Genomic DNA, 285,492 nt, shown 5'->3' on the forward strand with positions numbered 1-285,492 from the left:
TGGCAATGCAGGAGACCCGGGTTCGATCCCTGGTCAGGAGGATCCCACATGCTGCGGGATCGCTCAGCTTGTGAGCCACAACTATTGAGCCTGTGCTCTGGAGCCCAGGATCGCGACTGCTGAGCCCAGATGCTGCAGCTACTAAAGTCCCGGTGCCCTGGAGCCCGTGAGCCGCAAGAGGAGAGGCCGCTGCTGCGGGAAGCCAGCCCACCGCGACTAGAGAGTGGCCCCCACTCAGCACAGGGAGGAGCGCGTGCAGCAACGGAGACCCAGCCCAGCCAAGGGCAAAGAAATGAATTAAATAATAAAGAAAGCTCACAGTGAAACGGCCCCCATCACCTCTCATCTATTCCTCTCCCTCGAATCCCTCCACTCCATCCTTCTCCTTTAAAGTCAGCCGCCTTCCCCATCTCTACAGCTTGCATTTGCTGTCTGCCTGGGATGCCCTGTCTAGGTCAGACACCAGCAAGCCTCCCTGACCTCTGCAAGAGCACCCTCTCCCAGGGTTCCCCTCGCCCTGCCTTACTGTGTCTTTGTAGCAACCACACGACATGGTGTATTATTTGTTTGGCTGTCCATCTCCCTTTCCCCACAAACTAGACTGTCAGCTCCATGACTTGTTGGAGACACTTTGGTTCTTTCCTCGCTGTCTTTGCAATGCCTAGAACCCTGCCAGCTACTCAGTAAATTCGGGCTGAATTAGTTAATGGGGGATGAAAAGACTCTTCCTTCCAGCACAACTCCCTAAACATTCCTGTGGGAGGAGCTGATAGATATCTTGGCTGAACCGGGTCTTGCTTGTGGCACGCGGGATCTTTAGTTGCAGCATGCGAACTCTTGGTTGTAGCCATGTGGGATCTAGTTCCCTGACCAGGGATCGAACCCGGGCCCCCTGCACTGGGAGTGTGGCGTTTCAGCCCCTGGAACACCAGGCACGTCCCAGCCCCAGTAGAGGTATCTTTTACTGAGAATGAGAGCAGCTAATGTTTACTGAGCTTGTCCTGTGTGCCAGGCAGCATTCAAAGCGCTTCACCTGCATATGCTCATGATATATGTTTCATTCTCATGACAAACCTTGTAGGAACCATAATGATCCTCATTTTAAGACGAGGAAAGTGGATTTTTCAACAGCAAACCTCAAAAACCTCCAGTGCCTACACCAGAGGGACAAATGTACTTTCTCTACGTTCCCTTCCTGTACCCTGGATTCTGGGTCAGGTCCCGTGTGCTGTTCATTGTTGGGGTGAGGAGGAAGCTGGGGTCAGGGGTGAGCACTGCGCAAAGCTGCAACTGCTCCAATGTCTGGAGTCAAGAGCGTTTGACACAGCGTCGCTCTTGAACTACAGACAGGGCAAGGCTATTGGGCAGGGTGGTGCCTGGAACCACAAAGCCAATCTGGTAAAAGAGACATTGAGCCCAGGAGGGCTGGCTGGAGGTTTTCTGTCCATGTTCACGTCCATGTAGTTATTAATCCTGCAACTGACAAGGCTCGTGTGCTCAGAGATATACATCCCATGCGCCCGAGGGGTGCACGCCCATTTGACCCTCACAATGGCCTCATAGGAAAGGAGAGCTGCTATTCTTTGTCCTGAGTGGCCAGTGAGATGAGGAGACAGAAGCCTAGAACATTCCACAAGATGCATGAGTCACAGGCTTCTTAGAAGCTGGTCTCTGACCCTGATCAGTGCCTTTCCCATTCACAGCACCAGGCTGTCTTCACCTGGAGTAACAGCAACAACCTTGTGGCCACAGTGACTCACTCTGGCTCATCACTGGTACTTCAGGGGCAGGAGACAGATGGGCCCTCGGCGGAAGAGTTTCTCCCCTGTGGACAGAAGCTCCGTAACAGTGGGATGATGAAGGAGGCTGGTTCCTGCCCAGGTAAAGAGATAAAAGACCATATATTCCTCATTCTCAAAGTCAAGCACTCCCTGACCACACATGCACAGAAAGGCTCCGTGGAGGTCAAAAAGGGAGAGGGGATCACCTCATAGTAAGTGATATCAAGCACCCATAAGCCTCTTCACCAGAATCCACCTTGGCTGAAAGACAAGCAATGACACGCGGGAGGAAAGTGAAAGTGATACTTGCTCAGTCAGGCCTAACGCCAGGGACGGTAGCCCGCCAGGCTCCTCTGTCCATGGGATTTCCCAGACGAGAATTCTGGAAGTGGTAGCCATTTCCTTCTCCAGGGCGTCTTCCTGACCCAAGGATGGAACCCACATCTCTCACATTGCAGGCAGATCCTTTACCATCTGAGCCACCAGGGAAGCCTCAGAAAGGATCCTAAAATACACCAAATACAGACTCAGAATCAGGCAAATCAAAATGATTGGCCAAAGAAAACCCAGAAAAAATGCCCCATAAAAGTAATTCAAACTACCATGAGGAGGCAACTTAGCAACTCTTTCTGAGTACTGTACTCTTGTTTTCCTCCTAATGAACACCTCACTTGTTTAACTACTTTCTACCTTTGTGGGAATTCTTTTCTGCACAGCCAAAGGGCCAGGGCCTGGTCACTGGCTGACCTAGTGGCCGGGATCTGGTGCGCTCACTACAGGAACCCGGCCTCAGTCTCTGCTCTGGGAACCCAAGCTCCGCTCCAAGCCACTGCAGGCCGAGGCCACCCGAGATCACTGTGGCTTCCGCACTACCTTGAGCTAAGCCTCAGTTTGCTTTCCTGTAGAATAGATGTGATGAGAATTCACAGGATTGCTAGAGGAATGCAGTCGATTCACAGGCTTCTGGGCTCCAAAATCACTGCAGATGGTGACTGCAGCCATGAAATTAAAAGACGCTTACTTCTCGGAAGGAAAGTTATGGCCAACCTAGACAGCATATTCAAAAGCAGAGACATTACTTTGCCAACAAAGGTCCGTCTAGTTAAGGCAATGGTTTTTCCAGTGGTCATGTATGGATGTGAGCGTTGGACTATAAAGAAAGCTGAGCACCGAAGAATTGATGCTTTTGAACTGTGGTGTTAGAGAAGACTCTTGAGAATCCCTTGGACTGCAAGGAGATCTAACCAGTCCATCCTAAAAGAGATCAGTCCTGGGTGTTCATTGGAAAGACTGATGTTGAGGCTGAAACTCCAATACTTTGGCCACCTGATACAAAGAGCTGATTCATTTGAAAAGACCCTGATGCTGGGAAAGATTGAGGGCAGGAGAAGAGGATGACAGAGGATGAGATGGTTGGATGGCATTATCAACTCGATGGACATGGGTTTGGGTAGACTCCGGGAGTTGGTGATGGACAGGGAGGCCTGTCGAGCTGTGGATCATGGGGTCGCAAAGAGTCGGACACGACTGAGTGACTGAACTGCACTGAACTGAGCACATTCGTTATATCATTCTGAACCAACTACTGGGTTCAGAATCATTCCCAGTCCCTGCGGCTGGGCACCCAGCAGAGGACTGACTCTCCTGGCTTTTAAATTCTAGTGGGGACGGCAAGCAATGAACAGAAACAGGAAGATAAACCAAAACAATTTCACAGAGTGAGAAGCACTGCAATTGACACAGAACAGAACGGGAAGCCTGGAGTGGGATTCCCCAGGCACTTAAACAGCACCTGGCACATAGTAGGTGTTCAGAGCTATTTGTTCTCTGACTGGACGTGCTGGGTGGACGGGGAAGATGCCACCCTAGGGTAGTGGGGGGGGGGGGCGGAAAGAGGGGTGGGGGAGGGGAGAACCGGCATGGGAGCCGGGGTCTCAGCACCAGGCAGTTCAGTTCAGTCGCTCAGTCTTGTCGGACTCTTTGTGACCTCATGGACTGCAGCGCGCCAGGCCTCCCTGTCCATCACCAACTCCCGGAGCTTGCTCAAACTCGTGTCCATCGAGTCGGTGATGCCATCCAACCATCTCATCCTCTGCCGTCCCCTTCTCCTCCCGCCTGCAGTCTTTGCAGCGCCAGGCAGAGGAAACCTCAAAGGCAAAGAAACGGAAGGGAACCTTGACAGCATGGATAGATCTCAACGCTCTGTGAACTTCACAGGGCTGTCTACCTAGGCGGGAAGGCGGGGTGTGTGGCCGGCTCTTTGATTTCACATCACCTGCTTTTGACGATTCCCCCCGGATGGCCGCGCGGCTCTCCGCGTGGGGGGACCGAGTCCGGCGAGCACTCTCCGCAGCGCCGAACCCGCGAGGGCGCACGGAGCGAGACTCGCGCGGGGCTGCCGGGCCACTGCCTGAGCCGGGCACCCCGGGCCACGCGCCGGGGCCGGAGCCCGGAAGCGCCGGGAGCGCGCGGGGCGGGGCGCTGGGCGGCGGGAGCCGCGCGCGGGGCGGGGCCGGAGCAGCCCGGGCCCTGGCCTTCGGCGCCCGCCACCTTCAGGTAAGGGGCGCGCGCGCGCCGCCCGGCCCGCGGGCCCGTTGCCCCCTCCTCCCCTCCCCCGGCCCCCGGTGCCAAGGGCGCGGCGGCGGCCCTGCGCCGACCGGCCGGAGTCGAGGCCGCCGGGCGGCTTCTTGCTTTCCGTCCGAGCCGGAAGTGCGCTTAGAGCCACACGCCCTGGCCGCAGATGGGGAAACTGAGGCCGGGCCTCCCCTGGTAAATGAGGACTCTGGGCCGGGCCAGGGAGGGGACGGTGCTTGCCCGACCCAAGGTCACCCGGGGTCTCCGGGCTTCCCCTTGGCTCACGGGTCCCTCGGGCGCTCCTCGTCCCGCCTTCTTCTGGCCCCTGCAGCCCTCTGAGCTCTCAGGAGACACTTAAACTGGGAGGGAGGCGAAGGTGTTGAGAGTAAACTCTGGAGAAAAGGCCCCAGGGTCCCAGGGAGCCCTGGTGGCCTCCTCCTGACTCCTGTTGTTAGAGGAAGGGTGAATTTCTACTGATTTACTCACTTTGGGGTGGATTTTACACCTGGGTAAGCTGAGGCTCAGAGAGAGGAGAGAACTTCCCCAGGACCACTCGGCTGGGAAGGACGTCAGGATAAGAACCTGGATTCTCCGACTCCAGAGCCTGACGCAGCACCTGGCACAGAGGAGGGCTTCACACACACACACCCACCCACTCCTCTGGTCTCCTCTCTGACACACACACACCTCTCCGGTCTCCTCTCTGCCCTGCTCAGGGTGGCGCAGGAAGGCAGGACCACAGCCCCGCTAGACTCCAGGCCTTGGTCTGGACACCACTGCCTAATGCGGCGTAGGAGTCAACAGTGAGTCCTCTGTTCACTAACTCAGCGTTCATTTCAGGGCAGAAACATGAAGCCCTTTAAGCTTTGGGGGCGTCCACCAAATATATATTGAACGCCTACTCTGTGCGGTTTAGGCACTGAGAATACAGCAGTCAGCGAGACGAGAGCTGCCCTGGGGGGTGGGGGTACATTGCAGAGAGTGGAGTAAACCCTGCCCTTCAGCCTGAGCAGGAGGAGGGATGAGGAGGAGCCCTGGAATCTTCTCCCCCTGAAGTCTGAGAAGAGGGCAGGAAGGGATGAAAGCTCACAGCTCCCAGTCCTACCAGTCCTACCAGGCCTTGTTTGGCATGCTTTGCCAGCCTGAGCTCCCCCAACCCCACCCCTAGGGATTTGGGGAGGAGGGGCTGGGTGGGTAGAGGGCGGCCCTGAACTGACCTCAGAGTCTGGAAAGCTAGCTGTGTGGTCTTGGGTGCGTCATTCTACCTCTCTCGGCCTGTTTTCTCGTCGTACAGCAGGAGTCACGGTACTTCACAGCATTGGTGGTGCTGTGCTGAAAGGCTTCGGAAATCGTAAGCAAGGTCCAGGTTGTGGCTCACATCAGAGACCTTGCCAAATCAGGCGTGAGCCAGGGTGTATTGTTTATTCATAGTGTTTATTTAGAGACTCTAGTGACCCTGTGGATAACCTGTGAGTGCTCTCCGTAAAGAAATGTAAGAGGCAGAGGGAGGGTGGCTGAGTTGAAGGCTGGGAGCCTGAGCTTCCCTGCTTTGCTGTCTCAGGAAATAGAGCCTGTGTCGCGGTCCGCATTTCAGCTTTCAGAACCCTTGCGGTCACATGTACTGCATCACACAGGTGGCTCAGGCCCTCAGTCTGCAGTTTCTGGAGTCATCCTGAACAAGCTAAGTGACCTGTCTGTGCCTCGGTTGCCTCGACTGTAAAATACCTCTCCCCAGGGTTGTCATGGGGATGAAAGAGGCCAAAGCCGCGAAGGGCCCTGAGTAGAGCTGCCACCCTGGGATCCTTTCCAAGGCCTGGGAGCGGTTGGATGGCACAGTTGGCTGCCTTGGTTGCCGTGGCCCAGCAAGTACCAGAATGGCACCATTTAGACACTGGGGGTACAACGGTCGGTAAGACACATGCTACCCTGGTTGGGGTGGCAGGGAGGGAGGTTCATCAAGGTCACAGCCTGGAGAGTTTCTCGTGAGCCTGAAATCATCTTTCCCTGCACTGGTACCACAAGGCTGCAAGTGGCTGGATCAGCCTCCCGGGCCCACACATGTGGGACCGGAGAAACGTCATTAGGTGTTTATCCTCACTCTCTCCTTTAGGACCTGATGGTTTTGTAACCATTGCTGTACATTTTAAACTGCAGCAGCAGATGAAATGGCGGTGGGGGGGGGGGGGGGGAGGGCCTCGCTGCCTTGAATATGTTACAACGAGCAGAAGGGGGCTAAAATGGGTATTGAACCCACTTGCCACTTTGCCACCCTCCTCTTGACAGCCAGACCCATCTGATTGTACCAACCTCTGCTCAAAACCCTTCTGTGGCTTCCTACTTTCTTAGGGTGAGGTGAAGTCGCTCAGTCGTGTCCGACTCTTTGCGACCCCGTAGACTGTAGCCTACCAGGCTCCTCCGTCCGTGGGATTCTCCAGGCAAGAATACTGGAGTGGGTTGCCATTTCCTTCTCCAGGGCATCTTCCCGATCCAGGGATCGAACCCAGGTCTCCCGCATTGGAGGCAGACGCTTTAACCTCTGAGCCACCAGGGAAGCCACTTTCTTAGGGTAAAGAAAAAGAGCAAAAACCTCAGCACGGCCCTGAAAGTCCTGCCGCCTGGGCCCCACCTGCACCTGGCCTCCTCCTCCAGCTGCGTCTCAGACCACTCTATCAGCAGCCCTCTGTGCTCGAGCGCGCTGCTGCCTCTGCCTCAGGGCCTTTGCACGGGCTCTTCTAGACTGCTTCTCCTCCCTCAGCTCCCTTTTTCCAGGGTAACTCCTCGTCTGTCAGATCTGATCCCAACCTCGACTGGCATTCCAAGTTCCCCAGGCCACAGGACTTCCCCAGGTATGTGGGAGGTTTATGTCAAAGTGTAACTATACTTGTGTATAATTGTGTAAGATATCACTGGAATTAATGTCAGCTTCCACCCGGTCACACACCCCCACCTCCAGCTGTAACCCTCGTGATTTCTGGGACTGCTCGGAGTTTGCTCTGAGATGCTCGGTAATGAAATCTCTTTGGGAGCAGCTCTTGCGCACATGTGGCCTTGCTTTATCTAAAATTCTATTGTCCTTCATCAAAAAAGAAAAGTTGCAGACGTCACCTCTTAGTTGTGAGCGTAGGTGTTCATTCATTCTTTCACCTGCGCTGCCAGGCACTGCTCTAAGAGACATCAGGGAACGTGACACAATACCCACTGCCCGCATGGAACTTTCTCTAATGAGGGACACAGACCGCGAACCAACCAACCTATCCTCCACTGCCAGGTGGTGGCACGTTGGATTAAGAAAAGTCACACAGGGCAGTGGTGGCACCTGATAGCTTACACCTGCGTGAGGAGGAGCTCTGCTGAGCAGGTGGGAAAGCACAGGTGTCCTGGGCATCATCCACTGCCCCCCGACCATCCTGGGTGGGGAGACAGGCACATAGGCAACCAGCCTTCATGCCTGAGAGGAGGTGAGGCCCCCCAGAGAAAGCATGAGCAGCACTTCAGAAGCGGCAGGCTGGACAAATCCAAGAAGCCTCGTGGCAGCCCCTCAGACCCCTTAGTAAAACAGAGCTGGATTTGGGTCTCAAGTCACATGCACCTGGGGAGGTGTATATCCTGGTCCTGCCATTTGCCACCTGTGTAGCCCTCCCCTCTCTGAGCCTCAGTTTTGTCATCTGTAAGATGGGGACAGTGTTAGTCTCTTCCTTGTAAGGCAGTGGCGAGGCTGAAATGGGATCGGGAGGGAAGTCTGCAGGAGCTCTCACTGATCTGTTTATTTTAACTTATGGCTGCACTGGGTCTTCATGGCTGCCTGCAGGCTCTCCCCGGCTGCCGCGAGCAGGGCCTGCTCTCCACGTGTGCTGTGTGGGCTGCTCACTGCGGTGGCTCCCCCAGTTGCGGAGCGCAGGCGCGAGGGGCATGGGCTTCAGCAGTTGTGTGCAGGCTCAGTAGTTGTGGCACGCAGGCTCAGTTGCTCCTCAGCATGTGGGATCTTCCTGGAGAAGGGGCCAAACCTGTGTCTCCTGCGTTGGCAGGCGCTCTCCCAACCACCAGGCCACCAGGGAAGTCCCTGACTTTATTTTTAAGCTGTGCTTTTGAAGAAGGGGGTTCCTCTGGCAGCTCAGATGGTAAAGAATCTGCCTGCAATGCTGGAGACCCGGGTTTGATCCCTGGGTGGGGAATATCCCCTGGAAGAGGACATGGCCACCCTCTCCTGTATTCCTGCCTGAAGAATTCCATGGACAGGGGAGCCTGGTAGGCCACAGTTCATGAGGTCACAAAGAGTCAGACACAACTGAGCGACAAAGGGTTTCACTTTCACTTTGAAGAAGGGCATTATTTGGAGATGAGGATCCACACCAAGAAAAAAGAAACAGCTTGAGCTGCTTCCCGAGGTGGAAACCCAGCATAGGCTGCAAGGCGCAGTGGCTCAGCTTGGGAGAAAGCTGGCTAGAAGAAAGGGAGTGGGGAAAATAAAGTTGAAAAGTGGGGTCTTTACTGAACTGAACTTGCGTCTGTTCACTCGCACAGACCAATCTACTGTCAAGCTACTGAGACCTGTTGTGGTGAAGGAAAAAGTGCAGCATTTACTATACGGTGGCAGACCAGGAGTTCACGGCTGCTGCTGCTAAGGCGCTTCAGTCGTGTCCGACTCTGTGTGACCGCATAGACGGCAGCCCACCAGGCTCCCCCGTCCCTGGGGTTCTCCAGGCAAGAACCCTGGAGTGGGTTGCCATTTCCTTCTCCAATGAATGAAAGTGAAAAGTGAAAGTGAAGTCGCTCAGTCGTGTCCGACCCTTAGCATGGACTGCAGCCTTCCAGGCTCCTCTGTCCATGGGATTTTCCAGGCAAGCGTGCTGGGGTGGGATGCCATTGCCTTCTCCGGAGTTCAGGGCAGCCGTTCTCAAAAAAAACCCAGATTCCCTGGTGGGTTTCAGGGAAGCGTTTTGTTTTTGTTTTGACGCATAGTTGATTTACAGTGTTGTTAGTTGCTGGTGTATAGCAAAGCGATTCAATTATACGCGTATATACGTAACTCTTTTTCACATTCTTTTCCATTGTGGCTTGCTGCAGGGTATTGAATACAGTTCCCTGTTTCATACAGTAGGCCCTTGTTTATCTGTGTCTGTGCGTCTTTCTGTGTCATAGCGAAGGTCACTTGTGCCATGTTTCAGATTCTACATACAAGCGATATCACATAGTATTTGTCTTTCTCTGACTGACTGGCTTCACCTAGTATGACAATCTCTAGGCCTCCCATGTTGCTGTAAGTGGCATTCTTTCATTCTTTTTGATGGCTCAGTGGTATTCCACTGTGTATATTTAACACATCTTCTTCATCCATCCATCTGTTGTTGGGCATTTAGGTTGCTTCCTTGTCTAGGCTATTGTAAACAATGCTGATATAACATTGGGATGCATGCATCTTTTAAAATCATAGCTTATTCTGGATATATACCTGTGAGTGAGATTGCTGGATCATATGGCAACTCTGTTTTTGGTTTTAAGGAACCTCCATACAGTTTTCCATAGTGGCTGCTTACAGGGAAGCATTTTCTTTTTCAGGGAAGCAGTTTTAAAGACCAGCTGAAGGAGGGGAGTCCCAGGCTGTGTGATCAGTTTGTGCACCAGTCTCTATTGGTTGATGGTGAGGTAACAGGGTGTATCACAGGGGTCTGGGGGCTATGTTCTCGTGGTCGAGTAATTACATCCTTCCATCTGATAGTGGTTTTATCATCTGTAAAACACCTCAGGGAATGTGTATCAGACACTGTTATCTAAGGACTTCAGGGAAGAACTAAAGATTCTTTGACTGCCCTATGACTGTTTAAATTGTTTAAACACTGTTTAAATTGTTTAAACACTGTTTAAATTGTTACCGGTTCTCCTGGCCAAACTGCTACTTTTGTCATGACACAGTCCTTTCAATCATTAATTCGTGGCTCCGGGGAGGCCTGGAAGACTATAGCTTTTCCATAAACAAGAGGCAGGCAGAGGACATGGGGGAGAGGGCCTGTCACATAGAGGCCCCCTAGGTCCTGCCCGGTTCAAGATGGAGCTAGTGAGATTCTCATTTGGCAGTTTTCAGATTGTGTTTGAAATCTTTTGGGGCACCTCAGTGTATAAAGTAGACGAAAGAGGAGCAGTGTAGGCTGTCCTTGAGCTAAGACCCAGGTGCCCATTTAAATCCCACATCACTTATGCAGCAGCCTTTCCGTTTACTTGTCAGGGCCTCTTTCTCCTTCCGTAAAACAGAGATAATAACAGTGACCTTACAGAATTATTGGGAGGAAACGAGATGGAAGAGGGGCATATGGCTAACATTTACCAAGTACTAATAGTTATAATCTTTTAATTAAAAAAATTAGTTGTGATGAAATATACAGAGCATAAAATTCACCCTCCTAACCGTTTTTGGCTGTGCAGTTCAGTACTATCAGGTATAATCACGTTCTTCTGCACTCAATCTCCAGACCATTTCAACTTGCTAGTTTGAAACTCTGTACCCTCTAAACAACTTCCCCACCGCCTCCCCAACCCCTGGCAACCCCTACTTTTACATTCTAGTTCTACAACGTTGGTCACTCTAAATAGCTCACATAAATGGAGCTATACAGTGTTTGTCTTTCTGGATCTAGTCGATTTCATTCAGCATAATGTCCTCAAGGGTTACCATGTTGCAGCGCGTTAGAACTTGCTTCTTTTAAGGCTGAAAAACGTTCCATTGTATGTATGTAACACATTTCATTCATCCTTTCATCCACCATGGCCACTTGGCTCGCCTCCGCCTTTTTTTGTTGTTGTTCAATCTCTGAGTCATGTCTGACTCTTTGAGACCCCACGGACTGTATCATGCCAGGTACCTCTGTCTTTCAGTATCTCCAGGAGTTTGCTCAAATTCTTGTCCATTGAGTCTGTGATGCCATCCAACCATCTCACCTTCTGTTGCCCCCTTCTCCTTCTGCCTTTAATCTTTCCCAGCATCAGGGTGTTTTCCAGTGAGTTAGCTCTTTGCATCAGGTGGCCAGAGTATTGGAATTTTAGCTTCAGCATCAGTCCTTCCAATGAATATTCAGGGTTGATTTCTTTAGGATTGGCTGGTCTGATCTCCTTGCAGTCCAAGAGACTCTCAAGAGTCTTCTCCAGCACCACAGTTTGAAAGCAGCAATTCTTTGGTGCTCAGCCTTCTTTATGATCCAACTGTCACATCCATGAGTGGAAAAAACCACGGCTCTGACTATACTGATTTTTGTCAGCAAAGTGATGTCTCTGCTTTCTAATACGCTGTCTAGGTTTGTCATAGCTTTCTTTCCAAGGAACAGGAGTCCTGTAATAATATCATGGCTGCAATCACCGTCCATAGTGGTTCTGGAGCCCAGGAAAATAAAATCTGTCACTGCTTCCACTTTTTCCCCTTCTGTTTGCGATGAAACAACAGGACCAGATGCCATGATCTTAGTTTTTTGAATCTTCAGTTTCAAACCAGCTTTTTCACTCTCCTCTTTAGTTCCTCTAAAGGCTCTTTAGTTCCTCTCCTTTCTGCTGTTAGAGTGGTATCATCTGCATATCTAAGGTTGTTGCTCTTTCTCCTGGCAGTCTCGATTCCAGCTTGTGCTTCATCCAGCCAGGCATTTTGCCTGGTGTACTCTGCTCCACCTTTCAGCCGTTGTGAAAAATGCCACTGTGAATACGGGTGTGCACATACCTTTTTGAGACTGTGCTTTCGGTGCTTTGGGGATGTAAGCAGAAGCGGCATTGTTCGATTGTTTACTGTTACAGTTTGAAGGTGGACATGGATGGCTGCCCCAGTGTCTTCCCTTGCCCCTCAGAGTAGGAGAGGTCCCTGGGACCCTGTGGACCAATTTGAAAACCAGTGAGTCAAATGGACCATTACAGACATTGCCATCTCTCCCCCTTCCTTGCCAGGCAGATTTGCCTCTTAAATTATATTTTAGTTACCCCTAGTGGAAACCATCCTTCATTCAGCAAATGTTCATCGGTTTCTACTATGTTCCGTGTGGGCAAAGGGAGATAGACAATAAGCCGTAAACATAAACGAGGGAAGGATATAGTGTGTCAGGTAGTGAGGCGTGCTTTGGCCCAGGCGGAGGAGCCAGTTGACAGGGATTGGGATGAGAGGCTGGGGGTGGCATGGTTTCCCTGAGCTGTGAGATTTAAGCAAAGACCAGAAGGAGGGAAGGGAGTTGACCGTGTGGTCATCTAGGGGAAGAGCATTTCCGGTAAAGGGAACAGCCAGTGCAAAGGCCTTGAGGTGGGAGCGCGCCGGGTGGGGTCCTCTGGCAGCCAGGAGGAGGCTGTGTCTGGAACCAGGCGAGTGGAGGAGCCGGGAGGAGAAAGGCAGGGTGCACATGGCCCGGAGGCGCCGGGTGAGAAGGGAGTGGCTGGAGGTTTGGGGCAGGGAAGGGACACGATCTGACTCTCGTTTGAGTGGAGCTTTCTAGATGCTGTGGGCTGGATAGCTAGGGGTAAGGGCAGAAAGAGGTGGGAGAGGAGGCTCCTGCCAGAGAGATGACGGCAGCTTGTCCTCTGCTGGGAGTCAGGGAAGAAGGGCGTGATGATAAATGAGGACGAAACACCCGAGAGCCTGGCGTCCACCCTTGAGCACACTGTCACCCTTCCCGCCCTGCCCTAGCACCCCACCCCTCCTCCAGGCTCCCGAAGCCGGGGTGGGCTGGGAGCTTGCCCTCCATGCCAACGCCCTCTTTTTCTTTCCAGTCTGTGCTGGGATTGTCCAAAACCCTCCGGGTTCTTCTGTGTTGAGACTGTTGCCTGGACACCTTCTGAGATGGTGCAGTTACCACCGACCTCCAGTTTAACTTCCCGATAGAGGTATACAATGAATGGGTTTGTCTCCTAAAATGCTGAGAGTGGGGAGTCAGGATTGTCTTGTGTGTGTGTGTGTGTGTGTGTGTGTGTGTGTGTGTGTGTGTCCATGTTGAACTACAGTCTTCAGAATTTCCTGCTTAAGAACAGTACTGTAGCTCTGTTTGTTACAAAGGAATTCTTTGGCTCCATGCTTTTACTTCTCCTTGGGTCCAAGATAATTAGTCCTCAGCCTTCCTCTGACACTGTAGTTATTTCTCTAGTAATGGTTATTTTTAAAACAGATGTATATATTACGCATTTATTTTTTAATTCGGCTGCCTGGGGTTTTAGTTGCAGCATGCAGGATCTTTCGTTGCAGCATGCAAATTCTCAGCTGCAGCATAGAACGCTGCCTCTTAGTTCCCCAATCCAGGATGGACCCTGGGCCCCCTGCGTTGGGAGTATGGTGTCTCAGCCCCTGGACCACCAGGGAAGCCCTGCTGATGGTTATTTCACTGTCCTGCAGACTTATCTAAAAATTCACCTGTGGCCACTTAACTCAGAAAAAGAGGAAGAAAGAGAGAAAAAGAACATCGCACCCCAGCTGCACTGGGCTCCCCTACCCCGCAGTCCCCCCCCCCCGCCAACACACACACACACATCGAAATTAAAAAAAAAAAAAAGGCCACAGTTGGCTCGCTTTTAAGAAAAACAAAAGAAGTTCATTCTTGCATGACATCTTTTAAAGACTAGGTCCTGCAGAACTTCCCCAACCAGGGATTGAACTTGCCCCTGCCCCCCAGTTGTGGAAATGCAGTCTTAACCAGCGGACCACCAGGGACGTCCAAAGGCCTTGGAGTTTTAATGATGATTTAAGGGCTTCCCTGGTGGCTCAGTGGTAAGGAATCCACCCGCCAGTGCCCGAGACTCAGGTTTGATCCCTGGGTCAGAAAGATCCCCTGGAGAAGGAAATGGCAACCCACTCCAGTATTCTTCCCTGGAGAATCCCATGGACAGAGGAGCCTGGCGGGATGCAGTCCCGGGGTCATAAAGAGGCAGACATGACTGGGCGGCTAAACAACAACCAAGGGCTTTCAAGGACGATGCTGACCACGTCTGCTTCTCTCCTCAGTGCTCACTGTGCAATTTTGGCCGCTACGAGAAATCCCACCGCATTGTTTACGGCATCCATCAAGAAATGTGGGTCGAGCACCTCTGTGGGTGCCTGTAAAACCCAGGCCAGATGTTTGGGAGTGGCCATCTCCCCCTACTCCTGACAGAAGTAGCCCAGCCTGTGTTTCCTTTGGTGACTGATAATATGACCTGTAAGACAAAAGTCGTGACCACGTTGCGGTAAAACACATTTCCGTTCCAGGCTGGCCGCCTGCGTCCCGCCTCAGGGCCACGAGTCCCGCCGTGGACCGGGGCCTCCCCGGGCACCTCCCCGTGTGCATGTCGTTTCCCTGAGTGGCGGGGCTCTCCTGGGGCAGAGGTAGACCTTTCTCAGCGTTCCTTGGGGTCTTCGTGTCACCTGGGCAGGGACAAGATCCCCAGGGAGTCGGGACTACTTCCTGCATCAGTGATGTGCTGAGCCCAGGGTGGTGCTGGACAGGCCCTGTGCACGTGAGGTGGCCCCGGGCACAGAGGCACCTCCAGCCCTGACCAGCAGGGTCTTTTGCTTACTGCAGGAATCCAGCACCCTTTCACCCTCTCAGAATCAGTCCAGCTTCTCAGACATTCTTGAGACTCTCGGTTCAGCTTTGGACCGGATCCTGATCCCTAACCAGACCAAGGAGTGGAGGCCACTGAGGACCAGTATACACAATTCAGATGGCACCCCCTGCCTCCAACCTCAACCGCCACCACACTTCCTCGGTTGAAAGAGTTTGGGGCTCATCCCATCGGACTGGCCAGTCTGTGGAGTTGGAACCTTGGGCTCCTCCATCTCACCATCACGGATGGCTGAGAGTTGCCCTTGTCCATCTGGTTGATTACAAGACCTGCTGGTCAAAGGAATGGGACTTAATCGTGACCTCACCCACACTGGCTCAGCTGGGCCACGTGTGGCCAGGGCTTTGTGAGATAAAGCACTCCCCTTCTAGTGATCAAAAACACAACAATTTTTAATTAAAAAAATTTTTTTTAGTTATTAAAGCTCTAATAGAGACTTCCCTGATGGCCCAGTGGTAAAGAATCCACCTTGGAATGCAAAGGACTTGGATTCAGCCCCCGGTCAGGATGACCTAGCATCCCACAAGCCACAGAGCAGCTAAGGCCACCTGCCACAGTCCATGTGCTCTGGAACCTCTGCCCCACAAGCAGAGAGTCCACACGCCACAGCGGAAGCCCCTGTGTGCCGCGGCTAAGACTGGACTCAGCCAGACAAATAGGTAAATATTCTTTTAAAAAGCTCTAATAAGCTTGCAACAGAAGAATGTTAGAAATCCAGAAAGAAAGAATAGAAACCAATTACTTCTAGGCCCACAGTCCTGCCACCGAATGAAAAGGATCATTAACGTTTTTTGTTTTTTTTTAAGTGGAGGATATTGCTTTACAATGTTATGTTGGCTTCCGCCATACAACAATTCAAATCAGCCGTAAGTATATGTATATGTATCCCCTCCCTCTCAAGCCTCCCTCCCACCACTCTAGGTCATCAGAGAGGGCCAGGCTGGGCTCCCTGTGTTATGTAGCAGCTTCCCATTAGCTGTCTGTTTTACATATGGTAATGTGAATGTTGGTAAAGAAGCAAGGTCTGATGCTATAAAGAGCAGTATTGCACAGGAACCTGGAATGTTAGGTCCATGAATCAAGGAAAATTGGAAGTGGTCAAACAGGAGATGGCAAGAGTGAACATCGACATTCTGGGAATCAGCAAACTAAGATGGACTGAAATGGGTGAATTTAACTCAGGTGACCATTATTATATCTACTACTGTGGGCAGGAATCCCTCAGAAGAAATGGAGTAGCCATCATGGTCAACAAGAGTCCGAAATGCAGTACTTGGATGCAATCTCAAAAACGACAGAATGATCTCTGTTCATTTCCAAGGCAAACCGTTCAATATTATGGTGATCCAAGCCTATGCCCCAACCAGTAACGCTGAAGAAGCTGAAGTTGAATGGTTTCTATGAAGACCGTTTAGAACTAACACCCAAAAAAGATGTCCTTTTCATTATAGGGGACTGGAATGCAAAAGTAGGAAGTCAAGAAACACCCAGAGTAACAGGAAGATTTGGCCGTGGAGTATGGAATGAAGCAGGGCAAAGGCTAATAGAATTTTGCCAAGAGAACACACTGGTCATAGCAAACACCCTCTTCCAACAACACAAGAGAAGACTCTACACATGGATGTCACCAGATGGTCAACACCAAAATCAGATTGATTATATTCTTTGCAGCCAAAGATGGAGAAGCTCTGTACAGTCAGCAAAAACAAGACTGGGAGCTGACTGTGGCTCAGATCATGAACTTCTTATTGCCAAATTCAGACTTAAATTGAAGAAAGTAGGGAAAACCATTCAGGTATGACCTAAATCAAATCCCTTATGACTATACAGTGGAAGTGAGAAATAGATTTAAGGGGCTAGATCTGATAGACAGAGTGCCTGATGAACTATGGACGGAGGTTCATGACATTGTACAGGAGACAGGGATCAAGACCATCCTCATGGAAAAGAAATGCAAAAAAGCAAAATGGCTGTCTAAGGAGGCCTTACAAATAGCTGTGAAAAGAAGAGAAGCGAAAAGCAAAGGAGAAAAGGAAAGATATTCCCATTTGAATGCAGAGTTCCAAAGAACAGCAAGGAGAGATAAGAAAGCCTCCCTTAGTGATCAATGCAAAGAAATAGAGGAAAACAACAGAATGGGAAAGACTAGAGATCTCTTCAAGAAAATTAGAGATACCAAGGGATCATTTCATGCAAAGATGGGCTCGATAAAGGACAGAAATGGTATGGACCTAACAGAAGCAGAAGATATTAAGAAGAGGTGGCAAGAATAAACAGAAGAACTGTACAAAAAAGATCTTCACGACCCAGATAACCACAATGGTATGCTCACTCACCTAGAGCCAGACATTCTGGAATGTGAAGTCAAGTGGGCCTTAGAAAGCATCACTACAAACAAAGCTAGTGGAGGTGATGGGATTCCAGTTGAGCTATTTCAAATCCTGGAAGATGATGCTGTGAAAGTGCCGCACTCAATATGCCAGCAAATTTAGAAAACTCAGCAGTGGCCACAGGACTGGAAAAGGTCAGTTTTCATTCCAATCCCAAAGAAAGGCAATGCCAAAGAATGCTCAAACTACTGCACAATTGCACTCATCTCACATGCTAGTAAAGTAATGCTCAAAATTCTCCAAGCCAGGCTTCAGCAATACGTGAACCGTGAACTTCCTGATGTTCAAGCTGGTTTTAGAAAAGGCAGAGGAACCGGAGATCAAATTGCCAACATCCACTGGATCATCAAAAAAGCAAGAGAGTTCTAGAAAAACATCTATTATTGCTTTATTGACTATGCCAAAGCCTTTGACTGTGTGGATCCCAATAAACTGCGGAAAATTCTGAAAGAGATGGGAATACCAGACCATCTGACGTGTCTCTTGAGAAATCTGTATGCAGGTCAGGAAGCAACAGTTAGAACTGGACATGGAACAACAGACTGGTTCCAAATAGGAACTTGACATGGAACAACAGACTGGTTCCAAATAGGAAAAGGAGTACGTCAAATAAGCAGGTATTGTCACCCTGCTTATTTAACTTATATGCAGAGTACATCATGAGAAACACTGGGCTGGAAGAAGCACAAGCTGGAATCAAGATTGCCAGGAGAAATATCAGTAACCTCAGATATGCAGATGACATCACCCTTATGGCAGAAAGTGAAGAGGAACTAAGAAGCCTCTTGATGAAAGTGAAGGAGGAGAGAGAAAAAGTTGGCTTAAAGCTCAACATTCAGAAAACGAAGATCATGGCATCTGGTCCCATCACTTCATGGGAAGTAGATGGGGAAACAGTGAAAATAGTGTCAGACTTTATTTTGGGGGCTCCAGAATCACTGCAGATGGTGATCGCAGCCATGAAATAAAAGACGCTTTCTGCTTGGAAGAAAAATTATGACCAACCTAGATAGCATATTTAAAAGCGGAGATATTACTTTGCCAGCAAAGGTCCATCTAGTCAAGGCTTTGGTTTTTCCACTGGTCATGTATGGATGTGAGAGTTGGACTGTGAAGAAAGCTGATTGCTGCAGAATTGATGCTTTTGAACTGTGGTGTTGGAGAAGACTCTTGAGAGTCCCTTGGACTATAAGAAGATCCAAGCAGTCCATCCTAAAGGAGATTAGTCCTGGGTGCTCATTGGAAGGAGTGATGTTGAAGCTGAAACTCCAATGCTTTGGCCACCTCATGCAAAGAGTTGACTCATTGGAAAAGACTCTGATGCCTGGAGGGATTGAGGGCAGGAGGAGAAGGGGACAACAGAGGATGAGATGGCTGGATGGCATCACCGACTCAATGGACATGGGTTTGTATAGACTCCGAGAGTTGTTGATGGACAAGGAGGCCTGGGGTACTGCAATTCATTGGGTCACAAAGAGTCAGATGTGACTGAGCGACTGAACTGAACTGAACTGATGTTGGTAAAGAATCTGCCTACAATGCAGGAGATCCTGGTTCGATTCCTGGGTCAGGAAGATCCGCTGGAGAAGGGATAGGCCACTCACTCCTGTATTCTTGAGTTTCCTTGGTGGCTCAGATGGTGAAGAATCTGCTTGCAATGCGGAAGACCTGGGTTTGATCCCTGGGTTGGGAAGATCCCCTGGAGAAGAGAAAGGCTACCCACTCCAGTATTCTGGCCTGGAGAACTGCATGGACTGTTCAGAGTTGAACATGACTGAGCGACTTTCACTTGCATACGGTAGTGTGTATGTCAGGATCATTAACGTTTTGATGTATTGCCTTGTGGTCTTTATGCTCTGTGAAACATTTTTTAGAAACATAGCTGGCATCGTATTGTGTATCCCATGGTGTACTGTTAACTACTTCCCTGGAAAACAGATTCCCTTCGTTTGTGGGGCTTGCCAGTCTCTGTGATGGAAATAGCCCCTCTGTGGCCTGTTTCAGGCTCCCAGCATCACTGAATGCAGAGCTGGGAGAGGTGCCAGTCTGAGCTGACATCAGCACACCATATTAGGATTTAAAATCAATCCATCGGGGACTTCCCTGGCAGTCCAGTGGTTAAGACCTCTCCTTCCCATGCAGGGGGTGTGGGTTCGATCCCTGACTGAGGAGCTAAGAGCCCACATGCCTCCAGGTCACAAAACCAAAGCATAAAGCAGAGGCAGTATTGTAACAAATTCATAGACTTTAAAATGGTCCCCATCAAAAAATATTTTTTAAAAAATCTCTTCATTCTGATCTTATAGTCAATACACAGTCATTGTTGAAAATTCATAAAATTTAAACATATAAAGAAAAGATTAAAATCATACAGAATCTGCAGCCACCAACCCCCACCCGCCCCACTCCGTCCCAGTATACAGACAGTCACTGTCAGCCACCCTGATGTAGTCCAACAGTCCCCTCCAAGCAGGTAGAGACATAAACAAAATAACTGTCTTCAGAGCTCGAAAGCAATACATCTCTGTGACACTGGGGAAATCCAGAAAAGTCTCTGGTATCCCACCATCCAGAGATCCCTGTGATGACTGTTCTAGACATTTTACTTGTCTATCTTTTTAACATGGTTGGAATTGTGGCTTGAATCTCCTGGTTTATAGTCATACGACATGCTTGTGCCTCGTAGGAAGGTAACATCCAGGGGAAGCGTGTTACCGCTGTTAATTGATTAAAAACCCTTTGGAGGGTTAAGAGTTTGCCCTTCCACTGCAGGGGCCTTGGGTTCAATTCCTGGTCCGGGAACTAAGGTTCTGCATGCCACACGGCATGGCCAAAAAGAGATCTTACAGAACCTTGAAGAGGCAGAAAATATTCTGGCTCCTTGAACACAGAAAATGGCCTGTTAGGATAAAGCTCAGATTACTTGAAGTTTGGGTCACTGAGCATCTTTGGGCATCCGTGGGCTGAGCGTTATTTGGATCGCTGAGCATCTTTTTGGTTCTTCAGAAACACCTTCTCTCCTCTCCTGCTGGGCTCTGGGATGTCTCTGGGTAATTCCAGATGCTGGGCCCTTGTTCCATCTGTCTTCCTCATCTGATGCTCGAGGGGAGGGTAAGAAGAGGAGTGCCTTTCCAGAGAGAATAACCAGGAAAATCGAGCTTTTGCTTATGCCTCAAAATTCCCTCATCACTTGTTCATGTTACAGGCAACTTCTGAGCACTCACTCCGTGGCACGCAGATGGCTGGGCCCCGGAATCCTGGTACGGAGGAGATCCAGGGCCAGCCCTCTTCCACCAGGCTAGCCAAGCAGCGGGTGCAGCACCCGTGGCTCAGGGTATGAAGACTTGGAACCTACAATTCATGCCAAGAGCCAGGCGGCTCTCGATGAATGATCGATGCTCACAGACCTGGGGGGCAAAGGCCAGAAGTAGGGTGAGGGCTCCCCTGAGCCCCGGGGCTAACCTCCCTCTTTCCCACGGGCCTCCTCCCGGTCCCACACCCTAAGGACCCACGGGCTGGTTTTTCTGGTCTGTTTCTCCAGGGCAATTTGCATATTTCTCCAAGAACTTCCAAGAAGCTGGACAGCCTGTTTTCAGACTTAGAGAGAAGGGAAGCCCAAGGTTGTTTCTTGAAATCTGGGTAAGTATTATATAAGGTTTCTTTCTCTTCAGAACCTTGGTCATTGTTTAAAATGATCTTTCTTTTTCAGTGTTTTCTTTCTATTTTCTTTCCAACTCCTTGTATGGAATAGAATGATCTTAATTTAAATGTTTTGAGTTTACATATCGTCTGTCTCCCTGCTACAGTGTAGCTCCGCGGTGGAAGGTGGTTGTCTGTGTGTCTTAGTCACTGCTGGGTCCCCAGCGTTTAAGACAGCACCTGTGCATATTTACTGTATTTATCTGGTACGTATGTGTGTGTGTGTGTTAGTCGCTCAGTCGTGCCCGACTCTTTGCGACCCCGTGGACTGCAATCCACCAGGTTCCTCTGTCCATGAGATTTTCCAGGCAAGGATACTGGAGTGGGTTGCCATTTCCTTCTCCAGGGGATGTACGTATTTGGTAAATTAACTGACTGATTTGGAATGGAGGTGAATATTTATTTTGGGTTTATTTTAACTTCAAGTTCTCAAATTCTATAGCAATGCTCCACTGCTTTTTTCTTTTTAATTGGTTATGGACTCACAGGCAGTTGCAGACATAGCGCTGAGAGGCCCAGTGTGCCCTCACTCGGCGCTGCACGTGGCCCTAGCCTTCACAGTCAGGCTGGACTCAGCTGGGCGAACTTGGTCCCGCAGGGTGTAGCCCCTGGCAGCTTCCCCTCCAACCTCATTTCTTCCCTTCCCGCCTCTACACCCACCCATTGTCCAAGCCCTGGCTACACTGAGCATCCTTTTGGTTCTTCAAAAGCATCTTCTGTCTTCTCCGTTTGGGACTGACACGTTGTCTCCTCTGCCGAGAACATTCTCTTCCCACTGAGCCCGGCCCGTCTGAGGTCGCCTTCTGCGGGAAGCCAGTTCCGGGCCCGCCTCTGTGTCTGGCTGTCTGGGTTTCCTCTGCTGCGGCATTTACCCCGCTGCTTCGCCGCCGTCTGTGTGCCTGTCTATGTCTGCCACTGTGTTGTTTCTCCTCCTAGATCGCTTTCCCCAGCCCGTCTCAGCTCCTGCAGGCCTCTGCTGGAACGGCCCCTTTCGCCTGATACCACTGCCACCACCCCCTTCCTCATCACTTCATGGTCCCCTCACCCTGGTTGCTCTTCCCTGGCCGTCACTGAATATTTAACTGAATATTTATCTGTTTATCTGCTTACTGACTGGTTACTTGGGCTTCCCTGGTGACTTGGATGGTAAAGAATCCGCTTGCCGTGCAGGAGACCCCAGGCTCTCAGTGCAGGTCCAGTCCTCAGGTGGGGAAGAGCCCCTGGAGGAGGGCATGGCCGCCCACTCCAGTACTCCTGCCTGGAGAATCCCATGGGCAGAGGAGCCTGGCAGGCTACAGTCCATAGTGTTGCAAAGAGTCGGGCACGACTGAGCAACTAACACTGTCACTTATTACTTATTTATTTAGTGGACTGTTAAGAGCTTGGACCATGCATTCAGTTCCTCTGAGTGAAAAAAATGTTCCACCACTTAGTAGCTATGTGATTATGGGCAAGTTACTTAAATTATTATGATTATGACGTATCAGTATAGTATTGCCTGTCTCCCTCCTGAATGTTAGCCCCTTGAGGGCAGGGAATTTGTCAGTTTTGTCCTGTGATCTGCCCCAAGGCTGCCCGGAACAGGGCATCCTGCATCACATACCCTTCTTCATTCATCCAGCAAGTAGTGACTGAACACCAACCATATTCCACGGCTGGCTCAGAAAGCTATGGGTACAGCAGTGAAAAAACACCCAGGGGCCTGCCTCAAGAAGCTTGCATTCTACTTACGTACACAAGTAAACAAATAATCTAAAAATATATTGCTTAAGACGGAAGTAAGTAGTACAGAAATAGAACGGGGTACTGGGCTAGAGAAGCCGAGTAGCTTGGCCTAGAGGAGGTGACATTCAGGCTGAAGCCAGAATGATGTGACGGACAAATGCAAAGTGTCCTGGCCTGGGAGGACAGCAGGTGCAAAGGCCCAGGGGGAGGACCAGCTTGCGTATTTGAAGAGCGAAAAGACAGCCAGTGTGGCTATAGTGCAGTGAACACGGTGGGCATGGGGTGTACAGGCTGGGATTTAGAGGCAGGCAGAGGCCAGATCAGGACTGTGTAGACCACCGTGAAAGGACTGGTCTTCATCCTGGGGCGATGGGAGGCCTCTGGAGGACTTTAAGCAGGTGAGTGCCATGACCGCTGTATATGACAACAAGGCCGCTCGGGCTGTTGTGCAGAGAATGGGTTTATAGGGGCGTCGTGAGTGTATTTTGTTGAATGGATGGACGAGTGGATGAATGGATGAATTTGGCCTGAGCTGAGTTCTTCGGGCGCTCAGCACACCCTCTTCCCTGCCATGGTTAGGCAGGCCAGCTTAGGATTCTCTGATTAGAAGACTGTTTCTTCTTGAGCCGAGAACTAACAAGGGGTTCCCCAAATACAAGCCCAATAAAATACCATCGTGGGCTCCTCTGGGTAGGAGCAGCAGTTACTCCAGCCTCCAAATGGCACGTGGTGGTGTTGATTAAAGGTGGTAGGGATCGCCAAGTCTGCTGGCCTCAAGGCCGGCACTGCCCCCGCTCATCATAGTTCGTGGTTTGCTCCTCTCCCCTTTGTTCACGGCCATGGTCTGTGCTGATTATCTGAGCCAGGAAGTTCAGTTCAGGGGCTCAGTCGTGTCCGACTCTTTGCGACCCCATGGACTGCAGCACACCAAGCCTCCCTGTCCATCACCAGCTCCTGGAGCTTGCTCAAACTCATGTCCAGCAAATCAGTGATGCCATCCAAGCATCTCATCCTCTGTCATCCACTTTTCCTCCTGCCCTCAATCTTTCCCAGCATCAGGGTCTTTGCCAGTGAGTCAGTTCTTCACATCAGGTGGCCAAAATATTGGAGTTTCAGCTTCAGCATCAGTCCTGCCAATGAATATTCAGAATTGATTTCCTTTAGAATGGACTGGTTTGATATCCTTGAAAAGCTATGACCAACCTAGAGAGCATATTGAAAAGCAGAGACATGACTTTGCCAACAAAGGTCTGTCTAGTCAAAGCTATGGTTTTTCCAGTAGTCATGTATGGATGTGAGAGTTGGACCATAAAGAAGGCTGAGTGCCGAAGAATTGATGCTTTTGAACTATGCTGTTGGAGAAGACTCTTGAGAGTCCCTTGGACAGCAAGGAGCTAGGGAAATCCACTCCAAAAGATCTTGAACCTGGGTTCCTGGAGCAACCATTGGAGGCCAGTCTTGCTGGGTGACATTGGGCAAGGTCTTAACCTGTCTGGCCCTCAGTTTGTCCATCTGAAATAAGGGGAGGAGAATCCCTGTGCCTGATGCAGAAGAGAGAAAATGGGGTTTGGAACCAAAGTCTGGTTTGATTTTCATCACATACTTAAACTGTGTGACCCTAGGGAAATCACTTGACTTCTCTGGGCTTATAGTTACAGGAGAGACTCATAATGCCTCACGTGCTACTTAACCTTACATGGTAATTGTAAGAATTAAATGGATTTACAGTGTTTTGTAAACTGTTAACCTGCTGTCCAGATGTTGGTTTGTGGCTTTTAACTAGCTCAGAGTTATTTTGAAAAACAGGTGCCATGTTAGTCGCCAACAGACTTTTAAATAATCCCTCCGTAGATGTAATATTTTGAAAACAAAAGATTTTATTGCTCAGCTGGATGAGAATGAGTTGTGAGCCAGAGTCAGTGTGGCATATGGGTATGAAGCTAGAAATCTCCGGGCAATAAGACGAATGTGTAAAACGGAGATGGTGCAAAACAAAAAAAAACACGAGATGGTGGGTGAGATGTCTGGCTGAGAGGTCTAGCTTTGGGTTCTGTTCTGTTGTTTTCTGGCATATCCTCCTCCTCTGAGCCTGTTCCCCCAGGAACAGGGAGAAAGTGGACACTGTGTTAGTACATGGCTTGTAGAGCCGGCTGAGACCGTGTGTGTTAAAACTGCAGCCTGGGGGCCTGGCATCCAGCGACAGCTCCCTTTTGTTGCCTCTTACTCTTATTTATGCCCCTTTGCTGTGTGCCAGGCACTGTGCTGAGCATTTGTTTGTTTGTTTGTTGACAATTTTATACATTTATTTCTTTAACATTTATGTAGTGTGAGCCCAGTGCCAAGTTCTGTTTTTTCAGTGCTTTATAAATGCTGACTTGCATGGCGGTGTTCCTCGTGGCTTGCACAGATCTTCCAGACACATACTATTATAGCCCATTTGTAGGTGAAGGAATCCAGGTGCAGAGAGGTTGAGCTTCCCCAAGTCCCACACCTAGGAGAAGGAGCCCCTTGCATTCACACCGTCTGTCTGGTCCTGAGCCTGCATCTGTATCCTTGGTGCCTGTGGTTACGGCTGGCTACCCTCCTGGTCCCCACTCCCAGGGCCCTTGCAGGCCTGGCTTGGCTTGGTTTGTCCCTACCCCTGCCTTCCCTCCGTCCCCTTCAGCCGCTGGCAAAGAACAGAGTAGAGGGAGGGGCAGGGGAGGGCAGGGGGACCTTACTCCCTCCCCACCCCTCTTCCGTGGCTGCGCTGGGCTTCCCTGTGGCATGCAGGCCCCTCTCGTGCGCCGCATGGACTCTAGAGAGCTCGGGCTCAGAAGTTGCGGTGTGTGCGCTTAGTTGCCCCACAGAATGTGGGATCTTGGTTTCCCAATCAGGGATCGAACTCACGTCTCCTGCATTGGAAACAGATTCGTAACCAATGGACCACCAGGGAAGTCCCCCAAATACACAAATCTTCAGTGTACAGTTCAGCGGATCTTAAAACCACCACCTGGGTCAAGACACAGAACACTTTCATCACCTAGAAGCCTTTCTGTATCCCTTCTGAGCCAATATTCCTCCCAATGGCAACCCCTCTTCTGACCCTTCTCGCTATAGATTGGTTTGACCTATTCTTCAAGTTCATATAAACATAATTCTACAGTATATACTCTAGCAAATGACTGCTTATCATAAAGATTCACTCATGTTGAAGTCTGTGCATCAGACTTTGTTCTTTTTTCATTGCCGTGTAGCATTCCATGGTGTGACTAGACATAGGTTGTCTGTTCTACTGTGAGTGAAAGTGTGGGTGGTTTCATTTAGAACTATTATGAATGAAGTTTCTCTGAGCATTCATGTACATGTCTTTTGGGGGACATAAACCCTCATTTCTCAGGAATGGAATTGCTGGGGTGTAGGGAAGACATTTGTTTAACTTTAGTGGATAAAATGAGACCATTTTGCCCATGGTTGTACCAAGTTACACTTTCACCAGCTGCATATGAAAGTTCTATTTGCCCCTTACTCTGTTAGTATTATAGGTCTTTTTTAGTTTTAACCATTCTGATAGGCGAATGGACTTACGCTTTTTTCGTTTTAAAATTTGTTTGCTGGGTCAGGTGTTAGTTGCAGGATCTTTAGTTTTGGCATTCGAGCCCTTGGTTGCAGCATGTGGGATCTAGTTCCCCAACCAGGGATTGAACCCAGGCCCCCTGCACTGGGGGAGTGGAGTCCGAGCCACTGGACCACCAGGGACGTCCCTCACTGCAACTTTTCATTTCCGCGTCCTCAGTGGCTAATTCACACTCCCGCCAGTATGTTTGCAGGTTCTATCTGTCTTTTTTCTTCGTCAGCACTTGGTGTTGTCAGGTTTTTAAGGTTAGCCGTTCTAATGGGTGAGTAGCGTTGTCTTACTGGGGTTTTTATTTTTGTTTCTCGGATTCGTGATGATGTTGAACACCTCTGCATGTGCTTATAGACCACTTCTGTGAGGATACGTGATATCTTTTGTGAAGTACCTATTTAGGTCTTTTGCTGACCTTAAATTTGCTTTGTTTCTTTTTCTTAGTGACTTGTAAGAGTTGTTATCATTCTGGGGATACTCAGCCTTTGTGATAAACACATTTGAAAATATCTCCCCCTCCCCCACCACCCAGTCTCTTAAAGATGATAAATAGAAGTTTATCATTTGAATGAGGGCTGATTTATCCATGTTTTCTTTTATGATGGATAGTTTCTGTGTCCTGTTGAAGGAGGCTTTGCCAACCTGCTGAAAGCAGTCTTTCACTGGGATTTTTCCCTGCAGGACTGGAAATGGCCGCAAGGGACGGGTCGGGCCCGAGGCTGCCCCGGGTGGCTGAGCCGGGTGTGGAGGGGGAGCCACGTCTGCCCACGGGCCGGGAGCTGACAGAGGCCAACCGCTTCACCTACGCCGCCCTCTGCGGCATCTCCTTGTCCCAGCTCTTTCCAGAGCCCGAGCAAAGGTGAGTGCTTCTATCTCACAGAGAGGTGGTCGTGCTATTTCAAGGAGATGATTTCTGGCAGCCAGGCAGCCTTCCAGGTGCTACCAGACAGTACAAAGAGGAGAAAGCCATTGTCCTTGCCTTTAGGGAACTCACAACATCGTAGGGGGACAGCGATCCCTCATTTGGTACCCACCCATTTATACCTTCACAAGGCATTTAAGGGGCACCTGCTGTTTCACCAGGCGCCGCCTGAAGCACATGGAAAGTGGACGTGAATAAGATCAACAGGGCCACCTCTGCCCCTGCACTCAAGGACATCCCCTAACAGCGGGACAAGATGTCTGTGCATTCAGTGAGCACGGACTGTGTACTGAGGATTGTGCAAGGCCCTGTGGAGAAAGCAAAGAAAAGCAAGGCCTGGCTCCTGTTCTCCTGGTGCTTACAATCAGGGGGCTAAAACCAGGCGTCTGGGTTTGTGTGTGTGTGTTTAATTTTTATTTATGCGTGTATGACTGCCGGGCCTCCGTTCCCACGCACGGGCTTTCTCTGGTTGCAGCGAGTGGCGGCCTCTCCCCACTGCGGCGTGCCTTGCCTGGCCTCTCTTGCTGCCGAGCGCGGGCTCCAGGGCGTGCCGTCTTCAGCAGCTGCAGCGTGTGCGCTTCATTCCCCAAAGTGGAAGGGAGAGTCGCTCAGTCCTTCCGACTCTTTCTGACCCCACAGACTATACATACAGTCCATGGAGCTCTCCAGGCCAGAATACTGGAGTGGGTAGCCTTTCCCTTCTCTAGGGGGTCTCCCCGACCCAGACATCAAACCCAGGTCTCCTGCACTGCAGGCGGATTCTTTACCAGCTGAGCCACCAAGGAAGCCCAGGAATACTGGAGTGGGCAGCCTATCCCTTCTCCAGGGTCTTCCCAACCCAGGAATCAAACCGGGGTCTCCTGCATTGCAAGGGGATTCTTTACCAACTGAGCTATGAGGGAAGCCCTGGCATGTGGAATATTCCAGGACTAGGGGTCGAACTGTGTCCCCTGGATTGGAAGGCGGATTCTTAAGCACTGAACCACCAGGGAAGTCCCCAGATGACTGGTCTTAAGAGTGAACGGATGGGCTAAGTGCCACGATGGGGGATAGGTTCAATGAGACTCGGTGTTTGGAGTCAGAATAGTAGAGTGGCTAAGGGCGTGGGCTTGGCCTTCAGGGATTTGCAGGGGAGAGTTTGGAGGGCCGGAGGAGGGTTGTTGGAAAGCTGGTGAAGTTGTTTGGAGAAACCAGGACAGTGATCCAGAGGTGGAGGAACAAAGGTGCGGCGGCCCATTCTGGGGCTGGGGACAGCTTGGGTGCTGAGGAGGGGGAGACAGAGGCCCCACACTGGGGCGGAGGGCCTCGGAGCATGCAGATAGTGTTGCTGGGGCAGGAACTGAGGGGTTGTGGGAATAGGAAGTAGCAAGAAGGTTTCGCTTCTGCATTATTTCCAGGAGCCGCGCCCCCTCAGTCCCAGCGTGGACCCCTGTGAGTAAACTCCTCTGCGCCTCAGTCTTAGCTGGGCTTTTTTTTTCTATCTTTGTCATTCTCACCGGACCAAACACTTGCGCGTATTCATCTCCTTGGGGGTCATCTCCAGGAAGCCTTCCCAGACCCTCCTCACCTGCAGGATGCGTGTCCGCCTGTCTGTCCAGTGACCTGTCCCCATGACCACCGTCACGCTGCACTGTAGCTCTTCCCATACCTGCCACCCCACTCCTGTCCCTGGAGGGCAGGAACTGCCCTGTTCATTGCTTGAGTTCCCAGTGCCTTGCACACAGCTTGGTCTAGCAAAGACAGTAGAGATTTGTAAAAGGAAGGAATGGATAAATACTGACTCTGTTAGCACAGGAGGTAAACCACGGGATTTGAACTTAGATCTGGGTTCAAATCCTACCCCTGCCACTTTCCGATGACGTGTGACCCCTGGCAGGTTATTTAGCTTCCCTGAGCATCAGTGTCTTCATCTGTAAAGTGGGGCTAATAACGCCCACCCTGCAAGGTAGTTACCAGAGTCAAATGAGATAATATAGGTAAAGCATTTAGCACAGTGTGGCCCACAGTAGGCGCTCAATAAATGTTAATGCTTACCACCTCTGTGACTTGCTTTATTTGTTCAGTTTCCTTATCTATAAAATGAACTGGAACTTACCCCTACCAGTCAGAGAGCTTTGGGCTGTAAGAGGACACGGTACTGAAAGAGATTTACGTAAGAGGTTTTTCTCACTTGATAAGAAATCAAAAGGAAGAGAGTTCCAGGGTTGATACAGTGCCTCAAAAAGCCTTTGGGATGGCTTCTCTGTAGTTCCCCTGACCTCCCTCTCCTGATCACAGAATGGCTGCTGCAGTGCCGTACATCACACCCTCACAGAATAAGACTCGAGGCAAGAAGGGGGAGGACAAGGATGCTCTGCAGGTCTCTCTCATTAGGGAGGAGCTCTTTCCCAGGATGCCCTGTGAAGGCTTCCCCTTTTATGTCATTGGTTAGAGCCAGTCAGATACCCTAGCCTTGCCTGGAAGGGAGGCACAGAAAAACTAAAGACACTTGTCATTCTCTGTCTCCATCATGGGAGGGGGCTTCTACTGGCCCAGAAGGGGCTGGGGAATCACTGCTGCTGAGAAGCGGCCATCCATCAGAGAGGGTGGTCCTGGGGAAGGAATGTGTGGATGGCCCCTGCAGAGCCTGGTACAGAAAGTAAAGAAAGTGAAGTCACTCAGTCGTGTCCAAATCTTTGCAACCCCATGGACTGTACCTGCCGGGTTCCTGCATCCATGGGATTTTCCAGACCAGAGTACTGGAGTGGGTTGCCATTTCCTTCTTCAGGAGATCTTCCCGACCCAGGGACTGAACCCGGGTCTCCCGCTTTGTAGGCAGACCTTTACTGTCTGAGCCACCAGGGAAGTCCTGGTTTCTTTCTTTCTTTCCTTCTTTCTGGAGGTGAGAATTTATCTCGTTGGGTATTCTGTTCCCGAGCAAGCAAGGGTCCAGCTCCTGCAAGGGTCCAACTCTCTCCCTGCTCCAACCCATACCTGTGCCATACTTAGGAAGCTCTTATCTTTCCAGAAGCTCCCCCGACCTGATAAATCCCTACCTGATAAGCTGGTAGATACACGGGGGAAGAGCTTTGCGTACTTTGTTCACATAAAGAAATATTTATGAACCCGAACTGTGTGCCAGACCTGTGCTGGGCACACCTCCACCTCCACCTGGGAGGGTGCAGGGAGGAGTTATTGTTCTGTGTGCCCCCCACCCCCAAATCCAAATCTGGTCTTAAGCGCACGAGGGGGTGTTTCCTTCCTGAAAGTTGAGCGCGCGCGTGTGCGTGTGCGTGTGTGTGTGTGTTAAGTCACGTCACTTCAGTCCTGTCCAACTCTATGTGGTCCTGTGTAGCCCGCCAGGCTCCTCTGTCACTGGGGTTCTCCAGGCAGGAACACTGGAGTGGGTTGCCATGCTGCAGCGCAGCGTGAGCACCCCTTTCCACGTGGCTGATCTCGGTCGCCTTAAGACCCAAAACACACTTGGGGAGGGGGCGGTCTCTGCAGTGGTTCAGCATGGCCTCTGGAGTCCGAGACTCGGGGGCTTGGACCCTGGAGCTGCCACTTAAGCTCTGTGGGTCTGAGTATCATCCTTGTTTCTCAAGTGGAGGTAAACAGTGCTCGCCGCCCTTGTGGGGCTGTATCCGGAGTCAGCGAGCCCGTGTATACAGAGCGCCGAGAACGGGAGCTGGCCGATAGTTGCTCTACGGTCGCCGTGACTCCTCATCGCCACTGACTGTCATGTGTTTTGACTGGGGCTTCCCTGGTGGCTCAGACGGCAAAGAGTCTGCCTGCAATGCAGGAGACCCGAGTTCAATCCCTGGGTCAGAAAGATCCTCTGGAGAAGGGGATGACTACCCACCCCCGTATTCTTCACCAACCCCATTAGAAGCATTTACCAAGACCCTGCCATTCTGCAATGCTATTTCCTTCTGTAATAGATTGCTGCACTGGCGCTTCACATATATTCTCACTCATTTGTTTATATGTAGGGCTTTGTTTACGTAGGGCTTTACAGGTGCCAGTTTTGTTCTAAGCGCATGACACCTGTTAACTTAGCTAACTAATCCTTTCGACAACCCTATGAAATAGGTTTCATCCTTCTCGCCAGTGTTTCCAAGGCCCAGAGAGGCTAAGTACCTTGCCCAAGATCACACAGCTCACGGTGAAGCTGGATTTGATCAGAGTTCACACTCTTTACCCTTCCACTCGTGAGATGCAGTGCTTCCCTGCATCCGTGGACACAGGGCCCGGCCACACTGCTGCCCCAGCCCCGAGACCTTTCTGCATACATGTTGACGCAGAAATGATGCGTGATCCAGTTAGTCATCCCTGCCCCCCATTCACACCCACACATCACCCCAGGATAATTCCAGTAATTCCAGTGGGGCAGATCATAATAATTGTAGTAGCAGTAGCTAACGTTTATTGAGGGTTATCGTGTGCCAGGTGCTTTTATCTTGTGATTTAATCTTTCTGGCCAATCTTTGAAGCAGCCCTGTTATCATCCTCACTTTACGACAGAGGAGAATGAAGCTGAGAAGTGAAGGAGGCCGTGGAGCCAGGACTCTCCCGGGGGCCAGAATTCAGAGCCCAGCTCAGCCCTCTTCACGACCTCCCTTGGTCGCTTTGTAAATAGTGATGCTGGGACTTCCCTGGTGGTCCAGCGGCTAAGACTCTGCACTCCAGTGCAGGGGGCCCAGGTTCAACCCCTGGTCAGGGAACTAGATCCCACACGCTGCGGCTAGGACCCGGTACAGCCAAATGATAAATTTTTTTTTTTTAATTTAAATGAAATAGTGATGCTAACCAACATTAATTGTCTACTGCGTGCCAAGCCTTGCTTGGGGTGCTTTATATGTAGCTTCTCATTTAATCCTCAAGCAGTTCTGTGAAGTCGGTCTCTTACACTCATTTGCAGATAAGGAAACTGAGGCACAGAGAGGTCAAGTTACTTTCACAGCCTCGCTCAGCAGTGAAGGACGTTTCCACCGGCCGCTGAGGGGGCTGCCTGCGTGGCCTGGGCCTGCTTCAGCTGCAGAGAGTCACCCTGCCCAGGGTTCTGCCCCCTTCCTGGGGCAGCTGTTGTCCGATGACTCTCTGATGTGAGGGTATGAAGGCCCAGCCCTCTCGCCCCACTGGGGGACATCTCTCACGGGTCGCCCCATCGTCAGATCTCCCCACAGGGTCAGCTGTGACTTCTCTTGAGACTGGATCTCAGCTCCTTCCCGCCCACCAAGTTCTTCGTCCTCCCTACCCATCCACAGGTGTTGACCCCGAGGGGATCCCCAGTAATCATTTCAGAGCTGCTTCCTGGGGACCTCACCCAAAACGGTGGTGCTCCCAGGATTTGAACCTGAGTCCTGCACCCACCTGCACGGGCCCAACCTGCACAGAGCTGCTTGGGCTTTGACAGCAGCGGCTCTGAGGAGTGGGTTGGCTGCACTGCCTGGGATCCATGGAGACCAGAGCCAAGCAGTGCCAGTGGGGAACCTCCTAAGGTCACCCCCACAACCAGGGAGCTCAGCTTGTTTCTGGGAAACGTTTTCTCGGAACTTGTCTAATCACCTCCCGCCTGACTCTCCTGCTCCACACCCCAGTGGTAGCTTCAAATCAAACCCTGATGTGGGCTCTGCCGGGGTCCCCAAGATGCCATGAAAGTGAAAAAGTGTCAGTCACTCAGTCGTGTCCCGACTCTTTGTGACCCCACGGACTGTAGCCTGCCAGGCTCCTCTGTCCCTGAAATTCTCCAGGCAAGAATATTGGAGTGGGTTGCCATTCCCTTCTCCAGCGGATCTTGCCCACCCAGGGATCAAACCTGGGTCTCCTGCATTGCAAGCAGATTCTTCACCATCTGAGTCACCAGAGAAGTGCCCCCAAGAGATGCCATGGGCTTCCTGCATCTCCTGGGGTCCCTTCTGCCCTGGAGTACCCCATCCATCCCCCACCCAAGGACCCCTGTGGGACTCAGCTCAAATACTCACTATGGACAGAGACCCCTCAGTGATGGTGGCATAACTTCTTCCACACTTTGTCCACTCTGTGGCGGCCAGCGTGTTTCTGGAAAGCATGTCCGTGGCTGTTTCCAACAGCAGGAGCTCTCCGTCTGCGGGAAGCCTTTTCTGGTCGCTGCCCCTCGCCTCCCAGGTGGATTCGAGGCCCCCTCTCTGGATTCATCGGGGCTGGATTCCTGCCTCTGTCCTAGCGTGTCCCACAACACTAGATCAGCTAGTTCCATCTGGGTCTCTACCTCCTGATGAGCTTCTTATCCAAGACCCGTCTGGCTCATTTTTTATTTCACAGCCCTCAGGGCAGGCTGGGCTCAGGGTGTTTGGTCAGTAACTAATTGCTCGTTGCCCTCATTCCTATGGTTTATCAGCTCCTGGTGGTTAAAGTTTTGGTGGAATAAGCTCAGACCTGCTCTCCTGAAATCGGGTTTGGCTCTCTCGCTATATTCCATGGGCCACAGTTGCCCTGGTTTTTCGTAGATGCCGGCTCTTCACATCCCTTGACATGCCTCATCTTGTGAGTTGCACGGTCCAGGTTAACATGTCTCGTCTTGTGAGTTGCACGGTCCAGGGTCTCAGCGGCGTTTGTCTTTCAGGTCCTTCTGCACAGACTTTGTGGTTGGCCTGGTGAAGTGGCTGGACCTGTCTGAAGCCGTCTTGCCTACCATGACTGCTTTTGCCAGTGGTCTGGGAGGCGAAGGAGCAGACATGTTTGCTCAAGTTTTGTTGAAGGACCCCATCTTGAAGGATGACCCACTGGTGATCACTCAGGTACACCCACTGCCCAGGTAGCAGCTGCTGGGGAAAGTAGACAGCCTCCTCTCAGAGTCAGCCTGAATATCACTGCTAGTTGTGTGGGGGGAGTTCAAAGGTTAAATATTGCATCCTAATATCTGATGATGTGATGATCATAGCTAGTGTTGAATTATCATTGAATATTTACTATTGATCTGTTACTTAAACATTGCTTCTTATATGTAGTACCTTTACTCATATGGACTCATTTAATTCTCAAAGCAATTTTATGAGGTAGGTAAAGTGATCATCCCCATTTTATAGATGAGAAAATTGAGGCACAGAGAGGTGTAGTAACTTGTTCAAGGTCACACAGCTGATTTGAACCTTGGCCATCTGACTCAAAAGCCCGTGTCCCTAGCCATTAAGCCGCGGTGCCTCTCTTTGGAAGCGTCAGCTTTGCTGTGTGTGCTTGGGCATGTCGCTCACCTGCTCTGCATGCACTGAAGCAGGCAGACGCTTTCCCCGGGCTCTCGGTGCCAGCAGAGCACCGAGCAGCCCTTGCCGTCCTTCATCTGACTCCCTGAAGCTCTCACACGCTTGTTTGGTTATGGGCTGGCTTGTTTCTCTGGCTTGCCACTCAAATGCAGGGCAAAGGTATCTTGTCTGCCTTGTGTTCCCACCTATTGTTAAGAGTCAGAAAATATATGTCCAATGAGCAGGCTGGTTACATATCAACCTATTGCTAATTCCTGTTGCTTTCCCCTCAGGACCTTCTGAGCTTCTCACTCAAGGATGGTGAGTTGATAGTTCCTAAGTTCTGTAAGTTGTGGGCACGTGTCTCCCCCGCAGCCAGGGAAGCCAGGGTTAGGTGCTGCCTCTGTTGGCCCCATGCTCGTGGCCTTTTCAGAGCAAGAAAGGAAAGGGAAGCCAGTAGCACTGGGGGGCTGGGGAGCTCTCCATTCACGCCAAACACCAGCGGCATGGTGCTTCTTGCAGTTTTACGGATTCCTCACCACACCCTCTCACCTTCTCAGTAGCTCTGGAGCCTGGCTCTTGCCCTCCAAGGTCTATTCTGCTGACATCAGGGAGAAGGAACACAGAATTGAAAATGACATTCCAACAGCTTCAGCACCATGTAATAAAGGAAAGTTTCAGGGACTTCCCTGGTGGTCCAGGGGTTAAGAATCGGCCTTGCAATGCAGGGGACACGTGTTCAATCCCTGGTCAGGGAACTAAGATCCCACATGCCACGGGGCAGCTAAGCCCACTCGCCATAGCTAGCGAGCCTGCACACCACAACGAAAGATCCCACGTACCACAGCAAAGACCAACTCAGCCAAATAAATAAATGCTTTTTATAAACACGAGAGGTTTCCACCGAAACTCTGGCTCGTGGGCAATTGGAGGGGTAAGAAGAGGAGGAAGAGGAACAGAATTTCACAAATAGGCCTAGCAAACGCAGGAGCATTGGCAGGAGAGAACGCTCAGAGGAGGGTCACGGGGCCGGAGCCCAGCGAGCTCTGCACGTTCGCAGGGTCCCAGGCGGTTCCCGTGGCGTTTATAGTCTGAGAAGCACAGCTCTGAGGCTCAGACCCCAGCATGGCCCTTTTCCAGCGACGCGGAAGGTTTACCTCTATCTCAGAGCTGAATGGGGATCACCCAAGGGTGATCTGGCCCAGCCCCTGCTTTCAGGCGGGCACAGCCTGAAGTAACATGTCTTCTTTTAAAAAAAGATTATTTATTTATTTTGGGTGTGCTGGGAGACGTGGGTTCAATCCTTGGGTCAGGAAGATCCCCTAGAGGAGGGTATGGTGACCCACTCCAATATCCTTGCCTGGAGAATCCCCAGGAACAGAGCCTCGCAGTCGCAAAGAGTCAGACACGACTGAGCGGCTGAGCACAGCACTGGCTCTTACTTGAGGCTCTCAGGATCTTCACTACATGAGGGCTTCTTAGTTGTAGCATGCAGGATCTAGTTCCCCAACCAGGGATCAAACATAGGCCCCGTTAATTGGGAGCGCAGGTTTAGCCGATGAGGCCGTGTGGCTGAGCTGTGGTCTGAGGGTGTGGTGGAGTTGGTCTGAGAATCCTTGGTAGAATCCCTTTTATTTTTGCAAACTGAAATGAGGGAATATTCGATAGTCCTGGATGCTCTTAGAATGATGGGTGGTTTGCCCGGAGGTCTGGGGCGCAGGTTTCTGGAGAGCAGGCTAGCCGGTAAGCACACACACACTCTCACGTGCTCATCATGGTAACAACAAAGCACCGGGTCCGAGCACTTGCTGGGAGGCCAGGCGGCTGCCGCGGGCTGTGCAGACTTGGAGTCCTCCCTGCCCCCTGAGAGGTGCTGGGGGCCCCTGTTCCTATCTTGCGGGTCAGGGTCCTCTTGGGTGAGACTCATATTTCCAAGAGGAGCGACTGGGGCCCAGAGAGGGGAAAGGGCTTTCCCGGAAGCACATGGTGGCAGGTGGTCTTCTGGTAGGAACCAGGTCTCCAGCCTCCCGGGCCAGCCCTCTGTCCCACGGTCTTATCACGAGGGAAGCAGCTCCTGTGTGTGCCGGACTCTCCCTTCTGTCTCCCAGAGCCACGTGTATCCTAGCCCACCACCTGCCCGCACCTGCCAATCACAACCCTCTGAGCACCCGTGAGCACCCCAAGACACCGTAACTTACCGCCCTTTGCTGTGGGTGACCTTGGCCTGGCTCTCACAGAATAGTTAGAGTGGGTTTGAAATGGCCTGTCTGTAATAGCATCGTCTGGTACTTCATGCCCTCCCGGGGGCGTTCTCATAGGCAGCCTCTAAACTGGCATTCAGTTCAGTTCAGTTGCTCAGTCGTGTCCGACTCTTTGCGACCCCATGGACTGGAGCATGCCAGGCCTCCCTGTCCATCACCAACTCCCGGAGTTCACTCAGACTCATGTCCATGGAGTCGGTGATGCCATCTAGCCATCTCATCCTCTGTCGTCCCCTTCTCCTCCTGCCTTCAGTCTTTCCCAGCATCAGGATCTTTTCAATTGAATCAGTTCTTTGCATCAGGTGGCCAAAGTATTGGATTTTCAGACTGGCATTGCCTGTTAAATTTCTCTTGAGAGTTCCCTCCACTTGCCAAGCATCTGCTCATGCTGGTGACTGCCCCTGGCCCTTGTGAAGCATTGTTTCACAGCATCCTCATCACCATCTTTTCGTGTACACGTTCCCAGTTCACAGATGAGCAAACTGAGGCTCAGAGAGGTAAAGTAACAGGTCTAAGCTGTTAAGTGGCAGAGCTGACATTCTAAAATAAGTGCTGCTAACAAAAACCTTCTCAGAATTTACCCGTGGGAGTTGGAGGGACGCAGAGGCATCCCCACGGGAAGATAATGATCCCTCGAGTCTAAGCCAGCTTCCCAGGTGGCGCAGCAGTAGAGAATCTGCCTGCCAAGGCAGGAGACTCAGGAGATGCAGATTCCATCCCTGGGTCGGGAGGGTCTCCTGGAGGAGGAAATGGCAACCCACTCCAGTATTCTCACCTGGAAAATTCCATGGACAGACAGGTCCGTGGGGTCACAAAGAACTGGACACAACTCAGCAACTGAGCATGTATGTCTAAAGAATACCAGTCTCTCATAGCATCTGAGGGGTACCTTTGGTTTGTCCCAAAGCCTCTCCAGATGCTGGCATCTACAAATAGGAGCACAGTCAGTGACACACCAGGACCCCCCAATGGGAGCTGGTGGAAGGGCTCAAAAGTTCCCCAGAAGGCAGAGGTTGATAGCCCCTCAAACCATCCAGATGGCCCTCATCGGACACAGGTGGGCCCCAGAGAGATGGCAGGTTCAGTTCCAGCCCCCCACAGTAAAGCAAGTCACGTGATCATATGTGGTTTTCAGTGCATCTAAAAGTTATATTTACACTATACTGGAAAAGGTCAGTTTTCATTCCAATCCCAAAGAATGCTCAAACTACCACACAATTGCACTCATCTCACACACTAGTAAAGTAATGCTCAAAATTCTCCAAGCCAGGCTTCAGCAATACGTGAACCGTGAACTTCCTGATGTTCAAGCTGGTTTTAGAAAAGGCAGAGGAACCAGAGATCAAATTGCCAACATCCGCTGGATCATTGAAAAAGCAAGAGAGTTCCAGAAAAACATCTATTTCTGCTTTATTGACTATGCCAAAGCCTTTGACTGTGTGGATCAAAATAAACTGTGGACAATTCTGAAAGAGATGGGAATACCAGACCACCTGACCTGCCTCTTGAGAAATCTGTGTGCAGGTCAGGAAGCAACAGTTAGAACTGGACATGGAACAACAGACTGGTTCCAAATAGGAAAAGGAGTATGTCAAGGCTGTATATCATCACCCTGCTTATTTAACTTATATGCAGAGTACATCATGAGAAACGCTGGGCTGGAAGAAGCACAAGCTGGAATCAAGATTGCCAGGAGAAATATCAGTAACCTCAGATATGCAGATGACACCACCCTTATGGCAGAAAGTGAAGAGGAACTAAAAAGCCTCTTGATGAAAGTGAAAGAGGAGAGTGAAAAAGTTGGCTTAAAGCTCAACATTCAGAAAACGAAGATCATGGCATCTGGTCCCATCACTTCATGGGAAATAGATGGGGAAACAGTGGAAACAGTGTCAGACTTTATTTTTGGGAGCTCCAAAATCACTGCAGATGGTGACTGCAGCCACAAAATTAAAATACGCTTTCTGCTTGGAAGAAAAGTTATGACCAACCTAGATAGCATATTGAAAAACAGAGACATTCCTTTGCTGACTAAGGTCCGTCTGGTCAAGGCTATGGTTTTTCCAGTAGTCATGTATGGATGTGAGAGTTGGACTGTGAAGAAAGCTGAGCGCCGAAGAATTGATGCTTTTGAACTGTGGTGTTGGAGAAGACTCTTGAGAGTCCCTTGGACTGCAAGGAGATCCAACCAGTCCATTCTGAAGGAGATCAACCCTGGGATTTCTTTGGAAGGAATGATGCTAAAGCTGAAGCTCCAGTACTTTGGCCACCTCATGCGAAGAGTTGACTCATTGGAAAAGACTCTGATGCTGGGAGGGATTGGGGGCAGGAGGAGAAGGGGACAACAGAGGATGAGATGGCTGGATGGCATCACGGACTCGATGGACGTGAGTCTGAGTGAACTCCGGAAGTTGGTGATGGACAGGGAGGCCTGGCGTGCTGCGATTCATGGGGTCGCGAAGAGTCGGACATGACTGAGCGATTGAACTGAACTGAAAAAAATCCAATGGACAAACTTTAATTTTAAAATGCTGTTGGAAAAAAATGGCACTGAGACACTGGATGCAGGGTTGCCATAGACCTTCAATTTGTAAAAAACAAAACAACACATTATCTGCAAAGTGCCATCAGGGTAAAGCGGAAGCCTGTAGTTGAGAAAATGATGCCCAGAGTGGGAGTGCCTACTGTTGTCATGTCCAACTCTGTCCTTATTAATGAAGAACCAAGGACCAAGACGACAGAGGATGAGATGGCTGGATGGCATCACCAACTCAATGGATATGAGTTTCAGTAAGCTCCGGGAGGTGGTGATGGACAGGGAGGCCTGGCGTGCTGCAGTCCATGGGGTTGCAAAGAGTTGGACACGACTGAGCGACTGAACTGAACCGAAGAACCAAGAACTGGGAGCACTGAGGGATTTGCCTGCCTGGTGTTAAAATTCATCGGCAAGTTGCTGAATGTCTCTGCTTCCGTTTCCTCGGGCATCAAATGGGAGCCACAGTACTCTTTACCTCATAGGGCGGTGGTGAGGACTGAGTGGAATAACCCAGGTCGAGTGCTGAGAACACAGCTGGTGCTCAGGACGCAGGCCCTGAGTGCTGAGGGGCCGCGGTGGTCACGGGGAAATGGGAAGTTCCCGGGAACCAGGAGACCTGGACTCTCATCCTGTCTCTGAGACATTTGTGATGTCAAGTCACTTAACATCTCTGAACTTCAGTTTCAAGCACAAAGAGGCAAGAGCTCAATGCTACTTCAAAGCAAAACAAAACCGTCTTTGGTCCTAAGAACACAGTCAAGGATCTTGTAAGGAGAAGGTCAGTGTCATAGTTGGGCCAGTTGTTCAAGGCCTTTCTCGTAAGCTCCATGAGGGCAGGGCTCTTGTCTGGCTTCTTCACCATTGTTTCCCAGTGTCTGCAACGCTGGTGGACAGATGGTGGGCACTTAGTGTTTGTTGGATGGATGGACGGATAGTCGAATGGATGGACAGAAGGAAGAATGGATGGTCTTTGCTTAGAGCGCAAGCTTAGGCACTAGCAAGGCGGTTTGTCTGAGCTGTAGGGTTAAGCCATCTTTTTCTGCAGAGACTGAGGGGGTGGGGCACACAGCACAGAATAAAGCTGTCTGTCTATGTGGCTGTGTTTCTTTCGGTGTGAGGCAGGGTGGTTAGTCATGGAATCAGCCCAAGAAATCAACACGAAGAGCTGCACATCTCAGAACTTCCTGGAAGGTTGACCTTTACTGACGACGTTGGGATCTTAGTCACGGAACGATGGCCGTCTTGGCAGCGGTAGGGTGGAATTTCTTTGCACACTAACCGTTTTCTTCTCCTCACCCAGTAACAACCCACGAAGCCTCCGGCCCACCTAGTTGGAAAAATCAGCCTTTCGTATGTTGACGATTAAACTGAATCTGAGCTCACTAAACTGGGCTTTCACAGTGGCGGCACTGCAGACATCGGGGACTGGATAATTCTTTGTTGTGGAGCCCTGCTGTGCCTTCTGGGAGATTTAGCCACCTCCCTGGCCTCTTCTCACTAGACGCCAGTAGCACTCCCTGACTTGGGACAACCAGAAATGTTTCCATACTTTACCAGATATTCTTGGGGTGGGGGTGGGGAGCACAAAAACACCCCTAGTGGAGAACCACTGGTCCAGGACCCACAATGTGGCCAGGTGGGGCTGCTTTACTAGTAGTTGGTGGTCTTTCTAAGTGACCTAGGAGCTTCCCTGGTGGTCCAGTAGTTAAGAACCTGCCTTGTAATGCAGGATTCGTGGGTTCAATCCCTGGTGTGGGAACTAAGATCCCACAAGCTGCAGGGCAGCCGAGCCCACTCACCACCACAGACCGCATGATGCCTCAGAGACCCTGAATGCCACGTCTAAGATGAGACGCAGCCTACACAAATAAACAGATAGAAGTTACCCAGTTGCTCTCCTGGGTCATGTAACACAGATGGTGAATGACTGCATCGTGTAATGTGTAATCCTTAGAGCAACTGCTGGAGTAGATACCTGTTATCTCCACTGGGAGGAAATTAGGCTCAGGAGGTTAGGTAACCAGAGGTGAAATTTCAAAATAAGTTTCAAATTCCATTTAAGGCAGTGAGTCTCATGGTGAATTATGAGCTGGAGACATAAGCTGAATCATGGTTCTCGCCCTCTGTACCCTGAATCCAAAGATAGCATTGGCTCCGGGCGATGGGACCCAAGGAGGCGCAGCTGAAGGAGACAGAACCACCTTCACCGCAAACCCGGCTCCACTTTCTGACCCGGCTTTTATGACTGAATTGCAAAGCCTACCTTGCCGATGAATCAGAAAAGCCTGAGAAGTCGTCATCTATCGTATTGGAATGCACACATTGTCACCTGGTGGACTGGGTCTCCGTCAGGATCCTCAAGACTCGGCAAGCTTGTTATCAGTATTGAACTGATTGACCCATTCAGCCAGTAAGAACTGAGCCCCACTACGCATGCCAGGCCCTCTGCTGGGCGCCAGGAGGAATCCTCCCCAGGGCTGATGCTCATGGAGTGCCTACTGTGTGCCAGCCCTGAGCAGAGTGCTTTTATAATTTGTTTCAACCCCTCAACAACACTGGGAGGTAGATGATGCTGCCCACTGCCGCCTCGTTGTACTGACGAGGCCGCAGCAGCCCAGAAAGGGAAATCAGCTGCCTGAGGTCACACCAATGGGGAGAAGGAGGGCAGGAGTTGAGCCCAGGCATCGTGGTTCCAGAGTCTACCCTTATCATCGGCCATGCGGCCTGTGGGATCTTAGTTCCCTGACCTGGGATTGAACCCACGCCCGCAGCAGTGGAACCTTGGAGTTTTAACCCCTGGGCCCACCAGGGAAGTTCTCCAGAGTGCACTCTTAACTGCTGTTCTCCTTCCCACGTGGAGATGAAATGATAGAACCCTCGTCCTTACAGCTGCCTTTAAGGGGATGTGCTGAGGCCAGAACCAGGAATGAGCACGCTGTGAGGCAGGATCCCGAGGAGTGGCCAGACAGGGCGGCCTCGCACAAGGTGAAGCTGGAGGAGGGTCTTGGAAGAGGCCCCTCAGCCCTCACGACCACTGGCCTTGAACTACGCTCGTTGCCACCAGAGTGTCCTTCATTGTCCCCCCAGAACGAGCCGCGAAAAGGCAGCAGTCATACCCGGAACCATCTGAGGTCAAGTCCTGCCCTGAGTCGGGCTGCATCTTAGAAGCCCCACCCCTCCAGCCACGCTCTCCCCACCAGCATGAACACCCTGACTTGTAAGTCAGCCCAGCGCCCAGGGTGGGGGCCCAGGGGGAACGGGACTGGAGGTAGGGGTGCTTTCTTTGTATGAAAAAAGATTCACTGAGGGTGAAACTGGGCATTAATATTCCAAATGCTATATGACCTGTACAGTTAGAAAAGTTAGGGGAGGCCTCCCTGCTCGTCCAGTGGCTACGACCCCACGCTCCCAGTGTAGGGGACCGGGTTCAATCCCTGATCAAGGCAAGCCGATCCTATATGCCGGATGCCACAGCTAAGACTCAGCTCAGCCAAGTAAATGAATAAATAGAAAATAAGACGAGGAGAGTTGGGGGAATTCCCGGAAGTTCAGTGGTTAGGACTCAGCACTTTCATTGCTGGGACCCAGGTTCCTTCCCTGGTTGGAGAACTAAGATCCCTTGAGCTGCATGGCACAGCCCAAAAGAAAAAGGAAAAATTGGTCCATCAACAGATGGGAGTGCGGTGGGCTGGGTAAGTGGTTGTATGAGCATGGCCTGAGAGCGACCTCAGACCCTAAGGGAGCAGTGAGACAGGTCCCCAGGCTGACTCAGCAGCTCACAGCCTCACCCCAGCAGTCCCTGCTTCCTAGCATCTAAGGGTCTAGGAAACATGGCAAATTACCATTAAAAGGGTGCTATCAGCCACCCTTTCTCGGCCACAGTCCATGGGGTGGCAAAGAGTTGAACAAGACTTAAGTGACTAACACTTTCACTTTCCAGCCACGTTTATCTGAGGACTAATTTATAGAGCTACGTGTGGCTCAGACGGTGAAGAACCCACCTGCGGTGCAGGAGACCCAGGTTTGATCCCTGGGTTGGGAAGATCCCCTGGAGAAGGGCATGGCAACCCACTCCAGTATTCTTGCCTGGAAAATCCCACGGACAGAGGAGCCTGGCAGGTTAAAATCTCTGGGGTCACAGAGAGTCAGACACTACTGAACGGCTGAACTTTCACTTTCACACTGGACCACTTACTGCATCCTAGGTGCTGGCCAGGGCCATCACATGTGTCTTCTCAGTGCATCTCAACAAAAGCCAGATGAAAAAGATATTCTTGCCCCCATTGTACAGATGAGGAAACTGAGGCTCAGAGAGATCAAGAAAGTTGTCCGAAGCCATTCAGCTATAAAGATAATCAGATGAAAATTCAAATGCCAGTCTGCATGGCAACTGCCTGAGTTTCTGCCTGAGTTCCTTTCCTTTGGTCTTGAGGGCAGCCCCCCGCCCCCAAGGGAAGGGCTTGGCAGTGATCTCTTCCCAAAGGTCTGGGTTGCTGCTGCTCTCCACAGAGAGGCGAGGTCAACCCCAGGCTGATCATTCGGGCTCCCAAACTCAGAGCCATACTGAGAGCAGAGGCTGGTTCAGTGCCTGGCGATGGAGGCTGTACTGCTAAGGTTGCACCCCAAGGAGGTGCATGTGGCTGTGTAGGGAGGGTGGGGCTTATCACGGTGCCTGGGGTGCAGCTGGCATTTAGTGCCAAGCTTCATGGGGGCTGTTCACCCTTTAATGCACAGCACGGTGTTAGATGGTGACGTTCAAAGTGCAGTAGCCTCTCTGTTGAGATAAGGGTGAGAGAAGGAGCCCAGGGGTGTGAATTCTAACCCTGGGTCTGTCCAAACACACTGGGTGACTTTGGACTTGTCCCTTGCTCTACCTAGGCCAGAGGGACTAGTTGGACTCCAAGGGTGGAGACTGGGGTGGGTACTGGGGCTGCCCAGCAGTTGAAGGCTGGTGTTAACTCCGACTCTGCTCAGGGCAGAGTTCGTGTCCCCCTCCAAGATTTTCCAAAGAATAGACTGCCTGGGTGTTGGGTCGTTTGTATGTGTGCCTGTGGCCCGTAGCCTAGGGCTCTGTGTGGGATGATGTGGTGGTGGTGGTTGTTCAGTCGCTAAGTCACGTCTGACTCTGCAACCCCATGGACTGCAACACGCCAGGCTTCCCTGTCCTTCACTATCTCCTGGGGTTTACTCTGATTCATGTCCATTGAGTTGATGATGCCATCCAACCATCTCTTCCTCTCCCACCCCCTTCCCCTTTTGCCGTCAAACTTTTCCCAGCATCCGGGTCTTTTCCAAGGAGTCAGTTCTTCACATCAGGTGGACAAAGTACTGGAGCTTCAGCTTCAGCCTCAGTCCTTCCAATGAATATTCAGGACTGATTTCCTTTAAGATGGACTGATTTGATGTCCTTGTAGTCCAAGGGACTCTTAAGAGTCTTCTCCAACACCGCAGTTCAAAAGCATCAGTTCTTCAGTGCTTAGCTTTCTTTATGATCCAACTCTCACATCCATACACGACCACTGAAAAACCCTTGCTTTGACTATACAGACCTTTGTTGGTACAGTTGTGTCTCTGCTTTTTAATATGCTGTCTACATTTGTCATAGCTTTTCTTCCAAGGAGCAGGTGTCTCTTAATTCCATAACTGGGAGGATTAGCAGCCCCGATTGCAAGCCTGTCGGGTGGCTCCTGGCATTTTTAGGAGCACCATGGATGCTGGTTTCCTTCCCTGCAGAGGTCGCAGGAGGAGTCTTCATCATACTGCTGCTTCTAGGCATGAGTGCCCCAGGCCTTCTGAGATTGGGGGTTTGCTAGTTAGAACAAGTGCAAAGGCCCTGGGGCAGAAATGAGCTTGGCTTCTTGGTAGGACAAATACTGGTGCGTGAAATAGGGGCCAATAGAAAGTGAGGTGGGAGAGGGTGGTAGGAAGGGGTCACATGGTGTACAGCCGTGCAGACCACGGGGGAAAATGCGGGTTTTATTCCAAGTGCTTTGTGGAGTTTCAAGTTAGGGAAGAGGAGCTCCCACATTGGTGACTTTATCTTTCAAGCTGCTGTGTGGCAAATAGAGTGCAGGGGCAAGGGTGACAGATGAGAAAGCGGGGAGATGGCTGGTGAAGCTGTGGCTGTCGTGGTGGCCGTGACGAGATGGGGAGCTGTGCTCAGACTCAGGATACGTCTTGGAGGGGCAGCTGTCAGTGTCAGCTGGTAGATTGGCTGTCAGGGGAAGGGCAATAAGAAAAATCAAGAACAATGCCCAGGCTTTTGGCCTGAGCCCCAGGTCGGGCTCTTTATTGAGACAGGATGGATTGGCCCTTGAGGAGTCAGTTAGTTGCCTGGCAAATTGTCCTCAGTAGCCCAGGATTCCTGCCCCACTCCTCCAGCACTCACCACCTGCCTGAAGTAGAAACTCAGCTCCCAGTCCAGAAGTCTGGCTGGTCCTTGAAATGACCCTTCCACGAGGCTGACATTCCAGAGTCCCTTGCCCAAGAATACCTTGGAAGCTTTTAATCACCTGGCACCTGACACTCTGTATTCCAGAAACTGAATCAGCAGCCTTGACCAGTGGAGTATGAATTAGTGGCTGATTATCATCACCATGATAATTAATCACCATGGCCAAGGCCTATTAATTCCCACAGCTCGATTATGACCTATGTTCAATGGTCTGTGACCCTAGGAGTGAGCAGGGAGCTCCCTTATTCTTGGAACATCAGTGGATCAGTAACCCCAAGACATGACCTGCCGGCGTCTGTCTCCCAGCATGCAGCCAGATCCGCATCCAGGGAGGCAGCTGGGGGCAGTGGGACACGCTGCCAGACCACAGCTCGCTCCGAGGCCGCTCGTTCCAGGGAGGCCTGCAGACGCCCAGCAGAGGAGGCTGCTTCTGCAGGGTTCATAGAGGGCTCCTCGTGGGCCCGGAGTCCTCTGCTTGAAACTTTGTGAGATGACTCTCACAATTTCTACTTCTACCTGAGCGAAGGTGAATGACCCCTACCTGGGTCACTAATTGAACATTTATTCTTTATGCCGGGTGGTCTCCTAGGGACTAGAGAACACACAGTTTATACATATAGGGTTTATACTTCACGGGGAGAGAAAAACAAAAGTAAATGGACATGATGTCAGACTTGGGCAAGCTCTGTGTGGAACGAAGTACAAGGCAGAGGGGTCAAGTGATGTGTGTAGGGGTCAGGAAGGCCACTCTGGACAGGAGGCGTTGGAACAGAGACTTGGAGGAGGAGGAGGCGCCCCACAAGATCAGGGCAACGAGCCTTCCAAGTGGTGGAAACAGCCCAAGGGCAAAGGCCCTGTAGCAGGAACATTCTAGAAGGTGAGGTCGTGGAGTGGGCCAGGGGCCTTGTAGTCAGTGTGGAATGGAATTTGGTTTTCATCATGACATCACCTCCGTAAACAGCTTTGGGATGTGAAAATTTGAATCTTTGCTAATTTGCTGAAAAACGCCACCTTGCTTCTGATTCATGTTCGTAAGTTACCCATTGCTCTTCCCCAGAAGCTGTGCTCCTGTTAAATGGACTGGCTGTCGGGGGCCCTGAGTCTGGGACGTGTCTCGGGTTCGGGTCTCATGCATCGCACTGTTGTGAGCATCTCTGTGCTCGGGAGCTGAACTGACCCCCTCCTCTTTCTCTCTCTCTCAAGGCCGCTACGATGCTCGGGCCCGCGTCCTCATCTGCCACATGGCCTGCCTCCTCCGAGCACCCTTGGAGGAGCTCGACCTCCTGGAAGAGACCTTCCTCGAGAGCCTGAAGGAAACCAAAGAGGAGGACTCTGAGTAAGGGAGCCCTGGCCCTGGCCCCGCCTGTCGGGAATAGAGGCCTTCCACTCCTCAGATAACAGTCCGGTCTGCCCCTCTTCCCGTCTAGCTGGCATCTCGGATCTCCACTCTAGTGGACTTCTGAGATGTGCACCACTTCCACCCATTGGGAAACCCTGGATAGAGAATCCTGGTGCAGCCCTGACTTGCTGTGTTGCTTTAGCAAGCCACTTTCCCTCTCTGGCCTCCACCCTCATTTATAGGAGACGGGGACTGAGCAGATGGTTGCTCAGAGCCCTGAGTTTGTGACTTTAACAGCTGGTGGTCTTGACACCCCACTGCACTTCAGCTCATATGGCACCTTGTCTGTGGGTCAGAGTGGCCTGGGTTCTGACCCCTGTTTATTTTTTGACCTTTGCAGGCTGGCCCCCTTTCTCTAAGCCGTAATATTCTTACCTGTAGTGTAGGAATGAGAATAACATCTTCCTACGGTTGTTGTGGAAAACAGATGCAACTGTATCATCAAGTGCTTGGCCCAGGGCTGGCACACAGCAAGGGTTCCATACCTAGGAGTCCTTACCTTCCCCACATGCCCCCATGCCTGCCAAGGCTGATGGGCTTTGCTCTCTCTGTATGGTCAGGTGTGTGTCCAGGGAAATGTTCCTGGCAAACTTGGCCAGAGCTCAGCTCTTTGTCGAACACCCTAGAGGATCTAATCCCAGAGTAATAGATCAGTCCCAGTCACAGCCGACCTGCATGCTCCTTGCAGTCAGGCACATCTCCCACCCTGAGTTTTGTTCAGCCACGAAGGCTTTCTTGGAGCAGCCAGACTGTGCCAGTTCAACCCAGCTGAGAATTTAGCTTTGAAGCCATGCTCAGAACTGGATCCACCCTCCCCCGCCCCCCAAGTTTGTAGGTCAAAGGGAGGGGGTTGTTTCCTTGAGAAAGAAGGAAAGTTAATCTGTCAAAATAACCCCAAAATAGCCTTGTTTTGACTCCCAGAGCTGTGTCAGTAAAGAAAGACCTGGACCCAGGCCAGTGACGGTGGTCTCAAGGGCTGCCCAGCACCTTTGGATATATTGGACATTTGTACCATTTCAAGTATGCCTTGAAGTGAAAGAAACTCTTGAGTATTGTTTGGAAATCTGTTGTCAGAAAGAAACATATTACTTAGAGGTTCTGTTCCAAGAATACCAGTCATGCCAGATCAGGGACGGTGAAACAGAGCCCAGCTCTGCCACTTACCAGCCGTGTGATCCTGGCCAAGTTATTTAACTTCTCTGAGCCTCAGTTTCCTCACATGCAAATGGGGATAATAATAGCACCCTCTTCAAAGGGTTCGTGTGGGGCTTAAATGAAGTTTCTATACCTAAAGTGCTTCGAGCAGGCCTTGCAGAATTGTGTGTATATGTTTAGTTGCCAAGTCATGTCTGACTCTTTGTGACCCCATGGACGTAGCCCGCCAGGCTCCTCTGTCCATAGGGATTCTTCTGGCAAGAATATTAGAGTGGGCTGCCATGCCCTCCTCCTCCAGGGGATCTTTGTGACCCAGGGATTGAACCCATGTCTCCTACATCTCCTGCACTGGCAGGCGGGTTCTTTACCACTGGCACCACCTGGGAAGCTCTGCACAGAGTTACTAGATGATAAATATCAACGTTTGCTATCGCACCAAAAGAATTGATGCTTTTGAGCTGTGGTGTTGGAGAAGACTCTTGGGAGTCCCTTGGACTGCAAGGAGATCCAACCAGTCCATCCTAAAGGAAATCAACCCTGAATATTCACTGAAAGGACGGATGCTGAAGCTGAAGCTCCAATACTTTGTCCAGCTGATGTGAAGAGCCGACTCATTGGAAGAGACCCTGATGCTGGGAAAGATTGGGGGCAGGAGGAGAAGGGGACGCCAGAGCACGAGATGGTTGGATGGCATCACCAACTCGGTGGACGTGAGTTTGAGCAAGCTCTGGGAGATGGTGATGGACAGGGAGGCCTGGCGTGCTGCGGTCCACGGGGTTGCAAAGAGTCGGACACAACTTAGAGACCGAGCAACAACATTGCTGTTATTTCATTGTGGGGCCGTTTCCTTGGAAAAATACTCCACAGGTGTCATTTTTGAAACTAAATTTTAGGGACTTTGGTGACCTCTAGGTTCCATCTGTGGTCTGTGGAAAAATCTAGGACCCAGGGAAAGCCAAGGGACTGGTCAGCCAAGCAGCCTGGTGCTCTGTCTGACTCTGCTGCCAAGTCTGTGTGGCCCTGGGCCCATGGCTTTCCCTCTCTGGCATCAGCACCCGTGTTTTCACCTGTCCAGGAAGAGGGTCGAATTGCGTGTAGGTGTCTTTTAACCCTGAGGTTTTGTGTTTCTGCAAGGTGAGCTTCCTGGCACCCCAGGGCGATCCTTTGCAGCCAGGGTTGAGGGTGCAATGCCCCACCTCTGTTCTTGGGGCCTCGCTGAGCCCTGCGGCCATCCGAGCTTCCCCTCCTGGTTGAGTGACTTCACTTTCCTATGCCCTAGCTTCCTCGTCTCTAGCACGGGGATAGTGATAGTATCTCCGTCACAGGGCTGTCCAGAGGGCTAAATTAATTAATTCTTATCAAAAGCTTGGAACAGTCCCCGGCACATAGTAAACAGCGAATGCCAGGCTGGAGGTTGATATGGAGCCCATCATAATAACATGGTCAACATCTAACCTTTATTGAGTGCTCTCTAGATGCTGGTACAAGATACCATCTCATTGGATTTTCACTGCAGTCCCCTGAGGCTTTGGCAGAGGAAGAAACAGAAGGTCAGAGGGTGACGTCACTTGCCCAGGGGTGCCCAGGTGATCGGAGACACCATCCGATTCAGCTTTCTTATTCTGTCTGAACGTCACTCACTGCATCCCCTTCGGGTGTGGCTGGGAACCCCCAGTTTCCACCTTAGTTCTGAAGAAGGCAGCAAAGATCATTCTTCTGTGGGCTTTCTGAGCTTTTACTCGGAATGTGTGTCTAGACTCCCCAGAGATAAGCACCCCCTCTCTGTTGACTGCAGAAAGTGATTAAAAAAAAAAAAGGAAAGGGTGGACTTCCCTCGTGGTCCAGTGGATAAGAATCCACGTGCCAACGTAGGGGACCGGGTTCTGCCCTCGGTGTGGGGAGACGCCACGGTGGATAAGAATCCACGTGCCAGCGTAGGGGACCGGGTTCTGCCCTCGGTGTGGGAAGACTCCACGGTGGATAAGAATCCACATGCCAACATAGGGGACCGGGTTCTGCCCTCGGTGTGGGAAGACGCCACGCACAGCGGAGCAGCTAAGCCCATGCGCTTCACTGAGCCCCCTCCAGGGCCCGAGAGCCACAGGCACTGAGCCCACGGGCAGCAGCCACTGACGCCGGTGCTCTTAGAACCTCGCACCTGGGGTCCGCAGCAGGGGAGGCCGCCGCAGTGAGAGGCTGTGCCCGTGTCTGGAGAGTAGCTCCCCGCTCTCCAAAACTGGAGAAAGCCTGCTCGCAGCAACGGAGACCCAGCGCAGTCATAAGGAAATAATTCTGGAAAAACGAGAAGGGTGACGATGAGGACAGAAAAGGGGAAGGAACACCCTCTCACGGGAGATAAGGTAGCCGTGAGGGAAATTTCTCTGTGGAGCCGTGAGATGAGCAGTGTGGTTGTCTTTGCTCCTCACAAGGTAGCTGTGACTTCAGCCTGGGCTCTAGCCCTAATCTGCGTTTTGGCTTCAGCCTTTGATGGCTCAGCTGGTAAAGAATCCGCCGGCAATGCGGGAGACCTGGGTTCGATCCCTGGGTTGGGAAGATCCCCTGGAGAAGGGAGGGGCTCCCCACTCCAGTACTCTGGCCTGGAGAATCCCATGGACTGTATAGTCCATGGGGTTGCAAAGAGTCAGACATGCCTGAGCAGCTTTCGCTTCTGTCTTTGGGAGGCTGACCTGAACTCCAGCTCAAGGTCACTTCCGGCATCCCAGGTGGTGAGTGTGGCCGTGGTGCCTCAACAGCAGGCAAAGTCAGGAATGGGAGCAAGGCTTCATTTGGATTTAGTGTCGTGCTCTGAATTCTCACTCCCAGTGTAGGAAGCATCGTGGATGTGACTCACAGCCCGTGTCTCCTCTTGTTTAAATTCAGTCAGGCAGGGACCTCCCTGGGGTTTGTTCTAATATCCCGGAAGTTTCATTCTGGATGGTGACTGGCCTGAACTCTGGCTAAATATTTTCTTTAGCCAAAATGTATGTGCCCTCTGGTTTTCATAGAAGTGGACAATGAGCGGGAAAATAGATCACTGCAATGAGATGTTCACCTCCAAATCTTTCTTTCTGAGGAATATCTTCTGAGCCCCATCCAGGTGCCACTCCCAGAGCCAGCTACTGAGGCTGGAGCGCAGGAAAGGTTTGATCTATGTCCTGAAGGCTCACCCCTGCAGTTCTCAAACTTGACATAACCAGAGAGCTTGTTACAAGTAATTTCCTTACCCAGAAAGGAGTGCTTTTAACACCTCCCCGCTGGGGCTCCTGATGTGGTTGATCCAGAGCCTAGCCTTTGAAAATCAATGGTCTAGATTCCAGGCTAATACAGCCCAGAGGGTTAGGAAGGTCTGGGGTAGGGGCAGTCAGGCAACCTTGAGGCTTAGGGCATGCTTCCTGGAGGAGACGACTCTGGAGTGGACAGTGATGTTTAGCCAGACAGAGGAAGGTGAGAAGGTCCTTGGCAGCCAAGGGGCAGCAGGAACACAGGACTGAGGCTTAGGAGGTGTGCCTGCAGGCACTTTAGTGGTTCTGGAGGGTAAAGTGTAAGTTCGGAATTGATGAACCATGAGGCAGGGGCCAGGTCGCAGGGGGCCTGAGTGTCCTACTGGAGAGGCGACCCCGTCCTCAAGGCAGAGGAGGAACTAGGAGGGAGGGAGAAACAGGCAGACAGTCACGGTTATATTACTCTGCTTGACATTGGTCACCTTCTGGGGCTATCATCATTTCCAGTCCAGAAGTGAGAAAACTGAAGCTCAGAAAAATCAGGTGAGCCGGTGAGCTCATGGCAGAGCTGGGCTGCCCCTAGTTTGCAGAGCGTTTCCCAGGCAGCATTTGTTGAACCAGATACTGCTGGTTGGTCCGCAGAGCCAGCTGCTCATGGCCCCTGTGTGTTCCTCTTGTATGTTCGCCCAGCAGCTGGAATTCCTCCTCAGGCCTTGAACTCTGCTGAAAGCAGCTCATTTCCAGCCTTCCTGTTTGCCCCGAATGGTGCTAGCACTTCAGGGCCAAAGTATATCTCCAGCCTGTGTTGAGGAAGTTATTGTAACCATGGAAAGGATGATGGGAGCAATAAGCACACAATGATTACAGCATGCCAGTCACCTGTGTAGACTCTCGTTTAGCCCTCCCAATACCCCTGGGAATTCAGGACTGTTATTATCCCCTCTTCATGAATGAGGAAACTCGGACAGGACGAGTTATTTGTACCTAATCCCGAGGTTAGTGAGTGGCTCTGTCCGCCAGGATAGGCTAGGCAGTAACAGATGACCTCCGTGTCTCAACGGCTTACAGCAAGAAAAAGGTGCCTCTTTCAGGTTGGCTGTGGCTTTAGTCCACACTGGACTTTAGTCCAGGATGACAGAGTGACCTTGGTCAACAGTGTTGCTGGTCTCGGGGCAGAGCAGAAGGGGTCAGGCAGGAAGTGACACAGATCCCTTCCACCTACTGGCTAAAGCGGGTCATGGGGCCACTCAGCTCAGCAGGGCAGAGAAGGATCATTTTTCCTTAGGGAGGACCAGTGCAGGGCATAACTGAACATCTGGAGAACGCTGAGGCCCACCACAGCAGAGGGAGGATCCAAGCCTAGTTTACAGGGTTTGAAATCTGACTGCACAACCCAGGCCCTTCATCACCATCGTGTAATGATCAATGCGTGTGGTTCAACCTCTTCCCGCACATCTGAGGGCGTGGGTTTCAATCACAGGAAACCAACACCTGTGATCACAGAGAACTGGTTTCTGCTCAGTAGTAAAGCAACTGAGAAGTGCTGGGCTGTACCCCCATGAGGATAAGAACGTCTCCCTCCTGAGGCTGTTGGTTTGTAAAGATTAGATTCATTAAGGAATTCATTAAGGAATTTAAGATGGTTGAGGTGAGTGGGCCAACAACCAAAATGCGTGCAGGTCTCTGAATGCCCATCTCAAATCCCACTTCTCACTAACTGGAGGATGAACTGTTTCTCGCTATTACGTGTGGTTCAGGAGGCAAGAGATGGGAAGGAAACAGTTCTGATTGAGGACCGCGTGATCCTGTTTGCCAACACACAAAAGTGCCCGCCCGCTGTCCACGCTCCGTAAAAGTCTGTCGATCGAAGGCATGAATCAAACTAAATTTAGTCCACACTGTCTTGGTTCTGGGTCCCAGGATGACAGAGTGATCTTGGTCAACAGTTTTGCTGGTCTCAGAGCAGAGCAGGAGGAGACTTAGCAGGAGACTTAAATTCCTTAATGAATTGAATCTTTACAAACCAACAGCCTCAGGAGGGAGACGTTCCTATCCCCCTGTTTACAAAAGGGGGGACTGAATTTCGGGGAAATGGAGCTTCGTGGGAACAGCCTCCATGTGGGTCCCCACGTGCAGGGCTGGCTGTCAGGCTCTGTGTCCCGAGATTCCCTGCACTGCTCCCCAGTGCCGCTCAGAAGCCGGGTACGCTTATCCCTGAACGCGGCTATGATACGCGGACAATAAAAAGGAAAACTGCTTCTGGGATAAGATAAGCCATTCGAAGTGCAAAGCACAGTGGCAGTCGTGTTAAAAGTCCTCAATAAATATTAACCCTCTTTCATTATCACCGTCATCTGTCGTCGCTCCAGCACCGAGTTGTTGTCCAAACTCCAGGTTCAGTTCAGAGTTCACGCTGGTAATGACTGCACCCTCCCGCCTTGTCTCCCGTCCTGCGCCTTATTGCCCCAAAGCACCACGGGCCGAATGTCGGACAGGAAACCTGGCCTTAGTGACGGGAAGGATTCTCAGGATTCAGCTGACCCCAGCTTCCATCACTGCTTCCCTTTTGCTATGTTTTGTCAGGTTCAGATCTCAAGTCTGCACAGTTCTAGTTGTTGCTGCCCCAAAGCCAAGGTCTCCAGCACAGACGTTTCTCTAAGCCATATCTCAAGCGGTTATTCTCAAGGGAAACTGGTTTCCACACATCACAGGGGCAGGTGGGCGCAGATGGCAGAGCGCGGGGCAGGGAAGGAGAGAGTGAGGTGGTGGAGTCTGTGGCTCTAGCACTCGTTCCGAGTCCGTCTGCGTAAAGATACCTTTGTGCTTGTTTTGCTGTGATTGTTATTACTTCTTTGTCTTTTCATTATTCAAATTGCAACCCTGTTAGGATGGATCGACTGGGTAAGTAGCATATCCCACATACTGGGTTTTTAGAACGTTTTCAGCTTTTTAAGACCGTCGATGCTGGATGGGCCCGGGGTAACCTTGGTACCCCGCTCTGCATGATAGAGCCTGTGGCACGGAGGCTAGTTTTGGGGGCTGGGGAGGAGGGGTGCCATCAAGGTTGCCCAGGCACCGCCGGGCCTAGAGGGCAACCTCTTCTCCCGCAGGTCTGCCGAGGCATCCCGGAAGAGGAAGGAGACCAGGAGGAACTGGAAGCGCTATCTGCTGATAGGCCTGGCGACCGTGGGAGGCGGGACGGTGATCGGTAAGATGAGACGGGACCCGTGGCCGGGCCGGGTGGGATGACCCCAGGGACTGGCTTGAGGGCACAGTCATGATGGGCCGCTTGCTCACTTGCGTGTTGAAGGTGCTTTGCTCTGGGGAGAGATTCAGACTGCTTGCCGCAGCTCCCTGCTCCTGTGTGGTCTGCTGCCCCCTGAACACTGCCAGCTCCCTGCTCGAGCCGCCCTGGGCTTCAGCGGCACCACTAGGCCTTCCCCCGTGTCCCCCGCTCGGTGTCCACTGCAGGGGGATCAGCTGGGGGCTGCCTCCCCGCCGTGTGCAGAGGCAGTGTGTTTGCGCGCATGTCGGGGGGCCGCGTGCTCACACCCTCCTGTCCCCCGCACGGGCGGCTGTCCTTGCAGGCGTCACCGGGGGCCTGGCCGCTCCTCTCGTCGCTGCTGGGGCCGCGACCGTCATCGGCAGCGCTGGGGCCGCGGCTCTGGGCTCAGCGGCCGGCATCGCCATCATGACCTCGCTGTTCGGCGCCGCTGGAGCCGGCCTGACAGGTAAGGCTCCAGAGCAGCGGCGGTCATGGGGGTCTGCGGCCCCGGGTGGCCCAGCCCTGTAAGGGACATGCCCAGATTCTCACCATGCCCCGGGAGACGGAGGAGGAGGAGGACGTGGCTTTCCTCTTCTCTTGAGTTCCAGAACTTGCAGCAGGCTTCGGCATGGGTCTGGGGAAGGGCCAAGGTTGTGAAACTGCCCCCGGTGTAGACTCTTTAGGGAGGGTCTTATTGGACCTCTTGTCACCACCCGGGAAGTTTCCAGGCAGGATGCCTTAGAGATGCTTGAGCTTCCCCGTGTAAGAGACACATGGCTACTTTCATTCACCAGCATCACCTGGGTGGGGGCTGGGAGGGAGTCTTTCCAAGCCACGTATGTCAGTAGGCCCCTCATCACAGTTTCCTGTTCCTCTTCCCAGGTGGCCTGTAGCTTCCCACATTAAGAATCTTGCTCATGGGAACTTCCCTGGTGGTCCACTGGTTAAGAACTTTGCCTTCCAATGCAGGGGGTAAGGGTTTGATGCCTGGTCCAAGAGCAGAGATCCCACATGCCTTGCGGCCAAAAACACCAAAATAATACAGAAGCAGTATTGTAACAAATTCAATGAAGACTTTAAAGATGGTCCGTATTTTTAAAATCTTAAAAGGAAAACCTTGGTCTGCTCACACCACTTTTACTAAGATGGGTGTGCCACGCTCCTGAAGTTCGTGGGCAGGAAAAGGTACAGTGCCCGCCGAGTCAGGACAGAGCAGTGGCTTATAAACTTGGGTTCTGAGTTGCAGCCCCAGCTCTGCCACTCGCGGGGCTCACCAGCCTTTGGAAGCCTCTTACTCTCATCTGGAATTAGGGGCGATCATGGCACCAACATTAATGAGTCCAAAAATGAGATGTTTGTTGAGGAGCAGGGCACGCAGTCGGCACTCACCGTGAGTGTGTGACTACGCAGAGCCACGCTGACTAACAGTCCCCAGGGTGCCCAGTCACCCCATCCTCACTTTTGTATCTGGGTCTTTAGGATACAAGATGAAGAAGCGTGTTGGGGCCATTGAGGAGTTCACATTTCTGCCCCTGACGGAAGGCAGGCAGCTGCACATCACCGTCGCCATCACGGGATGGCTGGCATCCGGGAAATACCGTGAGGACCGGGGGCAGAAAAGGATGCGGAGCGGGCGGGTGCTGGCTGAGCCAGGTCTGCTGCTGTGGGCCAGACGCTGCCTAGGCTTTTGGCCGGTGTATGTCTCTAGAGGGTAGGTAGGAGAGCCCCACTTCTCAGAGGAGACTGAGGCTCAGAGTGGTGAGATAACTTTATCCCGTAGTCTTCCCATCCGTCCATTCGTCATCCATCTATCATCTGTTTGTCTATCCCTCCATCTGCCCACCCACCCACATCCATCTGTCCATCCATCATCCATCTGTCCATCTACCCATCCATCATCCATCCATCCATCTATCTGTCCATCCATCCATTATCTACCCACCCACCCACATCCATCTGTCCATCTGCCCATCCATCATCCATCCATCCATCCGTCTATCTGTCCATCCATCCATCATCCATATACCCATCCATCTATCCATCCATCACCCATCTGTCCATCTTCCCATCCATCCATCTACCCATCCATCATCCATGTAACCATCCATCCGTTCATTTATCTGTCCATCCACCCACACATCCACCCATCAGTCCATCCTTTCAGCAGCTTTACAGAGCACAGAGCACACTCTGCCAGACACTGAGCCAGGCCCTAGGAGTCCAGTGGTGAGCAGCACAGTCATGGCCTCTGCTCCCGTGGAACATATGGTCCAAGGCAGGAGACAGATCACTGAGCAGAGAATTAGAGGGACGCTGTGTGCATGGCACACTAGGGGAAGCACAGAGTGTTTCTGGGGAGTGAGGGAAAAGTCACTAGGGGAAACGTTTTAGGCTAAGGACTAGCTGGGAGTTAGCCAGGTAAAGAAAGAGAAAGCAATGAATACCAAGTAAAAGGGCAGCGTGTTGAAAGGCCTGTGGTGCCAAAGAAGCACAGGATGGCTGGAGCAGGGGGCTGGAAGACAGGAGTTTGGGGGGCCGCATCATGTAGGAGCGCGTGCGCTGTGGCCAGGAGTTCGGACGTCTCCTCAGGATAAAGGGAGGTTAGCAGAGGACTTTTGGCACGAAGTGAGAAACCGGTACATTGGCTGTGTGACCTCAGGCCGTTTCCTTAACCTCTCTGTGCCTTGGCTGATTCATTTGCGAGGCAAAGCAGATTGTCCTTGCCTTTCAGGGCACTCACCAAGATTAAACAAGGTGGCCTGTGGAAGGCTTTTAGTGACATCCCACAAGCATTACTTCGTCCCCTTTGCTGCTGTAATTTGAACATGTGTGATTTGGGGGACTTCCAGCCAGGGTGGCCCCGAGGAAGAAAAGTGCAAGGTTGCAAGAGCCCATGTGAGGCTCAACAAACAGGATGAGCCAGGTCATCAGCCCAGGGAGAGAGCAGGGTGAGCCCGGGAAGTTGGAGCGTCCCAACCAGATACACACACTCAGAGCCTGTGGGTTCCCAGGGGGGAAGCCACAGGTCTCCTGAATGACATAGCAGGAAGCAGGTGAGAAAATGCCCAGGCTGTGCTGAGAGGCTTTTCTGGGCCCCAGAGTCTTACTGGTGAGGCTCACCCCAGCCAGTCCCTGCAGAGCAGTCTCTGGCATTGACTGAGCACCTCGCACCCTGAGTCAGGCATTTCACCCACACGCTAGGAGCCTGATGTACATTACCTCGCGTGACCCTTTGAAGCAGAGCTGTTCTTTCCCTGATCTGGATGAAGAGGAAAGCTAGAGGGGTCACGTGGCAGGCAGGTGGCCCAGCAGGATCCCACCCCAGGTCTCCTGAGCCAGGGTTCCCGGGCTCCTCTTCCTTTGTTTCATGGCGCTGTCTGGGTCCCCGGGCCCCTCTTCCTTTGTTTCCGGGCGCTGTCTGGGTCCCCGGGCCCCTCTTCCTTTGTTTCCGGGCGCTGTCTGGGTCCCCGGGCCCCTCTTCCTTTGTTTCATGGTGTTGTCTGTGCTACGGAAAGACCGAGATAGGAAGGGAGGACGAAGAGTCGAAGCGAAGCAGTTTGCAGCTCTGACCAGTGTGGAGAGCAAATCTGCTATGGTTGTTTTACCCCCTGGCTGAGTTGGCTACAGGTCAGAGTCAAGCTCGTTTCAGGGGTGGGGAGGAGGAGATTGTCTTCGGGGCTCTCCTCCAGCAGCCTAGTGCAGCATGTGCCCCAGGCAGAGGGGGCGGTTATAAGAAATGCAGCCGAGCTGAACGAAGTTCTGGAGGGAAGTATCACCTGCCTTCTTGACCCCAGGAAAGAAGTCTCATATCTTCACAGGCTTGCTTCTGCCTGTGATGGGAACAAACAGAGTTTCTCGGGTCTGTCCCTTTATTAAATAGGATTGCACGTAATCGTGATAGTGGCCTAGTAGCTCACCGCGGAGCCAGGCGTTCTGCATGCATTGGCTCACTTAGGCCCTCACGTCAAGCCACAAAGGTGAGCATCATTATCACCCCCATTTTACAGATGAGGAAACTGAGGCTGATAAGGGCTGCCCAGAGTCGCCTTGCTAGTCAGGGAACAGGGCACGGCTCGCCCGCTTTCTGTCTGGCTCCACGGCCCATGTTCTTGGCCACTGGGTGATAGAAGGCAGGAGAGCGCTTTATAGTTTTCGTAATGCTTTTCACGCAGCCTATCAGGTGGTCCCCGTGACCCCTGTGAGTCAGATGCCCTCTTTCCATTCTGACACCTGCAGAAACTGAGGCTCAGAGGGCAGTGTGCCCTGCTGCGAGCCTTGGGACCAGAAAGCTGCCCAGCTGGGTCCAGAGCCTGGGCCAGCATCACAGCCCACCACTCACGCACATACATGGACACACAGGCACTCATACATGCACACACATGTACACACTTGCACACATGCATGTGCATGCACTTACATGCACACGTACACACATGCATGTACACATACATGCGCACACGTGCATGTACACATACATGCGCACACATGCATGTACACATACATGCGCACACGTGCACACATACATGTGTGCTACATACATATGCGGCCTTACATACATACACACACGTGTGTGCGCACACACAAAATCTGCCCACATCCTCTCTCGGGGCTGGCCGTCTTCTCCTCAGTTAACCCCTGAGATGCTGCAGAGCTCTGCTCGGGTCCCTGCAGAGATGGGGAGCAGCCCCTCAGAGGTCTTTGTCAGCAGAGCTCCTTCAGCAGGGACGAGGGCTTTGGGTCGGGCAGGTCAAGGCGCCTGGCTGAGCTGGAACCCGGAGGCAAAGGGAAGCTCTCTCCTCCCTCCCTTCACTCATCCTGCTTTCATGAGGCTTTGTGAATCGAGCGCTTGGCAGACGGGCTGCGGGAGAGATGGGCAGCGGGAGAGACGGGCACCAGACGAGGCAAAAATAAATGGACGATCGTGGGCCGTGATGAGAACTCAGGGCAGGAAAGCGCAGGGTGTGAGACCCATCAGAGGGCCAGAGGGGATTCCCTGGAGATAAGGCAAGCGGGCTGGAAGCTCATAGAAAGCTAAGGATGGAAGGTCGCTTGGGCCACAGGCAGAGACGCACAGGGCTCCTCTGTGCTCCCACGGTCCACAAACCAGCGACTCTGCGAGGTTTGCATGGTCCTCTCCCTCCCTGGCTGAGGGCTTCTTAATCTGGCTGGCTCAGCCTCCTACATTGTAAAATGATATAACATTATCCCCTGTAATTGTGGGGCTCCATTTCCGAAGCTACATCGAGGATTAAATCAGAGAGCCCATGAGAAAACTCTCAGTGCGGAGCTGCCCAGCACTTGGTACCTGCTCACTGTACATTCCTGCAATGATCAGGGGCTGCATCCTCAGGGTCAGGCTCCAGGCCTGGTGTGGTCTAGGTCCCTGGTAATGTCTGTGTAGGAATGAAACAGTGAACAAAGGGATAGAATCAAAAGCATGTGTTTCCAAAGGGCAACGTGATGAACAATGAGGCTGTGAGGAAGGCAAGGGCCAGGTCACGGGGGCCTGAGTGTCCTGCTAGAGAGGGCCACTATCCTCGAGGCAGAGGGAGGACCAGAAGGGAGAGCGGTGCCAGCCGTCCTGGTTCTCTTCTCCTGCTTGGCACTGGGCCCGTGGGCGCTGCTGGCATCACTCTTCCGTTTCCAGTCCCTCAGTGAGAAAATCAGGCTCAGAAAAGTCAGGGGAGCCAGCGCGCTCATGGCAAAGCTGGCCTCAAAGCCCTCCGCCCCCAGGTTGCAGACTGTCCCCCGGTGGTGTGAATGAGACGCGGCTGGTTCAGGGAGCGAGCCCGTGTGGCCCGTGTGTTGCTGCCGTAGGCCCTCAGTAGCTTGATGCCAGAATTCCTGCAGAGGGTGAGGCTAGAGCCCTTTACGTACGTCGTTGTCGGAATACTTAATTCTTACAGCTAAGGAGACAAGTAGCGATCTCCCCACTGGACAGCTCTGCAGAGTGAGGCTCAGCAGGGGATAGTGCTCAAGATAGAGCCCCGGTGCTCAAGATCACTAATGACCTTGCTAAGGAACGCAGGGTCTGGGTCTAGAACCCCAGCCCGCCCGCTCACAGGGTAGCCCCGTGCTCCATCTGAGAGCACACCTGCTCCACTGCCAGCTGCTGCCCGTGGGCAGAGCTGGTCCTCCTGTCTCTCCCACGAGGGTGAGTGGGCCTCTGCCCCTGCCTGTTGGGGACAGTGGGGGCCCCCTCCAGCCCAGACAGGAGAGACCCCACCTGCCCACGCTCTCCCCAGGCACCTTCAACGCCCCGTGGGCTGCCCTGGCCCGCAGCCGTGAGCAGTACTGCCTAGCCTGGGAGGCCAAGTACCTGATGGAGCTCGGCAACGCCCTGGAGACCATCCTCAGCGGTCTTGCCAACATGGTGGCCCAGGAGGCCCTGAAGTACACGGTGTTGTCTGGTAAGCCTCCCCTCTCCCCCACCAGCAGCATGCCCACCGTTCCCAGGCCACACTGATTCTATGCCTTTGCCTGCCTGAGGCCCCCAGGGAGTCAGGCACTGTGCTCGTCCCTGGGTGACCCTATCTGTGACATGCTTATTATGGTCTTCATAGGGAGGAAATAGATAAACAGCCAATCACATCATCACCTAGTGTATCAGTTAGTAACTGCTGTGTAACAAGCCACCCCATAACCCAATGACTTAAAATAGCAGTCATTTATCACAGTAGCTCAGGAGTGTTGGCTTCCTTTGGCTGACTTTTGCTGGGCCTGCTCATGCATCTGTGTGTCAGCTGGCCACCCACCGGTGTCAGCCAGCTTTGTCTGGGGTGACCAGGGTGACCAGGCTCTGCTCCATTCGTCTCTCCTCCACTCCTGGGGTAGCAGGCTAGCCCACACCCCCGGGAGAAGTGCATCAAAGGCACAAGTCCTTTTCACACCTCTCATCCAGCAGTGTCTCATTGGTCAGAGTGGGTCACGTGATGGAGCCTAGCATGGATGGGCAGGGGGCGGGGCCAGGGGCGCTGCAGGGTTATGGGCAAAGTGGGAGGGATACAGGGTGGTGTGATCGATTGGGCCATCTCTGGAATCCCACCTGTGGCAGATGTTTGAACCTGAGGTCTAGTCCACGTATCAGAAATGCGTGAGCTTCGCTCTTCTTCTGGGCTAGTGAGCAGTTTGGCAGCACTTGGCAAACTTATAGATCCCAAATTAGAGACTGCAGGCGTTCACTCGGGCATCCAGTAGCCAGCCAGTCACTTCCCTAAGCGGACCCCCCACCCTCACCCCGACTGCCTTCATCACCTGTAGCCCTCCCCCCCAGGCATCGTGGCCGCCCTCACCTGGCCAGCCTCACTCCTCAGTGTCGCCAACGTCATTGACAACCCCTGGGGCGTGTGCCTCTATCGATCGGCGGAGGTTGGCAAGCACCTGGCCCACATTCTGCTCTCCCGGCAGCAGGTACCCGGGACTGGCTGGAGTGGGGGTGGGAGGGAACAGGGGAGCTGACTGGTGGGCAGATGTCATACCTCAGACGAGCCTATGTCGGGGTAGCCCGGTGGCTTTAAAGGGTCTTCACTGCTCCTCCAGCTCAAGTCACAAAAGTGTCCTAGGAGAACTTCCCTGGCTTAAGACTCTGCACTCCACTACAGGGGGCCCAGCTTCCATCCCTGGTTGGGCAACAAGGTCCCGAATGATGTGTGGTGGGCCCACGCCCTGCAAAAATATATCTTAGGATGGACCAGTAAGGGTTACTGACTGTGCTGCCCTAGCAAGGAATCAGGTGAGGACTGAGTGTCAGAGGCCTCTGCAGGTGTGGTCAGGGTCAGCCCTTCCTGCACAGATGTCTACAGAACTACGCTCCAAGCACGTCTCCAGTGGTCCAGATACCATATAAAAACCATCAGGGTTCCGTCCACATTCCAGACAGTCAGAGGCAGGAAGATACAAGTGAAAGGCCAGGAAGATCCCACATGCCTCAGGGCAGCTAAGCCGTCACATCCCTCGGCCAAGACTCAGTCCTGAGGCTGTCCCTGGCTACAGGGAAGTTGGAGAAACTTAGTTTTTGGCTGGGTAGCTGTGGGAGTGGGGATGGGGGCAGAAAAGCTCAGGAGTTTGCTACCAAGGATGAAGGGAGAGTAGCTGTTGGGCAGTGACTGGCAGCCTCGACCACAAAGTTTCTGTGGAATTGGAATATGATTCAATGGAGGGACTTCTGTGGAAGTAAATGGAGGTGGGGCAGCAAGGAGTTGATGCACGTATTGGCCCAAACACAACAGAAAGGCGTAGAGCGCTGAGGCCGGCTGGTCTGATGAAACGTGCCTGCCCCTGCTGTCTGCGTCCATGTCTGTAGACCCTGTACTCAGACCCCTCTCCTGACCTTCTTTTCCAGGTTGCCCTTTCTGCACATTCTTTAGTCAGAAAGGTCCTCTGTGCATCTGACTTGGAACCCCCGTTTTCTCTTTACCTGTTTTTTGTTATTCGGCTGCCTCGGGTCTTCACTGCATCATGTGGGACCCGTCATCGAGGCACGCAGACTCGTCGCGGTGCGCAGGCTCGGCGGTTGCGCTGCACAGGCTTAGTTGCTCTGAGACATGTGGGATCTTAGTTCTCCAACCAGGGATCAAAGCTATGCTCACTGCACTGGAAAGGATTCTTAACCACTGGACCACCAGGGCACCCCATGGACCATAACCTACCAAGCTCCTCTGTCCATGGGATTTTCCGGGCAAGAATACTGGAGTGGGCTGCCAGTTCCTTCCTCCAGGGGATCTTTTCGACCCAGGGATCGAACCCGGGTCTCCCGCATTGCAGGCAGATGTTGTACCGTCTGAGCCACCAGGGATGCCTTACAGGGGAATCCCTGTTTATGTTCTTCTTCTTCTTGTGGTGAAAGTCACGTAACATGAACATGCCACTTTAACCACATTTAGCTGTCCAGTGCAGAGGCACTAGCCCATTCACACTGTTGTGTAACTCTCGCCATCGTCCACCTCCCGAAGTCTCCACCTTCCTAGACTGAAACTCTGACCCCGTGAAACACTGAGTCCCCGTCGCCCCTCCCCTCCACCCCTCACGGCCCCTGGATCTACCAGGGTCCTTTCTGACTCTGTGAATCTGACTCTTCCAGGTGCCTTGTATAAGTAGACGCAAACAGTCCTTGTCTGCACCTGCTGTATGTTGGAATACACTCTTCAGTTCAGCTCAGTCGCTCAGTCGTGTCCGACTCTTTGTGACCCCATGAATCGCAGCACGCCAGGCCTCCCTGTCCATCACCATCTCCTGGAGTTCACTCAAACTCGTGTCCGTCGAGTCGGTGATGCCATCCAGCCATCTCATCCTCTGCCATCCCCTTCTCCTCCCGCCCTCCATCTTTCCCAGCATCAGGGTCTTCTCAAATGAGTCAGCTCTTCGCATCAGGTGGCCAGAGTATTGGAGTTTCAGCTTCACCATCAGTCCTTCCAGTGAACACCCAGGACTGATCTCCTTTAGGATGGACTGGCTGGATCTCCTTGCAGTCCAACAGTAGGTCCTCGGTAGGCTTCCATCCCGCACACAGCCATCTAACTTACTGTCTCCTCTTCTCGTTTAAGGCTAGCATTTCACACCCCACTCTCCTATCTAGGAACAGAACAGTTGTCCCCCTGCTCCACGTCACCCTTTGCCCTCTTCTCCATCGCATCTGGGGGTACCTCCCACCCCCTCTCCCAGCTCCAGAAGGGCCCCCTTCACTGCGGTCATTTGCCGCACATAGGTACATGGGGAAGGAGAGATGGCTGCTGGGTAATGGTGTGAGATGAAAGGGAATTAACCCAGTGAAACACTCTGCCTGTCAGCCTCAGAGGAAGCCGGTTCCTGAGCAGGTGCCCGCCTGCATAAACGCCTCTCCTGATGGAGACATCAGAGCCCGGGGTCAGGAACAGCACAGCCCCCATGCATGAAGTGCAAGGCAGCTGCTGACAAGTGAGCAGGGGCCGCCGTCATCAGGGCAGCCTTTCTGGAACCGCTGTGCACACCTGTGTCCCTTCTTCCCCAGGGCCGGCGGCCTGTCACCCTTATCGGCTTCAGCCTGGGAGCCAGAGTCATCTACTTCTGTCTGCAGGAGATGGCTCAGGAAAAAGGTAAGGCTGGCTTGTTACAGGTGAAAACCCTTCTGAGTCTGTCCGCCAGGCTGGAGGTTCCACATCGGGGACCCAAGTCTTGTGACTGTGTTCCCAGATCTTAGTTGAAAGCTTAAAATCGTTTGAAAAAGAAAAAATAGTTACTTGGAAAATTGCTTATTTCTTCCATATGTAAATTAGAGTGGATGTGAGATAGTCCTACAATAATGGCCTTGGTTTTCTGATGTGGGTTTTTTTTATTGATTGACTGATTTTGGCCACGCTGGGTCCTCGTTACTGCACGCGGGCTTTCTTTAGTTGCGGCTTCACTGACGGGCGTGGGCTTCACTGTGGCAGCTTCTCTTGTTGCAGAGCACGGGCTCTAGAACGTAGGTAGGCTCAGTGGTTGTGACGACAGGCTTAGGTGCCCCGAGGCACGCGGGATCTTCCCAGAACAGGAATCGAACCCGTGTCCTCTGTGTTGGCAGGCAGATTGTTAACCCCTGGACCGCCTGGGAAATCCTGATGTGGGTTCTAGAGTGGGAGAGGAGGGGTGGGAGGGCTCTGAAGTTGGGGTGTTGGCAGGGCCGGTTCCCTCCGAAGGCTGTGGGGGAGCCTCACCTCTTCCAGCTTCCAGTGCTGGCCTTTCTTCCTGGCTTGCAGATGTGACATTGCACCCACGCCTCATCCTTGTCACCTTCTCTCCTTACGTCTTCTCTTCTCCCCTAAGGACAGTTTCGGCGACTTCAGGGCTTCCCGCTCAAATCCAGGATGACCTCGTCTCAGGTGCAGGCGCGTGTGTGTGCTCAGCCGTGTCTAAGTCGTTGTGCCCCCGTGGACTGTAGCCTGCCAGGCTCCTCTGTCCATGGGATTCTCCAGGCAAGAATACTGGAGCGGGTTGCCCTTTCCTCCTCCAGGGGGTTTTCTTGACCCAGGGATTGAACCCACGTCGCCTGCATCTCCTGCACTGGCAGGTAGATTCTTTACCACTGAGACACCTGGTAGCTATTACCTGTGTGTGATTTAATTACTTCTGCAAAGACAGTTTGTCCAAGTCAGGTCCCGCTCACAGGTTCTGAGCGCGTATCTCGGTGGCGGCAGGGGACACTGTTCCACCCACTACAGACACCTGTGGGAGTGTGGCATGCCGTTCAGTGCTTTCAACGTGGAGGCAGCGGAAAGTCTGGATGCCCCTGCTCCAGCCTCGGGCGGTGAGGCCTCCGGGCCTGAATGCTGGTTTGAGACAGATCTGTCAGCCGGGGCTGCCACCCAGGGGCGGTTACAGGGGGGTGAGGTGCAGAGCTCGGGGCACTTGGGGTGGTCCACTGCCCTGCAGAGCACCAGCAGAGAGGACTCCTTCTCTGGATGGGGCGAGTGGCGGAGGACTGTCAGCGATCTTTACTCTCACTGCATTCAGCTGGTCAGAGCAAGTAACGGTCAAACCACACGAGCAGGACCTGTGTGTTAGCCGCTCCGTCCTGTCTGACTCTGAGACCCCATGGACTGCAGCCCGCCAGGCTCCTCTGTCCGTGGGATTCTCCAGGCAGGAATCCTGGAGTGGCCTGAGCATTCCCTTCTCCTGGGGTTCTTCCCGACCCAGGGACGGAACTTGGGTCTCCCCCATTGCAGGCGGATTCTTTACCCTTTGAGCCACCCGGCAAGCTCAGATCAGCAGGGTGGAGCAGTGCGTTCTATCCACAGTGGAGGGGGAGGGGAGCCAAATGGTGGACTCTGACTCTGGGGTTAGGAGGGCATGGGCTTTGCCAGCCTGAGACCTGGGTCTGGGTCCTGCCTCTGCCCAGCTGGGGAACCTGGCTTGGGTAAGGATGCAGCCTCCCTATGCGTCCATCTCTCCATTTGCAACAGGAGGTTCATGTCACCTCTGGGCAGCAGCAAAGGGCAGAGACCATGGCGGTCAGGCCACCGGCCCAGTGCTGGCTCCTGATCTCTCCTGGCCTTCAGGCTGAGGTGTCTCTGCCAGTGCAGGGGCCATGCACCCACCCCTGCTCTCTATAGTCGCTCCCCCGACCGTGTGAGGTTATCCTCCTCCGTGCCGTCATCATCTTGCTCCTTTCCTGGTCATCCATCCCCCAACCCGTGCAGCAGACCATCCGCCAGGCTCCTCAGTACCTGGATGTACTCAGTACTCCTCAGTACTGAGTACCTCAGTACTTCACAGTTGTTGAGTCGCTCAGTCGTGTCGGACTGTTTGCGCCCCCGTGGACTGCCGCACGCCAGGCTCCCCTGTGCTCTGCTGCTTCCTGGAGTTTGCTCAAATCCATGTCCATTGAGCCTGTGATGCTACCCAACCATCTCATCCTCTGCCGCCCTCTTCTCCTCCTGCCCTTGATCTTTCCCAGCATCAGAGTCTTGCCAGTGAGTCGACTCTTTGCATCAGGTGGTCAAAGAACAAGGCCACCTGGATGACGTGGTGGTATTAACAGGTGGTCGTATTAACAGGACCGATTCTCAATTCAGAGGAGAAAGGCATACCTTTGGCTCTAGTGAGCATAAATTACCTGTTAGCTTCAGAACATTAATACAAGCCAACTCTTCGATTCCCCTGCTGAACAAATTGGATTCATTTCCATTGACCGTTTGGCCAAGGCCATCAGCAGTGAGATCAACCGTCAGCTGCCTCTGGCAAGTGAGGCTGGAGACCGGGGGAGGAAGATGTCCTGCCTCTCTGCCTTCGCAGGGCTGGTTCCCAGAGCAGCTTCCTTCCGGCCTCTTTCTGGTCACTGCTTCCTCCCCGGGACCTTCACTGCTGACCGATAGGAACTGGGGCTTTGGTATCAGGCAGACCTGGATCTGGGTCCCAGGTTTGTCATTGATGAGCTGTGGGACCTCGGGAAAACCACTTAACCTCTCTGAGCCTCAGCTTCCTCATCTGATTTGGGATTTGGTACACTCGTCTTGGAGAGATTAAAATGAGACTGTGAATGTGAAAGTACCTTCCACAGGTTCAGTCCAGTTCAGTCACTCAGTCGTGTCTGACTCTGCAACCCCATGGACTGCAGCACGCCAGGCTTCCCTGTCCATCACCAACTCCTGGAGTTTACTCAAAACTCATGTGCATCAAGTCAGTGATGCCATCAAGCCATCTCTTCCTCTGTCATCCCCTTCTCCTCCCCACTTCAGTCTTTCCCACCATCATGGTCTTTTCAAATGAGTCAGTTCTTCTCATCAGGTGGCCAAAGTATAGGAGTTTCAGCTTCAGCATCAGTTTTTCCAGTGAATATTCAGGATTGATTTCCTTTAGGATGGACTGGTTGGATCTCCTTGCTGTCCAAGGGACTCTCAAGAGTCTTCTCCAACACCACAGTTCAAAAGCATCAATTCTTCGGTGCTCAGCTTTCTTTATGGTCCAACTCTCACATCCATACATGACCACTGGAAAAACCAGAGCCTTGACTAGATGGACCTTTGTTGTCCGCAGTTTAGTTTCCATTAGTAAACACCTGTTCCTCTAAACTCTAACATGAGGGCCTGCTACACACGGGGAACTATGGTGAGTGTTAAGTAGGTAGAAAGTGAAAGTGAAAGTCGCTTAGTCATGTCTGACTCTTTGTAACCCCATGGACCCCCCTGTATAGTCCATGGAATTCTCCAGGCCAGAATACTGGAGTGGTAGCCTTTCCCTTCTCCAGGGGCTCTTCCCAACCCAGGGATGGAACCCAGGTCTCCCACATTGCAGGCAGGTTCTTTACCAGCTGAGCCACCAGGAAAGCCCACAGTGCTTGTCATTTTACGTCTACTTTCTGGCATACATATTAGATCCCAAACTCCAGGTGGATAAGGTCTGCCTGTACCCACCATCTCCCAGGCATCCAGCACGTTTGAGAGCTCAGGGAAGGGTGGGGAACTTGACTTTGAGCAAGGGAATCAAGGGTGGACTGACGTACTCAAGAGCCAGGTGCAGACTCCCCCTGCGCCAGGGTCTCAGTCTCCCTGCAGCACCTGGAGGAAAACTGGATGAGGCCGCACAGAGGAGCCACTCAGGTCCTAAGAGCCAGAGCCAGGATCTGACCCCAGGGCGCCAGGCTTCAGGGCCCTCAGTCCCAAAACTGCTGTACTTTGCCGAGGAGAGTATGGGTGGGAGTCCTCCAGAGGCCTGGGCCGGCAGGACAAAGGAAGGGCTCTCGGGGTGCCTGGAAACATTGAGTCTGGTGTTCTTGCAACCTGTGAGAGGGGCACTGAGCTGGAAGGCGGGTCATGGTTAGATCAGGAGCCCCGCACAGGCTGAGGCGTTGGAACTGGTGCTTCGACGCTCGGCCTGTGAACTGTGGGGCGAATGAAGAGCTGAGCAGGTCCTGCAGAGGGAGGCACTGGGGGCAGGGCTGGGGGTCAGCCCCAGACAGCCCGCGGTTCACACCCACACACACCCATGGACACATTCCCATATACTCACACACATTAACACACACACACAGAGCAGCAACTCAGCCAGCCCCAAGGACCTCTGCCGCCCTCATTGTTCTCTGTGTCCAGGGCGGATTTTAAACATAGAAGGAACTAGGATGGGAAACTTCCCAAATAACAAGAGCTTGATCGAATCTGAATAGAAGCCCTGTGCTCAAAAGCGCAGCTGGTTTTGTCCCCACCCGATCACCTCCTAAAGGAAAAACTTGAAGCCAGAACGCTTTGAACGAGAATCGTCTCCATCAGCCTGGTGGTTTCCCCTCTAGTAACATCCCATCCCACCGTGTCTGGACAGGTGAGAGAGCACCCCAGTCACCCTTTGCCTCGCCCTTGGTTAAGAGCTCTCCACAAAGGGGTCTGCCCGTGGTGGCCGAGGCTTATTCCAGGCGTGGGCTGCGCTCCTGTGGTGGGAAGTGGGACACACTGGCAGGGTAGGGCGGGGCAGGGGCAAGCCATGCCCTTTGACCCTGTCCGCCCTGCCAGCCCCCTCAGCACCTCCAGGTAGACGGTGAGCCCCTGATACCAGGCCTCAGAGTCCTGTATTTCCCCCTTTCTCTCTGCCTTTCCAAAGAGCAAGAAGGGAACTCCTGATGGTTCATAGAAATAGGGAGTCAGAAATGATACACGCCTGCCTGCAGAGCGGAGCAGAGGGTCCTGAACCCAGAGCCGGTTGCTGCTGCGCAGCCTCCTTGGGGGCCTGGCCCCAAGGCCAATGGGGCCGCGGAGCCACGTGAATGAAATGTGGACGCACACTCACAAAAATGGGCTTGCGCGCCTGCGTGTTGACCGGGGCCCTCGTCTTCCTGTGTCCTCTTTCCCCCTTGCTTCCCACATTCTCTCCCCAGCCATCCAGTGAGCCTCTGGTCTGCAGGACTTTACCGCTTACCACCCAGTCCCGGGTTCCATCCCTGAGTCGGGAAGATCCCCTGGAGAAGGGAAAAGGCTGCCCACTCCAGTATTCTTGCCTGGAGAATTCCATGGACTGCACAGTCCATGGGGTCGCAGGGTTGGACACGACTGAGCGCCCTTCACTTTTCACCCAGTCCCCACCCATCAAAGATGAGAGGCGAACAGAGCCAGAAGGACCACACAGATGCAGGCCTCTGTGCTCAGCTGGGGACGGGGCCACCAAGAGACCCGGCTCTGCTGCTGCAGATATGCAGGCTCTGGAGTCTGGGCATCCCCTTTGAATCCTACTCCCACTACGAGGCAAGCCTCACCTTTTTGAACTCCAGGGGACTCAGGCAACACCCTGAGTAATAATAGTATTGTCGTCAAGGCTGTAAGGGTTACATGCAGGAGTGCACACAGATGCTGGTGTGTGAGAGCCTGGGGATTCCTACTGAGCATTTATTTTATGCTAAGATCTGTCTTAAGCTGTATAAGAGGGAGCTGGCTTGAAATTCTCTCGAGGTCCCCTGGTTAGGGCTGTACGCTTTCACTGCCGAGGACTCAGGTTCAAGGCCCGGTCAGAAACGAAGAGCCCACAGGCTGCACAGTGAGGCCAAAAAACAAAAAAAGGCGAGGGGGGACTCATTAGAACACCACACACACGTAGGTGACCTTAACCGTGGCCCGAGTTGAGAAAAATCGGCCTCCCATCAGAGTGGGGGCCCCCAGGTTCTGTTTCTCTCTGTTCCTGCATTTGCCTTTCCCCCCAACCCCGTCTTTCTTGACAACCCCTCCCAAGCACTGGCCTGGGTTACTGGTGGGGCAGCTTCAAGTCCGCAGCTGACTGTGGTCATGAATGAATTATTCACCCTTTTCCTGGAGCTGCTGTTTCACATCTAATTCATTCCAGCTCAGCTGTCTGGTTTCAGGCAGTCCTGCTCGTTTAACACCCAATTAATCTTTACACAGAGAAGACCTTCTCCTAATTGCAGGAAAGCTGTCATTATCTTAGTTGGGGGAAATGTAAAAAGGGAATTACTCTAATGCAATTGAATGTACTAATTGTTTTCTGGATTCCCTTGAGACCAAGTAATGAGATGTAGCAATAAATCCTAGAGTCACCCAGAGCACAGCATCCTTCAGCCAGCCTCCCCCGGCCCTCTGCTCTCACCCAGCCACAGCCCATCCTTTCTCCCCCTCCCCCAAGAAAAGCTGCCTATGGCGTTAACCATCTCACAGCTTCATTTCCTTCCTGAGTGACATTGCAGACAGCAGGGGGTTACTGCTTAGGGGATATGCAGCCATCCCCAAGGTATCCCTCACCTGGTCCTGCTCCTCCCTCAAGCTCAGTGTGGGCAGCTTCCTTCCAAATAGGTGTCTGGACCACGAACCCCTTGAGGGCAGGAATTGTGTGTGAGCAGCCCCTGTGCCTCCTGTATCTGGGATGAAACCAACAGAGTGCACGCTCTGTAAGTGAAGTGTCTAACGTAAGCATTCACATTGTATCAGTCAGGACAGGTGAGGTTATGCCGCAGGGACAAACACGCCCCACATCCTTAGAGATGGAACACAGCAGAGGCTCATTTCTCACTTGTGCTTCCCGTGCACTGTGGGTAGGCCGGGGCTCTGATCTTTGTAGTCACTCAGCCATCCAGGCCAGTGGAAGCTCCCTCAGGAGGAGGTTGAGATTGTGGTGAATTACACACTAGCTCTTCGGTTTCACCTGGAACTAACACGTGACTTTCACTCATGTTTCGTCAGCTAGAGCAAGGCAAATCGACATCCAGGAAAGGCCAGTGAGTATTCCCACCATGGGCTCCAGCTGGAAGACCTTACTTGGATTCTGGCCTCTAATGAATTCTTAGTTGAAACATTAGTTTCTTTATCTACAAAATAGGGACTTTCCTTTCTTCCCCTACCCTGCTTCATAGCTTGCAGGATAGAAGAACCCCCTGATGGGAAGCCAGAGTGTGGCAGGTCCTAAGGATGCTGGGATGAGAGCGCCAGAGGTTGATGGTACCCAGGAGCTCTGGCCATGGGTACTCACACAGACAGAGGCAGGGATGATCCCCAGAAGGTTACCCACCAGAGGACCAGAGATGAGGCCGGTATAGAGCTGGGTCCAGTCCGGCAGGGGGCAGGCTCCAGGCAGACAAAACTCTGAGCTGTGCTGATGGTGACTGGCTCCAGCCCAGGGCCCAGGGAATCAGACATGACCTGATAAAAATGCCTTGGAGACGTAGTGCGTGTGTGCTCAGCCGCGAAGTCGTGTTCAATTCCTAGCGACGCCGTGGGCGGTAGCCCACCAGGCTCCTCTGTCCATGGGATTTCCCAGGCAGGAAAACTAGAGTGGGTTGCCATTTCCTTCTCCAGGAGGTCTTCCTGATTCAGGGATTGCACCTGAGTCTCCTGCGATCCCTGCATTGGCAGGCAGGCTCTTCACCACTGAGCCACCTGGGAAGCCTGACGACGTAGCGAGTGAGTGAGTGAAAGCCGCTCAGTCGTGTCTGACTCTTTGCAACCCCCTGAACTGTCCAGTCCTTGGAATTCTCCAGGCCAGAAGACTGGAGTGGGTAGCCATTCCCTTCTCTAAGGGATCTTCCCAATGCAGGGATCAAACCCAGGCCCCCAGTTGCAGGCGGATTCTTCGCCACTGGGCCACCAGGGAGTCCCTGCTCTCAGCTTCGGTGTCCGTCACCACAGACGGGACGGATGTCTGTGCCGATGCTTGATGGTGTCCGTTAACCCGGATCCTTGCGGCCTCCTCGTGGGCAGGCATCTGACTCACCATATTCTATAGGGAGGTGGCAGAGCTGAGGCTGCCCCCAGTGCCAGGCCCTGGCCCTCAGTCCGGGTCCCGCTCCCGCGGCCGTGCCCTGCTTCCTCCCTCCCCCTTTACTCTGCGCTCAGGGCTCCGGGTCAGGCCCTGTCTGTGTTGCTCACCTCTGTATCACCAGCTCCTGGCACAGGACTTGGCACATACGAGGCACCCGGTACCTGTCAGTGGTTGATTACCTGTCAGTTGATGAGGGACATGCAATCCATGTTTCGCGTTCTCCATGAGTGCCACCTGCAGGAACGGTGCCAAGGCCTTTGGGTGGTGAAAGGCTGGAGCTACATGAGCACGTGGACCCCACCAGCCCCAAGACCTCGGCCAGTGGGTCACCCAAGGCCCCTAGTGACCCAGGTCGCTCCACTCCTGGACCTCCCGGCAGGTGTGGCCAGTCAGCACATGCTCGGCGTGCGCAGGATCTGCCCGCTCAGATCCAGGACAGAACGTACGTCTGCCGAACTTTGGGCAGGAGAGGAACGTAGCCAGAATTCCCAGGTGAATGGTCCATCTGCCCGCCGACAAGAGGAATTTGCTTTGGAAGTGACTGATCCTCTGACCAAGGGCATTTCTGGCCCCAGCAGGTGGCCGGGGGGTGGAGTGCAGGGCCTGATGCCAAGAAGGGCCACCATCCAAGCACAAGAGACCCTGGGCCCCAGATCCAGTGGATTGCTCCTATGCATTCACTTTCAAAGGCCTCAAAAAAGTGGAAAGAGAGCTCAATTCAGACTGACTCATGGAAGTGGAGCCAGGAAGGGGCCACGTGAACCGAGAAATCAGTTCTGCCTCAGCTGTCTGTGCACTGATGCGTCTCTTCATTCTCAAAAGATGTGAAGGGAGTTCATTAGTGACCCTGCACGTTGTCTCTGGGCGGCGGCCCTCTCCACACTGTTGGCAAGACGTCCCGGGATATGCTGGCTCGCCTGTTTGTATTTTCACTCAGCCAATAAGAGCCCGCAAGGCCTGCCGCACTCTGGGCACCTGGGCCCATCCGTGGCGTCAGCCCTGGCACCCCCTTCCATCCTGCATCTGTAAGTCGGCCCCATCCAACTGCTTCTCCTGGAGACTTCAAGATACGTGAAACCTGCTCATCACTGTCCCAGTGCCCTGCACCCTAAGCCAGGCTGAGGAGTTAAATGGGACACAGGGGCCTCCTGGGCTTGCTCGGGGCTTAACCACAAGCGTCTAGTGAGCAAGCTCTGTACCCAAGGTCTCCCTGGTGGCTCAGACAGTTAAGAATCTGCTTGCAGTGCAGAGACCCGGCTTTGATCCCTGGGTCAGGAAGATCCCCTGGAGAAGGGAAAGGCTACCCACTCCGGTATTCTGGCCTGGAGAATCCCCTGGACAGAGGAGCCTGGCGGGTGACAGTCCATGGGGTCACAGAGTCAGAAATGGCCGAGCAGCTTTGATTCAGCCTGTACCCAGCACCCGTACTAAGTGCTATGCGTGTTTTCTCTCCTTTATTTATTTAACTTTTTCTTTTTTTGATGTGGACCATTTTTAAAGTCTTTACTGAATTGGTTACGATATCGCTTCTGTGTTGTGTTTTGGATTTTTGGCCAGGAGGATTGTGGAATCTTAGCTCCCTGACCAGATGTAGACCCCACAGCCCCTACATTGGAAGGCAACGTCTGAACCACTGGGCTGCCAGAGAAGTCCCGTGAGCTTTCCCTTAATGTGCAAACGAACCTAAGATGTGGGCAGAGATCCCCCTCTTGCCAGTGAAGAGGCTGGAGGCAGGGGCTACATCCACTTCACTCTTGAAATGGGGGACTTGCCCCAGGGAAGAGGCATGCTAGCGTGCACCTGGAGGGCCGGGACCCAGTCTGACGGCTCAGCCTCTTGGGGCGGTGGGTGTGACCACACAGTGCTTGTTGTTACTGTTCAGCCACTCAGTCATGTCCGACTCTCTGTGACCCCGTGGACCGCAGCATACCAGGCCTCCCTGTCCTTCACTAACTCCCGGAGCTTGCCCAAACTCATGTCCATGGAGTCGGTGATACCATCCAACCATCTCCTCTGTCACCCCTGTCTCCTCCTGCCTTCAATCTTTCCCAGCATCAGGGTCTTTCCAAATGAGTCATCTCTTTGCATCAGGTGGCCAGAGTATTGGAGCTTCAGCTTCAGCATCAGTCCTTCCAATGAATATTCAGGGTTGATTTCCTTGAGGACTGACTGGTTTGATCTCCCTGCTGTCCGAGGGACTCTCAAGAGTCTTCTCCAGCACTGCAGTTCAAAAGCATCAATTCTTCGGTGCTCATTTTATCCCACAAACATCAGAAATTATGGCCTCCTATACTGAGGGTTCCAACAGATGATTTGGAGTCATCCGGGTCAGACCCCTACACATATAGGATCCCCTTGACATCATCCATCAAAAGTCTCTGCTAGCATCTGCTTACTCACTCCCAGTGACGGGAAGCTTACTACTCTGCCCAGGTTGGTTAGGAACTTAGGAAGGGATCAGTTTAATCTGGAAGTCGGTGGCTTGTGGGCTGTGGAACATTAGGCCCTGCTCAAAAGAGTCTGTCAAGGCTGCTCGTGTTCATGTATTTCCAGGGAGGCACTGGCACCGCAGCAGAGCCCCGAGGGCTTCAGTGCCTGGGTGGCCAGCGTGCCCCCAGGTCTGCGCTCAGGCTTTTCAGAAACAAGATTTTACCCATTTTGAACCTGGAGCTGATCAGCGCCCCTATTAAGCACATTCACAAGAGACAGCATTGGGAACTGAACGCTGGTTCATTTCGGTCCACCAGTAATTGTCGATTTCATGCAAATGGAGCAGATGTCCACGCTCTCTGTCCAAGCTCCTGGGAAACAGATTATCTGCCAAAGCTTCTCTCTGCAGGGCGAGGGAGGGGCAGCTTCCAGGAATTATTTTCCTGGCCATGATGAGCCCTGGTGCCCCCCCCCCAGCTTCACGAACACATCCCCACCCAGGGACCTTTCTCAGTTTCCCTCCCTCCTGGGCCTCCCCCTCACTGAGAATGTTGTATAAACTAGTCCCTTGCATGAGTCTGGTTGATAATAACTGAAGAATCCAGACCCTCTGCAGTGAAGGAGCAGCCCTCTGGGGGTTTGGGGATCCCAGCAGGGGAAGGAAGCACCTCGTGTCTTCTCAATTTACATAGTAATTGGCTATCTCAGTTCACAGCATTCCGTAATGAAAACTGTTAGGGTTTTATTTCCCCTTAAATCTAAGAATTCCGTGACTAGCAAGCCTGCTTAGCCAATATCCCCAAAGTGGGGGTCTTTTAGAAAATCTCCAGGTCTGTTTTGTAGAACAGAAGGTTAGAACCTTCCTGCCTGTGGGTGGTGTGTTCCCCACAGTTCAGATTTTAATGACAGAGGTTGAGTTTGGGGGTCCCCCTGTCCCTGCCACCCCAGCGTAAGTGTCCCCGTGTGAACTCTGACTTTTCAAGTCTCTAGAACGTTCTTCTTTCTTTGGTTCACTGGTACTCAGACCTGCATTTATTTATTTATGCAAAACCCATCTCCTGGATTTGCAGGACTTCTCAAGAAATATAGAGGGCCAAAAGTAAAGCACAGATGTGAAGAGGGGACACAGCCAGCTGAGAAGCTCAAATGCAGGAGAGTGGACCCTGCGGGCAGGCCTAGACCCGAATCTCAGCTCTGCCACTGAGCACACGTCCCTATCCATGTGCCTCAGTCTCCTCCCCTGTGAAATGGATCCAGGAATACCTCCTTCAGCTCGTGATTGAAAGAACTGAATAGGGTAATATATGTAAAGCACTTAGCAGAAATGGCTGGCAAGTCACAGGCGTTCAGTAACTGCTATCTTTGTCCCTGTTACCGCTGTGGTTGTACTTTCCCCTGTTATTACCCAGCTGCTATAACAGCTGTGGCTTCAGCTACTCACTTCCTAGCCGTCAGAGCAAAAGCAGAAAGCATTGATCCTGTTTCTCACTTCCACAAGGGGACGTGGAGATACCAGCTCTGCTGGTGGTAAGGCCATCCTTTTCAACCTGCCTCACTTTGTCTGAGAGTTTCACGCTCTCCTGTGAGGAGCTAAGTGCTCAGGTTCAGGCTTAATTAGCCATCAGAGCCTCAAACAGCTCTGCCTTCTCCTCGCTGGGAAGGTTTACAGACCCAGTACCATGAAGACCACACCGTGGCCGGGAATAACCTCTCCAGGGTGCTGTCTAATTGTCAGGAGGGTAGTAGCAGGGGTGTCTGCAGAAACTCAGGCAGGGAGATAACGATGTCTTCAGCTTTGAACACCTGGGTACTTGAAAGAATGTTAATTAGGCGGCAAGTCCCAAGTTGGACTCTCACTGGTGTAATTTTACATTTAGTAATTTAGCAGTTGCTGGGGATAGAGGCTTCAGGGGACTGTTGTTGAACGTGGCTTACAGCTTAGCAAGCAAGGGAGTCAGTTTAGTTGCTCAGTTGTGTCCGACTCTTTGTGACCGCATGGACCACAGCACACCAGGCCTCCCTGTCCATCACCAACTCCCAGAGCTTGCCCAAACTCATGTCCATCGAGTCGGTGATGCAATCCAACCATCTCATCCTCTGTCAACTCCTTCTCCTCCCACCTTCAATCTTTCCCAGCATCAGGGTCTTTTCCAAGGAATCAGCTCTTTCCATCAGGTGGCCAAAGTATTGGAGCTTCAGCTTCAGCATCAGTCCCTCCAATGAATATTCAGGACTGATTTCCTTTAGGATGGACTGGTTGGATCTCCTTGCAGTCCAAGGGACTCTCAAGAGTCTTCTCCAACTTTGGCCCAGCCTTAGATACCCCATAAGAGGTCTGTGGGGTTTCTTGTTTGTTTTTTAATATGTATTTATTTATTTATTTGGCTGCCCTGGGTCTCAGTTGCAGCACGTGAGATCTAGTTCCCTGACCAGGGATCAAACCTAAGCCCCCTGCATTGGGAGCTCAGAGTCTTAGCTGCTGGACCACAAGACAAGTCCCGTGAGGGACTTGTTGAACCGCATTCAATGTAGCCAGCTGACTGAGTCACCGTTCCTGCCAGGTTCTTCCCATGAAGTGTCTCTTTGATGGTCTCAGCCAGCCCAGGTGGGCCTAGGCCCCGTGACCCATGGCAAGGCCCTCTCCACTGCCCCGGGGGGACCTTGGACCTGTCTCTTGAATGGTGCAACTGAGTGTTCACCCAGCTTGTCCAGGCTGCACAGCCAGTAAAAGGCAGGGTCAAGTCTGGAGCCTTCTTCTTGGGGCTCGTCTCAGGCACCGTGGGGCGTGGCGGGTGCTCTGGGGTGTGGTCAGCCGAACTCTTGCAGGTGGCTTTGCTGGAAGGTCCTGGCAGAGTGTCCCGGGACACCTGGAGCATCTGTGGCCGCCACAGCACCACCTGGTGGTGACTTTTGGAGCATGCACCTCACGAGCCCAGCGGAGAGCGGGCGCCGGCCGGGCTCCCTTGAGGCTTGTGCAGAACTGAGCACCTCCTCCCTCTGTCTGAGACAGTTCCATGTCAGCCAGCCACATCTTCCCTGCCTGTATTTATTAGACATCAGAGATACAAAGCAGCGAGGGAGTTCCCTGGCGGTCCAGTAGTTAGGACTACACGCTTTCACTGCTGGAGGCCTGGATTTGATCCCTGGTTGAGGAACTAAGATCCCACAAGCTGCAAGGTGTAGCCAAAAAAAAAAAGGTGGGGGGAGATATAAAGAGGGGGAGGATCTGGTATTTACCAAGCTCCTGCTGGGAAAGGTGTTTCCTGACATCATCTCTTAGAGTCTTCCCAACAGCCCTGCAAGTCAGTGATTCTCCAGCCCTTTCTGGATGAGGAGATGGACAGGCGTGGCCTGGCGCAGCTCCCATGGCCCCATCGGACCCCTGCTCATGTCATCAAAGCAGAAGGTCTGCCCTCCTAAGCATCACTGGGCTTTCCAGGCAATAGCTACCCAACGTGTGCTGTCATTGCAGTGAACTTTTTCCCCTCCCCAGATGAAAATCAGGAGGAAATGTTCTGAAAAAGAACTTCTCTTAAGAAAGAAAAATCAAATCCCATCAGTTCATTAGCGATGTCCCCTTTTTCTTTAATGACCAAAAACTATACAAGATCAGGTTCCTGTGGCACTTATTTTAAAAGACGGAAGGGAACCCAGCTGGGGTTGTTTCTGAGGATTCCACAGCATCACAGAGGTCACTGGGAGGCCCCTGCCCTGTGCAGACCCGAGTGGAGAAAGTCATTGGCAGAGAAGAGGAAGAGCAATGACCAGGTTTATGATATGCCTCCAGTTACCCCACCGGGAACTTGAACTCAGGCCCATAGACATGCATTCATGCTCACAGGGTCATTCAAAGAGGTGAGCTGCTGCCAGAACTGGGCCCGCTCTGGGATCTGAGGCTCCACAGTTTTGCAAGGCTGTTCATGCAAGGATATGGCAGCGTTAGTCATAAAGACATTACTACCAGCAGCTTTATCAGTGATCTCTGCCCTGACTGTTCCTGACCAGCAATCACTGTATCATCTGTTTCAGAAATGGAATAAAGAGCTATAAATCTTGGGAGCAGGTAAGAGGAAGCAACCACAGGGAAATCTTATTTTGAACCCAGATCTAGACTCTTTAAGTAAATTACCCAGTGGAAACATGACCGCTGCTGTCAGAATGGGAACCTGACATCGGAGTCCAGAGAACCTCAGAAGTTCAGTGGACTCAGACTTGCTAAACTGTAGACAGCGCTATGGACCCCAGGTTATAAGCACTAGCAGAATGGGAATAACCGCTCTGGATTTTCAGCAGGTTCCCAGCCACAGGCATTACCATACAGGTCCTCAATCCAAACTACACAGATTCCCATGTAAGGGCAGCTTTAAAGATGAGGTCTTATTCCATAAAATTTATAAAAACATGAAAAAAAAAAACCAAAAACCACTATATGGGAAAAGCACCAAGAAGCAAACATCAAGATTAGATCCTTAATTTAATAGAATGGCCTGAAGGAGTGCCCCCCTCAAAAAAATAAGCATGATTACAATCATTAAGGACATAAATTTAAAAAAAAGTGCAGGGAGATTTTAAAATGAAACCAGTGGAACTTTTAGAAATGAAAAAATAGTGATTAAAATTAAAACTTTGGTTTTAATTTAAACAGATTAGACAAAGCTAATGAGAAATCCTTCCCAAAGGAAAGATCTCTGGGGTACGTATTAGATATGTTAAGGTCAGAAGAGCAGCGGCTCCTGAGTGGCTCACAGTGCAACAGTCTGGCAGTCAGAAGAGCTTTACAAAGCAGAGGATCACTCTGATAATGAACGTGCCCGGGGGCTCCCTTGGACTTGAGACGTACCATTCTAATTTCCCCTGCAGGGGCCCTGGAGAAGGAAATGGCAACCCACTCCAGTGTTCTTGCCTGGAGAATTTCATGGACTGAGGAGCCTGGTGGGCTCCTCTGAGATTGCCATGGAATTGACTGAGTGACCGACACTTACGTACACTTAGAGAGGGAAATAATGAATTGGAGGATCGGTTTGAAGAATTACTCCCAGTGCGTTGTGCAGAGACAAAGAGATAGAAGGTCGGAAAGAGAAGTTAATGCTCAACAGTTGCCTAATTCCAACTCCAGAAAGGAGAGAATAGGAAAGAGAGACAATTTACTGACTGAGATTGACTGACAGACATGATTCCTAAGGTTCAGGGAACATGAGTCTTGAGCAGAATAAATATGTTATACCTACACAGATCATAGTGAACTCCAGAGGTAAAAAGGAATTATTTAATTACTTTTAAAATGAATTTTTAAAAATAATACTTACAAAGAAACCTCAACTAGACTGATGAGACTTCTCAAAACAATAGAAACCAGAAAAGAAAAAAAAAAAATAGCTGTCAATCTAAAATTGTATATCCATCCAGCTAAACTATCATTCGAGGTGGAAGCCAAAGGATATTTTCAAAGACTGAGCAAGTTTACCTCGAAGAGACCCTTGCTGCAGTAACTACTCAAGGAACTCTACTTCAAAAAACAGTGACTATTACTGTGATAATATAGACAGAACATCTAGCCCCGTTCCCCGAATCCAGGACCATGCTCATGACCACTAGCTGCCTTTATCATAATTGAATAAAGGCCTCCAGACCCCGCTCTGCAGCTCTGACCGCTGGCCCTCTGGACCTGGTTGCTTGATCTTGCACTTGATCAAATCAGTGCTTGAACACCCTACCTTGATCTTGCCTAAAGGATTCTGCCTTGGCCTATTTTCCAGTTCTCTAAGAGGATCCTGCCTTCATTCAGGGTCCCAAAACCACATCCCTGAAACCAGCCACTTGCCAACATCCTGGCTGGGCCACTTCAGTCCCCAGGCGACACTCCCACCCGGTGTTCCTCCCACTCCTCGTCTCCCTAGGTGAGAATTCAAAGGAACATTCACCTAGTACTGGTATCACCAGGGATTTTGACCCATAGCTTATTGCACATGAACTATCAGTACTTTGCAGCGTTTCAGATATGTTGCATATATCTGCGGTAGACTGATTGCAACAAAAAATGGCCCTACTTCTCCACCCCTCCTTGCTTTCACATCTTTTTCAATATGACCTTGAAGCTCTTCCCATCAAGAAGTGCAGTCCGTTTCTCCGCCCTTTGAATCTTGGCTGGCCTTGTGACTTGCATTTGCTAAAAAAAAGGAAGTAAAGGAAATGACATCGTATCCATTTCAGACTTAAGCTTCAGAAGATCTTGCACATGGATGTCATCCTTGCCTTAAGAACAAGTCAAGGCTAGCCCCCTGGGGGATGGAAGACACGTGAGGCAAAGCCATGTAATCTTAGCCAGCCCCCAGCCTACCCACCAGCTGGTCGTAGACACATGAGTAAACCCAGTGGGATCAAGCATGCTGGAATAATCTGAGCAGAACTGCATAGCCCATTGGTAGGCTTATGAGAAATAACAAATGGTTATTTCAAGTCACTGAGTCTGGGGATTATTTGTTACACAGCAGTAGCTAACCAATAGAATATATAAGACATTTTATTTGTGTATATGCATATAGATAATGAATCTGCTGGTGTTATACTGGCTCACAGCCTGAAGCTGACCAGCAGCTACTTCTAAGTTATGTCATCTTGCTCAGTTTAACCCTTCTGGTGGGGAACTGAGTGTCCATGCTAGGGTATGGACTGACAGCCGTAACTCCCCACCAGAAACTGCACAGTGTGGCAGGATTCATGCAGACCCCTCTTCCTTTGCGTGATCTTTCCACCCACCTTGGTTTGGCAGGTGTTCCCAAGATTAACAAAGCAAAAGGTCGTGTGCCTTTGGCGTGGTGCCCACATCAGGATACCAGTCTTCCGGCAAACTCCAGCCTGCTAGTGTGTGTCTTGAATCAACCGAATAAGAACTGTTTATCTTGGCAAGTTGTGTTGTTCTGGTTTTAATATTCAATTTTACAAGATGTCGCAGTTATCAAAAGACATGTTTTGGTTCAAGATTAGGGAAGTAGAGTAGGAGAGAAAATGTAGGGATCACTGAATTCCACTCTGCCCCTTATTGTGTGACTTTGGGCAAATTACTTAGTGTCTGTGAGGCAAGTTTTTCCCATCGTAAAATGGGAGTAGTCCTGCTTACCTCCTAGGATTGCTATGAGAAGAAAATGAAGCAGTATATGTATAAAGCTCTTAGCCTAGGTAAGCTGTGATGGTGACAAAGAAAAGTAAGGGAGGTTAAGAAATAGAATACCAGAACTTGTTTAAAAACAAACAACAAAGGAAAAACCTTTGCAGCAAGATCTCTCTCTCCAGTTTCTCTCCCAGCTCCTAAGGAGTTAGACCAGCATTACTGCCTGTGATATTTGAAGGATAAAACCAAGGCAGAAGAGTTCCTCACTAAGCTCAGATATGCTTAAACATCCTGACCCTTGAATTCCTAAACTCTCACTTAGCTGGAAACTGCGTCTGGGCTGCCACTAGATACCAGCTGAAATGCAGAGCAGGCTGTCACTCAGTCAGCTGGCTCTTTCATCTCCAGGATAGCAGACATCGCCTTTGATGCGATTTCTTTCCCTTCTACGGAATCGCATCTCCCAGTTGCTTTGTCTGCAGACAGACCTCACTTTAGCCTCCCCTGGAGAGGCGGGTGGGCAGCCACAAGAGGTCAGGCATGCAGATTAATTTTTCGGGCCCCCGGATGCTAGTAACAGCCTTACCACTTTGCCGAATGGAAAAGACGGAAATCAAAAGGGAGAGATGAAGGCTTACTCCTTCCATGAAATCATACCAAATCCCTATAATCCATCCAAACGGGCTCCCTTAAACGGTTCTTTCTAGTGTGAACCTCATTCCACTGAAGGGTTGGGAGGAGGGAGACAGTCAAAGCTTGCCTTCATCTCCCTTCCCTCCGGCTCCTGGACCTCTCCCTCTCCCCTCCGCCACGTCTGTGCGTTTATCTTGCGTGTACGTGTGTCTTTGGCATGGATTCCATTTGTGTTAGATGCGGTTCACAGCATTTTCTTCAAGGTCTGTTTTCTGGACCCGCCATCAGGAGGTAACTTCCTCGTTCGTTTCCCACCTTATCTGTCCGTGCACACACGACCCCCTGCCAGGAGGAAGAACATCCTTCTTTTTCGCTTCTCAAACTGTGGTCTTTGCAGCGCGGGAGAATCTCATTACTGACAGTGTGATAGGCTTGTGGGAGCGTGTGATGTGGCCTTTCCTGCCGTGTGGTGAGATTTCTGTGAAGCTCCTAGAGGAGGCTGGTTGGAGAGACCGGGCAGGGACCGCCAGGGCCTGCCTCACGTTCCAAAAGCACACGGTCTGGAGAGGACAGAATGACAGCGGCGAAGCTGGGAGTGGCCATTCCCAGCGATACAGGGCCCTCCCTCGTCGTGCAGAAGGGATTCTCCGTGGGACTCTGAAAGAGCTAGCCCTACTTGGTACATTTTAAGAGTGTCCAGTTTGACAGAGACTCAGTTTATCAACAACCTCAGATATGCGCTATTCTAATGGCAGAAAGTGAAGGGGAACTGAAGACCGTCTTCATGAGGGTGAAAGAGGAGAGTGGAAAAGCTGGCTTAAAATCCAACACTCAAAAAGCTAAGATCGTGGCATCTGGTCTCGTCACTTCACGGCAAAGGGAAGGGGAAAAAGTGGAAGCAATGACAGGTTTTATTTTCTTGGGCCTCAGAATCACTGCGGATGGTGACTGCAGCCATGAGGTTGAAAGACGCTTGCCCCTTGGAAGAAAGGCTATGAGAAACCTAGACGGCATAGGAAAAAGCAGAGACATCACTTTGCTGACAGAGGTCCATATAGTCAAAGCTATGGTTTTTCCATTAGTCATGTAGATGTGAGAGTTGGACCTTAAAGAAGCCTGAGTGCCAGAGAATTGACCTTTCAAATTGTGGTGCTGGAGAAGACTCGTGAGAGTCCCTTGGATAGCCAGGAGTTCAAACCAGTCAATCCTAGAGGAAATCAACCCTGAATATTCATTGGAAGGACTGATGCTGATGCTAAAGCTCCAGTACTTTGGCCACCTGTTGCAAAGAACTGACTCATTGAAAAAGACCCTGATGCTGGGAAAGATTGAAGGCAGGACAAGAAGGGGATGACAGAGGATGAGATGGTTGGATGGCATCGCTGACTTGATGGACATGAGTTAGAGCAAACTCCAGGAGATAATGAAGGACAGGGAGGCCTGGCGTGCTGCAGTCCAGGGGGTCGCAAAGGCTCAGACCCGACTTGGGAACCAAACAGCAACAGAGAGGTTTTTAAAGACCAAGGCTCTAGAGTGAAAGGGTTCCTGCTGTTGTGAAGAAGTAGCCATTCTCAGCTCTTGGGGGTTTTTTGTGTGTGTGATTGGTTTTGTTTGAAAAGCTAAGACAATCTCCAGAGTGCCAGAAGCACCCCAGTGGTAAAAGTGTCATATCAGGAGTCTGGCGTGATAAGAGCATTTGACAAGATAGAAACTGATTTATCTAAATCCTGAGTGATAAAAAGCAAGATGGTTGCACAACAGTGTGGCTATACTTAATGCTACTGAACTGTACTCTTAAAAATGGTTAAGGAACGTCCCTGGAGGACTGGTGGGTAAGACGTAGCCTTCCAGTGCAGGGGGTGGGACCCCTACTCGGGAAACTAAGATCCCACAAGTGTCACAGCTAAAAACTAAAAAATAAAGCAGAAGCAATATTGTAACATTCAATAAAGACTTTTTTAAAAGGTCCACATCAAAAAAAATTTTTTAATGGTTAAGATGAAAACTCTTATGTTACGAGTATTTTACCATAACATCTCTTTTTTTTAATTTTGAGGCTTTCCTGGCGGTCCAGCAGTTAGGACTATGTGCTTTCCCTGCCAGGGGTGCGGGTTCAGTCCTTAGTTGACTAACTGAGATCCCACAGGCTGAGTGGCGGGGCCAAAAAAAAATGTTTTTAAGTAAATGAGGAAGTGTTTAACCGTAGTTTACAGCTCTATAGCTGCTTCTCTCCAGAGGCTTCATCCTCCGACCACGTGCCCGGCATCACCACTCCCCACCACTGCCTCCTCAAATAGTACCTGCAATTAGCAGGTGGCTAGAAACAGGCCCAGAGAAGGCAATGGCACCCCACTCCAGTACTCTTGCCTAGAAGATCCCATGGATGGAGGAGCCTGGTAGGCTGCAGTCCATGGGGTCGCGAAGAGTCGGACACGACTGGGCGACTTCACTTTCCCTTTTCACTTTCATGCATTGGAGAAGGAAATGGCAACCCACTCCAGTGTTCTTGCCTGGAGAATCCCGGGGACAGGGAGCCTGGTGGACTGCCGTCTACGGGGTCGCACAAGGTCGGACACGACTGAAGCGACTTAGCAGCAGCAGCAGCAGCAACAGAAACAGGCGTGGTACTGTAACGGCAAAGCCATCTCCGAAAACAGTGCGTCCTGCCCACCATTTCTACCTCGCTGCCAACTTGATTGTCTGCCTGGGAAAAACAGTGGATCCCACGGACCGGGCATGGGCTGGGCACCACCCTGAGCATATAACAACCTCACTCCAGCCCTGGGAAATCAACATTATTGTATCATCTCCATTTTACACGAGGAAGCTAAGGCTCCAAGTTACTAAATAACTGACTTCAATGCACGCAAAACCAGCATTTGAAGATTTCTTTTGTGCTCAAGGTCAAGCAACTTCTCCCAAACTGGCGATTCCCAACCTCCGTGCCCTTGGGCCCTTTCTGCTGGCAAACATTTCCCAGCCCTGCGTGGGGCACTAGTCACTCTTTCAGCTCCTCCTGGTGGAGAAAGGATGTAATGACAAAAAGCTACCTGAATCCAGAAATTCTGTGAGTCGCAACAGTCACCTGATAGTCCTAATCAGGGCACCTGCCCTGTGAGACAGGCAGCGTTTAACTGGCCGGCGGCGGTTTGCACTTATGCAGGCCCTCAAATTCGCTCTGGATCTTTGCCCCCAGAGATGGGGCACCTTGAGCTACACCACAAAGCTCCTGAAGGTCTGGAGATCCCGAGCCTTCCGTATCATGTAGGCCAAGCCCAGGGGATTCTGTGGATATGGCTGATGTCAGGTGCTTCTTGGGAGGGTCACCACAAGCCTCTGACTCACACTGTCAGACGCCACGGGAGGAGACTGAGGGCGGGTTGGCTCAGTCTGGGTGGGGTCAGAAGGACCAGCTCCACCAGGGCTGGGTCAGAAGGACCATTCATGTTCTTGCCCGCTGCAGACCGCAGCTAGCCACAGGAGCAGAACCCTGGAAACCAGCAGCTAAAGAGCTGAGTCCGTGCTTGAGCACTCAGTTGCTTCAGCAGTGTCCGACTCTTTGCGACCCTGTGGGCCTTAGCCCTCCAGCCTCCTCCGTCCATGGGATTCTCCAGGCACGAATACTGGAGTGGGTTGCCGTGCCCTCCTCTGGGGGATCTTCCCGCCCCAGGGATGGAACTCGTGTCTCCGGTGTTGCAGGGGCTTCTTTACTGACTGGGCCAGCAGGGAAGCCCAAACAGCTGAGAGCAGTGGTTAGACACGCTCACATTTACTTTCAGCAGAGTCAGCACTTGCTCTTCATTATCCAGCCTCCAGAGATCCTCGACTGGCACCTCTCAGAAGAAGTTGTACCAGGAGGGAAAAAAAAATTTTTTTTGCATGTATTCTCACCACAAAGGGTTCATACTGCCGAGTCCCGTGGCTTGCTTTTGTTCATCCCACAAGTACTTACTGAGCACAGCACCTCTGCCAGGTGCTGTTTGCTGAGGGCCCTGGGGATTCCCCGTTGTTGCTCAGTAGCTCAGCTGTGTTCAACTCTTTGCAACCCCATGGACTGCAACATGCCAGGCTTCCCTGTCCTTCACCAACTCCCGGAGCTTGCTCAAACTCATGTCCATTGAGTCAGTGATACCATTCCACCATCTCATCCTCTGTCGTCCCCTTCTCCTCCTGCCTTCAATCTTTCCCAGCATCAGGGTCTTTTCCAGTGAGTTGGCTCTTTGCATCAGGTGGCCAAAGTATTGGAGTTTCAGCTTCAGCATCAGTCCTTCCAGTGAATATTCAGGACTGATTTCCTTTAGGATTGGCTGTTTTGATCTCCTTGCTGTCCAAGGGACTCTCAAGAGTCTTCTCCAACACCACAGTTCAAAAGCATCAGTTCTTCGGCGCTCAGCCTTCTTTATGGTCCAACTCTCACATCCATACGTGACTCCTGGAAAAACCATAGCTTTGACTAGACAGACCTCCCTGGGGAACATGAGAAAGAACAGTCTCAGCCCTCGGGGAGGTCCCATGTAGTGGCAGACAGACTGCAAAAGAGATTTTAAAAGACAACTAGGGCATGAGTTAGATGGTTTCAAGTGCTGTGGAGAAAAGGAAATCAGAGAAGAGAGATGGGACTCCTGGGCGGGGTGGGAGGTCGAATCCTCCTCCCTTTGGAGGGTGACAGTTAAGCAGAAAGGTGCTGGGGGGAGGTGTGTGGATGTCAGGGGGAAGGGCATTGGGAGGAGGGGTCCGCGAAAGGGGGATCAGGGAAAGGCCTGGCGTGTTCTGGAACAGCGAGGCCAGTCTGCCTGGAGCAGAGCGAGCGAGGGGATGCGTGGGGGAGGTCTCAGCGGGCTTCAGGAGCTGCTGAAGGTGACTTACCCCAGGAGAGATGGACCCCACGAGAGGGTCTTGAGCATGAGAGTGAAATGATCTGACTCTCCCCCCAGTGGAATTTGCATGTTGCGCAATCCCCCATCTTCAGTGTATAAGTCAGTGATTTTCAGCAAACGTGCAGTCCAAACCATCACACGACTCAGTTATTGAAAATTTCCATCACCCCGAGAAGGTACCTACCTCGTGCCTACGACTTGACTTTTAAAGGGATCACTTTGGCTCCCGTATTAGGAATAAAAATAAGAGATAGAAGCCAAAGACAGTTTGGACAAATAATTTTTCTCATAGCACACGTGCATGACGAAAAGTACCAAGAGTGGAGAGGTGAAGACAAGACTGGTGAACACTTCCTGGTGCTTCAGTGGCCGAGACTCCTCACCCCCAGTGCAGGGGGCCTGGGCTCAGCCCCTGCTGGGGGACTAGATCCCGCGTGCCGCAACAAAGGTGGGAGATGCCGTGCGCCTCGATGCCTATCCAGTGCAGCCAAATAAATAAATACATAACTAAAAAGAAAAAAAGACAGGACCAATAGCATTTCTTCTCCACTGCTGGAGGGATGGAGCTGCCTTAATTCCAAAGTCCTAACAGGGTGAAGGGCCTCCACCTTCGCAGTAAAAGCATTGTATTGAAAACATACGCAGGATCGCTTAAAAAATAAGGAATCCACGCCTAAAAGCTGGGCATGCCTGTGTCCTCTACTTGAAGGTGACCAATGCTTGTTGGACCTCTGACTGTTTATAAAGCTATGGGACTATCTTCACACCTTAAAAATTCACAGGAAGAAAAGTTGATGGTAGCAATTGGAATAAATACCACATATTTCAGAAAACACTTATGGTCCCTGCAGTTAAACGGTGGTAAGGTGGTCTTATATTCGTTATTATTATTAAAATGTTAAATCCCAGTTTCTTTTTTAAAACATTTATTTGGCTGTGCTGGGTCTTAGTTGTGGCATGTGGGGTCTAGTCCCCTGACCAGGGGTTGAACCCAGACACCCTGCATTTGGAGTGTGGAGTCTCAGCCGCTGGACCACAAGGGAACTCCACTGTGACATGAAGAATCACATGTGTCCATGGAAGGGCCCTTCTTGACTCTAAAAGTGGAACCTGAGTGAGGATGTTCTGTGTTTTACCTGGAAAACTGAAATTTTCTGGTATTATAAAGTTTTGGACCCAACAATGAATTTTGACATTTTTTTCCCCCAGCATCTAATTCAGTGGCCGGTTTTCTTAACTCAAGACTTCCCCCTCCTGGACTGTATCATTCTGGCAACAGGACATAGGATTCTCCCTTGGGTGGGTCTAAAATGATTCCCGCTAAGCTTTTTTAGCTAACACCTGTGTGTCACCAAGAGTCTGCTTCGTGGCTTATCTCCATGTTTGCCTTTTGTTCCAGAGAACAAATCATGTTTTAAGATGTAAGGAGAGCACCTCTGACTGGGTAACCGTCAGAAGGGGAGGAGGTCTCAATAAGTCAGTTTTCAACCATGCTTCAGTAAATATGTTTCCGGCTCGCTGCCCACCCTGGCTGGATTTAACTGTTCTGGACTGTTTTGTGAGTTTCAGCTGCTAGTCTCAGTTCAGCAAAAGGCAGCTACCTCTTTGCTGTTCATCATAGCTGTCAGATAGGAGTCACGGCATCCTGGCGGTCGCCCTAGGCGACCTGGTGGGGCATGCTGCAATCCCACTGCTGGCCACAAGGGGTCCCAGCCCGCCAGGTGATGGCCCCTGGGGCAGCAGAGCTCCTGAGATGAAGAGATTCATCGGGCAGGTACCCTGAGTGGCCGGCGTCCAGAGAGAGCACAGAGCTGTTGGCCCACAGCTGTTGGCATTGTGGGGGCGATGCTAACCCCCCCGTGATGGCTGCGCTCTGAGTTGCTGCTGCTGGAGGGATGCCCAGGACCTGGCAGCTCCCCGTGCTGGGTTCTAGGCTCAGCTGTGTTCTCACTACCCGTGTGACCTTCGGCATGCCCCCTCCCTTCTGACACCCCGTGTTTCCTCATCAGCCAAGAGCAGGGTTCAGAATAAAATCTACAACCTCACTGGAAACACAAGCCCTGAAATAGCCCTTAGGTGGAAGAGTATCTGAGTCATCTTTACCATTCAACATGAACCACCAGCTTCCTGAAGTTTCACATCTTTCTGCCAGATTATCCTCTCCCTGGAAGCCAAGGAGTGATGTCAGGATTCTGTGCCAGGGAATCTGATCTCTCAGAGCCAGAGGAGCACAGGGGTTCTCAGACTCCCGTTAGCCCGGAACCCCTTACTCAAACTCTGACACGCAGCTCAAATGGAAACCAGATGCGCTCTGGTTAGAAACTGGAGCCCAGGGAGAGAAAGCCAGCCGGCTGTGTCTCTCAGCAGGAGATGGGCAGGGCTGGCTGAGTTGTGCCTGTAGGGCCCACTCCCCAAGAATAACACGGAGCAGGTAGCTCCCCAAGTGTAGGGGCGCGCGGGACTCTAAGAAGGAGCTGCGTGCTGGGAGGTGGGGAGAAGGCAGGCCGGGGGCCCGCCAGCTCCCGCTGTGCGTTCACCGCCCTGGCTTTTTCCCCACCATGACTTCTCCCCATAAAGACCCTCAGTTCAGTTCGGTCGCTCAGTCGTGTCCGACTCTTTGCGACCCCATGGACTGCAGCACGCCAGGCCTCCCTGTCCATTGCCAGCTCCCAGAGCTTACTCAAACTCATGTCCAGTGAGTCGGTGATGCCACCCAACCATCTCATCCTCTGTCATCCCTTTCTCCTCCCACCTTCAATCTTTCCCAGCGTCAGGGTCTTTTCCAATGAGTCAGCTCTTCGCATCAGGTGGCCAAAGGATTGGAGTCTCAGCTACAGCATCAGTCCTTCCAGTGAATATTCAGGACAGATTTCCTTTTGGATGGGCCGGTTGGATCTCCATGCAGTCCAGAGACCCTCAAGGCCGTACCATAGCCACTTGTAGGCTCAGAGAAGTGACTTAGCTCAGAAGTCACTAAGCTGGGATTTGAACCCAGAGCGTTGCAGCTACAAAGTGCATATACTGGCTGTCCCAGGGGGTGGCCGTGTATTACTCACTCCTCCATCACACCGTTCTTGGACCCCAAGGATAGACCAAGCTCTGTGCTGTACAGCTGTGACCAAGGCAAGCCGGAGCCCCGCCCTCCCTGAACCCAGAGGGCAGAGGAGGAGACGGATGTAAACAAGTGAGAGGAGGCCAGAGCAGAGCTGGCTCGGGTGGAGAGTGGCTGGGGGCGGGGCGCGCACGAGCACCCGGGTGGGCTGAGAGCGGCGCTTCTCAAAGTGCGTGTGAGCCATGAGTTTCCAGTCTGCGGGGACATCAAAGAGACACTGCCTCTCTGCTCTGCACTGAGAGGACGGACACCCCACGGGCCAGCGCTCATCTTCGGGCTGCAGTGTGAGGAGCCCTCGCCTGAAATCCCCTGAACCGCTAGGTCAGCGCCAACGCGTCCAGTCCATGCCCTTTCGCCCCCCTCTCCTCTGCACTCTCGCCTTACTGCCAGGCCGTACAGGCCCCCAGGGGCTGTTGCAGAGGAAGGCTGTGGTGTCTCCTGCCTGGCACATGCAGCGAGCCAGAGACCGTGAGCCTTCTAAAGGGAAGCACTCCATCCGAGTCCACGGTCAGTCGTGAGCTTCACGGACGGTGGAAATAGATGTGGGTCCCCACCTGGACTGTGCTGCCCACTGGCCACGTGATCCTGAAGATCTCTTTGGTTTCCCTTAACTCTGAAACGGGGATGCTGTGTGCTTATTCGTTCACTCACTCCTTCTTGGCTACGCCGGGTCTTGCTGTGGCAGTCTTCTCCAGCTGTGGGGCACAGGCCGGTAGTTTCGGGGTGTGGGCTTTGTAGGAATGGGTCAGGCACCAGAGGGCTTGACCCAGGGCCTGAAACTCGGTGAACAGAAGCCGCAGTATGTGTGTGCGTCTGCGTGAACGTGTGCACGAATGTGTTTGCGCCTGCAAGGACAGGGAAGCCTGGCGTGCTGCAGCCCGTGGGGTCGTAAATTGTCGGACATGACTGAGCGACTGAACAATCATGAGTCCATATCTGCGTGCATATGGGTGTCGTATCCATTTCTTCCACCGCTGTTGGACGGTCCCTCGCAGGACCCACTGAGGCTAGGGGCGCTGACGATCTTTCCTGGGGTCTCTCTCCAGATTGCCAAGGGATCGTTGAGGACGTCGTCCTGCTGGGCGCACCTGTGGACGGAGAAGCCAAGAACTGGGAGCCTTTCCGAAAGGTGGTTTCTGGAAGGATCGTCAATGGCTACTGCAGGTCTGTCCAGACCTCGTGTCCCTGGGGAGGTGTCACCTGGGGACACAGGTGTTTGAGGCCAGGCCCTTGTCCCGGAGGATCTCAGGGAGCAGTGGGGCACTGGTCCTGGGAGGAGCAAGGCCCAGGCCAGGGGTTCTGAAGTGGGCAGCGTCCGTGTCCATGGGACGATGCACGAGAGGGACAGGTCCTGAGGAGGACTTCCCTGGGTCAGGCCCGAGACCAGTTCATAGGATGACTCGAGAGGCCAGGCTGGTCACCGTGATCTGGGGCAAGAGGGACACGGGGGAGTGGGCTGAGACTGAGAAGCAAAGGGTGAGCCCCAGGTGGGAGGTCTGTAAGTGCTGACTAGCGAGCCCCCGTGTGCTGTGTTTGTTTCTTCTTCTTCGACCGCGCTGGGTCTTTGTTGCGGCATGCAGGCTCCTCTGGTCGTCGTGTGCAAGCTCAGTAGTTGCAGCACGCAGGCTTAGTTGCCCCGTGGCATGTGGGATCTTCGCTGTGACCGGGGATCGAACCCATGTCCCCTGCATTGCAAGGTGAATTCTTAACCCACCAGACCACCAGGGAAATCCCTTGTGTGCATTATTTGGTAGGAAGGGAGTAGGGATTGTCCAGGCTTTCAGAGCAACGTCTCGGGGTGGGGATGACAGCCTTGGGGGGCCCAGCACCCACAGCATACGACAGATCCTCCAGCAGGAGCTGAGGGCTACGAAGGCTGATGGCTGTGGGGCTGGAAAGGAGGCATCCTGGCCGGGGATTTGAGAAGGACTTGAGGGGCTTCAGCCAAGGTGGCGCCCTAGACACTGGGGAGGAAGGGAAGCTCCTACCCCAAAATCCTAAGGGGTTTGTATTATTGATCCCATTTTACAAGTGAGAAAACTGAGGCTCAGAGAAGTTGAGTTACGAGGCTAGTTAACTTTAGTTTTGATCTAAGCCCAACCATCCCAAGTGGAACCTGCCACTGAATAGAACAGATTTGGAAAGTCTTTATCATTTTGACACTTAGCCCATGTCCAGAGCTAAAGATAAAGATGATCTTCGGCCATGGATAGAGGACTTTAACCAGGACACCAGAGTTCAACCAATTAGAATGGCTTTATCGTTTTCCTTTTCAAACTTTAAACTTGTTACTTTGTAATGGGGTGTAGCTGACAAGCAGTGCTGCGGTGGTTTCAGGTGCACAGCAAAGAGACTCAGCCATACATGTACATGTATCCATTCTCCCCCAAATCCTGTCCCTCATATTCTAAGCTGAGTTCTTAGAATCAGAATATGGTAGACCGAACAAAGAAACAAAGATAAAGAGCCATAATACATAAAGAGCTCAATCAAATCAATAAAAAAATCTAATAAAACGTCCAGAGACTCCTCTGCCCACCCAGTGGTAAGACTGCACACTCCCATCTCAGGGCGCGTGGGTTCACTCCCTGACTGGGGAACTTAATACCCCGCACGCCACGTGGTGTGGCTTAAAAAATTTTTAAAGATAAAGAGAAAATGGCCAAAAGATATCTACACATAAGCATGGAATAAACGCAGTCAATAAACTTTTGAAAATTGAATAGATGCAAACTAAAGTAGGTAAAATACCATGTATCATCCGTCACATCATCAAACGTCTGACATGAATACCATTCAGTGCTGGCGACGATGAGGTGAAATGGGCGCTGTTATATACTCCTGGTGGTAGTTGAATTTAGTGAATCCTTTTTGGGGGGAATTGGCAATATCTATCCAAATTATTAGTGTGCCAGTCTTCTGACACCACAGATTCTGGCTCCTGTGATCCTGCATAAATAGTCACACACACAGAGATGGATGCACAGAGGGGGTCCTTGCAGCTCCATTTATAAAAATTGAAAGCAACCCAGTGACCTAAATGACCACAAAGAGGGGAATGATTTTTTAAAAAAAGCAAGGGCCACGGTACATTCAATGACCCCATTTACGAAAGAAGAAGCTTCTGTGTATACATATATGTATCTGTGTGTCTGGAAATGAAGAGGGAGGTCCAGAGGGACCATGAGACACGAATAACAGTGGATGCCCGTGAAGAGTAGGCAGGGATTGCAAGGAGGGCTTAAAAGAGGGTTGTTGTTGTTGGTTTTTTTTCCATTGATTACATAGTTGATTTACAGTATTGCATTAGTTTCAAGTATATAGCAAAATGAATTAGTTACATATGTGTATATATTACCTCTTTAATAAAAGAGACCTTTATATATTTATAAAAGAGACTTGTAAGTAAAGGCAGTTTAAGAAATAAGAAAAGAAAAAGAATGGACACAATATTGACATCAAACAGTCCTTGTTTAAAATCTTGGCTCCATCCTTGACCTCTCAGATGGCTTTGGACAAACAAATCTGAAGCTCAGTATTCCTACTTATACAATGGGAATAAGAGGCCGTCCTGCACAGGAGTTCTGGGAAGATTAACGGAGATTATGTGGGGTGAGGACTGGCAGTTTGTAGGTGCCCAGTAAGCAACATGGGCATACTCACAGCACAGGATGGTTTTTGGTGTGTTTCATAAACAGCAAAGGGGAAGACTTAAACTTGCATGTGTGCAATATGAAAGCAGCCAAAGCTTATTAAACCCATCTGTTCTGTTGAGAACCTGAGGCTAATAAGCTTGGGTTTCCGTTATTTTGTGAGATCCTGAGCCATCTCTCCGGAGAGAAAAAAGGAGGAGAAGGAGGAAGGAGAGAAGAGGGGAGGCATGTACGGACCAAGACAGTAACCGTGGTTTCTTAATTAAATTCAGCGGCAGCCGGGAGTTCACGTTCCTGGCCCCCAGAGACTCCTCACTTGCGGTGAACTTACTTAAGAGGGAGAGTGAGTGAGGGGGTAAGGGGAGCTTCAGGCCGAAGCTACCAGACTGTATACATTTATAAATGTAGAATGTACATTAATAAAACTTGCAAGTTCTTCGCGTGCTTCCACACACTCCCTGGAAGCCAGCCGGGCTGAGTGGTGCTGCTCCCCGTTGTCCTGCAAGGACACTGAAGCTCAGAGAGGGCCAAATGCCAAGGTCACACAGCAGAGCCAGGATGTGGACTCAGGTGAGCCTGTCTCCCTGACCCCTGGGGCATCTGCACTGAGAGGGTTTCATTCTGAGCTCCAGGGGACTCCCTGAGTGGTCTCTGCTCCAGCGCCGTGTGGGGAGGGGCTGTAAGGAGTGGGTGGTGGGAGGGTGGACCCCTGCCCATAAGTGCCTCCAGGCCTGTGAGGACCCCAGGCACAACCTTCCACAGGTCCCGTGGTGCTGATCAAGGGCCAGCTGTGTGATTCATGCGTCCGCCTGGCCTGGAACACCGAGGCCTGGCTTGCTGGGCACCCCACCCACCAAGGGGGTTCATGACTCCCCTTGGGAGGCAGGATGCAGGTCTAGGGCCCGGCCCTACCCTCATCGAGCTCTCTGCTCAGGAAAGGAAAAGACCCAGGGACGGACACACAGAGGACATGAAACAAACGCCGCACGGCAGGCGCCGGAGGGACAGGGTTAATGTCAGGGGGAGGGGCTCAGGGCCACTCCCAGAGGGGACACGTGCAAGCCTGATGGTGGAGGGGTGGATAGGAGCCCGGCAGAGCCGGGAAGAGTAGGCCCAGCAAGAGCGGCCACGGCGCCCGCGAAGGCCCCAGGCGAGGGCTGTCATTGCACCCAGTGCCTCCCGGGCTCGCGGGGTGAGTGCTGGGCGCTCAGGGCGCCTCGGGCGTGCTCCTGCCCTCCCCGCGAGGAAACTCACAGTGATGAGCCTGAGGCTCAGACGGGTCAAGCAGCTTGCCCAAGGGCACACAGCCGGTGACTGACAGGGCAGGACTAGCTCCGTGCAGTCCCAGGTGGGGGCTGGTGGCCCACCCCCCGCGAGAGAGGCAGGCGCTGGGTGCAGAGGGTCTGGCAGGCCTCTGCAAAAACCGCAGAAAATAAACAGAAGTGCTGGGTTCATTCAGCACAGGTTCGAGGCTGTGGAGCCTTTCAACACGTGATCTTGCCGTCTGTCGCCATTTCGTCGCTAAGTCACGTCCAGCTCTTGTGACCCCATGGACTGTAGCCCACCAGGCTCCCCTGTCCTGGGAAGTTCATCCGCACGTGTGTATAAACAAGTGCAGTGAACATTGTTAACTAGAGTGTGGTCATAGTTAAGATGGACCGTGGGCAGGAACGACGCTGACCTTGCCCGTTTATGACCTTTCTGTCTTATCTTTTGGGTTGTTCTGGGTCTTTGTTGCCAGGCATGGGCTTTCTCCAGTTGCGGTGAGTGGGGGGACCACTCTCGAGCTGCGAGGCACAGGCTTCTGGTTGCGATGGCCTCTCTCGTTGGGGAGCACAGGCTCCAGGCGCCCGGGCTCAGTACTTGTGGTACTCGGGCTTAGTTGCTCCACGGCCTGTGGGCTCTCCCCGACCAGCGGTCAGGCCCATGTCCCCGGCACTGGCAGGTGGATTCTGACCCACTGAACCCCAGGCAAGTCTCTCATTTACAACTTTCCATGTCAGAACCATTTCGGGGGCCTCCCTCACACCCTGTGTTTGATGCACGTGTCTCATGATGACTTGATAGAACAGCTCGGATCAGTCTCCCTTCTCCCCTTAGCCATCATTCCGAGGGACACTCTCTTGGGCCTTCAGTATGAGGCTAACCATTGGGGTGTGCAAGCATTGCTGTCTAGGGGAGTTAAGGAATTTTCTAGAAAAGAAAGCTTGTGGGCAGTGGGGAGTCACGGTCAGCTTCTGAGAGGACAGGGGTCGGGTGAGAGTTTAAGGAGGGGGAGGGGCTGCCTGATTTCAGAGCTGGAGCAGAAGGTCCTGGGGGAGCAGGGCGGGGGATTCAGTGCTCAGTGGCCGTGGAGGGGAGGGGGACGTGGGACGTGGTCCTGCTGGCCTCTGTCCGAGGGACCTGGTGGGTGATTCAGATGGTGGAGTCAGTGGGGACATGCAGGCGGGCCTGTTGCCTGCATGCGAGTGTGCTGAGTCTCTGCAGTCGCGTCTGACTCTTTGTGACCCCATGGACTGCAGCCCACCAGGCCCCTCTGTCCTTGGGATTCTCCAGGCACTAATACCAGAGTGGGTTGCCACGCCCTCCTCCAAGGGATCTTCCTGACCCAGGGATCAATCCCACGTCTCTTTATGTCTCCTGCACTGGGAAGTGGGTTCTTTACCACTAGCGCCACCTGGGAAGCCCAAGGGTCTGTTGAGAGCCCCTCACCTCTGGACCCCAGTCCTTCCAGGGGTGTCCGGGGTGGTGCCACACAGGCACCCATGTGGTCAGAGACCCTGAAGGGTCAAAGCTACCAGGGAGCCTCGGGAGCCCGCCACACCATGGGTCCCAGACAGCTCGGGGCCTCGCCTGTGGTCAGACAGGCAGGGCAGGGAGCCCTGACTCTCAGCTGGGCCTCCCCACATGACAGGGAGGGAGAACCCTGCTTTCAAACAAGCTCACAGGGGACCCTGCAAACCAGAGTCAGACTCGGCCTAAACGGGAGACAGCCTGATGCGCTGAGTGGAGTTCCAGTCCTGGAGGCTGAGGGGGACAGAAGTGTCCACGTGCACAGACCTGCTGGGGGACAGGGCCCAGCATCACCCCAGGCGGGGCGCAGGGGCTCGAGGGGCGACGCTGTCGCATGGACCCTGTAGACCAGGCGTCCTGTGGACACGGCTCGGTGTACCTGAAGAGTCAGGCTGCAGGGGGTCCGGGGTTATCCTCTCTCCGGAGTGCAGGGCGGATGTCTGGCTAGGAGTGATGGGGTACAGAGCGCAGGGTTCACAGCACCTCTGAGAGCGGAGGAGGAGTGTTGCAGGGCTGTGATCCACCTGGGGGTCACCCTGGCCTCCTAGTGGCCAAGGGCAGGAGGCTGCAGGCCGGGCCTGTCTCAGTCCCTCCCGTTCACAGACAGATGGGGGGTCCCCAAACCCAGAGTCCCAGCCTGCAGAGCATGTGTCCTAGACCCCCGTGGTCCTCTTCCCGAGACAGATGTCTGCTGCCTCTCTTTGGTCTCCCCGGGAGCCCCGGCCCAGCCACCCCGGGGAACTGGAAGCCCACAACCAGCTGAGAGCGTCCCTCCCAGCCTCATGCTGATTTCTGGAGACCGGCGTGCGGTTCCCTCCGTCATCCACTCAGCAGATACTGTCTGTTGCTGTCAGCGCTGTTCTCTGCCCCAGGGAGCCGGCAGGGAACCAAGCGGCTTCCCTGGAGCTGCCAGGCCCGGCGGTGCTCCCAAAGCATCGGCGCCTGCAGCTGCCCCGCCATCCCTGGGCGCAGCAAGCCCTGGTTTCCCGCAGAAGCACCCATCCCGCCAGGCTCGCTGGGGCCAGGCCGGGCCCTCCTGAGGCTGACGTCCACCCCATCTCACTGCGTCCTCTCCCCCGCAGGGCGGACTGGCTGCTGAGCTTCGTCTACCGCACGTCCTCCGTGCGGCTCCGCGTGGCCGGCCTGCAGCCTGTGCCGCTGCAAGACAGGAGGGTGGAGAACGTGGACCTGTCCTCCGTGGTGAGCACCCCCGTGCCCCCTGGGGCTGACTTTGGGGGGTGGGGACGGCACACATCTTACTCCAGCCCGGCAACCCACGTCCCAGGGACACAGGCCCTGGCCCGGTCCACCCCAGACAAGAGATTGTAAGAACTCACTTGGGAAGCGGTAACTCCTGTTCACAGGCACCAAGCTTGTGCCAGGGCAATGCCCCCAGGCCCTTGGCACACGTCCTCTCTAACCTGCACATGGTCTCAGGGCCAAGCATCATTATCCCCATTTCACAGATTAGGAAACTGAGGCTCAGGAACATTCCCATCCTACAATGCACAAACGATAACCTGGATTTGAACCTCCAAAGCCCATGTTCTTGCCTCTACATTACTGCCCTCTTTCCACTCCTCCCCCAGCTCCTCCTCCCACGGCCCTCACTCACTCCCCGAGCCCAGATTACTAGTCAGGACAGTCTGTTTCTCCGGAGAGTAACCGGAACAAGCAGAGGATACACGTGGAAGCGTTCAGGCTGGACCAGAAGAGAAGCACCTGGCTGCCAGGCTGTGAAACCGTGGGGTGGGCTTCCCGGGTGGCGCTAGTGGCAAAGAGCCCGCCTGCCAGTGCAAGAGAAGTAAGAGACGTGGGCTCGATCCCTGGGCCCGGAAGATCCTCTGGAGGAGGGCATGGCAACCCACCCCAGTATTCTGGTCTGGAGGGTCCCGTGGACAGAGGAGCCTGGCGGGCTGCAGTCCATATTGCGGAGTCAGACACAACTGAGGTGATTAGCACACATGCACAAAACCTTGGAATAGGGAGCAAGGAAGGGGTTTAATTTGTGACAATATTGCTTCTGTTTGATGTGTTTGGTTTTTTGGCTGCAAGGCATATGGGATCTTGGCTCTCCCACCAGAAACTGAACCCACACCCCTGCATCAGAAGGCAAAGTGTGTTCCAAGGTCCCTGGCCTTTGACTCATCTGGAGAGTTTATTTAAAATGCAGATCCCGGAGCCCCGCTGCCCAGACCTCCCCCATCAATCTCTAGAAGTGGAGCTTGCACGTCTGCATATTAAACATACTCCCCAAGGACTCTTCCACATCTCAGACTAAGCAGGGCGGACGGTCCAAAGCATTCTTGCTGGGAAATGGGGGGGACCCCCCTAGCAGCCACACAGACCTAATTTGGGTTTCTAGATCCACTTTCCAGGCTTGCAGGAACCTCATCCCCCCTCTACATGTCTGTCCTAGAGAGTTAAGTATAGCTTGTACCGACGAGATGCCCAGCTCTGCCCTGGGCCTTTTTCAGTGTCCATACCCCACTGTACGGATGAGCACTCTGAGGCTTTGAGAGGCTAAGGGACTTACCCAGGGTCACTCAGCAGGAGCATGGCAAAGCAGGACTCAAGCCCAGGTCTGAAGCCAGTGGGCATCGCCCCTGGTTGGGTAGATGTGGGAACCAGTGGCAGAGGCACCAGCTGCCAGTAAGAGGAAGGGGAGGTTCGTGGGCTGCAGTTACATCCTCAAGCAAACTCCGCCAGAGGAAGTCGCTGCAATGAAAGTCCCACGAGAAGAGGAGCTTCAGTTTCCAGTTACTACACTACCAGCTGCCATTTATCAAGTGCCAAGCATTTCCCAAGCATAAACCAGTTGCCCCAGGTACCGCATAAGCGTGGTTTGAGCCAGCCACACCATCCTGTCTGAAAGCAGGCAGACCAGGCCCCTCCCTGGGCATCTGGAAACTGCCCTGGGGAGGGGTACCCAGGACGGCCTTGGCTCCTCCATTCAGTTTCAACGGCGGCCTGGCCAACAACACCCCCGAACACACACACACACACTGCACCTCGTGGTGGGGGAAGCTGGGCACCCTGACCCCCACCAGCACAGCTAACGCCAGGTTGCATGAGGTTTTAGGGATTTTTTTTATTTTCTTTTTAAAGATTTTTTTTTTTTTGATGTGGACAGTTTTTAAAGTCTTTGTTAAATTTGTTACAGTGTTACTTCTGTTTTATGCTTTTGGTTTTTTGGCTGCAAGGCATGTGGGATCTTGGCTCCCTCACCAGGGATCGAACCCATATCCGCTGCACTGGAAGGTGACGTCTTAACCACTGGACGCGCCGGGGAAGTCCCTGGCTGCATGTTTGTTAAAGCTGAACTGAGGCCTGAAGAGAGCACAGGGGGATTCTAGCACAAAAACGTGAAACTGCAACGTTACCAGGCACTGCCGGCCCCGGAGCTCATGGACCGTGGCCTTGCCCTGAGGACCCCTGGGTCTCTCACCCAGCCCGCCCCCATCTCGCGGGGGCCAACTTGTCCTGGCTCATCTCTTTACTCCCCCAGACTCCCAGGGCCCTGGCTCACAAGTCCTGACCCACCAGAGGAAGGCAAGTGAGTCAGCCCCGTGTCTTCCTAACTGGCAGCTTTGGAGGCTGATGTCGGTCTAAGAATAAAAAGAGTTTTTAGGCTCATGCACCCATGAAACTGATCACTCCTAATTCAAGAGGCAGTCGTCCCAGGATAGACAGGAGCTTCAACCCCTAGAGTCAGCTCTTTAGATCATCTTTACCCCTGAGAGACTTGCTTCATGCGATATCAACCTCGCAGCAACCCTGTTGAGTAGGATGTGGGCATCCCCAAGTCACAGACTAGAACACTGAGGCTTGAGACAATGGGCTTCCCTGGTGGCTCAGACAGTAAGGAATCTGCCAGCAACGCAGAAGACCCAGTTCGATTCCTGGGTTGGGAATATTCCCTGGAGTCGGGAATGACAACCCACTCCAGTATTCTTGCCTGGAGAATTCCATGGACACAGGAGCTGCGGGCTACGCTAAGAGTCAGACATGACTGAGCGAGGCTTGAGAGAATAGACTCACGGAAGCAGAGTTGTAGATCCGGTCTCTGAAAGCAGGTCCGGAGTCTGTGCGCTCCATCTTCCGGTGGGAGTGCAGAGAGCTTGGCTGACAAGACTGAGACCACCAGACTCGGATGCCCCCTGGCCTGTGTCCAGGGGTCTCTGTCCTGTTTGACTTGATGCCCCACCACGCCAGGGGTCTCCCTCTGCCACAGGAATCAAATGTGAAAAGCATGGCTGAAATTTCCTTTTCAATGAAAATTTCCTTGAAATGCTACAGAGCCCTTGGAAGATGTCGACTCTGCCCTGGGAAGCCTCTGAATGGGATGTAGTGGGAAGAGCACAGCTGTCAATGAGAGGGAGGCCTGGCTCAGAACCCACCTCTGCTGCTGGTGTGCTGGCTGTGTGACCTCAGGCCAGTGACTTAACCTCTCTGTGCCTCGGGGGCCGCATCCTAGAAACAAGGGCTACCACCTACCTTCCAGGGCGTGTGCGCGATGCTTGGTGCACAGGAGGCCCACCTTTAATGCTAGTCTCCGCCTCCCTGCCCCTGAGACCAGCAGCTGCAGAGATTCCTCTCCGGGCTCAGATTCCTTCATGGCAGCCTCCCAGCTCCTGCCTAATAATAGCTCTTTATCGCATTAGGATGCATCAGAGAAAGCAGTGCTTTCCTTTTCTGGGTAATTAGAGGTAATTAGCATTGCCTTCGTGCCGCCCTCCTATTTTCCTTGAAAATTCTTGCTGGAGGAGACGTTGCTGGCAACAGAGTCCTCATGACTGCTGTTGGCAAGCAGTGCCTGCCCCATGCTCAGGGCTGAGACCTAAGGACCCGCCTTCTCCCGGCCGGGCCCACGTGGGCAGAGCCCTCCGCATTAGCCCAGCGGCAGGCACGGGACACAGACCTGGTCTGCAGAGGCTCCTGACCTCAGGACAAGCCTGAGCAGGGGTGAGCCGGGGTCAGGCTCTGACACAGACAGGAGCATCTCCAGGGAATGAAGCAGACGAAGGCCAGGCCGCCTGGTGCTCTCTCAGCCTCTCCTGTGTGGGGACTGGTTTGCAGCAGATGGGGGTTTCTGCCTCCCCAGGGACCACCTCATGCGGCTTCTTAGGGAGCAGAGATCCAGTCAAGGGTCTCTGGAATCTTGGTGATCCAGAAGAAATGCCAGCTGACTTCCAGGACTTAGCCCAGGTCTCGGCACACAACGGTGGTGGTTAGTTGCTCAGTCATGTCTGACTCTTTGTGACCCCTGGACTGCAGCCTGCCAGGCTCCTGTGTCCAAGGGATTTCCCAGCCAAGAATACTGGAGAGGGTTGCCATTTCCTTCTCCAGCAGAGCTTCCCAACCCAGGGATCGAAGCCGGGTCTCCAGCTTTGCAGGCAGATTCTTTACCAACTGAGCCACCAGGGCACAAAATAGACACTCAATTATAGTAACAGTAGCCAACACACCAGACACTGCTCTGCGTGGGTTACAGACCTTATGTCACTTGATCCCCATAGCTGTCCAGTGAAGTAGGAGTAATGACCCCATTGTACAGGTATCAGTGCAAAGAAATAGAGGAAAACAGTAGGATGGGAAAGACTAGAGATCTCTTCAAGAAGATTAGAGATACCAAGGGAACATTTCATGCAAAGATGGGCTCAATAAAGGACAGAAATGGTATGGACCTAACAAAGCAGAAGATGTTAAGAAGAACTGACAAGAATACACAGAAAAACTGTACAAAAAAGATCTTCACGACCCAGATAATCACATGGTGTCATCAGTCACACTCACCTAGAGCCAGACATCCTGGAATGTGAAGTCAAGTGGGCCTTAGGAAGCATCACTATGAACAAAGGTAGTGGAGGTGATGGAATTCCAGCTGAGCTATTTCGAATCCTAAAAGATGATGCTGTAAAGGTGCTGCACTCAATATGCCAGCAAATTTGGAAAACTCAGCAGTGGCCATAAGACTGGAAAAGGTCAGTTTTCATTCCAATCCCAAAGAAAGGCAATGCCAAAGAATGCTCAAACTACCACACAGTTGCACTCATCTCACATGCTAGTAAAATAATGCTCAGAATCCTCCAAGCCAGGCTTCAGCAATATGTGAACCGTGAACTTCCAGATAGATGTTCAAGCTGGTTTTAGAAAAGGCAGAGGAACCAGAGGTCAAATTGCCAACATCCAATGGATCATCGAAAAAGCAAGAGAGTTCCAGAAAAACATCTATTTCTGCTTTATTGACTATGCCAAAGCCTTTGACTGTGTGGGTCACAATAAACTGTGGAAAATTCTGAAAGAGATGGGAATACCAGACCAGCTGACCTGCCTCCTGAGAAATCTGTATGCAGATCAGGAAGCCACCATTAGAACCGGACATGGAACAACAGACTGTTTCCAAATCAGGAAAGGAGTATGTCAAGGCTGTATATTGTCGCTTTGCTTATTTAACTTATATGCAGAGTACATCATGTGAAATGCTGGGCTGGATGAAGCACAAGCTGGAATCAAGATTTCTGGGAGAAATATCAATAACCTCAGATATGCAGATAACACCACCCTTATGGCAGAAACCAAAGAAGAACTAAAGAGCCTGTTGATGAAAGTGAAAGAGGAGAGTGAAAAACGTGGCTTAAAACTCAATATTCAGAAAAGTAAGATCATGGCATCCAGTCCCATCACTTCATGGCAAATAGATGGGGAAACAGGGGAAACAGTGGCCAACTTTATTTTTCTGGGCTCCAAAATCACTACAAATGGTGACTGCAGCCATGAAATTAAAAGATGCTTGCTCCTTGGAAGAAAAGCTATGACCAACCTAGACAGCATATTACAAAGCAGAGACATTACTTTGCCAACAAAGGTCCATCTAGTCAAAGCTATGGTTTTTCCAGTGGTCATGTATGGATGTGAGAGCTGGACCATAAAGAAAGCTGAGCACCAAAAAATCGATGCTTTTGAACTGTAGTGCTAAAGAAGACTCGAGAGTCCCTTGGACTGCAAAGAGATCCAACCAGGCCATCCTAAAGGAGATCAGTCCTGAATAGTCATTGGAATGACTGATGCTAAAGCTACAACTCCAGTACTTTGGCCACCTGATGCAACGAACTGACTCCTTGGAAAAGACCCTGATGCTGGGAAAGATTGAAGGCGGGAGGAGAAGGGGACGACAGAGGATGAGATGGTTGCACGGCATTACTGACTCGATGGACGTGAGTTTGAGCAAGCTCCGGGAGATGGTGATGGACAGGGAGGCCTGGCGTGCTGCAGTCCATGGGGTCGCAGAGTCAGCCACGACTGAGCGGCTGAGCTGAGCCGGGCGGGTATAGAAACTGGGGCTGCAGCAGGGCACACTGCATGTGGGTGGCAGAGCCGGGTGAACCCAGAACCTCCCTAAGTCGGGACTCTTCACCACTGCGTTCACGCTGCCTGTGTCCACACATTTCTGTGGCTTCTTGTCAGTGACGTCCAGCCCTCAGCCATTAAGCCTGTGACGTGTATTATCTCATTGAATCCTCACAACCAGCCCACATGGTGTATGTATCTTTATTAGCCCCATTTTACAGAAGAGGAAACTGAGGCCTGAGAGGTAAAGGCGCCCCCAAGGGGTCTGATAGTCTTGGAAATGGTTGGGCAGATGGCAGCAGCTTTGGTTTGGGAAGTCGAGGTGTCTTGCAAGGCAGGAAGCAGGAAGCCCTGTGGCCCCCTCACCTCACGTCAATAAGCCTGAGCATCTGCACGTTTCAGGGCTGGGTGTGGGGCGCCGGGTCCTGCCCTCCCCCACACAGTCTATCAGAACGGAGACCGAAGCTAGCAGACGCGAACGGTGGCATGTTGTGAGTGTTGTCACAGGGGAGCCCCCAAGAGGGTCCGTAACCAGCGTGGGAACGCCAGGGAGGCTTCGCGACCCCAGGGACATCCAGCGTGTCTCCCCGTGGGAGGAGGCCCTCCGTTGAGGTGGCAGGAAGACGGTCTTGGGCTGCAGCCTTTTCGTTTCGCTGCTCCGGGCCTCAGTGGCGGCACTCAGCGTCTTCCCTCTTGGTTGTGGCGTGTGGGATCTATTTCTCTGACCAGGGGTTGAACCCAGGGCCCCTGCATTGGGAGTGCGGAGTCTCAGCCTCTGGACGGCCAGGGAAGTCCTGGAAACTTTATCCAGCGCCAGCCACAGCAGAATGCCCCTCTGCACAGAAGAGGTTCTTCTCCCGCCCACCTCACTCCTGCTCTCCTGTTCCCCCAGCTCCCTGTAAAATCAGAGCTTTGCCAGCCAGTTCTTCCTCCCGCTCCGTCTTTGCAGAACAGCAGCTCAGGGGCCAGGGTTGGCTGAGGCCTGGACCAACCCGTGGCCAAGAAAGGCCAGAGCAGTGCATTCTGGGGCAGCTGCACAGTGCAATTTCCATCTGGCATCGGCTGTGGCCACAGATGCCTCCCTTCCTTCCTGTCCTGCCTGCCTCCACCCAGCCCTAGTACCAGCCCTTTGTCAACACTGAAAAGGTATAAGGAGGCCATCATTGTTTATCCCTCTGGGTCTAGGTTTCTGCTGGCTGGAATTCAGATGTGATGGCTTGAGCTTCAGCAGCCATTTTGGGTTCCCAAATGGATCAGCCCAGCTAACTCCCTACCTTCTATCTCTCCTTCCAAGAAAACTAAAGTAAAGGGACTTGCATGCATGGCATACCTAGTGTGTACCAGGAGCCGCGCCTTGTGGTCTGTATTATTGCTTCCCACCACTGCCACGAGATGAGATGGGTATCACTAACTCTAACTGGGTAATGTCCCTTTTTAAACAGAGGTTTGGGTCATATGGAGCAGAATAGTTCTTGCAAAGTCCCAGGCTGTTGAACTCTTTTAGCAGAGATTCAAGGTATGCGGTATCATGGCCCTCATTTTTACAGATGGAGGAGCTGGTGTTCAGAACATTGTACAGACTCACCTCGTTACTAGTAAGAGACAGAGGCAAGTCTAGAACCCCGATTTCTCTGATTCCAAACTTAGGTGCTTTCTAGCACCATGCAGCCACTAATGTCCACCCTCTAGGAAAGGATGCCTCCCTACCTTGACCTCCACCCTGAGCCCAGGGATCCGAAAAGCCTCTTCTGTGTGTGTGCACGTACGTCTCACTGAACGGTCTTCGAAAGCAGTTGCACAGCAAACAGCAAGAGGGAGGCAGGTTCTGGTTATCAGGAGGAAATAACAAAGCCGCGCGGGGGCTTGTCTTCTGTGCTATTGCGTGGTCACCGGGCCGGCCCCGTGTGCTTTCTGGCCAAGTGGGAGTGCTGGCGCTGCCGGCCGGGCCTTGGTGCCGTCTCCTCGAGTCCCAGCCAGCCTCCCCTCTGTTCCGTGTCTTCTTTTTAAACAAAACCTTCCTCTTCAGCCTTGAGGGACGGTCCAGTCTTGTGTTTGCCTTCCCCCTAAGCTGGCTGGGGAGAGCGTGAGGCTCCATTTCAGGGAGAAGGTTTGCACGAAGCAGCTTCCACAGTCAGCCTCTCAAACGCCGCACACGGCCGCGCTCTTCACAGGCTGCGTGTCGTTAGGCAAATCACCGCCCTCCTCTGGGCTTCTCTCTTCTCATCTGTAAAACGAGTATGCTGTTTAAGGTCTTCCCCGCCACACCCTTGACTTTCTGTGAAGAGAGAAGGTCTGGATTCAGAGCCCAGCTCTGACATCTGTGTGACCCTGGGCGGGTCCCTTTATCTCTCTGCCTCATTGCTTCGTCTGCAGTTAGCACCCAATACCTGTCAAAGGAGTATAGCCAATAAATATATTTCCTCCAATGTATTAAGGACCCGCTGCGTATCAGGCCTCACCCATTATCACAGTTAGGCGTCGGCACTCCAGTTACACCCCTATTTTTCAGTCACTGACATATATCCCAACACAAAAATAGAGAAGTCTCTTTTCTCTCAGGAAGGGAACCGGCACTTCTTGACCCTTGTGTTAATGAAGATTCTGTCCATAACAGAGGCCCAGGTGAAGTGGCTTAAACTCACAAGAGGTGATGCTGCCACATAGGAAAAGGCCAGAAGAGGCATTTCAGGGCTGGTGTAGAGGCTGCACAGCCTTCAGGGGCCAAAACTCTCTTTCCTGCTACTCTGCCATCCTTACGTGGCTCACGATGGCTGCTGAAGCCCTGGCCATCCCGTCTGCATTCCAGCCAGCAGGAAAGAGGAAACAGGGAGAAAGCAGAAGCATTCCCCCTTTTAAAGAGACTTCCAAGGAGCACCGAATAACGCTGTGCTTCATCTCATAGGCCAGAGCGCATCACCGTAGTGCACTCTACGTTCAGGGAGGCTGGAGAATACGTCCAGCTATCGCTTGTTCTTATGACTCAGGGGAAGGAGGAGAGGGAATCGTGGAAAGCCCCTTGCAGTCTTTCTAGCCATAGCCCTATTTTCGATTTCAGAAGTATTCCTGGGGGAACCTTCAGAGCAGCCCTCTGAGGTACTCACTCTTACTGCCCCCATTTTACAGCTGAGGCAAGTGGAGGTCAGGGGGATACAGGGCTTGCCCATGGTCCCTCCGCTGGTGAGCCACAGAGCCCTTCCACTGTAACCTAAAGCTGCAGACAGAGGATGGGAGCTGCCACTCCAGACTTCTATCGGGAGGACCTTTCCTGCCCCGACAGGACCCAGACTGTAGAGAAGCTTCCTTTTGCCGTTCAGTCGCTCAGTCATTTCTCTTTGTGGACCGCAGCACGCCAGGCCTTCCTGTCCATCGCCCACTCCTGGAGCTTGCTCAAACTTACGTCCATTGAGTCAGTGATGCCATCCAACCATCTCATGCTCTGTCATCCCCTTCTCTCACCTTCAATCTTTCCCAGCATCAGGGTCTTCTCCAGTGAGTCAGTTCTTCACATCAGGTGGCCAAATTATTGGACCTTCAGCATCAGTCCTTCCAGTGAATATTCAATGTTGGTTTCCTTTAGGATGGACTGGTTTGATCTCCCTGCTGTCCAAGGGACTCTCTAGAGTCTTCTCAAGCTTCCTTTATCTTTATTTAATAAATTCTAGAGCAGCCTTGAACCCAGAGGCTTCCCACTCACTCTGGATTGGAGAATCATCGAGGGTTGGAGTGATGGTGTTGGTTGATGACACGGGGAGAGGCCCGGGGGTCCTGGGAGGACTGGGCTCTGCGGTGCTCACTTCCTGCCCTCTTGCAGGTCAGCGGCCACTTGGACTATGCCAGGCAGATGGACGTCATCCTGAAGGCCGTGGGCATCCGCACCAAGCCCAGCTGGGACGAGAAGGGACTCTTGCTGGCCCCAGGCAGCCTGCCCCAAGAGGAATCCCGCCAGGCGGCAGCCACCTCTTCATCAGATCAGACAACCAACCAGGATGGGCAAACCCAGGGTCCCACATCCGGAGACACCCCCAAAGCAGCCATACCCCCTGACCTCTGCCAAGCCCAGGTGCCAGCGGGACTGGACCAGTCTGAAGGGGCCTCCCTTCCTGCTGCTACCAGGCCTGCTGAGAGCCCCCCTCTCTGCAGCCATGGCCTGGGCGCCAACCCACTGGGCTGCCCTGCCTGTGCCCGTGAGACACAGGGGCCCTGCCCAGGGCTGGACTGACCCGAGGAGAGTCATCTTCCCAGACTGCTTCATGGAGCACCCTCTTACTCTGCTTCACCGGCTCCCCCGCCACAAGCTCTGGAGATGGAGAATCTCTACCACTGCCTTTGCTAAACTGAAGACGTTGGTACTGGAAGGACAGGGGCTTGTAAGGAGACACTGTCCCTTCCCCGAGGAATGGAGGCCAGAGCTCCACAGAGTCAAGCCAGCACAGTACGGATCCCTGGGGCTGAACTGGCTGGGTACCTCCTGTGCTTTGGGTCAGCGCTGGGGGTCAGTTGCCCGTCCGGAGCTCTCTCGAGCCACCCTGCCAAGCTCTCCAGCCTCAAGAGCCTGGTGTCCACCCACCCCTCCAACCACTATCCAGAGCTGTGCTCCAGCCCACAGGCGCCATGGGGGGGTGGGTCCAGTGGGGAGCGGACACCTTACCCTCTCTGCCCTTGGGAGATCCGATGAGATTTGCCGCATGCAGCCATCCAGGCCGAGCCCTGCACAACCACAGGGGCGGCCATCAGAAACATGTGACGTGAAGGCCCCCCCACAAAGCCACAGGGGGGCCCTGAATATAATGGTTACAGAGCAGGGTGCACAGACGCTGGGTCCGCAGGCAGTGTGGACAGGAGCTGGGCCTGGGACAAGAATGAAGTACGTGGGGGGATTTCCTATGGCAGAAACTAAGGTGTGATGATCATAATAATAGATAATAACACTCGCTACCATTTATTAAGCATTCACCGTGTGCAGAGCGCTTTGTACGGATTGTCTCAGCTGACCCCTCACAACAACCCAGTGAGGTAGGTACTGTTATTGTCTTCTTTTTCACCGTCAGGCCCAGAGCGTTTAGGGAACCTGCCCGAGATCACACAGGTGATCAGTCTCAAAACCCAGTCAGTCAACCTCCAGAGCCCGAGCCCTTGGTCACTGTAGCTGCACCCCTGACCCCTCCTCCTTGGTGCTCCCACTGGCTCCGAATGGCAGAGCCGGACATGACCCCTCCCCCGCACTGTGCGCTTGGGGAGGCCGGAGCCCAGGCAGAGGGAATGTTGACAAGCCTGGGAGGAGGCAGCTGGGGTTGGAGAGAATCGGGGGGATTAGAGTATTGGAGCTGAATCGGTCCTCGGGGGATGTGTGTTTGTTCCTTCAGCAGATATTCAGAGCCTGTTGGTCCAAAGCGCTGCTGGTCACACAGCCTGCTGCTGTTGGTCCAAACCGCTCATGTCACCCACGGAAGACTCAGCCCTGAGAGAGGAAAGGACGTTGCTGAGGTCCCAGAGCAAGCTCAGGCAGAGTCTGGACCAGAACACAGGACACCCGCACCCAGAGTCTCTTCCCACTTCACCAGCGGCTTCTCCAGCCCGAGTGGCCCTTCAAGCAGGTTCAGTCCACACCGCAGTCACCACCTCAGCTAGGGCTTATTGAGAGTCCGCTGGGGCAAGCCTGGGGCTAGAAGGGGAGCCCGACAAGCACCGTGGCCCCTGGAGTCTCCATGCTCAGTACCATGGAGAGCGCCAGGCCGCCCAGGGTGGCCCCTGGGATCGTGATTGGTAGAACTTGGTGGGAAGATGGGAGGGAGGCGGGCAATGGAGTAAGAAAAACCTCGGACTGAAAGGGAACCTAAAGTGGGTAAACTTTGGGAACCAAGAGTTCCTCGTCAGAAAAACAAAAAGCAAGTCCTGTGCCGGCGTCCACCTGCCTCCCCCACGGCACCTGCCCGTACCAGGGATGGCTTCTCTACAACTCTGCTGACCCAATGCCCACGCCTGCTTCCCTCACTGACCCCAGGGAAGGCCAGAAGGCAGCAGGAGAGGGACTGGTTCTGTCCTCATCAGATGGTTCCCTTCTAGGCCAAAGGAAGCCCAAGGTAGGGACCACCCATCCTTGATCTTGAGCAAGAACCCAGCAGCTACCCATGTGCCCCCAGGAGGGGCAGGGCAGCAGCCTAGCCAGGAGTTGGGGAGACAGAGTCAGATCGTGGGCTGCGGGCCAGGGCTGAGGAGGAGGAGGAAGGCAGGGGTAAAAAAGTGGCCCTTCCTGGCCCTCCACCAGGGGCCAGGGGATTGGATGGCCAGGAGTTACAACAGCAGCAGGGACCACCCACTAACCACCTGCCAAGTACTGGGCGTTCTGTGCCCATAACGCCCTAGGAGGCAGGCATCGTTTCCCCATTTGCATGTGGAATACCAGTCTCAGAGGTTAAGTAACTTGTACAAGGGCTGGAAAGCAGTGAAGCGGAGGTTCGAACTTTGCCTGCCTGACTCCCAGGCTCAGATATTTACTAGGCAGCACGTATATCCTGAGAGCCTAGCTGGTCTGAAAACTGTCTAGCCAGACATCCTCAGGTTAAAGACCCTCTGAGCCAGCACATCTCAAACCATAACGTGCACACGATTCACCTGGCAACCAGCAGGTCTAGGGTGGGGCAGGGGCAGGGGCGTGCACTTCTAACAGACTCCCAGGAGCTGATGCTGATGGTCAAGGCCCGCAGAGCAAGGGATCTGGCCCAGCGCTGAGCCACCTCTGCAGACAGAGGCATGGCTCCCATGCAGGCTGATAAGATGTGCAAGGGAGGTGACTGCCTGCATCCTAAGCTGGACCAAGAGGGCCTTACCCCACTCCTGGGAGTCCTCCAACCCTGCTCTACACACACACACCAGTTACACTCAGTGGTGAGGCATCCTGGAGAAAACTGTCCTAAAGCCAGCAACCAGGCCTCCAGGTTGGAGGCCCGCGGTGTGCAGGGGGTGCTGACTCAGTGCCACCCACTGGAGCTCAGAATGGCTCCCCAGAGGACCTGTAGCCTCCTGGTTTTAGCCACGGGCTGGTCCAAGGCCTTGGGGGACCTGGTCCCATCCAGTCCAGTTCTCCACGCCTGCATCAGTTCGTGGGGGTCCCAGGCGGATGCGGCCGCAGCTCAGGCTCCGTGCGATCGATGCTGAAGAAGTTGACGGTAGTAGTGGCCCTGGCAGGAGGGGGTGGATCCCGGGTGGCCGCGCCAGGCAGCAGCAGCTGGGCCGTGAGCCGCGGGCCAGGAAAGCCCCCGGAGCCCGAGCCCGAGCCCGAGTCCGAGTCTGGCGGCAGGGGCAGCACGTGCTGCAGGCTCAGGCCGGGCCGCGCGCTGCTGTGAGGGGTCCGCACGGAGGGCGAGGTGAGGCCCGGCTGCTGCTCCCGGGGGCCGCGGGGACACGGCAGGAGCCTGCCCAGGGCCCGCCTGAAGTCCCGCATGAAGAGAGGGTAGATGATGGGGTTCATGGTGCTGTTGCAGTAGCCCAGCCACGTGAGGACGTCAAAGAGCCCCAGAGAGATGCAGCCACACACGGCCTGGAGGGGGCGGGGGCACATCCTGGAGCTGGGGCGCAGGGCACCCCACCCAGCGTGGATGCGACAGACCGCAAACGCGCTCTGAGTGGCTGCCCGCCCCCCTCCCTCCCAGCTCTGGGGGTGCGGGGTTGGCGGTGGTGGGATTCGGGGCCTCCCCAGCAAGGCGGGGACTCACCCACCCCCAGCGGTGGCATTACCTGGACTATGTTGGCCACAAAGAAAGGCAGCCAGGTCACAAAGAACATGCCCAGCAGGATGCCCAGGGTCAGGCTGGCCTTCAAGGCCTTCCTGCTATGCTTGCTGGCTAGACGCTGGCTGTCAGCTGACTCCACCCCTGGGCGTGGGGTCCTGGGCACCTGCAGAGAGGAAGGCCACGTGACTTGTCTGCACCTCTTCCTGGCCCCAGACTGAGCCTTAATCCTAATTCTAGGCCGAGCCCTTAACACACTCAGCCTTGACCCTTGAATGGGCTCCAGCTGTAGTCCTAGCCTGAGCCCTGACCCTGACTCCAGGCTGAACCTTGACCTTGGCTTCAGAGTGAGCCCTTCAGCAATAAGCTAAACTCTGCTCATGGCCTGACCGCTGATACCTGCCACAGATTGAGCCCCACATAGCCACAGTCTCAGACTGAGCCTCCAGCCTGGGCCGGACTGGGCCCAGCTTTAGCCCCAGACCGAGCCTTGATCCCAGAAATAGACAGCCTTTGTCCTGGTCCTGCATCAGGCCCTGACCCTGACTAGCAGTGCGCAGGGAGCTCTAGGAAGGGCGGTGAGACTTCCCAGGGGCTCGTGTTCCTGCTTGTTGGACAGTGTAGAGCACTGTGCTTTGCAGGGAGTGAGGGCCTCCTGAGCTGTTGGCTTTGTGTCTGGATGCAGTGTCGTCCTGCACTGCACTTGGGCACTTCAAGAATTAGCTGCAATTGAACAGTACTTGACGAAAGAAGCCAGCTGCTGTGCGAGGCTTGACTATCTCTTTGCCTGTGAATTGATTCTCTTCATATTTTGGAGTGACAGTTTTGCACCACTGTTTTCATGATCCACAAAATAAAGTTTATTTTGAAAACATGTGCCCCAAACAAATGTGTGCAATTAAATATCTTATAAATCACTAGGGATGGGAGTGAACTTGGTATTTTAAACTTGGATTTCACTGTGGACTTACAGACATCTTCATTCCCACACAGGGATTTCACGAGCAGGAGCTGGGAGAAGAGGAGGAAAAAGGAGAGGCTCCACAGGAGACAAGGCCTGAGGGGCTCGAATGTGACTTTTATAAACTGGAGACCAGGAGTCCCAAAACATAAAAGGCTCTCTGTACCGGATGACCCATTAGCCCAGCAGTTCTCTTAATGTTTTTCTGTGAGCCCACTGAAATTCAAATGAAATCTACACAACTTACTCCCCAGAAAATAGCTTTTGTAAATGTTTACAAACACACACACACGTGTATACACACACAGAAGAAAAAATTTCCCACATAGCCAGAGAGTTCAGAGACCACTGCGAAGTCCATCCCTGAAACCCCTAGGAATCTACAAAAGCTGCAACGTGAAGCCCTCCTCTAAACCATGTGTTGTAATCAACTTGGATTTTCATATATCCTCTACACAAAGTGAAACCCACCTATGTGGACAGCTTATGTAGATACTGGGGTGAGCATAATTCACTGGACTGTGAAAGGGTATGTGTGCTGCCTGGGAATACACCTGGGCTTTAAAGGCCAGAGATTCCCCCCAGCACTTCCTAAAGTGTGCAAGAGCCCAGCTTAGCTCTTGAGGCAACCAGAGACAGGCTGGGGAGTCAGGAGGAGGCAGGAAAAAAGGAGCCAGGTTCCCAGACAACCTTCACAGATGGAAAGGGGCGGAGGCAAAGCCAAGATGCATGAGCCCCCGGGAGCATTAAAGCCACCCCCACACCACACCCCCCACCCCCCCACCCCACCCCCACCCCCCCCCACCCCCCCACCCCCACCCCCACCCCCCCCCACCCCCCCCCCCCACCCCCCGTGCAGGAACTCCCCCTCCCAGCCTTGTTCTCGCTTGTCTCTTCAGGGTACCCAGGTTTGGTTCCTGTCCAAGGTGCTGAAACCCCAGATGCATGCTGTCCTTCTGTGGGATCTGGAATGGCGGTGGGCAGGAGAGTGGAGACAGGCACCCTGTAACTCCTGCTTTTCAATGTATTTGTCCAGGTGAAATCTGGTTAGACAAATATCAAGGCTCACACAGGGGAGCCTAAAAGAGGCTCTTGATTCTTCCCACTTTCTTGGTGGGGCACAGAGGCAAGAGCTGGGCTTTTAAAACAAGTGATCAGGCTTCAAACCGTGCCTCTACCACTCACTCACTTGTGATCTTGAGAGGATCAGCTTCCACATTTGTCAAATGGGAGAAAACGCTCAGCTTATGGAGCTGCTGTGAGGCTGCAGATAATACGCATATGCCCTGTGCTGGACACGGAGTTACTGCACGCACATAGCAGCCCTGATATTGTTCAGTGGTGTGTGGATGAGGCTGGGGAAGTTTGTAGCGCCCTCGGGAGCTGGTCCTCCTGCCAACAGCTCAGGCTTTCCAAAGCAGCGCAGACCTCAGGACAAAGGCTCTGACTCACTCACTGTGCAGCAGCCAGGGAGAAAAGGAGGGTCTGCTTTCCCTCCCCTCTCACTCTCTCTTCTCCAGAGTGGACTCCCTATGGCTCCTGTGGCCCCACTGGTCAGCCTGGAGGGAGAGACTCCTGCTTCCCCAGAAGAATCTCCTAAGAGCTACTCTGACTTTGCATTGCTGCCGTCAATGGGGACAGACAAGGGGAGAAGGGAGACACCATCTCCCGCAGGCCCCAGCCACACAGGTACCCCCTTACCCCTGGAAGACTGGTGAGGAGGCAAGAGACAGCCATGATCTTGCCAAGGCTCTCGGGCACTGGGGAACCAAGGCACTCGGGGAGATAAGACAGGGGCCATCATCAGGGGAGGGCGACCAAGAGGGGTCAGCCATGATCTGAGGGTCCCTCTCCAGTCTTCCTGGGAAGAAACCTGCATTTTCCTGCCTCTTCTTCTCCCCAAAGAATTGACTCAAGAAAGCAGGCAAAAGGGAAGAAACTGAGGCTCAGCGAGAGTAGGGGGCCTTCCCAAGGTCACACTGTGCTCAAACAAAAGCACCACAGAACCCCTACACCGTTAGCCCCACTTACTGAGTGCTTACAAAGCGTCTGCACCTGATACTCATTCTGTCGTTCGGTCTTTCTGGGAGGAAGGTATTATACTCTTCATCTTGCAGATGAGGCTGAGAGAGGCAAAATAACTACCCAGGAGTCACACAGCAGACAAGAGTTGAGGCAGGGAATTAAAGTCACCTCCGGCTCCAGACGCTGAGCCTTTTCCACTTTACCATGCTGCTTCCATTCTGCAGGATGACAGCCCCAAGGAAAACCCCACCACTCTCAGCAAGAGGCCCTGGTGGAACAGAAGCCGAGGGCCACCACCAGCCCACACCCTGGGGTCCGGGCAGTGCCATCCTGCTCACTTCCCTCTGCCCTAAAGCCACCTCAGACCCCTTGTGGCATGTTCTGTTGTCGGCACGTCCCTTACGTCACCACACGTCTGTGGCATTTCCCACTGTCAGAGGGGGACAACTTGGCAGGGCCCTGCCAAGAGGGAGGCCTGCCTGCAGGACCCTATGTGCATAAACAGCTGTACACCTGTCTGTCCACTCAGCACAAACAAGGATGTATTCTGCAGCTCCATTCGTGACAGAAAAAAACTGGAAACAGCTCACAAGTCCATCAGAGGAGAGCGGTTAAATAAACCCTGGTTTAGAAAACTATAGTGAAAGTCACTCAGTCGTGTCTGACTCTTTGTGACCCCAGGGACTGTACACAGTCCGTGGGATTCTCCAGGCCAGAACACTGGAGTGGGCTGCCATTCCTTTCTCCAGGAGGTCTTCCCAATCCAAGGATCAAACCCAGGTCTCCCATGTTGCAGGCAGATTCTTTACCAGCTGAGCCACCAGGGAAGCCTTAGAATACTATACAGACGTTTAAAAGGGTAAATACATTCCCACCATAAAATACTACACAGACGTTTAAAAGAACGAATCTATCCCACAGAAAGATCTCCACGACACAGGATCAAGTGATAACAGCAAGTTGCAAGACCAGAGAGACAGCCTCTGTTTAAAAAAAGACACAAAGCAAGGCGTAAGTTTCTTTAGGCACATAAACAAATACACAAACACGGAGGGAAAGAGCTGGAAAGGCATGGAGAGACAGGAGTGGGAGGGCCTGGATGAGGCCAGGGGGCCTTTTACTTTATCGCTACTGATGAATTTTCATTTTAAAGTGGACTTACATATTCCCTCGAGTAATTTCAAATTTGTATGACCAGCTAACCATGTGCGCTCAGTCACCTTGCTGTGTCCAACTCTTTGAGACCCCGTGGACTGTAGCCCACCAGGCTCCTCTGTCCATGGGATTTTCCAGGCAAGAATACTGGAGTGGGTTGCCATTTCCTCCTCCAGGGGAACTTCCTGACCCAGAGTTCCAACCAGCATCTCTTGCACCTCCTACACTGGCAAGCAGAACCTTGACCACTGCGCCCCCTGGGAAGCCCAGCCATCTAATCATAGTGTGAGGGTGCTAAGTAGACATTGGAGCTAGCCTGCCTGGTTCAAACTGTGACTCTGTTACTAAGTAGCTGAGCAACCTTAAGCAAGGTACTTAACCTCTCTGGGCCTCAGCCCTCTCCTCTGTAAGCTGGCAATTCTCATATGACATCCACCTTGTAGGACTGTAGTAAGGATTAAATAGGATAATAGAAAGTTACTTGAACAGTGCCTGGTACATAGTAAGTACTGTGTGAGTACTGTTAGTTACTAAGAGTGAGTACTGTTAGTTACTAAGTTAGTGATCATGGTTGGTGTTTATTGTTATTTGTATGCACCTCAGCTCCTTGATAATGGTGATGAGGCTGCTGATGGCAGCCATGGTTGTTTCTGCCCCTAGGAAGACTCAAAGGGGTGAACTTCCCAGCGCCATGTAGTTCACCATTGAGAGGAAAGGACAGAGCTAACATTTGTCAAGCGACAAGCAGCTACTATACACCAGGCATATATAAAGCATCTCACTGGTGCTTCCAACAGCCTCAGACGATAACTGGGAGAGAGGGAGGCGAGCAGCTCACCCAGAGTCAACCCGCTGCAGTGAGAGGCAGGATTTGAACCTGGGCCCAAACAGATGGATAAGCCCCCCGCCCCACCCTGGCTGCAGCAGGCTGCCTCGTTCAGAGTGGCGGCCCAGCCTGTCACGCTCAGCTCTGCTCCTGCTCACCCCCTCCTCCCCCTCTGAGATATTTCTGGGATCACAGCCTCCTCTGAGGGGGAGGAGGCAGAAATGGAAGGGAAGACGGATCGCTGGGACAGAATGATGCATAGCTGGGTGATGGAGGGTGAAGAAAGCTGGGGGAGGAGGGTCAGGAGGAGAAATGGAGGGAGGGAGGGAGGAGGAGGACACGGGGTGCAGAGGAGAGGGGCTGAGGCTGAGCCGAGGGGGAGGAGGAAGGGGGAGGATGAGCGGAGAGGAAGGCATGGGGAGAGCGTGTGGCCACAGAGACACAAGAGTCCTGGCAGAGAGAACAAGGGGCGCAGGACACAGGGGCGCCCAGCCGGGCCGCCTGCTGCTCCCCAGGAGGCTGAGCGCCCACAGCGGTCCTTCTGGAACCCCCCAAGGGTGAGCACCATCACCACAGGGGCACCCACCTTTCACACACATGCACACACATGCATGCACACACTTGCCCTGGCTGCATCTCACGGGCACCCTCACCAACTCTCACGCCCGCCTCTGCACCCCCAGCCACAGCCCCTGCCTGACCTCTGAGCAGGACTCCTTTCTCAGAGCCCCTGGGGCTGGGAGGACCCAGCTGAAACCACTGAGCCAACCAGTGGCTTTCCAAGAGCTATTGCATCAACAGGCAGATAGAGGCAGAGGAAGACGCTCCAGCCAGCTCGACAGCCAGGTCTGAAACTCCGGAAGGGCCAGGACTTCAGGGACTGGGAGCCAGCCCCCGTCCCTCTGTGGGAAAGCGAGAGACTGGATCGAGGAAGTAGCCAAGGGTTCAGTGGGGCTGGGACGGGAAGAAAGGGGGCCTAACACCACCCCCCCACCCCCTACCCCCCACCCCTGCCAAGTTCTGTTCCTTCTCATCAGTTCCGCTGGGTCCAGGCAATGAAAACGCCTCCACCCCCAGGCCGGTGCGCCACCCCAGGTGGCGAAAGAGGGTCACAACCCAGGAGGCCAGAGTAGGGTGGCCTCCTAGAAGCCATGTCCCCAAACACAGGCAGTTCTCCAGGCAGTACGGAAACTAGCCGGCAGAAAGCTTGCTTAGGATCTGGGTGGTTTGGGAAGCAAGCTGAGCAATTTTAAGCCAGGTACTTGCTGGATGGTGGAGTCTGACACTTCCTTATTCAAATCAAGAGAAAAGGCGTTCCAGAAAGCGGGAGATAGTCACACAGACATATTTCAGGCTTGAGAGGCCGAGAGTCACTCTGCCTCAGAGGCAGTGCATGTGTGTGCTAAGTCGCTCAGTCGTGTCCGACTCTTCGTGACCCTATGGACCACAGCCCGCCAGGCTCCTCTGTCCGTGGGATTCTCCAGGCAAGAATACTGGAGGGGGTTGCCATGCCCTCCTCCAGGGCATCTTCCCGACCCAGAGACCAAACTCCCGCCTCTTACGTCTCCTGCGCTGGCAGGCAGGCTCTTTACTGCCAGAGCCGCCTGGGAAGCCCAGAGACCAAATGACCCACGAAGACACCTCTCAGCCTCTGGTGTTGTGACTTCCTTGATTTTGCAAACATGCGCACAGGGAGTGATAGATTTTTGATGTTTACTAGAAGAGACACCCTTCTTATAAGCTCCAGAACCCTCATCATGATAGGGTTTCGTGACTACCATCTCTCTCTCCAACTAGAACATAGATTTCAAGAGGGCAAGACCTTCTCAGACCCACTCATGCCTGCACTCACAGCCCAGGACAGCTCCTGCACAAGAGAGGTCCTCAACGGAGTTCCCTGGTGGTCCCACGGCTAAGACTCTGTGATCGCAATGTAGGGGCCCAGGTTCCATCCCTGGTCAGGGAACTATATCCCACATGCCGCAATGAAGACTGAAATCCCATATGCGGCAACTAAGGCCCAGGACTTCCCCGGTAGCTCAGCTGGTACAGCATCTGCCTGCAATGCGGGAGACCTGGGTTCGATCCCTGGTTTGGGAAGATCCCCTGGAGAAGGGAAAGGCTGCCCACTCCAGTATTCTGGCCTGGAGAATTCCATGGACTGTATAATCCACAGGGTCGCAAAGAGTCGGACACGGCTGAGTGACTTTCACTTTCAAGATGCAGTGCAGTTAAATAAATACATAAAGAGAAGTACTCCACACAGCACCGAGGAGGTGAATGCACTGAGAAGCGCAGGGTCCATCAGCTACAAGAACTGCTTCTACAAGTGGACGAGAAGGGAGAAACGTGAGCTGGGGGTGAATCCTGGGCTCTGTGTCCATTTCGTTCCTTCCATCACTGTGCAATGAACACTCACGACCCTCCTTCAGATGCTGAGAATCAAGTCAAGACAGGTCCTCACCCTCACAGAAGTTACATTCTAATAGGAGGAAGCAAACACGCCAGTGATAAGTGGAAAGTATGCAATTTGTGCTATTTGCTGCTGAGAACAACTTAGGAAATGAGGGCTGGAGGGGATCTGTGCAAGTGTGACCTTGTTACTAACCAAGCGGTTAGTGAGACAGCCAAGCAGAGGCCAGAGGAAAGGGATGGAAGTTAGGGGGAGATCTGTGTGGTGACGTGAGGTTCCCCAGGCAGAGGCAACAGCAGGTGCAAAGGTCCTGAGGCAGGAGTGTGCTTGGTGCTCAAGGAACAACAAGGAGCCCCAGTGCAGCTGAGACAGAAAGAGTGAGGGGATGGTGGGAGATGATAGAAAGGAGACCAGACAAGGGGCAAGGAATAACACGACAGGGCCTGCACTTTTCTCTTTTTTCTTTTGGCTACACCTCCCAGCTTGTGGGATCTTAATGCCCCGACCAGAGATCAAACTCAGGCTCACAGCAGGGAAAGTGCCGAGTCCTAGCCAGTGGACCACCAGGAAGTTCCCAGGGATCGCTATGACTGCAGTGTAAGTTGAAAGAAAGCAAGAATGGGCTCAGGAAGCCAGTGGAAGATCAATGCAATAACCTGGGCATCAGATGAAGGGCTCAGCCACTGGTCAGGGGTGGGCAGCAATTGACACATGAGAAGTGGTCAGGGCCTACATGCGCTTTGAATATAGAAAGCACACAGTGTGTGCAGCAAGAGAAAAAGAGGCTGCCTCCAAGGCCCCTGGCCTGAGCCACTCACATCAGTTAGTCGATATAAGGAACACAAGTCAAGGACTACATCTGGAGCCTGGGGCAAAAATCCCAGATTCTGTTGGGGGCGAGGAAAGTGAGTGGTCCAGGCTGGAAGTCATCAGTATGTACGTGGTACTTCCGGTCACAGGATGAGATGAGCTCACTAAGGAAGTGAACATAGGAAAAAGCAAGGAGGTCCGAGGACCGAGGCCGGGGAGTGCCTCGGATGGTGGCAGAGCAGGAGGGCCTGGCAGAGGAGACTGACAGGCACAGCCAGTGCGGCGGGGCACGGGACCCAGGGTGGTGATCCTGGAGCCGGGTTTCAGGGGCACGTCACCGCCGGCTGCCAGCTCGACGCTCAGACCCGGGCTCTGTGCTTGAAACTCCCTGACCAGACGTGCAACTGTGGGCAAATGGCCTCCCCTCATCGACCCTTAGTCCTCCAGCTGTCCAACAGGGACGGGGATTATTGGCCCCTGTGGGTGTCCGGGGACTGCCCCAGTAGCTCAGTGGTAAAGAATCTGCCTGCCAATGCAGGAGACACAGTTTCGATCCCTAACCCAGGAAGATCCCACGCACCACGGAGCGACTAAGCCCGTGAGCCACAGCTAGAGAAAGGCTTGCACAGCAACGAAGACCCGGCGCAGCCAAAAATAAATTAAAAAAAAATTTTTTTTTAAATCCAAGTGTCAGCTGGTTAGCTTCACGGAAAGAAAATCTGTGTGTCACAGGCACTGCCGTAACCAAGAATCTAGACCTCTTCACTCCAACCCCACCAAGACCAGCTCCACACCTCCTTAGTCATTAGGGCAGTGAGACGGGGAGATGACCTTGGATGGTGAATGAACACCCAACGAAATAACTGAGTCACAGAGTAGAACAGAGGCCTTTAGCGCACCCTCCCAGCTCCTCTGGTTATGTCAAGAGAACACCTCATGCTGATGCTACTCTGTCTTTAACGTCCCTCCAACATCTAACAAGGAGAAAGCAGGCCTTGGGCTCAAGCATCTCCAGCCATCCAAGCTGGACTTCAGCAACACTGCTGGGGCTTCTGCGGCCTCATTGAAGTTGTGGTTCCGATCACCTTCTATTTCTGGCAAGGATACTGATTTTCCATTAGTGAAAGAGATAAGAAGTTTTCTTGCTAAATAAATTCATGGAAGTAAAAAGATGAGATGACTCCAAGAAATCGCTAAGTAAGTACATATGGCTGCAGAGACTCGCAGACTGTGTGAGGCTGGGCGGCAGGGTAGCAAGGCAGATGCCTCGAGGCAGTTCCCAAAAGCCTGAAGTTTGGGAAAATGCTCCTTTACAAGAACCCAGCGAGAGGGTGTGGATAGCCCATGGCAGCCATCCTGAAGCTCAAGAACCAAGTCAGGGTCACAGCCACCTGCAGAGACTGGAGAAGGTTCTCCAGTGAGTATAGATCAGGAGAGAGCTGGCTGCAGCCAAGGCCTCCTGTCCACCCAGGACGCCATCATCCTAGCTGATGGGCCTCACTGCAGGGGTGACATGGACGAGCCACGTGGGGGCTGCCAACCAGGATGTCAGCCTCTCAGCTCCGTCTGTCCAGTAACCCCCACCCCCCAAGGGACCTGCCACCCTGCAGAAACCTCCCACACCTGAGGCCACACCTGGAGGACACTGGAGAGCCCTGCTGGGACCTTCCTGGGGGCCTGTAGTCTAATTCTCTGGGGCTCGGGCCTGGCAGTCTGAACACCCAGCCCTGGGCAGAGAGGTGCTAGGACTCAGGCGCTGTGCAACCCACTCCGCTCTAGACACTGCAGGGCCTGCAGCTAAGAGCACCCACCCCATTCACAAGGAGTCAGGGGACACTTCCTAGGTGCGGTAGAGCTCGAAACCCACCCAGAGAAGCCAGCCCTTGTGGGAGCTTACACACCAGTAAGGGAGACAGACAATGAACAAACCAACAAACTGGGAGTCAAGACGGAGAATAACAGGGTAGCGGACGGCAGGGCGGTGTGCAGACGGGGTGGTCAGGCTGGGCCCCTGGGAAGGAGTAACCTGTGAATGAAAGAGTCAGGCAAGGACGGCCCCAGGGGAAGAACATCCCAGAGGGCACAGCCAGTGCAAAGACCTGGGCACACAGTCTGGCGCCTTCTGGGAGTGTCAGAAAGACATGCAGGGCTGGTGCAGAGAAGTGGGGAGTGGGCAGGGCAGGCAGTGCAGCCGGAGAGGCTGGCAGGACCAGGTCCCAGGCCAGATCCTGGCCCGGGTCTCCTCTCCATCTTGACAGCCAGAGGGAGCTGCTGAAGGCTTTGGAGCCAAGGAGTGAGGGGACTGCCCTTTTGTTTCTCTTTGTGCAGAAAATGGACAGGAGTGGGTCTGGGATGGAGGCAGCGGGAGACTATCAAAGGCTCCCAGGCACGGGACTTCCCCGGTGGTCGGGTGGTTAAGAATCCGGCTTCCAATGCAGAAGACACAAGTTCAGCCCCTGGTTGGGGAAAGAAGATCTCATGTGCTCTGGGGCAACTAAGCCCCAGTGCTCCTGAGCACCTCATTGAAGACTCAGCACAGGAAGGAAAGAAAAAGGCTCGAAAGTAAGAAGCAATGGTGGCTTGGATCAGATCAGGAAGGTGCCCTCAGGAATGACGCAGGTATAGAGGGGCTTGTGAATGCATCCCATGAGCATGAGAGGGAAAGTGTTCCCAAGCTTCTGGGCCATGATGCCATGATGGTGCCACTGGCCGTGATGGGGAAGATGGGTGAGGAGCAAGTGGAGAGAGCTGGGACCACCTGAATGCCCTGTTGCACATGTTACCCTTGAGAAGCGTGCCCACATCCTGGCAGGTCCTGTGGACAGCTGGGCATTGAGTCTGGCGTTCAGGAGGAAGATGGGCGCTGGGAATGACCACTTGGAAGTGCCAGCAGTTGTATACTGAGCCGTGGATGCCCAGTGGGCACCCAATGACTGCTCATTCCTCTCCGGCCCCCACGCCCGGCTCTCCCTGCGCGTCCTGCCCCGTACCTGCAGCGTCTCCAAGGCCTGGCCGGCAGCGCCGGTGGAGAGGGACGCCACCTGGACGGCCTGCTTGCGGGCGGCCAGCAAGATCCTGCTGTAGGTGAAGCAGATGGCGCCCGAGGGAAGGAAGAAGGTGAGGCCCGACGCCACGAGGACGAAGGGCAGGCTGGCCAGCAAGCGGCACTGACCCGGCGCGGGTGCCGGCGCGCGGCCCGGCTCGTGCCAGCCCAGCAGCAGGGGCAGGAAGGAGGCGAGCGCGGCCAGGCCCCAGGCGCCGAGGACCAGCGCCAGCGCGCGCGCGGGCGTCATGCGCAGCTTGTAGCGCAGCGGCGAGAGGGTGAGCAGGCAGCGGTCCAGGCTGATCAGGCAGAGGTGGAGGATGGAGGCGCTGCAGCACATGGCGTCGAAGGCGGCCCAGAGCAGGCAGAGGCCCCGCGCCAGCGCCCGGCGGCCGCACAACACGTTCAGCATGGCCGGCGGCATCACCGCCAGCCCCACCATCAGGCCCGACGTGAAGAGCGACACCAGGAAGAAGCTGGGCGTGCTGCGCAGCGCGGGCTGCGCGCAGATGAGCGCGATGGGCAGCGCCGTCAGCGCGATGACCACACACAGCGCGGCGGCCCCCCAGCCGCTGCCCCCGGGGGCCCGCGGCGGCCCCGAGCCCCAGTCCGGGGTGCTGTGATTGGCGGGGCCTTGCTCTGGGACCATGGGGGCGGAGGGCGAGGACGTGAGGCCCCAGAGGGGGCCGGAGGAGGAGGCGGCGGGGTGGGCGTGGAGGCTGGCTGGTGGGAAGGCGGGGATGGGCGGGGGACCCTCTGGGTCAAGGGTCAGCACCGCGAGGGGGATGGAGGGAGGATCTGGGGGCGTCCTTGGGTGGGATGCAGAAACACCTGGGGCAAACACCTGGGTAGGAAGTTTGGGAGGGGGCACCTGAGGAGCGGGGTCCTCTAGCGGGAGCGAGCGGCAAGTCAGGAGGACGGGAACTCGGGGCGTTTGGCCGGGTGGGCACAGAGGCCCTCGAAGGGGCGGGCGGCAAGATGGGTCGAGGGCAGGGACCCGGGGAGCCCGGGGCCACTGGGCGCTCTCCAGGCTGGAGCAAGCCCCTCTCGGCGAGTGGACATAGAGAGGTGCCAAGGAGGACCCGGGGTGCTGGGGGTCGCAGGGTGGGAGCCGCACGGGCCAAAGCCAAGCCCCCGGCGGGGAGCGCAGGTCTCGGACCCAGCGCAGAGGCACCCCGGGCTCGGGCGGACGCGGTCCCCGCGGCGAGCTGGAGGACGCCGGCCGGCCCGCCGGGAGAGAAGGACCCCCTCCCCACCCGGCCGCGGGTCTCCGGCCCCGCTCCCGCCCGGGCTCGGTACCTGGAGCGCTGCTCCGCCGGCGGCGACTGCGGCACGAGCCGCGGGCCCGGGAGAGGCAGCGGCGGCCGCGGGTCGGGCCGGCGCCCAGGGACCGGGAGACGCCGAGAGGGCCCGGCGCGCGCGGAGGCGCGGTGGCTGCTTCCAGGAGCGCGCGGTCCCGGCGCCGCGGAGCCTGCGTCCCGCCCCGCGGTGGGCGGGCAGAGCCGAGCTCTGGCCCCGCAGGCGGGCGGGGTCCCCGGCACCCCTGTGCCTGCAGAGGGATGAGCCGAGAGCCGAGAGCCGGGCCACGTCAGATCGCCTCCCAGCTCTAGGGCCTCTACCCGGCCCCCGCCACGCCTGCCCCTCCCCACTCACACTTGGCGCAGGAGGAACTCGGAGAAGGGGCCTGCGGGCCACCTTCATCCAGGACTGCTTCCAAGAGGGGGCTGCCCACGCGCTACCAGGGCGAGCCGGTTGGGAGATATCGGGCAGAGCGCTTGACCTATGTGTACATATATGTTACGATATGTTGTTGTTTAGTCGCTAAGGCATTTCCCGACTCTCGCAGCCCCATGGACTGTAGCCCGCCAGCCTCCTCTGTCCATAGGATTCCCTAGGCAAGAACACTGGAGTGGACTGTCATTTCCTTCCCCACCCAGGGATGGAACCTGCATCTCCTGCACTGATAGGCAGATTCTTTACCAATGACCCACCTGGGGAGCCCTATATAATATATAATTCGTTGCGCTTCCTTCAAACCTTTAATTTAAATAGATGGTTCCTTCCCAGCAGGAACCATCCTGTCCCCCAACAGTGCCAGGCACTAAGGGTGAAGGATCAAGCTGTTGGCACTGTCAGTCTCCTGAAGAGTGGGAACAGGGAATCCCCAGGCCAGGTGAGGTGGAGTCACGGCAGGTAGACAGGCCTGGCACACCTTGTGTATCCCTGCCTCCTCCCGCCCCTCACAACCGGAACTAAGAGTCTCTACTGGACACATCACAGGTTAATATCATGAATTCAGTCAGTCAGTTCAGTTGCTCTGTTGTGTCCGACTCTTTAAGACCCCATGGACTGCAGCACGCCAGGCCTCCCTGTCCATCACCAACTCCCAGAGCTTACTCCATGTCCATCGAGTCGGTAATGCCATCTCATCCTCTGTTGTCCCCTTCTTCTCCTGCCCCCAATCCCTCCCAGCATCAAGGTCTTTTCCAATGAATCAGTTGTTTGCATCAGGTGGCCAAAGTATTGGAGTTTCAGCTTTAGCATCAGTCCTTCCAATGAACACCCAGGACTGATCTCCTTTAGGATGAACTGGTTGGATCTCCTTGCAGTCCAAGAGTCCTCTCAAGAGTCTTCTCCAACACCACGGTTCAAAACCATCAATTCTTCGGCGCTCAGCCTTCTTTATAGTCCAACTCTCACATCCATACATGACTACTGGAGAAACCATAGCCTTGACTAGACGGACCTTTGTGGGCAAAGCAACGTCTCTGCTTTTTATTGTTTTCTATTGTTTTCCTCTATTTCTTTGTGTTGATCACTGAGGAAGGCTTTCTTAGCTCCTCTTGCCATTCTTTGGAACTCTGCATTCAGATGAGTATATCTTTCTCTTTTCTCCCTTGCCTTTAGCTTCTCTTCTTTTCTCAGCTATTTGTAAGGCCCCCTTAGCCATTTTTCCTTTTTGCATCTCTTTTTCTTGGGGATAGTCTTGATCATGGATTCAACAAACATTTATAAGGAGCACCTACTAGGTGTCAGACACTGTTCCATCCAATTGGGACACTGCAGAAACCAAAGCAAAGATCCAACTTCATAGACTTTATTAAGCATATAAAAAATGTTTAAAGTGGGCATAGGGTGATCATTGTGTGTGTGGTCAGTCATGGCCGACTCTTTGTGACCCTATGCACTGTAGCCCGCCAGGCTCCTCTGTCCATGGGATTCTCCAGGGAAGAATATTGGACTGGGTTGCCATTTCCTCCTCCAGAGGGTCTTCACAACTAGGATCAAACCCACGTCTCCTGCATCTCCCACATTATAAGGTGGATGCTTTACCACTGAGCCACCTAGGAAACCCAGAATGATAATTGCTATAGAAAAAAAGGAAATGGGGAAGAATGTAAAGAAAATCTCAGGTGGCTGGGGTCTTTTTCCTTCCACAGAAACAGGAAAATAATGCCTCCTGCTATGTTCCACGGGCTTTATTATTCCTACCCGCAGACCAATGCTAGGAGGTAACTGTTAAACTGGGCTAGGAAAGGCCAAAGGCCTCTCTCAAGGTCACCAGCTGCAAGAGATCAAGTGGAACTGAAACTCAGGTCTGCCCAACACCCAGAGAAACTTCAAGACCCTTTATACCCTGCCCCGAGTTGCTGTGTGGCACCCAGAGTCCCATCCCTGCCCACAGCCGGGTCCATGTGGCAAGGGGAACTTTGCCTTCCCTCCCAACACCACCGGCAGCATCATGACAATTTCTGTCCTGCCTCAGGGAACAGGATACCAAGCTCTGGGCAGAGAGCCAGAAAGAGCAGACTTGGGATCCCAGCTCCTCTGCTAAGCAGCTCTGTGGACTCAGAACCAGCGACTCCATCTCCTTGGGCCGCTGTTTGCTCCTCTGCAGTAACTAGCAGAACAATACAGCACCCACCTCTCAGGGTTGTTGGTATCATCAGTAAACTTTATGGTGCTGTGTCAGTGTGAGCTACTAGCCTCAGTGTTCCCATCTGTAAAATGGGAATGCATTCAGCTCTGCAGTAACTTCTTCAGCCCAGGGATTTTTTTTTCAATTTTATATTGGAATATAGCCAGTTAACAATGTTGTGATAGTTTCAGGTGGACAGCAAAGGGACTCAGCCATACATATACATGTATCCATTCTCCCCCTAACACCCCTCCCATCCATAACATTGAGCAGAGCTCCCCAGCCCAGGGATTTCTGTTGTGAGCAACAGCAAAGCTGAGAAGTCCTGTGTAGAATACACTTTGGGGCCAAGTGTTGTTGGCGCCGTTCAGTCACTCCGTCGTATCTGACTCTTTGTGACCCAATGGGCTGCATCACGACAGGCTCCTCTGTCCTCCACTGTCTCCAAGAGTTTGCTCCAATTCATGTCCACTGAGTCTGTGACACTACCTGGGTTCATAATCCCGACTCTGTTACTTGTTCTGTGACCTTGGCCAAAGTTTTTTGTGTCTCTGCAGCTAGGAAACTGGGGTAGTGGACAAACACCTGGGTTGAGCCTTGAAACCATTTGGCATGGAGAATGTGCTTGGTACATTTTAGCTTTGAGAAGATTAAAAGTATATGGTGAAGACTTCCCTGGTGGTGCAGTGGTTAAGAATCTGCCTGCCAGTGTAGGGGACACGGGTTCGACCCCTGGTCCAGGAGGATTCCACATGTGGGGCGACTGAGCCCGTGCTCCACAACTGCTGAGCCCATGCTCCAGAGCCCACGCGCCAGCTGCTGAAACCCTCGAGCTCTAAACTCCGTGCTCCTCGGCGAGAGGAGCCACCGCAGTGAGAGGCCGTGCTCTGCAACAAACAGGAGACTCAGACTATAGGGAAAGGCCACGGGCAGCAGCGAAGACCCCGTGCAGCCAAAGCTAAATCAGTTAAGTACATTTTGAGATGTTTAAGTATACAGTGAAGGTGAATATTATTCCCTCTGCTTTGGCCGTCCCAGGTGGCGCCAGTTGTGAAGAACCTGCCTGCCAGTGTAGGAGACATAAGAGCCTCCGGTTCGATCCCTGGGTAGGGAAGATCCCCTGGAGGAGGAAATGGCAACCCACACCAGTATCCTTGCCTGGAGAATCCCATGGACAGAGGAGCATGGCAGACTACCATCCATGGGGTTGCAGAGTCAGACACGACTGTAGCGACTTAGCATGCAGGCACCCTCTGCTTTAACTCTTTCAGTTTGATTCTTTTATTAAAATTTTAAAAGTCTAGGGGGAAAAGAGAGGGGTGGACTGGGACTTTGGGTTTGGTAGATGCAAACGATTACATTTAGAATGGATAAGCAACCAGGTCCTAATGTATATAGCACAGGGAACTATCTTCAATATTCTTTAATGCCATAACGGAAAATATATATTTTTAAACGTATACATGTATATACTGAGTCACTTTGCTATATAGAAGAGATTGGCACAACATTGTAAATCAACTGTACTTCTTTTAAAAAATAAAATATTTTTTAAATCTAGGGAATTCCCTGGCTATCCAGTGGTTAGAACTTGAGATTTCACTTCTGGAGCTGAGTTCCATCCCTGCTTACGGAACTAAGATTCCAGCAAGCCTCATGGTGTGGCTGGAAAAAAACATAATATGAAAACATGACCAAAAATGTTAGCATTTGTCTGTTCTGGGTGATAGATTCACAGATGCTTGTTACATTATAAACTCTACTTTGCTATACTCAAAAAATAAATTTTCAAGACTGGGCCTGGGTAGTGGTGCCATCTTGTGGCCATAGTTATTATCTTGAATTTAGGACCTTTGCAGAAGTTCCTGCACTTAAATTTGTCATTTCGGTCATGGAATAATACAGTCTTAGACGTCCTTAACCTTTCAGGGTAGAGAGGGACCGTCAAGGACGCTCAGTTTTTCTTGATCACTTCTAGCCACGGGGTGCTCCCTCCCTCGAGAGAGAAGGCTTGTGCCATAATGGGACAGCCGAGTCTTAGGGAGTCTTCTGTCCCAAGCCTCCATGCCTGCCAGCACACAGGGGACCAAGAAGAGCATTTCATGACAGAGGTGGGGAAACCAGGGTCCAGGGAACTGGGAGGCCTGCTCAGAGCTGCTCTCACAGGAGCCATTAACCAGCTGGTTAACTGAGAGCAGGGATTTGTGAGGATACTGTAGTAGCCTCAGCATATATTGTTGTTCCTGTTGAATCGCTAAGTCGTGTCCGACTTTTGGCAACCCCATGGACTGCAGCCCGCCAGGCTCCTCTGTCCATGGGATTTCCCAGGCGAGAGTACTGGAATGGGTTGCCATTTCCTCCTCCAGGGAATCTTCCCCACCCAGGCATCAAGCCCGCATCTCCTGCCCTGGCAGGCGGATTCTTTACCAGGAGCCACCTTTTGTTCACCGCTGTGTCCTCAGCATGTACTAGGTTGCCATAAATACATGTTCAGTGAATGGATGAACAAAACTCTCAGCCCAGCCATCAGCAGTTGCGGGTCAATGACTTATTCTCAATAATTATGTTTCTTTTTAAGATTTTTGACGTGGACCCTTTTTAAAGTCTTTATTGAATTTATGAAAATACTGCTTCTGTTTTAGGTTTTGGTTTTTTGGCTGTGAGGCATGTGGGGTGTTGGCTCCCTAAGCAGGGATCAAACCTGCACCCCGTGAACTGGAAGGTAAAGTCTTCACCGCCGGCTCCCCAGGGAAGCCCCATGAAGAAGAATTATTAAAATGACTGACGTTCGTTGAGGCCCCACTCTGTCAGGCACTGCTCCCAGCTCTGCAGGTACCCTGATTCATACAAAGCTCACCACGACCCTGGGAGGGAAGTGGGTATGATCAATATTCCCCAACTTGCTAAGGGAAAACTCAGATCTTCAGTGAGTGGCTCAAGAAACAGCCCAGCCAGGATTTGAATCTGGGAATTCTGGCATTTCCCAGAGGCTCAGAGCAGGGGAGGAAAACTAGCCGGGAGTGACTGGCTCAGGGAGCCGGTGCTAATCACACGCCCGTCTGGAGAAAGGCCGGCGTGGCCGTGCTGCTTAGGACTTTCAGTTCCCCCACCTTTGCGGGTTTGGAGGTGAACAGTGGCGGGGGGACCTGCAACTTTTCTTCTGGGCCCTCTTGGTGCTTCAGTTTGAGGTTGGCCAAGAGAAACAGCAGCAGGCAGTTACTCGCATCTCACCCCCATCGGCAGACGGGCACAGCCAGCGACGCGCCTCTGCCCTCCAAGTCTGGCTCTCTCCGCTGGCTGCTCGCATGGCCCATCAGCAGCGCCTCTCCCTGCGGCCCCGCTTCCCTAGCCTCCCCCACCCCGCCCAGTCCTGGCCTCCACCACCTCCTGCTTGGACTCCTGCAGTTCCCAGCTGGTCCCCAGCAACCCCTCCCTGACAAACCTCATCCTCCTACGAGACTGCTTTTCATCTCGCTGAAACCCAGTTACGTGCAGACACCTGCACGGCTCCTACTGCAGAGCGAGAAGGCTGAGCCCCCGCGGCTGCTCCAGGCCTGCCACCTGCAGGCCACCTCCTTGGCATCGCAGCCCGGCTTCCTGCCGCCTTTCCAACCAGCCTCTTCTCAATCTCTTTATGTATCTATCCATTTATGCCCTGCCTTGCTTCACACTGGGATGAAGGCGGCCGCTGATCAAGACTCATTCTGCCAAGAGGATGCTCGGGTCTCAGAGCCTAGTGCCAAGGATGCCACCCCATGAAGTCCTCCATTTGAACCTGGCCCCTGAGTGCTTTCTGCATGCCCTCCAGTCAGCCCCACATCCAGTTGTGTAAACTGACTTCGCTCAGTTGTGTCCAACTCTTTGCGACCCCTTGAACTGTAGCCTACCAGGCTCCTCCGTCCATGGAATTTTCCAGGAAGAGTACTGGAGTGGGTTGCCATTTCCTTCCCCAGGGGATCTTCCCGACTCAGGCATCGAACCCGCGTCTCCCACATTGCAGGCAGATGCTTTATCATCTGAGCCACCTGGGAAGCAAAGGACTTACTAATATGGCCAGAGACTGTCCCTGCCTGAGAGGTCACTGAGCGCCGCGTGCATATGGAGATACGTACTTTTCTCCAACACAATTCCACGACAAGGGACAAAGGACCACCCAGGATCGCTGTGTCCTGCACAATCGCAAGGAGCGCCATTCTGTAGTTGGGAAGTCCACAACCTACACAACGGTGAAGAGCAGCCACGCAGGGAAAGCTTGGAATCCGGGAGAAACCAGATGTGTACACACAACTGTTATCACCAGAAGGCGCTAGATTGGAATCTGGGGGCCACTGTCTGCCAGCCTGGGAAAGCACTCCCAGAGCAAAAAGGCGCTCATTTCACATTTGCAAAATGAAGATCCTCCATGGATGAGAAATGATCCAGCTTCCCGGGTGGTGCTAGTGGTAAAGAATCTGCCTGCCAGTGTAGGAGACATAAGAACCAGGGATTCAATCCCTGGGTTGGGAAGATCCCCCGAAGGAAATAGCAAGCCACTCCAGTGTTCTTGCCTAGAGAAGCCCATGGACAGGGGAGTCTGGTGGGCTACAGTCTACAGGGCCACAAAGAGTCAGCCACGCCTGAAGCAACTTAGCAGGCATCTACAGACTGCCTAGTATTGGTGGTTCAGCGACGCACGTGAGGAGAACGGGTCAGAGAACCACCACCTGCCTGGTCTCAGTGAAAAGTCTGGGATCCCCAACTTCAGTCACAGGCAGGCAATGATGATAAATCCATAGGGTCATTCTGAGGGGAAAAGGACTCCAAGCATTGTCCACCATCCAGCCCGGCACAAAGTAGGTGATCAACAAATGGAAAGGTTGAAGGCAGGAGGAGAAGGGGACGACAGAGGATGAGATGGTTGGATGGCATCACCGACTCAATGGACATGAGTTTGAGCAAGCTCCAGGAGATGGTGATGGACAGGGAGGCCTGGGGTGCTGCGGTCCATGGGGTCGCAAAGGGTCGGACATGACTGAGCAACTGAACTGAACCAAACCAACGGCAGTTCCGAAGATTGTACCGAGGAGAATGATTCAGCCAGACTGCCTGGGTTCAAGTCCTGTTGGAGACTTTTCTCAACCCCTAGGCAAGTTACTTAATTCCCCTGCACTTCTGAGGCCTCTTCTATAAAATGAGGGCAGTTATTGCTTTGCCAGGGAGTGGTGAGGGTGAAGTGAGTCAATTTACATCAAGTACTTAGCAAAGCATCCCACTTTGCGTATCAGTCTGTAATCACTGCTTTTGTCTGTTTCCCCTTCTCCTGAGGCCAAGCCAGGCTGGGGCGGCAGGAAGGGATGCGGCTGGGTCACTCCGAGGGTAGAAGAGGTCATAGGCCCAGGGGGGTCAAAGGTCAAAGTCAGAAGCGGGGTTCTCAAGGCCCACCCAAGGTACACGTGAGGCAAGAAACAGCCTCTGCAGGAAGGAAGTGGGGAGCCAGGAGCCAGGAGGGGCTGCAAGGAAGTGGGGACCCCAAGGATGTGGGGGGGCCTGCAGACCATGCTCGCCTTGGGGGTCCTCCCAGGGCTCGATGCGCAGCCTGAGGCCCTCCCCTCGGGGCACCCTAAGACAGCAGAGCCTCCCGGCAAGGACGAGAAAACGGGTGTTGAAGGAATTTATTCACGAGAAAACTCAGGGTCCCTCGGGGAGACAGTCTACTGGTTACAAGCTCCAGAAGCTCTTGTCGGGTCAGCCGTGAGGGCCGGGGCTCCCCGTGGCAGGGGGCTGGGGGGCCGGCAGGGGTCTGGGACAGAAGAGCGGGTGCAGGCAGCTGTGGGTGCTGAGGGGGCTCCTCCCTTCCCGCCTGCCCGCTGCCCCCCGGGGACCCCCGCCCTCTCTGGGGCTAAAGTGCAGCTGGGAGGCGGGGGCGGGGCCAGGGCACTGGAGCACCTCGGGGTCAAGGGGTGCCCCACGAGCCCTTGTGGCTCCTCTCCCTCACTTCTTGAGGCTCACCCCGAGTCCACACTCCACCATGTCCCTCCTGGGAACCCTCTGGGTAAGGGAGACCCCTCCCCAGCATCAGATGTGTAGAGGGTTCCCCAAGAGGGTGAGGCTGGCTCCACCAACTTTGAGGGGCCTGGAGCATGTGGGGGGGGCACTGAGATCTGGGTGGGCGGGAGGGAGGGAGGGAGGAGGGAGGGGTGCTGTCTGATGGAGGGGGTCATCCCCTCCCCCTGGCCCAGAAGGTCCTGCCACCCCTGCCTCGCGTCACCCCCAAGGAAGCCGAGGAAGCCAGTGAGCCTGGCTCCCCGCTCCAGGGCCAGGAGTCAGCGGGGGCCTGCCCAGGCCTGACTCCCAACCACGGGAGGGCACCTCAGCGCCACCAGGAGATGTTGCTCTGGGGGCGGGGGGCGGTGGGTCTTGGCACAGTTTGGAATGCCTCGCCAACTCAGCAGCCTAGCTAGCGACCCCTCTCCTTCCCAAACAAGGGCACACATCTCAGAGGCGGTCAGGAAGAGAGCTCCCCTCGCCCCAAAAAAGAGCCCTGAAGATCTCTGCCCCTGCCCCCAACTCTGGAATATATTAAATTGTGCAGCTTGGCCCCAGCCCCACCCCCTTCAGATCTCCATGACAACCGGGAAGCCTTCCAAGTCCAAGTCTGAATCCAAGTCCATCCAGTGCCAAAGGGGGGCTTCAGCCTCTCCCCCTAACTCTTCCCCGGGAGGGCGAGACCCCCACATTCCACAGGGAGTGGGAGGGGAGGGAGATTCGGGGGCCTCAGTCCTCAGCCCCCTCTTCCTCGGCGTGGGGGGCCCCGGGGGGGTCCTCGGGCTCGGGGGCCTGCCCCCCGGGGTGGGGGTGGGGGTGGGCGCCGGGCTGGGCCCCCTGCGTGTCCTCGCCCTGCACGTAGACGCTCAGCCCCTCGTGGCTAGGCTCCTTGCCGCAGGCCTGGCAGCTGCAGTGCAGGATCTTCTCCACCAGCTTGTCCACCCGGGGCACCTCCTCATGGCCGGGGCACTCCAAGGTCACCTGGGCAGGGCAGATGGAAGAGGAGAGGCGTTTCCAAGGGCCTGGGGGCAGGCAGGGAGGCCCCAAGGGCAACCCGTATCACAGTGCCAAGAATCACCCGAGACCCCAGAAGCCTGAGCCCCCCCGGGGCACCTGGGCACAGTCGGGGGAGACGAAGGGGTGAGTCCCTGCAGGAGCATCCTGGCCTGTCTTCCCACATCCTGCCACTTTCCTCCCCAGCGCCAGGCAGCCAGGAGACCCCCAAACGGCCCGCCCTGCCTGAAACTGGCCCCCAGGGCTCCCACTGCCCTCACCCAGAGCCCCTGACTCCTCACAGGCCGCCTGCCCTCGACCTTGCCCCGCTTCTGTCAGCTCCCTGCTGCCTCATCTGCCTGAGATTTTGCATAAGCCGTTCCCTCTGCCTGGGAGGGCCTTACCCACCCACCCCACTCCCCGCTGCCCCAGACTTTGCCCAATTAACTTCCCCTGAACCTCTGGATCTAAGCCCAGACACTGCTTCCTGGATGCAAAGGGCAGGTGCAAAGGCCGTGTGGTGATCGCAAGCCAAGTAGGTATGAGAGATCAAAAGCAGGTGGGTTGGTGTCAAGGGTCAAGCTGGTACAGAAGGTGAGAGAGGCAGGATGAAGCTTGGAAGGCTGGCGAGCCAGGGCATGGCTTGTGGATGGGCCTTAAGGGGCACGGCGGAGATCTGGGTCTCATTCTCTAACGGTGGGACGCCTCCGAGAGCATTTCAACAAGCGGCTGACGTCAGAAGCAAGCTTCAGAAACAGCTCTCTCCTGCAGGTGCTGTCGTCAGACGTGCGAACCCCAGGCGGCAAGGACCGCGCGCGTGCCCCCAGCAGCGGCCCCGCGCCCCGCGCCCGCGCCCAGCAGCGGCCCCGCGCCCGCGCCCGCGGGGCCCAGGCTCGGGGAGGCCGGGCCGGGTGGGCTGTACTCACGATCTCCCACATGGACTGGGCCGGCATACAGGAATCACAGTGCACCAGGGACTCGGTCGACTGCGGGAAGGTGTTGGGGACGCTGTAGCTGAAGCACTGTCCCAGGCAGGCCCTGCGAGAGGAGACCGCTGTCCGCGTCGCTGCGGCGGCGCCAGGCACGGGCAGCCCGTTTCCTTCCTCCGCTCTGGGCCCCTGCGCGGACCCCACCCAGCCGCCGCCCCCCCCCCACCCCCCCCCCCCCCCCCGCCCCGGGATCCCACCTGTTCTGGATGGACTTCGCCTCACAGCCACTGTGGCCCACGATCTGGGTGATGTTCTTCGCCTCACACCAGGCGCTCTTATCCGGGAACAGGGCCAGCTTGTTGATGGGCGGAGGTGCAGCCAGCACCATGACGGGCAGGACAGCCCCCACCAGGACCCGCAGCATCGTGCCCACGGCCTCTGGAGCCCTAGGACTGAGCACAGACTGCAGGTGAGGCCGGCAGGGCCCGGGAGGCTGGGCAGAGGGCGGCGGCAGTGGTGTTACAGGTGTGACCCCTGACTCCCTGGGTTCAAGCCCTATCTCTACCGCTTCCTAGCCAAGCACAACCTTGGACAAGTTATTTCTCCTGTAGGAACCTCAGACCTGGGGCTGCTAATATTGCGAGCATCAGATAGGTATCATGGAGATTCAATAAGGTATTTCATGAAAAGCTCTGAGCAGAGAGACCAGCAGATAATACACATTGCATATGTGTTAGTCATCTTTATAACTTGCTTTGTAGCTTTAAAGTAAGTTACTTTTCAGTCAGTTCAGTTCCGTCGCTCAGTCGTGTCCAACTCTTTGTGACCCCATGGACCACAGCACGCCAGGCCTCCCTGTCCATCGCCAACTCCCAGAGTTTACTCAAACTCATGTCCATTGAGTCGATGATGCCATCCAACCATCTCATCCTCTGTCGTCCCCTTCTCCTCCAGCCCTCAATCTTTCCCAGCATCACGGTCTTTTCAAATGAGTCAGATTTTCACAAGCATGTGGCCAAAGTATTGGAGTTTCAGCTTCAGCATCATTCCTCCGATGAGCACCCAGGACTGAGCTCCTTTAGGATGGACTGGCTGGATCTCCTTGCCGTCCAAGCGGCTCTCAAGAGCTACTCTTAACCTTCATGTATGTATCTGGCTGCCCCGGTCTGAGCTGGGGCGTGCGGGATCTTCGGTCATTGCAGCAGCGTGGGGGATCTAGTTCCTGACCGGGGACCAAACCCTGCCCGCTGCATTAGGAGTGCGGAGGCCCAGCCACCGGGCCATCAGGTAAGTCCCAAGCAGATTACTCTTTATCTCTGGACCTCACTTTCTTCAACTAAAAAGGGTGGGGTATAAAAGGGGTGGTGGTGATGCTGTGTGACGATGGACTGTGGTGCGTACTAAACCCGTTTCGAAGCACCCGGCTGAGTCCTGAGCAGTCACTAGCTCCTCCTCACTGGACTGCTGTGGGTCCTCCAGGGCCATGCCTCCTGTCACCGTGGCTACCAGCATTCCGGCATCAGGAAAGCTAACCATCTCCCTGTCACTGTGAAATCTTGGGCCCCTTTGGCTGGCTGAACCTCGGGTGAAAAAGAAAAAACAGCCCCAGACTAGACTGTACTGCTCTTCTGGATGCTCCAAGTCCAAAGCCGACACACACATCACTGTCTGCAGCTCCATTCTACCCTCTGAGTCAAACAAGAGATGATCCAAGCCAAGGGCCTGACCCTCTGAATTGCCTGGAGCGAGGCTGATGCTGCTCAGTCGCTTCAGTCGTGTCCAACTCTGTGCAACCCCAAAGACGGCAGCCCACCAGGCTCCGCCGTCCCTGGGATTCTCCAGGCAAGAGCACTGGAGTGGGTTCCCATTCCCTTCTCCAATGCATGAAACTGAAAAGGGAAAGTGAAGTCGCTCAGTCATGTATGACTCTTGGCGACCCCATGGACTGCAGCCCACCAGGCTCCTCTGTCCAAGGGATTTTCCAGGCAAGAGTGCTCGAGTGGGGTGCCATGCACCAAGGCGCTAATAGAATCTGCCAGCAGAGGGCGCTGCAGGGCAGCGTGTGTGTCCGAAGCGTGGGCTCAGGGGGGATCTTCCCCGTGTCCCCCAGCTTCATCCTCTGCAGGCTTCACCGACGCCCCCCTGCGAAAACCGTGGAGGAGGGAAGCTTCAGAGACATTCGGAAATGAGGGCAATGCTTACAAGGCGGTCCTCTGGGGGCAAGACACTGGGGGAAAGGCCCTGGACTGGGAGTCAGGCGTCCACGTGTGCCGTGAGACCCTGGACACTCCAGCCTCAGGGTCCCCACCTGTAAGATGAGTGAGGTGCCCTGCACTGCCGATTTGCAAACCTGGTAGGGCATCAGAATTCCCTGGGGACTCATGGAGTGGAAGTTGCAGGGTGGGGTGTGCTTTTTTTGTTTTGTTTTTACAAGCTTCCATGGTGGTTCTGATACGCAGGGTGGGCTTAAGAAGTGGTCTGGCTCAGTCAAACTGGGGTTCTGTGCCTCAGAACAGTCCCCAGAGGGGCCTGGGTGGGGCTGAACTGGGAGCAAGGGCCAAGTATGGTCCCATCGGCCCCACGGATGCCAGGTACTAGTCAGGCTAGCCAAGGGCCGGACACCTCCTTCAGAACCACCCTTACCCTTGGCCCACTTTCTGCTGAAAGGGGCAGATACTCGGTGAAAAGCCGGGAAGTGAGAGGTGCTCAGGGATCTTGCTGGCTCCTGCAGGCTGACCCTCTGGGCGGGCTCCACGGGGCTTCTAGGGAGGGCCTGGGGGCTGGCCTGCAGGGCTGCGACCACCTCCACAGGGCCCTGAGCAAGTTCAGCTCAGATCCTGCCCCCTCTCCCTGCACGCGGTCCCCGAAAGCAGAGACAAGTCCCATCTCCCCCAGTGCCCGGGGGACCCCTGCTCCCAGCCCAGCGGGGAGGGGTGCAGCGGGCAGAGCAGTGGGAGGCGAGTCCAGACAGTCTGCCCCATCCCAGGGTAGTCTGCGTCCTGACCCAGGCCGTCGCCCACACATTTCCGGTCTCACTCTCTAGACGGACAGCAAAGCCCGTGTTTTCAGGACAACCACAACCTAAGAAAATATAACGCGCGTGTTCCTAACTGGCAACCTAATTTTCCAGCACCCTTAGCACCCAGGAGGCTCCGTCACCCCACCAACTCCCTTTCCATCCCCAAGGACCTAGGCTCTGAGTCGGGGCCTGAGCCTAGCACGCTGGCGGAGGCCCTCCTAAGGGGCTCCCTGAGGCTCCCCCGGCGAGACCTTGGAGAGGCCCAAGGACTCTTGTCCAATGCCTGACCCCTGCAGGGCTCCTCAGCAAGGCCAGGTCAGGCGGGCAGGGAATGATGGTAGGCTCCCTTAGGATAGGAGTGAAGCCTGGGAACACAAGCCGTGCAGAGGTGAGCGTGGGGCTGGTTTGGGGCTGGGATGGGGAGATGCTGGAACTGGGGCTGGGGGCTGGGACCCCGCTAAGGGATTGAGATGGGCATGAGGTTCCTAACAAGGTTCAGTGGAGGTGGGATAACGATGCTTCAGGAGACCTGCCGCCCTGGAGGGTGAGGACTGGTCCCTTGGGTCAGGTTGGAGCAGACGCCCAGAAGGCAGGAGAGGCGCTGAGGAAGAAGCCACCTCCCTTAGCTCCCCACCCCATCTCGGGCACAGCTGGGCCCACAGTGGGGTGCTCCAACTCAGTCCGCCAGGCCTGGCCTCTCCCCAAGCCCAGGCCCAGCCACGCTCGGCCTCCCCGAGCCAGGAGCCCTGAGCTCCAGCAGAAGCCCGGCCAGGGAGCCTCCTAAGTTCCAGCCCAGGCCCCCCACCGGCGCAGGTGCAGCAGTACAGTTCACCTCTCTGCCCAGCAACCTCAGCCCCACGACAGGAACAGAGCCCAATCCTTGAAAACCACGGCCAGGACGCGATGAGAGCAGCCAGTAGGCACCCCACTCAGGACGGTGCCCTTCACCCGGGGGGTGACGTGGAGGCCGGGCTGGGCTGGGCCAGGAGACAGAGAGCCCCCCTCCCACCCAGCCCCCAAGAGCCCCTGCTGCCCCCGCCCCGCTTCCCGCTGGGGTCAGCTCTCTGCTAGCAGCTTTTATTTTTTGTTGGCTTGTGTTTTGTTTTTTTTAAGCAGCAGCTCAGTTGTTTGGGGTTTTTTTTGATACAAGTCGGACCTTCCTTCCTGAAGACTTGAGAACCTCCCCCAGGGTCTCATCCCTTCCTCCTGCCCTGAGGCTCACACAAGTCATGGGTCGCCCAGAATGTCAGAGTGGGAAGGGGGTCCCCCAAGCCGACCCCCGTGCTTTGCAGTGGGGTGGTCCCAGGGCCCCCAGCAGTCAGGATGAGCAGTGTCCTTCCTCTAGACCATGCGGTTCCCTGAAGTTGGACGCTGGTTTCCCAAGCACCATCTAGGAGCGCAGAGAGTGTGCTGAAGTTGGGGGCCCCCAGGGGTTCAGAGCCTGGAGGGGAGATTGAGGAAGGAAGCAGCTGTTCAGAGCAGCAGTCAGATAGCTGGGGGGCGAGGGGGCAGAGAGTCTCAATTCTGGACTGAGTTCAGGAGTATAGTTACCAGCACAGTAAGGCCAGGAGGAGTTTGTGGGTATTAGCCCAGCACACCCCCTGTTGGCTTCCCAGTAGTTAGAGCTGCTCCTGACTGTGGGCCAGGAGCTGTTCTAAGGCTTACAGTGAGTGAAGCCGCTCGGTCGTATCCGACTCTTTGCGACCCCATGGACTGTAGCCTACCAGGCTCCTCCATCCAAGGAATTTTCCAGACAAGAGTACTGGAGTGGGTTACCATTTCCTTCTCTGGGGGATCTTCCCAACCCAGGGGTCAAACTCAGGTCTCCTGCATTGCAGGCAGACGCTTTACTGTCTGAGCCACCAGGGAAGCCCTCTAAGGCTTATATATACATATATATATGTATATATACATATATTCATTTATTCGGTTCTAGGAAATAGATACTGTATTTTCCCTATTTTACAGATGAAGAAACTGAGGCACCAGGAGATTGCAAGAGTCGCTCAAGCTGACTGACACACCAGTGTTGGCTAAAGCCGAGGTATGAAACAGACAGCAGGATAAGCTGGAAAGGTTCACAGGAGAGGAAGACAAGGAACGGTCTGCAACACGCAAGAGGCCAGGGCTCCCCGCCCCACCCCAGTGGCTGAGGCCGTGTCTCTTAGGCTGAGCAGCTCTCTGGGGTTCAGCCATGGCCAGGGCTGGAAGCTTGGCTGCCCCACAGGGCAGAGTTCAAATCCCACTCCGGGCCCCATGCAGACGAGCACGGACGCCGGCTTCCGAGTCAGGCCTGCTGGTCCTCACACCCTCCAGAACCTGGCATCTTCCCCGAGATGCTTACCAACAACTCAGGCACCCGGGGCCCAGCCCTGGATACGCCGACCCCACAGTCCGGACCCAGGCACGTGAGCCCAGACCCAGGCACGTGAGCCCGGTCCCACGTGGAGCTGAGGCCCGGTCAGGAGCCCCCACAACTCCCCAGGGAAGGGTCCCCAGAACAGCACGGCTGACAGCAGCCACCCACCCCGCTCTGGGCCTGGTGCCTACAATCAACCCTTAAATTCACCAGAGGGACTCAGGTTTCAAGGAAGACCCCTGGCCCACCCCTTCACTGTAGAGCACCAGTGCAGAGCAAAGAGTCAGCTTCACAAAACAAGTGAACCATCACCCTCTCCGTTTCCTCTCTTGGATAAATCTGAATATTCAGGGTCCTTAAGGCCAGGTAATCCAACACTGTATTAGTACGATGGTCCACTCACCGCCCCCCCCCCCCCCCACACACACACGCAGGGCCAGCAAAGCCTTCCTTAGAAGAAGGCAAGCCTTTCCCCAGCTCCAACTTCTGCTTTCTGGAACCTCCTCTGGAAACCTCTCCCACTTGAGGCTGGAAGTTCCTCCCTGTGGGCTCAGGTGACACCTGTATTCTCACAGAAGGCAGGTGGGGTTAGTGGGGACATATTTCTCCAATGGATCAAACCAGATGCCCCCAGTCTCTACCCTCCCCGTTTCCTCCTCCCCCTGAGACTCCCCCCCAACACACAGGAAGGACAGGGTCTGGTCTCCATTCACAACTGAGGCTGCGACAGACCCTGGTTCAACCCCTGGCTCACCCACTTGAACCCTTTTTTTTTTTTTTTTTGTCTTGGCCACTGTGCAGCTTGTGGGACCTCGGTTCCCTGAACTGGGATGGACCCTTGGCAGTCAAAGCACCAAGCCCTAACCGCTGGACCACCAGGGAATTCCCTCACTTGGACCTTTCTGTGCCTCAGTTTCCTCATCTGCAAGATGGGGGCTCCTTTTAGGGCAACTGTGAGAGTTAATCTGCAGAGTGCACGGAAATTTCGGGAGAGGGCGCCCGTCACAGGCGGTGCTCAGCAGATGTCCCTGGGAGCAGGGGCCTGGAGTCACTCAGGGCTACTCACCCTCTCTGAACCCTGCCCACGCCCTTCTGCCTCCCACGCCCCCTCCCCCTTCTGCTTCCCTCTCCACCGCCCCTCCCTCCTACTAGATCCTCAGCGGGTCCCAGAATATCTAAATCCAGGGCTGTGTCTGCCTTGAAAGGAACTGAATTTAGGGGAAGAAACTCAAGCAGAGGAGACAACGGCTGGGCGAGGGTTTTCTGCTTGCCAGGGTGGGAGCCGAGAGCAAGATGCCGCTCAAATTCTAATCCTTGCGCCCTTGGCTGAAGGGCCCGGGTCCCCGAGAGACCAGCAACTCGGTGAAAACAGGCGGGGCCCGGCTGCCAGGCCTCGCACGCTGCGGGTGCGGAGGGCGTGGCGTTCCCGGCCGCGGCCCTGGGCTGGGTGACCAGCAAGGGCGAGGCAACCACCGCAGGTCCTGGAAGGAGTGCCTGCCGGGACTTCCTCGAATGGGGCCACTGAAGGGGGCCGCCGGCAGGCTCAGACCCCCGGCCCTGATCTGCTCAGCAGGCCCTCCCTGGGGTCCGCGGAGAGATTCGGGCCCAAGCTCATCCTCTGCCTCACTGTGTGCCTGGGGGCAGGACGGACCGCGGTTAGGGACCAGACCACTGGCCGCTGGTTTCACCTGCCCCAGCCTCCCATGTGGTCCCGTGAAATGGGAAGCAGGGCCTGGCAGAGCCTATCTCAGCAGATGGTCTCAAGAGGAGTCCAGCTCCAGCACGCTGCTTAGAGCCACCGTGACCCCCGTCAGAGCAGCGTGTCTTCCTTCCTACCGTCAGCGCTGGCAGAGCACATACGAAACCCCCCCGCCCCGGGGGTGGGCACGAAGGGCCAGGCACAGGCCCAGGAGGCCTGCCTGCCGCCCGCAGCTCCACCTCCCTGGCTTCGCCCCCCCACCCCAACCCAGACCACGGCCCTCCTGCCCGCAGACCCTCCTGGCCACAAACTGTCTCCAAAACAAATCGATCCTAATAAGCGGCTGCAGGGCCCGCCTAGACATCTGCTCGGCAGAAGTCCCACTGCAGCGGGTACCCGCGTCCCCGCCCGCCCCGCCGCCTGCGACCCCAGGGGCTGGGGGTGGGGAGAAGGCGCTAACTCACTTGGAAATTTCACTTTAAAAGGATGAAGATAGCTCCGCGGGCAACGCACATCCTCCCGTCCCCCTCCTCCAGCACACGGGCCCAGCAGGAGGAGGTCCAGTTTAGGGGGTGCGGGGGTTGGGGGGGGGGTGGGGGTCACCGATGCTTCGGCCTCGCCTTTGCTTTGGCCCCAACTACGGGCAAACCACACCCAAGCAGCAGCCCCAGCATCTGGAGGAGTTTCAGGAGGCCGGTGGTTGCCACAGTAACAAAGGGTGAGGGGCTCCTTGTTGACAAATTGCTTCCCCACCCCCACTCCCCCGGCCAGCAGCCCAGCCTTTGGCCTCCGGCCCTGACCTCTGTTTTCCTGGGGTTCCCGGAGTTACAGGCTGCTGTCCTCCAGCTGGGTGAGGACCTTGGAAACGCTGAAAATGTGCCCTTGTCCCCGGGTGCCGGCCACCACCAACACCCCCGCGCCCCGCGCCCCGCGCCCCGGGCCACGCCGAGGCGGCCAGCTGCCCCTCTGCTGCGTCTTGTAAAAGATCCGAACCGCCCCGCCCAGGCAGCGGGGCGGGCAGGTGGCCGGTAGCACGGCCCAGTTGTCCAGGCCGCCTCGCGGGGGGTGGAACTCAAGGAAACTGAGCCCCCGGGAAAGCCGACTCCCCTGCCCCTGACTCAGTTCCAGGGAGACGATTCCCGGCCCGGCCCCGAGGGGCAGGCGGAAGGCAGGGGGAGGCTTTCGCTCCTTTTCCCGGGTCTAGAAAACTGTTCCCGGACTCCGCTGGGGGCCCCGGGCCTCCGAGCCGGTGGGGGGGATGTCTGAATTCGAGGGTGGGGGGCACCAGGGAGACGCACAGACACCGGGAGACAGAGAGAGAGAGAGAGACTCCCACCGCGGGGCAGGCGAAGGGCGGAGGGCAAACAGAAAGGCAGGCACCAACCCAGCGAAACGGGAAACGGGCAGAAGGGGATAAAGAGAGAGAAAGGGGCAGACCCGGAGGACGAGGGGAGCGGAAATCGGAAGACGGAGACAGCCAGCTGGGAAGACAGACGCCCAGACACAGAAAGGAGGCACCAGCGTCCCGGAGAGAAGAGGCTCGCGGCGCGGCGCGGCCCCGGGACAGAGCCGGGGGGACGCGCGGGCCCCGGCGGCCGAGCTCCGGGCGCTGCCCCGGCGCCCGCGCGGCCCGACCCGGCCCTCCACCCGCCGCCCGGCTTCCTCTCGGCTGCGCACCGCCTCGCTCGGCCGCGGACCTCCGACCGAGCGAGGGAAAACCCGGGCGAGTCGGGGGGACCGGCTCGGGGCGGCCGGGGCGCTCCGTAGCCACCCCGCGCCGCGCCCGCGGCCCCGCGGCCCCGGCGTCTCAGAGCCGCCCGGGGCTCCCGGAGCTCGGCGGCGGCGCCTCCGCACGGTGCCCGCGGGCGCGCGGCGCTGCGCCCGCGGCCGAAGCCCCTGGAGGCCGGGCGCTCGCGCGCCGGCCCGGGCGGGACTTACCGCGCGCGGCGGAGGGGAGCGCGGCGCGCCCGCCGGTGCCTGCGGGGCTGTCTGCGGGCCGCGGCGGGCGGGCGCGGCGCCCCCGGGGAGCTCGGGGAGGCGGCCGGCAGGGCTGGCGGCGGCCCCGCGAGGCTCGGCTGGGCTGCGCTAGCGCCGTCTGCGGCCCCGGGCGGGCGCGCGGTGCGGGGGAGCGGCGAGCCGAGCGGCTCCGACGTCAGGGGTGTCTCCGCTCCAAATAGGGAGCGAGGGCGGGCGCCGCGGAGGGAGGGACGCGAGAAAGAAAGAGCGGGCGGGCGCCGGGGCCGCGCCCCTCCCGGCGCGCAGGAGGGGGCGCCTCGGCCGCCCGCGCCCCGGCCCCCCTCTCCCCCCGCCGCCCTCGAGCCCCGGGCCGGGGTCGGACGCGGTCCGACGGCGCGGCGGAGCTACCGGGGGGCGCCCCAGAGGCGGGGCCGAGAGCCCGGCGCCCCCCATTCGTTCCTTTAAAGCACACTCTGCCGGATTTCTCCGCGCTCGGTCTGCTCTCCGCCTCCCTTTCCCCGAGCCCGGGGCCACCGGGCCGCGCCGGGCCTCCGGGTGACAAAGATGGAGGGGCGCTCCTTTTTCGGGGAAGCAGGCGCTGTTGCTTTGCTCCGAGGGCATGGCGCCCCAGCCCTGCGAGCCGCGCGCCCAACCCGACCCGCTGCCGGCTGCGCGACCCGGGCCGGTCTGAGCTCTTCAGATTCCGATGGCACCCGACCTCCGCCGGGCCTCGCCTCAGCTCCGGACGCTTGGCTTACGTGTGCAGAGAAGGGTCTGAGAGTCCCGAGGAGGACCATTCCGAACGCCGGCAAGTGGACTCGCTTCTCTGGCTCCTGGGATGAGCGCAGCGCCCAGCGCAGGCGGCCAGTCTCAGCTCCTGGGGGAGGAGGGGTACCCAATGAGTCAGGCTGCACTTGGGCCCCCCCGGGCGCGTTTCGGTCGTGCCCTCATTGTTCAGTTCAGTTCAGTCGCTCAGTCGTGTCCGACTCTTTGCGACCCCATGAATCGCAGCACGCCAGGCCTCCCTGTCCATCACCAACTCCCGGAGTTCACTCAAACTCACGTCCATCGAGTCAGTGATGCCATCCAGCCATCTCATCCTCTGTCGTCCCCTTCTCCTCCTGCCCCCAATCCCTCCCAGCATCACAGTCTTTTCCAATGAGTCAACTCTTCGCATGAGGTGGCCAAACTGCTGGAGTTTCAGCTTTAGCATCATTCCTTCCAAAGAAATCCCAGGGCTGATCTCCTTCAGAATGGACTGGTTGGATGTCCTTGCAGTCCAAGGGACTCTCAAGAGTCTTCTCCAACACCACAGTTCAAACGCATCAATTCTTTGGCCCTCAGCTTTCTTCACAGTCCAACTCTCACATCCACTGATGTGAGAGTTTTTATGGGAAAACCATAAGGTGAAAAAAAACCAAAAGCTTTGTTGCTGAAAAGTAGTGGCTCAGGACACAGATCCAGTTGCAAGGCTTTGCACTCTTGCAGTGGTTGGTGTGGGTGCGTTTCACCCTAGCCTGGCTGGAAGCTCCCAGATGGAAGCAGACCAGCTCATTCGATGGTGGCTTCCAGTGGGCTGCTGCTAACTCCGTGGTGCAGGCTGGCCTGTCCGCCTCTCCAAACTGGGCACTGCCTCTCTGTGCCTCCGAGCTCTTGCTTATGCTGTCCCCTCTGCCTGGGCTTCCCTTCCCCTCCTTTCATCTCCTGGTAAAGACACTCTTCAAGACCCAGATTGGAAAGCCTTCCCAAGACCCAAGGAGCATAATCCCCTCTCCTCTGGTGTGATCCTGGAAGCACAGGACACACACCTCTGTTCCTGGTAATGTCCCTCTAGACCAGCTGAGTAGATCTCTTTCCTCTACTTGCCCGTGGGCTCCTTGAAGGCAGGGATCACCTATGTTAGTGTCCCCAGGGCTTGGCAAACAGGGGTACAGTATATTTGGCTGAATTAAGGAACTGTTATCCACCATAAGTGTTCCCACGAGGATCGCTGTAATAGCACTCGTAACAGCTCAGGCATGTTGAGCACCTTCCTATACAAATGCCTGGTCCGGTTCTAAGCACTTTCCACCCACACAATAAATCTGTGAAATAAACACTATTGTCCCCATTTCATCAGTGAAAGAACCAAGACCAAGAGAGGGGTTAAGTGGCTGGCTTAAAGTCCCTCGGTAAAGGGAATGCCAGTGGCCTTCTGCTGGAGGAGCACATCTCACGGGTTCTAGCCTAATCGCCGGGAAGTAGGCACTCGGGAAACGCTGGCCTTTGTGCACACCACTGCCGCTCTCAGTGTGGACCCCTGGTGGGGCAGGGACTGGATGTCTGCACTTTGTAAGTGAAAGTGTTGGTCGCTCAGTCATGTCTGACTTTGCGACCCCATGGACTGTAGCCCGCCAGGCTCCCCTGTCCATGGGATTCTCCAGGCAAGAATACTGGAGTGGGTAGCCATTCCCTTCTCCAGGGGATCTTCCCGACCCAAGGATAGAACCTGGGTCTTCTGCACTGCAGGCAGATTCTTTACCGTCTGAGCCACCAGGGGAGCATACTTTGTAAGAACCCGCTGCAGGAAGCAAACTGGGTAGCCTAATGAGTTTGTCAAATCATACAGAGAGCCCTTGACAGTCAGCCCCCCAACCATCTAGTCAAGGACATGGGGTTTGAGATTAGGTCGCATTCTGGTGAAGACTGGCTAATTACAGGAGGGCTACTGCCCGAGTCCAGCTCCAGCAGCCAGGGATTCAGCCTGAAGGGAGTTACAGGCCACCATGTGAACACAGGGTCAAGAAGGCGACTTGCTAATGCTGTCAACAGCTATGACTATGTGCCAGGCATTATGCTAAGCACCATGCCTGCCTTACTGTATGGAATCCCGACCACAATCCTACTATTATTCCCATTCTACAGATGAGAAAAATCAAGGCATCAAAAGCTTAGTTACAAAAAAGAAAGAAAGCCTAGTTACCCTCCCAAGATCACACCACTAGTGATGGACAAAGTCCAGACTTGAACCCAGACCCATCAACCCCAAAGCCCATGCTCCTCTGTCCACCGCCCCTCCTGACTGCCTCGGGCACCGCTAGGACCCAGCGTGCTGGGCCCCAGTGGGAAAGGCAGAACCTGTCACGTCAGAGTCTCCAAGCATGCGGAGATGCACCTGGTTGGCAGCCGCGCACCAGTTGCCCCAACAGGCCTGGCTGGCACCGGGCACGGGCCTGCAGCCAGAGCCTGCTGGCCCTGGGCCAGCCTCTTGGGGCCGAGGTAATGCGGGGCCCAGCTCTGGGGTAGAGGGCTGAAAGCCTCTCTCCCCAGCTCATTAGCAGACATCTGGGCTCAGGAAAATGACCGACCTGGAATGTGACTGGGCCACGGGGAGCTGCCCCCCTCCCGGAGTCCCGGGAATGTGAGCTCCCTCCCACAGGGCACGGGCTTGGGACAGCTGTTTCCTCTAATCCCGTCAGCCTGGCCTCGACAGGGGTCCAAAGCCCTGCGCTCTCCCGGAGAGAGAGGGAGAGCGAGCCAGGGCCCTCCTTCCCAGGCTGGCCCGCTGACTCAGAAGGTTGGTACTGGGGCCTGGGAGAGCCATGGTCCCTCCATCTCCTGCAAGATAAAGACCAAGGGTGTCCGCATGTCCAAGTGTGTGGGTGGGAGGGGCCGTGGAGGAATCATCATGGAAGGTTCTGGAGGCGTCCTGCTTGGGTTTGCATCCTTGCTCCACCACCCAGCGACTCTGCAAGTTGTTTCCTGTTTGGGCCTCGATTTCCTTCCCTGCAACACGCAGCTGGTAACGGCATGTCCTCTATAGAACTGCTGGGACTCACTGACTTATTTAGCAAATACTCATGGTGCCGACTATGTGCCAGACAGGCACAGAGGTGCCAGGGCCACAGCATCGGGCTGGACCAATGAGGTCGCAGGCCTCAGGAAGCTTCAGTTCTGCCACTGGGAGCCAGAGCAGGTACACATAAGCAGAAGAATGGGTTTCTCATAATCCAAGTGTCACAGAGGAACTAACCAAGCCAGGGCGAGGGACGAGACTCAGAAGACACGGCAAAGAGGCGACGCTTGAGGCAGATTATGATGAGAAGGAGCCGGGACTCGAGATAAATGGATACAAAGTACTCGGCACAGTTCCTGGAAAATAGCACATGCCCCAGAAAATGAAAGCTATTTTAGGGAGGTTTGTGCAGGGAGTCAGAGTCCCTGGATCAAACCCAGGCTGTAGCGCCAAGCTTTCTCTCACCTCAGCCAGGGAATGCTTGCCCTGAGCCTCAGTTTCCTCATCGGCGAAACAGGAGTTTTAGTAGTGCCCAGGCGCACATTGACAGGGAGAGTTCGCTGAGGGACGTGTACGTGGAGACTGGAGCCTGGCATCTGGCCCCAGCTGGCCTGGAGGAAGGGAAAGCTGCTAGAGCCCCGAGGGCTCCCTTCCTCAGCCGAACCGAGGCTTTACAGATCGCAGGTCTGGGCCAAGAAGAAGCATGGCTGCTTTCTGGGGCCAAGGGAGAGGAGTCAAGAAACCTTCTGAGATGTGGACGCTGATGGACACGTCCTGCGTCTCACCTTCCGCGGCTCTCCCTCCTGCTCTTCAAGGTGTCTATATAGGCTAAGGGAAGATCTAGAATTACCTCGCTACTCCTTCATAAGAGGACTTTGCCTGGCTAAAAAAGAAAAACAAAAAAGCAGAACTTGGGTTTCATCCATAAAGTCCACAATGGAGAGAAAAGTGAAAGTCAAAATTGCTCGGTCGTGTCCAAGTCTTGGCGACTCCTTGGACGATACAGTCCATGGGGTTCTCCAGGCCAGGCTACTGGAGTGGGGAGCCTTTCCCTTCTCCAGGGGATCTTCTCAGCCCAGGTGTCCCGCACTGCAGGCGGATTCGTGACCAGCTGAGCCCCCAGGGAGCCGTCCGTGGAGAAGAGGGAGTCGCCGTGGGCCTTCTAGTTCCTGTGAGAGTCGTCAGGCGATATCACAATGGCCTGCCCTCCAGGGGAAAGGGGGGGCGAGCCTTTTGATCGTAATTTGTTACACACTTGATTATATAAGAGAATCGCATTCCACTTTTTCACTCTTCTCCTCTCCTCAGCAACAGAATGCCTGACCTCACACGCGCACCGTGTGGCAGGCAGGGACCATGACCACGGTCACAAGGAGGCCCAGAGCGATCACGTGGCCTGCTCACGCGCACACGGCGACCCAGGGAGGCGGCTCGGCTGAGAACAGGGGATGCTCTGCGGTCAGAATCTGGGGAAGCCTTTCTTCCAATTGCAAGTCACGGACCCGTGGAAATGCCCACTGGGCCACCCACTTAAAAAGCCAGTTAATTTAGGGGTTACAGTAAACGCAACTTCCTAACTGAAACACACTAAGGACGAAACTATTCCATAAATACAGTGATAATGACAACGTACTCTAGGTCTTGATAGACGGGCAACAGACGAGATGGACAAGCAAGGAACGACAGACCCTGGGAGACAGGCAGACAAAGAGCAGAAGAGGTGGGGACCGCACACCCTACTCCACAGCGCCGCCTGCTGAGGCCCAGGAGCAAGGGCACACCGACCGCAGCGAGCACACTCACTGAGCTCGCTTCCCAACCACCACTCTCCTCCGAAAGGAACGAGGGCCGCGTGGAGAAACGGTGGCTCCTTGGCTGGGGCAAAGCAAATAAGAGAAAAGAATGGACTAGGTGTCAAAAGATACAGGCCCCAGATTGAAAGAGCTCCTGTTAGACAAATCTGGACAACCTGAATAGCAAATATTGACAGTGATGGATTATAATAATCAATTTAATGAGGACCCACAAGACCACGCTGATATAAACTGACGATCAAATACATGAGGGAGAAGGGAAAGTTCTTTCCTCAGAGAATGTCAAATAATAAGGAATAGTGAACTTGGGGAACCATCAACGGATGCTAAAACTCTGATCGTTTGATAAGGAGCAGCTTCAAAAGTATCTCCTCACAACTTATGCATAAATTACAAAAGAGAAAAATAACAGATTTACAGGGAAGAAACCAGGCAAACACTTTAACCAAGTGCCCAAAGTTCACATCACTAATGTTGAGACAAACGGACAGCAGGTGCCTCCTGGTGCGAGGCACTGAAAAGGACTCAAAAGCATCTCTGCCAAAACTGCAAAACCTGAGTCGCATCACGAGGAAGCACGAGACAAACCCAGACTGAGAAACACTTCACTAAATAACTGGCTTGCACTCTTCAAAACTGTCAGGATCAAGAGCAAAGGCTGACGAACTGTTCTGGATTAAAGGACGAGATGGGAGACCGGAGTGCAGCGCATGATGCCGCGCTGGACCCGAGGCTGGGGGCAGACAGACTGCACGCTGTTCTGACAACTGACAAAGTCTGAACGTGTGTCATGGGTTAGATACTGTCATACGGATGTTAATCACCTGATTTTGATAACTGTGCCATGGCTCCATGAAAATATCCTTATTCTTAGAAAACATACATTGAAGTATTTAGGGGTAAATGGGCATATCTCCGGAGAAGGCAATGGCACCCCACTCCAGCACTCTTGCCTGGAAAATACCATGGACAGAGGAGCCTGGTAGGCTGCAGTCCACGGGGTCGCACAGAGTCGGACACAACTGAGTGACTTCACTTTCACTTTTCACTTTCATGCATTGGAGAAGGAAATGGCAACCCACTCCAGTGTTCTTGCCTGGAGAATCCCAGGGACGGGGAGCCTCATGGGCTGCCATCTATGGGGTCGCACAGAGTCAGACACGACTGAAGTGACTTAGCAGCAGCCAGCAGGGCATATCTCCAACTTCCGCTCAAAAAAATACTCTGCATACACACATCAAGAATGATAAAAGAAACAATGTGAGCAACCGGTAAACAAGGGTGAAGGGCACAAAGGAATTCCTTGCACTATTTTCCCCTTTTCTCTAAGTATAAAACAGAATCAAAATCAAAACTTATAAAATAAATTTAACCCCTTGAAAGTAAACCATAAAGGCAGTGAATATCACCACTGCTGCTGCTACTGCTGCTAAGTCACTTCAGTCGTGTCCGACTCTCTGCGACTCCATAGACGGCAGCCCACCAGGCTCCCCCGTCCCTGGGATTCTCCAGGCAAGAACACTGGAGTGGGCTGCCATTGCCTTCTCCAGAATATCACCACTACACATTAGTAAAAGGGCTTCCATCTTCTACCTAGTGATGGGGGTGCATGTTACTGTCTACAAATAATGTCTTATAAAAAAATGAATTGAGGACTTCCTTGATGGTCCCATGGTTAAGAATCTGCCTGCCAGTGCAGAGGACATGGGTTTGATCCCTAGTCCGAGAAGATTCCACATGCCTTGGGGCAACTAAGTCCAGGCGCCACAACCGCTGAGCCCGTGCTCCAGGGCCCACAAGCTGCAACCGCTGAGCCTCCATGCATAGAGCCCACACTCTGCAACAAGCGTACATATCGCAACTATAGAAAGCCCATGTGTAGCAACGAAGACCCAGCACAGCCAAAAACAAGACGAATTCAAAAGTGTTTCTAGTTGTTAAGATATATCAATGAATAAAAGCATGATGCTTTATTATACGTGCAAGGATTTAGCAAAACTCATCAATAATACTGACCTGAAGCTCTGATTAACAATTATATTGTTTTTATTCTTTTAAGACTACCTCCTTTCTTGACAATTGTATTTCTGACTAATAAACATAGTTATTATTTTTAACAAATATAGCTAATTTCAAATTGGATCAACTTGTTCTTATCAGTTTAAACTCAATGACACTGACTCTGATTCAGTTCAGTTCAGTTCAGCCGCTCAGTCATGTCCAACTCTTTGCAACCCCATGAATCGCAGCACGCCAGGCCTCCCTGTCCATCACCAACTCCTGAAGTTCACTTAGACTCACGTCCATCGAGTCAGTGATGCCCTCCAGCCATCTCATCCTCTGTCGTCGCGTTCTCCTCCTGCCCTCAATCCCTCCCACCATCAGAGTCTTTTCCAGAGAGTCAACTTGTCGCATGAGGTGGCCAAAGTACTGGAGTTTCAGCTTTAGCATCATTCCTTCCAAAGAAATCCCAGGGCTGATCTCCTTGCAGTCCAAGGGACTCTCAAGAGTCTTCTCCAACACCACAGGTCAAAAGCAGCAATTCTTCAACACTCAGCCTTCTTCACAGTCCAACTCTCACATCCATACATGACCACAGGAAAAACCATAGCCTTGACTAGACGGACCTTAGTCGGCAAAGTAATGTCTCTGCTTTTGAATATGCTATCTAGGTTGGTCATAACTTTTCTTCCAAGGAGTAAGCGTCTTTTAATTTCATGGCTGCAATCACCATCTGCAGTGATTCTGGAGCCCAAAAAAATAAAGTCTGACACTGTTTCCACTGTTTCCCCATCTATTTCCCATGAAGTGATGGGACCGGATGCCATGATCTTCGTTTTCTGAATGTTGAGCTTTAAGCCAACTTTTTCAGTCTCCTCTTTCACTTTCATCAAGAGGCTTTTTAGTTCCTCTTCACTTTCTGCCATAAGGGTGGTGTCATCTGCATATCTGAGCTGTTTCAAATCCTGAAAGATGATGCTGTGAAAGTGCTGCACTCAATATGCCAGCAAATTTGGAAAACTCAGCAGTGGCCACAGGACTGGAAAAGGTCAGTTTTCATTCCAATCCCAAAGAAAGGCAATGCCAAAGAATGCTCAAACTACCGCACAATTGCACTCATCTCACACGCTAGTAAAGTAATGCTCAAAATTCTCCAAGCCAGGCTTCAGCAATACATGAACCGTGAACTTCTTGATGTTCAAGCTGGTTTTAGAAAAGGCAGAGGAACCAGAGATCAAATTGCCAATATCCGCTGGATCATTGAAAAAGCAAGAGAGTTCCAGAAAAACATCTATTTCTGCTTTACTGACTATGCCAAAGCCTTTGACTGTGTGGATCACAATAAACTGTGGAAAATTCTGAAAGAGATGGGAATACCAGACCACTTGACCTGCCTCTTGAGAAATCTGTATGCAGGTCAGGAAGCAGCAGTTAGAACTGGACATGGAACAACAGACTGGTTCCAAATAGGAAAAGGAGTATGTCAAGGCTGTATATTGTCACCCTGCTTATTTAACTTCTATGCAGAGTACATCATGAGAAACGCTGGACTGGAAGAAACACAAGCTGGAATCAAGATTGCCGGGAGAAATATCAATAACCTCAGATATGCAGAGGACTCTGATTACTTTCAACTAATTCCATCAGGTTTGGATCACATCATGTTTATTTATGTATGACCCTTTCCAGTTTAAAGAGCTTTCAACCAGCATAGCAGAGCAGTTAAGTGTTTGGGTTCTGGAATCAGGTAAAAATCTTGCCTGTATCACCTCTTAGCTGTTTATCCTTGAACAAGTGAACTTATCCTTTCAAAACCTGTTTCTTCATCTATAAAATTAATGTAATAGTATTTCTCTCACAGGATTGTTGTAAAAAGTAAGCATCACAATGTACAGAAAGCCTTAGAATAATGACTAGCACAGAGCAGGTGCCCAATAAATACAAACTATCATTATATATTCGTGTGAAGTGGTCAAATTACGTCCTGCCAGGCTCAGACTGGCTAGACCAGGAGTAAAGGTGACTGGCAGTTGGTAATGAGCTCCTTTTTCTAGCCCCAGTTTCTTCCCTGTTAAAGACTCGGCTTCCGCCCACTTCTGAATTCCTCCAGGGTTCCTGACACCGTCTCCCTTCACTTATGTCTACTGGCTCTGAGCGCCCTTAAGTGAGGATCACACACCTGAAGCCAATTTCCCGGAATGCGGAGTCAGGATGAATGCGGTCCTGTTTCCTACCAGAGCAGAAGCTCCTGGAGGCCTCGGGTTCCCACTGAATTTCTTCAGTGGCCTTTGCCCTCCTTCGCCTCTTGGTCTAGCACTGAGGCCGTGTGCTCAGTGACTCTGGCCTTTGAGAAGCGTGGGTGGGGTTTCAGGAGGCTTTTCCTGTTTGGGAGTGTCTCGGTGGAGCAGAGCGATGAAGACACGGATACTGGTGCACGAAGATGCGTTGTTTTCCAGCAATTTTCAGCCTCTTTATTAGCAGGAACTCATCGGAGATACCTGTTCTCTCCCTCAGACCTCTCTAAGAACCAACTCCCTGAGCCCAAGGATTATGCCCTTTTCATTCTAGAACCGGAGAAGGCAATGGCGCCCCACTCCAGTACTCTTGCCTGGCAAATCCCATGGGCGGAGGAGCCTGGTAGGCTGCAGTCCATGGGATCGCTAGGAGTCAGACACGACTGAGCGACTTCACTTTCACTTTTCACTTTCATGCATTGGAGAAGGAAATGGCAACCCACTCCAGTGTTCTTGCCTGAAGAATCCCAGCGATGGGGGAGCCTGGTGGGCTGCCATCTATGGGGTTGCAGAGTCGGACATGACTGAAGTGGCTTAGCAGCAGCAGCAGCAGCATTTTAGAACAGCCCCCTGACTACCTACCAGTAACACCATGCACTCTGTACTGATTCAAATAGCTGCACCCCCTTTTGGATACTCCTGTTAGGTATACATTTGACCCCCAGTGTCTATAAGGTAGAGATGACCTTTTCCTCTTTATTGAAGAGGAAACTGAAGTTTGAAGAGACTGAGGAACCCCCCCCCCCCCCGCCCCCACCGCCCCGACTCCCAGTCACATCCAGCTAAGTGGTGGAGCAGGAACTTGGACCCAGGTCTTAGACTGGGAACCCTACCGCTCTCCTTGTGTAAGCCCCGCCTCTTCCTCCCCCCTGCCCCGCCTCTGTGGCGCCTGACTGCTTTAGCGGTCACCCTAACTCACACTCACCCCACAAGAGGCTGAGGCTGCTCGGCGAGCCCTGCTCGCCCCGCTTGCCCCGCTCCTGCCCAGGTCTGTTAAGCTTGACATCACCCCTGGTGGTGTCCGAGGGGAAATGGTGCTTGCGGCACACTTAGAGAGAGTGGTGATGGCTTCCAGATGAGCTGGTGATTCTAAATTTAACATTCCTTTCGGTACTGAGGATTCCCACTTTCTCCCTCCCAGCCCTGGACATTTCTGTAATCAGAAAGCACCCAACAGGAGATGGTGTGTCTCAGCGCCACTCGGGGTGAAGGCTGCTCCAGCCCTGCTACATCCTTGTGGGGAGACTTGGCAGAGTTTATTTGGACAGGTTCAAAAATAGTCCTTCAACAATACAATCAGATTGAACCACGACAAGTAAAATGTAATTATGGCTTGGTTACATTTAAAAAAAAAGTAGACAGTGAGGTTTGGGAAAAGGAAAAGCAGAAGTACATAGATTATTTCCTTCATTCTCAGTGTCTGCCTCTCCTGCAGGCAGGATTTCAAGACTGCATCCGCACATCTTTTGAAACGGGAGAGGGGATGACAATCCAGGAGACAGCTCAAGAGGGTGTGTTCCGAGGCCACTTCTCAGAACAAAGACAGACTTCTGCACAAGGCCAGTGCAGCCTGATAAAGGTTCCCCCAGTGGGTCCTCAAACGCCGAAGTCGTTCACGTAAATGAATTCAAAATACATATTGTTCTGGGCCCAATCACAGAGTGTCAAGTTCAGACCGCGTGTGTTTGTGTATGTTGGCAGGGCGGGCTGCTTCTGGGGCGCCGCAGCTTCGTCCTGGTGTCCTGGGCCCAGCGGGGTCCCCACCGCTCTCTCCCCAAACCCACGGCTTCCCTGGTATTTGGTTCCAGGAGGGCAGGCGGGAAACAAAGCTTCACAGGCCCACAGGGGAACAGGGCCCCAGGGGACGTAGATTTCTAAGGAAACTTTAAGTGGAACAGAAGGTGAGCCTTTGCGAGCGTGCTGGGACTTTCTGCAGGCTGATCTGACGGGCGCAGGGAGACGGGACAAGATGGAGCAGTGTGCGTGAGGCCAGTCTCTGCTCAGAGCCACAAGGCGGGAAGGCAAAGTGCTTTGCGGGGAGAGCAGCCAGCCAGTGCGTCCCTTGGCTGGCCTTTGCCCAGAACTATTGCCCCCCAGAGCTCAGTCTCTCAAAACACACGGGTGGTGTTTCCAAGATGCCGGGCAAAGGGATCCATGCAAATAAATGCCTAAAACCCAACAACAAATGAGACAGAGAGAGAAGTCGGACTCCAGCGTCCATTTCCTCTCCGTTTTCTCCTGGCATATCTGGAGAATTAGTGGGCGTGTTTTCTCTTTTTGTCTTTTTTGGAAAGGGGATCTGTTATTCTTTCTGCCTGAATAAAGAGGGGAAGATTGGGGGGACGGGGGAAATAGTAACTTTTAAAGCAAGTATGGAGATGACAAGTCTAAGAGATGAAAGAATCTGCCTGCAATGCAGGAGACTCAAGTTTGATCCCTGGGTCGGGAGGATCCCCTGGAGGAGGGCACCCACTCCAGTATTCTTGCCAGGAAAATCCCAGGACAGAGGAGCCTGGCAGGCTGCAGTCCAGGGGATCACAGAGTCAGACAGGAGTGAAGTGATGGAATCAATCACGGAATCACGCTCAATCACGGAATGACGAGGGCAAAGCGAGAAGCAGCAGAATGGCTGTGGCAGGTGGCAGCTGAGATCCCACAGTCCTGGCGTCCAACCCACCCGCGGGCGTCAGCTGACCCACAGAAATGAAGAGCAGAGGAGGGCAGAGGAGCCTGGACAGCTGGTGGGCCCTCTGCTGCCTGCTGTGGTCCAGAGTGCAGCACACCTTTCTGGGAAGGGAGCTGGGGTGAAGGCTCAGGAAGGAAGCAGGGAGGTGGTTCTGCCTTAAATCTGCTCACTGTGATACCTGCAAGAACTGTCTAATCAGCGTTCCCCATTGGTAGAGACCCCAACTCTACCCTGATGCTCACTCCGTGCCCCACACCTCTCCGGACCCTGCACACTCTGGTGAAACTGACTTTCTGGCGGCTCCCCAACAAAAAAACACACTGCCGTGATTCTGAGCCTTTGCAAAAGCTACCTTCCTCCCTTCCTGTCTGGAAGATCCAACCAGCTGCACATTCCGTCCTCCTCCGCCAGGCCATCCTTCGCTCTGGCTGCCCTTCGTCTATACCCCTCCTCCTCCAACGTCAGGAGAGTCTGTCTGTGCATCAGACTCTCAGCTCCTCGAAGGGGCCTGTGTCTTGCCTTTCGTCCATTTATCTCCACTGCCTGTAACAGTACTGAGCTCACCGTAGATGGTCAGTCAACATTTAAAGGGACAAGTGGGATCAAGTCCTCCCCATCTTAATTTCATTAATAGAGAGAAATAAGATACGGAAGCCTGACTTCTGAGGCTCTGCATGTTCTCAGAACAATCTGCTACAGTACCCGCTTTGTGTCTAGCCTCCCTGATTCCGGTGAAACCAAAGGGACAAACTCACAGAGGGGCAGCAGCAGTGGCCCTTCTGCCCTTGGACTCCTGGTGCTACACGAAGATGAAATCAACCCCAAATGCGGCCTTCCGGCCAGCCATGCAAACCAAGACCTCTCCCCAGTCCCCGGGCCAAAGCCCCCAGTGCCGAGGCCCAGCCAGTGGGCGCCGAGCTCCTTGAAGTTAAGAGGAACTGTGATGTCGATGGGGTGAGCCACCACCACAGTGAGGCTCCCTACCTGCCGAGACGGCCGGCTGCCTGACCCCAGCACAGCAGACACGGCCGAGACGGGCCGGCCGGGTCCAGTGGTCAGGACGACACGCCGGCTCTACAGACTAACGGCCAGAGCAAGCGCGGCTCCCCTGGACGCTCATCGTCTTCCTCAGATAACACACTGCGCTCTCCAAGCTCCGGTTTATGAGGTGGAAGCAGTGCTGAAAACTGCACTTCACGGGGCGAGCGGGGAGGAACGCGCCACGGCGGTGCTTCCAGGAAGGCGCTGAGAGAGGCTGGGGCCAGGCGGTTACAGCTGCTGGCAGTTCAGACAGACTCCTCCTGCTCACAGACCAAAGGCAAAGAAACGCAGGCCATGCGCTGGGCTGCCGATTTTAGTTTAATTTATTTATTTTAAGACCATCTCCTTGCAATTTCCAGAGAGAAAATACAAAACAAGAAACAGACTTGGTTTCAAACACGTACACAGTGTGCTGGAGTTGAAAGCATTACTGGTGACACGGTTACGGAGAGTGCCGGCTCACTCCGGGGCGCTTCAGTGTTCCTGAGGAATAGACGCGGTTTCTCCTGCCCTCCCACTGGGGTGTTTCTCAGGTGTGAGTCACTGCTCCTGCTCCTGGAAAGGAAGGGCACTCCATTAGCAGGCACGCTCGGCCTTCTGGCGAGCCCCTCTAACCTGCCGCTGTGGGGCAGGCACACAGGGCCCGACCGGCATCTGCTTGGAATGTGTCCCACTCACAAGAGGACCATCTGTAGCCCACCAGGCTAACGCCCACCAAAAGGACGGGCCCCAGGTGGCTGGAGAGAGCGCAGCCCTGCAATCAAACGGCCTACTAACGCTGGGAGCTTTGGCAAGTTCCTAACCTCGGTCAAGTTCAGTTTTCTCATCTGCTGAACGAGGGTCATCAAACCTCCGTCGCAGACCTCCTGGGAGAGGTCTAGAGAAGGAACAGAAAGATAAAGCACCCGGGATGGCCCACGAGGCGTAGCAGGCGCTCAGCAATCATCACCCCATATTACGACTACACTGGAAAAGCCCCAAGCCGCGGTCCTGCTCCTCTCTTCAGAGACTAGAGGCTGACAACATCGAGGCATAGACTCAAGTTCAGAAAAAGTTACAGGCCGCGCTGGAGCAGCACGCACGAGGCTGTAAAACCTCTAACAGCATTTTCCACAGTAACTCCCAGCCATTAAATACACACACATATAATCACCCTGAGCCATTTATCCATGACAACTGTCTGGAATAATGAAAACATTTCAAACAATTAAAAGACCTAAAGCTCCTCTCCCTGTTTCTTTCCGTTCTCCTCCAGACTCAGCTGCGGCCGAGAGGGGAGGAGCCGGGACCAGGGAAACTTCCCGTGGTCGGCGCCGGTGCCATGCAGCTGCCCTCCGCCCACGCGAGCCCCCGGGCAGCCACCCTGGCCTTGGCGCAGGGGTGGGTCTTGACGACTGAGGGCCTGCCAGTGCGAGGCTCTCCCGCCTCCCCTGCTCCCAGTCCCCTCCCCAGGCCCGCACAGGCTGGCCAGTGGGCAGCTGGCAGTCTATGCACCTTCTCAGATAGGGGCTACCAAGCTGGGACGCTCATTTGTACCCCATTCTCTGCCCTGCTTGTTAGTACGGTGGAACAATGGACGAGTCAGTCACCCTATCTTGGCTGGCCTCCACTGTAATAACCAATATTTCCGTTTATATAGCACCTCAGAGCTTGAAGACATTTTCACATTTAATCTGCACAGCAATCCAGTAGGCAGAAATTACCACCCTCATTAAGTGAGAAAAGAAGGGAAGAACTCCAGAGCACCCAGAAAGCACACAAAGGGGTATCCTGGCTTCTGGGGTCTCTCCCCTGGCCCCGGCTGCGGCCCAGACCAGTGATTCTAGCTCAAGGTTAAGCAAGAAGGCAGACGGCTCTGCACATCCTGAGAAGAAGTTCTTCATGAAGGTAGTGCTGTGTAACGGTGATGCTTTAGTAAGCCTGAGGCCCGAGGCCGTCAGCGCGTCTAATAAGATACACAACTTACTTCACTCATTGTACATTTATTTGAGCACCTACTTTGTTCCAAGCCCCGAGAATACAAAAACAAACAGCATCTCCGTCCGGAGGCTGCTGTGCACAGAAACTTTAGGAGACGTGGTATGTCCTTCACTTGAGGCCTGTGTTAAACTTCCGCATCCTATTTGCATCATTAAAACCCATCTGTAGACGAGACTGCAGCAGAATCGGGCGGGACTCACAGTCAAGAACGCGCCCTCTTCAGGAGAAAGCAGAAGCACGACTGAGTTCAGAAGTCTTTAGGTTTAGCCTGAATGTGTGAGAGATGTTTACCGAGCACTCTGAGGTCCTGAACAAAAGTGCTGCCTACAGAAAGGAGAATTTGATAAGGATCTGCTTTACTGTGCCATGATTCAAGTTGATGATTCACTTATGAGCTCAGTGGTGCCACAAAGACCTCAGTTTATTTATCATTTATCGTATTTATTATTTATCTGCGCTCTAAAGAGCTCTGTGAGGAGGCAGGAGGAAGAAAGAGAAGCGTCACCTCTGTACATACTTTGACATACTTTCCATGCAGAAGGTACGGCGCCTGGAGGTCGTGCTGGCAGTTGGAGTAAGCCATCCCGAACCCCATTCCAGAGCCGAAGGCCAACGGCCACGTCCTTCCTGGTGAGCAGAGAAGGAGAACCCCGAGAGGGGACCGTGAGGAGAGAATAAAGCTTTCCTCTGGCTTCAATACATCTGCCCAGGGGTCAGTGAGCAATCAGCACACACCACGCTTCCGTCAGTGTCTCGCCACCCGCCCAGGGGAGGGTGTCGATTAAGGGCCCGTGGGGCCAGGCTTGAAGTCTTAGTGAGCGGCACAAATGAAAGCAGCAGACACAGCTGAGCCTGTTAACGTTCCTGTGCCAGTTCTAACTATCTGCTCATTTCAACTAACTCTTAAAACTTATCATAAACAACACCAGTAAGGTCTTTGAATTTTTAAAGTACGTAAGAACTTCACCAACATTTACATATTTGGATTCTACTAAGTCACAAGGTTCACTTGAGCTCATGCGTAGATGATCACGCCACACCAGCACTGGTTCACGGGGATTCTCCAGCTGCATTTTCCCCACCAGCTCCTCATGGAAAGAGGTCAAAGTGACCCCTATGGCTTCTACTCAACAGCCAAACTTCAGAAGTTCTTCCACCGAATGAAAGGGACACTGCCTGTCCTTTGCTCAGGAGAATTTCTGGCCAAAAAGCCTATGTATTTCAGGTCCACTTCTTTTTATTACCAGCAGGACTTTTGTTTTCAAGCTGCTTTAGAAAAAAATATAACTAATTTGAATTATTTGAGAGTGTAGATTTGGCCAAACGACTCACTGACATAAAGTACAGGCTTTTTTTTTTTAAATGATATCATATTTGAGCTATCAGGCACCCTGACTTAGTGCCCGGGGAATTCTGGAGATGCCCACCCAGTTCTGGCCTCTTCTGCGCCTACAGTCTCTGTCTAGTTCACTTTACAGCGGCCTACCTAACCCCATACACGGATCCTGGCAGCCAGGGGGCCGCGCCTCCAGCAGTGTCCCTGCCAGGGGCACGCATATCCAAGGACGTCAGGCACACAGGTAGGAAGGCACACTTACTTTTAAAGAAGGTAAGTGAGAAAACAAGTCCTAATCCAAAGCCAGTACCTACAAAAGAGGGAGGAAAAACATGTTAAACACCTTAACAGTAACTTGACAAAAATAAAAGGAACATTTCATAAATGTGAACATCTACAAGACAGATTTTTTTTAACTTGGTAGAGAGACGAGTTTCTCGTTTCTAACTTCGTTCTTGTCATCAGAGGCTCTGTCTACACCTGTGGTCCCCTTTGCCCCACCAGGGGATAAGAACTTTCTCCCTCATTCTGTCTAGACGAGTCCAAGGGGTGGGAGGACAAGCCAGGAGACAGTTCTGAAAAGATCCTCTTGCACGGCTTGCAGACAGCCTCCAGCACCTCGGGCTCCCGCGCCACCTTCCCCAGGCACGCCACGGCCAGCATGTCAGGTAAACGCCCTCAGCGGGAAGCTCCCCGGGCTGTGCCAGCACTTTGAGTGATGGCGACGTTTTGAGGAAGATGGAAAGGAGCGATCCAGAGGAGCTGCTGTCACAAGTCAGAGTGTCCAGACAGGGGGAAAGCACGCCCTCAAGCGTGGACGCCAATCCCCTCTCCTCGCTGACTCACGGGGCACTTTTAACCACCATCTTTGAAGATGAAAAAACAAATGCAACCCTGTTTTAATGATCTGGTGGGAAAAAAAAACTTTAAATACCGAATTTTAAATCAAACTTCACAGGAACCTTAAGCTTGGGGCCAAAAAAAAAAAAGGCTAAATCCTCATTTTGACCAATCTTTCTCAACCTTGGTCATTCTATTGATATGGTCATAATTTATTTTCTTTAAAAAAGAAAAAAAACATTAATGAATATATTTAATTATATAAATTCAACTTCAACTTAAATAGTATCTATGATCACAGATTTGAGCGCCAGCTATACTTTTTTAATAAGGCACGCTTTAAATGAACGCAGAACAATTAAAATAAAAACATTTACCTGTGGTAACACTTCAGGAAAAAAGTCATCTCACATACTGTAGAGACACATGTCCCAAGCTCTGAGATAAGCTTATTTTTCCATTATCAAAAAAGTAATGTTACACATGCCAAGGAAGAGAGCCAAGGCCGGTTTTTTCCTCAGACTTGACAGATAATTGTTTTCAGGCTTTTCAGAGTATCCTGATGTTCCTGACTATGTGTCTGCCCCATGGTCCAACAGAGCCCTGACCAACTTCTTCACAATTAAGCCCCACATAAAGGCCCCGACTCTCACCTGCCTCTTCCCTGTCCAACCGTGGATGTAGGCTAGGTAGTGTGAACACTCAGAGTACTCTCAGCCAGCAAACCTGACCCTTCTGCTCCAAACACAGAGAGCTTCATCTTAAGCAAGTAAGCTAGCCCACACTTTTTTTGCTTCACCTGTGTAACAATCCCGCTGATGCTGGCCTGATCAGAGTGTTTATGTTATTACCCAGAGTGAGTTCTGATAATCCTCTCTTACCCTCTACATGTGGCCACGATGCGTTTCCTTCCTATGACTGTATCCTATAAAAATGTGAATTTTAGTTAAAAACCATTACTTTGTACTGTCCGACAGGCCCTGCACTAGGTACTGTTGCCCAGCTTTAAAATGCAGCATCTGAAGATCTCTCATGTCATCCCAATTCCCATGCAGTTTAATGAAGTGATGGAGAACCTGTCAGTTCACAGGCCACAGTGGCTAACCTATTCCAGGCTGACATCCAGAGAAAGGAAAGGGACAAACACCAGTATCTCTCATGAGCACCCAGCATTCCCTCCCTACTCCACCAAACATTCCTGTAAACCAAACAGCAGCCTGACATGGTTCCATCCCCCAGTTTCCAGATGCAGAAGATGACTTGTTCAAGCACACGTTCAGTCGGTGGAAGAGCAGTGAACTGGGCCTGAGTCTGCCAGACTGCAAAGCCACGAGATTCCCCAGTGCCAACCCCTGAGCAATGGATACCTCCCAAGGGAAACTGGAGCATCGAGATTCCTACTGCGAGTGAAGCAGGATTCAGCCAAAACCAAAGTGTGCCTCTCATGCGACAGCCCAGGACGCTAGGCAACCAGGGCAGCAACAAGCCCACACAAGGCCAGCTGGGCTTGTCCAGATCCATCCCCAGGCTGCGCCTGCCGCACATGTCACAGACACAAGTCTACCTGGAAGGGGTGCTGCAAGGGCTTCAGAGACGCAGCCATCGCGCCTGACGCTCCCCAGCAAGAGTCTGCTGCGGCCTGGTTTTCTAAAATGGCATGGGCTTCCATTTCAAAGTAACTTGCCTCACCCCCTTGCAGCTGGAAGATGAGTAAGACAGTAAATTGGTCCTAGAAAATGAGGTAAAGAATTTGGACTGGCCCACAGATTTCAAACCAGGCAGTGGGATGGGGAGGTAGGCCAGTACAAACACAATGGCTCACAATCAGAGCGTTTGATCTTCTCCATCTGGAAGGCAATTTTTTGGCAAACAAATCAAAAGCCCAAAAGGAAAATATTTCAGCACTTCCCTTGTCCCTCTGATTCCATGCCTCTCTATTTTGCCCCAAGGAAAGAAAGCTCTCTGACGCTCAGCTTCTCCTAACAGTAGATCGAGAGCGATGCTGAAGCCGCTGCTACCAGTTATCACTCAGACACTAAGAGGAGAAAGGCTTCACACCAACCAGGATAGAGGAGAACATCTTTCCTCTCCAGACTTCATTTAAGTTCAGGTATATGCCTGACCACTTCAATTCTGCTACTATTAAAGGGGTGTGGGTGTGTGTATGTCAGCCACTCAGCCGTGTCTGACTCTTCGAGACCCCAGGCTCCTCTGTCCATGGAATTCTCCAGGCAAGAGTACTGGAATGGATGACCGTGTCCTTTTCCAGGGGATCTTCCTGACCCAGGGATTGAACCCAGGTCTCCAGCGTTTCGGGCAGATTCTTTACCATCTGAGCCACCAGGGAAGCTCTATTAAAGGCATTTACTTGAAAGTATATAAACTGGGATCAAAATCACGGTTCAGACTAGCCTGAAGCGGAAGTATACTCTATGCTCCTAAGCTGAGCTGCAACATCTGCCATTCTTACGAGTGGTTTTTTTTTTCTCCATTTCTATATTTTTAAGACACAAAATACCAAGTCCGTTCCCTTCAGAAAAAATAACACAGAAGCTGATGTTTAAATGCCAACGTTTTACTTTCAGTTAGCTATCTCGGTTATTTAAGAGATAAACAATGGTGGAACTGCTGATGAATTTCGCAGGTTCAAGTTCTCACATGCTCAATTTTCTTTTAAAAGGCAACATGTTGCTTCAAAGAAAGTCCCACCTGATCAGGGGACACCCAACTCCGCAGCTGTTTCCACTAAAGATTGGCACCTCTAGGCCAGGTTTAAACTTCATAACAATAAAACATGAAAGGTTTGTCTTAACGATAAAAACAAACCAACATGGAAAAAGAGGAGAGTTCTCTAGGCCTTTGGCCACTTCTTTTTTTTTGTTGCATTTCAAGTTCTCTTAGAAGAAAAAAGCCAGAGGAAAAAGCACAAAGCATTTTTCACCTTCCCTGGAAGCAAATATTTAACTATGAATAAAATTTATATAACTCTGCCTCCCCTTTTAAGCCTGTTCTTTTGGCCCATGCTGTCTGGAATGACAAATAACTCTAAAGTAAAGAAATGCCTGATTGCAGGTACACATCTTCCTAATGGCAAAGTCCACCAAGGGGAAGTCAGAGAACAAGGCAGAAAGAAAAACCACCCCAAAACAGAGAAGCCTTATGGAATTGACATTAGGCAAGAAGCCCATGCTCTGAAACCATTTCTTTTGAAGAGGAAAAAGAATTGGCACAAATTCTTTCAAAAAGAAATTGCTTCGAATCAATCTAACCTGGCCCTTTAATGCACGTTTAGTGCCCAAAAGGACATCATAAAACGGGCCAGTAGATAAACACACATTTTTGGAAAGAAGCAACTCCTTAACAGTTCATCTGATACTATTTTAGTACCAAACAACAGAGAACTCACTCCACTAACTACATAAAAAAATACTGCCCCATCATATGCCCAAGTGGATTTTATAACAAATTTAAAAGAATAACAGCTAACAGCAGTATGCCAGTGCACACCTCAAGCCCCATGTGTGTGTGTGGGGGGGGGGGGGAATCTATGTTGACGGCCATCACTGTGACATATGGACAAGTCACCATGCCACACAGCACGAAGCTTGACATCACTGAAACACTGAGAAACCAAACGCAACTAGCAAGGATTAAGCAGCGGGCCGCATAATCTGACTGCAGTCCTGAGGTATAAATGTTTTGGGGTTTTTTTTTTTTTTTTTTTTGGCTATCCTACAAGGCAGGCAGGACCGTAGTTCCCTGACCAGGGATTGAACCCAGGCCCCCTGCAGTGGAAGCATGGAATCTAAACCACTGGACCGCCAGGGAAATCCCAGAAATGTACTTTGGATGTTAGTCCCTAAGCAGAACAAGTTGGAGAAATAAAGGTTCCTATGGAATCAACTTTGTAGAAGTTGTAATTGTCAACGAACATTCAATTGAGGAATTTGCTGGGGGAAGCATTTAAAAAAAAAATCCTCAGAAAGTCACTTAAAAAACATGTCCATGAAAAACTGACCATGGGGGAAAGAAGACCAAGACCTTTTATTTATCAATCACTGACTAGATAACTAAGATCTCACTCCAGCTTCTCAGCATCTTAAACAGAGCTCCTAAGTTCCTAAGTCCAGTGTGTAGTCTATCAATGCTAAATCTTTGGTCTACATCTACCATTTTACTTTGTATGATAACGTGTCACGATGTAATAGCAAACACTTAAGTACCATATTCAACTGGTAGTTTATCAATATGAGAAGCTATAGCAATTACAAGCAAGCTTTTAAGAGTCTAGGAGCCATATGCCAAACAACTTTATTCTTAAATGACGGAAAGAAAAGATACAGCTTCCAAAATCTGAGAGACTTACTTTCCCACTGCGTGTGATGCGAGAGTGCTGCTGCTGCTGGGAGGCAGGTCCAGTTCAGAGCCCTGGGCGTCCTCACTGGCCAGCCCTCTGACCTCAGGGTGAGTGCTTTGGCCTCACCTGCCCGCAGCGTGCTCGTCCGCGAGCATCGCTGTCTTAGGAAAATGTAAGGTATCTGCAGTCTGACGCAGACTTCAGTAAACGGTAGTAAGGTCTGCTACCTCTCTAAGAACACACTCAAAAGATGTCAAAAGTGAAACATAAGAGTTATTCCCTCCATTAAAACACAACTCCACAGGAAGATCGCACTGTGGGTGAACCACAGCTGAAGACTGGAATCTTTTTTATCCACTCTTTGCATAGCTGACTTTTTTTTCACAGGCATTAGCAACTGTTTATAGTAATACATTTTTTTTTTTTTAACAAAATAGGGGATTCCTTCAGACTCATTGCTGAACTAGAACATGTTGCTTTAAAATACAACATTTTCCTAGAGCTGTCTTGTGTTTAATAAAGCTATATTTATGCTTTGCACATGGATTAATATCAAACTGACCTATTTATAATGGGTGTTCTTTCCTGTTCAATCATGTTTCTATAACACTCATTTCTATTACATTTCTATTACAATCATCAAATGCATTTGTTATGACAGAAAAAAACAAAAATGTGCTTTTATAGGAAAGTACCCTTGGGACTGAGTTTAGCGAGAATTACACTTCCAAGAAACATTCCTGATTTATGAAAGATGCTCAGGGCCCAATTTATGAGGGGGAAAAAACAGTTTTAAGTCAACTCCAAACTGTGTTACTTAATCCTCTGAGGCAAAGACAGATTGTCCCAGGTGTCCATGTGTAAATGCCAAGTCATGTGAATTAACCCAGAAAGTGTGCCAGGCCAACGGCCCCAAGATGGTAGATGTGGTCTGTGTTCATCAGCTTCTCACGCGGCAACACTGCCGCACGGTGTGTGGGAAACAGGCTAAGAAGGTGGCCACTGCACGGCCTTAGCCTTCCTGGCCTCTCAGACGACACAGAGGCCAGAGCATCTGTAGGAGCCTCTAGGGTGGACATCAACGGCCAGGATTCTGAGCAGAACAAGTACAGCAGTGGCCGGAAGGAGTGAAGACAAGGAAGGTACACGTGGAAGCCCTCACAGCACTGGTGAGCTGCTTCCAGAGACGCCGACTCGCGACAAGGGTCCTTTTAAATGAGAGCATACAGCACACGACCCAGCCTTCAGAATTCCGACAGCTGTATGGCTTTCCGAGAGCGCACAAAAGAAACGATCGCTTATTCACATGTGGGCAGAGGATGCGGGAAAACAAGCAGCTCTGATGACTAATGATTAAAGGGACACTGAGGAAAATGCGGAATTACCAAGTTTCAAAACACAATCAAAGATGCCACTGCTGTTGTTTACTCACTAAGTCGTATCTGACTCTTTTGTCACCGACCCGATGGACTGTAGATGTCTTGCACTGGATTTTTGGGGGGGAAGGGGTGCTTTGGGGTTCCCTGGTGGCTCAGACGGTAAAGAATCTGCCTGCAATGCAGGAGACCCAAGTTCAATCCTTGGGTAAGGAAGCTCCCCTGGAGAAGGGCATGGCAACCCACTCCAGTACTCTCGCCTGGAGAACTGCATGGACAGGAGCCTGGTGGGCTACAGTCCACATGGCTGCAAAGAGTGGGACACGACTGCGTGACTAACACTTCTGAGGCACTAACATTTATGGAGCGGCAGGCGCTGATGATGGAGAAGGAAACGGCACACACTCCAGCGTCCTCGCCTAGAATCCTGTGGATAGGAGCCCAGAGGGCTGCTGTCTAGAGGGTCGCACAGAGTCGGACGCGACTGAAGCGATCAGCAGCAGCAGCAGGCACTGACGTACCAGCGTTTCCAGGTATTACTCCATACGAACCACGGAACCGCCTAAGAGGTGTACTATGATCCTGAGTTACAGAAGAGGAAGCAACGTAAGAACGGAGTTAAGCGAGTTGCCCAAGAATACACAGCTAAGATAGAGTACAAACCCACGCTGTGTGGCTCTTTTCTACTGGCAGAGAAAAAACTCAGGGAGAGGTCGGTCAGAAGAGCTGCAGGGAGACTGTCTATTGTTACATAGCACAACAAAGTGTTTTTCTGGATTTTCTGGATTGTAGTGCTTTGCATGGGTAATTTATGACTGTGTGACTCTTTAATCCCTCAAGAAAACAACAGAAACCACAGATGTCCAATTTATCAAGAGTGACAACAACTCCCCCAAATTACTTAGCATCAAGGAGAAACAGGCACCAAGTCAAGCTGGGAGGCGCTTCCTTCTGGGCACTGGCTGGAGAGAGAAGCGCCTTCCCTCCCACAGCCCTCAGGAACTGGCGTCTCATCCCTGGGACAGTCGACAGGAAACTCAAGGCTTCATGGCGTCCCGTGTATGCATCGTGATGGCTGTTATGTGGTTTCCTTCTTGATCCAAATGAAAAATCAACAGAGAAACAAGAACCAATAGTTTCTTTTCCTTATACATTTGTTAACCTATATTTATTAGCATTTCTTAGGTAGAAAGCGCTGGGGATGAATTTTTCTCCTGGAGTATGTAGTGCTGTTTTTCAAAACGCAGGTAGTGGGCACACCGTGGTTACATTTCAGCTGTAGTCTTATGTAGGTTTGGGGGTGAAACAGGTTAAACAGGGTTGAGCATACTGGTTCCCTACTAGTGGTGTGTCCCTTCCTTGGACAAATTATATACCCTCTCTAGGCAACAGCTTCTTTGTACTGAAAACAGTAATACGAACAGTGCCTATCTATACCTGGGGGAGAAGAGCAAGGATGAAACAACATAAAATGTGTAAAAAGCTGGGAAGAACAGTGCATTGCACACAGTAATTATAAATGTATTCTGCTCCCATAAAAAGCATTTCAAGAACAAATACTTACTGAGCACTGAAGGGCAAGAACACTGGGTCCACAATCAAAAAATGGGCCACAGAACTAAACAGACATTTCGCCAAAGAAGACATACAGATGGCTAACAAACACATGAAAAGATGCTGAACATCACTCATTATCAGAGAAATGCAAATCCAAACCACAATGAGGTACCATCTCACGCCGGTCAGGATGGCTGCTATGAAAAAGTCTACAAACAATAAATGCTGGAGAGGGTGCGGAGAAAAGGGAACCCCCTTACACTGTTGGTGGGAATGCAAACTAGTACAGCCACTATGGAGAACAGTGTGGCGATTCCTTAAAAAACTGGAAATAGAACTGTTGGGCATACACATCGAGGAAACCAGAATTGAAAGAGACACGTGTACCCCAATGTTCATCGCAGCACTGTTTATAATAGCCAGGACATGGAAGCAACCTAGATGTCCATCAGCAGACGAACGGATAAGAAAGCTGTGGTACATATACACAATGGAGTATTACTCAGCCATTAAAAAGAATACATTTGAATCAGTTCTAATGAGGTGGATGAAACTGGAGCCTATTATACAGTAAAGTAAGTCAGAAAGAAAAGCACCCAAACAGTATATTAACACATACATATGGAATTTAGAAAGATGGTAACGATGACCCTGTATGCCAGACAGCAGAAGAGACACAGATGTACAGAACAGACTTTTGGACCCTGTGGGAGAAGGCGAGGGTGGGGTGATCTGAGAGAACAGCACTGAAACATGGATATTACCATATGTGAAAGAGATCGCCAGTCCAGGTTCCATGCACGCTACAGGGCGCTCAGGGCTGGTGCACTGGGATGACCCTGAGGGATGCGATGGGGAGGGAGGTGGGAGGGGGTTCAGGATGGGGGACACCTGTACACCTATGGCTGATCCATGTCAATGTATGGCAACAACCACTACAATAATGTAAAGGAATTAGCCTCCAATGAAAATAAATGATAAATAAGTAAACTTGGCAAAAAAAAAGAAGAATACTGGGTTCAACAAGAATAAGAAATAAGACAGTCTCTTCCCTGGCAAGCTTGGGCTCAGGAAGGAGTAACAAGTTAGGTACCCAGAAAAGTGATCAAAAGCCAATCTAGTCTTTCAGAGAGGGACAGTGCTGCCAGTCCACAGGAAGGCGGGGACACGTGTAGCTGAAAAGTTGCTGTTGTTTTTTTTTAATCTTCAAGAAAGAGGTGGCATTTCAGTTGCCTTAAATGGTAGACTTTCAACAGCCAGAGCTAAGGCGGGGGGACACACTCCCCACCTAGCGGCTGCAGAAAAGCAGGGCTCGAGTGGGGAGACGGGGGAGGGCCGCCAAGCCGAAGCTCTAGGTGCGCCCCTGGGAGCAGGAGGTGAGGCTGGAGAGGGACAGAGCCTCTGAGGTGGGCCAAGGAGTCTGCAGGGCACTTAATCCAACAGGCTGGGCTTCCCTGAAGAGTTTTTAAAAAGGCTATGCTTTAGGAAGAGTCATCCGACTAAGGTGTGCAGGATTACTTGGAAAGGAAGAGACATTTTGTTGGCAAAATTTACAGGATTTAACAACTGATTAAGTGTGTGTATGTGTATCTGGGGTTTTGGGGGGTGCACTAGGGAAGACTGTCAAAGAAAATGCAGAGAACTTCTACCTGGATAATTATAAAAACACTCGTGCTATTTAAAAGTCATCAAATAACCTTTTAATACAAAATCCCCTTAGTAAAGCTAGAATATAACTTGATTTATACAAATGCAATATCTACAATGTTTTCATGAACACCAAACGATATCAAAAAAAGTGAAGAGTATTTGCTAAGCACTTAGAAGTCAGGATTCAATTATCTCATTTAACCTTCACATTTAATAAGCTTCTCTTATTAGCCCCATTTTACAGACTTGGAAACTGAGACACAGAACGGTGAAGTAACGTGCCGCGGGTCACGTGTCTGGGACTGGAACCCAGGCCGTCCGACTCGAGAGACCTGGCCTTCAGTTGCCACGTCCCTCTGGCCTCCTCAGAGACGTGAAAACCATGGTAATCGTCACGACTTAGCCGAAGGAGATGGACCAACCCTCCAAAATTCACCCGAGCCGACATTCTGCGTCCGCTTTTCCTTCACTACACGAACTGAGCCCCCACTGTGCGCCAGGCACTACGCTAGGCCCCAGGAGATAAGTTTCCACACTAAGTTCATGGTCTACTGTTGGACTCAACGGATAATTAGAAACTCAATGTACAAGGTACAACGCGGAAACACAAGGTGCTGTTTCTGCTCAGCATGGAATACACAAAGGGGAGACAGACGGGTGCTGAGGAGAGACCAAAGTATGCAGGGTCCCATTTTTCATGCAGATGGAAGAGCAGAGAGAATCTGAAGCCTGGCCCTAGCCAGAGGCACTGAGAAGGGCGCCCAAGCCACCCAGAGGGTTAGAGGAGGGAGTGGGGGAGGAGACAAGAGAAAGACGTCAAGGAGTTCCCAGTTGCCAAATGACCATGCGTGAGGTAGGAGATACAGCAAGACAGTCTTTGATGACAAACTAAGGATCGTGAACATAAAGAAAGCTGAGCACCGAAGAATTGATGCTTTTGAACTGTGACGTTGGAGGAGACTCTTGAGAGTCCCTTGGACTGCAAGGAGATCCAACCAGCCCATGCTAAAGGCAATCAGTCCTGAATATTCACTGGAAGGACTGATGCTGAAGCTGAAAGTCCAATACTGTGGCCACCTGATGTGAAGAGCTGACTCATTTGAGAAGACCCGGATGCTGGGAAAGACTGAAGGCGGGAGGAGAAGGGGACGACAGAGGATGAGATGGTTGGATGGCATCACCGACTCAATGGACATGAGTCTGACTAAGCTCCGGGAGTTGGTGATGGACAGGGAGGCCTGGTGTGCTGCAGTCCATGGGGTCACAAAGAGTCGGACACGACTGAGCAGCTGAACCGAACTGAAGGATCTTGGTCTCTATTACAAGCCACAGAGAAACAGTGACAGAAACTAAGCAGGGAAACAACACATCAGATGTGTACTTTACAACAGCCCACTCAGCAATGAGGACAGATCTGAAAAAGCCCATCAAAGACAGAGACAGTAACCCAGGCAGGAGCTAGGTTCAGGCTCAGATTCTCTCCTCTCTGCCCTCTGCCTGAAAACTGTGATCTTACATGCTTTGGTCTCTCCTCAGCACCCCTCTCTCCTTTGTGTGCTCCATGCTTAGCAGAAATGAGAGAGCCAGTACTAAAGGTGAGCAGGACAGGTTAAAGCAGGACTCTGACCAGGGCTTAGGGATTTCTGAGAAGTGGGAGTGACCACACTTAATGATGATTCTTAGCTAAGGAATCCTTAGCTAAGTCATGGACAGAGATACACAGAGATGGAAACGGGGGTCAACTATTTTGTAAACATACCAATGGTTTTGCATTTAACATACTGTTGGTGCCAATGGTGACTACTATCCCAGATCAGCATTCACAAAAGTGTGGGAATGACTTGCCTGGATTCCGGGGCCTTCCATGAGCAAACAACTTTTTCTTTGCTGTTCAATTTGGTTCTCTCAGGGTGGCCAAGACTATGAGGTTTAGGAAACAGCAACCAGCTGACTTTCTATTACAGCGGTATTCTACACCTGATGTGAAGAGCTGACGCACTGGAAAAGACCCTGATGCTGGCAAAGACTGACAGCAGGAGGAGAAGGGGACGACAGAGGATGTGACGGTTGGACGGCATCACCGACTCGATGGACATGAGTTTAAGCAAGCTCCAGGAGATAGTGAAGGACAGGGAAGCCTGGCGTGCTGCAGTCCATGGGGTCACAAAGAGCTGGACACGACTCAGTGACTGAACTACACCCGTCTTTCTTAAAGACATCAGTAATCTACAAAGCTCCATAAATACACCTCTCCAAATCACTGGACTTGCATACATTAAGAAATAAAAATTTAAGTTTTCATATACTGAGTGAAGAAGAAAAGTCTTCCAAAAGATATGAGCTGAAAGAAAATGAATTTCAAGTTGCAGCTGAACAAGGGGAAGAACGTTGGGGTTTTTCTCAATGATCACAGCCAATCTCCTCTGGGAAAGCATATGATTAGTAGCATTTATTCTGATGTCAGGACAACATAAGATTAGAGCGGTAACGTACTATGTTTTTACTTCTAATTAGAGAGGGATATTGTGAGCTCACATATAGGCTTATGCGGAAATGGTTAAAACAAAAACTCCTACAACTCCTTAACTTCAATTTAGTCACCTGAAATGATGCCAAGAAACTAGCAGCTTTCTTAGGACTACCTTCCCAGTAAAAAGTGGACTATGCTGCTCAAATCATTTGCTTCAGTTGATCACTGAAAACCCACCTGTCAAACAGGAATTTGAGTACTTTATAGGCGCAGGTTCTGACAATCAGAAACATTTGTTCTAACTCATAAACATCTGCCAAAGTAAAGTAGATCTGCAAATCCAGCAACAATTATGTCAGTGTTACAATAATTACAAATTATCCGAAGCAACCTAATACAGGTCTAGGTTGGATAAAGAAAACTGAAGTAAAAAATGATGAGATGCATTTCGATTCCTCCCATACACACTGCTAACTATTAAGCAGCAAGGTTTAAAACTCTACCTGAAGATACACAGTTGAAGCAACTTGATGGTGGGCTCTGATTTTAGACAAACACCTGGGCCACACTGTGAGCCCCCCACCTGCCCGCCCGCCCTCGCTCCCAGACACAGCTCACCCCTGTAATCCATTAAGACTGACCATATTTTCCTATCTCACATTCTCCTCCATTTTTTCCTAATTTGTGCCTCCCCCTCTTTTAGAAGATGGAGCGCTCCGTGAACTGGTGAGCCACCCTTACTCAGGGCCATGCTAATCTTCCCTGCATCACAAGTGTTTGTGCTGCCAAAACAAGCAAACTCTGTTTTTCCCTTATTTCTCATTTCTATCCCGCTATCTAAACAGCACTTCACTTTCTCAAGACTTCCCCGGCGGTCCAGTGGTTAAGAACCTTTCTGCTAACACAGGGGGTGCAGGTTCACTTGATAGTCGGGGAACAAAGACCCCACATGTCGTGGACACGCACAACTAAGCCCGGGCACGCACCCCCAAGTCCAGGAGCCGTGACTGCGGGGGCCCTGGCGCCCTGCAACCCCCGCTCCACGACAAGAGGAGCCCCGCGATGAGACCCGGGCACCGCCACAGGGAAAACGCCCTCACAGCTACAAAGGTCCAGCACAGTCAAAAATAAATAAATAAAAATAAATAAAAAAAAACACTAAACCAAATCAACTCCTAAAGTTCCTACCAGCTCTAATAATCGATAGTTCTATAAGTCTATGGATTTACTGAAGTTATTCAAGTGGGGCCAACCAAAGAAAGCCAACAATGGGATATCACATCCAACAAGAGCAAAGCCCATTAACCTGTCAATCAAGGAGAAATGTCATTGATAGGCACGGTTGCATGGCATCACCAACGCAAAGGACATGAGTCTGAGTAGGCTCTGGGAGTTGGTGATGGACAGGGAAGCCTGGCGTGCAGTGGTCCATGGGGTCACAAACAGTCGGACACGACTGAGTGACTGAACTGAATGTAATTTCAAAGTTAGTGAGAAGCTTAGAGAGATTTTCACTTTAAACTACTCTATTAAACACAAAACTAGACTTAACATATTTATTTAAAGATTACTGAATATTCACTGGAAGGACTGATGCTGAAGCTGAAACTCCAACACTTTGGCCACCTGATGCGAAGAGCTGACTCATTTGAAAAGACCTGGACGCTGGGAAAGACTAAAGGCGGGAGGAGAAGGGGACGACAGAGGTGAGATGGCTGGGTGACATCACCAACTCAATGGACATGAGTTTAAGCGAACTCTGGGAGACAGTGAAGGACTGGGAACCCCGGTGTGCTGTGGTTCATGGGGTCTCAAAGAGTCAGAGGCACGACTGAGCAACTGAACACCAAATTCATAATCCTCAACTACAGGAACCAACTCAGCCCAATAAATAATATTTTGAACAGAAACTGTTCTCATTGTTTATTTGCTTACATTATGATTCCCTGGAGGAGGGCATGGCAACCCACTCCAGTATTCTTGCCTGCAGAATCCCAAGCACAGAAGCCTGGCAGGCTATGGCCCACAGGGTCACAAAGAGACAAGACTGAAGCAACATCGTGTAACTACAACAAAGCTAACGATTCTCCCCACCAAGCACCATTATTACTCCCAAGAGGTAATCTGGATTAAGTTTACTGTTTATCATTCCATTTATATAAGCGGGATCATTTATCACACAAGATGGTCTAAAATTTACATTTCTCACTTTACGATTATCAGGACACCTTTCTGTGACAGTACATGTCTGTTTAAAACTTTTCATGAACTATAACATATATACATAAAGCCACGCAATTAAGTGTACCACTCAATGAATTTTCATAGACTAAACACACCCATGTTACCAGCAACCAAAGCAAGAAACAAAAGATACCCAACACCCCCAGAAGTCTGCCTTGGGCTCTCATAGTCCAAACTTTCCATCTGAGGATAACCAGACTCTGACTTCTCAAAGCACAGGGTAGTTCTGCCTGGTTTTAAACGTACATAAACAGTCTCAGAGCATGTGCTCTGGCCCACCACTGGTTGTGAACAGATACAGTCTGTTCATCATCACTGCTGTATTCAATTACATAGAGTCACAACTTACTAACCCATTCTGTTGACGGGCGTTTGGGTAGCTTCCAGTGGGTGCTATTATGCCTAGTTGAGTTCTATGAACATTCTAGTATAAGTTACTTGGTAAACACACGTACGCATGTCTGCTGGGCACACACCGAGGCAAGGAGCTGCTGTCATAAGGTGCACAGAGTTAGCATTAGGAGATACCGCCAGTTTTCCAGTGTTCACACTGGTTCATACTCCCACAAGCTGAGTCAGAAGGTTCTGGTTGCTTATATCTGCACAAACACTGGGTATATTTCATCTTTTGGCTTTCATTTCACTTTTTTTGGTTATCACCCCCGTTTCCTTGTGACCCTCTGCAGTCCAGCCTTCTTTCTACCCTTTTCCACTTATCTACTTTGTCATTACAGACTGGTTTGTATCTTCTAGAATTTTATACAGAAACAGAGTCATGCAATACATACTCTTCTGTGTGATTTCTCTCAACATAATGACTTTGAAATGCATACATGTTGCTGGACACAAGGTTTTGTATGTATGTTCCTTTCCGTTAGTGACTCGTCCATCCTACGGATGGTTCACATTTGCTAATCCACTCACCTGCTGATGGAGATCTGGGTTCTCTCCACTTGGGCGTATGATGGATAAAGCTGCTAGGAACATTCATATACAAGACTTTTTGTGAACTTGTTTTCATTTCTCCTGAGTAAATAAATACCCAGGAGTAGAATGAGTGGATGGTATGTTTAACTTTATAAGAAACTACCAGTTTTACAAAATGACTTTGCCATTACACCTTCCCATCAATAGTACACAAGAATTCCAGTTACTCCATATCTTAGTCAACCCTTAATGTTATCAGTCTTTTAAACTATTTTAATCGGTGTATAGTGGTATCTTATTTATGATTTTAATTTGCACATCCCCACACCATTAACGTTAACTTCTTTTCTTTTCTTTTTTTTTGCCATTAGTATAACTTCTTTTGTGAAGAAGCTTTACAAACATTTTACCAATTTTCTTAAATGAATTATCTCCTTACTGCTACGATGAAATTTAAGAATTCTTTATTTATTCTGAAACAAGCAACTTATTTGTTCTCTTAATGATGTCTTTCAAAGAGCAAGTTTAAAATTATCAGTCAGCATATAATTTTTTTCTTTGTGATTTTGCTTACTGTGATCTAAGAAAATTTTTTTCAAGAAAATTTTCTGAATTCAAGGTCACAAAGATTTTTCTCCTATGCTTTCTTTTAGAATTATCTAGTTTTAGCTTTGTGATCTTCAAGTTAAATTTTATGTATGATCTCGATCACGAGGTATATTTTTTCCCTGTATATGGATGCAGAGTTACTCTAGCACAACCTGTTGAAAAGCTTTTACTTTCCCCATTAAACTGCCTTGGCATCTTTGTCAAGAATGAGATTGACCGTGCGTCCCTGGTGGCTCAGTGGTGACGAATCCGCTAGCCCACGAGGGTTTCATGTGCCATGGAGCAACTCAGCCCACGTGGCACAGCCAGAGAAAGCCCCCGCGCAGCAGCCAAGACCCGGCACAGCCCCAAGTGCACAGACAATGAGTCGACCGCACACTCACGGGTCTCCTCCTAGACACCAGCTGACCTCACTGATTTACACGCGCATCCCTCTCTCCAACACCACACCGTCCAGTTTACTCAAGATTCACAGTAAGTCTTGATATTAGGTGATGTTAGTCTTCCAACTGTTTCTCTTTAAAAAATCGCTTCGGGAACTTCCCCTGCTATCCAGTGGTTAAGACTCCGCATGTTCTCTGCAGAGGGCACAGGTTCAATCCCTGATCTCCCATGCCACCTGGCACAGCCAAAAATAAAAAATCTCTTTGCTTTGCTTTGGGTTGTTTACATTGTCATATGGATTTTTTGAATGAATCTCTCAATTTCTACAAGTACCTTTGAGCATTATTTTTCTTGCTGGAACAAGAGATAAATAAACTTCCTCACTGAACTGCTAGGAGAGTAAAAACAGGATGGTATGATGGCATGCCAAGTCTGATGGCACATAACAGGTACTCAATTAACGTTAGCTTCCTCTCTTCTCCCCTCTCTTGGCCTTTAAATAAACAGGATCCAATCTAGTAATGTCCTAACATTTCACTAGTGGGTCAACGGCCACGGTGAAATTATCACCACACCAAACGACTTTTGTAAGTAAATATTTGTATTTTTACTTGGATTCGATACTGAAATGCACTTGCCAGAAAAAGCAATTCAGCATATTTACTAATAAACTGTTTCAGGCCACATTTTAGGAAAGCATAAAACCACAGCCAGAACAAAAATTCAAATCTGTTTTCGAGTTCCATATAGGGCCTAATTACATTACTCTACAATACTAACAAAAAATTCTCCTCTAGCAAGATCACAACGCTCCATTGTTCATAATCCTGCCGCAAATGGAAAAAGGATTCCTGCTTCCAAACACTGTTTAGAAATACATATAACAAACAAAATATGACTACTAATTCAACAATTAACATGTACTAATTTGAAACCCAAACCTATAAACAATCAAAAGCTTTTGAAGTATTTTAGTTTAGCCTAACTGATATCACTCCATGAAATGGAGAGGGATCAGCTTGCAAACACAGGCTACCAAAAGGCACTTTTTGGTGAGCCACCAATATTTTGTGGTAACCCACATTTATCAGATGAACTGATACTTAAAGAAAAACAATAATTTGCTTTCTTTTTCCATGACTATCCAATCGCTTCTTTCAGTATATTTTTTAACATTAAAATGGTCTTAAACAATTAACTACACTTTTACTTGATTATCAGATGAACACACAAAACTGCTGAATAATTCTAAGGTAGTAGCTCAGCTGCTAAACCATTTACTGTCCTAAATACTTTCCTAGCAAGGAAGGAACAAGGCCAAAACCTTTCTTTTCATGAAGATGAACAATGACACAGCAGTAACTTCCATCTCTGTTGACGGAGCTGCATGTAACCAGAGGCAAATCTAAGACGTATCAGGAATAAATTAACTGCAAAATGTTACTCGGGCTCGCTCCCCTCCTGCCTCTCCTGATTGTCAACCGCAGCCCCGTTCTCCACTCACACAGGTCTGCCGCCAGCCCTGCTGACTCCGGCTCGTGAACCACCACACCGAGTTCTGTAAACGCTGCTGCTGCGCCGCCGCCATCGCCTGTCTCATTCCTCCTGCCCCCATTCTGGATCTAAGCTCCTCTAACCTCTCATCGCGTCGCTTCTGACAAGAATCTGCAATAGTATACTCTCCGGCCCTTCCCAATTCATTCTCCTCAAGCTACTGCAGGGCTCTTTCTGAAAGCAAACGTTCAACATTTTCTACAGAAACAGAAAACCCATCCTAAAATTCATATGGAATCGCAAGGGACCCTGAACAGCCAAAATAATCTTGAAAAAGAACAAACCAGGAGACATATTTTCTGATTTCAGAACTTACTACAAAGCTGTGTTGTGTTGTACTTAGACACTCATTCATGCCCGACTCTTGAGACTTGGTGCACCGTAGCCCGCCAGCCTCCTCTGTCCACAGGGATTCTCCAGGCAAGAATACTGGAGTGGGTTGCCATGCCCTCCTCCAGGGCATCTTCCAACCCAGGGATCGAACCCAGGTCTCCCGCATTGCAGGCAGATTCTTTACCATCTGAGCCACCAGGGAAGCCCAAGAATACTGGAGTGGGTATTCCTTCTCCAGGGGAAATTCCTGACCCAGGATTTGACCTGAGGTCTCCTGCATTGCAGGCGGATTCTTTACCGCCTGAGCTACCTGGGAAGCCCTACTACAAAGCTACACTTATAAAAACAGCACAGTACTGGGAATTCCCTAGAAGTCCAGTGGTTAGGATTTAGCACTTTCCCTGATGGGCCTGGGTTCAGCCTCTGGTGGAGGAACTAAGATCCCACAAGTCAAACAGCACAGTCAAAACAAAACCACCAACCAACCCAGTGTAGTACTGGCATAAAGACAGAGAGATCAATGGACCAGAAAGCCTGGAAATAACCCCTGCACACATGGTCAAGGCTTCCCAGGCGACCCAGGGGTAAAAGAACCTGTCTGCCTACAATGCAGGAGATTCAGGAGACGTGGGTTCTATCCCTGGGTCAGGAAGACCCCCTGAGCAGGAAATGGCAACCCACTCCAGTATACCTGCCTGGAAAATTCCATGGGCTACAGATCACAACAAGAACATAAATGGTCAAATGATTTTTGACAAGGGTACCAAAACTATTCAGTGGGGAAAGGCCTGTCTTTTCAACAAATGGTCCTGGGAAAATTGGATATCCACATGCAAAAAAATACATAGGACAAAAGTGTCACAACACTGGATGTGGCAATGATTTCTGAGATATGAAATCATAGTAAAATATATATAAATACACTGGTCTGTGCCTCCAGTTTCTGGCAGAGAGCTCCTAATTGCTCAGAACTTCCTGGGCGATAGACATGTCTTTTGCTATAATGAGGCAACTCTTGGTGGGCTCCTGCATAGCTTCAAGATGAGGGCTGACCACCAGAAAGTCCAGGCCACCCCTGGAATTTTCAGCCCCACCCCTCAGCCTCCAAGAAGGGGAGAAGGGTTGGAGACTGAGTTAATGATTAATCATGGTTTCACGATGAAGCGTCTGAAAACCCCAAAAAGTATGGGGTTCTAAAAGCTTCCAGGATGGTGAATACACCTAGGAGGGAGGTACACCCAACTCGACAGAAACAGAAACTCCTGTGCCTGGGACCCTTCGGGACCTTGCCAAAGGCATCTCTTCAACTGGCTGTCCATTCATACTCTTTAGTATCCCTGGTAATAAACTGGTAATCTAGTGGTGGTGGTTTAGCCGCTAAGTTGTGTCCGACTCTTGTAACCCCATGGACTGTAGCCCACCAGGCTTCTCTGTTCATGGGATTTTCCAGGCAAGACACTGGAGTGGGTTGCCATTTCCTTCTCCAGGGCATCTTCCTGACCCAGGAATCGAACCCAGGTCTCCTGCATTGCAAGCAGATTCTTTACCACCTGAGCTATCAGGGAAGCCTAGTAAGTAAACTGTTTCCCCATGTTCTGTGAGCCACTCTTAACAAGTTATTGATGACTAGGAGGGAAGCACGGGAACCTCTGATTCACAGCCAGTCAAAAGCACCGGTAACAACCTGGACTTGTGACTGGCATCTGAAGTGAGACTCTCAGGGGACTTAAGCCTTGAGCCCGGAGGCTCTGTGCTGTCTTGTTAGTGTCAAAATTGAATTGTGTTATGGAACACCCAGCTAGTGTCAAGAGAACAGCCTGGTGTGGAATACCCATACATCCGACATTAGAACAGCCGTGAGTATGAGAGTAGAGGAGAAATAGAGGGGTTTTTTGCTGCTCAGACACCAAAAGCAACCAAAAAACACTGACAAACTGGACATCATAAAAATTTTAAAATTTTGTATACCAAAAGGTAAGAGCAGAGGCAAAAGGCATCCCACATACACAGGAGAAAAATATTTGCAAATCATAGATCTGATAAGGGATTAATGTAAGAATATATAGAGAAATCCTAAATGCAATAATAACAATTCAAAGATGGACAAAGAAAAAAAAAAAAAAAGATGGACAAAGGACTCAAACAGACATTTCTCCAAAGATACACAAGTGGCCAGTAACCATATGAAAAGATACACTCATCATCACTAATTATTAGAGAAATGCCAATCAAAGTTACAGTAAGATACTACACTACACTGATTATGATGGCTACTATAAAAAAAATTTTTAAGGAAAACAAGTATCGCTGAGGATGTGAAGAAACTGGGACTCATGTGCAGTGTTGCTAAGAATATAAAATGGTATAGTCACTCTGGAAAATAGTATGGCAGATCCTCAAACATGTCAAAATAGAACTGCTACCGTCGTTCAGACACTAAGTTGTGTCCGACACTTTGAGGCCTCATGGACCATAGCACAGGCTTTTCTGTCTGCTACTATCTCGAGTTTGCTCAGATTCATGTTCACCAAGTTGGTGATGCTATCCAAACATCTCATCCTGTCCTGTCCCTTTCTCCTTTTGCCTTCCATCTTTCCCAGCATGACGAAACAGCTCTTTGCATCAGGTGGCCAAAGTACTGGAGCTTCAGCTTCAGCATCAGTCCTTCTAATGAATATACAGGCTTGATTTCCTTTATGAGTGACTGGTTGGATCTCCTTGCAGTCCAAGGGACTCTCATGAGTCTTCTCCAACACCACAGTTCAAAAGCATCAATTCTTCAGCACTCAGCCTTCTTTATGGTTCAACTCTCATATCCACATATGGCTACTGGAAATACCACAGCTGTGACTAGACGGACCTTTGTACGCAAAGCGATGTCTCTGCTTTTTAATGTGCTGTCTAGGCTGGTCACTGCTTTCCTTCCAAGGAGCAAGGGTCTTTTAATTTCGTGGCTGCAGTCACCATCTGCAGTGTTCTGGAGCCCAAGAAAATAAAATCTACCACTGTTTCCATTTTTTTTCCCTATCTATTTGCCATGAAGTGATGGAACTGAATTCCATGATCTTAGTTTTCTGAATATTGAGCTTTAAGCCAGCTTTTTCACTCTTTTCTTTCACCCTCATTAAGAAGCTCTTTAGTTCCTCTTTCTGCCTTTAGAGTGGCATCATCTGCATATCTGAGGTTATTGATCTTTCTTCCGGAAATCTTGATTCCAGCTTGTGATTCATCCAGCCTGGCATTTCACATGATGTACGCTGTATAGAAGTTAAATAAGCAGGGTCACAACACACAGCCTTGACATACTCCTTTCCCAATTTAGAATCAGAAAGCTGTTCCATGTCTGGTTCTAACTGTTGCTTCTTGACCCACATACAGGTTTTTCAGGAGACAAGCAGGGTGGTTTGGTACTCCCATCTCTTTAAGAACTTTCCAGTTTGTTGTGATCCACACAGTCAAGGGCTTTAGCATAGTCAGCGAAGTAGATGCTTTTCTGGAACTTCCTTGCTTTCTTCACACTCCAACAGATGTTGGTAATTTGATCTCTGGTTTCTCTGCCGCTTCAAAACCCAACTTGTACATGTGGAAGTTCTTGGTGCATGTACTGCTGAATCCTATCTTGGATGGGTTTTGAGCATAACCTTGCTAGCATGTGGAATGAGTACGACTGGACGCTAGTTTGAACATCCTTTGGCACTGCCCTTCTTTGGGACTGGAATGAAAACTGACCTTCTCCAGCCCTGTGGCCACTGCTGAGCTTTCCAAACTGGCTGACATACTGAGTGCAGCACTTTAGCGTGAAGTGGTCAAAGTGTGAGTCGCTCAGTCGTGTCCAGCTCTTTGCGATGCCACGAACTGTAGCCTGCCAGGCTCCTCTTTCCATGGAATTCTCCCGCAAGAATACTGAGAGGGTAGAAGACATTCCCTTCTCCAGGGGATTTTCCCAACCCAGGGACTGAACCTGGGTCTCCCACACTGCAGGCAGATTCTTTACCATTTGAGCCACCAGGGAAGCCCTTAACACAAAATAAGGTAAGGTAAGGTGAAGTCACTCAGTCGTGTCCGACTCTGCGACCCCGTCGACTGTAACCTACTAGGCTTCTCCGTCCACGGGATTCTCCAGGCAAGAATACTGGAGTGGATTGCCATTTCCTTCTCCAGGGGATCTTCCCGACCCAAGGATCGAACCCGGGTCTCCCGCATTGGAGTCAGACGCTTTAACCTCGGAGCCACATTAAGCCAATCTTAAAAAGACAAAGACTGTAAGATTCTAGTTAGTGACACGAGGTAGTTAGGAGTCAAGATCACAGAGACAGAAAACAGAGTGGCGGTTACCAGGGGCTGGGCTGAGAGGAGCCACTGGTGACTGGGCAGAGGGCCAGCGTCACACGATGAAGCATCATGGAGGCGGACGACGGTATCGACTGCACAACACGGGGAATGCGCTTAATACCATCCTGACCTGCCTCCTGAGAAACCTGCATGCAGGTCAGGAAGCAGCAGTCAAAACTGGACATGGAACAACAGACTGGTTCCAAATCGGGAAAGGAGTACATCAAGGCTGTATATTGTCACCCTGCTTATTTAACTTATATGCAGAGTACATCATGAGAAACGCTGGGCTGGAGGAAGCACAAGCTGGAATCAAGATTGCCGGGAGAAATATCAATAACCTCAGATATGCAGATGACACCACCCTTTTGGCAGAAAGTAAGGAGGAACTAAAGAGCCTCTTGATGAAAGTGAAAGAGGAGAGTGAAAAAGTTGGCTTAAAGCTCAACATTCAGAAAACGAAGATCATGGCATCCGGTCCCATCACTTCATGGGAAATAGATGGGGAAACAGTGTCAGACTTTATTTTTTGGGCTCCAAAATCACTGCAGATGGTGATCGCAGCCATGAAATTAAAAGACGCTTACTCCTTGGAAGGAAAGTTATGACGAACCTAGACAGCATATTCAAAAGCAGAGACATTACTTTGCCAACAAAGGTCCGTCTAGTCAAGGCTATGGTTTTTCCAGTGGTCATGTATGGATGTGAGAGTTGGACTGTGAAGAAAGCTGAGCAGCGAAGAATTGATGCTTTTGAACTGTGGTGTTGGAGAAGACTCTTGAGAGTCCCTTGGACTGCAAGGAGATCCAACCAGTCCATTCTGAAGGAGATCAGTCCTGGGTGTTCTTTGGAGGGAATGATGCTGAAGCTGAAACTCCAGTACTTGGGCCACCTCATGTGAAGAGTTGACTCACTGGAAAAGACTGATGCTGGGAGGGATTGGGGGCAGGAGGAGAAGGGGACGACCGAGGATGAGATGGCTGGATGGCATCACCAACTCGATGGACGAGAGAATGGGTGGACTCCGGGAGTTGGTGATAGACAGAGAAGCCTGGCGTGCTGCAATTCATGGGGTCACGACTGAGCGACTGAACTGAACTGAACTGAATGGGACACTTAAAGATGCTTAAGATGGTAAACTTCAAGTTTTTTATTTAAATTAAAATTAAAAAAATTTTTTTTTATTGAAGCATAGTTGATTTACAGTGTGTTAGTTTCAGGTATACAGCAAAGTGATTCAGTTTTATACATGTATGTGTGTTTTCAGATTCTTTTCCATTATAGGTTATTACACGATATTGAATATATTTCCCTGTGCCATACAGTAAGATCTTGTTGTTTATACTGTATATAGTAATATGTATATATGTTAATCTCAAACTCCTAATTTACCTGTCCCATTAGATGGTAAATCGCATTATATGCATTTTGTCACAAAAAAAAAATTAGGGGAGAACACCTCACAACATTATGAAGATTAAATGAGATAATGTTACAAGCTTATCACACTGTGTGGTACACACCAAGTGCTCAATAAACGGCAGTCATTATCATCACTCCCGGAAGGAGCCAAAGCCTCTCTCTCCTCTGGGACTTTTCCTGGACAGTTTCTGAGGCCTGAAATACAGACCTCCACCCATTCCGCCTACTGTACGCCCACATATTCTGTAAGATTGAACTCCAACGTCACCACCTGCTTTTCATATTCCTCAGGAAGGGTGGGACTTTCCACAATGCCTGGTATTAAACTGTTTGGGGACATATACATTAATAATTACTATTACGTATATATACTGAAATACCGATTGTCAGACTTCCATACCACCCGCAGTGTTCACACTCAGAGCAAATGTGTTCATTATTTTAAGTTATGATTGCTATCCTTCATTCAATGCCTGCAGCAAGTATTTATCAAGTACAGGTAATGTACCAACTGCTCTGCAAAGGTTCTCTCACTTTATCCTTACTGTAACAACTACCACTTTATAACTGAGGAAACTAAGGCACAGAGAGGTCCTCAATGGTACTTTTATTTCTAATGCAAAAAATCAAGCAAAAGAAAAGGAAAAGTATGTGAAGGCTATCACAGTCCATTAAAAGGAATACATTCTAGGGGCTGCCTATAAATGTCCACAGCGCCCATTTTTCCTTATGCGTAACACACCCGGCCTCCAAGGACAGCCTTTCTCAGGAAAGTTAGGGTGTTGGGAAACCTCTTTCACAGGCAAGGCGTCTCCGTCCTCTCTTTCGGGTTCCCAGCCCATACTGGACTAGGTACTAGATCTTCCTTACTCTGGCCTCACAGTGGGGTGAAATGGCGGGGGAGGAGGAACCACAGCCGGCGCGACAGCTTTTCAAGGCAGGTTAAGGATTCCGCAGGGCCCCACATGGGCTTCCCTGGTGCCTCAGATGGTAAAGAATCTGCCCGTAATGCAGAAGACCCAGGTTCAATCCCTGGGTCAGGAAGATCCCCTGGAGGAGGAAACGGCAACCCACTCCAGTATACTTGCCTGGGAAATACCGTGGACAGAGGAGTCTGGCCTCCAAATGCATCATGAAGTGCCGGAAGGAGACTTAACCCAGAGCTTCCCCAGCAAATCTGGGGCCCTGGCCCCTGTCGCACGGACATCAACGTGGTCACGAGGTCACAGTCTGCCAGCGCAGCCTTCTGCGCTCAAGAGTGAGCTGTAACAGGCCTGAGGGCAACGACAACGCTGCCATGCCTTACACTTTCAGGGCTTAGAAATTCTCAACTTGCAAGGAAGGACCTCCATGCGTCTCATAACCCTGACTTTTCTCATCCCCTAGAATCTCACTTTCACTGGGAAAGAGAAAACAGACCCTCCTGTCCAGTTGAGAGCGACAGGCACAAGGTGAGGGCGTCCCAGAGCTACTGAGACTCTGATGTGAGCACTGTGCATGCCTGCTAGGCTCACCAGCAAAACGGGTGTCTTATTTACGAGGGCACACACAAGACTAACCACTTAGAATGTACAAGAAAAACAAATGCCACAGCCCATGAGCCAAGTGCAGAAGAAAACCAGAGCATTCAATAAATCTGATAAAACTTAAAAATAAATCCATAAAATCAGCAAAAACTGTTAATGATGCATTCACACAAAACTAACGGAACATGCTATTCATAAAATGTAATATTCTTCACTCCCTTTTCATTTCCTGCAATAAGGCTCTGGCACTACCACTTAAACCAACACCAGCCTCTCCTTGTTTAAATAAAAAAGTGCTCTCTGGTTTACGTTTCTACGTTGACTAGTCCCGAATATTCCTAACACTACCTCATTATTAAGATTACTGACACTAATTTACATGCCCAAATGAAATTTAAAAGTTGGTGAAAGTTCCAAGAGTACAAGCACATGTGATCAAAGTGTGAACTGGCAGAAATTCATATGAAATCAACTTTACTTGGACTTTTAAAATTTAAGAGCTAATTCATTCAGTTAATAAACATACTGGGTAGCAAGTATGGGCAGAGAATAGAGTCTACAAAATTTTCAGCAATGCATGTCATTCACTTAAGAGTAATTATTGTATGCCTCCTGTATGCCAGGGGCTAGGGATCAACAGTGAACAAAACCACCTCTGACTCTCGTGAAGCTTACATTCTAGGGTGGGGGGCAATCAAATAAAGAAACAGACTGCAAATTTCAGATGGTGATACGAGCTATTTAGAAAAATTAGTGATGCGATGGATAAACTAGACAATGCATATGGGTGGCAGTACCGGGAATGAGCATGGAAGCCAACGGGAAAGGTAAAAATGTGAGAGGGAGCAAGGGAAAGAAAGGAATGAGAAAGAAGACAGAAACAGACGTGCAATGAACAATGGCCTACTGCGCCTGTTTCAGGGAGGTGTGTGTGTTGCTTCCTTGATTCAACAGGCTCAATACACCAGGTCAAACCGCACTGGAAATTTTCTACCCCACACACTCCTATTATACACAAATAAATAGGTATTTTACATCCAGAATATGGGAGAAATAAAATTGTTTTCCCTATGATAGGAAAGGGAGGGGGTATTTATTTAAAAAAGTAGCTCTTACTATAGGACAATTTATATGAGAACACTACTCAAGGTTCAGAGTAAATCCTTGAAGTATAGTTTTTTTTTTTAAAAACCTGTGCCTAAAGTACATCCTTACGAGAGCTCTTTAATTCAGCTGTACAATATCTAGGCTACACATGAGCACTGGAAACAGTCATTTTTCACTCTGCTGCTGCTAAGTCGCTTCAGTCATGTCCGACTCTGTGTGACCCCAGAGACGGCAGCCCACCAGGCTCCCCCATCCCTGGGATTCTCCAGGCAAGAACACTGGAGTGGGTTGCCATTTCCTTCCCCAATGCATGAAAGTGAAAAGGAAGTCGCTCAGTCGCGACCCCAAGGACTGCAGCCCACCAGGCTCCTCCATCCCTGGGATTTTCCAGGCAAGAGTACTGGAGTGGGGTGTCACTGCCTTCTCCGATTTTTCACTCTACTCTGTGTAAAACAGCTAGTGGGAACCTGTGGCACAGCACAGGGCGCTCGCTGGGGGCTCTATGGTGACCCGGGGGGTGGGGCTGGGGGAGGGAGGGGCAGGAGGGCCGGGATACTAGCCCACGCATAGCTGATTCGCTTCGCTGTAAAGCAGAAACCGATACAACATTGTAAAGCAATTATACTCCAATAAAAACAGATAAAAGCAACAACAGTTCATGGCAAAAAAAAATTTTTTTTTAAAAACAATAAAACATTCATTTTCCAGCAAACCAGTGGGAATAGATTGAAAATACTTAGGTAGAAGGTGCCAAACGGAGCAGTGCTCACCAAGGGAGCTGTCCGTTCACCGTGACCTCCCTTCAGTCCCTTTCAAGGCAGAAAATACGAAATTATCCACATGCAGCTGAAAGCCTGCCTTGGCCCTTCTTCCCTACCTACGTCTTCTACCAAACCTCTATCTTATGGCAGGCTGCCATTCCCTGAGTCTCCATCTCCATTTTGAAGTACCAAAAAAGCAGGCTGCCAAAGAGGTTTCAAGAGTTCTATAATCTCGCTGCCTATAGGAATAAGAACTAAAACACTCACGACAGAAGAGCGTTCTTCCCCCAGTCTCAATCCTCTGGACGGAAGCCTCCCAGAATTACACTTCCACTCTGCATTTCTCATGTGCCCTTACTCGAAGTCCATTCCTTAAGGGGTAGCGCCTCAAAATCTGAACTCAGCTTCTCCGTCAAAATTAAAAACCTCTTCGTGGGGCTTCCCTGGCGGCTCAGTAGTAAGGAGTCCGCCCGCCAGTGCAAGAGACGTGGGTTCGACCCCTGATCCGGGAAGACTCCACCTGCAGCGAAACAACTCAGCTCGTGCGCCACAACTATCGCGCCTGCGCTCTAGAGCTCGAGCCCACGTGCCGAAACTGACGCCCGCACGACCGCGAGCCCCGCTCCGCAGGAGGAACCGCTGCAGGAGGAGACCCGCACACGGCAGCTAGAGAGCAGCCCCTGCTCACTGCAACTGGGGAGAAGCCCACGCAGCAATAAAGACCCTGCGCAGCCAAAAATACGTAAGTAAAATCCTTTTTAAAAAAACCTCCTCTCAACCTCATTATCACTCTCAAACCATGTAAGCAGAAAAACCACCGAAATTACAAGCTCTTCCTCTCCCTCCAGGCTCTCTCCTGCCACTTCACACGATCAGTTACCAAGACCCAGATGTAACTGAGTGGAGTGAGGCGCACACGCACCCCTCCTGCTCTACTTCCAATTTCTGATCAATGACATCAACCAAGTTCTAACCTTGGAGTCATCCTTATTATAAGAAACAGAATGTGACAAAGTTAACCCAGTTGGAGAGAAGATAAAGAAAACAACATTAAGTTTCTGGTATGTACCTGGCACTGTGCTGGCCTAGGAGGTGGGTATTACTATCTCCATACCATAAATGGAAGGAAAAGTTTGTGAAGTTTCTCGAATATACCCACTCTTTTCTGGTCGAACAGTTCAGACTTTTAACTTCATATTCGCAGCCTTCTCTACTCTGATTTGTTCTGTATAAAACACTGCCAGAACAATCATACCAAAATTCCATTCACATCACATCAGTTCCCTGTTAAGGGCAGTGAAATGCCTTCTGCTCCTCTACTTGCCCACTGGCTGGCCCACAGCTCAGTATGTATGTGTGAACTAGCTCACGGCCGCCCACCAGCCTCAACTTACTGAGCCCTGCGAGCAGAAAGTAACAGATTTTTAAGACAGAGGTGGTGAATATGCACAATGCATGTGAAAAAGCCAAAGGCAACTCAAAAAGCTTCAAGAAAAAGTAGAATCTCCCTATGAGATTTCACAATTCTGACTCCACTCAAACCAGCCTTCTCTAGGGAGGAGTGGGTGCTGCAATCAGAACCCCAGGGAGCTAACCCCAGCTCCTCACTTCCAGCCACCTAACCTCTCCGTCCCTGTTTCGTCCTCCATAAACGTTTAACCAGCCTTTGCGCAAGTTCTTCCACTCCCCCTAACTATCCAAGTTATTATCCAAAGCTCTGCTAAAGGCCCATCTCTCCCAACCTACCACTGCACTTACCCGATTTATAGTAACAGCTCCACACAAAGAATTGGAATAACTCATTTTAATGTTCATCTGGAATTACATATCACCACGCTTCATTTGGGCTTCCCTTGTGGCTCAGCTGGTAAAGGATCCGCCTGCAACGCGGGAGACCTGGGTTCGATCCCTGGGTTGGGAAGATCCCCTTGAGAAGGGAAAGGCTACCCACTCCAGTATTCTGGCCTGGAGAATTCCACGAACTGTATAGTGCACGGGGTCGCAAAGACTCGGACACAGCTGAGCGTCACTTCATGCTTCATTTAATTATTCCACCTGGTATGCCCCCACTCCCACAACGTCCCGCTCACGAATGGCACACACTACTCACCGCCCCAGGTGATCATCAGTGTGTGTGCATGCCCAGTCGCTCAGTCGGGTCAACTCTGCGACCCCGTGGACTGTAGCCCTCCAGGCTCCTCTGTCCATGGAAGTCTCCAGGCAAGAATGCTGGAGTGGGCTGCCATTTCCTCCTCCAGGGGATCTTCCCCACCCAGTGATCAAACCCATGTCTCCTGCGTCTCCTACATCGGCAGGCAGATTCTTTACCACTGAGCCACCTGAGAAGCCTGATCATCAGTGGCATAATACTAACATCAACAATTATTACTATCACTATTTACTGACTACATAGTAAGTGCCAGGCATTGTGCAAATACCTTGTATACTTTTCTGTCCTTCAACATGCAGCATCCTTTTAGGTAAATCTGTCTTAATCCCCATTTCACAGTTAAGCCTCTACATAAACTCACTCATTTAATCCTCAAAACAACTCTGTAAGACAGTAATAATATTTTGGCCAATTTACTCAATACAAATTAGGAAGCAGGCATAGAGAGGTTAAATAACTTGCCCCAAATCACACAGCTGGTAAGTGGTGAACTGAAAGCTGCGATAAATTCATTTACTGACTCATTCTCAACATTGTTTATTAAGCACTCTTCTGGGGGCTGAAGCTACAACAGTGAATAAACCAGGAAACATTCCTGCTTACAGTTTTACTTCTTGTCCAATATTTTCATTCAAGAGCACAATCCTAAATCCTCTTAAATACACTTTAAGATTTTCATACAAAAATATCAAATTCAGGTAATAAAAGTATTGAAGAAAAGCATGGGACGTGAAGCCAAAATACCTGGGTTAAATTCCCAACTTTGCCATTGATTGGGCCCTGATCAATGGGCTTTCCTCATAGCTCAGTCGGTAAAGATTCTGCCTGCAATGCAGAAGACCGGGGTTCAATCCCTGGATCAGGAAAACCTCCTGGAGGAGGGCATGGCAACCCACTGCAGTGTTCTTGCCTGGGAAATCCCATAGTCAGAGGAGCCTGGTGGGCTAAAGTCCATGGGGTCACAAAGAGCCGGACACAACTGAGCAACTAAACCACCACCAGGCCCTGATCACATTCCTTCACTGCACACTGAGCAGAGTCTGGCACTCAGCAAAAGTTCTCCTCTTCCCTCCCAGCACTGACTTCACAGTCTGACTTCACAGTCCCAGTCGTCACGGAGCACATGTTAAAAGGCTACACCAGGTGACAAGATGGGCTCAAAAGGGACCACTCGGCCTCTTAACTTTCCAAGTCAATTCTCCTTCCAGATGACCAGCACTAATGTCTCTGCTTTCAGGCCTCAAACTACTATGAGGCTTATAAATCAGGTTCCAAGTCCCAACCAGTCCATCCTAAAGGAAATTGGTCCTGAATGTTCACTGGAAGGACTGATGCTGAAGCTGAAACTCCCAATACTCTGGACACCTGATGCGAAGAGCTGACTCCTTAGAAAAGACCCTGATGCTGGGGAAGATTGAAGGCACAAGGGGACGACAGAGGATGAGATGGCTGGATGGCATCGATGGACCTGAGTCTGAGTAAACTCCGGGAGCTGGCAATGGACAGGGAGGCCTGGCGTGCTGCAGTCCACCGGGTCGCAAAGAGTCGGACACGACTGAGCGACTGAACTCTCCCCTCCGAGCACTGACTTTAGTCTGTGTCGTCACGGAGCGCATGTGAAAAGCTACACGAGTGACACGACGGGCTCAAAAGGGACCAATCGGCGTCTTAACTTTCCGAGTCGATTCTCCTTCCAGATGAACAGCACTCATGTCCCCGCTTTCAGGCCTCAAACTACTCCGAGGCTGGTAAGTCAGGTTCCAAGTTGGGAATGGCAGCGACCCACGTGAGGCCTGGCAGAATCTACAAAAGGTTGCAGATGACCTTCTCGGCAGGCACTTTTAATTCAGCAGGGGAGGAACGTGGCCTCAGAGAGCCGTGACCCCAGGGAGAACCCCCAGCCCCTGGCCCCTGTGCCCTTGCACACGCCGCTTCCCCGCAACTCTCCGGCCGCCTGCCGACGCGACCCCCACTTCTTCGGGGCTGCTGCAGCTGCACCCCTCCCACTTCGGGCTGCGTCCCCAGGCTCCTGTGGCCCGTGTTCCCCAGCCCGCTCAAGTGACCTGGGCCCCGGGGGGCCCCGAGCCCCGGCCTGAGTGGCTGGAGCAGGCCGCACGGCCTGACCTCTCACCCCGCGAGTGGACCTCTCGCGGGGCTTCTCCTCCACCCTCCCAGTCAGCGGGCCCTAGAGCCGACGACTCGGCTCCCGGCGGCGCCGGCCGGACACGACGAGGAGCCCCTCACCTATCTTCACGACGGCGTCCGCCAAGCACCGGTCCCACTTCCGGCCGAGCTCTGACTCCGACATGTTCCCCCGCCAGCAGCAGCCGCTCCAGCTTTCCGGACCGTCGGGCCCCGCGCTCAGAGCCCCTCCCCCACCGCCCCCAGGCAAGTCTCGCGATAGCCGGCCGCCGGTCCCAAGCCCGGAAGGCTGACGGCGCCGGCGCACCAGATATCGCGAGATGATATGACTACTTCCGTTATTTCCGGGGTGGTTTTTTTTTTTTTGGCAGTTGGTCGTCAAGGTGACGGGCGGCAGAGGCCTGAGGTGACCCTGACCTTGGAGCTGCGCCTACCTAAGGGTTGCGAGGCAGACAGGTTTCCTAGGCGGCATCCAGAGCCCTGTCTGGGAAGGTTCCTTTCACTACACCAGCTCCCAACTCCAGCCTTGGAAATTCCCCAGGGCGAGTGAGGGCACCGCGCTAGGGTCTCTTCCTTCGTCGCCTCACCTTGGCTTTTTTCTCCTCCCGCGTTCCCTCATTTATTGCCGTGGAGCTCCCGCCGTCACCTCTTACCACAGAAATTGCCCAGGCCAAGGTCACTTATTGCCAAACCAGGGGACGCCCGTGACCTCTGTACGGCATTGGACGCAGCCGCTTTCTCGTTCTTGATCCTCCTTGTCGCTGCCTTCTCTTTATTCATTTGGCTCCAGGACACCAGTCTCTGCTAAATCTCCTCCTCTGACTCGTCTCTTCAGAGGGCCGTCGCCGGTTGCTTCCTCTCCCAGCTGCTTGGAGTGTTGGTTCATTGGAGTGCCGTCAATCCTCTGTACATATTCTTCCTAAGTAATTGCAAGCATTACTAAATTCTGTCTCCTGATCAACCTTCCTATTCATAATTCAGCCTCTTCGCCGGGGTCCTTTAGTTTTCCCTTCCCGTTTCCTTCCTCTAGCCTACCAACAAATACAGATTTGATCCTTTTGTTCTTATGGGGCTTCCTTGGTGGTTCAGACTTCCCTGGTGGCTCAGGCGGTAAAGCGTCTGTCCACAATGAGGGAAACCTGGGTTCCATCCCTGGATCGGGAAGATTCCACTGGAGAAGGAAATGGCAATCCACTCCAGTACTATTGCCTGGAAAATCCCATGGACAGAGGCGCCTGGTAGGCTACAGTCCATGGGGTCGCAAAGAGTCGGACATGACTGAGCGACTTCACTTTCACTTTTGGTGGTTCAGGTGGTAAAGAATCTGCCTGCAGTGGGAGAGACACGGGTTGGATCTCTGGGTGGAGAAGATTCCCTGGAGAAGGGAATGGCTACCTACTCCCAATAGCCTTGCCTGGAGAATTCCATGGACAGAGGAGTCTGGCAGGCCACAGTTCATGGGATCAGAGAGTCAGATACGACCAAGCAACTAACACTTCATTTTCATTCCTCTGATTGGAAGCTGTCAATGACCCCTATTCATCTACTGGTTATATTCAAGCTTCAGTGAGTTCATTTTAGGAAACCTAGAGACCCTCTGCATCCACTAATACAGCCTGGAGCCTCCCTCCACCTCCCTACTGCGGCAGGAGCTCACCTGGCCCATGGAGTCTACATTGTACTGAAACACCTGTTGATAGATATTTGTATCTGCCACTAAAACTAGAAGCTCCTTAAAGGCCTGAGTTGCCCCTTGCTCATCTGCACACTCCCAATTCAGAGCACAAGGCCTTGGACAATAGGAGCTTCTAAGAAATATTTTCTGAGCTGAATTGAATTAATTCACTCATTTACTTATTCGTTTGTTCTTGGCATCCTTAAGAGCAGAACTGTTTTAGTAGTCCTTGCTGTGACGGGGCCCCTTCTTTCAGGAAGCCTTCTTCCATGACCTCTCCAGTCCTCATCTGAGCAGCATATCAGATTGTGTGGTAATTGTTTGTATGACTCTTGGATGTGACTGTGAGCTCCTTGAGAATGGGCCTATGTCATTTCTATATCCCTGACGACCAGCAGAGAGCCTAGTATATATTGATTTTCAATAATGGCTTTTTGAATGGATGTAAGAATGAATATATAAATGATTGATTGAGTTAGAGAAAACAGTCTCTTTTCTGGGGGAACTTTGTAGTGCAGTATTTGTGTTGAAAAAGAAAAGGACAGTTAACTTCACCGCATCCCTATGATGTGTTGCACATAGCACTGGGCAACTCATTTCATTTATCCTCACAGCAAGTGATTTTAGTATCCTAATTTTCAAAGATTTGGAAACTGAGTCTCAGAGACGTTAGGTAACGTGGAAGATGCACAAGGTTCTGCAGTGTGTAGATTTAGAAGCTGACAGACGCGTTTATTGGATTCAAGAGGGTTGTAAACTTTTGTAGAAGGCCGAGAGCAAATTACGAAAGCAATCAGAGGCAGATGGTAAAGCGTGAATTCTGGAGCCAGGCTGTCTGGGTTCAGATTGCAGCTTTTTCCTAGTTTGTATCTGTTATTTTCTTTCCACGGTTCCTCTCCCAATATGATGCTTTGCTCCCTGCTATATCCCCAGCCCTAGAACCTTATGTGACACATAGTGTTTGTTTGATGAACAGATGTTGGTTGAATGAATAAAATAAATGAAGACTCTGGAGTTTTTATAGTTTTTGGAGAAAAAAGATCAAGTGGGGGAAAAATTTTTTTAGGAACATCACTACAAAAAAACCTCAGCAATACACTCAGTATAAATTTAGTTATACTCAAAATGATTAAAAATAGATTTCTCAGTGCTGGAGCAGGGAGTTACAAACATGGAAAAAGCTTGAAAATATTTTTTTGCTGTTGGATTGGAACTGAGAGTATCAGTATGAATTCACTGTATTTAATAGAGATAGGGTGGTCTAGCGGTTAAGTATCGGTCTTCCAGTGCAAGGATCCCTGGTTGGGGAACTGAGATCCCCCTTTCCATGGAGCAGCTAAGCCCTTGTGCCATAACTAGAGCATCCTCGCACCGCAATGAAGATCTCGTGTGCCGCACCGAAGACCAGACACAGCAGAATAACTGTGCTTTTTAAAAATAGAGATAGATATAAAAATGTGTGTTTCCTGATCCTATGTGTTTCCCAATCCTGTCTGCGGAGAGGGCCTAAAAACAATGATATACCAGTAGCAATAAGCAAGCCTAGATCTTGGCTTCTAAATACCATTCTCTATTTAAAGAACCCAGGTCACCTTGGGAAAATAACCGAGGCTTCAGGGTTCAAGCCAGAAAAATTCCAGATGACCCTGGAATCTGTTCTTCTTTCACAAAGTAAGGAAGTCATCAAAGGATGATAGTGTCATGTCCAAACATTTTAGCAACTACAAACTGCCTAAAGAATTGCTTGGTTCCTAATTGGAATTCTTTGTACAAGCTATTATTACCATCATTAAAACTTCTCCCAGTTGTATGGAGCAAATTTCACAAAGATAGAAGTTTGCCTTTCAAATTGGTAAAGACAGTCTTGTATTAGAGCAATTTCACAGTAAGAGAGCCAATACTGTTTTACATTGAATAGAAAAAACTTGGAAAAAAGTTGAGTAGATTTTAACCCCAACTGTTAATCAACTAAACATAAGCTCTTTGTTTGGTTTACTAGGTTGTAAATCCAGTTTCATTAACAACACAAACTAAAATATTTTATAGCACAGCACCTGCATAAATAAAAGCCTTTTATATTCCAGTATTTTTTTTTTTAGTTCCCCTTCAGTTAAAGTCTAATTCCTTTCTTAAAGGGCGATTTGCATTTTTTGTTTCATATATTCTTTCTCTAAGAAGGGTCTTCCTGGAGAAGGAAATGGCAATCTACTCCAGTATTCTTGCCTGGAGAATCCCATGGACAGAGGAGCCTGGCAGGCTACAGTCCATGGGGTGCAAAGAGTCAAAGGCTACTTAGCAACTGAGCCACCACCATCACCAAGAGGGCTCTTGTAGCGTTTTGCCCCTTGTGCAATACTTTCAAAGTCAGAAAAGCTAGTAAGTAGTTTCCTCATTTGGTTCCAAAGCCCAGGTGCTGTCCTCCCCACTCTCTCTCTTGAAATATGTGTATATGTGAAATATAACAAGCATATAGAAACGTGCCTACAGCATAAATATACTGTAACACATTATTGTCGGAGAAGGCGATGGTGCCCCACTCCAGTGCTCTTGCGTGGAAAATCCCATGGACGGAGGAGCCTGGTAGGCTGCAGTCCATGGGGTCGCTAAGAGTTGGGCACGACTGAGCGACTTCACTTTCACTTTTCACTTTCATGCACTGGAGAAGGAAATGGGAACCCACTCCAGTGCTCTTGCCTGGAGAGTCCCAGGGACGGGGGAGCCAGGTGAGCTTCCCTCTATGGGGTCGCACAGAGTCGGACACGACTGAAGTGACTTAGCAGCAGCAGCAGCAACACATTATTGTAAAAACAACTTTACTGGCGCCTCAGAAGCCCTCTCTCTGGGGTGTCTTTGGCCAGGTCATATCCCTCCTTCTCGGCCAGCATAACTACTATTCTGACTTCTGTGTTATTCTTCCCACCCCCCCACCCCCCCGCCCAGGCCCCACCAAGCATGCGGGATCTTAGTTCCCCAACCAGGGATTGAACCCATGACCCCTGCAGAGTATTAACCACTGGACCACCAGGGAAGTCCCTCCTTGCTTTTAAGTGATGTAGTCTGATTAGGCATCCTTAAACAATGTGATTTAATTTTGCCTAGTTTTGAACTTTACACAAATAAAATTATACAGTCTGTATTCTTTTGCTCATTATTTATCTATGTTATTGTATGTACAGCCCATTCTCAATTCATTGCTATATAGTACTCCATTATCGTCTATCCATAATTCATTTTTTGTGTTTTTTTTTTAATTGAAGTATGTTGATTTACAGGTGTACAGCAAAGTGATCCAGGTACATGTATGTACATATATACACATACATAATATATACACATATATGCATGCCTGCTTAGTTGCTTCAGTCATGTCCAGCTCTTTGCAACCCCATGGACCATTGCCTGCTAGGCTCCTCTGTCCATGGGATTTCCCAGGCAAGAGTACGGGAGTGGGTTGCCATGCCCTCCTCCAGGGGATCTTCCGACCCAGTGATGGAGCCTGCATCTCCTGCATTGCAGGTGGATTCCTTACCACCAAGCCATGGGGAAGCACATATATACACATATATATAAATTCAGTTCAGTTAAGTCGCTCAGTTGTGTCCAACTCTTTGTGACCCCATGGATTGCAGCACACCAGGCCTCCCTGTCCATGACCAATTACTGGAGCCTACTCAAACTCATATCCATCGTGTTGGTGATGCCATCCAACCATCTCATCCTCTGTCGTCCCCTTCTCCTCCCGCCTTCAATCTTTCCCTGGAGTTCAGTTCAGTTCATTTCAGTCACTCAGTCGTGTCCGACTCTTTGCAACCCCGTGAATCGCAGCATGCCAGGCCTCCCTGTCCATCACCAGCTCCCGGAGTTCACCCAGGCTCACGTCCATTGAGTCAGTGATGCCATCCAGCCATCTCATCCTCTGTCGTCCCCTTCTCCTCCTGCCCCCAATCCCTCCCAGCATCACAGTCTTTTCCAATGAGTCAACTCTTCGCATGAAGTGGCCAAAGTACTGGAGTTTCACCTTCAGCATCATTCCTTCCAAAGAAATCCCAGGGTTTATCTCCTTCAGAATGGACTGGTTGGATCTCCTTGCAGTCCAAGGGACTCTCAAGAGTCTTCTCCAACACCACAGTTCAAAAGCATCAATTTTTCAGCGCTCAGCTTTCTTCACAGTCCAACTCTCACATCCACACATGACCACTGGAAAAACCATAGCCTTGACTAGATGGACCTTTGTTGGCAAAGTAATGTCTCTGCTTTTCAATATGCTATCTAAGTTGGTCATAACTTTTCTTCCAAGGAGTAAGTGTCTTTTAATTTCATGGCTGCAATCACCGTCTGCAATGATTTTGGAGCCCCCAAAAATAAAGTCTGACACTGTTTACACTGTTTCCTCATCTATTTCCCATGAAGTGATGGGACCGGATGCCATGATCTTTGTTTTCTGAATGTTGAGCTTTAAGCCAACTTTTTCACTCTCCTCTTTCACTTTCATCAAGAGGCTTTTTAGTTCCTCTTCACTTTCTGCCATAAGGGTGATGTCATCTGCATATCTGAGGTTATTGATATTTCTCCCGGCAATCTTGATTCCATCTTGTACTTCTTCCATCCCAGTGTTTCTCATGATGTACTCTGCATATAAGTTAAATAAGCAGGGTGACAATATACAGCCTTGACGTACTCCTTTTCCTATTTGGAACCAGTCTGTTGTTCCATGTCCAGTTCCAACTGTTGCTGGAGCTATATATTCTAATTGTCCCTGGAGTTATATGTATATAAATACCCTGGGGCTTCCCTGATACTCAGGGAGTACCTGATAGCTCAGTCGGTAAAGAATCTGCCTGCAGTGCAGGAGACCCGGGTTCAACTCCTGGGTTGTGAAGATCCCCTGGAGAAGGAAATGGCAACCCACTCCAGTATTCTTGCCTGCAGAATCCCATGGATAGAGGAGCCTGGCGGGCAACAGTCCATGGGATTGCAAGAGTCAGACACAACTTAGCAACCAAACCACCACAACCTAATACCCTGGAATTATATATATATAAATTATTTTCAGATTATTTTCCCTTTTATGTTATTATAAGATGTTGAATATATTTCCCTATACTATACAGTAGGTCCTTGTTGTTTATCTGTTTTATATATAGTAGTGTGTTTCTGTTAATCCCGAGTTTATCCCTCCCCACTTTCCTCTTTGGTAACCATATGTTTGTTTTCTATGTCTTCGAGTCTATGTTTTGGAAATAAGTTCATTTGCATCCCTTTTTAGATTCCACATATGAGTAATATATGTTCGGCTTTATCTGGCTTGTTTCACTTGGTATGGTAATCTCTAGGGTCATTCATGTTGCTGCAGACGGCATTGTTTTGTTCTCTTGTTGGCTGAATAACAGTCCACTGTGCGCGTACGCTAGATCTTCTTGTGCATCCATCTGCTGATGGACACTTAGGTTGCTTCCATGTTCTGGCCGTTGTGAATAGTGCTGTTAAGAGCATAGGTGTGCATGTATCTTTTTGAAGTATAGTTTTGTCGGGATATGTGGCAAAGAGTGTGATTGCTGGGTTACATGGCACAAGAACTGATTTTTTAGATTATACTCTAAAATACTTGCCAGTCTGGTAGGTGTGTAGTGACATCTCATGGGTGTAATCCTTGCTTTTCTAAGCGACTAAGCTACCAGACCATATGTTCTGAACATATAGCGGGAATGGGGGATTCAAATTAAATGAAAGGGTCCCTGAAGGAGAAGAGAAGATGACAGAGACACTTTGCAGATTTAACGTTTTCTACCTTTGAAGCAGGTGTACTGGGACGAATAGTCTCCCCCATCACATTCATGTCCTTCCTGGAACCTCAGAATATGACCTTATCTGCAAACAGGATCATTGCAGATGTTGTTAGTTAACATCAGATCATAATGAAATTAGGGGAACCCCAAATTTAAAATGACTAGTGTCCTTATAAGAAGAGGAAGAGATACATACAACGACAGGTAGATACAGAAGGAAGATGGCCATGTGATGATGGAGGCCGAGATCAGAGTTCTCTGCTGCAAGCCAAGGAGTGCCGAGGATTGCCAGCAACCACCAGAAGCCAGGAGAGAGCCGTGGAACAGAGTCTACCTCAGCGTCTCCAAGAAGAAACCAGCCCTGCTGACACCTTGAGTTAGTTCTAGCCCTCAGACCTAAGGGAGAGTGAATTCCTGTTGTTTTGGGCCAGCCAGCCTATGGTTCTTTGTTATAGCACCCCGAGGAATCTAAACTAGCAGGGAAATACACTAGATTGGGAATCGTGAGAGCTGGATGCCAGGCTCCTCTGCCACCAACTGGAGACCATGCAGACACAGCAGCTCCCAGCACACGCGCCTCCCTCCCCATCAGCTCTCTCCCGCTCTTACCATTCGGCCTAAGGCTCGCGGGGGCTCCCACTGCTGCTAACCCCAGGGTATTATACCATTCCTCTGCTGCTGCTGCTGCTGCTAAGTTGCTTCAGTCGTGTCTGACTCTGTGCGACCCCATAGACGGCAGCCCACCAGGCTCCCCCGTCCCTGGGATTCTCCAGGTAAGAACACTGGAGTGGGTTGCCATTTCCTTCTCCAATGCATGAAAGTGAAAAGTGAAAGTGAAGTCGCTCAGTCGTGTCCGACTCTTAGCGACCCCATGGACTGCAGCCTACCAGGCTCCTCCTTCCATGGGATTTTCCAGGCAAGAGTTCTGGAGTCTGATGGCATTGTCTTCTCCATACCATTCCTCTAGCTTAGTAAATAGTAACTTTACAAACTCTCTTCCACTTCATAGCTGGAATGGATCATGTGTTTTCTGCCAGGACCCTGATCCTAAACCTCTGAGAGGTCCTTGCCCCGCCTCCATTCTCTACCTAACTCTGCCCACCTCCTTTGCTTCCTTCCGAGCTTATTTACTCCTCCCTTCTCCGCCCCCATCACCCAACTCTACTTCTCCCACCAGATAGTAAGTCCCACGAAAGCAGGGCCTTCCCTCGTTTCATGATCATTTATGTTCCCAGTGCCCTGCAGTGGCCGGTGCATTGCTGTTGTTGAGTCGCTAAGTCGTGCCCGAGTCTTTGCAACCCCAAGGACTGTAGCCCTCCAGGCTCCTCCATCCATGGGATTCTCCAGGCAAGGATGCTGGAGTGAGTTGCCGTTCTCTTCTCCCGCCTCCTACATTAGAGCCATCCGATGACTATTTCTTGAGTGAATGAAGGCAGGGGGAGCAAGCATGACGCCTTTTCCATGTTCACCTCCTCAGCACTATCCACACCAGGTACTCAGTGGTTCTCAGCTGATGCTCCATGTTCTCACATGGTCCTGCCTTAAAGGCCAGAGGCTCCCAGTGTGAAGCCCAAGAATAACAACTAGGGCGGATTTAATCACAGCTTTGTGCTCATTATTTCTTTCAATTGACCTTAGAGTGAGTCTGCAGGAACATTTTAAAACGTGTGATTGAAGGTGCATTTTCTGCCATAACCTGCATTTGACATGAATGTGTAGGAGATCGTGAATTTAAGACAGATAGCATCACCGATTTCGTTTGAATCTAAGCATGTAACTGAGTGACTGTTGGCATAGGTGTAATCAACATAGCTTGAATGTTAATATTTCAAGGACCAACCAAAATCATTCCAATATCTTTCCACAACAGAGCTCCCCTGACCAATTCAGTGTCAAGTTCCCTTTGATTTTGACCTGGATTATACGAACGCATCCATTATTGTGTAACTGGATATCATTTGTCTGTTTTATGAGTTAATAAAAAAAAGATTAGGGAGTGCATAAAGGCTTTCTTGATCAACGCACTCTCTTTGGTAGAGAAAATACTTCTAAACAAGGGGAGAAAGGGGGCATTTTTGACAAAAAGTAGACTGGGTAGCCTCTAAATTTCTCTCCTGTTTCACAGCTAGAGTGTCTCAGCCCTAAATTGGTTCTTAGGTTCCAGGCTTCCCAGGTGACGCGGTGGTAAAGAATCTGTCTGCCAGTGCAGGAGACAACAAGAGATGCGGATTCGATCTCTGGGTTGGGAAGATCCCCTGGAGGAGGAAATGGCAACCCAGTCCAGCATTCTTGCCTGGAGAATTCCATGGGCAGAGCCCGGCAGGCTACAGTCCATGGGGTCGCGAAGAGTGGGACACGACTGAGCTCACAGCGTGCACTCCGCTGTGTCTGCTTCTAAAGGCACAGCTTTACCTGGGAGGTTGATGGCTGTGTTTCACCAAAGGGTCTTTCTATGAATCCCTGAAACTCTATGCAAATCTTTATGTATGAGTACATTTGTTTTTCCTTTGAGTCTGTAGCTTTCTTCTGGTTCTCAAAGAAGGTTAAGAACCGTTGACATGGAGCCCAATACAGGTCAGAATTTGGAGATACACTGGGGATGAGGCCAGTGCCTCCAGCAGAGGGTGGGGGCTCCCACATTCACTGACCTCCTTGACCTCACGACACTGGTTGTCAAGAGATGGGAGAGGCTGAGCCAGGTAGGGTTGACCCAAGAGCACCAAAAGAGAAGGCCAACTTTTCCCTGCTCTTCCTGTTGGTTTTCAAATCCCATTTCCAAGCCCCCAGTTACCACATCATGAAGCACAGAAGCTCTCAAGCAGAGACTCTGGAGAAGACCACCTTCTCTCATCAACTTCCTGAAAGGGCCTAGAAGATTCTTCTCAAGGACACACGTTTTTCTAAGCTTTTTCGCTCCTTTGTCACAATGCTGGTTTCTGGGACTTCCCTGGTGGTCCAGTGGCTAAGACTCTGTGCTCCCAATGCCGGGGGCCTGGGTTCAATCCCTGGTCAGGGAACTAGACCCCACATGCCACACCTGAGTTCAAAGGCTGCAACAAAGACCCAACACAGACAAATAAATATATATATATTTTTTAATGCTGGTTTTTCTTGCTCCCATTGTGGACATATTTAGACCCCCTGAGCAAATGCTGATTCAGAGGTTCTAGTTGGAAGACATTTCTCAATGGAAACTTGACTTTGAGTCTTACTTGGACACCTTTGCCTATAGAATAAACACTTAGCTCCTTAACTTTGCATTCAAAGCCACTTGAGAATGGTTCCGGTCCCCTTCAACTCTTTGCTCCTCTCCCACATAAGGTTGAAACAGAGCAGGACGTTGTGCCCTCCTGCATACAAGTCCCCCACTTTTTGTTTGTAGAAAATAGGTTTCCTTCTGCCTTCTTGACCTTCCCTGAGTTCCAAAGTGCAGACTCAAACAGTTGCTAATCCAGGGTGGCGGTTTCATTGCTAAGTCATGTCCAACTCTTGCGACCCCATGGACTGTAGCCTGCTAGGCTCCTCTGTTCACTCCAGGCAAGAATACTGGAGTGGGTTGCCATTTCCTTCTCCAGGGGAATCTTCCCGACCCAGGGGTCAAACCCAAGCGTCCTGCCTTGCAGGCAGATTCTTTACCGACTAAGCGATGAGGACAGCCCCAAGTCAAGGGAGGAGCAGTCAAGAAATTACCTGAGGCAAAATTAAAGGAAGCAGAAAAGCTTGCCAAGAAGATGATCTGAGGCCAGAGGAGAGGAGGGCTGGCCCTGGACATGCCCTGATCTTGAACTGTTGCTATAAAGCTCCTCATCAAATCCTCAGGAGTTTGGACACACAGTTTCCAGGGGCCAGGAGCCTGCTCTGTTTCCCTTTGCCTTCCCCCCCCCCACCAAAAGCAGTAAAGCTATTCTTTTCTACTTCATCCAAAACTCTGTCTCTGAAATTCAATTTGGCACCAGTGCACAGTGGCATCTCCGGCATCATTGAAGACTCTGAAAGGCTGAGAATCAAACCAGAAAGTTCACTGTGGGGAGAGTTTTGCAGCCACAGAGAGGTGCACGTGCAAAGGCCCTGGGGTGGGGGCCTGCGTGACCCTGTGAGCGGCCCAGTGTGGCTGGAGAGTGTGTGCAGACAGGAGATGGTATCGGGGGGGTGGAAGCAGAGGGCACAGAGCCTCGTAGGCTCTGGCAAGGACTTTGGTTTTCTTCTGAGTGAGCTGGGAAGACAGCAGAAGGTTTGAGAAGAGGAGTGACACCATTTCACTTGCGTCTGACAAAGACTACTCTGATCATTGTGTTGGAAATAGAACATTGGGGGACTAGAATCCCACAAGCCTCATGGTATAGCAAAAAAAAAAATAAAAAAATTTTTTTGTTTGTTTTTAAAATTAAGATCACCCAAGGAAAGAGTATGGACAGAGAGAAAGGAAAGCCAAGGACTGAGCTTTGTGGCACTCTTAACACCTTTTCAGAATTAATCTTTATTGGAGTACATATAATTTTTGATTGATTTACGCTGTTGTGTTAGCTTCTGCTATACAGCAAAGTGAATCAGCTATACATACACACATAACGTGCTCTTTTTTGGATTCTATTCCCACAAAGATCATCTCAGAGTACTGAGCAGAGTTCCCTGTGCTCTACAGGAGGCGCTTATTAGTTATGTGTTTTGCATATGGTAGTGTGTATGCCTCAATCCCAGTGTACCAATTTATCCCTCCCTCCCTACATTCTAACAGAGGCTGTGGAGTTGAGGATGAACCAGCAAAGAAGAATGAGAAGGAACAGCTATCAGTGGGAGGAAAGCCAAAAGAATGGTATTCTGGAAGCCAATCAGAGGGAAATGTTTCAAGAAAAAGAACATGATTAACTGGGTCAAATGGAGAGGAAGAACTGGCCGTTGGATTTAGCATCAGGGAGTTGCTTTGATGACACTGACAAGGACAATTTCCTCGGAGGAGCCAGAGCCAAAGTGTGAAGACGGTGGATTTGAGAGAGAAAAGGGGGAGGATTAGAGACAGGAAGGGCACGTTGTCTTTTCAAGGCATCTCTCCAAGGAGGGACAAAGGAACGGAGCAACAGCTTGAGAAGGGGTGGAGTTGCTGGCGGGTTTCTTAGGTTGGGAGAAGTTACTCATGTTTGTGTGTGGACAGGGATGATTCAGGAGAGCGGGTCAAACTGACGATCCAAGAGAGACTCAGTGGAGAAGGCTGCAGCCTGGGAGCTTTCATTAGAAATGCTAAGATTTTTAGATTCCAGGGGGCTGGAAGTAGGAGGTTTGATTCTGAGAAGACAGAGAGGTTGTGAGACATCTGGAATTTCCTTTCCATGGATGCCTGTGTCTCTAGGGCTCAACTTTTAAACTTGAACATTTCCTTTTTTGATGTGGTTAGAATCCCTGAGCCCACAATGTGTTCCCAAGAGTATTTAATTAAATAGGAATCTAGTGTGCATCTGTGACTAATTAATATGGATCAAAAACAATTAAATATTAAATCTCAGGGCTGTTACCTGGTTCCTAATGATTGCAACAGGCTGAATGCAGTGGTCAAGTCCTGACCTCCACAGGAACCAAGTTCCTATGTCAAGATTATGAAAGACTAAAACTGAGCTGATGAAAGAGCAGATTTTCTGAGTTTTGAAAAATACTTGAAGCGATGAAACGCTGAGCATCAAGACAAGGGAATTGCTTACAGTTCTTTTCCTTAATGTGTGGGTTTAGAAGAGCCCTCTGGCTAATAGAAATAATGGCAGTTAGCAATGTAAACTACTTAGCAATGTAGTAAACATTTCTTAACAGTTCTTTTTAGAGAAAAATATGCTTTCATATGCTGATAGCTTTTATATGATATATTCGTGCTCAGTCAGTCAGTTCTGTCCGATTCTCTGCAACACCATGGACTGTATACCCCACCAGGTTCCTCCGTCCATGAAATTTTTCCAGGCAAGAATACTGCAGTGGGTTGCCATTTCCTTCTCCAGGGGAACTTCCCAGACCAGGGATCAAACCTGTGTCTCCTATGGAAAGCCCGTGATATATATACATATATATATATATATATACACATGTATATATATATATATAATGATGTAATTCATTCAACAAGTGTTTTAAGAGGAGTTGATCTGGCCAGTCCCATGCTAAGCTCCAGGAATAAACAGACGCATATGACGAACTCTCTGTCGTTAAGATCTAGCCTGATACTTCTCAGGGGGTGACCTGATGTCCACCGTGGTCAGAACCGGCTGGGGTGCTTTGCTTCTACTTCATCTCTTGTGGTTAGGGGTTGCTGTTGTCTCCTGGTTCCGTAAGCCACACTTGCGTTTCATTTCTTGTTGAGTGATTTTTCGAGATGGGGTAGGGAGAAAGAGCTTTACTCTGCCGTCTTGAACCTGGCCGGCACCCACGGCCCTCACGGTCCTGGTGAAAGGGAGGCCCATCCAGCGTCCCACAGATGGGGTACTTCCTACCCCTGGAGCAAGGCAGGAGAGGGAAGGGCCGAGGGCAAAGCCACGGCTTGGGTTGGTGAGGTTGCCGAGGGCTGGGAGAGCGAGTCGAGCCTGGAGGGACATCTAACGGAGGGACGCGTGCGGGACAGGGCGCATCGCAAGAGGACGGAACAGAGGGAGTCTGTGAACGAGGAGCAGCGAGAAGACGCGAGCAGGAGGTCTGGAAGGGCTCCCGAGGCAAACCAGGGCGCTGTGGCGGCTCGGAGTCTCATCCCTGCGCCGGCGTGTACATACTGCCCAGGCCGCTTGAAAGCATCATGCTGGGACGGACTTCTATGGCGGTCTAGCGACTAAGGCGCCACGCTCCCAATGCAGAGGCCCTGCGTTCAATTCCTGGTCAGGGAGCAATATCCCGCATGCTGGAACCAAAGCTGCTGTGTGATGCAACTGATACCCAGTGCAGCCAAATAAATCAATTTCTTTTTCTTAAAAAAAAGAAAGGCTTCACGGTGGATGAGTCCCGTTTGACATTTTTCCCCTCAATCCTCATCTGAAAAGTGAAAACTAACCTCCCTTCACAAGAGTCTGAGTTCTGAGCTGTTGTCGACTGTAAACTGCTCCTTTGATGCCCTCAGGGTGGTACTTGACACTTCAGATTCTTAATTTGTAAAGAAGAACTATGGATGGAGGTTCATAACATTGAATAGGAGGCAGTGATCAAAACCATCCCCAAGAAAAGAAATGCAAAAAGGCAAAATGGTTGTCTGAGGAGGCCTTACAAATAGCTGAGAAAAGAAGAGAGGCCAAAGGCAAAGGAGAAAAGGAAAGATATAAGCATCTGAATGCAGAGTTCCAAAGAATAGCAAGAAGAGATAAGAAAGCCTTTCCAAGTGATCAATGCAAAGAAGCTGAGGAAAACAATAGAATGGGAAAGACTAGAGATCTCTTCAAGAAAATTAGAGATACCAAGGGAACATTTCATCCAAAGATGGGCTCATAAAGGACATAAATGATATGGACCTAACAGAAGCTGAAGATACTAAAAAGAGGTGGCAAGAATGCACAGAAGAACTGTACAGAAAAGATCTTCAAGACCCAGATAACCACAATGGTGTGATCACTCGCCTAGAGCCAGACATCCTGCAATGTGAATTCAAGTGGGTCTTAGGAAGCATCACTATGAACAAAGCTAATGGAGGTGATGGAATTCCAGCTGTGCTCTTTCAAATCCTGAAAAGTGTTGTGAAAGTGCTGCGCTCAGTATGCCAGCAAATTTGGAAAACTCAGCAGTGACCACAGGACTGGAAAAGGTCAGTTTTCAATCCAATCTCAATGAAAGGCAATGCCAAACAATTGCACCCATCTCACACGCTAGTAAAGTAATGCTCAAAATTCTCCAAGCTAGGTTTCTACAGTATGTGAACTGAGAACTTCCAGATGCTCAAGCTGGATTTAGAAAAGCTAGAGGAACCAGAGATCAAATTGCCAGCATCTGTTGGATCATAGAAAAAGCAAGAGAATTCCAAAAAAACATGTACTTCTGCTTCATTGATTACACTAAAGCCTTTGACTGTGTGGATCGCAACAAACTGTGGAAAATTCTATAAGATATGGAGATACCATACCACCCACCTGCATCCTGTGAAACCTGTATGCAGGTCAAGAAGCAACAGTTAGAACTAGACATGGAACAATGGACTGGTTCCAAATTGGGAAAGGAGTACATAAAGGCTGTATATTGTCACCCTGCTTATTTAACTTCTATGCAGAGTACATCATGTGAAATGCCAAGCTGGAAGAAGCACAAGCTGGAATCAAGATTGCCGGGAGAAATACCAATAACCTCAGATATGCAGATGACACCACCCTTATGGCAGAAAGTGAAGAAGAACTAAAGAGCCTCTTGATGAAGGAGAAAGAAGAGAGTGAAAAAGCTGGCTTAAAACTCAGAACTCAAAAAACTAAGATCATGACATCTGGTCCCATCAGTTCATGGCAAATAGATGGGGAAAAAATGAAAACAGTGACAGATTTTATTTTCCTCGGCTCCAAAATCACTGTGGACAGTGACTGCAGTCATGAAATTAAAAGACGTTTTCCCCTTGGAAGAAAAGCTATGACAAACCTAGACAGCATATTAAAAAGCAAAGACATTACTTTGCTGACAAGGGTCCATCTAGTCAAAACTGGTTTTTCCTATAGTCATGTGCAGATATGAGACTTGGACCACAAAGAAAACAGTGCTGAAGAATTGATGTTTTTGAACTGTGATGTTGGAGAAGACTCTTGAGAGTCCCTTGGACTGCAAGGAGATCAAACCAGTCCATCCTAAAGGAAATGAATCCTGAATATTCAACAGAAGGACTGATGATGAAGTGGAAGCTCCAGTACTTTGGCCACCTGATGTGAAAAACCGATTCATTAGAAGAGACCCTGATGCTGGGAAAGATTGAGGGAAGGAGGAGAAGGGGACGACAGAGGATGAGATGGTTGGATGGCATCACTGACTCAATGGACAAGGGTTTGAGCAAATTCCAGGAGATAGTGAAGGACAGGGAGGCCCAAGGTGCTACATTCCATGAGGTCGGAAAGAGCTGGCATGCTGGACATGACTGAGCCACTGAAGAGCAACTCAAGGCAATCTACAGACTCAGTGCAGTGCCTGTCACAGCACCGACAGCTCATGCTCTGCAACAAGAGAAGCCACCGCACTGAGAAGCCTGTGTGCCCCGGCTAGAGAGGAGCCCCTGCTCACCACATCGAGTGAAAGCCCTCATGCAGCGAAGAACACTCAGCACAGCCAAAAAATAAGTGAGTAAATTTTTTAAAAGATAGGAGGATGTGATCAACCAGGAGACAGCCACTCATGTCCCGAAGGAAGAAGATAAACTGACTTGAGGCTGAGCTTTTTTCTGAAAGTTTATGTGACTCTGATCTTTTGAACCGTGGATAAAAATACTTAATTTTGACTTTTAATATAACTAAACATGAGAGATCCTCTTATGCAGTGAATAAATACATGGTGAAGACCTAGTTTATGCAAGATACTATGACAGAATGTTGGAGGATTTGGAAGCATATAAAATATAGGCAAATCACATAAAATCACTTTCACGTTTAAGATTAATTTGAATTCAGATGGACTAAGAGAAGTCCAATTTTCAGTTTGAAATTTGTCACTGGCATTCACAAGAGAGGTCAGGGCTGGATTTGCCAGTATGGGTCTCACCCACTTGAAGGTATTAAAATCTTGAAAATGGATGAATTTCTCAAAGAACGTGGAATTACAAGGGATAAACATATAAAGACCAGGATAGAGCCTTAAATTGCACCAATTATACGGGGCTGCAAGAGGAAGTTAAGTCAATGAAACCCTAGGGATGAACGAAGAGGAAGAGACAGAGGAAGAACGGATAGATAAATAATAAGTTAGAAAGGGCACACACAGAGCCGCAAGAGGAGGAGGCGGTCCAAACAGCCTAGCTCTTCACAGAGCCGGGATGAATGGGAACTTTGTAGCAACCAAGAAGTACAAATGGCAAGAGGTCAGTGATTCCCTGCAGATGTTGCCTCTTGAGACCGGTGAGAGCAGAAACCGGAGAGCAGAGAGTTCAAGACGAGAGGGGAAAGCTGTCATTGTACAGAAGGAAAGGGGGAAACGCAGATGCCGACACCCCACTCCACCCGCACGGTGGGCTCTGGAAGGACTGAAGACCTAAATAGTCAAGGTCAACATATATTAATGAAAAAGCAGACTGTAAGAGAATATCTTTTTAACCTAGGCAATAGGGACAAATCCTTAAGGAAGGCAATCTGTTAGTTTGGTTATATCATGATTAAGGAACCCTGCTCAACAAATGACACTGAGACAGTTAACAGATGACAGACTGAAAGGAGACATGTTTAGCATCTGAACATGAGAAGAGGCTAGTATTTAAAACGTACCTGGCGGGAGGAGAGAAGAGGGGAGTCTGAGACTGACAGATACATACTACTATGTGTGGGCTTCCCAGGAGGCGCTACCCGTAAAGAACCCACCTTGTCAGTGCGGGAGGCAGAAGAGGCAAGCCTCGCATCCCTGGGTCGGGAAGCTCCCCTGGAGGCGGGCATGGCATCCCGCTCCCGCATTCTTGCCTGGAGAATCCCATGGACAGAGGAGCCTGACGGGCTACGGTCCATGGGGCCATACAGTCAGACACGACGGAAGCGACTTAACACGCATGCGCCACGACGTATAAAATAGGCCCGGACTTCCCTGATGGCCCAGTAGCTAAGACTCCTTGCTCTCAGTGCGGCGGCCAGGGGTTCAGCTCCTGGTCAGGGAACCAGATCCCGCAGGCCAGAAGTAAGGGTTCGCATACCGCAACTAAAAGATCCCACTTGCCACAATTAAGATCCAGTGCTGGATCTTACAGTCAAATAATGGGGAAGGAGATGGCAACCCACTCCAGTATTCTCGCCAGGAGAATTCCATGGACAGAGGAGCCTGGTGGGTGACAGTCCGTGGGGTTGCAAAGAGCGACTAAGCAGAGAGAGCAGTCAAATAAATAAATAAAGATAAATATTTAAAAAATTGCAACTAGGTAAACAACAAGGACCTATTGTATGGCACAGGGAATGATACTGAATATCTTGTAATGACCTATAATGGAAAATCATCTGAAAAAGAATATATATATGTATATATTCAGTTATATATAACTGAATCACTCTGTTGTACACTTGAAACTCAACACAACATTGTAAATGTTCAAACTGAAAATAAATAAAAAGTCAGAAGTAAGGTGGGCATGGAGCATGGGCACGTGCGCACGGAAATGCAGGTTCTCGATAGAGGGTGAAGTGGTGGTGGCTCAAATCCCACAGTTCAGGACCACGGCACATTAACAGATGGGGTGGTGCCTGGCCCAAGATCAAGCCCCCTTCCTAAAGGCATCTTGCATCCAGTGACCGATCCTGGAAGGAGTGTAAGTCCTGAGGCCCCTCGCCTCAAGGCAGGGCCAGTCTGAAGGCCCAGCTGCGCCCCGGAGCCCCGCTCTGCTGGAGCCCTGCGGGCAATTTCATCAGAAGGCCCAGCTGCGCCCCTAAGCCCCGCTCTGCTGGAGCCCTGCGAGCAATTTCATCAGAGTGCAGCCTCTCCTTCTGCCCAGTTCCGTTCCTCTCGCTCGTGGGTTTTGTTCCTGAGAGCCTCTCTCCTCAAAACTTCTTACATGCAAATGTCAGACTTAGAATCCGCTTCACAGAGAACCCAGCCTAGGTCCGTTGATCCTGGAAGGGGTCTCAGGAAGCAAAGGAAAATGGGACTTTAAACCTGGATCGCCCGTTAGTTGCCTGGCAACGAACACCCTGCCAGTGGCGGCTGTGGAGCAGCAGGAGCCTCTGGCGTGCAATTACGGTGCGGTTTAAAATTTTTTCACTGGTAGTGAACTGGAATGGGATATGAGGAGTCTTAAAGACTTTGGAGTGGGATCACTGTTGCTGGAAGCTACCAACACACTGGAGAATGACAAGGAAAAGCAGAGAGCGATTAATCTCCAGTGATGGGTGAGCTCACCAGTGTGTTCTCTACAAAGCCCAGAGAGAGCCTGGAAGGCAACTATGGGCTACTGCAGACTTCACCAAGGAGTGGCACCAAATTGCAGCTCTTACGCCAGATGTGGGGCTGTGGCTGCAGCCGATAAACACAGCCTCGGATGCGCAGTCTGGGGTCACGAGTCTGACAAATGTGTTTTTTTCCATCCTTCCCAGAAAGATAGGCCAGGGACCTGCCTGGTGGTCCAGTGGTTAAGAACCCGCCTTGCAATTCAGGGGATGCTAGTTTGATCCCTGGTCGGAGAACTAAGATCCCACATACCTCAGATCAACCCAGCCCATGAGCTGCAGCTGAGCCTCAGTGCAACCAAATAAATAAATAAACATAAATAAAAGAAGAAGAAGGGCCACAAGCAGTTCACATTCACATAGAACAGACAAGAATCTATTGACAGTCTCATCCTAGGACTATGTCAACTGCCATTTGTCTGAAGGGATTTGGACCCCAGGTCATCTCATGAAAAAGAACCTATCCTTGCCCTGGGTTATTTCATAGTGTAGGGTGAAAGACAGAAGGTAACTGAGAGATGAGAAAACAATCTACTCAGAGATTGCTTGTTCTAGACAGAAGTCTTGATTGCAAGGGACAGAAACCCAGTTTGAGCTGCCTTAAACAAAAAGTCCCAGGCTTGAATCTCATTGGTCAGGCTTGGGTTACGTCCATCCTGAACCAATGACTGGGGCTAAAGGAATGGAATACTCTGATTGGCTAGCCCTAAACATGTGCTCAGGCTTGGGTTACGGCCATCCTGAACCAATGACTGGGGCCAAGGGAATGGAATACTCTGATTGGCTAGCCCTAATCATGTGCTCAGCCTTGGAATGAGGGGTGAGGTAGGGTTAAGATCAGCCCACTGGACTGAAAGTAAGGAGGGGATGACTCCCAAAAGGACAACTAAGACATTGGGGCTGATCAGTAAAATGAGCACATGTCCCCTGGAAGGCTTAAGTAGAGTAGGCAGCTACCATGGGGGAATCTAAGGAGGCTTTGTGGAGGAAGTGGACATATTTTTAATTGAAGTATAACCCATGTAGAATATTATATATATGTTACAAGTGCAGACTATGGTGATTTCCAAATTTTAAAGCTTATCCTCCATTTATAGCTATTATACACTGTGGACTGTATTCCTGGTGTTGCATAATAGGTCCTTAGAGCTTATTTTATGCCTAATCGTCTGTACTCCTGACTGACCTCCTCTCCCCTCCTCCCACTGGTAACCCTAGTCCGTCCTCTTTATCTGTGTCTGCCTCCTTATTGCCATGTTCACTAGTCTGTTGTGCTTTTTAGATTCCAGATATAAGTGATATACAGTATTCGTCAGAAGCGAACATTTGACTCAGGCCCCAAAGAACAAATCGGAGTTTGTCAGGTGGAAAGGGGCGAGCGTGTGAAAAGCACGGAACTGTGAATGGGCGTTGCCCGTCGAGAGAAGATAGTTCTCAGGGGCGGGGGTGGGATTGGAGAGCTCCTGAGCCCACCTTAGAGAGGGTTTTCTACAGGAAGGCAGCACAGACTTATGTTCAATATGCTGATATGAAGTTAATATTGTCAAATATTAATTTGATTCTCTCTAGATCAGTAAAGGGGTGTCTTCCCTGTGGCTCAGATGGTAAAGCATCTGCCTGGAAGGCGGGAGACCAGGATTCAATCCCTGGGTCAGGAAGATCCTCTGGAGAAGGAAATGGCAACTCACTCTGGTACTCTTGCCTGGAAAATCTCGCCAACGGAGGAGCCTGGTAGGCTGCAGCCCATGGGGTCTCAAAGAGTCAAACACGACTGAGCGACTTCACTTTCTTTCAAATCAATAAAGAGGACTTCATGTGAAGCAGCATGTCTAAACTCTAGGATGCCACCTGCTGTGGGTTAAGACATGTGACTCTTGTTCAGTGATCTATCCATGTGCCTAGACACTTCTGGCTCATGGTAATAGCTCAATAAATGTTTGCACAATACATGTCTGACTTTCGCTTAATAAATAGGTTGATTGTGTTAGACTTTCCGTGAAATCCTTGAGTGAAGGAATGAGACTAGGAAATCTTAACAAAGACAAGAGCAAGGAGTGGGGGAATTGATGAGGTTGAAAAGAAATAGAAAATAGTAAAAAATAAATTAATGTGAGCACTTACTGAGGATGTGGCTATTAGAGATTGCTTGCAGTGATCAGTGAATATCTAAATATCCTATTTTCATTATCTCATTTAATCCTTATATCCGCCCTATGAGGCAAATAATATGATCCGCACTTACACAACGAGGAAGTGAAGCTCGAGAGGTTAAATGGGTTGGCCAAGACCACACAGCTAGTTGTGCTGATACTCAAACCCAATCTGTTTCTCTCTAGAGCCAGAGGTCTTAATAAAAATACATTCTCATAAAGCAAGCACCCTCCACACTCCAGGTACGCCTGGGTACGCCCGGGCCTTTGCTACCCCACAGCGTGTCTGTGCCGGTGGCATTGCTATCACCATCGTGCCTTATGTTAAAGGCAGGGGAGTGAAGGCCAAGGGAGGTTAAGTATAATTTACCTGAAGTCACAGGAGAAACGAGCAGCGCAGGCTGGATTTGAGCCCAGGAGACCAGCCCCAGTCTCCGGACTCTGAGCTAACGCCGCACGGCGGCTTGACTATGACACAGCTGATTCAGAGGGGCGTCTAGGCTGTTAACTGTGCAGTTTGTCTTGATGAAATTAACAGACTTTAGAAATAGCCCTGAGTTTGAATCCCTGATTTCCCGCTGACCAACTGGGTGACTTTAACCGCTTTGAACCTCAATTTCTTCAACTTTAAAATGGGATTAATAGCCACATCCTCCTTGCAGTTTGTAGGAACTAAACGAGGTAATGTCCAACAAGTTCCTGGCACGGGTCCGGCATGGGTCAAGAAACTGTAGTGACTTATGTATTTGTTTTTATTTTTTTATTTTTTGCTTCCTGTCTTGTCAAGGATATTCAACTTAGATCAGGGGTCTTAACTCTTTTATGCCCTGAACCCCTTTAGCACTTTAGGGCAGCTGATGCAGGCTTTCTCAGAATAATTTGAGATACGAACAATGAAATGCATAGGATGACTAAGGAAACTAAATAATTGAAATATCATTATTAAAGATGCTTTCATTCGAGACACAGATGTAGAGGACGGTCTTGTGAGCACAGCAGGGGAAGAAGAGGGTGGGACATACCGAGAGAGCAGCGATGATATATGGCATCGCCGCGTGTGGACTAGCTAATGGGAGGCTGGCACACAGCACAGGGAACCCGGCCAAGCACGCGGTGATGACCTAGAGGGTGGGGTGTGGGGAGGTGGGAGAGAGCCTCGAGAGGGAGGGGTATACATATGTGCTGTGCTCAGTCGCTCGGTCGCGTCCCACTCTTTGTGGCCCCGTGGACGGCAGCCCACCAGGCTCCTCTGTCCATGGGCTTCTCCAGGCAAGAGTGGAGTGGGCTGCCATTCCCTTCTCCAGGGGATCTTCCCAACCCAGGGATCAAACCCAGGTTTCCCACATTGCAGGTGGATTCTTTACTGTCTGAGCCACCAGGGAAGCTTTTATATATATATATATATATATATACACACACACACACACACACACTTATATACAGCTGATTCTCGTTGTACAGCAGAAACCAACACATTGTAAAACAATTATCCTCCAATTAAAAAAAAAGATGTTTTAAATTTGCATTTGTATTATAGTAACATTGGAAGGACTGATGCTGAAGGTAAAGCTCCAATCCTTTGGCCACCTGATGCGGAGAGTCGACTCATTGGAAAAGACCCTGATGCTGGGAAAGATGGAAGGTGGGAGGAGAGGGGGCGCGACAGAGGACGGCATCCTCGGCGTGATGGACATGCGTTTGAGCAAACTCCAGGAGATAGTGAAGGACAGGGGAGCCTGGCGTGCTACAGTCCGTGGGGTCGCAGAGAGTCAGACGTGACTAGCAACTGAACAACAACGTGTGTGCTTGTAACTGCGATGAATCATAAGTGCTAGTGGCAGGCTCTGTAATGACCATTAGTTTAAAGTCATGAGCGTAAAAGACATTTGGGGATAATCTATAACACCTGTTACGTGAAATGGACATATCTATGATTCCTATTGGTGTCAGTTGCTGGTACTCTTGCCTGGAAAATCCCTTGGACAGAGGTGCCTGGTGGGCTGCAGTCGGTGGGGTCGCTAAGAGTCAGACACGACTGAGCGACTTCACTTTCCCTTTTCACTTTCCTGCATTGGAGAAGGAAATGGCAACCCACTCCAGCGTTCTTACCTGGAGAATCCCCGGGATGGGGGAGCCTGATGGGCTGCAGTCTCTGGGGTCACACAGAGTCGGGCAGGACTGAAGCAATTGAGCAGCAGTGGCGGTGGCAGCTGGTCATGCTGAGACTATGCAATTTGTTGCCTACACTCATAATTGAAGGAAGTGCTAAATTCGAGTAAGAGGTTAGTGAAAAATAAGATGTAATTTTTTTTCCCATCCAAGTTCATGGACCCTTGGGTTCAAAACAGCTGGTTGAGAGGAGGGCGGTTGTGGGAAAACTCTGTAATTGGCTGGCTTGTTTGAAAGCTCCTCATAAACGGACTTCTCCACTCACGCTTTTGGATGTTGTTTATTTGGCCCTGTATGGAGAGAAATCACACATCTCAAATTCGCTGTGGGCTCCCTGCTGCCCCTCAAATGTGCTAGACAAGCCTTAGAGGACCTAACCTGACTGTTCCCTCTGACAGTAATAATCTTCCCTCAAACATCAGCCTCCTCCATCTGACTCTCACATCTCTCTTTTGTTTTTTTGGCTGGGCCGTGCAGCTTGAGAGATCTTAATTCCCCAACCAGGGATCGAACCCTGGCCCCTGCTGTGGAAGTGTGAAGTCCTAACCACTGGACAGTCAGGGAAGTCCCTCTCGTGTCTCTTCTGAGTCTTCAAGCATCACTTCCTCCATGAGGCCTATCTTGATTGCATGTGCTCAGCTGTTCAGTCCTGTCCACCTCTTTGTGACCCCATGGACTATAGCCCACCAGGCTCCTCTGCCCATGGAATTCTCCAGGCAGGAATACTGGAATGGGTTGCTGTTTCCTCCTCCAAGCGCCGGGCAGGTGTTTCATAAATGCTAATTCCTAGCCCCTTTGCATCTGGAAGAAGCAACTCCGTCCTGTTGGCACAGGGTCCCGGGAACTCCCGTGAAAGGGCAGGGCTCTTGTCCCTCGCTTTCGTCGTGTTCCCAAAAAAGGCTCAGAATAGAACCAAAGTCTCCTGGCTCCACTTGGAGTTGTAGCCAACAGACCACACGACCACTTTTTTCCTGTCCACGACTCCTCTTTTGAGGTGGAAAGTAGTCATTGGAATAACTCACCCAGGGGCAGGGAAAGGAAAAAACAGCAAAAATTGTTTTAAAAGGGAGTTATACAAGCATATGCAGGAAAACCCCATGGAGGGACATAAATGTTGATTCAAATAAGGAGGAAATATGAAGTTTGACAGTTTTCCAGGCCTTCCCTGCTCCTAAATTTCCTCTCTTCCATCACACTTTTTTTTTCCTCGCCCACAAAATGGGCATTAAGAAAGATGACAGGTCAAAAAATAGACCACAGAGAAAAGCAGAGGGAGCTGGAGGTTGTTGTTGAGTGTGAGTCTAAACACTACTTGCTGTTGCCACCAACCTGTTCCCTAAGTCATGATGGGGAAAGGCAGGCTTGAGCAGAAGCCGATGTCCCCCCAGGGAAGGAGAATGAATTCTGGATCACGCGCAGAGACCATTTTCCAGAGCTGCTTTGATCTCCTGCCCGAACCAGGGCTGAGGACCAACAAGCTGGGGCTCCAAGGAAAACTGGACTTCGCAGCGGTCTCGAACAGCTGTCTGCCCACAAGGGCGTGTACCGGCCACGCATCGGGCCCGGCTTGCGCCCTGCTCCCGGGCCCTTGTCCTTCGACCCCAAGGAGACTTTTCCTCCCCACCCAAAACAGAGTCGAGCTGGCGTCTGAAAATGAGTAAGTGGAGTGAGGCTGCACTTCGGCCTCTGCTGAGGATTTGTTTTTGCCAGGCGGCTTAGTGGAGAAGCTTGCATTTCTCGGTTATTTTTAAACCTGGATTTCTGGAATTTGATTTGGGAAAACACAACAACAAAAACCAGGAACCCAAGTCCTGAGAGCCCAGTGGCTCTGGTCGTCCTCTTTAGGTGACTTACTACTCCCTAGAGTGGCCGGGAGCCCAGAGAGTGCTGGGCTGGCAGAGGACAGAGAGGCAGAGGGGTTCCGGCAGTTTCAGAAAGCATCCTGTTCTCCATCCCGGGGGGAGAAAATGCCACACCTGCATGACACCCCACTTCTGGCCCTTGCTGCATGCCGGGCTCCGTGCTGGGGAGGGATGGAGAGTCTTGGTCCCCGGTCTTCTTTTAGATGAAGAAAGTAATGGTTGTAACACACTTATGATATGAGCTTGATGGGGGAAGTTACAAGGTTGGAGGGGGCACTGCTAGCCCAGAAAGATCCAGAGAGACTCCAACTATGAAACTTGAATGGGAGTTAGCAAAGCCCAGCCAGAGAGGACGATGGGTAAGAGAGGGGTGTGGTGAGGGTGAGGACAAAAAGACAGAGGCTTTGAAGACATACGGACGGGACTTCTACTCTACCTCTGACAAGCAGTGCCATTCAAGCAAATGTGCTTACCTTCTCTGTACCTCATTCTCCCCATCTGTGAAATGGGGATAATCTGAATCCTTTACTTGCAAAAGTTAACAATTACTAAGCCTGTCCTGAGTGCCAGGAACTGTTTCAAACATCCAATACATATTAGCTCAAAGATAATTTTCCCCAAAAAAGATAAAAATTTGACTCTCATACAGATATGAAATGAACTTGTATCAAAGATTGTGTGGAATCTGTTAAGTAATGAAGGAACCAGAAAGATGTTATGACTCATTCAGAGAAGGAATCAAAGTACCCCACAGTTGGGACTTTCCTGGTGGTTCAGTGGTTAAGACACCATGTTTTCACTTCAGGGAGTACGGATTTCAGCCCTGGTAGGGGGTCTAAGATCCCACATGCCGTGTGGCATAGTCAAAAAAAAAAAACAAGAAGAAAAAAAACTCCAAAGTACTCCACAAGTATAGTGAGATAAGGATCAATGAAATTAAGTTACAAATAGATACAAAACTGGCAAAGTTGGTCAATATCCACAAAATAATAAATCATAAATCGCATTTCGCAGGACACAATTTGCGTTTCTATAGACAAGAATCATTTGCGTTACTGTTCCTTTTCTGTGGCTTACAGAGCTAGAAAGTAGTTCAAAGATACTGAAAGGTAGAAATAGCCTTTCCCTGACTGCTGAGCCAGTCAGGACACCCGATACACTTTGGAGTTTTTCCTCTTTGTCCCTATGGTCTCTCCAAACCCCTTATGATCAGAGTCTCAAAGAAAAGTTATTCTTGATCACAAAGTAAAGCTGGTCTCGTTAGATTTGCCCAAATTGTTTATGTAGGTGCAGTGAGAGTATTAATTTGTCATACAAGTCTTCACAAAATTCAAAGCCATACAAATTTAAACGATTGAAAATTAACTTTCGTCTAGAATTTCTTACAAGGGAGGTCCACTTTTTTTTTTTTTTTTGAGGGGCGGAGCCACACGTTGGATCTTAGTTCCCTGACTAGGGATCAAACCTGCGCTCCCTGCAGTGGAAGGGTAGAGTTTCAACTACTGGACTGCCAGGGAAGTTCTTCCACTTGAGATTTCTAAAGGCTCTGTTATTTGCTATTTGTAGATTAAGAAAGCCAACCCAGGAAACTCTTTTTTCAGCAGATTTCTCTCATCCGTTGTACCTGTAAATTTTGATGAATTCCTCTTTTTGAAAGTGAAAGTGAAGTCGCTCAGTTGTGTCCGACTCTTTGCAACCCCATGGACTATAAGCCTACCAGGCTCCTCCCTCCATGGGATTCTCCAGGCAAGAGTACTGGAGTGGGTTGCCATTTCCTTCTCCAGGGGATCTTCCTGACCCAGGGATCGAACCCGGGTCTCCTGCATTCCAGGCAGATGCTTTAACCTCTGAGCCGCCGGGGAAGCCCTAGGTCCCCCAAATATCCAAATTCCATTCCTTGGGTTTCCCAGGTGGCTCCTGCCAAGGCAGGAGACTCAAGAGACATGGCTTCAATCCCTGGGTCAGGAAGATCCCCTGGGTTAGGAAGTGGCAGTCCACTCCAGTGTTCTTGCCTGGAAAACCCCGTGGGCAGAGGAACCTGGTGAGCTACAGTCCATGGAGCTGCGAAGAGTCAGACACGACTGAGCGACTGGGCCAGCACGCACGCAAATGTCCTTCCTTAGGGTCTTTAAACCAGGTGCCAGACCGATTTTCTTAGAGAGCTTTGTAAGGGTTAGTTCCGCAAGTATAGCCAAGTTTGAAAGTGAGTTCCTTAAAACTGAGTTACCCTGTGGAGTTTGTGAGTAACCTCTGTATTCAAAACATGATTCCCTTTCTTGTCCAGCCCTGTTCCCCTCAGGATTAAAGAGTATCAAAGGAAAAGAGCAACTGAACAGGAGCAGGACCCTGCAGAGCCCTCCCAGACACAAGAGGCCTTCCATGTCCGCTGTTTCTTGTTTGTCAAAACCGCTTTCGTCTCCTAGGTCTTCCAAAGAGCAGAGCCAAGCAGTTACTAATTAGAGAAGTGACGGGATGCAGAAGCAAAGGAAAAGCAGTCCAGCAAGAGAAGTAATGACCCCTTGAACAATACTTTTGTGACAAAACAGAGTCCTAGGTCTGTCTCAAGGGATGTACTTAACAATCTTACACATAACTTTTGAGTTGTTCTGCAGAAACCAAGACCCCCACCCAGGTCCGGGATGGTTACTCAGTGCTGACCACAAGCACGTAGACACCAGACTGATTGGAACCAGAAGGCTGATGATTAAGAATCCTGAAACATCACCCTGCTACCTCACCACCAACCAGTCACAAGAAAGTCCATGAGCTGATCACGCGTCTCGCAGCCCTCACCCTTAATTTTGCCTTTAAAAATTCTTCCCTGAAAGTCACTAGGGAGCTTGCATCTTTTGGACATGAGCTGCCCGTTCTCCTGGCCTGGGCCGTCAGTAATGTATATTCCCTCACCACAGCCCGGTATTAGCAGGATGGCTTTGCTGCCCAAGGGTGAGCTGACCATGTTCAGTTCAGTATCAAATTTTATTCCCTGAAATATCTTGTTGCATCTGACTTGAAGAGCATCATTCTCGAAAATGACACTCCAGGCCTTGAGGTCCGATCAGTTTCTCCTGGTGAGAAGGAGGGCGTATACTTACTGAAACTGCAATAACCCTTGCCTTGACAAGCAGGGGTGCACTCAGTTTCTGAATTCTGCAAAGTCAGTCAATGTTTGGTTCCCCTGACAAAAGCAGAAGCTACTCAGTTGTTATGGGTTACAGATGGCTTAAGAAGACGAAGGGCTTCCTTATAAATCTGGAAAAGAGAGCACTAAACAAGATCAACAATATTCCAAACACATATTCCGGCGAGCAGGGGCTACTCTGCATCGCGAATGCAGGTTGCTCCTTGCAGAGGCTTCTCTTGTGGCGCACAGGCTCCAGGGCTTGCAGGCTCAGGAGTCGTGGCTCACAGGCTTCCTTGCTCTGAGGTACGTGGAATCCCCCTGGACCAGGGACGGAACCCATGTCCCCTGCATTGGCAGACGGATTCCCATCCACCACGCTACTAGGAATGTCCTCTGAGGACACTCGAGTTGGTGTCGGAAGAAGCCATCTGCTTGGTTAGGTGGCGCTAGTGGTTAAGAGCCTGGCTGCCAATACCAGAGGCATAAGAGATGCAGGTTCGATCCCTGGGTCGGGAAGACCCCCTGGAGGAGGGCATGGCAACCCACTCCAGTATTCTTGCCTGGGGAATCCCATGGACAGAGGAGCCTGGCGGGCTACAGTCCATAGGGTCGCACAGAGCAGCCGCTTAGCAAGCATGCATGCTTGACTATAGAGTCCTAGAAATCCTGACTCATCCACTGGTAGAGCCTAAAATTTGTCTAAGCCAGGTCAACTCAGCTTTGAATGTCAATAGATTGAGGTATCTGGTACAGTCCTTTTCTATGAAGCTCTGAGACTGTCCTTTGTTGAGAACACAAACTCTGGTCTGTGGTTTATGGCAGGGCAAGCCTCAGAGATCTCACAGATAGCAATGACCAAAATGGATGTGGTTAATTTATTACTGATCTTCCAGTGTGAGAGATCTCATGAGAGTTCATACTAAGAATCATGAAACACAGGAAATTTTGTGTTTTTGGCAAGTAAAACAAAGATAATCAGATGTTCCCGAAAGAAGAAAATTTGGGCAAAATATCTCTAAAGATAGTGATTAAGCCTACTTTCAAAGAAGTCAGTAAATGTTGCATCTGATTCATAAAAATGGATAAACATAATTTATAGAGAGGAATAAATCTTGAGAAATAACATATAGTAATCCTGAGACATGTTGTTTTCTTGTACCAAGAGTATGGAGTAAAGAGATTCAGGAAGTCTGGAGTAGGGTCTAGATATTTCACGGATGTCTACAGATCTCCGTTCCATTAAGTTTGATGTACATCCCGCTGGCCTAGACCATGCTAGGTTCAAATTAAAGGAGTCCTCAGGACGTCCTGGTGGCCCAGTGGTTGGGAATTGGCCCCCTCACTGCCAGGGGCATCGGATTCCATGTCTGGTTGGGAAATGAAGATCTTGCAAGTCACATGGTGCAAAAAAAAAAAAAAAGAAAAGAAGGAATCCTTACCCAAGTATTGTAGCAGCAAGTAAATATTTTAAACACTATCTGGGCTCAAGGCTGATACACTGTACTGGCGTGGCTGATCTCACCAGCGAAGCACTGATGGGACTCCGCGGAGAGGAGGGACGCTCAGCAGAGCTGTTTCTGGATGGCTCTGGCTCTTTCGAGAACTAGTTCAGGAAACTGCTTTCCTCGAGGACAAATACCTACTAAGGAGAGCAAGGACACAGTCCCAGGGACTTCCCATAAAGGATACAATTTTTAAATGTTTGTATAAATAACATTTGATCTAGATATATTTAACCTAGAGAAAGCTTAGCATTTCCTGTGATTTGATAACCCTTTACATGCAAATTTTCAAGCAAATTGATTATATGTAACATTTTTTTTTTAAATAAAGTGAAAGAGCAAATTTTTGTGATTTTCCAGAGGCCCTATGGGGATGCGCAAAGAGAGTTTTACATGTAGGGGTATCTTTGAAATTTTTCTTTACTCTTTTCCATATTTAGGATCCAGTGCTGAAAAGCAAAAATTCAAAAAAGTCATCAGAAGAGATTTGGATATTTGATTAAGAGGGGATCTCGAGTGTCTGTCTGTATGTGATAATAAAGCATTTAAAAATAAACATAGAAGGTAACAACATAGTAAAGAAAATCAGCTTTTTCGTAAGTGAGAAATGACGGATCTTTCCCCCACCCTTAAATAATCAAGGATATAATAAAATACAAATAAATCACAGAAAATTGCTAAGACATGGAAAGTTTTCTATCTAGGCAATAATACAGAAAGTAAAGAAAACACTTACATAAGCAGGTGAAAGCATTAATCAGTGGAAGCAAGTCTGTCAAAGTTGAGCAAACTTTGTTGTAATTTTGACATATTTCAAGCTTCCTTTCAGATTCAGGTATGGCAAACCAAAGGATGTAAAATTTACTTGTATATAAATGCTCTTTTGTATTCTAATCAAACTGACGCTTAAACTTAGCACAGTGTTTCTCTTTCAGTGAGCCCACAAGGTCAGAACAATTTTCATATTAATATTATGTTAACAAGCAATGAGTACATCATTTTTTACCTTCAAAGGAATCAATAAATATTTTAAAATTAGTTAAAAAATTTTTCCCAGTCTCAAATTCCAATATGGTAATCATTAAATTTAAATTTGCATGAACAAAATAAGATAGCGTATATTAAAATATAAAGAAAATCAGCTTTTTCATAAGTGAGAAATGAAAATATAAAATATAAAATCTCTATATGGAAAAATAAATAAAATATAAAATCTCCATATGGAAAAATAAACTCTATATATCTTTTCAAATTGCATAACCAAAGTTGTTTGGGGTCCTTAATATGTGTCAAGAATATGAAGGGTGCTGCCCTGGTGGTTCAGTGGTTAAGACTCTGCCTGCCAATGCAGGGCCACAGGTTTAATCCCTGATCAGGGAAGATCCCTCTTGCCTCGGAACAATGAAGCCCACGTGCCTAGAGCCGGCGCTCTGCAGCAGCAGAAGCCGCGGCAGTGAGAGGCCTGCCCACCACGCTCAGGGAGGAGACCCCGCCACAGCCGGAAAAAGCCCGTGCGCAGAAACGAACACCAAGCACAGCCAGAAAGAAATACATATTAAAAGAGAGAGAGAGAGAGAGAGAGAGAGAGAGAATGTGAAGGGATCAGAAGGCAGGGTCCCCGCAAAAGCCTGAGAATCTCTGCTCACATACACATTATATTTCTGTTATTGCTAGTCTACTCTCAACCACTCGTAGAAGTTTTGCTTTTAACCAGTTTTACTTTTTAGCAAAGTAACTAACTACTGATTCACAGGTAACAGTAGGGTGTTGGGGTGGGGGGTAAGTTAATTAAAACCTGTCTGCCTTACCTAAGTATTTTAGCGGACAATCAAAACTTGCAATGCAACTTTCTACAGCCACAGGTGTCTCTTACACATTTTAAAAATGCTCGTTAACAGAACGCGAAACATAACTTTTCTATAGCACATATGCAGAACATGTAAACTTAAAGCTATGCTTGGTTAATAGTGCTTCAGTATTCTACCTTAGAAATTATGTAGGTATCAGCGACTAAATTACTTCATTTAATATCATCTCACGTGCTAACGGAAACTAACCTGCCTGCCAGCGCAGGAGATGTAAGAGAAGCAGGTTCTGTTTTGGATTGGGCAGTTGCCCCGGAGGAAGTGGTGTTCCCTCTCCAGGATTCTCGCCTGGAACGTCCCGGTGGCGGAGAAGCCGGGCGGGCGACAGTCCATGAGGGCCACAGAGAGCCAGAAGCCTGAGCGTCCGAGCACACACACGCACACACACACGCGCGCACACACACGCGCACACACATACATGCACACACATGCACACGCGCGCACACATGCACGCGCACATGCACACGCACGTACACATAGGCACACACATGTGCATGCGCACACACACATACACATGCACGCACACACGCATGCACACGCGCACACACATACATGCGCACACGCACACACACACGCACGTGCACGTGCACACACACATACACGCACGCACACACGCGTGCACACACACATGCACGCGCACATGCACACACATACACATGCACACACGCACGCACACGCACACGTACACACATGCACGCACATGCACACATGCACATGTGCACACGCGCACACATGCACACACGCATGCACACACATGCACGCACGCACGCACCCCCACACACATGCACGTGCACACAAGCATGCACACGCACACATGCGCGCACACATGCACGCAATGCACACACGCACACACGCACATGCACACACACACACGCACCCACACATGCGCACGCACATGCACACGCACATACACATGCGCACACATGCACACGCACACACTCACACACATGCACACACACGCACACACACACAAGGCTCAGTCATCTGAAGATCTTGGATATTATCTGTTGCTAGCACACTATAAGACATGGTCACTGTGAAGATTTGTCAGAATAATGATTCAATTCACTTGAATCATTTTTTAACATTTCTTCATTGTTGTAAATGTTACACAGGAATAACGCTAGCTTGCTCAATCAATTAACCTGAATAAGTTCAGGGTAAATAAACAGTGGAAACAGTGTCAGACTATTTTCTGGGCTCCAAAATCACTGCAGATGGTGACTGCAGCCATGAAATTAAAAGATGCTTACTCCTTGGAAGAAAAGTTATGACCAACCTAGATAGTATATTCAAAAGCAGAGACATTACTTTGCCAACTAAGGTCCATCTAGTCTAGGCTATAGTTTTTCCTGTGGTCATGTATGGATGTGAGAGTTGGACTGTGAAGAAGGCTGAGCGCTGAAAGAATTGATGCTTTTGAGCTGTGGTGTTGGAGAAGACTCTTGAGAGTCCCTTGGACTGCAAGGACATCCAACCAGTCCATTCTGAAGGAGATCAGCCCTGGGATTTCTTTGGAAGGAATGATGCTAAAGCTGAAACTCCAGTACTTTGGCCACCTCATGCGAAGAGTTGACTCACTGGAAAAGACTCTGATGCTGGGAGGGATTGGGGTCAGGAGAAGAAGGGGACAGCAGAGGATGAGATGGCAGGATAGCATCACGGACTTGATGGACGCGAGTCTGAGTGAAGTCCGGGAGTTGGTGATGGACAGGGAGGCCTGGCGTGCTGCAATTCATGGGGTCGCAAAGAGTCGGACACGACTGAGCGACTGAACTGAACTGAACTGAACTGAACTGAACAATAAAATGAACACTGGTATTGTTCAGTCGCTAAGTTGTATCCTATTATTTGCAACCCTATGGACTGCCGCACCCCATGCTTTCCTGTCCTTCACTATCTCCAGGAGCTTGCTCAAACTCATGTCCATGGAGTCAGTGATTCCATCCAACCATCTATTCCTTCCATCATCCCCTTCTCCTCCTGCCCTCAATCTTTCCCAACATCAGGGTCTTTCCAAATGAGTCAGTTCTCCACATTAGGTGGCCAAAGCATTGGAACTTCAACTTCAGAATCAGTCCTTCCGATGAATAAATATTCAGGACTGATTTCCTTTAGGATGAACTGGTTTGATCTCCTAATCCCTTGAACCTGTTTGTCACTTCCACTGTTTAATCATAAAGCATTTGATTTAGGTCAACCTGAATGGTCAATACCGAAATCAGATTGATTATATTCTTTGCAGCCAAAGATGGAGAAGCTCTGTACAGTCAGCAAAAACAAGACTGGGAGCTGACTGTGGCTCAGATCATGAACCCCTTGTTGCCAAATTCAGACTTAAATTGAAGAAAGTAGGGAAAACCACTAGACCATTCAGGTATGACCTAAATCAAATCCCTTACGATTATACAATGGAAGTGACAAATAGATTAAATGGATTAGATCTGATAGATAGAAGGCCTGAAGAACTATGGATGGAGGTTCATGACATTCTACAGGAGGCAGGGATCAGACCATCCCCAAGAAAAAGAAATGCAGAAAGGCAAAATGGTTGTCTAAGGAGACCTTACAAATATCTGTGAAAAGAAGAGAAGCTAAAGGCAAAGGAGAAAAGGAAAGATATACCCATTTGAATGCCGAGTTCCAAAGAATAGCAAGGAGACATAAGAAAGCCTTCCTCAGTGATCAGTGCAAAGAAATAGAGGAAAACAATGGAATGGGAAAGACTAGAGACCTCTTCAAGAAAATTAGACATACCAAGGGAACATTTCATATAAAGATGGGTACAATAAAGGACAGAAATGGTATGGACCAAACAGAAGCTGAAGATACTGAGAAGAGGTGGCAAGAATACACAGAAGAGCTATACAAAAAAGATCTTCATGACCCAGGTAACCAGGATGGTGTGATCACTCACCTAGAGCCAGACATTCTGGAATGCCAAGTCAAGTGGGCCTTAAGAAGCATCACTATGAACAAAGCTAGTGGAGGTGATGAAATTCCAGCTGCGCTCTTTCAAATCCTAAAAGATGATGCTGTGAAAGTGCTGCACTCTATATGCCAACAAATTTGGAAAACTCAGCAGTGACCATAGGACTGGAAAAGGTCAGTTTTCATTCCAATCCCAAAGAAAGGCAGTGCCAAAAAATGTTCAAACTACCGCACAATTGCACTCATCTTAAAATTCTCTGCTACTGTTGCTGCTAAGCTGCTTCAGTCGTGTCCGACTCTGTGCGACCCCATAGACGGCAGCCCACCAGGCTCCCGTGTCCCTGGGATTCTCCAGGCAAGAACACTGGAGTGGGTTGCCATTTCCTTCTCCAATGCATGAAAGTGAAAAGTGAAAGTAAAGTCGCTTAGTTGTGTCTGACTCTTGGCGACCCCATGGACTGCAGCCTACCAGGCTCCTCCGTCCATAGGATTTTCCAGGCAAGAGTACTAGAGTGGGGTGTCATTGCTCTAAGCTAGGCTTAAACAGTACCTGAACTGAGAACTTCCAGATGTTCAAGCTGGATTTAGAAAAGCCAGAGGAACCAGAGATCAAATTGCTAACATCTGTTGGATCATGGAAAAAGCAAGAGAGTTCCAGAAAAATATCTACTTCTGCTTTATTGACTACGCCAAAGCCTTTGACTGTGTGGTTCCCAACAGACTGTGGAAAATTCTGAAAGAGATGGGAATACCAGACCACCTGATCTGACTCTTGAGAAACCTATACGCAGGTCAGGAAGCAACAGTTAGAACTGGACATGGAACAACAGACTGATTCCAAATAGGAAAAGGAGTACATCAAGGCTGTATATTGTCACCCTGCTTATTTAACTTATATGCAGAGTACATCATGTGAAATGCCAGGCTGGATGAAGCACAAGCTGGAATCAAGATTGCCGGGAGAAATATCAATAACCTCAGATATGCAGACGACACCACCCTTATGGTAGAAAGTGAAGAGGAACTAAAGAGCCTCTTGATGAAAGTGAAAGAGGAGAGCGAAAAAGTTGGCTTAAAACTCAGAACTCAAAAAACTAAGATCGTGGCATCCAGTTCCATCACTCTATGGCAAATAGATGGGGAAACAATGGAAACAGTGGCTGACTTTACTTTCTTGGGCTCCAAAATCACTGCAGATGGTGACTGCAGGCATGAAATTAAAAGATGCTTGTTCCTTGGGAGAAAAACTCTGTCCAACCTAGACAGCATATTGAAAGGTAGAGACATTACTTTGCCTCCAAAGGACTGTATAATCAAAGCTATGGTTTTTCCAGTAGTCATGTATGGATGTGAGAGTTGGACTGTAAAGAAGGCTGAGCACTGAAGAACTAATAGTTTTGGACTGTGGTGCTGGAGAAGACTCTTGAGAGTCCCTTGGACTGCAAGGATATCAAACCAGTTCATCCTAAAGGAAATCAGTCCTGAATATTCATTGGAAGGACTGATGCTGAAGCTGCAACTCCAGTACTTTAGCTACCTGATGCAAAGAACTAACTCATCGGAAAGACCCTGATGCTGGGAAAAACTGAGGGCAGGAGGAGAAGGGGACAACAGAGGATGAGATGGTTGGATGGTGTCACTGACTCAATGGACATGAGTTTGAGCAAGCTCTGGGAGTTGGTGATGGACAGGGAAGCCTGGCATGCTGCAGTCCATGGGGTCGCAAAGAGCTGGACATGACTGAGCGACTGAATTGAACCAAACTGAACAGTCTAGTGGTTTCCCCTACTTTCTCAATTTAAGTCTGAATTTTGCAATAAGAAGTTCATGATCTGAGCCAGTCAGCTCCTGGTCTTGTTTTTGCTGACTGTATAGAGCTTCTCCATCTTTTGTGTGCTGGCATTCAAACCCAGCCAAAACCCTGCTTGGGACTTGAACTCGTGTGGGTGGGACTAGAACCTAGCTAAAACCCATGGTATCTGATTTCAGGACCTAATGAAGCTCAGGTTTCTGATGTCTCGTCACAGAAAGAATTCAGTGAGAGACAAAGTGATAGGCAAGTGGATTTATTCAGATTCAGAGAGACGCACACTCCATGACAGAGTGTGGGTCATCACAGAGGGCTAGTGCAGTGGCCAAATATGGCATGGTTAGTTTTTATAGGCTGGGTAATTTTCATATGCTAATGAGTGAGAGGATTATTCCAAATTATTTTGGGGAGTATGAGTGTGTTAGTCGCTCAATTGTGTCTGACTCTTTGGGACCCTGTGGCCTGTAGCCTGCCAGGCTCCTCTGTCCATGGAATTTTCCAGGCAAGGGTAGTGGAGTGTACTGCCATTTCCCTTTCCAAGAGATCTTCCTGACCCAGGGATCAAACCCGGGTCTCCTGCATTGCAGGCAGATGCTTTACTGTCTGAGCGAAGGGTGGAGGTTTCCAGGAATTGGGCTGCCATCCATTCCTTGTCTTTTGACAGTGCCTGGGAACTATCATAGAGGCTTCCCTGTGGCTCAGAGGTTAAAGCATCTGCCTCCAACAGGGAAGTCGGGAAGATCCCCTGGAGAAGGAAATGGCAACCCACTCCAGTATTCTTGCCTGGAGAATCCCATGGACTGAGAAGCCTGGTGGGCTACAGTCCATGGGGTCGCTCGACCTATCATGATGTCTCTGCATCTGTGTCCATGCTCAGTCCTGACCAACTCTCTGTGACCCCATGGGCTGTAACCTGCCAGGCTCCTCTGTCCAAAAGGCTCTCCAGACAAGAAGACTGGAGTGGGTTGCCGTGCCCTCCTCCAGGGGGTCTCATGATGCCTCTAGGTGGTCATTTAGCTTGCTGATTGAAGATCAAGGTCCAATCAAAGTCAAGTTCTCTGCCATCTTGGACCCGTTTGATTCTAATCAGTTTATGTTATGTCCTTGGCCTACATCATTCTTTCAAAACTTGTGCCCCTTTCCCTCCTGTTGCACCATGAACTATAGCCACCCAGGCTCCTCTGTCCATGGGATTTTCCAGGGAAGAATACTGCAGTGGGCAGCCATTCCTTTCTCCAGGAGATCTTCCTGACCCAGTGATTGAACTCAGGTCTCCCGCAGTGCAGGCAGATTCATTACTATCTGAGGTATTATTATCCATATTTTAGATAAAGAGAACTCAAGGCAGACAGAGATTGAGTCCAAGGTCTCACACCTAGTAAGAGGCTGAGTTGTTGTGAAATGTACCTAAGATTTTCTTTTAATCAGTTACTGAAAGATGACAGATGTGGAGATAACTGTCTTTAGTAGAATAATGTATTGCTTACTTGGGCTTCCCTGGTAGCTCAACTGGTAAGGAATCCACCTGTGATACAAGAGACCTGGGTTTGATCCCTGGGTTGGGAAGATCCCCTGGAGGAGGAAATGGCAACCCACTCCAGTATTTCTGTCTGGAGAATCCCCATGGGCAGAGGAGCCTGGCAGGCTACAGTCTATGGGGTTGCAAAGAGTCAGACACGACTGAGCGACTAAGGACAGTATTATTTACAATTCTCAAGAGGAGTGGAGCATGCCAGGCTACACAGGGTAGTAGGGGAAAACACCAGGGTCAGTTAGATAGGAAAAAAAAAAATGAGCAAAAGTTTTTTTTGTAGTTTTCATGGGAAGGAAGGAAAGAGGCAACGTAAATCAGGATTGGCTAGTTTGAATGATTTCAGCAGGCTCCAGGCTTTAGGTCGGCCCCGAGTTATCTGGTGCGCAGCCCTGGGCTGACTGAAGGAAGAGGCAATGTTGACTTGGCTGTGAGAGTCAGATAGAGGAGGTGGTTGGGTGTTTGGCTTTGGACTGATTGGCTTGCAGAGGAACAGCTCTTAGGGCGCTTAGGCAAGTTGTTTACTATCTCTAGATATGAGCTGGCCCCGGGAGGGGCGGTCTCTCCAGGCTTAGCAAAGGCCTGGGATGCCAAAGCATCATAAATACAGAAAATAAAAACATGATCAGTCCATGAGACTGACCTTCAGCAGGCCGTCTCGGGAGTGTGCTCACCTCGCACACCCTGCTGCTCTTCCTAGGTTATCGTGAGGACGCGAGTGGAATATGAAGGACGCGTATAATGCTTAGCACATTGCCTGGCACTTAGAGCAAGTTCTTTATAAATCACCACGACTATTATGCAAAGGCCAAGAAGTGGGAGAGAGAACAGGGTGTATTCAGACAGCTCAGCGATTCAACATGGCTTTACTGAGGAATGCTAGGGAGTGGGGGTGAGGAGGGATGCGGGAAGAATTCTGGTTAGGCTGCGACTACAGAGCCAGACACAACGGAGCTCGCAGGCATCCAAAACTCTGGCCCCGACTGGGGTGGTTAAGGAGGGGCCTGCCAGATCTTGGAGGCCTTGCTAAGGAGGATAAAATTTACCCCGAGGGCAAGGAAGGACCACGGAAGAGGTTTTAAAAAGGCTCAGATTTGTTCCTTTTCGAGAACTTCTTTCCAGCTGCAGTTTGGAGAAGGAGTTTAGCTCAGAAAGACACTGGCGCCGACAGTGACCGGCGGAACTGGAGGAAGGTTTGGTCTCCCCAACAGCCGTTCAGCGCTCACAGATCTTCATTTAGGGCTATGCCTTTCCTGGGGCTTCCTTGGTGGCTCAGATGGTAAAGAACCTGCCTGCAGCAGACACAAGAGACCCGGGTTCGATCCCTGGGTTGGGAAGCTCCCCGGAGAAGGAAATGGCAGCCCACTCCAGTCTTCGTGCCTGGAGAATCCCAAGGACAAGAGGCGCCTGGAGGGCTACAGAGGACAGAGGGTCGCAAAGGGTCGGACACTGAGTGCTTGTCAGCAGCTTCCTTTCCTACGCTCCCAGGTCCTGTGGTGGTGGTGATGGGGACTGGTTCTATTCTCCCCCAATCCTCCCAGGGTGGAGAACTTGACCACCCTAGACCTGGATGAATCCTCTCTATTCCTTGGGCCACTATGATTGGGTCAATGATATTTATATCCAATAAGAGTGACTATCAGGACTTTCTTAGACTATGGGGAAACAAACTTGCTTTTGTGTGCAGAACTTGAATCTGAGAGAGTAAGAAGGATGGAGCTGCTGCAACCACCTTGTCACTAAAAGGAGAAAGCCTGGAGATAACGGGGGCCACGACTTAGAAGAATAAGGCCAACCCAGTGGGAAACAGAAAATGAGCCCCAGTGTCACTGAAGTGAAGTGAAAGTCACTCAGTTGAGTCTGACTCTTTGTGACCCCGTGGGCTATACAGTCCATGGAATACTCCAGGCCAGAATACTGGAGTGGGTAGCTTTTCCCTTCTCCAGGGGATCTTCCCAACCCAGGGATCGAACCCAGGTCTCCCTCATTGCAGGTGGATTCTTTACCAGCTGAGCCACAAGAGAAGTCCAAGAATACTGGAGTGGGTAGCCTATCCCTTCTCCAGAGGATCTTCCCGACCCAGGAATTAAACTGGGATCTCCTGCATTGCAGGCGGATTCTTTACCAACTGAGCTATCAGGGAAGCCCCAATGTCACTATTTCAGCCCTAAATCCAATCATGCCTGAAACCGTTTACTTCACTGTTCAGTCCATTTTTTGGCCAAGCCACTTTGAGTTTGGCTTCTGGCTGATACAACGGAAATAAATGAAAGCAAAGAGCTCATTGCAATATACTCCCTGTGCGCAACTGCTCAGTCATATCTGACTCTCTGTGACCCCTGCGGGCTGTAACCTGTCAGGCTTCTCTGCCCATGGAATCTCCCAGGCAAGAGTACTGGAGTGGGTTGCCATTTCCTACTCCAGGGGATCTTCCCGACCCGGGGATCGGACCGGCATCTCCTACACCTCCTGCATTGGCAGGTGGTTCTTTACCGCTGCACCACCTGGGAAGCCCAGTAATTAGATTTCAACACATGAATAAACACGACCATTCTAGACCCAAACATTCAGTCTACTGAAGTAGGACTGCACTTTTTAAATTTGACTGTGTAGTCAGTATTAGGGAACGAACTGACCCTCCCTGGTGGCTCACTGGTAAAGAATCTGCCTGCCAGTGCAGGAGACCCGGGTTCGATCCCTGGGTTGGGAAGATCCCCTGGAGAAGGAAAAGGCAACCCACTCCAGTGTTCTTGTCCCGGAAATCCCATGGACAGAGGAGCCTGGCGGGCTACAGTCCAGGGGATCACAGAGTCGGACCTGACTTAGTGACTGAACGACAAACACAGGGAATGAACTGAGGGCCTCCCCGGTGGCTCAGCGGTTAAGAACCCATCCGTCAATGCCGAGGACGCAGGAGATGCGAGTTCGACCGCTGGATCAGGAAGATCTGGAGTAAGAAAAGGCACCCCACTCCAGAATTCTTGCTTGGAAAATTCCATAGGCAGAGGAGCCTGGCAGGCTACAGTCCAGGGGATCACAAAGAGCCGGACACAGCTGAGCTACAGCACACACCCATGATCCCCAATGTGATGATCTTTGGAGGTGGCAGCTCTGGGAAATAATTAGGTCATGGAGTGGAGCCTTCAAGAATGGGACTAGTGAGGCCCCAGAGGGCTGCCTTGCCTCTTCCGCCTACGCGGACAGCAAAAAGACGGGGGTGTATGAACTAGGGATTGGGTTCTTGCCAAATACCAAACTTTGATCTTGGATTTCCCAGCCTCGGGATTTTGAGAGATAAATTTCTGTTGTTTGTAAGCCACTTAGTTTATGGTGGTTTATTATCTACTAATCATTTTTATTAATAACAGGGGAAAATATGTTCTCCATTCAAACACTCTCATGCATTAATGTTAAAAACTTTCCTTTAGAGGAAAGTTAGGTGCTAGTTATAAAAATTTGCATATTTGACCCAGCAATTCCACATTTAGAGATAATTCTACCTACTTGCACAAGCATGGAAAGATGTAAAGATAGCGTTATTCGTTAGTGCAACCATTAGAAAGAACCCAAATGTCCATCAAAAGAAGAATGGAAAAAATAAATCATGGAATTCCTATACAATCCAAGCTATTACCCAGCAGCAACTCACATAGCACACACAGCCCTGCACACTGTGAAATTCGACCCTGTAGGTGGTGATAGGCCTGCATAAAGACAGGCGACTTGTCCATGATATATACACAGTCACAAACAGTGATATATGGTATAATCTATGTGTCTAAGAAGGGGACAACAGAGGATGAGGTGGCTGGATGGCATCACGGACTCGGACATGAGTCTGAGTGAACTCCGGGAGTTGGTGATGGACAGGGAGGCCTGGCGTGCTGCAGTCCATGGGGTCGCAAAGCGTTGGACACGACTGAGCGACTGAACTGAACTGATGTGTCTAAGAACTTTATTATTATTGTTATTTTGGCCCCACCACCTGGCTTGTGAGATCTTAATTCTGTGACTATGTATTGAGTCTGGGCCCTCAGCAGTGCAGAGCCTTAACCACTGAGCCTCCAAGGAATCCCAGGACTTAACATTTTAGTACGTGCTGGGATGTCCACCAGACTGCCGATTGTTGTCATCTCTAGACAGCCCAAGACTGACATATCCCCTTAATTTTCTTTCCTCATTTGGCTGCGTGGGGTCTGCGTGGCTGTGTGTGGGCTTTCTCTAGCTGCGGAGAGCGACGGCTCTAGCTGTGGCTCGGGGGCTCGGTTACCCTGCGGCCTGTGGATTCTTCCTGGACAAGGATGGAACCCGTGTCTCCTGAATGGCAGGCAGATTCTTATCCACTCTACTACCAGGCAAGCCCTACATATGCCCTTTCACATATCCTCTTTAATACATTCCTAGAATGTTTTATTCCTCTAAGACTTCAGTTTACAAAATGATTAAAGTTGGCGCCTCCCTGGTGGCTCAGTGATAACGAATCCGCCTGCCAGTGGAGGAGCCCCGGGTTCCCTCCCTGGTCCAGGAAGATCCCACGTGCTGTGGAGCAACTGAGCCCGTGCACCACTAGTACTGAGCCCGTGGGCTGCAAGTACTGAAGCCCAAGTGCCCAGAGCCAGTGGCCACAAGACAAGCCCCCTGCGATTAGCAGCCGACACCCTGCAGCTGGAGAGGCGCCGCCGCTCACCTGCTGCAACTAGAGAAACGCTCTTGCAGCAACGAAGACCCCACACAGACCGAAATAAGGAAATAAGCTTATTTTCATAAAGAAAAGAAGAAAAAGAAGCACCCAGTCACCTTTAAAAAAAACTAATAATTTTTTAAAAATAGATGATTAAAATTAAGTGTTTCTAAAGTAATGAAGATACAAATCTATATATGTATCTAATGCCATTTTTTTCGCATTATAAGTAAAAAGAGCTCTAAATGCTCTGAAAACAGTGACATCATTTAACAGATTAATAGGAAGTTGTGCAAATATCTTGGCAAGTGTATTCAGGGTCCTTCTGTGTCGACTCTGCACATTTGTAAGACTGCAGTCAAATTCTAAGAAGTCTAATAAGTTCTAAGGAGAGTGTGAGAATTAGGCCCTTTGGCATTAACAGAGCTCTGGTATCACCAGATCAAAAGTTAGAAGTTCTGTCTTCATGTTGACAACATCCAAATGTTTGGAAACATGGGGAAAATGGACTGATCTTTCCCCTGCTGAAATTGTCTTGGCTTTGAGCAGTAAGTGCTTTCGCATCCTATTTCAGGGTTCAATGTCTGACCTCGAGATATAACTCCTATTAACAGAAGAGGAGTTAGAGGACATTAACCAACAGTAAGTTGGGAGGGAAGAGTGAGTAAAAAAGTAAAGATCCTGTGGTGGCAAGTAACAGAATATTCTACTTAAACTGGATTAGGCAACATGTATCTGAAAAGTGTGCTAACTTCAGGTATGGCTGGATCCAGGGGCTCAAACGTACCAAGATTAGTCTCTGTCTATCTCTTTATTGTGGAACTTTATATAGGAAGAGTCCACCCACATTGTGGCACTTTCACCAGCAGCTCCAGGGTTACACTCTGTTCTGTCTTAAAACCAACAGGGAAGATGATGCTCTCTTTCCTTGACAGTCCCATTGACTTGAATTGGTCCCAATTTCCTTTTGTCTGAATGGAGTCACGTTCAAAGCAGTCACTGTGGCCACAGGGATGAAGTAGGCTGATGAGTGTGGGTCTGCTTGACATGCCTATTCCAGGAGCTGGGGTGACAGTTACGCCAATCAAGTCATATGGATCCAGCGTGGGGGAAAGGCGGTGTCCTCAAAGGAAAATCAGAAGAGAGGGAAAGTTTCAGAAAGAACAGATATAAAATGCAGGAATAGATGACTAGATGGGGCCTCAGGTCCATTTCAGTTCAGTTCAGTTCAGTTGCTCAGTCGTGTCCGACACTTTGCAACCCCATGAATCGCAGGCCTCCCTGTCCATCACCATCTCCCGGAGTTCACTCAAGCTCACGTCCATCGAGTCCGTGATGCCATCCAGCCATCTCATCCTCGGTCGTCCCCTTCTCTTCCTGCCCCCAATCCCTCCCAGCATCAGAGTCTTTTCCAATGAGTCAACTCTTCACATGAGGTGGTCAAAGTACTGGAGCTTCAGCTTTAGCATCATTTCTTCCAAAAAAATCTCAGGGCTGATCTCCTTCAGAATGGACTGGTTGGATCTCCTTGCAGTCCAATTAGTGGCAAATGCTATGAAGGCAAGCAGAGCAGGGTTACGGAGAGAAGAGAAGGAAAACTAGTACCCTTTCCCTGCCCTTGGGGCATTTGGGGGCTTAATAGGTCAATGCCATCAGCATTTTGCTCTACAGTCTGGAGATTTCTTGGGTGCAAAGCGAGGAAATTCAGGATCAATTCCGGGCGTGGTGAAAGACATTCATTTTCCCACGATAGGGGGCTCCTGGGTCCTGAGCTTCCCAGGTGCTTCAGTGAAGCCACATCCTGGATCAGGATTCTTCTATTTCATATTATCCATCCAGTGCCTACTCGGCTTCAGGCAAAGCTCACAGTGATACCGCAGCCCTCACAGAGTTCACTCAATATGATGAGGCACAGACAAGGAATAAGTCAACAGACTTGTAGAAGATGTTTGGTGATGGAAAACGACAAAAGATAAAGGCGGGTGAGGGAAACAGAGGGTCACAAGGTGGTCAAGGAAGTGCTCTCTACTGGGAAGTCATTTGAACAGAGACAGAGGACTTGATGGAGAGCCATGCAGCTCTCTGGGGGAGCGGAGTTCTGGGCAGAGGGAAGGGCAAGAGCAAAGGCTTTGAGGCCAGAGAACGCTTGTGTTATTGGAGAAACAGCCTGTAGGCTGGTGTGGCTGGAACAGAGAGAGCGAAGGGAAGAATGGTAGGAGGTCAGATGAGAGAGGCAACGGAAGGACAGATCACGCCCTGGTAGGCCGTGGTGACAGCTTTGGCTTCCACCCTGAGTTAGACAGGGAGCCACTGGACAGCGTGAGCAGAGGTGTAGCGTGATCTGACTTCGGGTCTTAAAGAATCATCCCACCCACCAATCGACCCACAACAGAAGGAGTACTCCGGCAGCTGTGTGGAGAACAGACCGCGTTAAGGAAGGCTGGAAGCAGAGAGGTGGGTTGGGCATCTGCTGCAATAATGCAAGTAAGGTGATGCTGGCCTGGACTGAGGGAGCCACAGTGCCCGCAGTGAAAAGTGGCCCCAGTCTGGATGTGGGCAAGACAATTAATGAGCCAAGCAGGTGTACCTTGAAGGGCCATAGGACAATGATGGGGATATTTGTAATTATTCAGGAGAATATTTATAGACTTTTGCCAAACGGTATCCAACTCCCACCTCCTCCCATTAATACATCAAGCCCCCTCTGTTGGAACTCACTTGATATCTTACAGGAGGGGTTATTCCTGACAGCCTTACTCACACTTACAAATGAAGCTTAGAGGGCTGGATCCTTCCACCCTCTGTCCCTTAGGGGTGGGTCCATGACATAAGCTCAGCCAATGGACTCTCCAAACACAAAAAGAGTGGAAAAGGGGCTGGAAGCCCCAGGTTCATCACAGAGGCCGCACGGCCCATGTGGAGCACAGCCTTTCCTGCTGGTTCTGTTGCCCAGCCTTCCTCAGACAAGGCCATTAGTGCATTGCACAGCTCCAGGGCAAGAGGCGCCATTTCTTGCTATTCTATCTTAGTCTATGGTAGGAGTCAGCAAACTTTACCCACCAATGTTTTAGGCTTTGTGAGCCATATCATCTCTATGACAGCTACTCAACTGCACTGCCACAGAGCAGAGGGGGCCTTAGGCAACATGCAAAGTGATAAGTGTTCTGGGGGCGGTTGTTCTCTCCAGCCCCAAGGGAACAAACCAGCAATGTTGTAAGAAAGAGGTCGTTCCAATAGGACTTTGGTTGTAAGAACATACGTGTTTGTCTCTCAGTCGTGTCCAACTCTTTGCGACCGCATGGACTGTGGCCCACCAGGCTCCTCTGTGCTGGGGATTCTCCAGGCAAGAATACCAGCGTGGGTTGCCATGCTCTTCTCCAGGGGATCTTCCCAACCCAGGGATTGAACCCAGGTCTCCCATATTACAGGCAGATCCTTTACCATCTGAGGCACCAGGGAAGCCCAGGAATACTGGAGTAGAAGCCTATCCCTTCTCCAGGAGATTCTTCCTGACCCAGGCAGCTAACTGGGGTCTCCTGCATTGCAGGCGGATTCTTTACCAGCTGAGCTACCTGGGAAGCCTATAAGAACATAAAGCAAGCTAGAATTCTGGCTGCTGGGTCATAGTTTGCTGACCAAAGTGAGTGTCTCCTGGCCAAAGTGAGTGTCTTCTGCCCCAGGAATTGTACAAAGATGACCGTTAGGTCTTCAGAGGTCCTTTTGTTCCTGGCTTTCCAAGCTGGCCCCATAGCTTCCTTCTGATTCTATGAATCCCTGTATCCTTGGTCTTAGTCAGCTCAGGCCGCCATAACAAAATATCATCATCTGGGTGGCTTAAACAACTGAGATTTATTTCCTCAAAGTTCTGGAGGCCACAAAGTCCAGTATCAAGGTGCTTTCAAGATGGGGTTCATTCTTTTTCTTTTTTTTCATAAGTGATCTTTTATTTCTGGCTGTGCTGGCCCTTTGTTGCTGCACACAAGCTTTCCCTAGTTGGAGTGAGCGGGGGCTGCTCTTCGTTGCAGGGCACAGGCTTCTCATTGCTGTAGCGTCTCTTGCTGCGGGGCATGGCTCTGGGGCACACAGGCTTCAGTAGTGTGGTTCCCGGGCTCTGGAGCCCAGGCACATGGGTTAGTGGCCCCACAGCACGTAGGATCTTCCCGGCTCAGGGATTGAACCTCCGTCTCTTTACCACGGAGCCGCCAGGGAAGCCCAAGGTGAGGCTCCTTCTGAGGCCTCTTCTCTTGGCTTATAGGGAGCCTCCATCCTGCCGTGGGCTCCCACAGCCTCTTCTTGATGTGTGCTTAGGGGGAGGGGAGGAAAGCTAGCTCTCCGCTGTCCCCCTTCATAATGGCACTAACAGGGCACTATTCCCATGGTGAGGGCCCCACCCTCAAGGCTCATCCTGTCCTAATTATCCCCCAAAGGCTCCAGCTCCAAAGTACTACCACACTGGGGGACAGGACTTCAACATGTGAACTTAGGAGAGACATAAACATTGAGCCCACAACACCCTTGCCGTGTATTTTGGTTTTGCTTAAGGTAGAGTCATTTTCTGTAGCTTGCACCCAAGAACTTTAATTGATGCAACACTTATTCAATTTCATTTAATTCTATGTGGCTCCTAGGAAAGAAAAGAAGCAGGGATTGGGATGTCCCTGGTGACCCAGTGGCCAAGACTCCACACTCCCAACTCAGGAGGTCTGGGTTTGATCCCGCTCAGGGAGCTAGCTCACCCATGCTGCACCCAAGATTGAAGATCCCGTGTGATGCAGTTAAGACTTGATGCCACCAAATAAATAGATGCAAAAAAAAAAAAAAAAAACCAAGAAGGGAGAGTGAGGACAACTCAAAGTCCCTCATTCCCACTTCTGGAGAAACAGCCCAAAGCAGATTACCGCGAACAGAAGTCATTAGCGTCGTCTTGATTTATGAGGCATCCATGTGTTTAAGCGTTTCCTCACTGCATACTTGTAACTTCTACCTCTTTCCTAGAAGGTTCAGTCAGGTCTGCAGTGAACAGTAACTGCCTCCAGAACTAGTTCATTCATGGTCCCAGGCTTCCTCCCTCCTCCTCGCCTCATCAACTGCTTGGCTGTTAGAGCCGTATGTTTCCTGTTTACAAAGAGATATGAAATATATTAATTGAAGAGTCTGCCCCTAATGTTTCATTGCTTCCTTCTGCCTCACAAGATGAATTTCACTTGGCCCTGGAGTTGTATTTGTCTTTGGAAGTAATGGATTTGATGATGTTTAGAAATTCATGACAATAGACGACCAAATCTGTAAGGCGCTCATTCACGTTACCCGTTTGTGTTTTATTTATTTAAATAATCTGTCATGTTCCAAAGAGGATTGACTAAATGCGTGCTGTGCAAAGAACTTTTTTTTTTTTCTTTTTTAAGTAAGCAATGGGAACTTCCCTGGCAGTCCAGTTAAGACTTCGCTTTCCAATGGAGGGGGGTGCGGGTTTGATCCCTGGTTGAGAAGCTAGGATCCCGCAGGCCTCGCAGCCAAAAAACCAAACATAAAACAGAAGCGATACTGTAACAAACTCAATAAAGACTTTAAACAAGGTCTACATTTAAAAATCTTAAAAGTTAAAGGGAGCAGGGAGGGGGACTTCCTTGGGGGTCCAGTGGTTAAGACTTCACCTTCCAATGCAAAGGGTGCAGGTTTGATTCCTGTGGGGAACTAAGATCCCACATGCTGTGCAGTGTGGCTGAAAAGAAAATACAAGCAACAAAACACAATGCCATTTACACTGGGACTTCCCTGTGACTCACATGGAAAAGAATCTGCCTGCAACGCGGGAAACTGGGGTTCAGTCCCTGAGTGGGGAAGATTCTCTGGAGAAGAAACTAGCAACCCACTCCAGAATCTTCGCCTGGAGAATTCTATGGACAGAGGAGCCTGGAGGGCTATAGTCCATGGGGTCAAAAAGAGTCAGACATGACTAAGCAGTTAAGACATACTCATTTACATTAGGACTCCCTAAAATGAAGTACTTAGGTATAGAATCTAGCGAAGTATGCATTAGATTCATATGAGGCAAACTACAAAGCTCTGATGAAAGACATCAGGTAACGGAATTAAAAAATATTCTTTGCTCATGGGTAGGAGCACTTCTGTTAAGATCAGTTCTTCCCAACTGCTTCTATACATTCACTTCAATCCAGGTAAAAATCCCACCAAGTTATCTTGTGGATATAGGCTTCCCTGGTGGCTCAGACGGTAACGCGTCTGCCTACAATGTGGGAGACCTGGGTTCGATCCCTGGGTCGGGAAGATCCTCTGGAGACGGCAATGGCACCCCACTCCAGTACTCTTGCCTGGAAAATCCCATGGACAGAGGAGCCTGGTAGGCTGCAGTCTATGGGGTCGCAAAGAGTCGGACACGACTGAGTGACTTCACTTTGACAAACTGAGTTCACATGGAGAAGCAAATATCTAAACAACCAGTGCAATATCAAAGAACAAATTCAAAGGACTGACACTACCCAACTTCAAGATTTACAATAACGATACAGTAATCAAGACGTGGTATTAAAGGAGTAGACTGATCAATGGAACAGAATAGAGAGCCCAAAATTAGACCCACACAAATATGGTCAAAGGGTCTTTTATAAAAGAACAAAGGCAATTCAATGACAAAAGGATAGTCTTCTCAACATATGATGCTGAAACAGCTGGGCATCCACACGCGATAAAAACGAGTCTAGCTACCGACCTTACACCTTCCACAGAGCGGATCATAAAGCTAAAAGGAAAACACAAACTGTAGCGTTTCTGTGTACTCCCCAGGTGGTCCCGGAGGGCTCTGTGCTCCCGACATAGGGGGCCTGGACTCGACCCCTGACTGGGGAACTAGATCCCACACGCTGCAACTAAGACCCAGCACAACAAGTAAATAAAAAGCTAAGAATAAAAAGCAAATAAAAAGTCAATAAAATCAAATAGATAAATAAAAGTAAGCATTCAAAAAGACCCATACAATTCTAGAAAGGAAAATAGAGGAGATAATCTAGCTGATTTTAGGTTTGGCAATGAGTTTTTTATTATTATTATTATTTAAGTTGAAGTATAGTTGGTGTGTAATATTATATAAATTACAGGTGTACAAGGTAGTAATTCACAATTTTTAAAAGCTATGCTCCAGTTATAGTTATTATAAAATATCAGTTATATTTTCTATATTGTACAATATATCCTTATAGCTAATTTTATACATAACAGTTTGTACCTGTTAATCCCTCCCCCCATAGGACAATGAGTTTTTAGACACAATACTGAAAGCACAAACTGTGAAAGAAAATATTGATAAGTTGATCTTGACTAAAACTAAAAATTTATCTGTGAATGACACAGTTAAGAGAATGAAAAAGGAAGCCACAGGCGGGGACAAAATTTTTGCAAAACACATATCTGAAGAAGGACTTGTATCCAAAACATACAAAGAACTTAAAATCCTACAGTCAGAGATCAAGCATACCAGTTAAAAAGTAGGCAAAAGATCTGAATAGGAGAAGATATACACATGGCAAATAAGCATATGAAAAGTTATTCAATAACATAGGTCACTAAGGAACTGCAGACTAAAAAAACCCCAATATGATACAACTGTGATACTCGTCTACTAAAATGGCTAAAATCCAAAACACTGACAACGTCAAATGCTGGCAAGGATATGCAACAAGAGGAAGTCCCATTCACTGCTGGCAGGAATTCAAAATGGTACAGCCACTTTGGAAGACAGTTTGGTAATTTTTTTTAAAACAAAGTTAAACAAAGTCTTACAGTAAGATTCAGTAATTTCATCCCCACAATTGTATTTGTATTCACTCAAAGAAAGTAAAAAATTATGTCCATGCAAAACCCAGCACATGAGTATTTATAGCAGCTTTATTTATAATTGCCAAAAATTAGAAGCAACCAAGATGTTCTTCAGCAGCTTGTGTGGATAAACATACGGTGATATATGCAGACAATGGAATATTATTCAGTGCTAAAAGGAAACGAGTTTATCCAGACATGAAAAGACATGGAGGAAACTTAAATGCGTATTGCAAAATGAAAGAAGCCATTCAGAAAAGGCTGACGACTGCATGATTCCAACTCTATGACCTTCTGGAAAAGGTAAAACTATAGAGACGGTGGGCTTCCCAGGTGGTGCTAGTGATAAAGAACCCACTTGCCAATGAAGGAGACCGAAGAGACACGGGTCTGAGCCCTGGTTCGGGAAGATCCCCTGGAGGAGGGCATGGCAACCCACTGCAGTGTTCTTGCCTGGAGAATCCCATGGACAGAGGAGCCTGGCGGGCTGCAGTCAATAGGGTCACAGAGAGTCGGGCGTGAATGAAGCGACTTAGCTCACACATAGAGACAGTAAAGCGATCAGAGGTTCAGGGAGCATGGATGGTGGGGAGGAACGAGTAGGTGGAGCACCGGGGATATTTAAGCCAGTGAAACTACTGCATGTGACTCTATGATCATGGATACACGACACCATGCACTTCTTAAAACGCAAGCGATTGTTCTGGGGGAGATTTCTGGTCTCGCCTCACGGCTTTCGAGATTTTCTGTTCCCTGACCAGGGATGGAACTCCATGCCCCCTGTAGAGGAATCATAATCGCTGGACCGCCAAGGAAGTCCCACAAAGAATTAACACAAAAAGTGAAGCCTACTGTAAACTGTGGACTTTCGTGAGAGCTGGACTGTGAAGAAGGCTGGGCGCTGAAGAATTGATGCTTTTGAACTGTGGTGCTGGAGAAGACTCTTGAGAGTCCCTTGGACTGCAAGGAGATCCAACCAGTCCATTCTGAAGGAGATCAACCCTGGGATTTCCTTGGAAGGAATGATGCTAAAGCTGAAACTCCAGTACTTTGGCCACCTCATGCGAAGAGTTGACTCATTGGAAAAGACTCTGATGCTGGGAGGGATTGGGGGCAGGAGGAGAAGGTGACGACCGAGGATGAGATGGCTGGATGGCATCACGGACTCGATGGACGTGAGTCTGAGTGAACTCCGGGAGATGGTGATGGACAGGGAGGCCTGGCATGCTGCGATTCATGGGGTCGCAAAGAGTCGGACACGACTGAGCGACTGAACTGAACTGAACTGAATGTATCAATATGGAGTCATCAATTATAAGTAACATACCACACCAAAGCAAGACGTTAAAAATGGAGGAATTCATGGTGTGTAGTGGAGGGAGATGTGAGGTGTGAAGTGTTGGTCGCTCAGCTGTGTCCGACTCTTTGTGACCCCATGGACTGTAGCCCGCCAGGCTCCTCTGTCCGTGGGATTCTCCAGGCAAGAATCCTGGAGTGGGTAGCCATTTCCTTCTCCAGGGGATCTTCCTGACCCAGGGATTACACCCAGGTCTCCTGAATTATAGGCAAATTCTTTACTGTCTAAGCCACAAACGGGGGAGATGGGATATGTGAAAACTCCATAGTTTCTGCTCAATTTTTCTGTCAACCTAAAGCTGCTCTAAATGATCCCTGGTGGCTCAGACAGTAAAGAATCTACCTGCAATGTGGGAGACCTAGTTCAATCCCTGGTTTGGGAAGATCCCCTGGAGAAGGGTGTGGCAACCCACTCCAGTAGTCTTGCCTGGAGAATCCCATGGACAGAGGAGCCTGGCGGGTCACAGTCCATGGGGCCGCAAAGAGTCGGACACGACTGAGCAACTGAGTACAGCATCAGTTTATAAAAATATTTATGTGTTTATTTGTTTGGCTTTGCTGGGTCTTTGTTGCAGCATGCGGGATCTTTAGTTGAAGCACGCAAGCTCTTAGTTGTGACATGTGGCGTCTATCTATTATAGTTCTCTGAAGAGGAATAGCACCTGAGCCCCCTGCATTGGCAGCTTGGAGTCTTAGCCACTGGACCACTTGGGAGGTCCCTAAAGTCTATTAATTTTTTAAAATGTGAAAGGTATTGTGGCTAAGACAATGCTATGTGTCTTCCTGAGAAGATCACATTTCCCAGCTCTCTTAGAGCTATGCTGGGCCCAAGTGACTGAGGCCTGAGCAGAGGAACGTGGGTACAAACTGTGGAAGTCATCTCCAGGCCTGGCCCTTCAAAATACCCACCTTCACACTCCAGCGTGTCCTTCCTTTTGCAATGACCCTGATCTAGATGATGAGAAAACAAAATTAAGAGGGCTGCCCAACCCACACTGGGTTCTGTATGAATGAGGGAAAAAATACAAAACACCTTGCTATTCTCATAAGCCGCTGAGAGTTTCAGGATTTATTTGTTAGCGTGGCATGGCACGTGCAGCCTGATCAAAATGAGTGCAGAAAGGCTCAGGGCGAAACCAGACAGAATGAAAATGCAGTTTTCTCACCTGGGGCTGCCCTGCTGGCTCAGATGGTAAAGCATCTGCCTGCAATGGAGAGGCCCAGGTTCGATCCCTGGGTCAGAAGATCCCCTGGAGAAGGAAATGGCAACCCACTCCAGTACTCTTGCCTGGAGAATCCCATGGACGGAGGAGCCTGGCGGGCTACAGTCCATGGGGTCGCAAAGAGTCAGACACGACTGAGCAACTTCCCTTCCCTTCCCTTGCCTGACCTCTCCTCACTTTCTAGTCTTCTTCCCCAGAGGACCACTTTCAATATTTTAGTAGCTTCTTTGGGCATTGATGTCTCTATGTCTGCATATGACTTTTTAACTTTATAGTTTATTTATTTGACTTCTCCAGGTCTTTCTTGTGGCATGTGAACACTTAGCTGTGTCAGGTAGGAGCTTAGTTCCTGGACTGAGGACTGAACCCAGGCCCCCTGCATTGGGAATGTGGAGTTTTAGCCACTAGACCACCAGGGAAGTCTCTCTACATACAATTTTACTTCTAATTTTTTGTGTATCAATTTTAGGCATTATCTATTGACGTCCCATTATGGAAGATGATTTTTTTAGCATTCTTACACAACCCAAGTACCCTAATTCTCTTCCTTCCACTGTCACCAGGTAATAAACATGAAATATGGGGGACTAAATCCACACTCGGAGAAAGCAACGGCACCCACCCCAGTACTCTTGCCTGGAAAATCCCATGGAGCCTGGTAGGCTACAGTCCACGGGGTCGCGAAGAGTCGGGCACGACTGAGGGACTTTACTTTCACTTTTCACTTTCCTGCATTGGAGAAGGAAACGGCACCCCACTCCAGTGTTCTTGCCTGGAGGATCCCACGGACAGAGCAGCCTGGTGGGCTGCCGTCTATGGGGTGGCACAGAGTCGGACACGACGGAAGCGACTTGCAGCAGCAGCAGCAGACCCATACTCAGCCATGATGTCGTCCAGAATATGCAAATATAGAGCCCTCAGGAGCCGGACAGTACACGGTCCTCGTGTTTCCTTTCTGAACACTTTTTAGCTATAGTCTCTGTTTCTGCTTGTTTTCTCTTTTACTTCCTTTTGCTTAGGTTGTGTGTTGTTTCCCTCTGTTCTCGTCGAGGTATGACCATTTCTTTCCATACTTTGATAGCGGATATTTGTCATTCTTCCTGGCTGCCCTTCTGTATTTGGGAAATCACCCCTAATGAGACTTGTGGAACTTCCAACACAGAAGAGGAAGATTCTAGAAGCTCACTTTCCCAGCCTCTTGCCATTTAGGTCATGGGCACTTGGCTTGGGCTCCACCCGTCCGATGCATACACATTTCTGACTTTGAATAGATAACTAATGACCGGAGAGGCAAAAAATGCAAGAAACCCTCTTTAGATAGAAGGAGTTGCCTCAGGGCAGCGGGGAGAGGCAATAGCATTGACCCACGCCCAGGGACCCAGCAGGATCAGATCCGCAAGGTGCAGTGCCTGGTACTTGGGGAGAGCTTTGGCATCACCCTCGTTGTACCAGTTCACAGACTGCTTTGAGAAGCTTTTCTAGTAGGGTACATATTAACAGTGTTCTCTAACCCTCTTGGGATTTTATGGACCATTTGACTTTCTTTGAATAAAGTCTCTTTCTCCATAAGTCAACTAGAGTTGGTTTCTCTTAGACTGCACATAGGCACGGCTATCATTACAGTTTTTCACAAGGTCACATGCAAGGCCGACTTCCTGGGCTTTTACATCTTGAAATTCTTTTCCGTGGGTCTGCCATACCATGAGGCATGAGGGATCCTAGTTCCTCAACCAGGGACCGAACCTGCACACCCTGCCGTGGAAGCTTGGATTCTTAACCAGTGGACCACCAGGGAAGTCCCACCATCTTGAAATCCTTAATAATTTTCAAGCAAGAGGCCTTGCCTCTTCAGTCTGACTTTGCACCAGGCTCTGCGAACGACACAGGCGATCCTGGGTGCATGGAGTGGATGATGTGTGAATTTCCCTATTTTTCAGGCCATCTGCCTTCCCGTGCCCATCTGGACTGAGCTGTCTGCACAGCAGTCGTGCCGCCTCTTCCATTTGCCTTCAGTGTGGGAGTATCCCTCGCCTCTGGCCTGGGTCGGAGCCACTGTCTCCTGGATACTTGTCTTTGTCTTTAGTTTTTCTGTCTCATTTGGGTGGAGTTCATCATCAATCATTTTCTAAGGAAAAGGGCATTGGAGGTAAAAGTTTTGTGAGCTTGCGTGTCTGCAGCTATGCATTCTCCCTCCCCCGCATCTGATTGATAGATTGGCTAGATGTAGAATTCTTTGTTAATAGCATTTTCCACTTAGTATTGTGAAGATTTTGTCCCTTTGCTTTCTAGCGCCTATGTAATTTATTATTTAGAAGTTGAAGGCTTCTAGTTTCCAAGTCCATAAATGAGGCATGTTTCTGGTTTTTCTTTCCTCTGTCTTTCTCTCTGTCTGAAAGCCTTTTGACCTCCAGGCCGATGCCCACAAGTCTCCTGGGGATGCTCTCCCAAGGTCAAAACATCTTTCCTCATATCCCATAGGGCTCAAACTAAGAATAATAATTACAGAATTCTCCATTTCTTTCATTCAACAAATGATTTCTCGAACCCTCACTGAGTGCCAGACAGTCTGCTAAGTGCTGGGTTTGCAATGGTCAACAGGGCAACTAGAACTTTTGCCCTCGGTGGAGCTTGTGGGACGGTGAACAGAGAAGGGCGTGGAACTGGATCATACAATCGCATGTTTTGGTGCTTATAATGAAGAAGGGAGGGTGTTGCAATGGTGATGAATGAGGGGGATCAAGGAAAGTCTCTCTGAGTTCTGAAAGATGGGAAGGGGCCAGCGTGTGAAGAGCTGTGGTGGAATGTTCCAGGCAGAGATCTCCACAGATGCTGAACTTCCTGTGCTAGCCTCAGACTCACTTGACCGGGATTCCTGTTCCTTCTTTCGTTCTTTTCGGCAGCGAAGCAGCGTGCGGGATATTACTTCCCTGACCAGGGGTTGAACCCATGCCCCTGCAATGGAAGTACAGAGTCTGAACTACTGGGCCACCGGGGACGCCCCAACATCCGCGTTGCTTCTTGAACCTCATCTCTGACTCTCATCTCTGGCATCCTTGCTGTTCTGTGAACATACTGGGCACGCCCCAGCTTCAGGGCCTCGGAGCTCATCACTGCCTCAACCCACATTCCTGCCTGGATTGTTACCTCCACCTGCTTCAAGTATCAAATGTCACCTTCTCATTGAGACCATCCTTGGCTACCGTGTTGAAATTTGCAAACCCGCTCCTCAGCCTCTCTGACTCCCTCTCAGCTTTATTTCTTTTCCCTTAATGCTGATTCTCATTCACTTCACCTCAGTTCAATTGGTGGCTCAGTCTTACTCTTTGTGACCCCATGGACTGCAGCACGCCAGGCCTCTGTGCCTATCCATCACCAACTCCCGGAGTTTATTCAAACTCATGTTGATCGAGTTGGTGAGCCCATCCAAGAATCTCATCCTCTGCCATCTCCTCCTCTCCCCACCTTCAATCTTTCCCAGTATCAAGGTCTTTTCTAAGGAGTCAGTTTTTCTCATGAGGTGGCCAAAGTATTGGAGCTTCAGCTTCAGCATCAGTTCTTTCAATGAATATTCAGGACTGATTTCCTTTAGGATGGACTGGTTGGATCTCCTTGCAGTCCAAGGGACTGTCAAGAGTCTTCTCCAACACCACAGTTCAAAAGCATCAATTCTTCAGTGCTCAGCTTTCTTTATAGTCCAACTCTCACATCCATACATGACTACTGGAAAAACCATAGCTTTGACTAGACAGACCTTTGTCGGCAAAGTAATGTCTCTGCTTTCTAATATGCTGTCTAGTTTGGTCATAGCTATTCTTCCAAGGAGCAAACCTCTTTTAATTTCATGGCTGCAGTTATTATCTGCAGTGATTTTGGAACCCCCAAAAATAAAATCTCTCACTGTTTCCATTGTTTCCCCATTTATTTGCCATGAAGTGGTGGGACCAGAAGCCATGATCTTAGTTTTCTGAATACTGAGTTTTAAGCCAGCTTTTTCATTTTTTCCTTTCACCTTCACCAAGAGGCTCTTTAGTTCCTCTCCACTTTCTGCCATAAAGGTGGTATCATCTGCATATCTGAGGTTATTGATATTTCTCCTGGCAATCTTGATTCCAGCTTGTACTTCATCCAGCCCAGCGTTTCTCATGATGTACTCTGCATAGAAGTTAAATAAGCAGGGTGACAATATACAGCCTTGACGTACTCTTTTCCCAATTTGGAACCAGTCTGTCGTCCCATGTCCAGTTCTAACTGTTGCTTCTTGACGTGCACACAGATTTTTCGTGAGGCAGATCAGGTGGTCTGGTATTCCCATATCTTAAAGAATTTTCCACAGCTTGTTGTGATCCACATAGTCAAAAGCTTTGGTATAGTCGATAAAGCAGAAGTAGATGTTTTTCTGGAACTCTCTTGCTTTTTCTATGCTCCAACAGATGTTGGCAATTTGATCTCTGATTCCTCTGCCTTTTCTAAATCCAGCTGGAACATCTGGAAGTTCTCGTTCACATACTGTTGAAGCCTGGCTTGGAGAATTGTGACCATTACTTTGCTAGCATGTGAGATGAATGCAATTGTGCTGTAGTCTGAACATTCTTTGAAGTGAAGTTGCTCAGTCGTGTCCGACTCTCTGTGACCCCATGGACTGTAGCCTACCCGGCTCCTCGGTCCATGGGAGTTTCCAGGGAAGAGTACTGGAGTGGATTGCCATCTCCTTCTCCAGGGGATCTTCCTGACCCAGGGATCGAACCCAGGTCTCCTGCATTGCAGGCAGACGCTTTACCCTCTGAGCTTTTGGTGTTGCCTTTTTTGGGACTGAAATGTAAACTGACCTCTTCCAGTCCTGTGGCCACTGATGAGTTCTCCAAATTTGCTGGCATATATATGTTTTTTAATTTGCTGGCATATTGAGTGCAGCAATTCCACAGCATCATCTTTTAGGATTTGAAAGAGTGCAGCTGGAATTTCATCACCTCCACTAGCTTTGTTCATAGTGATGCTTCCTAAGACCCCCTTGACTTCACGCCGGGATATCTGGCTCTAGGTGAGTGATCACACCATCGTGATTATCTGGGTCGTGAAGATCTTTTTTGTACAGTTCTTCTGCGTATTCTTGCCACCTCTTCTTAATATCTCCTGCTTCTGTTAGGTCCATACCATTTCTGTCCTTTATTGTGCCCATCTTTACATGAAATGTTCCCTTGGTATCTCTAATTTTCTTCAAGAGGTCTCTAGTCTTTCCCATTCTATTGTTTTCCTCTATTTCTTTGCATTGACCACTGAGGAAGGCTTTCTTATGTCTCCTTGCTATTCTTTGGAACTCTGCATTCAAATGGGAATATCTTTCCCTTTTCTCCTTTGCTTTTCGCTTCTCTTCTTTTCACAGCCATTTGTAAGTCCTCCTCAGACAATCATTTTGCCTTTTGCATTTCTTTTCCTTGGGGATGGTCTTCATGCCCGCCTCCTGTACAGGGCCACGAACCTCTGTCCATAGTTCTTCAGGCCCTCTGTCTATCAGATCAAACCCCTTGAATCCATTTGTCACTTCCACTGTATAATCTCACCAACAAGGTGCTTATTGATGCGTCTTATTTACGGTCTGTCTGCCCTCACTAAAATGTAAACTTCCCAAGGGCAATGATTTGTGTGCATTTTGTTCCCTGCCAAGGACAGTGCCAAAGACGATGTCTGGCATGTAGAAGGTGATTGATAAATATGTTCTGAGTGAGTGAATGGCTCTGAGAGTGGGCAACAGAAGGCCAGTGCGTGGGACAGGGTGAGCAGGTGAGGCGGGACAGGAGAGGAGATTGGAAAAGTGGGCAGAAGGCAGACACAGGGGCCCGATGGGGCACAGAAAGGAGGGCGGGTTTTATCCAAAGAGTAACAGAAGGCCCTTCAAGGGTTTTAAATAGGGAAGCGGAACTGTCCAATCAGCAAATCTTAAGGGATCATGGTAGCTGCCACGAGGGGCCTGGATTCAGGATGCACGTGTGAGGCCTCAGTCTCTAAGTTGTGTCCAGCTCTTTGTGACCCTATGGACCGTAGCCCGCCAGGTTCCTCTGTCCCTGGGATTCTCCAGGCAAGAATACTGGAGTGGGTTGCCATGCCCTCCTCCAGGGATCTTCCCAACCCATGTCTCCTGGGTCTCCTGCATTGCAGATGGATTCTTAACTGTTGAGCCACCTGGAAAGCCTGGATTTAAAACAGGGAGTAGAAACGTGGAGCTGAGCTAAAGTGGCTTCAGCAGTAGTCCAAGCATGAGGCAATGTGGGTGGGCCAAGAAAACAGATTCCAAATCTGATAAGAAATCTGCACTCAATCCTTATCTCAGAATCCTTGATAAAATTCTACCTCTTTTTGTGAGATTTGCCTTCAAATTTCAAAGTTGGTTTTGTGGTTAATGACCCAGCTAGACGCTAAGAGAGACAGGAAGAGGATAAATCAAATCCTGCCAACCCTGAGAAGTTATGACCAAGAACTCAGAGGAATCCTTGCCTTAACTTTCAAAGCCCTTAGCCTGGGCCTTCCTCTGCTCTGCTTGGCTTGTGGCTTATCATTCCTCTTGGGATCCCCTGAATCTGCCCTGCCCTGTCCATCCCCAAGGAAGGGACCCTTCCTTGATCTCTCATGCTCCCAGTTCACTGTGTATAGATCAAGCTATGCTTACTGCTCTTTAAAAAAACCCAAAAACTATCTATTTATTTGGCTGCTCCAGGTCTTAGTTGTAGCACGTGGTATCTTCTATTTTTCTTGAGATGTGCAAGATCTTTTTAGTTGCAATGTGTGGGAAACAGTGAGAGATTTTATTTTTTCGGCCCCAAAATCACTACAGATGGTGACTGCAGCCATAAAATTAAAAGACGTGGGCTCCTTGGAAGAAAAGCTACGAACAGCCTAGACAGGATGTTAAAAAGCAGAGACATTACTTTGCCAGCAAAGGTCCGTCTAGTCAAAGCTATGGCTTTCCCAGTGGTCATGTATGGATGTGAGAGTTGGACCATAAAGAAAGCTGAGTGCCGAAGAATTGATGCTTCTGAACTGTGGTGTTGGAAGACTCTTGAGAGTCCCTTGGACAGCAAGGAGATCCAACCAGTCCATCCTAAAGGAAATCAGTCCTGAAAATTCATTGGAAAGACTGATGCTGAAGTTGAAACGCCAATACTTCGGCCACCTGATGTGAAGAACTGACTCATTGGAAAAGACCCTGATGCTGGGAAAGATTGAAGGCAGGAGGGGAAGGGGAGGACAGAAGATGAGATGGTTGGATGGCATCACCGACTCAATGGATATTAGTCTGAGCAAGCTCTGGGAGATGGTGATGGACAGGCACAGAGGCCTGGCGTGCTGCAGTCCATGGGGTCACAAAGAGTCGGACATGACTGAGCGACTGAACTGAACTGAACTGTGGGATCTAGTTCCCTGAACAAGGATTGAATGATAGGGAGTGTGGCGTCTAGCTACGGGACCCCAGGGACGTCTTCTCTGCGTACTGCTCTGAACTAAAATTATTCACTGGTCTGCCTGTCTTCCCACCTAGACCATGAATTCTTTGAGGATGAGGACCTTGTTGCTCATCGTTGTGTCTGCAGTGTCTCACTGGCACATAGCAGGCGCTCAGTCAGACTGATGAACTTGACCGCCACAGCCACCCTGGCCACCCCTTCAGGACAGCTGTATTGCTAACGTCCTCATCAGGAGATAAGAGGAGCTGGCTTGTCTTTTTCAGCTCCAAGCCTTCAATCTGATCAGGCCCAGACACTCTTTCCAGACTCTACTCCACATTGGGCAGACACTTCCAACGGGCAAAGCCTCAGAGAATTCTCTCCAGTGAGCGCTGAGAGTTGGCTAGCCGGGGAAAGGATTCTGAAGCTCTCTCCAAATAAGCTGAAAGGATTAGCTGCTGTTGAAACAGCATGGGAGTTGTCAGTAAGGAAATAGTCTCTCTGAGATGAACCCCCCTGAAATTGATAATACAATGCTTTCAAATATGAGCTACTGACAGGACAGAAGCCTGCTTGCCACCGAGCCTGGCTCCCCCTTGCAGGTCAGGGATCTAGTCACCAGATCCCACTAAGGGTGGGTGTAGAGCAGAGGTCAAGACGCAGCCCCCATGAGATCTCGGAGTGGCAGCGGTGAGACGGGGCCCTTAACTGGCTAGCAGGCCTGGTCTAGTAACAGTAACGTCACAAGGAAAGTATGGGTTCAGGTTTTCTGAACAGAGTTCAAACATTACGTAGAATGAACAGTCAGAAGCCTCCACGAGCCAGGAACGATTGGAAAAGACTTCATTTCAAATTTTTATCAAGAATATTCATACAGGGCTTCCCTGATGGTCCAGTGGTTGAGAATCCAGCTGCCCACACAGGGAACACAGGTTTGATCCCTGGTCTGGGACGATCCCACATGCCAAGGGGCAGCCAGGCTGGCGCGCCACAACTGCTGGAGCCCACATGCCCTAGAGCCCGAGCTCTGTGGCAGGAGAAGACACCACAGCGAGAGGCCCGCGCACCACGACGGAGAGCAGCCCCCGCTGGGTGCAGCTCGAGAAAGCCCTGTTCAGCAGCGAGGACCCAGAGCAGCCAGAAATACCAATAAACAACAAATCCTGTCGAAGAATATTCATACAAAGTATGGTAGTTATTAGTTGCTTTGCAACAAATTATCCCTAAACACAGCCACTTGAAATAGTACTTGTTATCTCATGATATCTGTGGGTCAGGAAACCAGGGAGAGACTCAGAGGGCTGGTCCTTGCTGAGTCTCTGATGTTGTTGGCTGGGGCTGCCTCATCAGAAGGCTTGACTGGGGCCAGCGGCTCTGCTTCCCTGACGGCTCACGCACGTGGCTGTTGGCAGGAGGACTCAGCTCCTCATCACAGGTACCCCTCCACAGAGCTGCTTGAGTGTGTTTATGACACAGCTGCTGTCTTCTCCCAGAGCAAGTGATCCAGGAGGAAGACCGCGATTTTTATGATCTAGTTTTCAGATTTGCACCCTGTCACTTCTACTTTATTATATTGGTTAGGAGCAAGGCAGGAAGTCCAGCTGACAGTCAAGGGGAAGGAAATTAGGGTCCGCGTGTTGAAGAGAGTGTCAGAGTTGCAGACATAGTTTCAACTGCCTCATCCAGCCCAGAGGAAACTGAAGACTGAATGCCTTGAGGCTGCTAAAATTTCTATTGCATTTAGGTCAAAGGGGATTCAGCAGGAAGAAGGGTCCTGGATCAAAAGGGATGGTGAGTTTGTTTCATCCATTCATTTATCTATTCATTCCGCAGCTACCCATTAAGCACCTACTGTGTGCAGTTGGGAATTTGGACTATATGCTAAAGGGCTCTTAAAGAGACACACATTATAAAGTTACACAATTATAAAGCTGACCTTCATAGAGCACTTACTGTGTGCTCCTGCTGCAAAGAACTTTAATTATCTTATCAAATCCTCCCGATTTAACCCTTTGAGTTGAGACTATTATTGTTCCCGATTTCACAAATGAGACACTTAGACTTGGAAAAGGGAAGCCAGGTACTGTCAAGAGGCAGAAGCCTTGATTTGAGCTGAAGGACTCTGACCCCCAGTGCCTATACACTCCTCCTCCTGCTAATAGCCACATGCATTATCCCTACTTCAATTGTGTTCCTGTTGTTCGATGAAGGCCCAGAGAAGTTGCCTGACTCATCCAAGCTAGTCTTGGCAGCACCGGGCTGCAAAGCCAGTTCCTGAGAGCTCCGAGTCTGTGCTCTCTCCTCCACTCGCATCAAACCGAGTTCCTTTTGTCCTGCTTCCTGCAGAAGTGGAGCTAAGATGAGAAAGGGCCCCAGGGAGCTGGGGGGTGGCGGTGGGGGGCGGGGAACGATTGCCCAGGCCTGGAAGCTTTTATAGGTTCAGATCTCCCTGGTTGGTGGAAGAACTCATCAGCATATCCCCCGAGACTGCTGCGGAGATGCTGCGGCATTTCTGGTGCACCTGACGAGGTGTTGCTCCGCCGGGGCCCTCGGCCAGCTGGCCTCTCCCGGAGCCCCTGAGGGGTCTGGACGCTCCAGACCCTGCGCTGCGGGGAGAGTGGCGTCAGACGCGGCGCATCCTTCCGGAGCCCTCACTCAGCTTCAGGCACATAGCTGAGATGCTGTGCGCGGACCTTCAGAGCATCAGGGCACCCTCATGGCCGGAGACGAGTCCACACTCGGTATGAGTTCCATTTTACAGAGGAGGAGCTGCGGCACGGGCGGGGTGACTTGTCTGAGTCTACACAGGCATCCAAGTTTCAAGTGGGTTCTCTGGGGTTCGGAGAGGGGCTGAGCCATAAACAGTTGAAGTCCAGGGGCCTGGAGTAAGGGCATCTGGAGTGAGAGGGCCTGATTCGTGGGCCCCAGGCACTCCTGTCTATGCGCCTTTCCTTCCATAAAAAAAATGTTGAATATATTTTATGACTCTGTTGGAATAAAGATGAATCCAGACTAAATGTATTATGTATTCATTATCATTAGATTCGTTTTTCTTCCTCCTGACTTTAAAATAAATGAAAAGGAAAACAACGTGGGTTCCCCTAACGGTTTCGTGGATCCTATCCGATGAGCCTCTTCTGCCTAATGGAGAAGCCGCCATCAGGGGTCCTGATGCCCCGCCCGCTGACCCTGCGGCCTTGGCAGAGTCGTCTGACTTCTCTGTGCCTCACTCTCCCTGGAGAATGGGAATAAATGACAGACTGTATGCAAATGGTGCTAATGAGGAAGACATGAAGCAACACATGTAAAATGCTCAGCACAGTGTCCGCCCACACTGCAGACGGAACTCGGCAGCCTCCATAACTGTGAGGCTCGGCCCCTCTAATCCAGAAGAATGAATCCATCCCACTGCTTCTGTTTCTGCGGAGAAGCCTGGAAAACATGATACACCGCCGTGATAATTTTTTTATTAAAATGTTTTCTCCCGTAAAATAAAAAATAATACTTGCATATTAACAAAAATTCACCAAGACAATCTCGCTAATATTGGATATATTTTCTTCCACCTTTTATTTTGTTACCTTGCTTATTTAAGTTACATGCAGAGAACAGCATGTGAAATGCCGGACTGAATGAATCACAAGCTGGAATTAAGATTGTCAAGAGCAATATCAGCAACCTCAGATACCCAGGTAATACCTCCGTAATGGCAGAAAGCGAGGAGAAAAGAGCCTCTTGATGAAGGTGAAAGAGGAGAGTGAAAAAGCTGGCTTAAAACACAACATTCAAAAAACTAAGCTCATGGCATCTGATCTTATCACTTCATGGCAAATAGATGGGGGAAAAGTGGAAACAGTGACAGATTTTATTTTCTTGGTCTCCAAAGTCATGTACGGATGTGAGAGTTGGATCATAAAGAAGGTTGCGCACCAAAGAAAATGCTTTTGAATTTTGATGCTGGAGAAGACTCTTGAGAGTCCCTTGGATAGCAAAGAGATCAAACCAGTCACTCCTAAAGGACATCAACAGTGAAGCTCTGATACTTTGGCCACCTGACATGAAGAGCTGACTCATTGGGAAAGACCCTGATGGTGGGAAAGATTGAAGGTGGGAGGAGAAGGGGACGACAGAGGAGGAGATGGTTGGATGGCAACACCGAATCAGTGGACATGAGTTTGAGCAAGCTCTGGGAGATGGTGAAGGACAGGGAGGCCTGGCGTGCTGCAGTCCATGGGGTCACAAAGAGTCAGACACAACTTCGCAACCGGACAACAACAACCTTTTATTTATTTGCTTGGCTACGTCGGTCTTGGTTGCAGGATGCGGGATCTTTGCTGTGTCATGTGGGACCTTTGGTTCTGGTGGGTGGGCTCAGGAGTTGCGATGTGCAGGCTTAGTTACTGCTTGATATATGTGAGCCCCTAGTTCCCTGGGATCAAACACACATACCCTGCATTGCAAGGTGGGTTCTCAAGCACTGGACCACCACCTTTCCAATAAAAGTTCTTAACACAGTTGAGATGTCTCGCTATAATTTTGTTTTCTTCTTTAAAAATTTACCATTACAACAAATTACATCTCCTCATACTATTTACACACCTTGGAAACATATTTTCTGATAGCACAATAAAAGTGAAAGTGGAAAGAAAGTGAAAGTCGCTCAGTCGTGTCCGACTCTTTGCGACCCTGTGGACTGTACAGTCCATGGGATTCTCCAGGCCAGAATACTGGAGTGAGTAGCCTTTCCCTTCTCCAGGGGATCTTCCCAACCCAGGGATCGAATCCTGGTCTCCCACACTGCAGGCAGATTCTTTACCAGCTCAGCTACAGGGGAAGCCCAGAATAAAAGTGGTACATGCTTATTGTAGGGGCTTCCAGATGGCTCAACGGTAAAGATTCTGCCTGCAATGCAGGAGACACGGGTTGGATCCCTGGGTCAGGAAGATACCCTGGAGGAGAGAACAGAAGCCCTTTCCACTGTTCTTGTCGGGATAATCCTATGGGCCGAGAGGAGTGGCGGGCTATGGTCCAGGGGCTTGCAAGGAGGTGGACAAGACTGAGCGTGCATGCCTGCATACTTACTGTAGAACATTTGAAAAATACAGAATAGTATAAAAATGGATGAAAAACAAACAAACAAAAAAGAATGAAAGGTTTTCTATGATCCTACCCAGCATTATTAGCATGTGTTTGTAATACATTCCAGTCTGTTCTCTCCTCATAGAAATCATTATAATAATAGATTTGTTCTACTTTTTCATATTACAATCACATGAAATAAACTTCAAAATCTTATTTTTCAATGGCTTCATAATTATTATATGAATGTACCATGGGATTTTTTGGTATACATATCACCTCAATTTTGTTTTTGCTTTTTGTATTACCCCGGTTGTGAACTGTAAAATATAATCTTAAACTGTAAGTTAAATACCATAGGCAGAGGGTCCATAAATCACTTCACTATTCCCTCTGGTTGGACATTCAGGAAGACTCAGCATATATTATAAACACTAGGTCAGGTCTCCTTCCCACCAGTGATCTGCAAAACCGGTCCATTCGTCCACTTTACCCTCAGCCTCTTTCCTTCGAATTCAACACCCCTCACTCACTTAGCTACACTTGCCTTTGTGTGTAGGATGTATGAATGATCACAGTGGCGAGAAGGTGACTGCTTGCCAGAGGATCTCGGATCTTGGACTTTCTTTTATAGGCAACAAGGAATGAGCGAAGACTTAAATAACAGAAGGCCTTGAGCACATCAGATCTGTTTTCCAGAAAGATCAGTCTGGTAGGAAATGAACCATAGGTGCAGAAGGGAAGTGATAAAGGTAGGAAGTCTAGGTAAGAAGGTTTTCAATTGAGAGGTGAGGAATAGCGCACTGAGAATAGAAACGAGGAAGATGAGAGAGAGGCCTTACAGATAAAGGGTGAGGCGTTGGACTTGTCTGGCTTTGGGCTTTGTGTTTCCACTGCTGGAGACTCCAGTTCCATCTTGGCCATGGAACTAAGATCCTACATGCCTCTCGGCCAAAACAAACAAAAAAGCATTCTTTTAAAAAAAGAAAGAAATGAGGCTTGGTAATCAAAGAGGAAGGAGGAACGTGGTAGAGAGGCCACTGATAATTTTGAGGATGGTGAAGCCTTGTAAGTAAAACCCTGCCCTTCTGCCCACCAACTTCTGGAAGGGCAAGCAGACAGACTCCACTCCCAGGAAGTTCCGCATCTGATTACAGCCAACCAGTCGCAAACATCCTCAAAGTCAAGAAGGTGATGTAAAACATCGTGGCTATTCCTGTGCTCTCTGCTTCCGCACCCTTTCTCCCACTTTGCCTTCTCTTCCATCTTCTACCCGCCAGCCTCCCCCAGGGCCTCTGGCTTCATCTAGCCACAACCCCTTGCGGTTGAGGCTAAAGAGACTTACTTGTTTTTTCTTTTTTTCTAAAGAAACATTTCTATCTTACCAATATTAATAGGTTCTTGTAGACGTTTGTGACATTATCACAATAAAAGATCTGCCTTCTTGGGACTTCCCTGGCAGTGCAGTGATTAAGACTCTGCCTTCCATGCAGGGGGCACAAGTTCCATCCCTGGTTGGAGAACCAAGATCCCACATGCCATGGGGTGGGTGCAACCGAAAATTGAAAGAGATCCGCCTTCTCATCTCCTTCGCGGACTGAGAATGACAAGGCGGAGAGAGAGTGCAGAACCCAGGGAAACCCATCCTGCCACACCCCCAAGAGAGAAGACATGAAAATGATCAGGGTCACACTCGGGTTGCCAATTTCCATTCGATGCATTCTCTTTTGGTAACACAGGTCTTGTCTGCCAACGTCAAGGGGGTGGGGAGCGGGTTTGTTGGGCAGAGGGTGGCACGTTCTTGGCAGATGATGTTGACTGTGGTTATTGGAGCAATGCTTTGAGTCACAACTTTTCTGCCTCTAATGTGGCCCGAGTGTTACCAACGTGGTTGCAACTATGCCTGAAGGGAAACTTTCACTTCGGGAGGAAGTTCTACTTCCTGATTCAAGCAGCGGTCACCTTCTCTGCCAGGAGGCTGTGTCTGGGGTTCCTTGACCAGGTTGTCACTTTGCCTTATCCTTCATCAAAGTGTCTCTTGCGGACCAATCTCCTTTTCTCTGGCTTCATGTTCTCATGTGGCAGGAAGTCCATCGCAGGAACAGGTCAGCGGCTCTTGGTTCCTTCTCCTGTTGCTGCCCGTAGGAGGAGGGGTGACGATCTGATTGGCGGGTGTGGGAGAAGGAACAGGCATGCTCAGTTCAGAGCCTTCTTCCCTCCTCTCTGGCAATACACATCTCTGCTCCTCCAAGCCTTCGGTCCAACAGGAGCAGGCTCTACCCCGGAAGCAGTGGCAGAATGGAGGCTACTGCCGTCTCAAACTGAGTGGTCAGTCTAATTCTAGGGTGAGGAATTAGAAGGCCCCTTCATCAGACACCAAAAGCCAGCGTCCCCATGATCAGTTTTACTGGTCCTAAAAGGTTTTCATCTCTATCTACTTGCTTCTGTGTTTCCCCTTCATTGTATTCCAAATTCAAGCAGGAAAAAAGTGTCACGTTATTTATCGGCCTTTCCCCCCAACCCTAACAGTCCCGAAAGAGGCGCATCTGAGACGCTTATAATAAAATCACAGAATTGGGCCTCCCAATACATGGAAATAAGACAGCATTCATCCTAAGACTAACAACAGAGATGATGCGTCATTCATCTTAAGTCTAGCAACAAAGCGATGGGATTTTTTTTTTCTTTTAAAGTTGTGTTCTTCCAATCTGTAGCTAAAATATTTACACGGGACCCTGGTGATATGCAGGCAGTGGTTTACAGAGCACAGCCTGTTCAAACCAAACAGTTGCTCTGTTCCCAATTTTGGAAACTCGTCAAGGAATCAGTGTTTACTTAGACAACTTGGGCCCCAAGCGGCCCTTGTGTAGGCTGGATTCAATCCAAGGGAAGCCACGGCCCGGGAACATTCCTCCTTCTCCCCTGACCATTAAATCACAGACCTCTGGGCTCTACAGGGCCCTCTGGAGAGCAGCTGGTCCAGCCTTTGGTCCACTGTCCAGTCCCCAGGCTGGACAGTGTAGACAAGGTTCTTGTTTAGAATTGGCCCCGTGGCGCCCAACCCAATGAGTAATCCTGTGTGTGAATGTCTTACTCATTTAACTCCCAAAGAGAGAGTGTAGGCTTGAGGGCAGAGGATTTGATGTTTAATACGTGGATGTCTTGGATTAGTTCAGAACATCTTGCAGGGGGTGGGCCAGCTGTGGGAAACAGACCATGCAAAACCTAGGAAGGTCAAGTCTGAGTATCCAGGAAATGAGATCTGTGACTTGTACCCAAAATTAGAAAACGAGCCCAACAATATATATGAGTGTGAGGCTCAAGAATAATGCACGGAGAAAGCGTATTCCATGGTACCTAGGATCTCAAGAAGAGATAGTAGTTACTGTTATTACTGTTCTCTCTGAGATGATTTTGAAAAATAATGAGGGACTTCCCCGGTGGTCCAGGGGCTAAGACTCTGTGCTCCCAATGCAGAGAGCCTCAGTTTGATCCCTGGTCAGGGAACTAAATCCCACATGCCACAACTAAAGATGCTGCATGCTTCACCGAGATCAAACACCCCATATGCTGTAACTAGAACCCAGTGTTCAGTTCAGTTCAGTTCAGTCGCTCAGTCGTGTCCGACTCTTTGCGACGCCATGAACCGCAGCACGCCAGGCCTCCCTGTCCATCACCAACTCCCAGAGTCCACCCAAACCCATGGCCATCGAGTCAGTGATGCCATCCAGCCATCTCACCCTCTGTCATCCCCTTCTCCTCCTGCCCCCAATCCCTCCCAGCATCAAGGTCTTTTCCAATGAGTCAACTCTTCGCATGAGGTAGCCAAAGTGCTGGAGTTCCAGCTTCAGCATCAGTCCTTCCAAAGAACACCCAGGACTGATCTCCTTCAGAATGGACTGGTTGGATCTCCTTGCAGTCCAAGGGACTCTCAAGAGTCTTCTCCAACACCACAGTTCAAAAGCATCAATTCTTCGGCGCTCAGCTTTCTTCACAGTCCAACTCTCACATCCATACATGACCACAGGAAAAACCATAGCCTTGACTAGACGGACATTTGTTGGCAAAGTAATGTCTCCGCTTTTCAACATGCTATCTAGGTTGGTCATAACTTTTCTTCCAAGGAGTAAGCGTCTTTCAATTTCATGGCTGCTGTCACCATCTGCAGTGATTTTGGAGCCCAAAAAAATAAAGTCTGATACTCTTTCCACTGTTTCCCCATCTATTTGCCATGAAGTGATGGGACCAGATGCCATGATCTTCATTTTCTGAATGTTGAGCTTTAAGCCAAGTTTTTCACTCTCCTCTTTCACTTTCATCAAGAGGCTTTTTAGGCTAGTGACTTAGGCCTGGCTAATATTTCTTCCAATGTGATTGGTCCCAGGATAGGGTTGTTCCCCAAGCGGACCGATCAGATCCTTCTATGAGATTTGTAATTTCCCCACCATGAGGAATGTTGGTGTAATAGAAAGAATATGATCTTCGGCATCCATAGGTGTGGATTCTGGCTCGTGAACCTGGGCAAGTTTCTTTACTTCTTTGAGTCTCAGTGTCTTCATCATTGGTTCCCTGGTGGTTCAGATGGTAAAGCGTCTGCCTGCAAGGTGGGAGACCTGGGTTCAATCCCTGGGTCGGGAAGATCCTCTGGAGAAGGAAATGGCAACCCACTCCAGTACTCTTGCCTGGAAAATCCCATGGATGGAGGAGCCTGGTAGGCACAGTCCAGAAGGTTGCAGAGTCGGACACAACTGAGCAACCTCACTGGTTCACTGGGTCTTCATCATAGTACACAATGGAGTAAAACTGATCTTTCAGGGTTGTAAGAATTAATAGGGGATAAAATATAAACAGTGCTTGGACATAGTAGACATCAATCAATGGCTTCTGTTGATAATATTTATATTAAAAGAAAAAACTTCTAATTAATTATCCCCCTTTGCTCACTTTGCCTAATCAATCTTCACCTGTGAAGCATTTTTAATTAACAATAATTGGGAAGCCTCTACCTTGTAGTAGAGAAGGCTCATCTTTAATTTTCCCTTACCCTTGAGGTCTCAGGAGCATAGAAATAGGATGAGAGAGTAAAATCTTAGAACATGAAAGGTATTGTCTGCTCAAGCCACCGATAGTAAGTGGCCAGGAAATCCTTATCCCAGGGTTTAAGAAATTGTCTTCAGCCTAGACGCTGGAGCAGTACTGTCTGATAGAACTTTCTGTTATGATAGGAACATTCTATATCTACACTCTCCACTACAATAACCACTAGCTGCATGTGGCTATCGACCACTCGGAATAGGGTCAGTGAGACTGGAGAGCTCAACTATGTGTTCACTTAAATTAATTTAAATTTAAATATCCACTTGTGGCAATAGCTCCCCTATTGGATGGAGCAGCTCTAGACCAAAGCGTGGTGTGAGTCAGTGCAGATGTGGGTGAGGATCATATCCAGTGCTGGCTCGGCCAGGAATGCGTGCAGGAAACGCTATAATCCGCAGGTGGCTGGGGTCATGGGGTCTTCGGCATTGGAGCAATTGATCAAGGAAAGTCATCCAGTTAGCAACTTAAAACAATGTATGCTGGGACTTCGCTGGTAGTTCAGTGGTTAAAAGATCCGCCTGCCAGTTCTGGGGGCATTGGTTTGATCCCTGATCTGGGAAGAGTTCACATGCTGCGGGGCAACTGAGCCCGTGCACCACACTACTGAAGCCTGAAGCCCGAGTGCTCTAGCGTCCATGATTCACAGCAAGAGAAGGCCCCCATAAGAAGCCTACATGCCGCAAATCAAGAGAAGCCCTGCTAGCCGCAGCTAGAGAAAGCCTGCACCCTGCAATGCAGACCCAGAGCCGCCAGAAATGAATAAAAATAAACTAAAAAGAAAATGGATGCTGAGTGATACAAAGAAAGCTATTTAAAAACCAGAAATAGACTCACAGATGTAGAAAACAAACTTACTGTTATCGGTGGGGAAAGGAAGGGAAGGGATAAATTAGGGATTTGGGATTAACAGATACATACGACCATATATAAAAGAGATAGACAACAAGGACCTATTCACAGCACAGGGAACTATATTCAGTATCTTATAATAACCTATAATGGAAAAGAATCTGAAAAAGAATATATATATATACACACACATATACACCAGTATAAATACAACTGAATCACTTTGCTATACATCTCAAACATTGTTAATTAACTATTCAACAACAAAATAATCCCCCACAATGCATGTTGATTCAGGTACTCTGTTGCAAAGTGACAGTACTTCAGAGAAGACCATCTTAGAATTTGCTTTTAAATTTGTAAATTGCAAAGTAACTTAACACATTGCAGAAAGATTAGTAACCAGAAGTCAGAAAAATCCTTCCAAATTCCACTACAGAATTGTGATCATATTTATATATTTCCTTTCAGTCTTTTGCATAGGTTTGTTTATAATTCACAGGCATGTTTATGTAGTAGACCTACATTTTCAATTATAATCTCCATGGAGATACATTTTATATCCTACATTTTTCATTTAGCATAAGATTCTATATATAATATATATATAATTTTTAATAATTGAAAAATATTTTACTGGCTATATTCCCTATATATAATTCATATAGCCATCTACTGACTTGCATTTCTTTAGGATATTTTCAATTTTCTTCAGAGGGTTGCTGGGACAGATGTTCTAAGGCACATTAACTCCACCCCTCTGAATCTTTTTATTTTTGTGTAGCAGAAGGAGATTTGAATATAGACAGACATGGATTTAAATCTGGGGCCTTCATCACTTAGTAGCTACGTAACCTCTGAGGAGATCCTTCATCCTTGAGCTTCAATTTTTTTCATCTATAAAATGGGAATAATAATATCTGCCTTTTTTGGTTGTCATCAGGTATTTGTAAATTTCCACCCACACTGTCTGGAACCAAGAAGAAGCTCATGAATTATAACACTATTATAAATATTTTAAAGTTATAACTATTTTTATTTTTCAAACTATTATCCTTATTGTTACCTTATTTATTTTTATCATTTTGGCTGTGTGGCTTGTGGGACCTTAGTTCCCTGAGCAGGGATTGAACCCGCAACCCCAACATTGGGAGCACAGAGTCTTAACCACTGAGCTGCCAGGGACGTCCCTGTAAAATTATAATCAGTTTTAGAAAGTTGAGTTTCTAGTAGTGTTTATAATCTGAGTACCTCTCAATTGCAAGAAATATCCTGATTTATGCTAATAAGTCTCATGGCCCATCCCACCTGATCGAACCAGAATCGCCATCAACTTAGATGCTGGGAGGCAGAGGGACCCTAAAGCTTAGAAATGGGGGCGGGGGGAACACCGAGGGAAGCGGCAGAATGGGTGGGGAGGTGAGCGCCGAGGAGGATTTGCCTTTCACCTACTAACGAACTAGGCTTCCCTGATAGCACAGCTGGTAGAGTCCACCTGCAACGCGGGAGACCCGGGTTCGATCGGTGGGTTGGGAAGATCCCCTGGAGAAGAGACAGGTTACCTACTCCAGGATTCTGGCCTGGAGAATTCCATGGACTGCATAGTCCACGGGGTCGCAAAGAATCGGACACGACTGAGCGACTTTCGCTTCCTAACCAACTGCACAAACTTCCCCTTTGGCTTGCTTCTCTCCACAGCTCTCCTTTTCCCACAGCGGTGGGTGGGGTGATGCACTGAAAGCGAGGAATGTCAGACAGAGGCGGGAGCAGAGAGGAGGGCGCGCAGGAGGCTACGCTGCCAGAGCCGGCTGCCCTACGGCCACAGGCAAGGCGCTGTGCGTGGGGTTCTGTCCCTCTGGGGTGCTCTGGTCCTGCCTGAGCCTCTGTGAGCGAACTCCTAAGACCCTGTGAGCTGGGTTTTCCTTGTGGGTTAAAACAGGGATGATAATAATAAAGTCCACATGAAATTGAGAAGCTCCAATAATAAAGAAACCGCAGTGCTCAGCCTTCAAGCCTGGAGCCCCAGGTCCCGGGGGGTGGGGCGGGGCGGCTCACACCTATTCCCTTTTCCAATGGACAAATGGTCCCCAAAGGCCGGCAACGTTATGTCCACTTTACAAGGAGTAAACCAGACCCCTGAGAAATGAGGGTTCGTGCTCAGCCGAGCGCACCTCCCTGCTTTGCACTCTGTAAAGCTCTGGATGGTCGTAATCTGTCGTGCTGACCCTCTGGAGTTCTTCCTTTTTTTTTTTTTTTTTGGCCATGCTGGGCAGCACGTGGGATCTTCGTTTCCCGACTGCGGGAAGTTGAACCTATGCCCCCTGCTTTGAAAGCACAGAATCTTAACCACCAGACCGCCAGGCAAGTCCTGGGGCTCTTCTTAACGCGCTCCCTGGAGAGTTTTGCTGCAAAGGTCTTCTAGAGAGTTGCAGAGTACACTGAACAAACTGATTTGAAATATATATGTCGAGTGCCTACTGCGTGCTAGCCATCGTTATGGGGACTCAGCAGTGAACGCCATGGACAAATGGTCCTCAAAGAGCACGCCTTTTTGTGTGCAAGGCTGACAAAAACAGACAAGTAGGGACTTCCCGGCTGGTCTGGTGGTCGGGAGGGGGCCGAGTTCCATCCCTGTTCAAGGAGCTCCCACCAGCTGCACGGCGCAGCCAAAAAGACCCACTCCACACAAACAAGTATATATTATGCCTTGTGATGCTAAGTTCTGGGAAGCAGAATAAAACAGGGAAGGGGGATTTTATATCCAATGGTCAGAGAAGGCTCTGTGATGACAGCTGTGTTCACCACTCAGATACTGAGGTCTACAAGAACATCATCTCCATAAGAACAGAGCCCTGGGGTCTTGTTGGTCCCTGTAGCGCCGGTCCCCAGCAGAAGTTCGGCTTCTCAGGAGGTGCTGAATGAACATTGGTTGAACAAGTGAATAAAGAAACAGCCATCATTTCAGAGACCTCCACATCAGGGTAGGCACGGGGTTTTGGATTCACGTGCCATCAGCTGACTCTTATGGAGAACCTTTCGTGTGCCAGCCTCCAGGACCGCAGAACAGCCCTTTCCTCTGAAGATCTTTGCTAAGGATGAGGGTGGTGGTGGTGGTGTTTAGCCAGTAAGTCAGGACGGACTCTTTTGCAACCCCATGGACTGTAGCCCACCAGATTTCTCTGTCCATGGGATTTCCCGAGGCAAGAATACTGGAGTGGGTTCCGTTTCCTTCTCCAGCGAATCTTCGAGATCCAGGGATCAAAACCCATGTCTTCTGCATTGGCAGGCAGGTTCTTTACCCTCTGAGCCCCGACGGAAGCCCCCCAAATACGAGTACATGCCTGCTAAGTCGCTTCAGTCATGTCTGACTCTGCAACTCCATTATAACCCACCAGGCTCCTCTGTCCATGGGGATTCTCCTGGCAAGAATACTGGAGTGGGTTGCCATTTCCTTCTCCAGGGGGATCTTCCCGACCCAGGAATTGAACCCAGGTCTCTTAAGTCTCCTGCATGGGCAGGCGGGTTCTTTACCAGTAGTGACACCACCTCGCAATCTAACAGCTGAGAAGAGAGCAAAGAGAACAAGGGAAGAACAAGGGGTTAAGTGCAAAGAGTAAGAGTTTCAGGGTCAGGAAGGAGTTCAGCAAGTGTATTGCCTGACTTTTTTTTTTGATGCAAAAATAGCTAGTTCTGCTTTTTGGACTGAGGCTCGCTGAGTCAGGGGTTCAAAGAGAAGACCATGAGGGTGGGAGTGGCCGATGTCATCCACAGCAGATGGTGATGCCCCAGAGACAAGCTGTGGCCTCCACCCCCTCTGGCCCAGGAATCAAGGTCGGGGCAGACAGCTAAGCTCAGCTCCCTGGGGACCCCCTCTCTGCCTCTCCACCGGGCCAGCCCATCCCAAGAACATCACCCTTGTTCCACCCTTGGACTCCACATCGGGCTCAGGAGAGTCTCAGAGGCCAGGGGTGTGAGAGGAATCGTTCCAGCATCTGTTATGAACCGTTATTTCCATTCCTTTGGCCGAGTTTTCTCCCGAGCCCTGAAGGCACTAGGTCAGCGCTGCTTTCGGCCCAAACGTCTGATGTCCCAGGCCTTCGTTCAGCCTCACAAAAGAAGGGGATGATTATTAAAAGAACAGACATTGCATTCCATATTTACCCCAGATGACACTGCCTTGATCCCTAAAATAACTCCAGACCTCCTGGATGGAACTTGCTCGTTCTTTTTCATCTTGCTCTTATGCAACTGTTTATGGAGAACATCACCACAGTGATATCAGAGCGGGTCAAGTGAAACGCCAACCCCTTGGGTGGTTATTGGTTTCCCTTTGTAACTTGAAACATGACTTTTTCACCCCAGATCTACTCTTTCATTTCTTCTAAGCACTTCAGTTCTCCGCTCCAAGTCAACAGCAGTACTTTCTGACGGATTCCCAGCAGTTAAAACCACAGAGGTGGTCCACACTGGGGCGGGCGATGGAAGTACTTGGGCTGAGTTTCCAAACTGGAAACTATATTTACCAGAAATCTTTCTTTCAGATAAAACTCGGGTCAAAGTCTCAGAGTGCTGAAAGAGGCGCTAAATAAACGGAAAGTCTAAAGAACCTTCAGTGCTTGCTCCAAGGAACAAGACTACAGCGTTCAACAGATAAACACAGCTGGCGCGGGGACAGCCTTTAGCAAATACTTATCTTCTTGATTATTTATTTTCATAATCATCATCTTGGCCAACAGCCCTTATTATAGCATTCTCATACACTGTTGGTGGGAGTGAATTTAGAGGACTTTTCTAATAGAAAACTTGGCAATGGGTAGGAAAAGCCTTGACAGGGTGCTCTCTCTGTGAAGCAAATGTCTATTCATGGGTTCTGAGAAAATCATTAGGAATGTGAGCAGAGAAATTCATACAAAGGTGTTCATTGCTAATAGTGGTGGAAGAATGGAAAAAATCAAAGGATACAACACAAGGGGATTGCTTTAAAAGAATCACTATTTATCCATACGATAGATACTAAGCCAGAATTACAAATCACACTACAGGAGACTCTTTAATAACATGTAATACATTCACGATGTGTTCTCAGATAGGAAAAAAGCAGGTAACAAAAATGTGCATGCAATATGATCCCATTTTTGCGAAACATGTATGCACATGGAAAGGAAAAAGGGTAGAAAGATAGGTTCTAAAAAGATGAGCAGTGATTATTCCTTGGGTAATTTTCTGGTTTGGGTGTTGTATCTATAATTTTTACAATAAGCATGTAATTCTGTAGTCAGATGTTTAAAAAGCTATTTTAAAGAATTAGTTGCCATGCCTTTTAAAATCACCTCTGATGGACTTTATGGGCAGAAACAGACTCTTAGTCCAAGAACGTCCTTGTATAAATCTCATAAGATAGAAAGTGCTCAACGATCTCTTGTTGTGGTTGAAGATAATGAACTGTACGGTATATGGGGCCAATAAATATCAAGCAACTATGGGTTTTCCGCCTATTTAGAGTTTACCATCAGAGATGTACAAGGCTGGGTCTTCCCTGGTGGTCCAGGGGCTAAGATTCCACACTCCCGATGCAGGAGGCCTTGGTTCAATCCCTGGTCAGGGAACTAAATCTCATACGGTGCAACTAAAGATCCTGCACGCCCCAACAAAGATCAAAGATCCCGCGTGCCACAACCAAGACCCAGCACAGCCAAACACATAAATATTTAAAAAGGATATACAAGGCTGGCATAACCACATATAAAACATACGATCAATGTAATAGGGCCGGCAAGTGTGTTTTCAAAATACCATGAATCATTTCATATTCAGTAACAACAGTGAGGACTGTTGGGGGCAAGAGAAGGGATCGTGCATCAGATCAAACCGCACACGTGCCGCCAGCTCATTGCCTATCTTTTCTAAATCTCATGGCAATTGTATGTGGCATGTATCCTATGGACTTCCCGGGGGGCTCAGTGGTAAAGAATTCGCCTGCCAGTGCAGGAGACTCAGAAGACTTGGGGTCAATGAGATGCCCTAGAGTAGGAAATGGTAACCCATGCCAGTATTCTTGCCTGAAGACTTCCATGGACAGGGGAGCCTGGGGCTGCAAAGAGTCAGACACGACTGAGCATGCACGCCTAGCCCAGTAACAACAACGCAAGGCATCACATACTCATTTTCCAGAAGTGGAAACCAGGATGTGGAGGTTAGGTCACCTTCTCTCTCACCATTGCAGGGAGAAAGAAGATGCAATTATTCAACAAGAAGAGGTGTGGAGCCCAGTTTATGATGGAAATGGTTGAGATAGGAAGTGAGGGGCAGAAGGAGAAGGAAGAGTTAGGTACCTCTATGCATGGTCCCCAAAATCTTTTACCAGACTGGTAAACATTTAGGTTGATCCTGCAGAAAATAATTTTAGTTGCCCTCCTCTGAGTACCTGGGGATGATGTTGATATAAAAGTGAGGATCACAGGGTGTCATTATAGCCAGCCTCACTGGTTTGTGGAAAGTGGTAGATATGCTGCAGGAATATGTAGCACAAATGTGCCGCGGAGTAAATTACACAGAAGCCTAGAGCCTGTCATCAGCATGCTCATCACTCAAAACACCTAAACACCTCTTTGTTCGGGGTTATGCGAAAAAAGGGGTGAAAAACGCATAGTACTAAAGCTTAAAACTGCAAGACAGAATCAGATCAGAATGAAAAAAGTGTAGGCTTTTTGGAGCAATCAACTCTGTTCACATCCTGGCTCACCTTTCTGGAGTTATGGGACCTTTGCTCATCTTCACTGGCTCTACTTGAGGTATCCTGCTTAACACATTCATGGAAATCCTGCTTATAAATGCTATCATCCCAATCATTTCCTGCTATGTTGGAAGTTGTCGTGAGTAGCTTTTTAGACCTTTATTAGTCAGGGGAGCGCTGGCTGCTGAAACAACCGTCAGTTCTTAGTGGCTTACGACGATAAACGTTTATTTTTTCCCTTTGACATAATCTGTATGTTTCCAGTAGACTCTCCTGGATGCCATACAGGCTTCCTCTATCTTGGAGTCCTCTCTTGTATCCCCTGCATTTAGCTGGCCGATGAACAGAGGGAGGGAGGGAACGGGGCAGGTCCCAAGGGGCAAACCTGGAGACGGCCCATACCACTTCCCTCTACATTCCATTTGTTAAAGCCCAATCACATGGCCACAACCTAACTCAAGGGAGGCCAGGAAACGTAGACAGCTCTTGTGCCCAGGAAGAGGAAATGGAAAAGGTGAATCTGTAGCCTGGCAGTGCCACTTATCTACAGCAATCATAAGTACTGTGGGGCAGAGAACAAATAAAGATCAAGATAAAAGCTCAGAGGAACTGCCATGCCAGTCGTCCAGGCAGTGGTGCCTGACCAAGACAACTCCTTGGTGATCAGAGTTTTCTCACGTAGACTTCTTTTAAATTCATTTATCTGGCTGTGCAGGGTCTTCATGGCCGCACAGGCTCTTCTCCAGCTGCAGTGAGCAGGGGATGCTCTCTTAGCGTCTCAGGGCAGCGGCTTCTCTTGCTGCGGAGCCAGGGCTCCAGAGCACAGATTCAGTAGCTGTGCTGCGCGGGCTTACTTGCTCCATGGGGTCCTCCTGGACCAGGGATCAAACCTGTGTCTCCTACACTGGCAGGCGGATTCTTTACCACTGTGTCTCCAGGGAAGCCCTAGGGTTTTTTTTTAACGTGTTTTTAAATAAAATATTTATTTATTTGACTCTGCTCGGTCTTAGTTGTGGGATGCAGGATCTTTAGTCAGGTCGTTTGGGACCTTGTTCCCTGCCCAGGGATCAAACCTGGGCCCCTTGCATCGGGAGGGCAGGATCTTAGCCACTGGACCACCAGGGAAATCCTTCTCAGGTTGGTTTTAAACTGGGCCACCCCTTACAGGATCTTAGCTCAAGTGCGTCTGATCCTCCCTGGCAGTCTTAGGTTATAGACCAGGCAGCACACCGAATATTAGGAACGGGTCCCCTTGCTAGTGTCGTTCTAGGCCTCTGTCTGAATCACCCTGCTCCACCATGCCCTTCATTTCTCCCCCTTTGCATTTGGCTCTCCGTCTGCCTACCTTTATACTTGGTGATTCATTTTCTCCACCTGTGAGCTAAGTGGCTTCAGTCGTGTCTGACTCTCTGAACAGTAGCTCGCCAGGCTTCCCTGTCTATGGGGTTTCCTGGGCAAGAATACTGGAGTGGGTTGCCATGCCTTCCTCCAGGAGATCGTCCCAACCCAAGGATCGAACCCGTGTCTCTTATGTCTCCTGTTCCGGGAGGCGAGTTCTTTACCACTAGCGCCGCTTGCAGTCGCTTTACCTACCAGACCACTTATTTACCACCACTTCTCTGCCTTGGCCTTTGCTTTCATTTTGGGCCAAAAACGTGGAGTGTTTCTGACCACAGTGGCATTGTTTGCCTTAGATAAATAGGTCACTATGTCTAGCCTGGGCCTAAGAGTTAATGACCTCAACCAAGGTTCTCTCATGTTCTGCATGCCACTGGTTCACAAAAACAAAGCTGAAATGTGTTTATTTACTTAGAAACGTTGAAGCTTATGCAGTGGAGAGAATACTATTTTCTTTCCAAAATTTTTAAAAAATCCTACGTGAATTTAAATAATGTTTCACAGGGCTCTCAAATCCTTTTTTTTTAAAATGTAATTTTGGAAAAACAGAATTTTCTTATTTTAACCAAATTAAATTTCTCAATTTATTTTCTTTTTTTAGCTTGCACTTTTTGTATCCTAAAAAAACCTTGGTCTATGCAATGTTGTGAAGATTTTCTCTCACATTTTCTTCTAGGAGTTTTATGGTTTTAGCTTTTATGTTTATGTCTGTGATCCCTTTGTGTTAATATTGTGCAGTAAGGGTCAAGACTTATTTCTAGCACCATTTGTTTAAAATGCTGCTATTTCCTCACTGAATTACATTGGAACTGTTGTCAAAAATCTTTTAACTGTTAGGAATTCCCTGGCAGTCCACTGATTAGGACTCCATGCTTTCACTGCTGAGGACCTGGCTTCAATTCCTGGTCAGGGAACTAAGATCCTGCAAGCCTGCAAGCCTCCCAGCATAGCCAAAAACAAGAAAGAAAAAAACTGTCATTATGCAGTTCTATTTTTGAACTAGTCTGTTCCACTGATCTATGTGTCTATGCTTTGCTAATGCCACACTGTTCTGATTTCTGCAGCTTTATGGTAAGTCTTGAAATCAGATAATATAGGTCCTTTAACGTATTTCTTCCTTTTTCAAGATTCTAAGATCTTTGCGTTTCCATATGCATTTTAAAATCAACTTGTTCATTTCTTAAAAAAAAAAAACTTGCTGGAATTTTGAATTGGATTGCATTGAATCTATGGATTATTTGGGGGAGATGAACATCGTAACAATATTTTCTTCCAATGCATGAATAGGGTATAATATCTATTTAGATCTTTAATTTCCCTCTGGGCTTCCCTAGTAGCTCAGCTGGTAAGGAATCCTAGAGACCTGGGTTCGACCCCTGGGTTAGGAAGATTCCCTGGAGAAGGGAGAGGCTGACCACTCCGGTGTTCTGGCTTGGAGAATCCCACGGACTGTATACTCCATGGAGTCACAAAGAGTCGGACACGACTGAGTGACTTTCACTTTCACTTAATTTCCCTCAGCAATGTTTCCTAGTTTTCAGAGTACCCAGGATTTGCAGATCTTTCGTTAAATACATCCCTAACTGTTTCGTGTTTTGTGTTATGGTAAATGGCATTTTAAAATATTTTACTCCCAATTGGTTGTGGCTCTGGTCTTTTGATCTAGCCCAGGGGTCCGCAACCCCCAGGCCATGGACTGGTACCGGTCCATAGTCCCTTAAGAACCAGGCTGAATGGCCCGAGGTGAGCAGTGGATGAGTGAGGGAAACTTCACCTGTAGTTACAGTCACTCCCCATTGCTCCCAGATGGGACCATCTAGTTGCAGGAAAACAATCTCAGGGCTCCTCCTGATTCTGCATGATGGTGAGCTGTTTAACTATTTCATTATCTATCACAATACAGTGATAATATGAATAACGTGCACAAGAAACGCAATGCGCTGGAATCATCCTGAAACCATCCACCCACCCAGGTCCATGGAAAAATTGCCTTCCACAAAACTGGTCCCTGGGGCCAAAAAGGTTGGGGACCACTGATCTAGCCTTTCACTTGACTGGTTTTCACGTGAAAAAAATAGTCTTGCCATTTTTTCCAGCTCCTACATCAGTTCTGCAGCTGGTTTAGTTTCATTCAGAACATTTCGTGCCTGATTGGACTGAGGGATGAGTGCTGGGAAGAGGCGTGGGGGACCCAGGTTTCCACCTCAGTAGTGGCCCCGCACTTGACGGGCACCATATTCCAGATCCGTTCTGATGGTGATGTGAGCCATGGTCCCTGCCTCAGGCAGCCCCGAGGGTCGTAGGGGCAGACTACACGTGAAAAGGTGTCCTAAGAACAGGGTTTCCATGGGAACACAGAGAAGGAGGCCCCCAAACTCAGCTTTCCAGGTGATCGGCAAAGAATACTACACGAAGGAGGAGACCACCACTCTTCTGGGTTTGCAGAGTTAGCCTTAGGTGCATTGTTGAGGACATCCCAAGCCTGGTGGGTGGCTGGCAGGCCAATTTAATAAACAAAACATGAGTTCTCCCAACTACGCATATATCAATAAAAACGCCAACAGCTGGCCCACACGTGAGAAGCCTTGCTCTAACTCTGAGCAAGACCCCACAGAGGGTCAGGATACAAATAGTTCTGCTCTAGCAGAAGGCAGCTGTGAGTTCTCCCAGGTACCTATTAGAAAAGCAAAAACAAAAGCCTCGAGAAGATGATGTCTAATCCTCTGACAGAGCATCCCCTTGGCGCTGAAGACTTAGGGGTGTTTAAAAGAACCGGAGTGCTAGTGGGCTGTCTACCCCCCGCCCCCCGCCCCCACCACTACTTCTTGCTATATACTTTCAAGCTGCTGAGGGCTGGAAAAAGTTGATTTAAGCTGTTTAGCCAAGATCACCACCCCTACAAACCACGTAATGTTCTGTCTTCAAAGGAAATCAGCATTTTGGGGACCTCTAATCTGTCCTGCTTAGGATTCCAATGATAAGAAATTTATGAGCCCTAAAAGGGGCCTGTTTTGATCATTTGGATGAGCTTACCCAGAATGCATGCTTGTTGTGACTGTCTGGTCTTGTGTGTTTCTACTCCTCAGCAACTTTTCTTCTTCTTTTGGTAATAATACCCTGGTCCCCCTTCATTACATTGAAACAGTTCCCCCCCCACCCTCCATTATGGGGTCCCTATCCTGCCAGCTCCAGGGGTGGGCTCATGACCGAGGCCTGCTGGTAACTCGGGCCATGGGTGTGGTGAGATTGTCTAAGGAGAAGCTGCAAGGTCAGAGGAGGTGAGAAGCCCATCACTTAGAGGGTAGAGAGAATCAGTCTGCAAAGAACAGTGAAGGAGCAGTCAGAGAGGTGGGACTGAGACCAGGAGAACTATCTGATGTCAGGGAAGCCTGTGGACCAGAGTGCTTCTAGAAGGAAGAAGTGGGAATTCCCTGGTGGCCCAGTAGTTGGGACTCTGCCCCTTCACCACTGGGTCACGGGTTCAGTCCCTGGTCAGGGAACTGAGATTCTGCAAGCTGTGTGGTGTGGCGAAAAAAAAAGAGGAAGCAGTGACTGACCACTTCAGGTCAGTTCAGTCCAGTCGCTCAGTCGTGTCAGACTCTCTGTGACCCCATGGACTGCAGCACTCTAGGCTTCCCTGTCCATCACCAACTCCTGGAGCTTGCTCAAAGTCATGTCCGTCGAGTCGGTAATGCCATCCAACCATCTCATCCTCTGTCATCCCCTTCTCCTCCTGCCCTCAGTTTTTCCCAGCATCAGGGTCTTTTCCAATGAGTCAGTTCTTTGCATCGGGTAGCTGAAGGATTAGAGTTTCAGCTTCAGCATCAGTCCTTCCAATGAATATTCAGGACTGATCTCCTTTAGGATGGACTGGTTGGATCTCCTTGCAGTTCAAGGGACTCTCAAGAGTCTTCTCCAACACCACAGTTCAAAAGCATTAATTCTTCGGCGCTCAGCTTTCTTCAGAGTCCAACTCTCACATTCATACTTAACTACTAGAAAAACCATAGCTTTGACTAGACGGACCCTTGTTGGTAAAGTGATGTCTCTGCTTTTTAATATGCTTTCTAGGTCTCTAGGTTTTAATACGCTTTCATAGCTTTTCTTCCTTAAAAAGGAGCAAGCATCTTTTAATTTTTTAAATGACTGACCAATAGTGTCAGTTATTACTGGGGAGTCCAAGGAGTCGAGGATTGAAACCTATCCATGTGTGCTTTGACGAGGAGGTATGGGTGACCTGAGGGTCATTTCTGCAGGGGAGTGATGGACTGGAAGGGAAGGTAGGAGACAGGACATACTGTCTTTCTTTGTAGCTGAGAAAGATGGGGGACAAGGTGGTAGGCTAGAGGGATCCATGTAGGCTTTTTCTCTTTTTTTTTTAACATATGAGACATTTGGGTATGTTTAAAACCACAGTAGTCATCTAGCTGGGAGGGAATCATTCAACAATCTGGGGAGGGCTTCCCTGGTGGTGCAGCGGTCAAAATAATCCGCCTGCCAATGCAGGAGACATAGGTTGGATCCTTGATCCGGGAAGATCCCACAGGCCAAGGAGCCACTGAGCCCGTGAACCACAACTGCTGAGCTCTAGAGCCCGCGGCCACAACTTCTGAACCCCGTGCACCCTAGAGCCTGCGCGCGGCAACAAGAGAAGCCGCCGCAAGGAGAAAACTGTGACCGCAGTGGAGAGTAGCCCCCAAACACCGCAGTTAGAGAAAAGCCTAGCAGCAACAAAGACCCAGCACAGCCATAAATAATAAAGAAATAATTTAAAAATTTTTAGAATTTAAAAATTAAAAAATAAAAAACTATCTGGGGGGAGATGGAATGACTGAGGTTCTTAAAAAAAAGAGACTCCCCCAAGCAGGAATCTTTTTTTCTACAGTTCTCAAATTTACTTGATGAGCCATCCCCCGGCTTCACTCAGAGTTTAGCGTTCTGCAGGGAGCATTGGGGTTCAAATTAGGTCAAGGGCCTAGCCCTAAACCCAGGCTATACTTTGGCTTCAGCCAATCAGGCTCCTGTCCTCGGGAGCTGGGGATGGGCTCCACTCCACCCAAACTAAATGTCTGAAGTTTGGGAAGGGTTGAGTGGTAGAAAAGACCACTACGTCAGCTGAGTGACGGGGAAGATGGAAATACCAGGTGGTATTGCTTCCCTCCTGGGACTCTTGGTAACAAAGATCCTTGAACTGAATCCCACTGAACCTTCAATATATGGAGTTAGGATGTTCAAGGGATATGGTGTAAACGCCTCCTCTGCAGAATTCAGAGAAGCGAGGGCTTAAAAGCTGGCTAATTCTAGGGTTCTCTTATATCTCCAAAAGACACAGTAAAACATCTATAACCACTTTTAGTAATGAGAAGATCCCCAACTCAGGAAGCAGGCTCTAGCCTGTTAAAATCAGAGGTGATTTTAAACAAGTCTCAGCTCTTGCAACGACTGTGCATTTATTAACCCGACAGTTCCAGCTGTGGGGACTTAACTGAAGGAAGAAAAACCACGTCGGGCGCACTTCTGGGTAACGCCCTGTTCATGCGTCTTACGTTGCTTGCTGTTTGCTCAGCTGATCAGTCATGTCCAACTCTTTGCGGCCCCATGGACTGTAGCTGGCCAGGTTCCTCTGCCCATGGAATTTTCCAGGCAAGAATACTGGAAAGGGGTTGCCATTGCCTCCTTCAGGGGATCTTCCCAACACAGGGATCAAACCCATTTATCCTATCAAACCCATTTCCTATATTGCAGGTGGACTCTTTACCGTTGAGGAAAGCCCCATATGTATGTATATATATGTATCTGTATATGAATAGATGTGTGTATATATGTAGATAAACTGAATCACTTTGCTGTTTACCTGAAACTAACACAATACTGTAAATCAGCTATATGTCAATAGAATAAATAAAACAAACAAAAAAGTATTTGGGGAAAAAAGGCAAAAGGAACTAGAACTATATTCAATAACCTGTGATAAACCATAAGGGAAAAGAATATGAAAAAGGGTGTGTGTTTATGTACACATGTATACACATACACACATCTGAGTCACTCTGCAGTAGAGCAATAATTAACACAACACTGTGAAGCAACTACACTTAAATGAATTTTTTAAAAAGCACTCGGAACCATATTCAATACCTTGTGCTAATCTATAAAGTAGAAGAACTGGAAAAAAGCACATATAAGAAGTCACCGAGGTTGCACCTGAAGCTAAAAATCTATTTTGCTGTTGTTTTTCGGTTTTGACCATGTTGCGTGGCTTCTGGTGTCTTAGTTCCCTGACTAGGGACTGAACTCAGCCCCCTGCAGTAGAAGTGCAGAGGCCTAAGCCCCGGGCCACCAGAATATTTCCCTAATAAATACCATACTGCGGATCAACTGCTGTTGTTCAGTCGCCCAGCTGTGTCTGCAGCACGCCGAGCTTCCCTGTCCTTCGCCATCTCTCAGGGTATGCTCGGACTCATGTCCATCGCTTTGGTGATGCCATCCATCCATCTCATCCTCTGTCGTCCCCTTCTCCTCCTGTCCTCAATCTTTCGCAGCATCAGAGTCTTTCCAATGAGTTGGTTCTTCGCATCAAGCGGCCAAAGTATTGGAGCTTCAGCTTCAGCATCGGTCCTTCTAATGAATATTCAGGGTTGATTTCCTTTAGGATTGACTGGGTTGATCTTCTTACAGTCCAAGGGACTCTCAAGAGTCTTCTCCAGCACCACCACTCAAAACCATCAATTTTTCGGTGCTCAGCCTTTTTTTATGGGCAAAATGTCACATCTGTACATGACTACTGGAAAAACCACAGCTTTGACTATACGGACCTTTGTTAGCAAAGTTATGTCTCTGCTTTTTAATGCACTGTCTAGCTTTGTCATAGTTTTTCTTTCCAGGAACAACTTCAATTTAAAAATCAGGAAACAGAACATGGGGAAGATGCAGAATTGTTGGCAGAGGAGAAGGTTTCTGTCCAGCTCCATCACGTCTGTGAAGCAAGAGACCAGCTCATCTGCTTGGAGTGAAAGATGAGAAAGGGACAAAGAAAGAAGACTGAGAAACCGTCCTCGTGGAGTGTGGGAACCGAATACAGCAGGAAAATACAGCAGGAAGGCTAGGCAGGTTTGAGGGCTCACTTGAAACTAGTGGACATCAACTTAAAATGACGCCTGTCGCTTTTAATTTTCCATCAATGTTCAGATATTGTGATGCAGGCAGAGAGTAGGGGAAGAGCTGAGTTTAACCAGGCTTGGCCAAGAAGAAGGGGTAAAGGAGGTGTGGCAGGTGGAGGAATATGACACGAGGTTGGGCTTTTGACAGAGGAAAGAAGAAACAGTACTAAAAGTAATGATGGAATTTGCCTCCTACCCACAGCCCCTCAAAAGTAGCTGTTTAATGCCACCTGCCCCCGTGTTCATAGCACAGATGACTGGTTAAGGGGTGGGCTCTGATCTGTGGGCAGCCAGTCTGTGGAGCTGGCCAGTGACCTGCCCAATGAACTGTCATTATTAAAAGATGAGATGAGTTGACTGGATTCTGTCTTAGGAGCTAAGGTATGAAACACCAAAGAATCTGCCAGCTAATAGGACAAACTGATGCAGAGAATAAAAGAGGGACAAAGGTCACCAGGATGACTCCCGTGCAGGCTGAAATGTTGAGGGAATAGGGCTATAGGCAAACTGAGGATGCCAGACAGTCGAGAACGCAGCAGATTCGTCAAAAGCAGCAGAAATGGGGCCACGTGAGAGGGATGGACTAGCCTGTCCCTGAGTTCTGGGTTGGTTTCCGGGCCCTCTTTTTATGAGTGAACTTAACTTTCAAAGGTTTTTGAGCAGGAGAGTGATGTGATCAGACCTGGGGTCATGAGTGTAGGCTCACTCACTTCTATGTTCACCTCCTAAGTCAGCTCACATAGGTGTTTTATGCATTTAAGTACCTCAAAATATCATTTATTAGCTGACAGTTCTCATCACTTATCACTGACTCCAAACTTTCATATCTGATTACTTAACATCTCTATTTAAACCTCTGAAAGGCAACTCAAACATAACTTACCCCAAACTGATTCTTACTAGCCAACCCCTCAAAAAAGAAGAAGAGAAAACCAAAATACCCAGACTTCTGCTCCACGCCAACCCCCGCTAACCTTCCACAGATCAGTAAATGGCAAATCCTTCTGGTGCTGATCAAGCTGAAAAATCTTAGCATCATCCTGACTCCTTTCTTCTCACGCCCAGAGTTGCATCTCTCTGCTGTGTGACCTAGGGTTTATCTCCCCAGGCCTCCGTTATGAGAATTAAATGAGTTATTTGTAGAGGGCATAAGAGTGCCCATCACACAGGAAGTCCCATATAAGTGCTTTTGAAATAAATAACAAATGCCTTTCATACAGAAAGGGCTTTCCAACAGCCCTAGTCCCCCTACAGTCCATTCAGAACACAGCAGTCTCCCCATCCCTTGAAAGGCCAAGCCAGATCCTGTCTGTGCCCTGCACCTCTCTGACCTCACTCAGCTCCTGCCTCTCTCCCCGTGTTCAATCTGAGCCACCCATTTCCACCTCCTTGTGCCACAAACACAGCAGGGACTGTCCTCATTCGGACTTTGCCCTTGCTGTTCCTCTACCTCCCTCTGATCAAACGTTAGGCCTTCCAGAAATCCAAAAAAGAAGGGATATATGTATACGTATAGCTGATTCACTTTGCTGTACAGTACAAACTAATACAACGTTGTAAAGCAACTATGGTTAGTTGCTCAGTCTTGTCTGACTCTTTGTGACCCCATGGACTGCAGCCCACCTCTGTCCATGGGATTCTCCAGGCAAGAATACTGGAGTGGGTAGCCATTCCCTTCTCCAGGGGATCTTCCTGACCCAGGGATTGAACCCAGGTCTCCTGCAATAAAAATTAGTTTTTTAAAAAGTTAGGCCTTCCTTGGCCCCACTTTTGCTAATCTGATGCTGGTTCCCTCACTCTGATTTTCCTCCACATCTCCATTTTTACTTAGTACCTAATTGTCTCCCCTCCCTTGTTTAAACTCTGCAACAGGAGAGGTCTTGTTCATTGCTCTATCCTTAAGAGCCTAGAGCGGGGCTTGGTACACAGTAGATGCTCAATAAATACCAAGAGAAAATTCCTACACGCCACGCCCTTGTCTGAATCCTCTTAATACAGGCCTGAATCATTCTTGGGGGACTTATCTGTGCCACTTTCAATGCCAGTGGCGGTTTTACTTGACTGTGAGCTATACCTGAGGACGGGGGGGGGGGTGTCATGGCCTGGCTGGTGCTGCCCATTCCTGTCATTTGTACAATGTTTTGTAGTTTACAATCCGCTCACCAGTGGCCTAATTTGCATCTTACAAAAGAGAGAAAGAGAGCAAGCTAGGGAAGACAGTTATTACTAGCGGGGCTAGCGTCCCAGGCCTCCTGACTTCTAGATCAAGCGTAAATACTTGTTGAGCGAAGGAAAAAGAACAGTTGAGTCCCTGTGCGGAATGAAGCAGCCCCCCTGGGCAAATGGGCGGGCGCTCCTCTTAACATGTGACGTTTCTCGTGCCGGATTTTCTCATTTCTGCCTGGGTGGTGCTGACAGCATCCTCGGGAGCAGGGGAAAGATCGTTATGTCCCGTTCACCCCTGCGATCTTCGGGGCCGCACCCCAGGCTCGGTGCGTGCTGCCTGCTCAGAGAGGAATGTGGCCCGAGGCCCCGTTTTCGCAGCGACTGGCTGCAGGTCCCACACGCAGCAAAAAGCGGCAGCGCGGGGGTTGCACTCGGGGATCGCTCGCCCCGCCGTGTCTCCCGGCCGGGCCTGCCCCGCCGGCCGCACCAGGTCCGGGCGCGCCGCAGGGGCGAGCGCGTGCAGCGGGTTGGGGGTGGCGGCTGACCGCTCCGGCTCCCAGCGCCTTCCGCATCCCCGCCCGCAGGCCCCGCCCCTCAACAGGACCAGCCCCTCGCACCCCCCGCCCCTCGCTTCCGGGTTCGGCGCCCCGCCCCTCCTCGCCGCGCTCCATACTTGGCGATCGCCGAGACCTTGCGCGCTCATTGGCCGAGAGCCGGCGGCGTGGGGGGCGGGCCCGGGCCGGGCCGGGGCGGGGAAGGAAGGAAGGCGGCGGCGGCGGCGGCTCGGCGCGGGGGGAGGGGGCGCTGACCCGGATGTTCACTCTCGGGCACCCGGGGAAGTGGAAGCGCCGGGCCCTGCAGCGGGGGGGAGAGCCACAGACGCCGGGACCGGGAGCGCCGCCGCCGCCGCCGCCGCCGCCATGGTAAAGGCCCGATGGCCCCCGGCCCGGGGCCCCGCCGGGGCTCGGACCCTTCCCGCCGCCGGGCCCGGCCCGCTGAGGGTGGGCTCCCCGGGTGGGGGAGGGGCGCGCCCGGAGCCCGGGGGGACCCCCTCCCGCCCGGCTGGGGGCGACCCCGGCCCCCACCCCTGCTTCCAGCTGGACTCATGTCCGAGTCCAGGCTGCGCTCTCCCGCAGCCCGGGCCAGATCTGGACCCGTGGTCCCGGCCGGGCACCCCCTTCGGACACCCAGGCGTGGTCCCCTTCCCCCCGGCCCGGCCCGGCCTAGGCCCCCATCCCCTGTCCCTCCGGCCCCGGTTGGGCTGTCGCTTCTTCCTCCTCCGGCCCAGGCTAGGCCTCTGTCCCCCCGTCCTCCCTTCTCCCTGGCCTCTGTCCGGACCCCCAGTTTCCCCCTTCTCCGTGGCCTCTGCCCCCTTCTCAATGGCCCCAGTTCCCCCGCCCCCCCCCTCCTCCATGGCCTCAGTCCGGACCCCCATTCGCCCCTTCTCCATGACTCCAGCCCACATTTGCTTCCCTCCGCTCCGCGGCCTCAGCCTGGCTCGTCTCCTTCCTCCGCGGTCTCAAGTCTGGACCGCACTCCTGCGCTCCGGGCCCTCGCCCGGACGTCACCCCCTGCGCGCCCGCCGTCTCCCTTCCCTGGACTTCTCACCGTTCGGCCTGCGTCAGCTCCACTCTGTCCTGGGCTTGGGCCCGCCCCCCGCCCGGGGGCCCCGACCCAGGTGGTCCCCTCACCTCCTCCCGGGGCGCGCCCTCCTTGCCGCCCGTGGGAAACGAGGGGCGCCCCCCGGCCCGGGTGGGGACGCGATCCCGGGGTTGCGCGGTGCTGCTCCTGGCAGCGAGCGGGCGAGGGCAGGGCGGGCATCAGTGTGCCCGGAAGGCAGCGCGGCGCGCCGCGGGCCCTCCCCCACGACCGCCGCCTGGGCGCCGGGGGGCGCGGGACTAGCGGAGCGCTCTGCCGGGGTCCCCAGGGCGCCCGGGGTGTGCGCGCGAGCCGAGGGGTGAGGGCGGGGGAGCCGCGGGCCGGGGATGAGCGCACAATCGCCCTTGTGAGGCTGCCTCTTTTGGGGGCCCCCCCGGGCTCCGAGGCCAGCAGACGGCCCGGACACGATGCACCCCTGCAGACGCAGCCTCCCTTTCCCCCTCAACTGTCAACTCGTGAAGGTTGGAACTGCAGATTATGGAGGTGCCTCGGACCAGGTGAGCCGCCGCTGGCTCCGCTCTGCTGTTTGTTTTGGTAATGAAGGCAGCTGCTCGGCGCTCTGACTGGCCTGAGATTTCACCTAGGCCCCCCGTCGGCCAGCCCTCCACTTTTGGAACCTTCTTGGCGGGCAGGCCCAGCACCCAGGTTGGAAGGGCCAGAGGGCTTCTGCCTCAAGTGGCCAAGGAGCCTTGGGCGAGTGGACTGAGTGTTCAGGCCGGGGGCAGGCAGATGTTTGCATGTGGACTTTGGGCCCCAAAGGGTTTTGAGGCTCTCGGTTCCTTGTTTAAGGAAGAGATGTTGCTGCTGAACTAGGGTGACTAATTCAGAGCAGCTCGGGTTTTTTCTTAACGCCTTCCTGTATGGTGATGATGAAAAACGTGGCCCTTGTGATTGGCCTTCTCCGATAGCATCAGTGGAGAACTGACTGCAGGGG

The 285,492-nt window shown here is 50.5% G+C and overlaps 5 protein-coding genes across 9 annotated transcripts in view; 2 read left to right on the forward strand and 3 right to left on the reverse strand.

The window, feature by feature from the left end:
- Positions 1–4,274: 4,274 nt before the first annotated feature.
- TMCO4 (transmembrane and coiled-coil domains 4) lies at positions 4,275–110,504 on the forward strand. Of its 4 annotated transcripts, none has more exons than XM_052661022.1 (17): positions 4,275–4,337; positions 13,083–13,196; positions 20,835–20,932; positions 27,006–27,183; positions 33,830–34,004; positions 34,739–34,766; positions 46,900–47,032; positions 54,582–54,679; positions 55,059–55,202; positions 56,216–56,335; positions 60,982–61,146; positions 62,010–62,146; positions 64,722–64,806; positions 92,141–92,258; positions 98,623–98,740; positions 108,702–109,903; positions 110,257–110,504. In XM_052661022.1, exons 4-16 carry the CDS (start codon positions 27,014–27,016, stop codon positions 109,107–109,109), a joined length of 1,899 nt encoding a protein of 632 aa, XP_052516982.1. In that variant the 5' UTR covers positions 4,275–4,337; positions 13,083–13,196; positions 20,835–20,932; positions 27,006–27,013; the 3' UTR covers positions 109,110–109,903; positions 110,257–110,504. The 4 variants fall into 4 exon arrangements, with proteins under 4 accessions (XP_052516982.1, XP_052517007.1, XP_052516998.1 ...); XM_052661038.1 differs by lacking the exon at positions 4,275–4,337 and adding an exon at positions 4,525–4,550; XM_052661030.1 differs by lacking the exon at positions 4,275–4,337 and adding an exon at positions 7,095–7,201.
- A 1,479-nt stretch (positions 110,505–111,983) lies between these two features.
- On the reverse strand, positions 111,984–124,499 carry HTR6 (5-hydroxytryptamine receptor 6). The gene is made up of 3 exons (XM_052661077.1): positions 123,798–124,499; positions 112,625–112,783; positions 111,984–112,427 (listed from the first exon to the last, which is right to left on the reverse strand). The coding sequence occupies exons 1-3, from the start codon at positions 124,497–124,499 to the stop codon at positions 111,984–111,986; spliced, it is 1,305 nt and encodes a 434-aa protein (XP_052517037.1).
- Positions 124,500–133,405: 8,906 nt separating this feature from the next.
- NBL1 (NBL1, DAN family BMP antagonist) lies at positions 133,406–145,832 on the reverse strand. Of its 2 annotated transcripts, XM_052661101.1 has the most exons (5): positions 145,812–145,832; positions 145,507–145,625; positions 135,973–136,167; positions 135,713–135,824; positions 133,406–134,774 (listed from the first exon to the last, which is right to left on the reverse strand). In XM_052661101.1, exons 1-5 carry the CDS (start codon positions 145,815–145,817, stop codon positions 134,523–134,525), a joined length of 684 nt encoding a protein of 227 aa, XP_052517061.1. In that variant the 5' UTR covers positions 145,818–145,832; the 3' UTR covers positions 133,406–134,522. The 2 variants fall into 2 exon arrangements, with proteins under 2 accessions (XP_052517061.1, XP_052517069.1); XM_052661109.1 differs by lacking the exons at positions 145,507–145,625; positions 145,812–145,832 and adding an exon at positions 144,731–144,779.
- Positions 145,833–158,664: 12,832 nt separating this feature from the next.
- MICOS10 (mitochondrial contact site and cristae organizing system subunit 10) lies at positions 158,665–193,663 on the reverse strand. The gene is made up of 4 exons (XM_052661132.1): positions 193,539–193,663; positions 161,938–161,985; positions 160,857–160,966; positions 158,665–158,914 (listed from the first exon to the last, which is right to left on the reverse strand). The coding sequence occupies exons 1-4, from the start codon at positions 193,600–193,602 to the stop codon at positions 158,900–158,902; spliced, it is 237 nt and encodes a 78-aa protein (XP_052517092.1). The 5' UTR covers positions 193,603–193,663; the 3' UTR covers positions 158,665–158,899.
- A 90,041-nt stretch (positions 193,664–283,704) lies between these two features.
- The window catches only part of CAPZB (capping actin protein of muscle Z-line subunit beta), a 138,891-nt gene continuing 137,103 nt past the window's right edge, over positions 283,705–285,492 (forward strand). Inside the window, exon 1 of the mRNA XM_052661088.1 lies at positions 283,705–283,822. Within this exon, the coding sequence (XP_052517048.1) occupies positions 283,820–283,822 (3 nt within the window). The 5' untranslated portion in view covers positions 283,705–283,819. The remainder of the gene's footprint in view (positions 283,823–285,492) is intronic.

This window comes from Budorcas taxicolor, chromosome 2, assembly GCF_023091745.1.
Source record: "Budorcas taxicolor isolate Tak-1 chromosome 2, Takin1.1, whole genome shotgun sequence".
In the NCBI taxonomy this organism is placed as follows: domain Eukaryota; kingdom Metazoa; phylum Chordata; class Mammalia; order Artiodactyla; family Bovidae; genus Budorcas; species Budorcas taxicolor.

Coding starts and splice junctions, on each gene's coding strand:
- TMCO4 (XM_052661022.1), top strand. CDS start 27,014: ATGGCCGCAAGGGACGGGTCGGGCCCGAGGCTGCCCCGGGTGGCTGAG. Junction 27,184..33,829: donor TTTCCAGAGCCCGAGCAAAG/GTGAGTGCTTCT, acceptor TTTGTCTTTCAG/GTCCTTCTGCACAGACTTTG. Junction 62,147..64,721: donor TTCTGCTCTCCCGGCAGCAG/GTACCCGGGACT, acceptor CTTCTTCCCCAG/GGCCGGCGGCCTGTCACCCT.
- HTR6 (XM_052661077.1), bottom strand. CDS start 124,499: ATGGTCCCAGAGCAAGGCCCCGCCAATCACAGCACCCCGGACTGGGGC. Junction 112,784..123,797: donor AGGCCTTGGAGACGCTGCAG/GTACGGGGCAGG, acceptor TCCTCTCTGCAG/GTGCCCAGGACCCCACGCCC. Junction 112,428..112,624: donor TTGTGGCCAACATAGTCCAG/GTAATGCCACCG, acceptor CGCCCCCTCCAG/GCCGTGTGTGGCTGCATCTC.
- NBL1 (XM_052661101.1), bottom strand. Junction 136,168..145,506: donor TCAGACCCTTCTCTGCACAC/GTAAGCCAAGCG, acceptor GTCTGTGCTCAG/TCCTAGGGCTCCAGAGGCCG. Junction 135,825..135,972: donor GCGAAGTCCATCCAGAACAG/GTGGGATCCCGG, acceptor CTCCTCTCGCAG/GGCCTGCCTGGGACAGTGCT.
- MICOS10 (XM_052661132.1), bottom strand. CDS start 193,602: ATGTCGGAGTCAGAGCTCGGCCGGAAGTGGGACCGGTGCTTGGCGGAC. Junction 161,986..193,538: donor GGACGCCGTCGTGAAGATAG/GTGAGGGGCTCC, acceptor CCTCTTTTGTAG/GTACTGGCTTTGGATTAGGA. Junction 160,967..161,937: donor CTCACTTACCTTCTTTAAAA/GTAAGTGTGCCT, acceptor TCTGCTCACCAG/GAAGGACGTGGCCGTTGGCC.